The sequence below is a fragment of the Erigeron canadensis genome, chromosome 1 (assembly GCF_010389155.1).
Source record: "Erigeron canadensis isolate Cc75 chromosome 1, C_canadensis_v1, whole genome shotgun sequence".
In the NCBI taxonomy this organism is placed as follows: Eukaryota; Viridiplantae; Streptophyta; class Magnoliopsida; order Asterales; family Asteraceae; genus Erigeron; species Erigeron canadensis.
In genome coordinates this window covers 51,316,605-51,604,962 of record NC_057761.1, presented here as the reverse complement: position 1 = coordinate 51,604,962, position 288,358 = coordinate 51,316,605, and the positions used below count along the sequence as shown (strand labels likewise).

The 288,358-nt window shown below is 33.0% G+C and overlaps 20 protein-coding genes, 5 long non-coding RNA genes, 6 other non-coding genes and 1 pseudogene across 41 annotated transcripts; 15 read left to right on the top strand and 17 right to left on the bottom strand.

The window, feature by feature from the left end:
• The first annotated feature begins 10,047 nt into the window (after positions 1–10,047).
• LOC122594547 lies at positions 10,048–13,089 on the top strand (annotated as a pseudogene).
• Positions 13,090–15,379: 2,290 nt separating this feature from the next.
• On the top strand, positions 15,380–19,097 carry LOC122581938 (probable protein phosphatase 2C 42). The gene is made up of 4 exons (XM_043754269.1): positions 15,380–16,188; positions 17,112–17,482; positions 17,929–18,165; positions 18,763–19,097. Exons 1-4 carry the CDS (start codon positions 15,885–15,887, stop codon positions 18,973–18,975), a joined length of 1,125 nt encoding a protein of 374 aa, XP_043610204.1. The 5' UTR covers positions 15,380–15,884; the 3' UTR covers positions 18,976–19,097.
• A 3,495-nt stretch (positions 19,098–22,592) lies between these two features.
• Positions 22,593–29,463, top strand: LOC122584880. The gene is made up of 16 exons (XM_043756952.1): positions 22,593–22,876; positions 24,278–24,472; positions 24,632–24,706; positions 24,802–24,969; positions 25,051–25,214; positions 25,346–25,567; positions 26,084–26,210; positions 26,341–26,529; positions 26,626–26,712; positions 26,804–26,958; positions 27,037–27,156; positions 27,267–27,492; positions 28,196–28,255; positions 28,348–28,521; positions 29,005–29,114; positions 29,192–29,463. The coding sequence occupies exons 1-16, from the start codon at positions 22,685–22,687 to the stop codon at positions 29,358–29,360; spliced, it is 2,433 nt and encodes an 810-aa protein (XP_043612887.1). The 5' UTR covers positions 22,593–22,684; the 3' UTR covers positions 29,361–29,463.
• Positions 29,464–33,508: 4,045 nt separating this feature from the next.
• On the bottom strand, positions 33,509–33,586 carry LOC122586184. Its single transcript, XR_006321891.1, has one exon. It is a non-coding gene; the product is annotated as a small nucleolar RNA snoR53Y (small nucleolar RNA).
• A 69-nt stretch (positions 33,587–33,655) lies between these two features.
• LOC122586239 lies at positions 33,656–33,761 on the bottom strand. Its single transcript, XR_006321942.1, has one exon. It is a non-coding gene; the product is annotated as a small nucleolar RNA snoR69Y (small nucleolar RNA).
• A 42-nt stretch (positions 33,762–33,803) lies between these two features.
• Positions 33,804–33,908, bottom strand: LOC122586240. The gene has a single exon (XR_006321943.1). It is a non-coding gene; the product is annotated as a small nucleolar RNA snoR69Y (small nucleolar RNA).
• Positions 33,909–33,967: 59 nt separating this feature from the next.
• Positions 33,968–34,057, bottom strand: LOC122586185. Its single transcript, XR_006321892.1, has one exon. It is a non-coding gene; the product is annotated as a small nucleolar RNA snoR118 (small nucleolar RNA).
• A 103-nt stretch (positions 34,058–34,160) lies between these two features.
• On the bottom strand, positions 34,161–34,236 carry LOC122586221. Its single transcript, XR_006321926.1, has one exon. It is a non-coding gene; the product is annotated as a small nucleolar RNA R66 (small nucleolar RNA).
• An 8,238-nt stretch (positions 34,237–42,474) lies between these two features.
• Positions 42,475–47,091, top strand: LOC122585256. Of its 3 annotated transcripts, none has more exons than XR_006321675.1 (8): positions 42,475–42,606; positions 42,793–42,829; positions 43,117–43,236; positions 43,734–43,827; positions 44,305–44,392; positions 45,060–45,125; positions 46,528–46,603; positions 46,759–47,091. It is a non-coding gene; the product is annotated as an uncharacterized LOC122585256 (long non-coding RNA). The 3 variants fall into 3 exon arrangements; XR_006321676.1 differs by having other exon boundaries at positions 43,107–43,236; positions 46,490–46,603; XR_006321677.1 differs by lacking the exon at positions 42,793–42,829 and having other exon boundaries at positions 46,490–46,603.
• A 4,352-nt stretch (positions 47,092–51,443) lies between these two features.
• LOC122585953 lies at positions 51,444–57,701 on the top strand. Of its 3 annotated transcripts, none has more exons than XM_043758070.1 (5): positions 51,444–51,571; positions 51,854–51,991; positions 52,087–52,197; positions 53,936–54,425; positions 57,516–57,701. In XM_043758070.1, exons 1-4 carry the CDS (start codon positions 51,464–51,466, stop codon positions 54,410–54,412), a joined length of 834 nt encoding a protein of 277 aa, XP_043614005.1. In that variant the 5' UTR covers positions 51,444–51,463; the 3' UTR covers positions 54,413–54,425; positions 57,516–57,701. The 3 variants fall into 3 exon arrangements, with proteins under 3 accessions (XP_043614005.1, XP_043614004.1, XP_043614003.1); XM_043758069.1 differs by lacking the exon at positions 57,516–57,701 and adding an exon at positions 57,412–57,503; XM_043758068.1 differs by lacking the exon at positions 57,516–57,701 and having other exon boundaries at positions 53,936–54,699.
• Positions 57,702–64,426: 6,725 nt separating this feature from the next.
• Positions 64,427–65,722, top strand: LOC122604928 (transcription factor bHLH148-like). Its single transcript, XM_043777789.1, has 2 exons — positions 64,427–64,532; positions 64,849–65,722. The coding sequence occupies exon 2, from the start codon at positions 64,958–64,960 to the stop codon at positions 65,657–65,659; it is 702 nt and encodes a 233-aa protein (XP_043633724.1). The 5' UTR covers positions 64,427–64,532; positions 64,849–64,957; the 3' UTR covers positions 65,660–65,722.
• Positions 65,723–97,776: 32,054 nt separating this feature from the next.
• On the top strand, positions 97,777–103,774 carry LOC122610026 (probable prefoldin subunit 3). The gene is made up of 6 exons (XM_043783001.1): positions 97,777–98,057; positions 101,574–101,631; positions 101,805–101,876; positions 102,048–102,167; positions 102,256–102,357; positions 103,262–103,774. The coding sequence occupies exons 1-6, from the start codon at positions 97,891–97,893 to the stop codon at positions 103,337–103,339; spliced, it is 597 nt and encodes a 198-aa protein (XP_043638936.1). The 5' UTR covers positions 97,777–97,890; the 3' UTR covers positions 103,340–103,774.
• A 31,106-nt stretch (positions 103,775–134,880) lies between these two features.
• LOC122585238 (probable WRKY transcription factor 48) lies at positions 134,881–137,693 on the top strand. The gene is made up of 3 exons (XM_043757357.1): positions 134,881–135,558; positions 136,545–136,688; positions 136,853–137,693. The coding sequence occupies exons 1-3, from the start codon at positions 135,077–135,079 to the stop codon at positions 137,337–137,339; spliced, it is 1,113 nt and encodes a 370-aa protein (XP_043613292.1). The 5' UTR covers positions 134,881–135,076; the 3' UTR covers positions 137,340–137,693.
• Positions 137,694–152,616: 14,923 nt separating this feature from the next.
• Positions 152,617–160,623, bottom strand: LOC122603368 (flowering time control protein FCA). Of its 3 annotated transcripts, none has more exons than XM_043776050.1 (17): positions 160,122–160,623; positions 159,594–159,757; positions 159,350–159,428; positions 156,913–157,019; positions 156,751–156,802; positions 156,489–156,556; positions 156,297–156,363; positions 156,112–156,191; positions 155,958–156,022; positions 155,804–155,863; positions 155,391–155,550; positions 154,499–155,044; positions 154,199–154,402; positions 153,859–154,089; positions 153,262–153,300; positions 152,933–153,013; positions 152,617–152,851 (listed from the first exon to the last, which is right to left on the bottom strand). In XM_043776050.1, the coding sequence occupies exons 1-17, from the start codon at positions 160,492–160,494 to the stop codon at positions 152,801–152,803; spliced, it is 2,427 nt and encodes an 808-aa protein (XP_043631985.1). In that variant the 5' UTR covers positions 160,495–160,623; the 3' UTR covers positions 152,617–152,800. The 3 variants fall into 3 exon arrangements, with proteins under 3 accessions (XP_043631985.1, XP_043631992.1, XP_043632001.1); XM_043776057.1 differs by having other exon boundaries at positions 154,199–154,399; XM_043776066.1 differs by having other exon boundaries at positions 156,489–156,550.
• A 7,906-nt stretch (positions 160,624–168,529) lies between these two features.
• LOC122585255 (UDP-glycosyltransferase 75C1-like) lies at positions 168,530–170,145 on the top strand. The gene has a single exon (XM_043757407.1). The coding sequence runs from the start codon at positions 168,595–168,597 to the stop codon at positions 169,927–169,929; it is 1,335 nt and encodes a 444-aa protein (XP_043613342.1). The 5' UTR covers positions 168,530–168,594; the 3' UTR covers positions 169,930–170,145.
• A 588-nt stretch (positions 170,146–170,733) lies between these two features.
• Positions 170,734–172,186, bottom strand: LOC122585196. Its single transcript, XR_006321672.1, has 3 exons — positions 172,095–172,186; positions 171,551–171,770; positions 170,734–171,174 (listed from the first exon to the last, which is right to left on the bottom strand). It is a non-coding gene; the product is annotated as an uncharacterized LOC122585196 (long non-coding RNA).
• Positions 172,187–172,514: 328 nt separating this feature from the next.
• On the top strand, positions 172,515–174,138 carry LOC122580393 (phloretin 4'-O-glucosyltransferase-like). Its single transcript, XM_043752665.1, has one exon. The coding sequence runs from the start codon at positions 172,601–172,603 to the stop codon at positions 173,942–173,944; it is 1,344 nt and encodes a 447-aa protein (XP_043608600.1). The 5' UTR covers positions 172,515–172,600; the 3' UTR covers positions 173,945–174,138.
• A 4,879-nt stretch (positions 174,139–179,017) lies between these two features.
• On the top strand, positions 179,018–181,714 carry LOC122604521. Its single transcript, XM_043777410.1, has 3 exons — positions 179,018–179,123; positions 180,016–180,659; positions 181,462–181,714. Exons 2-3 carry the CDS (start codon positions 180,146–180,148, stop codon positions 181,602–181,604), a joined length of 657 nt encoding a protein of 218 aa, XP_043633345.1. The 5' UTR covers positions 179,018–179,123; positions 180,016–180,145; the 3' UTR covers positions 181,605–181,714.
• Positions 181,715–183,239: 1,525 nt separating this feature from the next.
• Positions 183,240–184,655, bottom strand: LOC122606793. Its single transcript, XM_043779650.1, has 2 exons — positions 184,050–184,655; positions 183,240–183,821 (listed from the first exon to the last, which is right to left on the bottom strand). Exons 1-2 carry the CDS (start codon positions 184,645–184,647, stop codon positions 183,382–183,384), a joined length of 1,038 nt encoding a protein of 345 aa, XP_043635585.1. The 5' UTR covers positions 184,648–184,655; the 3' UTR covers positions 183,240–183,381.
• A 5,518-nt stretch (positions 184,656–190,173) lies between these two features.
• Positions 190,174–191,251, bottom strand: LOC122594518. Its single transcript, XM_043766968.1, has 2 exons — positions 190,949–191,251; positions 190,174–190,879 (listed from the first exon to the last, which is right to left on the bottom strand). The coding sequence occupies exons 1-2, from the start codon at positions 191,249–191,251 to the stop codon at positions 190,559–190,561; spliced, it is 624 nt and encodes a 207-aa protein (XP_043622903.1). The 3' UTR covers positions 190,174–190,558.
• Positions 191,252–202,638: 11,387 nt separating this feature from the next.
• On the bottom strand, positions 202,639–203,764 carry LOC122594508. The gene is made up of 3 exons (XM_043766957.1): positions 203,717–203,764; positions 203,133–203,653; positions 202,639–203,034 (listed from the first exon to the last, which is right to left on the bottom strand). The coding sequence occupies exons 1-3, from the start codon at positions 203,762–203,764 to the stop codon at positions 203,025–203,027; spliced, it is 579 nt and encodes a 192-aa protein (XP_043622892.1). The 3' UTR covers positions 202,639–203,024.
• Positions 203,765–205,355: 1,591 nt separating this feature from the next.
• On the bottom strand, positions 205,356–207,859 carry LOC122606812. The gene is made up of 4 exons (XR_006324996.1): positions 207,592–207,859; positions 207,133–207,225; positions 206,028–206,569; positions 205,356–205,860 (listed from the first exon to the last, which is right to left on the bottom strand). It is a non-coding gene; the product is annotated as an uncharacterized LOC122606812 (long non-coding RNA).
• On the top strand, positions 207,168–207,271 carry LOC122586203. Its single transcript, XR_006321909.1, has one exon. It is a non-coding gene; the product is annotated as a U6 spliceosomal RNA (small nuclear RNA).
• Positions 207,860–219,815: 11,956 nt separating the features above from the next.
• LOC122594498 lies at positions 219,816–220,370 on the bottom strand. Its single transcript, XM_043766948.1, has one exon. It carries the CDS (start codon positions 220,368–220,370, stop codon positions 219,816–219,818), a length of 555 nt encoding a protein of 184 aa, XP_043622883.1.
• Positions 220,371–226,429: 6,059 nt separating this feature from the next.
• On the bottom strand, positions 226,430–229,920 carry LOC122606803 (protein NLP4-like). The gene is made up of 5 exons (XM_043779662.1): positions 229,587–229,920; positions 228,490–228,974; positions 228,371–228,418; positions 227,176–227,895; positions 226,430–226,949 (listed from the first exon to the last, which is right to left on the bottom strand). The coding sequence occupies exons 1-4, from the start codon at positions 229,711–229,713 to the stop codon at positions 227,647–227,649; spliced, it is 909 nt and encodes a 302-aa protein (XP_043635597.1). The 5' UTR covers positions 229,714–229,920; the 3' UTR covers positions 226,430–226,949; positions 227,176–227,646.
• Positions 229,921–235,018: 5,098 nt separating this feature from the next.
• On the top strand, positions 235,019–236,481 carry LOC122581618. 2 transcript variants are annotated; one of them, XR_006321022.1, is made up of 5 exons: positions 235,026–235,327; positions 235,481–235,519; positions 235,603–235,656; positions 235,817–236,113; positions 236,357–236,481. It is a non-coding gene; the product is annotated as an uncharacterized LOC122581618 (long non-coding RNA). The 2 variants fall into 2 exon arrangements; XR_006321021.1 differs by lacking the exon at positions 236,357–236,481 and having other exon boundaries at positions 235,019–235,327; positions 235,817–236,273.
• Positions 236,482–245,235: 8,754 nt separating this feature from the next.
• LOC122585078 lies at positions 245,236–249,725 on the bottom strand. Of its 4 annotated transcripts, none has more exons than XR_006321652.1 (9): positions 249,557–249,725; positions 249,161–249,220; positions 248,864–248,957; positions 247,293–247,354; positions 247,028–247,136; positions 246,852–246,889; positions 246,568–246,639; positions 246,323–246,416; positions 245,236–245,623 (listed from the first exon to the last, which is right to left on the bottom strand). It is a non-coding gene; the product is annotated as an uncharacterized LOC122585078 (long non-coding RNA). The 4 variants fall into 4 exon arrangements; XR_006321653.1 differs by lacking the exon at positions 246,852–246,889 and having other exon boundaries at positions 245,236–245,444; positions 245,554–245,623; XR_006321651.1 differs by having other exon boundaries at positions 246,568–246,889.
• An 8,751-nt stretch (positions 249,726–258,476) lies between these two features.
• Positions 258,477–259,231, bottom strand: LOC122582717 (cell wall / vacuolar inhibitor of fructosidase 1-like). The gene has a single exon (XM_043755141.1). The coding sequence runs from the start codon at positions 259,105–259,107 to the stop codon at positions 258,592–258,594; it is 516 nt and encodes a 171-aa protein (XP_043611076.1). The 5' UTR covers positions 259,108–259,231; the 3' UTR covers positions 258,477–258,591.
• A 3,216-nt stretch (positions 259,232–262,447) lies between these two features.
• On the bottom strand, positions 262,448–263,048 carry LOC122586118 (cell wall / vacuolar inhibitor of fructosidase 1-like). Its single transcript, XM_043758260.1, has one exon. The coding sequence runs from the start codon at positions 263,023–263,025 to the stop codon at positions 262,504–262,506; it is 522 nt and encodes a 173-aa protein (XP_043614195.1). The 5' UTR covers positions 263,026–263,048; the 3' UTR covers positions 262,448–262,503.
• A 12,082-nt stretch (positions 263,049–275,130) lies between these two features.
• LOC122578369 (nucleolin-like) lies at positions 275,131–277,153 on the top strand. The gene is made up of 2 exons (XM_043750320.1): positions 275,131–275,723; positions 276,614–277,153. The coding sequence occupies exons 1-2, from the start codon at positions 275,388–275,390 to the stop codon at positions 276,860–276,862; spliced, it is 585 nt and encodes a 194-aa protein (XP_043606255.1). The 5' UTR covers positions 275,131–275,387; the 3' UTR covers positions 276,863–277,153.
• A 6,181-nt stretch (positions 277,154–283,334) lies between these two features.
• Positions 283,335–285,861, top strand: LOC122585260 (pentatricopeptide repeat-containing protein At3g48810-like). Its single transcript, XM_043757378.1, has one exon. The coding sequence runs from the start codon at positions 283,545–283,547 to the stop codon at positions 285,495–285,497; it is 1,953 nt and encodes a 650-aa protein (XP_043613313.1). The 5' UTR covers positions 283,335–283,544; the 3' UTR covers positions 285,498–285,861.
• A 475-nt stretch (positions 285,862–286,336) lies between these two features.
• Positions 286,337–287,175, bottom strand: LOC122585994 (glycine-rich cell wall structural protein-like). The gene has a single exon (XM_043758109.1). It carries the CDS (start codon positions 287,145–287,147, stop codon positions 286,518–286,520), a length of 630 nt encoding a protein of 209 aa, XP_043614044.1. The 5' UTR covers positions 287,148–287,175; the 3' UTR covers positions 286,337–286,517.
• Positions 287,176–288,358: the final 1,183 nt, after the last annotated feature.

Below are 288,358 nucleotides of genomic sequence, written 5' to 3'. Positions count from 1 at the left end.
AGTTTGACCCCCCTCCCCTTCTCCCTTACCCCTTCTATCAAAAAATAAAAAATGAAGTTGTGATCTTTATCAATTCAAATAGAGAAAAATGATATATCCTAAATACTTTGAATTGCCGAGTTAGAATTCATCATAGACAGCGTATTAGTATTGAGTTTAGATTTTATTCTATAATAACTTTACAAAATTTATGAAATATAACTATGGATGGAGTCCCCACTCCAATTTTGTTACAATGTAAACTTTTCTAAAGGTATTTTTATAATTTTGTTCCTACAAAATATTAATAAATAAAGAATACATATAAACATTGACTTTGTTGTCATATGTCTCTTCTTTGGAAGTACATCACTTGGTTGGAAACACTATTTTTGAAATAAACCCCACTATTGGTAGAGTAAAAAATTTTAATTGTTTTTAATTTTAATAGAATAGAAAAAAAAAATAGGTTGGAAAAAGGGTTTTTTCCTTGTTTAGGTAAAAGTACATTACATTGATAATATAGTTGTATGTAAAAACGTTATATTTTTTTCAAATTCCTTTATAATAGTAATCACAATAGTCATGCATATTTAGAAGCTAAATTATATATCATTAATTTCGATAATTTATTTTATGTTGTTTAATAGAGTGCAAACTTTTCCGTCACCACATGTTCCAAAATTGCAGATCAATGTTAAAAGTTGACGTTCCCAAAGTTGTCACTCACCTAAGCTAAATTCGGCCTTCTCAACACTGTCGTTGATAATTTCTAAACCGGGCATTATTATTTTATTATATATATATATATTGTAGATATGATGACATTATTAATATTCAATTTTATTTTATCATGGTTTAAAATATAGCTTACTATTTGTATTAATAGAAAATTGATCTATATATTTTATATGAAATATATCTTAAATATTTCAAATTAAAATATTTATTTTTTCATTTGATATTAACTATTATTTTATTGGATAATATATAAGATAGATAGTATTATTTTATTATTAGGATATATATTAGCTATTAATTTATTGAATATATTAAATTAAAATTATTGGATAAAAAGTATAAATTTTTGATGAAAAATCAAAAAGTGTAAATTAAATATAAAAGGGTTTTTTTGTATAGTTATAAAAAAGTATAAGTATTAATATTGTCATTTAATAAAGATAAAATAATTAAAGTTGATCTAATGGTTCTAAATCAAATATGGAATCCATCCAGGGGTTATATAAAACATTTAATGAGAACTATGATTTTTGCTTATATATCAAATTAAAAACATTTAACTATTATTTTGATTTAAGAGTTATAATTTATAGTTTGAACTCATCTATTGGTCTATATTTTTACGTAAAAAATTTTAAGACCATGTTACAAATTCTGACACCTTTTCATTAAAAGTATCGTGACAATTATACAATGACACTATATTAAAAAAAATGAAGTATAATTATTTGATAATAATTATTATTATTTCATGGTAAGAACTGAAAGTAAGCTAATTCCTAATTTATTTATATCATTCCTTTAATGCTAATTGTCGTATAATTTTTTTAATTTATTGTTATTATTTATGGTTCATTATTTATGGTATAGAAGGAAAGTCGCATCTATATAGAGTATTATATTTATTTACGGATTAATGGTTTAAAAGGGTTTTTTTTGTATAATCATATAAAGTGAAAGTATTAATATCGTCATTTAAAAAGATAAAATAATTAAATTTGATCTAATGGTTCTAAATCTAAGTTGGAGTTCATCTAAGGGTTCTTATTTGTTTAAGAATGAATTTAGGAGGTAGATGTAATTCGATAATTTCTTTTCGTCCCTAAAGTTGACATGTTTTTCACTTTTGATCCCTAAACTTTAAAAATTACAATTTTGACCCTAAAGTGGGCCAATTTTTTCAATAATCATCCTTTGGCCTTACGGCGTTAAAAAATAACCGTTAACGTACGCACGTGCTAGACACGTGAGGGCACTAATGTCATTTCACCTTACATCGAGGGACGAAAAGTGAAAAAATAGTTACTTGAGGGACTAAAAGTGAAAAAATAGCTACTTGAGGGACGAAAAATAAAAATCATACAAATAAACTTATTCTTCCATTCTTTCTTTTCTGATCATCTTCTTCGATCATTTTTACCGATGGAATTTTCCGACTTTGAATCCAAATCTATACCACAAACAAAATCATTTACTAAAATTCATGACATTCAAAACGCAACCAATCAAACAAATTATAGTTCAAACATGTCACTCATCTTTTTTTTTCTTTTCTAAATTTTGATTTTAATTGAAAGGAAGACGGTGGATGGTGGTGATTCTAGGTGGCGGCAGTTGGTTGGTGGTGAATGTAGACGGCGGTGGTTGGAGGTGACTGTAGATGGCGGTGTTTGGTGGTAATTGTAAGCGGTGGTGGCTGGTGGTGATTGTAGGCGGTGGTGGCTAGTGGTGATTGTAGGCGGTGGTGACTGGTGTTGATTGTAGTGGCGGTGGCTGGTGGTATTTATAGGTGCCAGTGGCTGTGGGTGGTAGTTGCTCGTGGTGGTTATAGACGACGGTGGCTGGTGCTGGTTACAGACGGCGGTGGCTGGTAGCGAGGCTGTTGTTGGTGGTTATTAGGTGGTGGTGATTGGAGAGGCTTGGGGGTAAAGGGAAAATAAATGTCTAGTCGGAAAATTTCATCGGAAAAGACGATCGGAAAAGAAAGAAATGGAAGAATAAATTTATATGTATGATTTTCCTTTTTCGTCCCTCAAGTAGCTATTTTTTCACTTTTTGTCCTTCAAGTAGCTATTTTTTCACTTTTCGTCCTTCAAGTAGCTATTTTTTCACTTTTCGTCCCTTGGTGTAAGGTGAAATGACATTAGTGCCTTCACGTGTCTAGCACGTGCGTACGTTAACGGTCATTTTTTAACTACGTAAGGCCAAAGGACGATTATTGAAAAAATTGGCCAACTTTAGGGTCAAAATTATAATTTTTAATGTTTAGGGATCAAAAGTGAAAAACGTGCCAACTTCAGGGACGAAAAGTGTAATTTACTCTTTTATGTTGTTTAATAGAGCGTAACTTTTCCGTCACCACATGCTCCAAAATTGCAGATCAATGTTAAAGGTTGACATTCCCAAAGTTGTCACTCACCTAAGCTAAACTCCCCCTTCTCAACACTGTCGTTGATAATTTCTAAACCCGACATTATATATATATTGTAGATACAGGGTGTTATGACCTTATTAATACTCAATTTTATTTTATTATGGTTTAAAATATAGCTTATTATATTTTTATTAATAGAAAATTAATCTATATATTTTATATGAAACATATCTTAAATATTTCAAATTAAAATATGCTTTATTTTTTTTATATGATATTAACTATTATTTTAATGGATAAGATATAAGATAGATAATATTATTTTATTACTAGGATATATATTAGCTATTAATCTATTGAATATATTATATTAGAATTATTGGGTAAAAAGTATAAATTTGTGATGGAAAATTAAAAAGTGTAAATTAAATAGAAAGGGGGATTTTTTTGTATAGTTTAAAAAGTATAAGTATTAATATTATCATTTAATAAAAATGAAATAATTAAATTTAATCTAATGGTTCTAAATCATAGATGAAATCCATCCAAGGGTTCTTGTTTGTTTAGGAATGAATTTAGCACCTTGTTATATATATATATTGGTAGATAGATTGATGGGATATTCACTTTTATATTTTTGTATTCTCAAGATTATTCTCTAGCCTATAAATACAAGGCTTTGGTTGTATCTCTCATTAATATAATTACCTCTCTTTCTCTCTCAACTCTTCTCTCAATATTATAAAACGTTATCAACACGATGCTCTAACCTACTGAAACTCTTGTGGCCAATATAACATGAAATTAATCGCACAATATTATGGTTAAAACAGCTAGGCATATCTAGTTCTTCATATTTCAAACTTCTATGATTTTTTTTTCTTTTTTACCGTTGATAAAAATCGTTGTTTTAGACAATGCATATGTAGAACACCCTTTTTCTAGTATTTACTAGTGAATTTGATCTTTATTTACTTTTTATTTCTATAGTGGAGATAGTCGCACGTAATAACAAATCACGGCTATGTTATTAAAAGCTTGTGGTAAGAATAAAAGTTAAAATAAATATACAAGAAAATTACCTTTTCCATCCACAAAAAGAGTGTTGAGGAGATAAATGATACACAAGTTTAAAAGTATGTAAATCATTACATAAATAATATAAATAGTAATCAAATGAAAATTTATTTTGAATATTTAATTGCATCCGAATAAAATGGTTCAACATAGAATACTTTTAGACATTTAGTGATAAACTTATAATAAGGCCTCTAGGCTTGTTCCTAAATCTTTTTCTCATCTCTTTCTAAATGTCACGTCTGCTTTTCTCAATCCAAGAACTACCCCTAGCATTAAGACCTCTTTCTTATCTCTTCCTCACCTCTTCTTAAAAATTTTTAAGCTTTTTTTTATTTTTATTTTTATTTATCTTGTGTTGAGATAAACGCTTCGTCCAACTTATTCTTATTTCCGAACATACCACATTTCGACGAGATGGACGAAGTTCGTAGCATTAATGTTGTTTTGGACGAGGGGAATGAAGAGGAATGACAAGCTCGTCTTCCTCTTACTACGAGAGGCCCAAGTTATATACTTATCACAACTCACTAGTAGTATTTCGTTATGGAAAATGATTAATCAACCTAACTCATATGCCTAAAAATCAACCTAAAACCTTAAGAATTTGACATATGTATTCCACTAATTCTCTTTCCTAATCTTGCCCCTGATTTTTCCACATGTCATCATCTTACTATTAGGCATATCTTTAGGCACACCAATTAGGTTGATTTATCATTATCCTTTCGTTATATCTATCTACACATGAAAAAACAAACCCTTTAACGCATTATCAGAATTTGAACCTGATACTAAGTTAATTGTTATAAATGAATTTTGTATTTATTGTGACTATCCATTTTTTTAAAACCTATATCCCATTTATGTTTACATTGTTATTAGAGTCATATAAACAGTGGTTACGTATAACTTTAAACATTTCAATGAGACAACTCTCTTTCTTTTTTCTTTTTTTTTTAAATTAGTTTCGATTCATAATGTGTCGGGGGTAATTTTAACCAGCAATTTGCTAGAACTCCAACCCTCTGCTCATAGAAAATACCTTGAGATAAGAAACCCAAGACTCGAACCCGAGACCTTAAGATATTTGTAATTGTTTCCTATTATAGTTTGCAATTGTTTAAGATATTTTTTTAGATATCTTATAAGACCGTTGTTTTACAACAATAAGGTCTTTTTGAGCTTGACATTTAATTTCTTTAAATTTTGCACATACTTTATTTATCTTTATTACTAGACTAGATTGGTGCTCGTGCAATGCAACGACGATAATGGCGACGATGATGATGTGGTTATTAACGTAAAAGTAATTTCATTGCGGTCGGAGATGTGATGAATTGTTGCGTGAGATATGAAAGGGGGTGGAAGGGGAAGAATTTTGAGTTAGGGTTTTTGCAATGTGTTTCTATGTGAGGGATAAATAGAGATTGAATTTTTTTTAAGAGCATTTTAGTCACAGTTAATAAAATAGAAATAAAGATGTATTAAGATGAAAGGTAAATATGTCATTTCAGGTTCTTAAATTTAAGGAGGGAGAGTTTGTTTTATAAAGGAATATAAATATAGATATAGATATGAAGTATTTTAATTTAACATGGTTTTTTTAACCCATCAACATTTAACTAATTTATCTTTTGTCCAAAACTTTTCTACATGACATTCGGAAATACAATTCCGCAACATTTAACTAATTTATCTTTTGTCCAAAACTTTTCTACATGACATTCGGAAATACAATTCCGCAATGAAACACGGATATCGTCGTGATGCTTTACGTACAGTAAGTAAACCACAAAAGTGTACCCTATATTAGTAAGAGTAGTATCTAAGGACTACTTTTCCTTTTTAAATATTAACAAAGAACAACTTTAAAAAGAAAAAAATTTTTTTAACAAAGTACATGAGTGGTTATGACCAATGTTTTAAATACCGGTATTTTAGTCGTACCAGTCGGGTACCTGGTACCGGTATACCGGCCGGTACGTACCGGCACAGTAATTTAATTTTTGTATTTTTATTTTTATAAAAATCTTACAAAATTTGTTACAATTTAACGAAAATAGTCAAAATACAAGTACAATTCACTCAAAAATAATACCAAATAGGTATTTCATAACAAAATATAAGTTTTAAAGTTTACAAATAACAAAACGTAACATTAAAGTATCAAAAAATAATTTTAAAAAAAATTTTAAAAAAAATCAAAATACGGTAACACCGAAAATACCGGCTGATATTGAATAGTGAAAATATCAGACAAAATACCGGGATAGTTGTACCGGGGTGGTACATATCAGTATTTAAAACGCTGGTTATGACAAGCTTTTACTTTTGATTCACAATGAACATTCGTCGAATTTACCAGGAAACTCTTGGTAATTAAACATTAGGGGGAGATGTTCATGTTTTTTGACAAAGGTAGCTCTACTTTTGTTTGAAATTAATAGTTCGAATTAGGCGAACAATTTCCTAACTACCTACGGTCTATGGAAGTATTCTATGGAAAAGAATATGGTTTAAAATAATTTTTTTTAAATAAAAAAATTTAGAACGACGTCTTAGTTGATTATTGGTTCGAACCCTAACAATGATATCCAAGCGAGCAATATGCTAAAGGTTGGAAACCCGAAGACACACCTGGAGACCAAGGGTGCGATAACACAGCCCGCAAGCGTCTAAAGAGGTAAATGCTATGGGGAATTGAGATTTGATTTATGGTCTCCAAGCCAACATCCTCTCACTCAGAACTCAAGAGAGGGAAGAGGGGGGGGGGGGTATCATTTTATCGTAGATTTGATTAGTGAACGGGTCACCAACTTATGTGAGTAGCAAGTAGCAACATCCATTCCAGAAGCCCAAAAGCAAAGAGAAGCCAAGGCCAGTTTGGGTTAAAACATGCTTAGTCAATAATATACTTGAATACGAATAATGAAATACTTGATAATATATTAAACTTTTTGATGAGTAAAACATGCAAATCTAAAAACAGCGGAATTAATAACAACTATTTTTGGTATTTTCTTATTTTATGAAATAAAACAAACAAAAACAAGACGATAAAAGTAAATGATAGATAAAGAATCCACCACTAAGATTCGTAAAGGACAAGCCACCGGAATCAAGGATAAAGGAAACACTCCAACCCACCACTATGTTTGATAAAGGTCTAGCCACCACAAACACAGATAAAGGAATCGAAGATTTTAAGATCTCACCACTATATTTGATAAAGAACGAACCACCACAAATATAGATAAAGGGATCACTTCAAACCACCAATATCAAAGATCCATAAAGGTAAATGAAGATTTTTGAATAAAAAATAGAGGTTGCTCTATTAATTTCATTCAATCAATCAAATCTGCTTTTCAATGAGAAATAAAACCCCTATTTATAGCCACATGCCATTTCCTATGAATTAACGAACTACAATAATTAAATAATAAAAGGTTGTCATGGGCTAAGGACAACCACTAATTTATTAGCCAATAGAAAAAAAACATGTGCAGCTTCTAAAAATATTCCCTTATAAATGGTCCCCACAATTAGCACATGCAAACCGTTAGGAAATGTGTCACATCCAGCTATCCATTCTTATCCATAACCATTTGAAATATTCTTGAATATACTCATGAAGGCTACGTATAAGGAATCCCTTTTATTGGACCAGAATTTAGTGAAATGATGACATATACACTGAACTGATACTGGTGACATTATTCTGGTGCATCTGGACTGGAGTCGGTCACTGGTAAGCTTCACTGGAAGATCTTCAGTGGAGCATGGATCTGGAGGGTCTTCACTGAAGAAGTGATCTGGAGAATGCATCTGGAGGATCTTCACTAGATAATGCATATGGAGGATCTTCACTGGAGAATGCATCCAAGGAATCTTCAACTGGAGCATGGATCCGGGATTGCTTCACTGGAGAAGTGATCTGGAGAACCGTCAATGAGTATTCCATCTGGAGCATTTCAACTGGAGCAACTTACTGGAGTTATTTACTGAAGCTGTCCAGTGGTTACCTTCATTGGTGGACTGAGAACTAGATGAAACGGGCCATTGAAGCGTAACTGAGATGGGTCTGGTATACTTCATCACTGGTGAACGCTTGCTGAAGTATAACTTAAATAAAGCACTGATCACCCATCTCTGGTGAGTGTCACTGATAAATACTTGCTGAGGAACGACCTGCTGATGTAACTTTCTCACTGAAGTGTAGCCATTCTGAGCACTCGCTGATCACATCTGGTGCTGTTCAGTTCATTGATCGTTGTTCTGGACACTTGCTGGATGCATTTGGTGCTCATCAGTTCACTGGTCGTGATCAGTTGAAGTTGTTTCAGCGAGAGTCGTTGCTGATCAAGACTTGTTTTGTCACTGATGAACTTTAAGACCAGCAACACTTGATTTAGTTGCATAACTTCAGTGCTCGACTTAGCATTAAGATCAATATACACCGGTAGTTTAATTCCAATCAAGGATATCCAAGGGTAATTTTCTGCTTGCTGATCTTTATTTATCAAATACACATACCAACCTTTTATGTGGAAATGACTCGGGGTCATTTCCGCATCACTTTTAGTACATGAAAGATGTTGAAAGATGAGTTGTTAAAGAACAGAGATAGATGTTGCAGATTTTGTGCAGAGAAGATAAAGGCATATATGTGTCTTTTGAAGTCCTCACAAGAAAAAAGCTATTGGCTTTTGTTATAAAACCATTGTTGAACTGGTTTTTCCAAAATGACTTATATAAGCCCAAAAGCATAAGCTAAAAAGCCTAAATAAACACTAAATTGGCTTATGTTGTTGAAAAAAAAGCTAAAAAGCCAAAAGCCATCTAAAATAAGCTAGGCCAAACACCCCCTAAGAATAACATTGATGGAAAGCATTGATGGAACCTTTGTTGTTTAGAAGTCGAAAGGTTGTATCATAATTTGATCCTTTATTGAAGGCTTCTAAAACAAATACATAACCATTCTTTTCTCATCTTACTGGTAACATTGTCTTTGTGGGTATGATCAATTAATAAACAAAATTAAATGATCCAAGTATTAAATAAAATCATTCATGAAAGCCATAAATTTCCTCACAAACTTCTTCAAAGTTTTGTGTTAACAAAGTAACTATCACTTAACTTTATATTATATATATATATAGATATAGATATAGATAGATTTGGTTTGACTATTTAAAGTAAAAAATTTGTGTGGTTTAACACATACATTATATGTGTGTATCTCTATTGTGGAAATAGAACACTCTAAATCATACGTGTAGCTAAAGGTAAGATAAAACCGTATAAAAGATACTAGCAGCTAAAGGGTATAAGTCCATAGTAGATATGGAACACTATAAAGTCATTTTAAGTAGCTAAAGAGTATACACAAGCAATGAGAAAAGACTAGCAAATTTCTTGGTCAGTGTGGCAAAAAGGGTTAATGTTCAAACTTAAAAGTCTATTTGTTGTATTGTAGAAGCTGCAAATTATTTATTTTACACTATTGATTATGAATAACTCATTTTTCTTTCGTACACTTGAAAGAGGAAGTATGTAGGACACATTGTCTTCGGATATAGTCTAGTGCGCAAACTACAAAATTAAATTGATGTTTCTAAACAAGCATCAAAAGTCACAACAATTGTTTTAGTAAGTTACAGAACTGTTTAAAGAAATTTTGGCTTCATCTGAACAATGATGAGACAACTGTAGTACGAACAAACCTTTTGCATAGAACATAAAATATAAGACGCTATTGTATCATTTGATATGTAAATCATTATTCTGGTCAGCATTTCATTCAAGTTTTTCAATTCCTGTTAATTCATGGTCCAATAATTTTATCATTTGTACAGGGACACGATATTCTCATGGCTACTATGCTTAATGGAGCAGCAATCATGGATGGAGCGTTACTTCTCATAGCTGCTAATGAAAGCTTTCCCCAACCTCAAACTTCTGAACATCTGGTTGCTGTTGATATTATGAGACTCCAGCATATTATCATTCTTCAGAACAAGGTTGATTTAATTCAGGAGATTGTAGCCAATAACCAACATGAGGCCATCCAGAAATTCATCCAGGTAGTTCCAATGCTTTTTTGCTTTGGTATTACTATTATTAATACGAGTAGCTTGCTATCTTTACTCATATATACTTGTGGATGGGTGAAAAACACTTATAAAGTTAAATTAGGGACTTCTTATTTTAGGGACTGTTAAGGACTCCTTCTACCTCCTTCTCCGGCCACCACCACCATCATCTCTAACCACCACCACCACCATGATCATCTCCGACCACCACCATGATCCTCTGGCGACGGCGACCATCTCCGGCGAGAATTACACATGTGTAAATAACTTACACATGTTTTAAGTACAATTTTTTTTAGATAGATCACCCATCACCGGTCACCCTCTATGACCTATCACCCTCTATGACCTATCACCCCCACCGGCTTTGGTTTATGAATATCCTTAAAGGCGAAGCCCGCTCCGAATCATAATTTTTATTTAACTTACACATGTGTAAGTTGTACTTACACATGTGTTAAGTCTCACCGGAGATGTCGCCGGAGATGGTCAGTAGTGATTAGATCTGATGAAAATAGACGGTCTAGATCGAGTCCCTAACACTCCCTAAAATAAGAAATCACTAATCTAACAAACCCCTAAGGAAACATATCGAAAGTGTTGAACCAGTCAAAGAGGTGGAAATTATTTAAAAGTGTGTTTCAATCATAAAAGCTAAACTTTTTTATTCGAAGTAATAGATTAAGGAAAAACTAAGCAGGCGGGCAGGCAGCTAGCCTAGCCTGGTTCACTATTATTTTGCGAGTTAATATTATAGTATATCATTATTACTATTTTAATAAAATTTGTGATCATATTTGACGCTTTATAAATAATGGACAAGCGTTTCCAGTCAAACCAAGCAGCCTGTTGCCATGAGTATTACTCGGAGTATTATTTGTGATCTAGTATTTGATCTTTTAAAAAAAATTACATCACCAGTCATTCCAGTGTCTGCTCAGCTTAAATACAACATTGATGTTGTTTGCGAATACATAATAAAGCGGATTCCCATTCCAGAGAGGAACTTCATCTCACCTCCAAATATGATAGTAATTCGTTCGTTTGATGTGAACAAACCTGGTTCTGAAGTTGATGAAATAAAAGTTGGTGTTGCTGGCATGGGGGAAGTATTCTCAAGGTTTGTTTTTCGAGTCTTCTCCTTTTGCCTTCATATTCAACATTTGTTTATTTTTATGTTATATATCAATATCTTGAGAAGTTAGACGAACAAAAAGATCAGTTATGTTGAAATCTACTGTAACGATCATCGACATTAAGCTTCTGTTTCTCATAATTCTGTCATGACAATCTTTGCTTTATATAGGGTGTGTTGAAGGTGAACCAGAACATTGAGGTCCGCCCAGGGATTGTTGTTAAAGATGAGAGTGGGAACATCAAGTGCACACCCATCTATACAAGAATAGTTTCACTGTACGCAGAACAGAATGAACTTCAGTTTGCTGTACCCGGAGGTCTCATCGGAGTTGGAACAACAATGGACCCTATGCTGACACGTGCTGATCGGCTGGAGGGACACGTTCTTGGGGAGGTTGGATCTTTGCCTGATGTTTATGTCGAACTAGATGTAAGTCCTTGGTATACTTTATCAAGTGCTGTATGCATTTTGTTGCCTAATTTAATTTGTTACTTTAATCTAGTTTATTTAGTTTAGGTGTAAGATAAAAGGTTATCTTTAGCTTAGTTAATATCGGGTCAAATAATTTCATATAATATAATTTAGGTGTAAAATTAACAGTTAATTAATCTTTGTTTTGTTATTATTTCCCCAAATTTTCTTTTTGTTATCACATACACCGATGCATATGCATATATAGGGTACATGCATTGAGGAAACATATTAGTTACATACAGTATTTATATGAGTAGTTTATTATCTACCAACTACCATTATGCCGAAACAATCTTAGTTAAATTCTTTATATAGAGGTAGCAAGTTTGACACATTTACCTGTACGTGAAAGTCAATTCAGGTTCTGTTCTATTTTTTATGGGATTGAATAGGTAGAAAAGACATGGAAAAAACTATGGCAGCAGTAGCATTGAGTGACTAAAAGGGATGAAACAGCCTAGAATGTATTATTGCATATTAAACCTCGCAAAACATGTTCCCTAAAAATTAATACGTATCGAGATGATATATATCTGTCATCATGCTTGTTACACTAACTTGTCATAACAAGTTCTGGACAAAAAATGTTTCTGGTAGCCAATCTGACCTGTTTTTACCTGTATCAAATAATGGTATTTCGACTCTTGTATATGAACGGTTTGAGGATGGTAGTTATATTTTTCCAAATTGCCGTTTTTTATATCTTATTCTATCCATCTGGTTTTTTGAACAGGTGAACTTCTTTCTTTTGCGTCGTCTGCTAGGTGTAAAGACAAAAGGAACCGAAAAGCAAGGGAAGGTTTCAAAGTTAGCGAAGGCAGAAATTCTGATGTTGAACATCGGGTCAATGTCTACAGGAGCTCGTATTTTGGCAGGTTAAGAACGATTTAGCGAAACTGCATTTGACATCTCCAGTGTGTACGAGCAAATGTGAGAAGATTACACTAAGCAGGAGAGTTGAAAAACATTGGCGATTGATCGGTTGGGGACAAATTCAAGCAGGATCGACCCTTGAGATTCCACCCTGACCAATATAGACACATTTGAATTCCAGTTTTGCCTCCTGCTGTTTTCATATTGTGTGTGTGAAGGAAGAATCATAAGACATGTGCCTTTCTTTATTTATCTTTTCATATTAAAAAGTAGGGATGGAAACGCCTTGATTTCATGTTGAGATTTTACATTGATGGTTAGCTATCATTCTTAAACTTGAACCCGCGTCCCTCAAGACGCTAAGGTCCTCAACATTTTCTGATATGAGCAACATTATCTGTGTTACATAATAAGTTTAAAAACAAATTACCTGCTTACCTGCCCGTGATCTTGCAGCTGACTCTCGGTTCTTTATCATTCGCCTTAGCTTCCTTTCAACAACTTTCTCAACTGTGCTACTTTTCTTTTCCCTCACAACTCGCTGGAGTACTCCAACACACTAAAGCTTACTTCCATTATATGGCTGCTGAATATGTTAACTTTCATACGGATTCATCTCTGCACGGTGGGGTAATTGTAGTGTCGACCATGCCCAAAGGTAATCCATTTGAACAGTTGACAAATGCAATAGGATTCATTAACCTTTTCTTCCCTAAATCTGCTGAAAGTCCTGTTGGGGTGTTGATGACATTAATGCATCCATATTCTTGAAATACAACTATTTCGAATTTGCACATCCATTACAGACTTTCCTGATTTACTCGGCCTCCAAAATGATGCGGACTGGAGTGGTTTCCTAAAACAGTCAAATGCATTCAAGCCTTGCCAAAAAAAAAAGACTCGAGTCCCAGTTGTCACAAAGACCGTCACTTGGACTCATGCAAGACTCGAATATTGACAGACAAAATGAGGTCTTTTAAAGGTGTAGCCACATGAATTAGGATTACTAGCACGGTGCCCGCGCGATGCGACGGCAGCCGTAACTGCGATGGTGTGATGGTTGGGCGACTTTTGGTGGTGGAGCGGCGTTGAGTTGTGTATATAATTGATATAAAGGTTAATGGACATATTTTAAATGATAAAAGGATTGATAATGTAATTTAATCATTAATGTTGAGGGGATTGTGTATGTGAAAGCATTTTAAGGGGTGCTAAGTGAAAATATTACATATTTTCAACATTACCAAAAATAAAAAGGGCTATTTTTTTTATAATATAGTATAGATGAATCACACATTGATCTCTAATTTCTGTGCCCCAAAATGTGTTTTGTTCATCATTTGTTTTCAGCTTGTTTCATACTTTTTATTCAATAAACGTTCCTCAACTAACATTGCATCGTTGGTATGAATATCCTTTTTCTCTTAGCTTAAGTGATTTTCACATTCTCATATTCCGTTAAATGTAATGATTTTTCTTATTTTTTACATCTACATCAATATATTACTGTATCTTATAAAGTATATTGTCTTTTTTTTAAAAACATTTAGATTTTGAAATATCTAAAATGTCATATTTTGATAATATAATATCTACTCCTTAGTCACAAACATAGCCGGCTCAATAATAGTAACGGACTAGACGGTTGCTTGAGGCCACCACATGTTAAAGGCTTCCAATTCTTTCAATTTTTGGGTTATGTTAACGTTTTGGACTAAGACTAAAAAATTTGCTTCTAGAAAACTAAACTTCATATAAATATTTTAAACTTCTTTTTCACTTACAAAAGTCTATAAACGAAATAAAAATAAATTAATCAGCCATTCATAAGTTTTTTTTGTTTATTTTTGTTGGTCTTAAGTTCAGATAAATGAGAAGGTTTTTATAGGAGACTGTAAAGATAGACTCTCAAAATTGGTTTCACTTAATGTCACCAAAAAGCTTAAGTCGGTACTGGTTACAAACCATATTCACATCTCACTACTGCCTTATTCTCCATCGTCATCACCAACGCCACCATCTATATACCACAATCGCTACCAAATTACGTGAGTTTCTTGCTAGTAGTTTTGTATGTATAAATAAAATAATAGCAGATGAAGTATTTGGTTCTTCAAATTATTTTAGACATGACAACCTTTTTAAAATGGCATGGACTGATGGACATAATAAAACCGGGATATATACGATTTTTAATTAGATCAAGAGAGAATAGAAAATGTAGTTTAATTTATGTGTGAGGAGACGAACGCGTAAACAGGAAAGAAACAAGGAAATAATAAGAAAGAGGGGGACATTGAAAATAACAACACCCAACAATATACTACTACTTCTCTATGCCACCTTCTCTTCTCCTTTATTTAACAGAATTTTATTTTATTTAATTAATTCAACACATGCTTCTTCTATCTGGGTCTTCATTCCTGTTTATCAAGATTCATATCATCATCCATTAACAACTTCCTTTATTTCTTTCATACCAAATTCATATGTGTCTTGTTTTTCAGCACACCATGTTTATGTTTCATTATTGTATGTAAAAAAATAAAAAAATATATATTTTCATTTTGGCAGAGATTAAAAAATTATAAAGTTTTATTTATTCATTAATTTCCATTTTCTGTAATTTGATCTTTCTATATATGTTTACTTGTGATGATTTAAACATAGCCCATTTTGGGTTTTGACTGAATAAAGGAAATATAAGTGTATTTTTCTTATAAGGGGATCTTTTGTGTGGATATATAATTACATATATAAGCTAATATATATATTTTTTGTGTTAAAGTTTGGATCTTTTGGAAGATTAAAGATTTTGAAAGAAACCCCATTTTAATATTTGTTAAAAAGAGGAATAAAAGGTGCATTTCTTGAATATGGGATCTAGTGTTTAAGGTATATAGATTTATATCTATAGGTTAAAGATTTGATCTTTTACATAAATTCAAGACTTTGAAAGAACTCACTTTGAATTTTAGGAAAGGGGAGCTTAAAAAGTACTGATTGTGAGGTTTGGAGTAATAGCTTTGACTTTTGAAAAGTCAAGATTTTGGAAATCTTAGAAAAAAAAAGTTGAAATTTAGGTACTTTTGAGGTTTAGATTGAGGGGTTGTTTTGCAAGAAATGTGGGATGTTCAGAAAATTGATTAATTGTTGTTCGGCTTGTTGGAGCCCGATTTTCGGGAATGATCAAAAAGAAACTGGTGTAGGTGGTAATGGTGATTTTAAGAAAGATGGGTTGTTGTGGTTTCATGATATAGGGAAACACGGATATGGGGAGTATTCGATGGCCGTAATTCAAGCAAACCAAGTGCTTGAAGATCAGTGCCAAATTGAGTCGGGTCCTTTTGGAACATTTGTTGGAGTTTATGATGGTCATGGAGGACCAGATGTTGCACGATATATTTGCGATAACTTGTTCAGGCATTTCAAAGGTTTGTCATAAACAAGCTAATAATAGCATGCTTGATTATTTGTGATAGTATAGCGTATAACTCATAGAAAACATGAATGTAAATCAGAACTTTGGTCATTATATATCTTGTTAGATTATTTGTTTGAGACTTTGAGGTCAATCATCATTTTACTATTGAACAAAGTTCATAAAAGTTGATTTAATTTTTGACAATGTAATTGGTTCAAACCTGAATTCAATATCACTAAGTAAGTTATTGTACTTGTATTTTGAAAAAGTTTACTGCAAGAAGAAGATTTAAAATCAGATAATTGATTAGTTAAAGCTAAAGCTAGGCAGATAACTCCACAGTATTTCTGATACTCTGTTTATTATGATGTCTTACCTGCTTCTTCAAATTTGAAACCTATGATCCTAAGTAATTAGAAAATCATATCATAGTCATATTACCCGAACGCATAAAACTGACACCTGGAGTTGCATTAATAAGTTGAAACTAGAGGTGTCATGATGGGCGGTTTGATAATTGGCCAATTATTAGTATGGTTGAGGTGTGGCTTCGCCGTGAAACTTTTATTCATTTTTTTAAATATTAATGGATGATTAATTATTAAAGTATGATTATTGTGAGTTAGGAGTTGATCAATTGACCAGTTCCCTATATAGCTAACTATTATTTATTTTTTTGTTATACCTGTATGGTTGTATTGACCTTGTTCGTTGGACACTGAGAGTATCCCAAATTGACCTATTAAAAATAAATGGACTAAATTTGCCACCCCTGAGGCAAATTGTGCATCTGAACACCCCTTAAGTACTTTTGAAGGGCTGAAAGCTGGATATATATTTGGGCTTTAGCATAGATCTTTAATTATTACACAGTTTCAAAATAAAGAAAAAAGGATTTTTATGTCGTTGTTTATAGGTTTAATGTTTATGCAGCAAATTCGACCGAAAGTCGTGGTGTCATGACACCTGACACAATCAAAAGGGCATTTCTAGAAACTGAGAACGGGTTCACAGCTCTTGTATCTCAAATGTGGAATAGCCGACCAAGTCTTGCAACCGTTGGATCTTGTTGCTTGGTTGGGGTCGTGTATCACCAAACACTTTTTGTGGCCAATCTTGGAGATTCTCGCGTTGTGCTTGGTAGGAAAGTTGGCAATACTGGAGGTGTAATGGCCATGCAGTTGTCAAAGGAACATAATGCCAATCTTGACAGTATTAGACGTGAGTTAAGAGATATGCACCCACATGATCCTCAGATTGTTGTGTTAAAACATGGAGTTTGGAGAGTTAAAGGCATTATTCAGGTAAAATATGGAATCACTTATATGAACATATTGGAGGTGGCAATTTCAAGCCATTTACCGGTCAAATGGGTTGATTTGAGTTATGTTTCCCTATTCTTTTAATGCATCTAACGTTAAAATTTTGATTTTAAAATGTCTATGATAATAAAAATCTGTTTCTTCTACATAAATTACTAGTTACTTTATCTTAGAATGCTGTTTAAAAATAAGGAGAAAAAGTTTTTGTGGGTCAATCGAGTCAACCTGTTTCTTTTCGTACTCAAAATGTACCGTTTCAACCCAAACCTGTCTTCATCCGTTAGCCTACCCACCTCTGACATGCCCCATCACTCTTCACTTGTAAAGCATATGAATCTTGTCTATGGCCTACTATGTGCCATAGACAGAGCTGTGGCAGATTTCTGTCAAATAAAGTGGATGAACTCGTATAATTGTATAATGTGCAGGTTTCTAAGTCAATTGGGGATGTTTATATGAAGCATGCACGATACAACAAGGAACCAATTGCAGCAAAGTTTCGACTTCCTGAACCAATGGTGATGCCGATCTTATCTGCTAGTCCGTCTATCCTTTCTCATCCTATTGAACCATGTGATTCTTTTCTGATATTTGCTTCGGATGGTTTATGGGAACACTTGACTAATGAAGAAGCGGTTGATATTGTTCACAATAGTCCACGTGCTGTAAGTTTGGCTCTGTTGTTATTTATTTAGTTTGTTTCTTATTATCTAGAGTGGCAAAATGGATGGTTCAAGGGTGGGGTAGGATAATGGGCCAAAAGTGGTAGTTCATGTATGAGCTGGGTTGGGTTGGTCCTAAACAGTTTTATATTATCTTTTTTTTATACAACCTTAATGAATAGTAATCTAACATTTTAAATAGAACGATTTAGGATGTTTTATGAATTAATATATGATACCTTGGGCAAGTTAATCCTTTTTTATCAATACCATATGACATTATGACCTTTTAAAGATAAAACATAAGCCAAAGCAACCCATTCACATTTTAACCAGTCAAAACTCCCAGCTTTTAGTAATTTTTTTCCCATTCAGCTTTCAGCCATTTTGGTATGACATAACAGCTGATGTGATGTGCATTTGCTTCAAAAAGAAACCATAGATCGCCTTTTCGTCTATTTTACCCATTTTTTTTCATATATCTCTATTTCTGCCACAACTAGCCCTAGGAGCAACTCAAATGATACCTTGTGAGAAAACATAACTTCTTCTCATTATAATGTTTATCGAAAATGATCATGTATTTTTTTTCTTCCGCAGGGAATTGCCAAGAGGCTGGTGAAAGCTGCTCTACATGAAGCAGCAAAAAAACGAGAAATGCGATATTCAGATCTTCGCAAGATCGATAAACGTGTTCGTCGACATTTCCACGACGATATAACCGTAGTTGTTTTGTTCTTAAACCATGATCTTATATCTAGAGGGTCGGCTAATGGCCCTATAGTCTCTATCCGAAGTGCTTTAGAACACTAGTTTTTGTAATCAACACCTTAATTCGAGACCTCCTAGTCCTAGACTTGAAGAATGATACCTTTTTTTGGTGATTCAGAAGTTGTTATGATTGTTGTTTTTAATGTTGTTATAAAGTTCGATTACAACACAGTGTTATGAACTGTTGGGAACTTTTGATATGTTGCTACAACCACTCTAGTTCCTAGTTTTAATGTGAGTAACATCGTATATGTTATGAAGATTTCTTTGTTCATGTGTTACATGAACTATACCGATCTTTCAACCCGTGTTACGTATACTTTTAATGAATATAATAATATATAAATATAAATTAAATATATATGATATGACGTGTAAATGCTGACATGTAATTTTGTAAGTGGCTTGTAGGCTGCCTAGCCTAAGATACAGTTAAAATCTTTGATAAAACAGTTATAAATGTACTTTTCCCTTCCTCCCTCCCCTGTTTTTCTTTTTTTTTGACTTTTTTCATACATTTTTCTTTTAATTAAATCAATAAATTTGATTTTTTTTTCTTTTGACTTATATATTATTTTATTTAATTTAGAAACCAATTATTTTTTAACCTAATATATCTAGCAAAGCATCAACAAATTTTATGCCAAGTGCTTTTTTATAGTTATTAACTACGAGAGTAAGTACCCGCGCGTTGCGGCGGTGAGATGGTGGAAGTGATAGGTCATAAAGTGTAATAGGTCATAGAGTGTGATAGTCAAATGCCTTAACTGTACGGGCTCCGTCTTCGGATTTAAAAATTCGCCTAAAGTATATCGAATGACATCTCTAATGAAAGAGCATGAAATTTCAAGATCACCAATATAATTTTTATAATTTATCGACGTACGGTTTTTGAGATAAAAGATTTTGAATAAATTGGAGGAATAAATGATTTATGGAAGAGAGAGAAAAAAAATAATTGGTTGAAATTTGAGAAGAGAGAAAGGGTGTTAGGTAAATATAAAATTAATATATGGGCATTTTGGGAAAGTAAATGTTGAAACTTAAAATGTAGACAGGAGAGATTTGCTTTATAATATAGTATAGATTATAATTATGTTAATGTTATTAGTGATGATATAGAATTACGAGATGGGTATCCGCGCAATGCGGCGGCGCTGGTGGCAACAGGTGGTGCTAGTGGTGGTGGCAACGAGGTGGTTATTAATCTAAAAATAATTGACGTAAATGGTTGTGTACTTATTTTATGGTTAATGGATGTATCTTTTATAAATAACTTTATTAAGAATATTATAAAGATATTAGGTATAAATATTTAGATTAATTAATAAGGGAGATAGATAGTTTAGACTAATATGGTGTAAAATATTTTAGCAATATATTGGGTAGATTTAGTGTGTGAGTTATGAATGAAAATTAAAGGCATTTTGGGTATTTTAAAGGTAGAGAGTTGAAAATAGGGATTGGTAGTTTGTTTATTAATATAGTATAGATATAGATAGTTTATTTTAATTTATAGCTTAATTATTAATTTCTTTAATTTGTAGCTTAACTAAAAGAATACAGTTATTTGTTTGTGTGTATTTTATAAGATTTTTAGTCTTGATAATGATTTTTATCCTTTAATAGTATCACTAAATAGTTGATACTAAGTTTCATAAAAAATTTCATTCTCTTGAACTTGAAGATGTGAGCAAATAAAAAATTAATTGTCAGATATCCATTTAAATCTTGAAGTACATTATTATGATTGTAACTTTCTTTTTTTCCCATTCTCGTGTATATTATACCAGTTTCATTCATATATGTGATACATAGTCAATACTAAAATACTTTATTGCATTGTGTTCAATTATTCACATTATTTGATTCATTATTTTTTATATCAGTTTTCAGATGTAAGAAGAAAACAAACTTGCAATTTTCCTTTAATATACATTCAAAATTTGTATTAAAATGCTCCAGATTGAAAGCGGGTTATTTAGCTAGCATTCATTATACAATCCAACTTTATAATCCATTTTTATATTTCTGTGTGGTTCGAACTCTACATATTGCCTAATTGGATGTCAAAAATTTTTATGCATTACATCGTATATGTTATGAAGATTTCTTTGTTCATGCATTACATGAACTATACTGATCTTTCGATCCGTATCCACACGTAATTTAACGTATACTTTTTATGCTAAACAGTTCCTTGAAAAGTTGTACAAGGTAATGATTTTATGTCGTATATGTTGCTTGATAATTAACAAAAAAAATTTAGAGCTATTACAAAATCCTCTATGTTGATAAACGAAAATAGTTTTAGAACACTAGTTTTTGTAATCAACACCTTAATTCGAGACCTAGCCCTAGACTTGAAGAATGATACCTTTTTTTGGTGATTCGGAAATTGTTATGATTGTTGTTTTTAATGTTGTTATAAAGTTCGATTACAACACAGTGTTATGAACTGTTGGGAACTTTTGATATGTTGCTACAACGAATCTAGTTCCGAGTTCTAATGTGAGTAACATCGTATATGTTATGAAGATTTCTTTGTTCATGCGTTACATGAACTATACCGATCTTTTGACCGTGTATTCACACGTAATTTGAGGTGTACTTTTAATGATAATAATAGTATATAAATATCTATAAACCCTTATAAAACATATTGAAATTCTATTTTGAGTAATTTAAGCACTTTTTTCAATATCTCCATATTATCCCTAATTCACACATTACTCTAATTCTATATCTTTAAACACAATTACACAAACACCCATAATCTAACACAGAGTAACTTTTTTCTGTAATTCCTATTTATACAGACGCATATCAATTCTTCCCATACTGTTTTGTATTATTATCATCGTTTAACCGTCGTAATGTGCGGGCACCAACCCTCATAAATAAATACATATGATATGACATTATGACGTGTAAAACAATGCTGACATATAGTTTTGTAAGTGGCTTGTAGGCTGCCTAGCCTAAGATACGGTTAAAACCCTAGATAAAACAATTATAAATGTATTTCTCCCTCCCTTCCCTGTTTTTCTTTTTTCTTATGAAGACTATTTTTTCATTTTTATTTATTTTTTAATCAAATCAATAAATCTGATTGTTTTTTTTTTTCTTTGACTTATATATTATTATATTTAATTTAGAAACCAATTATTTTTTAACCTAATATATCTAGCAAAACATCAACAATTTATAGTTATTAGCTATTATAATTATGTTAATGTTATTAGTAGTGATATAGAATTATGGTTTATTTTAATTTGTAGCTTAATTATTAATATTTTTAATTTATAGCTTAACTAAAAGAATACAATTATGAGTATTTGTTAGTGTGTATTTTATGAGAAATTATTAATTGACAAACAAATTTTTACTAACAAGGTTTACAAACATATGTGGACTAATGAAAGAAGGAGAGAAAGTGAATAAAGAGAAAAAAAAATAACTCCATTGGTGGTTATGAATACCACCTATGTTTGTAAACTTTGTTAGTAAAAGTTTGTTTGTCAGTATAGCTATTTTATTGGGCTATTTAATTTTGACATTTATTTTTAGCAAGAATTTAACCGACATTGCTACACAGACTTTTATTTCAACACAAGGGTAGTTTGGTAAATACGAGATCACACACGCCATACTGTGTGAGACTTCACCAGCTCCGGCCAGAAGAACCTTACATAACCAAAATTAGGTTTCTAAGAAGGAAAATAGAAAGGGTGGATTTTATGTATAAGAAATGACATCGGTTGATAAAATATATATTTCTATAATAATATATATAATCGTTGCTGTTTTAGTAGTAGAAAAAGGAGAATCACAGGCATACAAAAGAGATCCAGGTCATCCACAATGGCATCACAGCGCTTTTCAAGATGTTAAAGAAAGTGTTCGATCTGATGTTCGTACTATGCTTCATTCTCGTGCCGAGGTAAAAAAATATATATATATTTTACTGACGGTAGTTTTTATGTACTGGATTTTGTATATCCTAATAGCTGCATTTATTTATCCCAACTACATTTATTTATTTTATCATGAAATGCGAGTACAATCTGTTTGAGTTAAACTGTATATTCGTAAACGTTGATAATCGGTCCACATAGGCTGCCCATACTTGACCATATCGGTGTTAGCGAATTTAGCGTTGTTGAGGTATTTCGACCTGTATCAGTACTGAGAGTAAACATGTATCGGTCGCTGACTTAATAAGCAGGTTTAGAGGGCGGCGTTTCCCTTGTGTGATGATAACTCAATTAGGATGATCAATAGCTAAGTTTATCAGTTGTCATGCTATAACTCGTAAACGTTTGTATAAATACTAATAGAAAGAACGAGTTCAGCACCCTTTGTTTTATCCAACGAAATTCGTGTAAAATAGGGTCCAAGTTTTTGTATATGGAAACTGATCGTACTCGATTCACAGAGATTCGTATCATTGAAATCTTAACCTGTCTTGTGCAAATCCACCAACTATACACAAAGTTATCTTCTGCGGGTATTCAGTTTGAATATCTGCTGGTGATTCCCAACCGTTGGTCACCCGGTACCAGGATTAACTAGATTACACTATATCTAATTCTCATAATTGTAAATTTTGTTAATTTTAGTAAGATTGTTTGCATCGAGTTTTTATATATATTAACATATTGAGTCGAAGCTTATGAATATAGCTAACATCTTATGGCATGCATATATGAAGCGGTTTCTAATAATTAGGTATTTATTGTTTTGTTAGGTGTGCTTATGTTTAAATGTTAATCTTTTTCCTATTAATTTTTGAGGTAAGTTAGTTAAAGTCAATTTTCAGTACATATTTAAGTACTGCTGTTGCTAATGCAGCTACTACTGAAGTTAAGTAGTTCATAACTACATAATGATAGAAGTGTGGTCAATTCATGCTTAATGCGAGGTTTGTAAAGAACTGAAAGTTAACAATAAGTTCATCAAACATACAAATGCAAGCTTCTATCACCATGATAAGGCAGATGTCACACAAGGACCATAATCCATAATAGCATCATTTTTGCAAATGAATTGTTATGAAAATAAGTAGATTTGTTTTTGGTCTCTCAATTTGCTTTAGTTTGACATAGTAACTATATTGTGGACTGTACTTGGGACATTTGGCTAGTGGCCTAGTACTCAACCAGCTCCATTACACAATGCAATTGCTGTAGATGGAAGTTTCATCTGGTAAACTCGAGCTTGGGTTGAGATCTGTGAAAGTCGCTATTTTAGAATACCTAGAGTTCTTTTTGTACAGTATATTATTAATGAGCAGATGTATGGTCGTATTTCTAATATACTTAGTGATGAAATTTCAATGCAGGTTCCCTTCCAAGTCCCACTTGAAGTAAATGTGGTTCTGATTGGTTTCAGTGGAGATGGGGGTTATAGATACAAAATGGATTCGCAGAAACTGGAAGAGTTTCTGCGAGTGGGCTTTCCATCTCACAGGCCCTCGTGTCTAGAGACTGGCGAACCCCTTGACATTGAGCATCACATGGTGTTCAATGCATTTCCGGTAAGTTCTTTCTACGCATGATTGGTTTACCTTGCAAAGTTATGTAATTTTAGCAATGACTTCTCATACTTGACATCTGACAACCTTCATAAAATTATAATTTCATTTACTTTAACGACAGCCCTTTTTGAGTATTTGTAAACGTGTAATATGCTACAGGCGGCGCAGCCAGAACTGATAGCACTCGAAAAGGCTCTGAAAGAAGCCATGGTTCCTGCTGGAACTGCTAGAGAGGTGACTGCAGTTGTTTATAGCTTTGGAATTTGACAAGTGACACGTATGTTAATGTAGTTTGGTATCAATTTATCCTTAATAATTGTGACTGGTAGGCTGATTTTGGAAGGGAAGTTCCAGCATTTGATGTAGATGCCTCAGTTGTGGAGCCAGAGTTTCACAAGCTTTATTCCTACTTGTTCGACTATGAGAATATGAAATATAATGCTGAAGAGGCAGACAGACCTATGCCAACAACAATTTTTGTTGTAAATTTTGATAAAGTAAGCTGTAACATCTCTCATTTTCTCTTATTATCTACTAACTGTTAATGGGTTATATCTTACTTAGTTATTGTTTTACAGGTTAGAATGGATCCTCGGAATAAGGATATTAATCTTGATAATTTAATGTATTCAAAACCGAATCATTTAACTGAAGAAGATATTAAGCAACAAGAGGGAGGTTACATTTATCGTTATCATTATAATGGGGGTGGGGCATCTCAAGTATGGCTTGGCTCTGGCAGGTACTCGGGAAAATTAGTTTGTTTATGTTTTCTTTACTGTCAGTAACTATCTTGACTGGAAAATCTGGATATTTCTTTGCATAAATGCTTTCAACTGATTTTCGCATTTGTATCATTCCAAATGGTGTCAGGTTTGTCGTAATTGACATCTCAGCAGGCCCGTGTACATATGGAAAAATTGAAACTGAAGAAGGAAGTGTTAGCTCAAAGACCCTTCCGCGCTTACGGAATGCGATGTTTCCTAAAAGCTCGATTGCTGCCAATGAACATGCTACCACTCATGACAACTTTGTTGGCCAACTTTCTGCCTTGATTGGCATCACAGTTCAGCATGTTATTGCTCCAGATGTCAGGTTTGTTGATGCTTGTTATATGTTATTTAAGTTTTGTGACAGATTGTGATACGTAACTAGAGCAGAAAGAAAGTCTAGGGTGGTTAAGTGTCAAGTTACAATACTTATTTAATTATATTTGGTAATTACTTTGGGTCCAAGTTAGGTTACGTGATGTTTATGTTTAAATAAGGCTGCCAGCCATTAGGGTTAGGTATGAAGAAAATAATTGTCGTTCTTAGGAACTAGGGCTGCTGGAGCATTATACCAGATTAGGGCTACTGGAGCATTGTACCAGATTATCTATTATCGTGAATCATCTAGTTAATTCTCTATTTTCTGGTCTGGTACATATCAGATTGTTTACTATTACGTCATATAAATAGGCTTCTAGTCGTTTTTATTTATCTTCCCTCTGTTGACTCTCCTTTGGGCTTTGGGGGATATACTGGTTAGATTGTAGTTGATGTTTTCCCAAATTGTGGTTTATACTTTATATAATGATTATCTGTTGTAATTGTACCCATGGGGAATCAGGTTTGAAACTGTAGATCTTGCAACAAGGTTGCTTATACCAATAATTGTGCTACAAAATCATAACCGTTATAATATTATGGAGAAGGGCAAGAACTACAGTATAGACATTGAAGCCATCGAGTCCGAGGTTCATTTCTCCCCTGGAAGCTTCTATTTTCTTTTCTTTTTTTAATTTATTTTTCCAGCGACTCAAAAAGGATGGTCATCTTGTGAATTTGTTATGGATAACTATTGATGGCTTCTCTCGTCCTTTTTAGGTTAGGAAGATGGTACACAAAGGAGAAGATGTAGTGATCGTTGGTGGTTCTCATTCTTTACATCTCCATGAGAAATTGGCGATCGCTGTTTCAAAAGCTATGCGTGGTCATTCCCTCCAAGAAACAAAAAAAGATGGGCGTTTCCATGTGCATACAAAGACGTATCTTGATGGGGCAATCCTTAAAGAGGTCCTGCTCTATTCCCATTACATAATTTTTACATCTTCGTATTTCAAGTACTTTTCTTTACAATCTACTTCCTTTTAACACGAGTTTATATGTTAGGAAATGGAACGATCTGCAGATGTACTAGCAGCTGGTTTGCTTGAGGTCTCTGAGCCATCCCTTTCTGATAAATATTTTGTCCGTCAGGTTGGTTTGACTTTACGCTTATATGCTTCACTTGTGTCTTTCTATATTTGAAGTCATACTTTTACACTGACTGTGGTTGTATTTTCCACAGCACTGGATGGATGAGACAGATGGTGTAAGTGATTCAATTTTAAAGCATAAACCTATATGGGCTCCTACACTTAAGTCTCAAAGGAAGAAAGCTAAAACAGTTCAAAAGAAACAAGGGGACCTGCATCGTACCTACGGAACAAGAGTTGTTCCTGTGTGAGTAATTGTACGCTTTTTGGATATTTTAGCTAAACAAAAATAAATAACATCTAAGACAATGGGTCTCTTTTGCAGCTTTGTATTATCATTAGCTGATGTAGATCCACACCTTATGATGGATGATGAAAGCCTTCTGTGGACAAGCAACGATGTCGTTATTGTACTTCAACATCAAAGTGACAAGATCCCTCTAAGGTTGAGATAGATGGCAACTAGCCAACTTTTATTAACTTGTGACATGTTTCAATTTCTAGTTATGGAAATACTGAATTTTACTTGATTGTTATCTGTGTTTTGTTACACAGTTATGTCTCGGAGATGGAGAGAAGGCATGTTGTTCCATCACAAGCGCAGCGCCATATAGTGGCTGGACTAGCTTCTGTTGTGGGTGGATTAAGTGCACCATATGAAAAAGTTTCTCATATTCATGAAAGACCGGTTGTTAATTGGCTCTTGGCAGCTGGTTGTCATCCGTTTGGACCATTTTCTAATGCTTCCCGGGTCAGTCAATTGCTTCAAGATGTTGCATTGGTAAGACAACTCTTATCCCTTGCTTGTTGTGCCTTCAAATTAGTCAATTAGATTTGTCAATTTCGAGTCATTTAAATACGGACAATCAACTTAGGTTGTGTTTCATGATAAACGGGTCGAGCTCAAAAAGCGTTGAGCTAAAAGGGTGACAAGTCTAATTGTCACTCAAAGTCTATGTTTAATCCATTTGACCTGATAAACCGTCTGTGACAAAGATTTAGATTATTATTGTTATAATATTGCTTTCACAGTCATTATTACGTATTAAGCTTTATAACAAATCTAATTGGAATGAACAAAAGGTGTCTGTGGGTGAACCCAACTGTATCCCTTCCAAACTAAAATATGACCCGTTTGAACCCTACCTGTTTTGACTCACTACCAACCTACATGACACGGGCATGTTGGCACCTCTAATTCAAAGGGTTATCTTGGTAAATTACAAGGTTCACTACAATATTTACCTTCACCTACCGATGTTTTAGAGGTTTGGTTGCCCAACAGTATAGTGAACCATACCCACCTTATATCCATAATTTTGTGAATGTTTAAAACCCACAAACTCTGAATGATACTTTTAAGACACAAAAGTATAAATCAATCTATTCCAGGATATTGGTTTATAAAACTCCCTGATCATTGTTATATTATCAAAGATTTGTTCATAATTTACATATAATGCTATTATTCTTCGTTTTAACAGAGGAACACAATATATGCTCGCGTTGATTCTGCTCTTCATAGGATTCGAGAGATGTCAGAGGTAAATACTGCATTTATTCTATTATATTCTCCCCTTTTGTTTCATTTGCACAAGGTGTACTTCTTTACTTTTTTTTATATTTTATTTTTCAGTCTGTACAAGCTTTTGCTGGAGAGTATCTGAGAACCCCCCTTGGTGAACCTGTAAAAGGCAAAAAGAATAAGACAAACACGGAGCTATGGTTGGAAAAGTTCTACAAAAAGGAAACAAACTTACCCGAACCATTCCCTCACGAACTAGTCGACAAGCTCGAGAAGTATTTGGATGTAAGTTTTGCCTTGATATTCAGATATTTGCATATAGCTGGAATCTGGATAAAAGATTAGAGTCACTAAATAGCAACAAAGTGTCCAACTAGTCACATTGTTTTTTTAAGTCACCCAACCTTTCAAAACTGTCCTGTCTTTGTCGTTTTGACGTAGAACCAGTTCAAATACTGATGTGGATTTTTAGCCTGTATTAGATTATTTTGCTGATATGAAATTTAACCTATTTTGGCTTCGTATCTATTGTGGGAGTCCAACGTCATATCTCTCACTTCTTTTCTGTCTCCATATGCATTGCTAGTCTCACCATACCGTAGATTACGTGCGCTTCTATCTCACCATACCATAATTTTGTGCATATGACTTGTGAAAACTGTACATTGATATCCTGCTAGAAATTTAAAGTGATTGTTTAAAAAGTTACCAGTAAAGTTCTTATTTTGATTTGGACTGATTTTTAGTTTTTTGCTGATCAAATAACAGGGTCTTGAAGAACAGCTTGTAGATTTGTCTTCTTTACTGTATGATCATCGTCTACAGGATGCGAATGTTAACAGCACAGAAATTCTTCAAACTGCTATTTTCACACAGCAGTATGTTTACACAAAACTCCTTTCTTTGTAAGGATAGTATCCAGGTTTCTTAAGGTGATGTATGTCTGTCTATGTAGGTATGTGGAGCATGTACTGGAGTATGAGAAGGAAAAAATGAGATGCTGCGAGATCAAGTACAGGTCCCCAAAGCAATCAACGTCACAAAGTCTGATGTATGCTGGGATTCTAATAGCAGGTCTTTTTGTTTATTTTGTTGTTATCTTCTTTTCATCTCCTGTTAGGTAACTTATGCCTGAAAATGTATTTACCTTCACCTTTAGCTTGATCGATTTGTAAAAGAGCGAATATATTATAAACTTTTTTGAAAAAAAATACCGATTTCTGAAAAGTATAGACATTATTATGAATGGTCACTGCATGAACCGGTGTATTAAGCTTTTTAAAAAATAGTATGAGATACTCAAAAGAATTCGTAAAGTGTATACATTATGCAGTTTCTGCAACCATATCATCCTTTAAAAGTTTAGTTTGTTAATGCGCAGTTTGTGTTGTTTTTGCCGTTTTAGTGTTTATCATGCTAACAAAATAATTGTTTTTAAAAGTATAACTTAACATTAAGCTTTGGCGTAATGAAATAGCCAATCATATGAATTGGTTTACACGGTGATATGAATTCGTCAACTTAGAGTGCTAGGCGACTAAGCAAGCAAAAGCGAGAAATCTCTTTAGGAACACAAATATATATCTTACTCATAGCAAAGAGTGCTTATATAATTGGACAAGGTAGTTTCGATTACATGAGATTGTCTATTTTTCCTTCCTTGTTTGTTAGAAGATGATGAACATGTTTCTCCGTTCTTTGGGTTTTAATTTGGTATGCTTGTGATTCATGTTTTAGTTTGACTTGTGAGTGGCGTTTTATTTTTATAAATTTGTGATTTCAATGCCAATTAACAAACAATCGATTAATGATTAATCTAAGTAAATTACCTAAGTAGTTATCGGAAAGTTTTTAATATTAGAGACTTAGGCCTGTTTTGCTCACTAAATTTTAAGGAATCTGGTAAAATGGAATATAGATTATTCTTTTTCGAGGAGCGTAAGCCCACCAGGCTAAAAAAAGTCAAACCCCGACCAGTGACGTCGCCGCTAATACTGCGGGCCCCATATCCGTAATGGTAAATCAGGCAGAGAAAATAGCGGGGCCCCTGTCAGTGTCAGAGTATTAGCGGCGACATCGCCGCAAATGCCTTGATCGGGTTGACTTTTGTCTGGTGGTGTTACCATGTGCCTTCTTTTTATTGTCACGTTGTGTTAAGACTCGCCCTAAATTTGATGTCTGCGTTAGATGTTTTTGGTTCGTTGAGCTATTCAACATTTTAGGAGATAAGATTAAGCAAGGTACTCAACTAATTGAGGTTAAGAACTAAGAACATTTGTACTGTTCAGATTTAAGGTTTCTCATTCGATGACTATTAATCTAATGCTGACTAACGATTCTAGAAATCTAGTTATGTTGCGAACATAGCTTATATAAATCATTGACAACTCTTTCAAGTATATTTTATTAATTTGTATAAGTTCGATATAAAAATTAAGTACGTCCTAATGAAATTAGGTAAGTGCATCAGTATGAAACTAATCTATATCTATCCTACTTTATAAACCTTTAATGAAATTATTTATAACATTCAACCATTAAAATAAGGGGGTAACAAGTATGCTGCTAGAAGTACTATACTTCCATGATTTTGTAAGGGGAGAAAATTTTGTATTTATACATGTGATTTTCATACAGAGAGTTTGTGAGGGAAAAACATGTTTTTTTCCTTACTGTTAGAAGAATATTGGTTTTTCCCTTAAAATAAATACATTAAACCATTTATATCAATTACTTTTACATTCATAACTTTACGCCTATCGTCACCACCCATCGCCGCTGCCAGAGCCGTCATCATCACCATCACCCGTTACCGTATTGTAACACCGCGCAGGCACATGTCTAGTTTATTCGAACATATTTAGCAAATTTTGTTAAAGTGTTGAGTTCAATCGATGTTGAAGTAAGGAATTCGTATTAAGTTTTTGTAGGTTGATTGGTGTAAATTTTGTTTTTTTTTTGTTGATTAGATAAAACAACTAAACTATAATTTTAGTGTTGTAAAATCGGTCGATTAAGCCGATTTCTCGTGTTAACCATACAAGTTTATCATACACGGACTAAAAAACGGTCGACATTACAAAATTGGGTCAATTTTGGTCAAACTCGTCGTATAAGTCAAGGTTAGGCCGGATTTGATTATGAATCGGTTGTATCGGATGAAATCAACAAAAGTCAAACTTTCTCTTTATCTATCTATAATCTATATCTATATTTATAACTCTTATAAAGCATATTGAAGTCTCCTATTTTAGAAAAGTTCACTTTTTTATACCCTTATTTCTTACTAATTCACTTATACACCTAATATATACTTTTTTCTATTTAATAAATAAATATCCCTTTAAAAGTTATGAATGAATTTTCTAAAATACCATTAATGATTAAATTAAAAATCATTTATTCAAAAAATCTCCATCAACTTTTTATATCAACTACCTTTACACCAATTATCTACACTACTCGACGTTTCCTTCCCACCACACCGTTGCATTGCACGGGTACCGTTCTAATACCTAATAAAGCAAACATCCTTTTTTTTCTCAATAATTTTTAAGCTTATGATGACTAAAATACCCTTAAATAAAACAAAAATCTTTACACGCTCATATCCCACCAATGTCCTTTTATAAAAACATATGTGTGGGTACCCATCTTATTTTTGTATGAATAGCTCTAACGTTACTTTTCATTTAATAAATTGGTTATTTTATGAATAATCTTATTCTTTCTAGACAACTATAATAAATTGAAGAATTATGTTAGCTTTTGTAGTCCATTTTATTTAAGTTTCAATTTTTTTATATATATACTTTTACAATTCATTACATATAAATTTAAAAATTATCATTTTATTCGTAATACATAGAATGTCAATTTGTTTTCTCGCCAATCCATCCGATTTTACAAAAATCCTGACTCCCCTTTCCTCCGAAACAATCTCGATTTTGAGTTCCATAACCTTGACTTGATGATTCTAGCAAGTATTTTGTATCAAGTTATAACCAAGGATATGAAACTAGGAAGATTGAATCGGTGAGAGAAAAATCCAGAGAAAATTCTATATATTAAAATTGTATTTTAATTATATTGCAAGTAACAGAAAATTAAAAAGAAAAAAACTTGAATTGACTAAAAACATCGACATAATTTTTTCATATAAATATAATTGCCTAAAAATAACATAATTCATATGATAACTTTTTTAATTATCCTAGCATTGTACCCGCACAATGCGGCGGAAGTCGTAAGAGCGACGGTATGGTGGTCGATGCGACATCGAGTGCCGTAGATAATTCATACAAAAGTAATTGATTTAAAAAGTTAATAGAGATATTTTAGAAAAATAAAAGATTGATAATGTAATTTAATTATTAATGTTTAAAAAATAGTGTATGTAAAATTATTTTAAAAGGTTGTAGCCTTCTAAATGTAAATATTACATAGAAAGACATTTTAAAGATTTCTCCCCATGTAGGTATTTTCTTTAATATAAAGTATAGATAAAACAAAAATATTTTGAGTTGTAAGAAATTAACAAACAAAAATATTTTGAGTTGTAAGAAATTAACACAACAAAAAGTAAAAAAATGTAACTTTTTTGACCGAGCCTATGCAACTGATTATTGACCAATGCGGCCGACTCTAACCAAAGTTGACTCGAATATGTGATGTTGACTGCTTTTTAATTCAAATATGGCCCATTTTTACTTTTCTTATGCTAATTTTAATGACAGGAGATAAACTTTTTTTAATTATCCGCCTTGGAAGCCCACTTATAAACGATGCCATTCGAGGAAGTCAACTGTATCAATCATTTTTTACAACACTGGTTATATCATGTTGTCATTTTCAATTAGGGTTTTGCAAAATAACCGTAAGACTGGCATTATAAATTAGTTGTTAACAAGACTTATATTTTTATTGTGTAAATTCAAAAAGTACTTTAAGTAGATAATGTAAAAATTTCTATGTATGTAAATTTTATTTTTACCTTCTTTTTTTCATTCTCATTTCTTATTTGAAAGGTAAACATGAGTATGTAAAAATTTGTTTAAAATGTCTCTGGTTTTTATATACACAAAACAACCTTTCAAAAATTATCTAGCTTGTTTAAAAACAAACAATATTTAAAAAATAACTATACTACTACTATAATAAGTAAAGAGTAGGCAATTGCGAAACCAGTAAAACGTAAATACTACAAAGGTTTCATCGATAATATTAATTAAAATTGAAAAGAAAAAAAAAAGGTTAAAAAGGCGACAAGATTTGTTCCCTCAGAAACGACTGAAAAAGAATTTCATCAAAATCAGAATTAGCATGGTCAAATTAGTACATCATAGGGAACAAACACATCTAAAAACTGAAACTTGAAAAATAATTTATACTGTACTTTATGTGAAAACAAAAAAATAATAATTGGAACTGCTCAGATAAAAAAACTAAAGATTGTAATTCCTAGACCTTAAACAAATTAAGATCTCATAGAGCTGGGATTAGATACTTTCATCATCATTGCAATTCAAATCACTATTTATTTAATTTTTAAAAAACTTAAATAAACATAAAAGCTCAGATATAACATATGAACTAATTGTAATCCATAACCTTAAACAAATTAAGGTCTCAGAGTGAGCTGGGATGCAAGTTCTATCATCATCGCTACAACAATATACTTAAAATATAATTACAAAATAAATATATAAATAATGGAAAAAATTATAAAGTGAGATCAGACAAGCTTTCTAGGCTGCATTATACATCAATACAAGCAACTGTCAAATTGCTCTCAGAGCCCAGTGCAAACTTCATCATTTCAACAACCACCTAACCCCCAATTTTATTAACTTTTACAAATTATTTCATTTAAATATATATATATATATATATATATATATATATATATAAATTAGAATATAAAGATCCTCAGCAAAAATGCTTATAGTTGTCATCAAAATATAATTGATCAGGTCTCAAAGATATCATGCCATCATTGGATCCAAATAAATAGATAATAAATTTTAAAAAAAAAACACTGAATATAGCGGGGTTTTATTAGCTGCACCTGTTAAGATTCAAGAGGTGAAGCGACTCAACGTTTCCGCAATTAGTCTACGCCTCTTTTTTACAGACTTAAATTAGTCCGTTGGACCAAATCAATTCGATTTTCTAATGTTTTCAAAAAGATTTATCACAAAGAGGCGATAACTAAAAACAAAATATACTCGCTATAGAATAAGAGGACATGATATTCATGCCAAAAATTTTGATAAATCTACCACACAGTATTAACTCCTTGAACAGGTTACTAAAGCACATGTGTGGTAGAATTATCGAAATTTATGGTACCAATATTACTCCCTATAGAATCACTACGAAGAACAATAGTAGAATAAATTAACGAATTATATATGTATATATATATATACCAGTAATATAATTGGAGATTGTAGATTGAGTTTTTGTGTGTGAGGTTTGGAGGTAGGGTTTATTAGCTGCTTTGGTTTTATAGATGCTGCTACTTTTTTCAGCAACTAGGGTTTTGTAGTTCGCTATTTTTGTGGCCCAATACGTTGTTGAGGCCCAGTCTGTTTTTACAACACATTATTTCTATATGTTAGCATGTATATGTTTCACATATTAGAGCTTCGAATACTTAGGTCACGTTTGTTTTACATAATTTGATGAAATCTGATAGAATTTGAATTGGAATTGAATTTCATTCCTTAGTGCGTTTGGTTATTCAAAAAAGGAGGAATCTCATTCTGTGAGAATGTAAACATTCCATCATTTGATGGAATTACCATTCCATGGGGATGGAGGAAGGAATTTCATTCCTTCCGTTACTTGAATTCTCAAAAAATCAAAAACATTACGTCAAAATTCATTCCTTCAGATTTCAATTCCTTTAAAAGATTCAATTCCTTCCAAAACCATTTTATGAACCAAACGCGCCCTTAATGTATACTAGATGTATACACGCGTGATATGATGACGATGGTGTTAACGGTGGAGGTATGATGGTGACGGAGACGGGTAGTGGTGTCGACAATAGGATGGTGGAATACATTTTGAAGATGAAAAGCATATTAGTCTATACAGTTGAAATAGGGAGGGGGTCTTCCCTTTTATTATGTACGACTCATATGTCCGCGCAATACGATGGCCATGATGATGGTGGCATAGAATGGTGGTGGCGACACAGCATGTGGAGGGGACGAGTGTCGGTGACGGGTGGCAGGGGCTACAATGATGGTTATATTGAAGTAATTGATGTTAAAAATGGTAGTATAGTTATTTTAAAAGTTAAATGTTTATGTTGTAAACTATTTCATTAAGGGTATTATAACTAAGTAGAGATGTTTAAATTAGTAAATAAAAAGAAAAATATTTTGGGTAGTTTAAAATTGTAATTTAAGAAAAATAAAAGGAGTTAATATCCACCAATATATATATAACAAGGTGATAAATTCATTCTTAAACAAACAAGAACCTTTGGATGAATTTCATCTTTGATTTAGAGCCATTAGATAAAATTTAATTATTTTATCTTTCTTAAATGACAATAATAATACTTATACTTTTATGATTATACAAAAAAATACCCTTTAAATTTAATTTACACTTTTTGATTTTCCATCACAAATTTACACTTTTTACCCAATAATTTTAATCAAGAAATCAAAAATAATAGCTAATCTATATATTTATAAAAACCGTAGTTAACCGAATGTTTCTAGACCGTCTTCAATTCAAAACTAGCTTATAAAATTGCCACATAGGAAAAAACCTATGTGGCATCTCCATATTAATCTGAATTTTTATTAAATAAAAAACTATTTAAAAGTACAAAATTCCTTATTAGATTCAATATTTTTAGGGAAAGATAATACCAAATCATACAATATTAATTAAATCTTGAAAACATATATCAAATCTCATTTTAACAATCTATCCGACTTCTTCCCATTCAAGAATCCGTCCATCACGTTCCATCATTTAAATTCAATTGCTTAGCTTTATAAGAAAAAAAAATGAAAAAAGAGATAAATCATTTGCTTCTAAATTGATTTTTTCTTTATGTTTTCTCTTTCTTTTTAGTCATATGTACGTATTTTCAATTCTAGACTTTTCTTAATATATAAATATTGGTATGAGAAGTCTTTCTTGATAATGAGTTATTCCACTCTAATTTTTTGTTTATAATTTAAAATTTAATTTCTTTGTAGCATAACGTATGTAGGTTATTGGAGGTTGATTATGTATTCCATTGATCGGTCCTCATGGTAAGTAGTTTAGAAATTGTCTATGTGCCATTGATCAACCTATCGGTCCTTTTTGGTTTATTTTACAGATCACTTACACATCATTAATATGTATGTATAATAGTTTTTTTTTTGTATTATAAGGAGATGGGTTGTAATATTTATGCTTAATTAAGGACCTGATCATATTTTATTCTACTTTGATCGGTTATATCTAATTTTGTTGTCAGATATATCTGAATGGTTGTATGAGATTTGGTTGTGTTAAGTTGAGGTTTGCTTTGCCATGCTAAGATATCTTCATATGGGCAAATTCCTAATTCATTTTTAATATATTGGCAAGTTCCCTAATTAAATATTTATTCTTTAATATCTTATATTCATGTATAAAGGTAAAAGAAATTCTAAAACAAATAACATATTATACTAAATAAATTGAATAATTATATATTAACGTCTAATTTTCACAAACAACATTGAGTAATCATTTAAATTTAACGCGCATCGTACGAGTAAAATACCTAGTAATATATATATATATATATACACATACCCCTTTAAATTTAATTTACACTTTTTGATTTTCCATCACAAATTTACACTTTTTACCCAATAATTTTAATCAAGAAATCAAAAATAGTAGCTAATAATCTATAACTCTTATAAAAAAGTAGTTAACCAAGCTTTTTAAAGCCCTCTTGCAATCTAAAACTATATTGAAAAAATGCCACATAGGATTTTATCCTATGTGTCAACTCCATAATTTTTTCAAAAATAAACTATATATTTAGAAAAAATGAACTTAAATATACATTAATTAATTAATAACTAAATAAATATATTGTAGAAATTCAAGATCTTCTCATTAGATGAAATGATATCTTCTCTTTAACTAAAAAATCACGTCTATACCTAATGATATTTCATTATCTTTTTTATTCAACATTACATAAAGTTCTTTTCCTTTTTTTCTTACGATGATTATATGGAAGTTTTCAAAACTATATGAATATACAAAAATAAAACAAATAAATAAAATAAATTAAGTGTAAAATTAGATTTAATTAGTTAAAAGATAACATCATATTAACTACACCTTGAATATATGTTCCAAATTTAAACTTTTTGTTTTAACAAACAATATCCTCTTTTAAGTATAAAAACTACCTTGGTGTATACCTTCTTCATTGCCAATAGCCGGTAAGTACAAATAAGATAGGTTTTATGGTAAACGTACAACTAATTAATACACTTTAACAAAAACCCTTATGGTTTCGTTTAGCAAAACCCAAAAAAAATTGAGTCATATAAATTCAAGTGATTGTAAATCATCCGGAGTCCGAGACCTACCCCACCCTTAAACCAAATTCTACATCCTAATTTTCTTTTTCTTTCTCTTTTGGAACAGCACATTCTACCTCTTCTGGATTAGTCAATTAGATTAAACAAAAATTAAAACCACCATGGTGTTGATAATCCATTTCTAAAAATCGCAGCAACACCTTCAAATGAATATAACTGTTTTACTTTTTGGATGTTAAAAAGAACATTCAACACATAAGGCATAATCAAATTATCCTCTTTGAATTATATATCCAGCCAATTGTAATTTTTCATGTGACTTTTAACTTTTTTGGAGAGAAATGTAGTGGAATTGTCACTTTACATTAAGGATCAAATTGTATGTCTTTGAGTTCTGTTGTAACAAGACGACTACATGATACATGTTCTAGATGTAGATCATTTAGTGGCAACAAAAGGCAAATTACTAGAATTACTAGAAGAAAAACATATTACTAAATTCTTAATGATAATTTAAAGTATAGCTTAATAGCTTAAGTCCTTCTATCTTTTTAAGTTCATATTTTGTCAAGCTTTTGGTAAAATCTATTTCTGTTCAACCATATGTTTATATGTTACTAAACTATTTACATAGTTCACATCACGTAATTCTAATAAAATATGTTCGCTATCGTTTCTTCATATATAAAGTGTATTATATAGTTTTTTACACAGCTCGCGCATCGCGCGAGTCAAAAACCTATATACATATACCCTTTAAATTTAATTTACACTTTTTGGGTTTCCATCACAAATGTACACTTTTTTCCCAATATTTTTAATCAATAAATAAAAAATACTAGCTTATATATATATATAATAGAATAATAGTTAATATTATATTTTTAATATATTATTATACTAATAGCTAGTATGAATTAAACCACTAGAAAAAATGAAGTTACATTAGTCGTCGATTAAAAACTAACAGAGGTTAACTCAGCAATATCCATGGACATTAAAAACTAACAGAGGTTAACGTAGGTTTAGCGTTAAAAACTAATGATATTGCCTTTATTAAAAAAAATTTAGAAACGTAATCCTTTTAATAGACGAAAACTAAATAGGTTTTCCTTTATTAGGAATTTTGGGTAAATAGGTTTCCCTTTTATGGATTTTTCCTTAATAACTAATATCATATAAAAAAACACAACATATTTTAATTGAAATATTGAGATACGTTTCATTTAATATATATATATATATATATCAAGTTTCTATTAATAAAAATAGTAAGCTATATTTTAAATCATAATAAAGTAAAATTGAATATTAATAATGTCTTAACACACTATATCTACAAAATATTATATATATATATATATATATATATATATATATAATGTTCGGTTTAGTCAAATTATCAACGACAATGTTAAGAAGGTCGAGTTTAGCTTAGGTGAGTGACAACTTTGGGAACATCAACCTTTAACATTGATCTGCAATTTTGGAGCATGTGGTGACCGAGAAGTTGCGGCGCTCTATTAAACAAAAGAAAATAAATTATCGAAATTAATGATATATAATTTAGCTTGTACATATGCGTGACTATTGTGATTACTATTATAAAAGAATTTGAAAAAAAAATAATGTTTTTACATACAACTATATTATCAATGTACTGTACATTTACCAAAAAAAATAAAATTCCAACCTCTTTTTTTTTTTCCTATTCTATTAAAAATCAAAACAACTCGAAATTTTTACTCTACCAATGTAGAGCTCAAGACTAATGTTTCCAACCAAGTGATATACTTTTAAATAAGAGACTTATGACAACAAAGTCAATATTTGTATGTATTCTTTAATTATTAATCCTTTGCAGTAACAAAAATACAAATATACCCTTAAAAAATTTTACATTGTACAAAAATTGGAGTTGAACTTCATCCATAGTTATATTTCATAAATTTTGCAAAGTTATTATAAAATAAAATCTAAACTCAATACTAATGCGTTGCATATGATGGATTCTAACTCGACAATTCAAAATATTTAGGATATATTATTTTTCTTTATTTCGATTAACAAATATCACAATTTCTTTCTTTTTTTTCTTGTGGAAGGGGTAAGTGAGAAGGGGGGAGGGGGGTCGAACTCGAAAAATGAAATGTAATGAATTGACTGGAAGACAATCGTCAGGTAAAAAAGTGGGTGATTTAGGTTTTGGTGGTCTGGAGGCTCAAGATTTAGCATTGATATGTACAAATGAATATGACATGTGGTTCAAAACTTGGATGCTATGAGGTTTAAAATCATCCATGTGATTCATGGAAATGAGTTTACGTTTCTATGTAAAACAAATGGTAATAATATATGGGAAAAAATATATTCCTCGTTCTCTGAGACACTCGATTGCTAGCCCCCTTAAGATGTTATTAAAGATTAGTTGGGAGTGAAAATAAGACAAGATTCTGGAATGATCATTGGCTTAATGGTGACAATCTTGCAACTCGGTTTACAAGGTTGTATGCCTTGACACATCATCTAAAGAATGTGTCATGTGTGATATTTTTTATGATATGACATGAAAATCCGAATAACATCGAGATATTTGTGATGACATGGATAAACAATAATTTTTGGTATTCAATAATTTATTGAATCAGTAAGACTTAATGAACAACATAATAATTTTTTGTGAAATTATCAAGGTAAAAATAAAATGTTAATAAAGTGAAATTGAATACTTTAATTCGTTAATTATTACTTATGAAAATTATATTTTTAATATATATAAGTATAAAAAAATATTTACACGCATATTACGCGGGACAATAATATAGTTTTATATAGTAACTAGGTCTTTTACCCCGCGCGATGCGCAGTTGTTTAAAAATATAGTTCAATTAAGTGTTGACTAAAACTATATATATATACGCTAACAATTATTAACAAATTGTTTTTCTGCTTTAATAGTATATATAAACTCAGTCTATTTATTATTTATGTTGTTAATTATTAATTGAAACCAAATATTTTATTTACAAAAACGAAAGATTTTTCACTAACACCTTTGATTAACAACCATCATGAGATTTGCCATTAAAAATGGTCATCCAGAATCTAAGAAAAAAAATATTGTAGTTGAGGAACAATAACAATAAAACAAAGAAAAGATAAATCTTACTGTAATTAAGTTGTGCCATAACTAATAAATTAAAAAAATAAAAAAGACATGCAATAGAACACATGAAATATAACAATCGGTTAACTTGCATATTGAAAGTAGTGAAAAACAAAATTAAAGAGAAAACCTAAGAATTTTATATAATTGTGTCGATGGGCATTAAGAAGCATATTTGTATAGAAATAAACAATATATTTACCACAAGTAATGTGTGTATTTTTGGAAAAAAAAATCAAAAAATATATTTAATATTTTTTATAAATATAAATAAATGAAAATATAAAAAAATATATTGTAAAAAAAATATGAGGATGCCACCTATTGTAAAAAAATATGGGAATGACACCTAGGATAAATCCTATGTGGCAATATTTAAGAGTAACTTTATAATAAGGAGGATGTCTTAAAATGGTTGGATAATTAATGTTTTATTAATTAGATAGATATTATATTATTACGTATTATGATAATAAATTTAACATTTTATACAAGTTTTTAATTTGTTATGTAATGAATAAAACTCCTTAATTTTTATGAAACATGTAAAAAATAACACTTGTTGATACACGTACAACATACAACAAACCCATATATATAACAATGAAACAAATTCGTCATTGCTCCTATATTTTTCATAAGGTCTTTTTTTTTTCATTATGGGGTCTTTTCCCCATCTTCACTATCATGTCAAATTTTCTTTATTCAACTAAATGGATACCCGCACGATGCAGCGACGGTGGGCGGAAGTGACAACAATTGATGGTAGTAATTTTCATATCAACGTTAACAAAATTACGGGTTACAAAAGAGGAACAGTGGTTAGAGCGTGTCTAATTTTAGGGTGGAGAAAGTATTATGAGAATAAAAAATGTCCAAAGACAAATAAGATATTTTAAAAACAAAAATAATTAATAGGGAGAAATTTGCTTTATTAGGTAGTATTGATACATATCTACAAACATTCTCTCCCTATTTTTTTTCCCCATCTCATCTTCAATTAAAAAGTTATAAACCGTCACATATGCAGTCCTTCTGGCCCCACACACTCTCATTTTGCTTCTCTTTAATTTGGATGCGTCATGACGATGACCACTCAAGATGAAGTGGTGCTTATCCCTATATAATATAAAAGTTAAGTAATGATTTAATCTTAAAACTAAATTATCACTCATGTTAATGATTTTTATTATGTAGTTTAGTATTTTGATCTTCAATCCATGTCAACGTGTATTCAATTCATACAATAACAACTGTATCTAATCTTTGTGCGGTGTACAGAGGAGGTGAGTTATAGACAGTCTTATCTCTACCTAAAGATAGAGATTGCTTCCATAAGAATCTCCGGCCAAGAAGATATAAAAGCCGTAAAAAGGTGTCGAGAACATGATAAGACGATATACATGTTAGCTGGGTCCGCTAGATGTAGCTACTTTAAGAGCAGGGAAGAGTAGCAATCATATAGCCTAACAATACCTTAGCACAGTAAAAAACTCTAACAACTAAATAAAACATAAAATGTAGGAACATGATAACTAAATCTTTCGGAACCATGGTGGTTCATATTCCTGCAATTAAAGGCCACTCCTCCAGCCAACCACTATTCTTCCGGCCAGCCACCCACTGGTTCCACCGGTCTCTTCTTCCTCTCTCTTTTTTATGTTATTTTCATATTTTTGATATATTGTTTTTTACCTTTCTGTTCCATGTTTCTGCATTATTGATTATGTTTTTGAATCAAATTTCTTATTTTTGTTTATCAATCAACAAAAAGGAATTTTTTTTCTCTTTTTTTTTTTTTTTTCTTTTTTTGTTTTACAGGTTTTTAAAGGATGATAGTAATCAATAAGGACATAAGGTTAGTGTACTTTTATGTATTATTTTTTGTATGGTTTTGTATTTTGGGGTTTATGGAGTGGATTCTGTACAGATTAGTTGTACTATGGGTGTGCACGAAAGATGTTTAATGCCTGAAAGAAAACTTAAAATTTATTGTTAGATATGCTTCATAATCAGACTCTATTGTTGTTGTGTTGCTGCTGACTTTTCATTATTTGGTTTTGATTGTTTTTGTTTCCCTTTACATAATCAAATTCTCATGTTTAACGCTAGAAGTTTGTACACACTGATAATAGTTAAATGCAGTGGGATCCTTGGCTTATCAGAAAAGGCTGGTTCAAGCTTTGGTTTGGTTCGCGTACTATCATTTCAACCACAAATGATAGATGCTGTGACTGTAAGGCTTCTCCAGCTTTATGCTTGATCGTAAGTGACTCATTTTTGTTTTTTTAACTTATTGCTACATATGCTATGTCTTCAGTTGCATATTGTCCTAGCATGGGCTGATTGTGATGTTTTATACTGAACTACTAAATTACTTAACTAAATAGCTAATATCACATAAGTTCAATTCATGGGTATGTATATCGAAAGCTCAAGCCTATTTGTTTTTTAGAACCATTTACTTTTTTCCCGTTGAATGGTGAATGGCAGAGCCAGAGTTATATATGATGTCTATCTAACCTATTTCCCTTATACATTTAGAGATTTTTTACTATATCAGGGGGTGGGTGAGTTGGTCAATAGTTCAGAACAAAAAATTTTAATGTCAAGTAAGGTCGATTTTGTTTGTGAGTTGCTCTTTTGCTGTTTTTATATATCGAGTTTTACCATATTAAGTGATATGGGATTAGTAAATATTCAATCTATCACAAATTGAGCTATAAGTCTTAGTTTTTTATAATGTCACGGTTTAAATGCAGCTATATCACCACCTGTATCAACAGAATCCATAGTGCTTAACTTAGAGAAGCTAAAGCTATCATCGTTGGAAGTTCATTCAACTTCAGCATTCAGGTATTGTTGACAGGCGGTGGTCATCCTCCTCCTCCTCCTCATCATCGATATCAACAACTGGACTTGATATCAAAAAGTTCCAGCTACCATTTTAAGAATCTCATACTAATTCTATTGCTGGGAGTAGACCTTGGGTGTATTTTGGTGCAGTAAGTCAATGTTCGTTTAGTCCGGTTCAAAGCTGAAACCAAACAGGTTTTTGATTTTTTTAAACTCAAAATAATGTTCACGTTCTTATATTTTAGTTTGAAACCAACTTAAATCTATACTTGGTTCGTTATCCCGTTTGGACCAAACTTGGTTTAGACCGCAATTATATGAACATGATGCACCTAGCATATGAAGTGTACTAACACCATCTATTGACTTACGTGAGTGATTTCTACCCTTTAAAAGTTAAAAAACAATAATTTGAGGTATAGAATGTTGGAAATCTTAATTCTTGATGAAAGTACTGTTGCTGCTTTGCCTTTGTAGGTACTTTTCATGAGGTCAAAAAGGAACAGTTAAGGAGTTAAGGAGTACTAAAGAGTCTCTTTTCAAGAAATTTCAGATTTCGTTAATGGTAATGTTATTATTTCAAATTAATTTGTTTCAAGAAATATTAAAATTTTGGTATTGATGCTACTGCTATTTTTTGGCATTTTTATTCTTTATTGTTGTATGGGGATGAAAAAACAATGTAAGGTCATAATGCATAATATATCAATCAAGAAGGTCTTGATTTTTTGGTTGAAAGAAAGAAAGGAACAATGACAGACTATTGAAGAGGCGAGTTACCTTGAGTAGAATAACACTTTATGTCATTAAGAGATAGAGAATAAAACATCTTGATTTTGGTCTTGAATTGTTAGACTTTATTACTTAAGGCGTTTATCACATATAAAGATTCAGTAACTTACATGAGGCCCTTCAGTTGTATCTCTAAGACTTACATGCTAAACAATGGCTTTCCCAATCTCTTTGAAGTTCATCCATCACCAAAATAGAATTACGGATCACCGGAATAGAATTACGGATGTACACATGACTCCAGGTCATTTTTAGGGGATTTGAGTGCAATGGATGTGATACTAAAGTGAGTGTGTAAGGTGCATGCGGGATTTGAGGGAAAAAAACACTTCGTTTGACATCCTAGATTTCTATAGCATAATCTTCTTTTCCTGTATTAGGGATCATCATTACAAACTTTGTAGACCATGTCGTATTCATTGTATTTATACGATTTGTAGTTGGCCTCTGTTACCAGGAGACCAAGGGAGGTGATTATAATTATTGAGGTGTCGAACTCTCTGAAGGTCAGTGACTATTTCTTTGTCTTTAGGTTTTGAACCGTATATATTCCGTAATTAAAATTAAACCAAGTTTATGTTCTCTATAGTAAAAGTAGCCTTTATCATTGACCTGGGTTTCTTTCCATTCTCTATTAGACAGCTGACACCTGAAGCCAACCTCCAACATATATTGGTAAAACCTCCACCTAAACCATAAGACCCAAACCGATGTTTTGGCCCACCTTACATGCTATTCTTAAGAAGACAACAACCACCATTGGAAGACCTTATTTACAACATGACTTACCAAAAAGAAAAACGATTGATATGCCTAAAACATATGCCTGAAGATATGTCCAATAGATTAGATGTCTGACACATGTATCGTGCGTTTTTTCTCTTTTAATCCTTACCACTTATCATGCAATGTGTCATGATCTTATCATTAGGCATACTTTTAGACATACCAATTAGGCCTATTTATCATTATCCTTTTCCTTGAAGTTTTTGTTTCCCCGGGGATACAAAGAAAACCGTTCAACGAAGAGTATCTTATTTTTAGCATGAATGGTAACATTGTCTGCCTTTCCACAGCCTACTGCAAATCTGCTTAGTTCTACAAAATAAGTTGAACACTTGAACGTCTTAGTGTGCCGATATTATGGAGGAATTGTCTATTCCATCAAAACATCAAATGATTTTTGTCCATAATAGGCAATAGGTTTACCTTGATTTTACTCCAGCATGTGTAGATTTACCTCTTATCAAACTTCTATCAAAGCTGTTGAGACATACGTTACTTGCTCAGATTGATTTTTCCATAGAAATACACTTTTGGGGTTTGAAACTTACAAGTTTCGGGTCTGGCCCTTATTGTGTCTTGAGGTCAAACTTTTGTAATAATTTAAGTGTTGCTCTACCTAAGGACAAATCTATTTCATGAGTCGAAGACTAAAGCTTGACACTTGTTGTGTTTTGCAAAAGCTTGACACATGTTGTGCTCTTTGGCAACAACAGATAATGTTTTGTATCTAGAGTTCTAGACCAATTAAAGTTTTGTGTACTAAACCTGTACTTACGTTGAGGTATATCTTATGATATGACTTTTGTTTATTAGTCTTTTTTTTAAAGTGATATCTATATTCATTTTAGCCTAAATAGAATCTCTTTTTGTCTCCGGGTTCCTGCCTGGGTTGATGAGGAACACTTTATACCCAAAAGTTTTAAATTTCTAAATTAAGATATCAAATATGAAATATGACAATTATGGATATCTAAATTTTATATTAGTTGGGTTATATCTAATTCTCTTAATGAAATGATTTGGCAATTTTATGCTTCGAGGGACTTCTGGCTTTTTAGACCCACTAGAGTTATAAACGTAACAGGTTAAATTTGCGATATGTGCAAATGTTACATATGTCAGATTAGTCACAAGGAGAATGGCTTGAGGACAGTGACAATGAAGAAAATATGTACATGGATTGAATCATGGGAAAAAGGTAAATGATGACCATCTATTAAAAGACCTGAAACCACCTTGCTTTGAACAAGTCACTTACTCACTTTGTTGATTAGTGCTATATTAATACATCTACATTTAGAGTATATTCAAACATGATTTTGTTTGTATAACATTTATCTTGCAAAAATGCAGAAGCTAACATTAAGACATGAAGCCAATAGATACAAACACGGCTGTTGAAGTCAAGCTATACCGTAAGTATAGGAGATTGTGGCACATTATTAGTCAAATATGTAGATGTATGTCAAAAATCACAAGAGACTTCATGTCTGGCAGCTACATGCCTAAATGTATACATTCCATTCTATAAAGTGCGTAAGGCCCATGTTTTATGTGTAGATGAATCTTGTGGTATGAGGTGCTATAGATGTATAAAGACCCTGTTTTATGCACAAATTTGATGATTGAGATGTATATCAATTGTTGAATGATGTAATAAGTATTATTTCGTTGCACTCTTACTTACATTCTATGTATGTATTAGGCTTGCTAGATGCATTATAGGGTAAGGCCCAAATTAATTAAAATAGCCCGTTTCTATTGGACCCACCATTTTCTTGTTTAGTTGTTCACATTAGCGAGTAGTGACCCATTCAAATGAATATCGAAACCTTGCACGACGCTTACTCATAAGTCATAACAGCATGTTAATTAAGTATGGTCGTGTGGATTCCATATATTCAAGTCTATAAGTTTCAGCTTATGATATTAATAAGTTTATACACATAAGTTTTATTGGCTCAAAGTTTTAACAGTTTATTGAAAAAAAAGTTCTTATGAAGTTATAGATAAGTTAAAGCAACTTTTGAATAATAGTTGAAACATCTATCCACATTTTGAGTTTTATTTTTGTCTTTAACCATATGACTACATTGTATTTTCACATGGATTTGACCCTAGATAATAAAGTTAAGTTAATTCAATGAGTTTGGTGGCAAGGATAAGAAAGTTAGCACTAACAAAATTAATAAGTAACTATGATTTAGAATTTATATATTTAATAAACTTTACTCACTAATTCCTGTCTGCATTTTAGGGTTCACCAATGAATGCTACCACCATATATTATTGATTACTTTCACACCTGAAATTATTAGCCCTGAACAAATTCCATAGTGTGTGGTACTAATTGTTTGATAAATGCATCTTCTTTATTTGTATATATAGATTTTTATGAGAAAATGATGCATGTAGCAGTATCAATATTGTGTTGTCCTCTCACATTTAAGTTTATTACGTGAGTAAATAAAAAGAAAAAAACTTAAAGTTGAATGGTAGAAATAAACTGCAAACTTTCATTACCAATACGAATCGGAGATAAAAGGTTCTCTCCGATTTACCCTTTATTACTGTTAATACTTTTGAGTATCTACTAATAAACTAAAACAAGATTAAGATGTTCTTTAACCGATACGTGGCGTAATCCTTGAGCGACATGTGTCATTTTAATTTATTTATTTTATTAAGTTAGCCCTTTTAATTGTATATGGATTCAATTTCCTTATTAGACTTAGAATTAAACTCTAACTCTTGGCTTATAAATACAAACACATTATAACCTTATTTGATTGATCGTTTTTTCACTAATAAAATTGTTTATTTTTCCATTTCAATTCTTCAACTCCTATTACTTATATTACATATAATAAGTTATTAACATGAAGACTTTAAAAATTTGAGTTTTAATATAATTTAGCTTCGATCAATGGTTTACTTTAACCACAATATATATCATACTCATGAATCATGTACGTGGCATATTTGAATTTCTTTATGATACTATCTATATAATTAGCGTACATTGTACGGGTATTAGGACTAGTTATACTACTTACAAAACAAAGAAAATTTAAAGTTTGCTCTCGTTTTCCTCTCGTATGTATAGTACTTATTTTTAATACTTTTCGTATCATCATTAAGATATGTCATTCAAATAGTTAAAGACAAATTCTAATAAAGTAACTTTCATGATCTAGACTTATATCAAAGTTGTCATTAAAAGAGTTAAAATTTATGTAATGGATTTTATGACCTTATATGATTATGAAAGGTTTTTAGTAGTGGAATGCTCATAGATTAGTAGTATTAGCATGTAACTAAATGGGAATATGGGATGAACTAATTAACATGCCGTTTTTTTTATTTGAAAAAATTTTTTGGGATGAGATGTAGATAATTATATATGCGTAATAATTCAGGCACATTCACGAATTAAGCCATATCTACCGAAAACAAAGATAAACAAAAAAGAAGAGGAATTTTATGTTGTGGTCAAAGTGTTTTTTTTCAATTGATGTATTGTGTGAATGATGCCAACTTTTTTTTTTTTTTTTTCAAAGTTCTTTCATTCAGTTGATATATGTTGTGAGTGCACGATTCGATGAATACAATCAACAAATCTATCCAAACTAGATTATGAACTGTTATAAGAGTATTATTTTAGCCTCGCATGATAACTCACTACGCCCTATTAATTGTTAGTGTTTTTCTCAAGTTGAGATGTTGATCAATACACAAACACAAACAGTTCATTTTATTTGTTCAACGCTTGACCTAAAAGAATATTGCTTTTGCATCTCCTGGTAATATTAATTCTGCTCAATGTGCATATACAAATTAAGTAATTGAGCAGCATTGTAACTACTTAACATATGGGAACATACACTATTATCAACTACTTTAGACTGTTTAAGACCTATGTAAAGGCAAAAGCTATGAAAAATGTAGGTCTTACTAGTTTAAGTACGTTACACCAACAAGTTGAACAAATTAATAAAAGGTTCGTTAATTATACTAGTTCGGTTTGTACATGCATGATATCTTGGAAGAACGAAGAATAACTTTTCAAACTTGTCTAACCCGGCCAGTTGTAGTAAGTTCATCAATGAGCTCGATCTGATAAATTTAAAATAGTTCACTCTACAATCCTCAACTCGTATATATACCTTTAAGCTTAATTTGAATTCTCTTGATCTTAAGTACATCATCACAATTACATAAAAATGACACTAAATCACCTCAAAGATAATAAAGATATGTCTAAACAAACCAAAAGCAAAGCTTGATACGTAATAAAAATATATTACAAAGAGGAAATTAATGCCAAATTCACTCGATCTCCATGTCTTCGACATTAAGCAGATGGAATCAAACAACCTAAGATTCTTGATTGTCACACGTACACACAAGGTTTATTTTTGTTCGCAACAATCACAAACACTAATTTACACTTGGCAATCACGTCCATAAAACTTACGAGTCTTTCAAGAAGGGATTTTATTACCACATTCAGACTGTTTAGCACAAGGAAAGTAGTGGTGATTGTCAATGGACGATCCTTTGTCCTGTCCATCACTCTCTTTCATGCCACTAGTACCATCCCCTCTTTTAGCAGCCTGCATCATCATAGTTGCTTCTGTAGGATCGAGATGAGGATCGTTGTTCTTGCCCTGGCTCCAATCACGACCTTTATAGCTTTTTGAGTCGGCTATGAACTTACGCTCTTCTCGATTTGGCCTACTTGCTTTGGCTTCAAGAGTTATCGCTAGGAGAACTATTGCTACAAGTATAACATATGTGTTTTTCATTTTATACTCCTCTTATCCTGAAAATTAAGATGAACACGCACAATGACATAAACTACTAGTGAAGTTTTTTATTTATCGATACACTACACACATATAATGTTTTTTAACAACTTTGCTTAGAAATTGATGATAAACACATATAAGTGCAAGTATTTTGAAAATCGATGAGTATGGTAGCTAGATCGAATGAATAAAATTCTAAAACTTGTGAACCCGAACTTATGAAATCCGGATGTAAAAAATATACTATAAGTTATGATTAAATATTGAAGAAATTATAAACAGAGTTATTTTAATGGACATGTATAAATGTTACTTCAATATATACTAAAGATAACCATCTAGCTAGGAGAAAACATGCATAAATTTAAAGTACAAATTATGCATATATCTTAACAAATTAAACGTACATAAACCAAAATCAATGGTTCTCATCATTTTCCTAAAAATATAGTGGTAAGTTTTAGCAAGAAAAATAAGTTACAAAAGGAAATTAGGGCTTTCAAGTATCACTTACATATGCTCATGTGTTTTTTTAGGTAGAGTAGAGTTCGGTAAATGTTTAATACCAAATTTCTATATATAGAAAGGGTGAGTGTTGAATGTCAAAGGTGCAGTGGGTTAAATAGTCACGTTAATTACTGATCATGAATAATTATCCACTAAATAAAGTAATTATGATTAAGGTTAATTCAAGAGAGAGTATCAATGTTTGGGTATGATGGATGACCCACTTGACATTGGGTATGGTAAAATTGATGACCTAGTAATTGAGTTTTTACAGTTTACAATTACTTTTTAACCTTTGCCCATCGAGTTATTGATTTACTAATTTATCAAAATTAGTAGTCGATATCAACTAATTTATTTAGTACTAAACTCATAATGTTTCGAATGAATTTGTATTATCAAAGCATTTGGACTGTAACAATATACAACTAAAGCAAAACTATCTAGGCAATAAGGCAAATGTTAATTTTTCCAAAAATAAAAGTTTAAAATGGTGATATGCTTTTAAATTAAACACACGGTGGAAATATTTTTAACAATCAAAGTCTCACCAAAAAAACTCAGCCTATTTATAGGGCTTAATGACTCAAGAGTCAAGTCACCAATATCCAGCCCAACTTGAAAGAAAACTGGCCCAAACCTATCCCTCTCAAATCGATACAAAATTTCGAAATATTGGCGCTAAAAAACAGACCTCCATTTGTACGTGTGTGTGTGTGTTTTAGAGAGAGAAAGAAAAGATGAGAGAGGATCATTACGAAATTCAAACACTGAAGAAGGATCAATTTCCAGTTTCTTCTAATCGCAAATCTAAACAGAGTAATTCTTCCAAAAAGCACCAGCAAAAGGTGAATCAATCTCAATATCTATATATACAATTATTCAATTCGATTTGATGTTAGATATATATACACACACATATTTATATGTATCTATGCACCTGTATATGAAATGAAGACCTAATTGATTTGATGCGACATAGCGTATGTAAGAACTGAAATTTCGTTTTCATTCCGATTAGGCGATTACTGATAACGATGTCGTTTTGAATTAAAATATATGATATATTTTTTTGTTGTGTGAGATATGTTTTAAATGGAGTAATAGATTCAATTGATATGATGTAACAGAACGTAAAGAAGAGTTTGAATTCTGTTTTCACTCCGATTACTGAAAACGATATCTTATTGGATTTATCGGACAAGGAATCAACCAATCGGATCTCGTCAGTTTCAGAAGCAGTTGATACCGATCCGTCTATTGTTGATGTAATTTCAGTCCTTATATTACTAGAATTTGTGCTTATTTTTCTATTTGAATCTGTTCGTATTTGTTATTTGATTATTTTGATGATGCGTATCAGATCTGCAAAACTAGCTTGGATTTTGATCAGAATCAAGTTTTTGAGGAACCAGAGAAAGTTGCACCGGAATCTTATTCGTTTGTTTTCGAAGATGATCAGCCATCTATGGAGGTATATATATTCAGTTCAGTTAACTGTTTTAATGATAGTTGAGTTGAATTTTAGGTATTTTGACTTAGTCAACTGCTCAAATAAGTTTAAGCTAGAACGTAGCACATGTATGTTAATCTGAGCATATCTGATTTGCAGTTTTTCCTTATAAACTGTGTTTTCTTTAATTAAAAATTGTTATGAATTTTATCTTTGAAACAAAACGGGGAAGTTACTGTTTGGTGATGGTACTGTTAATTATATCTTCAAGCATACCAGTATATGATAGACATCTCATTTAACACTTTCAAAATCTAGTTGAGTTTAGTTTTAGCCTTGTTGAAAAATTCAAGGATAGGGGGTTGAAAAATTTACGTTATTTGGATTTGAAATTCGCATTTGCTTCTCAGATTGAGTGAGTAGTGTAATTGTTCGTGTCTTCTTTCAATCCGGTCATAATATCGGGATACATTTTTTTGGTGCTTAGGTATTTTAGGATGTAGGAATGATTAGTATTGTATTCCATAAAAACTGTCTGGATGCAATGTAATGTTTGGACAAGCGATGTAGCTCATTTAGCACTTATTAGTAGAATCATTGATGAGTTGCATACTTGCATGTTAGTGTTGTTAAAATGTAGAAGGACACGGCTCTGACTTACTCCGTGGATTGATATAGTTTTAAGCTTGGAATGCATTAACAAGGCACAGCTTTATGTCAGAGTTGTTCATGGAAGTACTTGTGTTTTGCAAATTGAGAGTGGATTTCTTGTATGTTGAGTTAAAATACCTTAAAAACTGACATATAATTCTAAAGGGGGGAGTTGTCATTTGTGTGACTAAAATTTCTTTGTGTGTGCATATGCCTGTACTTGGGTTGTGTTGTTGACTTGTTGTAGCTTTCTTTCCACGTAACCTAAATTTATGTTAGAGCCTTTGAATAGTTTCTGTGGTTGAGACTTGAGACTGAGAGTTTTTTTGGAGGCTCTAGTCATAAACCATGGTCTGATGGTCGAATAGATGGTATGAGATGTGAAGTTACGTGTTTATGCTTTTAAAGACTACTGCTGTTTACAAGGGCATAACAAGAGAGTTGAAGATGCAAATCTAAGTACAGTCTTTCAAAGCGGATTTGAATTTGATGGTTGAAGCTGATGCATCTAACTATGCAGAATTAGTGTTGTACTTTGAACCAACACATGGATGATTCATATGTGGACTTCAAGGTTTGCACTTACTATTCACAGGTTTAATTAAAAAGGTTTGCACTTACTATAAAAGTTAGTATGATGCAGAACTTGGTGAGATGGTTACTGCTGTATGTTTGTAAGAGCTAAGCAAAGGGGATCTAGAAAGTTGGTGAGCTTGAGATAGTGGGGGATATTGTGATGCTTGCTAATTAAAATACAAAGACGCCTAGAGTATATGTTCGTGTCCAACTGTCTAAGTGATGTATTACTTATGTTGGTATTTGTTTCAAGTCACAACTGAGTAGGGGTTATATCTGTGACACATAATGGGTATTGTAATATGCAATTGTAGTAGAATCACTTATGTGTTGTATTACTTTTACATCTCGCAGGTTAGTAACCATATTGCTGTTTAAAACATGCATTACTATAATTAGATCTAAATTTGCATTGAAAGATATTTGTTAAACTTGCATCGTTTTACTGCTTTTTGTATACAATTAATCCTTTATTTCTCTTAGGTTTTAATTTACTACTTGTATAATTTAGATTTACTCTTCAATGTTTCAGAGCTACATTGTATCTTTGAATGAATTCATTTCGCCATCAACTACTACGGCTAGTTCTGTAGAAGGGACTCCATTGTCATGCATAACAACTGGTGAAAAGACTCCACAATCATCCCCAATAACTGATGAAGCTGATGTGGTTTTCGTTGATTCAGTCATTCATAGTGGGACTACAACAGAAGAGACAAGTTCAATTAAGCTAGAATCATTAGTAAAGCATCTAAGGCTATCTATGTTTCAGGTTTTGCATTCGGCTGAGATTGATCCACCATATAAGAAGCTTTTGGATATATTGGTTAAAACCGTATCTGAAGAGTTTTGTAGCTTGCATGACGAGGAGGACAAGGTGGTTAAACTCTTTCCAAAGAAAGTAACGATTGTGCTGCTGTGCTTTGTGTTGGGAATGCTTGCTATTCCTGCTGGTTTCTTCCTCTTTTCGGATGGTCAAAGCTCGTATCATGGCCCTCCACCAACCTAAAGGAGTGTCCACTGTAAGATTCTAATTATGCCTTTTGCTCTTTCTAACACGTTCTGTTAGTTGACTTTAAATCTTTCACGAAACCAGAAACTACATACAATAAGGTGAAACTTTCGCCAAACACACATTTGGTACTATCTCATTAGGTAATACACTATCGTAAGAAACAAATTTAGAATATGTACGATGTTTTACAAAAGTATCAATCTATGAAAAGTTTATGCAACATGTATGGTTACCTATGTAATCTGGTAGGTGAATTTTGCTATTAAAGGTACCTTTGATATTTGCACTCCTCTGTTTTATATTCAGTGTTCACTAATAGATTTATTTCCTTATAATTCGTTCACATATTTAATTCACTAATAGATTTACTTCATAAGGAATTATACTGTACCTATTATGTGAATGCAGTAGACATATGATGCATGTTAATAACTTGAAAGGACTTGTCTGAAGACCCATGACTTGTTTGGAAAACTGTGTTTGATGTTAATATCTTGATTAGATATATGAAAGAATAGTAATTTGACATTTGAAATGGCGAGAATTTTGGAGTTTTATGCTTTAATTGTAGCTCTTTTTGACCCAACCATGATAAACCATATCTGTAAAATATGAAAAACCTTCATAATGAAGGCAATCATAACATTTAATCAACTACTAAACATTATGTAAACAAAAGAAATTTTAAAAATTGGTAGGATACTTGCTCAGGACTTCATGGTTATTAGAGTAGGATAATGATGTCTTCTTGGAGGTGGTCAGAGAAATGATTTAGAAACCGTTACGAACTGGTTAGACCGCTTACATCATCTAAGTAGAAACTCATCTCTTCATGGAAGTTTCTTTAGTATGGTTTTTATATTTATCTGATAATAGTATCCTTCAATACATGGTCATTATGAGGTTTTAATTACGTATCATCAATTACGTAGTTTTTTAAAGAATCTAATTAGCTAACCTAAATTTCAAGATTGCTTTTGAACATGACTATTCTCTTCCACCGACTGTTTATCTCTGTCGTTTTTTTTTTAAATTGACAATCATCTTATCTAGTTTAATCAAAAAATAGAACGAATGTAAATCAATATGATCGATTAATCTATAATGTTTATCAAAATCTAAACCTAAAATATATGATGATTATTTATTTACTTGATCTTCATTATAAAAATGTTTTGTAGTAATAATTAAGCTTGTATTAGCATATAGGAAACTTCCAAGGTGAACTTTGAATGAACGATCAATACTAAAGACCAAACAAAGTTTAGAAGGCCCTCACTTTGGCATTTGTGTTTAAGAAAAAGGAGCATTATATGATATTGTTTCAATGATAATCACCCATGTGATTAGTGGGATCCTTTTTCTTCCTTTAGCCAATAGCATTTTATTAAAGCAGATTTATTTCAATGTCGTAACATGGTGTAGTCCCATTAGTGTTCCATGGGCTCCACTTCATTTTGTCCTATTGTTATGTCATATCCCATGTTTTTTCTCGAATTTAGTTGGTTTTTTCATTTAATCTTCTAAAGTAAGGCATCCTAGTGCACCATCAAAGAGATTTAATCCAATTATAACACGATTTAGTTTGAATGACGCCCACTTCATCTTGTCTTTTGATAACAACTTTATACTTGGATTTATAAATTTGGATGAGTTTTCAAGTTACCACTTGTTATATTTCCTGATTGGACTCGATTATGAGTTAGATTTTGATAACAATTTATCTCATGTTAAAAAAAAGGTAATAAGGAACCCTAGCCCCGTATTATAATTTACCACAATTGGATACCACAATTTATCTCATGTTCATATGACAGCTATCTGAATGAACTTCTGGGAATAGACTTAGTTAGGTATATTAAAAAAAAAAAACGTTTTAGCTAAGTTGTAATGAGCTGTAATTCTAGTTACGTATTGTAGATTCTCTTTCCTTTTTCGCCTTGGTATAACATTCTAGTTTTGTAGATTTAGAAGGTCATCTGGGAGAGGTAAATCATTCACTACTATTAACTATTATGAGTCTATAGAGTTACCAAGGGATAAATTTTTTCTATATAATAGTGTCTGTCACTTTGTCTCATTGAGTCATTGCCCACCCTGAAAACATAAACTAGGGTATGGATCAGCCCGAAAGGAATATACGGTAAGTTAGGATACTGAAATAAACCACAAATCTCCAAAAGTAGCAGTTAAACTTATTCAAGTTATTGAATCTTTCTAAAATATTTCACAAATTGAATTTCAGCTAAAAATATTTTAGTATATTGTAACAAATTGCCAATTAACATCCATAGATTGACAACAAGAATTTTAACATGTGATTTTTCCTTATTTGAAACAAAATATTGGTAAAGAATCCAACCCACCAATAATGATGCCCAACAGAACTGTTTGATACTAATTATTGCTATTTTGGATCAAAGTAAAACCACTCTTTTTTGGCTGGTTTACCAACATTATCTAATGCTAATCTTCATTATCCTTAGTACTTTAATCTACTTTAGAACTCAGACTTAGCTGTACTTATACATAAGCACTTGTTGTAATCCAATTAAACTTCAATAAACATTTGAAAGTGTTAGTTTATAATAACGACTTTATTGCCATAGAATATGCCACAACAATAATTGACTGACCAGAAAAAGACAAGACCTTTTGTTTTTAAGATACAAAAATCCATAAGGTTAAATCTATCTGTCAGTTTATGGACATATTTGATCTGTATCTAATTTGGACCTTGTGTTTAACACATATATTAAACAAGTGGAACTAGTTATGAATGATAGCTAATTACAGACTAATCTTGTAATTTACGTCGCTATCTATCTTATTGCCGTTTTAATCTTTATTTCTTGTATTTCTCATATAAATTTGATTAGATTTTGGGATTTGGTTCAAGGTTTTAGATTGGTGATCTTGTTTTTAGTTTGAAATGATTTTGCTATAGCAGATCAATGTTGTGTATAATCATCAATACCTGTAACTGTTTACAGCTAAATATCCAACATATCTGATTCTTGAGGAACTAATTGACTCTACAACTTACCTTTTCGATAACTGTTTGATGACTTGAAGGACTAATACTATGAGCATACAGGTCATTTGGTAAGTTGAAGCTTACGTTTGAAGCTCTAGAGAACCTAAACTTGCTGCTAATCTAAGTTAACTCCTTAGTGCATAATTGTTTGATTGCTTGTGACTTAAACCTGTCTTTCTAAGGGTCCATTTGTGATGTTGTCATCTGGAATAATGAATAATCTCTTTATTAATGGTGATTAATACAAGTGGCATCTTGAGTCTTTTGAATCAAAATGGTTATAGGTGTAAAACTTAATGTTGACATGATTATGCATCTTTTCTTTTTCCTCTCTTTTTGCACTGGCATCTCAAAGAGACTAAGTTTTAGGTTACATATTTCGGAATCTATATATTTATGATATCATAATCATATACATTGTATAACCTAGGGTGCACGCGTGGTGAATTTGCTGTTAGGTAATCTGTATTGAAATTGTTTAAAACAGTGTGGCTAAACGTGTTCAGGACTTCAGGTCATGCTTTTTTTTAGGCTAAATCAAATTGCCAATTAGTATACTATTACGCCTTTATAAGGTTCACATTTTTTGTGTTTTCTTAGTCTTTGATTTGGTAAGACGCGACATGTTTTTGGGTAATACGTCTCAACTGTGAGATCTGTGATCCTACATTACATCTTTTCGTCAACTTGTTGCTGGCAGTGCAATCAAGAAGTTTGGAATGCTTATTTGTATTATAGAACAAAATAAAGGAAAATAGGTAAATCAGATAGAATCTTAGCTGATATAAATGAGCTCGATTCTAAAATTGTAAGTTTATAAAAGAAAAAAGAACTACAAAATTAAACACATGTAACCCATTCATTGACATAACTGTTGACAATGCATCAGTCATCCATAATCCATTTGCAAATTTGTCTGCCTTATTTTATACCTTGTAATAAGTCAAAAAAAAGGGTCAAAATCTGTTACATATAATATACGTAGTAATAATATATTTGATTCATTGTATAGGCTATCAAACCAAGTTGTACTTCATTATCTTTTATTTTATATGTTGCCGAGCCTTTAAAATGATGGTCGCATACAAAGGGGCAAATGCTCTGTGGAATCATACTGCCTTGCTTTTTATTGTTATTATATATATATATTTTCTATAATTGCTTCTTTCATTAATGTATGGAGCCTTATAAGAGGCAATGAAAACGAAAACGAAAAAATAGATTACAATAATTAACTCAATGATCCATATTCAACTTAGTAATTGTAAACACACATTTCACATGTTAAGTGCACATGATACAAAGGTATATTTATTAATTTAAAAGTAAACCCAAATTAACTAGAGGCATCTAATTAATCTAATTGTGTATATGTGTCGTTTGTGTATAGTGAACTAAACCTATTCATGTCTTCCATGTTTATTGCATTTTGTAAGATAAGATATACATCCAAACATGTATAGACAAACAACAAAGTTAAGTATATAACTATTAGCCAAATTATTGAAAAGTCCAATTTGGATCCCAATATTCACGTATTATCATGTCATTGTTTCCCATCTAACTTCATATCTTTGTATTATACTTTTTTTCTAATTACTAAAGGGGGTTTCTTAAACTTTACTGCCAATCAAAATCTCTCACTTCAATTTTCCTCAGTCTTCCTTAAATCATTGGAGTCATTTTCCTCCATCTTCCTCCAATCTTCACCTTATCATTTTTTTTTCCATTTATTTCTAATATTATATAATTTTAAAAACTATATAGATAAAAACATTAAACATTCATTAAAAACTAAAACAATAACATTACAATACTTAAAAAAAATACACACACACATTTCCTAAAAAATAAAAATAAAACTGAAATAAATAAATAATAAATTCTAGAAGTCACATTTCCATTCGTTCTTTTGAGCGATTTCACGTTTCTCGTTAAGAATGAGTTCGAGTTGATACAGATCGATGATGTGGGAATGAGAGTCGGTGAAAAAGCGGAAATCCCCTTGTCGAGACTTCAGTTATTTTTTAAGGAGGGGCTTTTTTTTATTTTTCTTTGGATCCATTTTTTATAAATTTGGTAGAAAAGAAAGAAGAATGGTAGAATTTGTGTGTGTTCTGTGTTAACAAGGTTAAGTTTTTATAGTGAAAAAGGTAAAGGTAAATAATTAAATAAAAAAAAATCTTTCTTTTTTTGTTTTCCAAAGGTGGGCCCCTTTACTATCTTTTTCATCCAATCACAACCCTTCTTCCTCCCCTCTCTCTCCTTCTTAACACCCCCCCCCCCCCCTTGTTACCTTTACTATCTTTTTCATCCAATCACAACCCTTCTTCCTCCCCTCTCTCCTTCTACCCCCCCCCCCACCCCCCGCCCTTTGCGGTGAACAACCCCGTTTTTGGGTTTCTCTCCATCGGTAAAACACCGGGGGCGGTGTGCCCGCGCGGTGCCGCCATCGGGGATTGAGTTTCCCGTGTCCACTCACTCCCCTCTAAAGATGATCTAGTGTTTATGCATCTTCATGTCTTGAAAAAATTGTTCCACGCTCGAACCTGACTAGGTAAACATATTGGGGGATAAGGAATGGTTTCGGAAATGGTCATATGAATATCCTGGTTAGGTCCTATACGTTCAAGTTAAAGACGGATCCTTTTTGAATAACCTGAATAGGAAAAACCCGTTCGTTTTATGAGTTAGAGATGACCAAGTTAACATTGCCTTTATATCTAGGTATACAAAGTTATATGTACCCCATACGCTGAATCTTATTGCAAAAATCAATCATGCTATCATCATTTTTGGATGGATGAGCAGGGACATTGGCAGGAAATATGGAGCCAATAACCAACCACGCACCACAAATCCCTTAAACCTTTTAATTTCCACACAAATCTTTTATATTCCAAAATTCTATGAAATAAATAAAATAAGCACATGCAAGTGCACCTTTTCTCGTTTCTTTTCTTCATCATAAATCATTGAATCCCCACACTCAAAAACATGCATGTTCGTATATCTTTAATAAGAAGTAAAACAACATATTACATTGTTATTGTTAGTGATAGCATGTTAATAAGTAAATATATGTATATATCTCTTTTGATCAATCAAGATAAAATGTTATAATAAGCAGGGGAATGACTCGCTTGTTACCTATCGTGCAAAAACTTGAAAAAAATCTTCAATTTGAGCTAAGCTAATCAAGCTAATATGTGTATATAATTTATTAGAAATTAGCAGTCTCTTTAACCTCAGGGAGAAGTATGATTGCTTACACCTATATTTGATGGGATTAAATATCGTTTGTTGAAGTGTATATTCATAGACAAAATCATGACTATAACTACTTGGCTAGTGTTATGTAAATGAGAGATGATACGGAGTATTTAGCAACACTGCCCACACAATGCTTGACGATAATTCAATTTATAAATCTTCGTCGGCGAGAATACTCTGCTAGTGGGACGATGCTAGCCGTTTTCGCTTAGTGTCGGCTTTATATGTAGTGGTTGTGTTGGCGTGTTAGCAAGTGATCATAGTTTACGATATGAATTAATTTTGATTATTAGTTTACATTTTATTTGATCAAAGATGTGATTTCCTATTTATTAGAATAAAATTATTTCATATAACTAATATGTACGGCTTAAAACAGAATAATCAATTTAATGTATTTAAATTTTTACAAGGATAGTATAGAGTACATGCAATATTGTACTTAATTTTGTGTATTGATAAGGCAACCGAAGTACATTTTGTGAGAAGAAAGCTGTCAATTACATGAATGAAAAATGAAAGAAGCAAAGAATCAGCCTAGCTATCAGTCTACTATTTTGTTGGGATATTGGTAATTTTGATGTCTAATTTAAAAGTACAAAGAAACTGTTTGGTATATTCGAATAAAGCCAAATTTTTTCAGTAAGATGGTCACGGTCCATTTGCCCATTTACTAATCTTAGTCGATGTTAAATTGTCAACACCTTAGGCTATTAAGAGTGCCCACGGGGAGACTTCCGGCATGTGGCGGGGTTCCCCTAAGAGATATCCTTCCTTTTTTTGGGTGAGACATCTCTTTGGGGAAACCCCTTTTAATTTATTTTTTATTTGTTTTTGATTTTATAAATATAAATAATATATATAAGACATACATTATACTAATTTATATAAAAAAAACATACTTTTATTCAAAACGTCACACAACACAACTAACATTTATTCCAAATATCACACAATACAAACAAACAATTATTCCAAACATTACAACTAAAGGATTACATATTCTTAAACTTCGGATTGCTTCGTACCAATTCTCACTCCTCCACGTGATGAAAATTGTTTCGAGATACCTTCGCGTACCCGGCCATAGTTATTTCAACCATTGCACCGTGTTCATCGTCGTGACCTTGGTTCACACGATTGAACATCATATCGAATACGTGAATGTTTGTGTGTATGCGGTGCCATTTAGCGGCCACCGCCTCTGAATTTCGATAGGTCAATGGTTGGTTTTCATAAGTGAGGATAAGATGGGTCACTTTCGACCAAAACGTAGTTCCTTTTCGTAGTTACTGCACAACGGGTCATCTGACACATCATCCCATGCTCGTGTCAAACTTATTTCTTTGGATCGAGTCCAAGCCATTTGATTATAGAGATGAAAAATGAAAGAATTTGTAAAATATAGAGAGAAAAGATGGAAGAGATAAGTATAATAATGAGGAAGTAGTGACGAGTATTTAAAAGGGGGTAAATTAAAATTTTTTCTTTTTGTAAAAAAAAAAAAGAAACGGTTGAAAACCTATGGGGTAACGGTTGAAATTTTTTAAAAATACAAACAATTTGGGCGACAAATTTCTTCTGCTCTCAATTTTATTTTGCACTTGCCGCCCCTCGGGGCAATGTGCCGGGCGGCAGTGAGGCGGCATGGGGCGACGTCGGGCTCAAGGGAGCCTCACTCCGAACAGTCTTATTGTTCACACCTTCCAAACAAGTTCATGTTCTTTTAGTCTTTTTGTTGCATATTTATGATAAACATAAGAAAAAAAAGTAAGATTGTTTTACAGAATTAAGACTAATAGTCGGATTGTTATTAACGTAAAAACGTGTAAGACTGTGAAACATATAACCCTCACAAAGGGGAGGTGATTGCCTAAAAGTATAAAGCTAATGGAGGCGGTGAGGGTGGTGATGAGAGATCGAGCCGGTGGTTGTGGTGATGCGATTTTGGGACGGTGATGAGTATTATCGTAGGCTTTGCCAGGATTGGGTACCGTTTCCGTTTCCGTTGCCGTTAGCCGTAAGTCTATATAACTCCGAAAATCAGTGACAGACAAGTATGTGGCTTTTCCCTCTTTGGGTCAATTTTTTCTTGAGTTTCTCAGACGGGGTATATGGCTTTCCTCATTTGTTTTATTTTCATAATTCCTCTCCAGATTTAGAGCATTCCTATGTAGATCTTGGGATCTAGTTGAAAATCATAATTTTATAAAATAAATTATGTATCAAAATTTTATTAAATAGTTATGTTATATCCTGTCTAGAACGACCCTTTATTTATACTAAAACCAATGTTGCACTAATCTGTCTTACTGGTTTCGTTTTTTTAATAGTGTTCTTAAACCTAGTGAGAACTTTGGATTTTATACCAATCATCAATAGATACATAGATTGGTATATGGTGAAATCTAATAGTGAAAAGTTTTGGGTTTAAAGTCTATTGTGAACAAAATGTTGAGCCCAAATTTGCGTTCAAAAAAGTCATTACGAGTATTTTTTTTATTTTCAACTCTTTGTTAGTGGTATAACTTACTAAAAAGACTTTAGTAAAGCTCTGATGAAAAAATTACATCACTCATGTAGGACTAGATAGCCATTTAAGCCATGAGAAAAAAACTTTTTACAACAACTAGATAACCAAAAATAAGATAAAAGAGGGTAAATAAGTGCGAACTTTCTGGTCTCATGTATTTTTTTGGTATCCAAAGCGCACATCGCATAGAACTCATTCCTGGTGACTCACCATTCTCACACATTACTCACTAGATATAGTTTCTCCTCTTGCCTTTAGCAAGATTTGAACCTGTAACTTGCAGCCTTCATCTGTAAGCCCAGATGATCATATGGTGGCGGTATCAGTTGGTACCAAAAATAAAATATTGATACAATTAACTGGAACACTTCACCGCTATTCCGGGTCGTTGTAAACATAACCTTATTCCTTTGTTATTCATAAAAACTACCATCAAACATGATAGCTTTTAGGTGTTAGAAGAAAATCTCGTAATCACCTCTCTTTTTTCTTTTAGAATTAGATATCTTACGAAGACAACTATATTTTGTTTACCCCTTCTTGTATTTTGTGGATGTCTTTCTCCCCTTCTTTATGTTTTGTCTCAAAACACAACCTAAGGAATTAACAACACGGCTCTAGGATTTGTTCTTAAAAATCATCGAAACAAAATTCTCATAACATATCAGTTTAGATCAAAATGTAATCAGTCGCTTTGTTTGGTACATGCCTTTGTTTATCTACACATGGACAAATGGTTAACATAATAATTAACACAATAGACATCTTTTTATTATTAGCAAGAGCATGATTAAAAACTAAAAACAACGAAACATCAATAATTGATGGATACTTATAAAAAGATAATGGCCATTAGGCGGGAGAGGTAAACGGAAGAAGGCCAGGAGCCCACGAGGTTTAGGCTACCTAATGGTTACTGGGGCCCATGCCACCACTACTCCAATATAAAAATCCAAAAAACAAAGGGGGCCCATATTGTAAAGCAACGAACATGGAGGGGGCAAAAACAGAAAAATATATATTCAAAATGAAAGGATTTAAAAGAACTGGCCAAGGCGTGCTCCCATGTGATTCCTACTCTCCTTCCTTTATATCCCACCACCCCACCCCCACTCCCAATTACGAGTAGTATTTTTATTTATTTATTTATATTTACATATATACATATCACACATACATACATCCTTCCCATTTGTATATCCATTCATTCATTCATCCATTCTTTTCATTTCATTTTTTCTCTCTTCACATCACACTACTACTTCTTCAAGGTAATAATTCTTTTCCTTTTTTCTTCTTATATCTATCGTATCTCTATTTGTATATATCATCATTGATCTATTTCCTTATGTTTAAGCAATTGATTAATTGCATCTCGGTTTCTAAGTTCATTTTGTCTAATTGTTGAGTTTATGAACTCATTGTTCATTTTTAGTCGTGATAACAATATATTGGAATTATTAGAATTGAAATAAGCCGGAAAAGAGCTGAATCGAATAGAATTGTAAATATTCATTCATTAAAATTCATATTCGAATCTATATTATTGTTGATGCATCTGACTTACTTTCTTATGAATCTCTCCAGGAACCGATTATTGTTTGGTCATATTAGAATTGTAATTATTCTAAAAACTGATCCATCTGAATCAGCCAGTGCTTCATATAGGGAGGAAGCTAGGATTATATACATACATATGGAATCTACATCGTTCATTCCGAATCAAATAACAAACAACAATTGCGATTCGTCAAAGCGAAGAAAGCGGAAGAAGTTCCAAAAACACTCCAACAACAAAAATAGTAATAATAATTGTATAAATCAATCCATATATCCATCATGGAAATCAGAAACACAACACCAAATTTACAGCTCCAAGTTATTACAAGCCTTACGTCAAGTCCGAGCCAACAGGTCAAACAATAATAATGTCAAACATCACCCGAGCCAAGACCGAGCTATTATTCGTGAAGCCGCAGACCGAATGCTGGCCGTAACGGCTAAAGGCCGAACACGATGGAGTCGGGCTATTCTTAAAAACAAACTCAAGCTCAAATTTATTAAGAAAAACAAAAGACAGAGAGGTTTGATAGCAGCTAGTGCAACCGGGAATAGCCGGTTAAAGAAACCGAAAGTGAGTATATTGAGGTTGAAAACAAAGAATTTACCGTCTATACAAAGGAAAGCACGTGTTCTTGGTGGGTTGGTACCCGGTTGCAACAAACAGTCATTGCCGGTTGTATTAGAAGAAGCAACTGATTATATACCTGCACTTGAGATGCAAGTTAAAGCCATGGCAGCCCTTGTTGAACTCTTATCTGGTGGCTCTAGTTCAACTGCCGGCTCCGGAATTTTAGGTCACCTCAGTTTGAATAATCGGCCGTCACCCAACTCATGATATTGAAATACTTTGTTAATTCTGTCAAGTTTTTTTCTTTTTTATGTCTATGTTTTTTCACTCTTTTTTTTTTTTTTTTTTTTACTTTTCATTCAAGTACGTCATTGTTCAAATACCGTCTCTTCTTTTATTTGTTATTTTTCATTCGATATATACTTGTTACCATGATGTCCATATCTATAGCAAAGATTATGTATGATATATATAGTGTGTATATATATATATAAACAGAATCTGTTCAAAACAGAACGCAACGATATATGATCAAGAAACGTATTGACTATGTCAAATCCGCTCTGATATGAAATTTGGTTTTCTTTCGTTGAAGACGCAGATAATAAATAAAAATAATTCTAAAATAATAGTGAATTGATTATGTTTTGAAGAGGTTTCGATTTTTAGAATTGTTGGTAAGTTATTGATGATTATTTGTTTATGAATCTTTTAAAGTAGCCATCATGAATTTATAGTACTTGTTTTAAGATAATGGATATCTTTTGATAATTTAAGGAACACACATTTAAGGAAAGTAAAACCTTACCAGTTTAAATTCATCTTCTTTATATATGCCTGCCTCTACTACTTTTTCTTTTCTTTTGATATGACATTTTCCAATTGGCAATTGTGATTGACTGTTACCATATTCCACAATCAGGAGTGGAGCTACATATATATATATCCAAAAGAAAAGATGGTTTTGTTGAACAATGATTAACATGTAAAACTTATAATTTAATTAATTTAGTGTAAATGTATATATGCTTCAAGCCTTGAACAGTTGGATTCTGACATAATTGATAATAATAATAGTTGTAGTCGTGAACTTGTAGCAGAGTATTAAACCAAATGTCACAACTAACTTAAGTGACGAATTTCTGTCTCTAATAATAAATCAACGAAACAAATACATTATCGCATTCTCTATGCATATACAAGTCTAGCTCGTTACGCCCTTCACACCAATTTTACAAGATCTCAAGCTCGAAACACCTAGACTTGATAACTTCGATATAGAAAAAAAGAGAGATAGAATTGGTAGCTCACTATAAAGCTTTAAGAAACTCATACTTCACCTTGTAATTGAGATAATTGTATAGACGTAGCATAGTTATCTTATTGACTCGGTATTTTTGACTCAACTCGAAATGTAATTTTTCGACTCGTGAATTGACACATGACTCGAATCGTAAGAGTTAGAATATTTGATAATATAAAATTTATTAATTATATATAAGTTTTTATTGTAGAAATATTGTATTGTATTGATATATTATACTAAAATAGTAAACATTATTAAAATAAAATCAAATTTGAAAGCATATAGAAGAGTTATGTTTTTTTTTAAAAAAATAAAAATAAATTAAAAATAAAAAAATTATTTTTGTGACTCGTGACTTAGAGTATGACTCGTACCGACTCGCAAAACAAAACACGAGTCATGCTAAGAGTCTGGAGCAAAACGAGTCTAACACCGAGTCACCTCGTTTTCACTTGATTAATTTTGACTCGACTCGTAACTCGTACGAGTTTGACAACTATAGGTAGTAGGGATATCCGGATATATATATCAATAGATAGATTTGCTAGTAAAAATTGTTTTGTTGTGTTTTTTGGAAGGTAGTTGGGGGTGTAGAATGTGTTTTTTAGCAAAGAAAAGATAGTGAAGCATTTATGTATTGTCTGTAAATTCAAGTTTCCATAGTCAGAGATGTGGGTAGTGATATTCATGGACCTTTTAATACTATACCATGTGCTTCCTGTATTTCTTCTCATCTTTCAGTTGCTTCTAAAAATGTATATGTTAAAAATGTTTACAAACATAAAGAGTAACGTTACAAGAGTAAGTTTAAGGTGTCTAAAAGTAAGTGTAAACAGGATACTAATATTTTTAGTATCCATCAAATCACCGTTAATTTTATGACAAATACATGATAAGTTTATATCCGTAAACGGTAAACAAATGAGTTTTCCCTATTAATAACTTTCTTTTGGAAAAAACTAAATTTATTTTCATTCCTTCGAACATCAAACTATTATACTCTTACTCTCAAATTACACGGATATTTGAAATGTTACCTAGTAAGATTTAAACGCGGGCTACTCTATGTTTTTTTAATAACAAAAAAAACTAATAAAATAAAATGTCTATATATCCTATCTATATTATGAAATTAATATCCGCAACTTTTTAGCAGCTTGATTGTAACATCCCACATTGTCCGAGGAGGGGAACGAAAGTTTCCTAATAAGGGGCTGTTATACCTTCCCTATCAGCGTTTTGGAAGAAACAAAACCGTGAGGTAGTCAAAACAGACAAACTCTGATACGGTGGTTTGAGCTATTAGATTGATTCTCTAAACCAAAGATCCTTGGACGGGGTCGTATTGGGTTAGTTGGCTCGAAAAGCGCATAGGTTAGAATCATATTGTATTTCAAGTGTACGTACGTGTGTATTGTGTATACGATAGCGTCTAAACAACTGATAGTCATAGTATCTAGAATAACAGAAACATTAATAGAATATTCGCTACTATATATAGTTAGCAATTATAAACAGTAAGGACGAGATAGTAAAATCTCATATATTTCTGTATGGATGAAACATAAGACGTATCTCCTTTTCGAGTGTACTATTATGAAAAATTTCGAATATGCATCCGGCCACCTTTTCTTTATTATTTGTCTTCAATGGACAAGCTATGTATAGAATGAAACAATTCTATGGATGTAAAATTACACAATATCCATAACAACACATTTATGCATACAATCAATTTTTTATAATTAATATGAACATCATTAAACGACATATATACGTAGTAATGCTTTTTAACTCTTAACATAACATATGTCAACTTTAACTATTTGAACCTATATATATGCTTCAAAGCGATAAAGGGATAAGTTGTGAACATGAAAATCATATGGCTCTAGATTATTTGGAGTAAAAGCTCGATCACGTGGGTTGTTGGTTAATTAGTGAACCCCACAAATTTTCATGAAGAGCTCTATGTGTGTTGTAGTGTAGGAATCATCATCATGTGCTTCTATCTAGCTATCTATAATACTAGTGTGTTTTAGGTTCTTTTGCCTTTGTTTGGGGAATTCACCTTAATTCATCATCAATTCATTCATAGGGCCGGTCACTCTCACAAAACCATATCACTACCACAACACCACCTGGCTAAGCAATAGACAATGACGCATCTTGCATTTGTGTATCTTTTGTCTCCTGTGGATATGCTTTACTAAATTTGTCATATTTGTTATGAATAGTAAATAAACGAGATAAACATCATTATACATAGTCATAACGTATTATCAAATTTATCATAATAAGTAACATATAGTTCAATCACACGAGCTCACAACATTGGTGACCCCTCTATCCCTTCAAAAACAGTACATATGAGTGTATAATATTTCTTTATAGGAGCTTAGTAATATAGTATCAACAATCATTTGGTCTATCTAGGCTCCAACTAGGAGCGTCACCTCCGAATAACCAAGGACCGTTAATTAATTGTACGTGGTACTTGAATTCATAACATTTTGATTATGGATCAACTTACATACTATGCTAGAAACTGGCTATTCATAAAAGGAAAGTCAATATAAAAAAAACTATTTTAAAAAGAATGAGTAATTTTAAGTGTACAAACTTTTTACATACAAATCTTTATAAACACAACTTTCATCAATTAAATTAATTCTATGTATTCTCTCTCTTCTTTTCAAATCTTGCTTGATTTAAACATCTCACATGTCACTTATGTTTGTAAAATGTTTGTCACTCCATCATAACTCTATATCAATATACTACAAATCAGGATTATTGAAGTATTTTTTGAACAACTTATGACGTATTATTTGATTGACACGTGTGATTTTTAATTTGTTAAATATTTTATTATTTTGAGTTTATCTGTATCTTTTGAGCTTCATATTTAATATCAAATACAACTTATCTATCTATAAAAAGAGCTAAATATATTGAATCGATCTATATGATCATATGATTCCTAGAATTCCCCTTAATTCTTAAGTTTCTTATTTTTCTCTTTTGCTTTGAAACAAAATCAAGAAAAAAAAAACAATTTTTTTCCGGAACCTTAGCTTTTTTTCTTTTTTTTTTTGTTTTTAACTTTTCTTTTAAGTTTTGATACTTGAAAATAATAGTATCTAATTTACATTGTTTGAAATGTAATGTGGACTACCAAATAAACAATCTCATATTGATTCTTAGTTTTCGTTTCCCTTCAATTTTTGTGATCATATATTTTTTACTTATTGTTATTCACATAATACATATTATATGTATCCATTACGGTGATTGTTTTAAAATTTACAAACTTTCGTTTTATTACATCTTATGTTATATATAATATGTTCATATTATATTGTTGTCAAAATAATGAATTATGTTGTTTTTAAAACTATAATCATTAAGAGTGAGTCACTTGGTCTCTTGGAGTGTAAGTTAAAGAATTAATATATGGTACTGATTACATGCTTATTGAAGATTATTCGGTAATAAAAGAGGCAGAAATGTAGCCAAAATATTTATCTCGAGATGAGAGATTTAGAATATTAGACTTTTGTTATGTATGTATTCACTGTACTTAATTTTTTCTCTCCTTTTTTTTTCATGGATAGAAATTCCAAATATATATTAAACTTGGAAAAATATTGCATTGGACCAATATAAGAGTATATGTCTGGTCACATTGTCTTCAAGCTAGCTCCATTAATTCTAAATATTGATATTGTATAAAATCATTGTATACAATATATATAATATAAATAGGTATATCGTACGAGTATTAAAACTAGTATAATATATATCTCTATGTATATAAATGAAAGGATCGATAGAATTTAACTAACTTAATGAGCGCAACCGTATATGTGATAGCATAAAAGGAAATCGGTCACTTGTTTTAGTGACGTTTTCACTACACGCAGAAAAGGATATTCGAAAAGGTTTATAAGAAAAAAAAAAAAAAAAAACCATGATTTTCTTTGTTCAACTTGTGAACAAAATATGTGTGAAATAGGAGTTGTTATTTAGTGATTGATACGAATCATACAATAATAGTTTACACTTTACACCCGGCCTTCATTAGTTCAAATGTACTTAACATATTAACTCATAGTTAGATGAATTTCATGTTTTATTTATGTAGAATAAAATTACATTATTATGACTACTTTCCGTGATAATTAGTATATGGGTAATGATCAATTCTCCTAATTGTTTAGCCTAAAAATTCTTTTAATTAATAGGATCGTGACATGTGAAAAATCAAAGAGTAAGATTAGGAAAGAGAATTAGTGAATTACATGGGTTAACAAGTAGATATATTAGGATGATTTTTAAGAGAATTGGTTAGGAAGATTTATCATTTTCCTTAGAATATATACATTTCAAAACAATCTTGCCTACAGTACACTTTATAGGCTTTTTATTTTTACCACTAATTTTTTATTCCTTACAACTTTCACCCCTATATTCTATAGTTTTACAACTCCCACTCAATTTTTTCATTTGAACGAATCATGGACACATTATCTTATTTTCTTTTTCTAAGAGCATTCATCTTATATTTTGTTATCAATAAATTTTTAAGACCCTTCTTCTTTTTTGTTATCAAAATAAACAAAACAAATAATGATAAAAAAAACATAAATAAATGTCTTTATCTGCCTTTTAAATTATTTTTGTTACCCGACGCTAACGACCGGTAATTATAAACCAATGGATGAGTATAACACTATGGAATAGTTTTTTGTTATAACAAAAAGGTTAGCTTTTAAATAGTCTATTGCAACGCTTTTTATTATTTGTGTAGTAGTATTTTTTATAATACGCTTGTATAATGCATGTTGTATAACGTATTGTTTTGTTAATTTCCTGGGTGGAATGATTTGCCTTCATTGCCCGTGAATCCCTTCTCTTGCCTGCGAATCCCTTCTTTTTTAGGGTCACAGCTGGGCATCAAATAAGTAGTGGTAAGCATATGGGTAAAGACTAAAGACACATCATCAAATTGATACATACCTTCAAGGGTGGGGCCCGAAACCCCTATTTGTTCACTCCTTCCTTCTTTGTATTAGAGATGAAAAAAAACTTGTTCCAAAAAAATCCGATCCGAATACATCAAAATCGTGACTTCAAAAAAAAAAACGATTTTTGAGGTTCTCAAGAACCATGAGATCCTCCTAAATAATTCTTTTAAAAATCCTTCTTACCGTGAGATCATAACACTTGATGGAATGAAGGGATGAAGTTAAGAAAAAAAATAAGTAGATTACACTCATCATGTTTTTATTAGGACAAGAGCAAATACTCACGCGTTGCGGCGGTGAGATGATGGGGTGATAGGTCATAGAGTGTGATAGTCAAATGTCTTAGCCGTACGAAATCTAACCTTAGATTTCGAAATTCGTCCAAAGTATATCGAATGACATCTCTAATGAAAGAGCACGAAATTTTAAGAACCCCCATATAATTTTTATGATTTATCGATGTACGGTTTTTGAGATAAAAGATTTTGAATGCATTGAATAAATAAATGATTTATGGAGGAGGGTGAAAAAAAAAATGATTAGTTGAGATTTGAGAAAAGAGAAAATATAATATAGTTATTTTAGGTAAATATAGAATTGCATAAGGAAGTATTTTGGAGAGGTACTTAAAATCAATATTGAAATTTTAAATTCAATGTTGAAAATTTAAAGACTTTTTATTTTATAATATAATATAGATATAGATATATCATTTCCCATCTGCTTTCATGACACAATGATGGCATAAGCTAGTAATGTATTATATTTATAGTTACATTTAATATAATTAATATGTAAATCATGAATTATACATACAAAAGATCATAACCCTCCAAATAAAGTCCGCAAAACATGACCACCGATATTTCCCTTTCCACTAGATATTCCCTTATTCATAATTTTTTACTTTTTTTGCTTAAAAAATCTGGTATCAAGAATCTGTCTAATTAGTAATTACTATACATGTATTATTTTTTCAAAACGAACTGTTTGTTTTCTTTCTTCTTTCCGGATAGGTCCCATTTTTGAGCCTTACAACTCATCTGATTAGTTAAAATATTAAATTATTTTCTATCCGTTTTGCATATATTTTTACTTAAATTTAGGTACTGTCACTTTAGAAAAAGTTACAAATGAAATCTTTAAATTTGATAAACATACATAGCCCCCTGAATTTTACATAATCCTCTCTGCTTTACCTAAAATACTACTTGCATGTTTTACCTAACATTTACTTTAAATTATACTACTAAACATATACTAAAAAGCATATATATGTATTTCAAACATAAAAGCGAACTATAGCACGGCAGTGAAAATTAAGTTTTTTTTTTTCCTCTGTCTTATTTGAGTCATGGGTCAGTTTGTCTCATTTGAGTTTGGGAGACTTGATGATCCATTTTAAACTTTTAATAACATAAAATGATACCAAAATTAAAATCGTTCATGTTATTTTAAATAACATTACCTTTAACGTACAAAACTGATCATAAAGAACCTAAAAGCATATCCTGTATCGATACATGTTCAAATTTAATAAAACCTCTAACCAATTTCATGTAGCTTCTTTTGTTAATATTATTGCCAAATTCGTTTACCGATCATCAAGGATGGAACTTTTAAGGGGCCAAAAGGGTTCAAGCCCTTCCAAAAGTTTTTGTTTTTAACACTAGTTTTCTTATACATTCTTCAAAAATAATTTTTCATAATACATATTAGCCTCTCTTGTAAAGCTAAATTTTATGTCTAATTGAAATCCGACCCTCCATAGTAAGTGTTCAAGTTCCGCCATTACCGATCATTTTTATCTTGGTATTTTTAATGGCGGAATTCTCATGCAATCTGCAATCTCCCAAATGCCAACAAGCTAGATAACTAAAGCCGTAATATCATATTCAAGCTCGAGCCTGAAAGTGCATATATTTGTATTCATAGCATACATATGTCTTTAGTAATCAATCACTCGTTTACATTATTTTGGTTTTAGAAACATACATAAGTGTCGTTTTCATCAATTTCTATTATTTAGTTCACTAATTAATGGTTACACTTTGACAATACCAGAGAAATTGATAAATCAAACTAATTAACTCATATACTTGAAAAACAACTTAAACCAAACACGAATTTTATGATTAGATTGATTTTAAATCATATAGGTTAGTTTGATTTATCATAATCAATACCTATCAATACGACAATACCAGTAATGCGCTAATTAAGGTACAAGTTAATTACTATACGTATCAATTTTGTTTTAGAAGCAATGATTTACCAATGATAATGATGAGTTAATTAGCTTCAAAACTAACTAATCAAAGTTGGCTACCCGCTAACCTCAAGCATTGACATAATGTATAACCTTTGTGGCGCCTTTTGTTTTTAGTCTTATGGTTGTTAGATATACTTAATAAATTTGATCACTTGGAACGAAAGTCTATTCTTTTCTTTTTGTTTTTTTTTTTTTTGTTTTTTTTTGTTTTTTTTTATCTCATAAACTTGTCTCTGTGGTAATGGGTTTGATTCCATGTCCAGCAAAGCTGGAGGTCCTTTTCTACCTTTGATGGAACCTGAAAGTAATCTCTCTACCATTGGTAGGGTAAAGCTGTCTACATCTTAATCTCTCTCATACACCGTCAAAGACGGTATAGAGATCCAAAACCCGTAGAAGACGACATTGGAAGTTAATTTTTTTTAAAATTTGTCAGGTCTGATATTTATTATACATTCTGAAGAAACAAAAATAATCTTGCATATAAAATACAAATATATGAATTGAAATCTTGCAAATACATCTCCTTTGAATAGACTTGTTCCACTTGTTCACGATGAGTATAAAGTATTAGTGTAAATTGCCTAGCGTCGTTAACAAAAGAATATTAATTGCTTTACATGATAATATATGAGCATGGTACCCGCACAATGCGACGACGAGTTGGCGAGGACGGTGATGGCGACATCTATTGGTATAGGTAAACGTATTTGATTTAAAAGGGTTATTAGAGATATTTTTTAATATAATGGACTAATGGTGTAATTCAATATTAAGGGTTGATGGTGACTTAATTCATTAAGGGTATTTTAGTCAATTCGCATATATCATTTATGTAAACTTTCTACGTAAGGGTTATAATTTTTATATAGTAGTATAGATAATTTATGTATTGCATGCTCCATGCATTTAGTAGAAGACTCGAAGGTATTATTATATATGAAATTAATTATAAAATAAAAATAAAAAATTCTTGTCAACATAAGCAATCAAATGTCTCTGTCTTTGTTTTTCATCATATTCTTTAATGGTTTATATAAATTTAAAAATCCAAGAGTTTCGGCATGGCATGTGAATGCCAACAAGGGGCATGGATAAAGAAAAGGACATTCAATCAGGAAATGTATGATTTTGTTTAAAGTTCTTATAAATCACATGGAGGGGTCATATAGACTTGTCCTTCGACTAGTGCCCAATATTCCTATAACTCAAAACTAATTAATCCTTTTATTTTACAAATTAAGAAGGTAATTATTACATTATATATATATATATATTGGGTATTGTAAAACAAGTATCAAAGTAAAACAAATAAGACAAGATATTGACCATTTGATCATGGTTAAATTGATGCAAGAAGATACACAAATGTGATTATCAGTGAAAAGAAACCTACTGTTTTATTTATTTTATTTTAATACTTATTTTATTTTACCTAAAACTTTTATATATATATATATATATTAGTCATATTATATGATTTGAATATTTTAATTATATCAAGTCGCTAGAACTTAGTAAATTGTCATTTTCAACTTAAAAGGCGAAAAGTGATCATATAGTGTGTAAGATGTATTTACGAGTATGAACAAAATTTGATGAACTTTTAACCCTCTACTTTGCCAACTATACAAATACGACTCTATACTCGTATTATATACACAACAAACCCTATATCATTGTTATTATTGTATCGTACTTGGTCCCTCTTCCCCTTGAATTGGAGGCCATTGGAAGAGTTTAGAGAGACTCAACTTGTGGACTAAAATCTTCAACCATACTTGATTCCGCCCGTTCATTTTAAAAGAAGCTAGGATCTTCTAACAAGTAGAGAATACTAAGATAGGATAAGCCGCAAAAATTAAAGAGGGTGACGACTACAGGGAAGAAGCTTTATTTAACAACGCATTGATCCGTTATATATGGCAGTTTTCATGTGAGAACACTAAAAAACTTTGTTTTGATACATTATAAGTACATAAAAGTAACAAATGTATAACTAATTATCACTATTGAAGTGTTTAATAACACATTAATTCGTCAAAACTCACAAAAAAAACTTTTTAATTAAATTTATGCATCCATTTTGATGAACATGCATCCATGATGGATGCACAAAACAAAAAACATGATTTTCTCGATTTTGATGAATCAATGTATTGTTAAACACTTAGATAATGATAACTAGTTATAAACTATATTAGTTTTATGGACTTATAATGCATCAAAATGAAAATCTTTCAGTGTTTTTACGTTGTTCTCATTTTAAGGTGTTTCCACTCTGCTTGGAAATATATATATCTAACAATAAACCTAAACAGGATTGATGATTTTTTTGATCGATACTTGTCTTATTCTTTAAACGACATGTGTCCCTTTTAAAATCCTAATTTTAAGTTACCTTATCCGTATCGAATACTAATATTCAATAATTAAATATATCATTGTATTTAAGATATACTTATAATGAAATTCGTATATAAAAAATATTCCATTAATTAGTTTCCATGTTTGTTTTTTACGATTAAATTAAAAAAATTAAAATAATGATACCCCGATGAGTTTTAATGTTTGCAACTATGCGAATGTAGCTTCTCCTTCTTTAGTTTTAGCTTTGATATATATGAATATGAATTATTATATAATGTAACACACTTTTTCGATTGTATAGGTTTTGTATACAACATAGATTTTAATTGACTTATTTGATTTCATTTTTCCAGTTTTTTTGAAATTTTAAAACCTTTTCATAGACTTTTTTTATAATATGATTTAATCACAATTTTTGTTGTACAATATATATATATATATATATATATATATATATAATCAAGTCATATATATTATTTGTATGTATAAAGAATTCGTACCAGGAATTAAGATTAGTGTATATATATATATATATATATATATAAAGTGTAGTTAATTAATTGGAAAAACCATATATGATAAATCTTAAATCTTTTCGATCACGTGTGAAATGATTATCTCTTGTCATATGTTTTGCGTGATCAATCATGAAACATATAAGAATCGATAGATATATGTTGAACAAAACTTATTATCACAAAAGATACTTAGATACTGATAGGAAGTGAGACTGTAATCTACAAGTATTGCTAACTTAATCAAAGAGACAAAGAAATACATAAGTACTGGTGATCATATATAGTAGTCATATTGGAGTATTCAGTTTCAATAAGAGAATAAAAATAGTAAGTTATATGTTAATCTTTTCATGAGACTCGAGCATGACAAAAAAAATCGTACTAACAACTTAAAGATCTTCTAATGGTTAAAAAAACACTATACAAAGTCACATATGGCCGTGAATGAGTCAGTTTCATTTGGTATTTGAATAAAACCAAAAATCATACCAAAAGTTTTGGTTCCGAATTTTCGGCTTTTATGTTATTTTCCTTATTAATATTTTATCCATCAGGAAGAAAAAAAGAAAAAAAAAACATATTGCAAGAAATAGTAAGGTAGATAATGATGAATAGTGTATAATCAATGTTTCCTAACACACCCAAACGTACTAATACGTAATAAACATAGTAAGAAATGACGATATTACGAGGGTATTTGGGATTACGATATAAAATGATTATTTGATTATTACGTTTGTGAAATGCAAATAATCTAAAAAAGTGTTTGTGTGAAAAAGTTATTATTTGCTATGAAAACGCAGTTTTGGAAACGCATAATCTATTTTGAAAACGCAAAATTTAATTTATAAACGCAACTACAAACACCCCCTATGTATATGCAAAAATAGAGTCTCTTGTTTCTTTAAAACAAAGAAAAGAATTTCTATTGATAATTGAACTTTATAAATGACATGGACAATTGCAACAAATAAGACAATTTCATAGAGAATATGTTATTATAGTACCAAATTTATAGCAGCCAAAATTCAGTATGCATGCTATGTAATAAAAAGTTATGTGTGATTATTTTGAATACTATATATGCTTCAGTTATAGAATTTTCAATTTTTCAAAATGTCAATTTGACCAAATTATTATTACAAATTTACGACATACACGTACTTTTTGAACAATATTGTCAACTTAAACTAAATTTATCTAATTAAAAAACAGATTTTCCACATTAAAGAACAGAAGGCTTTGCTAATTTATGGCATAAGTTAGAAATATATGGTAAATTAAAAGACAAAATTATGCACAATAGTATAATGTATTTTAATTGGACGAATTTATCTTTTTTTTTTTAGAACAACGCTATTATATTAAATATAAATTCTTTCATCAAGGCAATGAAAGAAAAATCAAAGTTACATCAGGTATGATGAGCTAATTTGCCATAAGGACCAATCTAACACTGTTTTCTTTTTAAGATAATTAAACCAGAAAAAAGACATAGACACTATAGAGTTAAAACATCAACACTCGAGTTAGAGCTCCCATTAAAGACAACATCGTTCTTATGCTTCCATAGCAACCACCACCACCACCACGTAAAACAGATAGCTTTCATCATAAGCTTATACGAGTACTTTTTTAAAACTTGTAGTTCCGAAATCCATTTAAATACTTCAGCTGGACACACGAAACAAGAATAATTACGTGTAACCAAAATGATAAAAGAGTTCTCACTTCGCAAAAGAAGTTGCAATTCATAATAGATGACTGATTCTTATGTCATACACTAGGCAAGTAGTGGAATTTTTCATCATGTTAATATGTTTTTATAATGAAATAATATTTCATCATCTGGCATTTTAGTTTGTCTAAACAAATTTGTCGACTTATAAACAATGATATATAATTGGTAAAGTTTACTATTAGGTAACCTAAAAACAACATGGTTTATATTAATGGTAAATGCTCTAGCATCTGGAGACAAAATTCAAAACTTCGATTCTCATCTCATACAAAGACCAGAGGTCTTTTTTATCATTTAGGTAGAACATGAAAATAATCTCTCTACTTAAGTAGGAGTAAAGTCTATTTGTATCTTAACTTTCCCAGTACACAATGACGGAACTATGTTGGGGAGAAATTAACATATGATGTTATAGATAAGCTGGTTAACCTACTTATATAGGGATGCTTGTATGTGACGAGATTGCAAGTTCGATTCCCTCCTTGTGTTTTTTTGTTTCCTAGTATTTATATCACTTTTTAATTGTTAGTAATTTACCAAGTAACCTACGTATACTTACAAGAAATATATTTTTTATTGTAAAGAATTGTAACAGACTATATCTAATCACTTTATGGTTAATAAAGTTTATTATTTATATATTTATATACCATTGCTTAACACCTATGTTACTCAAAAGCTTTAGTATTATATGTTAAATAAGTTTACCTTAAGATCGCTTAATTTATGATGTTAATGAAGAATTTACTTATATGTTTTGTATGATTGATCGAAATTCAAATACTTTGTGATCTTTTAAGTAGTCACATATCTAAATTTTCTTGACATAATCGAATGAAAACATTTAAAACTTTAATATTTTCTTGACAAATGATAGAAATTAATAAAGTTCACCATTAAACTTGCCCCTCCAAAAGTTTTGTTCAAGTTCCGCCACTGCCCGTATATCGTTGAGATATTAGAGCTCAAAAACCGTAAAGACGGTCATTAATTGACAGTTCCCTTTCTTTCATTTACCTTGAGAGGTTACCTAATTGAAATTAGTTACAATTTGAAAAACATATTATCATATAAAGAAACAAAGACTATGATGATTATTCTTTTATTTAAGTTATATATTGTTGAAGAAATGCTAGAGTTATAAACAATCAACAAATTAAAATGATGGGAAAAAAAGTAAAGAAAAAGAATAAAGCTTCTAATTGGTTCACTTAAATTTTCACTCATTTTGTTTAATTTTGTTTGTAATATATTAGTATATGTGGCATTTCTAGTTTGTTTGTTTGACAATTATTTTTGTGAACAAAATATATATAGCATTAAACATTTAATGATAACATTATCAAACTTGCATACCTTTTTTATTGAATCATTAAAAAAGTTCCACATGGGATTACCATAACCAAACATTATGACCCTACCAATAATCCCACATACATAGAGAGAGCTTTGTGCATGTGGCAAAATTTTGTAGGTGAAAGATCATTGAATTTTGCCTTTACTTGTGCAATGTATTCTTGCCAATGTGTGTCCCTTTCCCCCTTTAAAGATGGAAAAGGCCTAAGATGGAGCTATCAAACAAAAATAAAGATAGCGAAAGGGTGTCAAAGAGCCGGGTCCAATAATTTGGGTTAAAGCATCTAAAGTTTAATTACCTTAATTGAAGTCAACTTTGATTTCGGTAATACATTGCTTTTAACTTCGATAACATGAAAACTTGTTTCAATTCAATCTTGAATGGAAGTCATAAAGTGCATTTAACTTTGGGAGGATGTTTAATGGAGATCCTTCTCCAAGTTGATTTCAAACATGACATATTAGGGATGAGTACGGTTCGGTCCGGTTTCGGTTTTAACTAAAACCAAAACCAAACAGTTATAATTTGATTTTATAATTTGATTTTTGACAACTAAAACCATTGGATTTCGGTTTTTTCGGTTTTGGTCTATTTCGGTTCGGTTTTCGGTTTTATTCGGTTTTTACCACTTGTGGTTTGGTCAAATTGAGCTTGAAAAGTTTATAAGTTTATACCCTATGATTACACGTTAAATAATTTCAACAAGTTTTCAAACAATATTATAAACAATAACACTACAACCAGAGGCGGTACCAGAAAAAAATCACGAAGGGGGCAAAATTTAAAAATCATAAAAAGTAAATTTAAAAGAGGGCAAAATGTTAAAAACCTATAATAAATTTTAAAAATTCATGAAAAATTTAAAAATACATGACAAAATCTAAATTTTAGAGGGGGCATTTGCCCACCTTTCCCCCTTTAGTACCTCCTCTGACTACAACAATGACAAAAAAATCCATAAAAGTAAGTTGTACAAACTTCAAACACATTTTATATATAACTATTTATATCTTTTACGCGTTGTTTAACAATACAATTATTAAAACAAATTAATTTAGTTGTGTATTTTCACTTAAAACATATAAATGATATTATTGTATACACCTAAGAATGCAAATATATTAACATATTTATCAAAAATTAATACTCAATAAAATGATATAAATATAGAATAAAGTAAAAATAAATATTTTTGGTTCGGTTTTCATTAGAAACCAAAACCGAACTACAACTTTCGGTTTTTCGAAAACCAAAACCAATGGTTATTGGTTTTTTCGGTTTTTGGTTTTATCGGTTCGATTTTTTCGGTTTTGCTCACCCCTATGACATATCATGGTGAGTGTTTAATAAGAAAGTAAAAAAGCCTAGCTAGAGTTGACTACGTATTATTTATATAACCTATCAAACGATCAAGTTGGCAGATTACATTACATGAATCGCAAGACCCATATATTCTAAGTTTTGAGTGGTTTTTTAGATTGTTAGAAGAGATATAGTGTTGGTTTTGATTTATTGGCTCTTGTGTTGGGTATGCACTACCGTTAATTTGCATGTTAGATTCTATAACGAAACATGAAATTATAAATTGTGTTTGGCTGCGGAAAAAATCCGTTGTTTTTTCTTTTGTTTTTCAAAAAAAAATATGGAAAAACAGAAAATGCATTCTAATTATAGTTTTTAAGAGAATTTTTTAAGAAAACAGATAATAATGTTTTCTACTTTTTAATAGAAAACATAAAAACATCTCTTTATTTTTTATTTGTTTTTTTAAACCATTTTACTTTTTTTATATTTTAAAAAACCAACGAATTAAACTTGTCACTAAAGAACAATTTTTTCAGAACTTGTCTCTTTATAATACAATAGTGTAATTAATTTGCCACTAAAATCTTGTTAAACTAGATATGGCATAACATAGTTCATTTGTTTATCATAGAGATGGATACTTGGATAGCTAGTGTTAGTAGTCAGCCTCTTATAGATCTAAAATAACTTTGTTCGTTTTAACATTCAATTGTCAAGACTGAAAGAGGTACAAACTATGAACTACGAACCTTTTGACAAGGAGTTATAGATTAGACCGCCCAAAAGTTAAATAGTCAAAATGATGATTCGACAATGATAATGTACAAATGTTATTTTCTTTCTTCTTCTCTTTTTTAACAGCAAAATTAATAGTATTAATAAAATAAATATAGACTAGAAAGATGTTAGTGAACAAGCACAACAATTTAGAAATACAATATTACACAAACTAGACTTATCTCAAAACTTTAACAGCGAGTGTTGTTTCTGGCCTAAAAATCAATCCCCAAAAGTCGAACTTTTATGGTATAAACCTGTCCACACAAGCCTGTAACTCTTCATGCCTTTCCCTCAAGTGTAACATGGGACTCTTCCCTATACCTTGGTGTCACTATTGGAGCAAATATGAACCTTATCAAGAATTGGTTCTCTGTCATAAAAACCTTCGAAAACCGCCTTGCCATGTGGAAAGCTGCGACCCTCTCCCTCGGGGGCCGTATCACCCTAATCCGCACGGTGCTTGATAGTCGCCCTTCTTACTTCTTCTCCCTATACAGGGCCCCGGTAAGTATTCTAGAAGCGATTCGTCGTGCCTTTTTTTTGGAGGGGGGGGGGGTCGTCAAACAAAAAGAAATTTTTTTGGGTTTTTTGGGATAAAGTTATTTCCCCTAATGACTCAGGCGAGCTTGGTTTGGATAGTCTAAAAAACAAAAATCTTTCTCTCTTAGCTAAATGGTGGTGGCGTTTCCGAACGAAACCCACTAACCTTTGGGCTCGTGTCATTTCATCCATTCACTCATCACGACATGATTGTTCAACCATCCCATTAAAAAACAACTAGGTGGGTACATGGAAATCCATCGTAACTCTAAACTCCCACCTGGAGAAGTTTGATATTGCCATGGAGGGCTTGATTATAGGTTCTTTAGGAAACGGAGAAATACTCACGTTCTGGTTGGATACTTGGAATGGAGACAAGCCTTTTTATGCTTCCATCCCCGCTCTTTACAAACTCGAAAAGCATAAAAATTGCCTAATCAAAGACCGATGTACAGGTAGAGGATTATAATCTCAGTGGGAATGGAAACGGACCCGTCCCCCCCCCCCCACCATCTGCGACGAAACTACATGAGTTTCAATGCATGTTGTCCCAAATTTTCACTATCACACTGTCCAGTAACAATGACTCATGGAAATGGAGGCTGGACTCATCCAAGCGTTTCACTGTCAAGTCGATGCGGTCAAGACTTCAACAAGCAGTTTACGGACCTAAACAGTAAACAATGGATCTTCCCCTGGAACCGATTAGCACCACTCAAAGTTAATGTGCTTGGCTGGAGGATGGACCTGAATCAACTACCAACAATTAATCAATTGCTCCAAAGAAACATCACAGTCTCATCCCCATTATGCTCACAACGAAGCATTTATTCATTCACTGCCCTTTCGCTGACTCATTATGGAGCTATATAGCATCATGGTGTCATATCCAGACCCACACGCCGACTTCTTTGAAAGAACTCTTGGAGACGCACATGCGTGTTTTTTACAACCCCAAAGAAACAAAAGTTGTTCCAACTTATCACTCTTGCTTTCTGCTGGGTCTTGTGGAAACTTAGAAATGATCGGATCTTCTCTAACAAATCCCCATTCTTTCCCTATGCAGTCAAAGAACTGAAGGGCACAAGTTACTTTTGGCTTGCCAACCGGGCACCCTCAAATAATATTTCCTGGACAGATTGGAGCAACTTTCGGATTTAACTCATATTTTTTTCTTTACTTCACTTATGTACCCAACTTCGTTTTTTCTGTTTTGCAATATTTTATTTCCCCTTTGATCAGACTTTTTTGTATGGCTCTCTAGCTCCTGGCTAGATTTTCATATCAATAATAGTAATTCTTAATGTTCAAAAAAAAGAAAGGTTGGAAAAACTCGTGCCGCTTACAGAAGAACCAAGAAATGAGAAAAAAAAAAACCATCCACAAAGGCCGAACCACCGTTTTCAATTTGTGTTTTTGATAAGTCACTATTTTAGAATTCTTACTCTCGCTTTTGGTATACTCTTAACTACAATACGAATATATTGACTATATTGACTTTAAACCCGACAATCTAGATGTCAAAATCTCCCTCAATTACCAATAGCATTCATCAGGTCAGACTAACAAATATACAATGAGCGCCCCATTTGTTTTACTATCCTACGTACTATATATTTTCATATACTTTCAACTTTAAATTTTTATACTAAAACATAAATTCAGCATTTTGTCACATATATTTGATTATATATCACTTTTATCTTAACCGATATCAAGTTAATCCACATTAATTAAGTTCATTTTCAAGGACGAAATTGAAGATGTGAAGAAGTTATAGATTCTTAAGTTGTATGTAGCTTAACCTAACCCTTTATTTTTTTTTTTTGAATGGCAAAAACATTTATTGAAATTATAGTAAAGATCTCTAGCAAGACGCTAGAAATCACAATACAAAGTCTAGAAATACAACAAAATTACACAATCTAGACCCAACCCAAAACTTTAACTGCTAAGGTTGCAAAATGGTTGAAAAAACTTACGCCACTTACAGACGAGACATAAGAAAAAACCCCACCAACGAAGGGCGTGCCACCGGTTTTCACTTCGTGGTGTTTTTGTTGCAACCCCAAACAAGTTCCGGGGAAAAAGAGAAAGAGAAAAAGTGGAGGACGAACTCAAGTAGACCCGATCAAAAAGGACTCTCATTCCAATCTTTCCACGTTGAATGGTGTTTCGTGTCTCTATGATGGATCCAAAGAAAGGAGAGCGACTTTATAGAGTTAAAAATGTCGGTGCTATTCTCCCTAATGCCATTATGCAACGAGTTGTTTCTAGCTTTCCAAATGCTCTACCACCAAATAAAACACAAAGCTTCCAAACGGTTTCAAGTTCTAGCAGGCCTGCGCAAACTATCAACCCAATGGAGAATCCCTTCAAGAGGTTCATTAGGAATATCAAAGTTAGTCCATGCACTTAACATGATTCTGGTTTGTTTTGCTAGTTTGCAAAATTGAACATGTTCTAAAAGCTCCGCCTCCTGTGAACAATTAGGACAAGTAACAAAAGTAATATCAACACCTTTAGGAAACAAGTTGATTGAAGTTGGAAGAGCATCACGTCTTAACTTCCATATAAAAAGGTTAATCTTTTTAGGCACCCATTTGTTCCACCTCGTTTTCATGTTACTGGAAATGGGAAGGTGATGATGATCAAAATGTTGTCTAAGGTGAGCAATATAGAAAACATTGCAACCATTTAAGTTCCATTCCCAACTGTCCTCATCATCAGGTTTTAACTCATTTGGTAGGTTATTAGTCAATTCTTGAACCATCTCAATTTCATGGGAAGTTTTAAGAGCTCGACGCCAATTCCAATTCCAACCAGAATTGTTCCAGCGACTCCCAACGCTACAATCTTTGTCTTGTTCTATTGCAAATAATCTCGGGTATCTAGCAGCAAGGGTAGCTTTCCTACACCAAGGATCTGACCAGAACTTTGTATTCTCACCGTTACCCACTTTGTGAGTAATGACATTCGGTTTAATAGTGGGAATCTCATGCATCAGCTTCGCCGAAGCAACAATTCTGCCCCAGAGTCCACCAAATTTAGCTGAGAGATTAAGAAAACAGCCACCACCATGGATTGCGGCAATAACACGTACCCAAAGATTTCTCGGATTTATAAGAGCCCTCCATCTCCAACGGTACAGGAGCGCATGATTCATCGCCTCCAAACTACCGAATCCAATGCCACCGTCCTCTTTCGAGGCTAATACAGATCCCCATTTAATCCAAGAAATTTTCCTATTACTTTTTGATCCACCCCAAAAGAACGCAGCTCTATAAGATTCCAATATTTTATTGACTTTTTTTGGCATACGAAAAAGTGAGAGAAAATAAATCCCGAGGGATCCAAGGACAGATGAAATTAAGGTAGACCTGCCACCAATCGATAAGAGATTGGCTTTCCAGCTTGACAACTTTTTTTGAAATTTGGAAATAATCGGATCCCATGTATTAACTCTCACAGAACTACCCCCGATAGGAATCCCCAGATATTTGAATGGCAAGGATTCAGCTTTACATCCAACAGAGCTTGCCATTTGTTTAACCTCATTAGTTTCAATCCCAATACCGATGATAGAGGATTTATCTAGGTTGATTTTTAGACCAGAAATACAGTAGAAATACTGAAGAGCTTTTGTAATAACTTGAAGATTGGAAGCATTCCAATCGCCAATAATAATAACGTCATCTGCATAAAAAAGATGGGAAACAAGTACCTGGTTAATGTTAGCGCATCTAAATATATTACCTTTTACCAAATTGTCAATGGCGATATGAAGCCCCTCCATAGCAATGATAAAGAGAAATGGAGCCATAGGGTCCCCTTGCCGTAACCCACGCTCAATAGGAAATTCATCAGTGGGACTGCCATTCACCAATACAGAGGCTCTAGCAGATGATAAACAAGTCTTGATCCAAGAAATCCATTTAGTCCCGAAACCCATCGCCTGAAGGATAGAGAAGAGAAAATCCCAAGATAAAGAATCATAGGCTTTGGCGAAGTCGATCTTGAATAGCATGAGTCTTTTTTTTTTCTTTTTGTACCAGTCGATGGTTTCGGTAAGAAGTAATGGGCCATCAAAAATCTGTCTACCTTTTATGAAAGCTGTTTGCTCAGGACTCACCACATCATCAATAACTTTAGCAAGGCGATTAGTAAGGAGTTTGGCAATGATTTTGTATTGAAGGCCAATTAGACTAATAGGCCTATAGTCAGGAATACTGGTCGGATTACTCACCTTAGGAATCAGTGTGATGAACGATGAGTTACACCCAACCGGAATAAACTCCCGATGATGGACTTCATGAACCATATTACAAATATCGTCTTTCATAATGTCCCACTTTCTTTTGACCAAGGAAAAAGAATAACCATCCGGACCCGGAGCCTTATCCCCACCACAACTCCACACGGCGCTTTTGATTTCATCTTCAGAAAATTCAGCTTCCAAATTATTAGCTTGAGGAATAGAGAGCCTACTGAAGAAAGAACCATGAACAGTGAACTCAATACCTTCGAAATTTTTTAAATTTGTTGGCAAAATAATCACGAAAGCATCTTTTAATCTCGGAAACATCCGTTATCCAGTTGCCATTGTGTTTAATACCCCTTAGCGAATTCCCACGTCTCCTTTTATTGATAATGGCATGGAAAAACTTGGAGTTTTCATTACCCTCAATGCACCATTTTACCTTAGCTTTTTGTTTCAGGTCGCAAGAATTCCTATGTTCAATAACCTGTAGATCAATCACGAGAGCTCTTCTTTTATCTGCCAACTCCGAATTACCATTGCCCGAAGCGAATTGGTTATCAACACTTGCTATTTCCTTGGTGATAGCATCCTTATCTCTCTTTGAGTTACTTTTTTTTTTCCAAAGCTTAATGTCGTTTTTCAACAACTTGAGTTTATCTTTTAGTCCTGAAAAAGCACTTCTGTTGCTGTTCACCTCCATCTTTTTCCAACCATTCAGAACCAAGTTATCGAAGCCATCAATATCGAGCCAAGAGTTGTAAAACTTGAAAGGAGTAGGACCAAAGTCGAGTTTCTTTTGGGTGAATAACAGAGGTCTATGATCCGAGAGAATATCATCAAGAGCTTCAAGATATAAGTCTGGAATCTTGTCAAGAACCGATTGATTAACAAAGATTCGATCAATTCTACTAGCCTTGGAACCATCCCTAGTTACTCTGGTGAATTTATGATTTCCGAGTGGTATATCAATAAGCTCACCATTTTGTAAGAAGATGTTAAAGTTGGCAGCATTGGTTTTAGAGAAACTAGTCCCCATTCTTTCTTCAGGAGCTCTAAGTGAATTAAAGTCGCCACAAATGATATAAGACCCTTTATTGATATCCATGAACTGAAGAATGTTATCCCATAACATTGTTTTCTCATTCTCCTGCTGAGGAGCGTATACATTAACCATAAAACAATTTAATCCAAAGACAGTCCATTTCCCTTTAATAACAACAAATCTATTAAAAACAAAAGAATCTTCTTTGGAGAAAACCCGACGATCCCAAATAGAGATCAGACCACCCGAATGGCCATCCGCTAGCTTCTCAACAAATTCGTATCCATGGTTTCCCCAAAGGCTCTGAATTCTAAATGGGTCTGATACAGAAAGTAAAGATTCTTGAATAGCAAGAAAATTAACACGATATTTATTTAGACAAAGGCGTAATTTGTGACGTTTTCTCCATTTGCTGGGTAGCCCATGCTTTCTCCCATCTCCAATATCTCTTGTGGTTCAATGTGAGACCCTTGAGAAGAACAAGACGATTGATATGTAGCTTTGAGATCCTCTTCTAATTCCATTTGTACTTTATCCACGTTGGTTTTATTATTAACCTTGTGAACACCTTTTATGTATCCTGGGCAGGACCTGATTCTGAAGTATAAGAGGTACTAGATAAAGTCGTTTCTGGAAGTTTTGACAAGTTTGGATTTTCATTGTTGCACCTGACCTTAGGAGGACATGACTTTGCTTTTTTTTCCTCAGCATCAACTTTTTCAATGATTCTATCTAAAGAGAATAAATCGACTGAATCCTTATCACCTTTGACCTCATGATCAGCCTCAAACTCGACATTCTCATTAGGAACATGGGAAGAAATTTTGTCCATGGTAAATTCACCACGACCGTCTTCAACATTTTCATTGTAGTTTTCTTTTCCATTTTTATGATTGTCTTAACATTGTCAGTACACTTTACTTTGCCAATTTCGTGAAAGTCTTCAGTATTATCATTTGAGTTTGTTTCACCAAATTCATGATCCATTTCAAAATTCTCTCGGCATAACTTAGAGTCAAATTGCTCGCTTTGTCCTCCTATGTCATCAAATGAAAAACTATCTTCAGTTATGCCATCGGAACTAGAAGACTCTTCAGAATCCGATGAATCACAAATAGATCCTAGAATATGTGGTTCCCACGATGCGAATTCCTTTATCCAGATATCATATGGTTTCTCATCCAAAGTCACTTTCAGCTCTTCAAACATGTGTTTTGGGGATTTAGTTAACACACATATCTTACACAGAGAGTACGCCCTTTCCCAGTCATCCGCCAAAAAAATGCACTTACCCCAGACTTCCATTATCTTTGAAAGATTTTCTCTATTCCAAGCACCGAGAGGAAGACCAGAAAGTTTCACCCAAACCATTCTCTCGTCAGGAACAAAGGAGTCACATGATGCTTTAAATGCACAAAATCTGCTCTTCAATAGATCATTAGCTGTAAAGAGGTCTTTGGCTTCCACTGATGGAAAGACAATGAAGAGCCATCGACCCCCAATGTAAGAAATCTTGAAATTATTAAAACCTTCATCCAACAACCATTGTCCCGACTTAGGGATGTTAACAGGATCTACAATTTTTGCCAACACGGATTTTTTAACATTCCCACCCAAAAAGGGGGAATCATTAGAAGGCTATCAAGAATGATATTTCTAAGTGAAGATGAACAAGTAGAGAGATTACCAGAGTTGAAAACCCGTTCCTTCTAAGCATTACTACCTGATGATGAAGTTTGGTTGTTGTTGCTCTTGATATTGATAATTTGGACACCCCCTACAGCTTCCGCATACGACTTGGTAGAAACCTTTTGAGAGTTGAAAACCCATTCCTTCTGAGCATTACTACCTGATGATGAAGTTTGGTTGTTGTTGCTCTTGATATTGATAATTTGGACACCCCCTACAGCTTCCGCATACGACTTGGTAGAAACCTTTTGATGATTCAATCCTTTGGAATCAGATTTCATCGTGTTGTTCTTGTTGGTATAGATATCCAGTTTCTTAAAACCAGGAGTGCGACTATATCTTACCAAGTCTGCATAGACTCGATAATTCCCAAACCACATGGATTTGATCGGACAGCATCCTAGCCGCATTGTGCACTTTGATGAACCTCACAAACCCAAAACGCCTACCTGCTTTAGACAGCCGATTTGGAATGAAAACATCTACCACAGTTCCAATCTCTAAACATCGATTCCATATGTCCTTTGCTGTGACATTTTTTGGGAAATTGGTAAGATAAAAGGACATCGACATCCTTTCCAAGATATTTAATTTCGTTTTAGGTTTCTTTGAACTCCCCCCATCACCATGCTCATCGTTCGATCCTCCAGATGATGTCCCAGATTTACTGGATTTTTTCTTCTGAACCTTTTCCCATTCACCGTCTTCGTGATCTTCGCGTTCTTCGTCTCGATTTTTCTCTAGGTCGCCATTAGGGTTTTGAGTCGCCATTACTAACTCACGGTTAAATTAGTTTTATTGAGAATAACCCTTTATTTTTATTTCTATATATCATAAGTATGAGATATTCTATTTAAATTTTTATCTACTTCAAAGGAGCCATTAATTAAAGAAGGGACCGTGTTTAGTTTATGATGAAAACTATGATAAAACTTTTATATATTTATGTCATCTTCAATATATTTATTTAATGATGTTAGCTAGTTCACCTTTAAGATTTTTTTATAAAAATATCAGGATCTTGCATCTTGGTAATGGTTAAAACTTGAAAGGAACCGTTACATATAACTCTATATATAATTACTACACAACTTAAATAAACATCATTGAAAAAATACACCAAGTATTAATTTTATTATCACCCATTTATTTAATATTGTTATTAGGAAAATGATTAGTGTGCCTAAAATATGAGCCTAAAAGTATGCCTAATGAACAGGGATTGACACATGACAAATCCAATGGTAAAGATCATGAAAGAGAATATTTGAAATCCATGTGTCAAAATATGAATGTATTAGGCACATTATTAGGCATATTTATTATTATCCTTGTTATTAATCAAATCAAATATCATGCTTTGTACGGCTTTCTATCTAGACCACTAAACATAAGTAAAGTGGACCAATTAAAATTAAGATATGTTAACCACCTTTCAATATTAATGTTGACATCCTGACGATAAGATAAGCTTACATATGGTTTGATGTTTGACTCGGGGCCTAATTGAGGCTAACTATACGTCGACACTTTCGTTTGTTTTTTTTATACCAAAACACACATCTTTTTTGTTTGCAAGTTTACAGGCCCCATGTCTAATCATAATTTTGTTGTTTTGCACAAAAAGTATTTGGCTTGTTATGCTTTAATAAATCAAAATACGAACATTACTTCAAATAATTTGACCTTTTTTTTTATTGTGTATATAATTGTTCCTTTTAATAATTTAAGCGAATTGTGGTGTTTTTGTATCTGAAGAGTGTCTCTATGTTTGGGCTAGCCCACATACCAATAATTTACATTTTGCTGGACTTCGTTAACTCCATACATATGTACTTTGGGCTAGCCCACATACCAACAATTTTGCAATGCATAAAGATAAATTGGGACAAGTGTGAGTTTAATAAAAGATAAGTTATTGGCGATATTTTAATTTCTCAGAGCACAAATGTTCGGCTAAGGATGGGGGTGTCCGGATTTTCCAATCGTCATCTATCTACCAACCTACCAATCTATATATAACAAAGTGCTAAATCCATTCCTAAATAAATAGAAGCCCTTAGGGGGTATTTGGTTTATGAAATTCTAAAGAATTCTTAGGAATTAGAATGTTGAATTTCATTCATGAGTTTGTTTGGTTGGATAAATGATGGAATTGAAATTCATAACTTTCCTTCAAATTCCATTAGAATTGAAACCATTTGACAAAAAAAACCCCTAAATAACAAAGTATAACATTCTTATTTTTTCTTGACATATCTGTTGGTCCACCGCCATCAATCACCATCACCAACCACTCGCCATCACTAAATCGACCATTAACTCCATCTTTGTTGGACCGCCACCAAACACCATCACCAACCACCGCCATGACGACTGATCACCATCATTGGACCACCACTAAAACCGTCCATTGAGCCCATCTTTGTTGGACCGTCTTGGCCACTGATCACCACCGTTGGACCACCATTAAAACCAGCCATCGTCGGACATCTATGTTGGACCATCCAATCCAAGCCCGCTGCTGTAATATATGTTTTTCTTCTTCTTTATTTCTTTTTTTTTTTCTATCTGATTAAATGACATGATTGTATTTGTAAAAATAAGATTTCTTTCAAAGATAAATGGAATTTGTTTCATGCGTATGTGAGAGAAAGTGTGATACAGAGAAAAAGACATGAGAATGGAAGGGTCAAAGAGCCAGATATTTTGGAATGAATTATTGGTATGGTGATAATGTGATATACAAAATATATATGTATGATTATTGGGCAATCTACTAATGGGCAATTTTGTCATTTACGTAATTTACTTTTTATTTTTTTTTTACAAGATTCCATTAAATTTTGTGAACCAAACACAATACATATTTTAAAACTTTCATATTCCAATTCCATCAAATTCCAATTCTTTTACAAGATTCCAATTCCTGCAAAAACATTCTGTGAACCAAACTGCCCCTTAGATAAATTCCAACTTTGATTTATAACCTTTAGATCAAAATAATGGTATTATTACCTAAATTATTATTAAGTAAATACAACATTATTCCTTCTTTATAATTTACACTTTTTTATTTTCTACCAAAAATTTACACTTTTTTGTTTTCCATCATTAATTACACTTTATAACCTTTTGACCAAAATAATAATATTATTATATGATTAATTTTTAAGTAAATATAACATTAGTCCCACTCATCAATTTACATTTTTTTTTCTTTATATTTTTCCAAATAAATGTCTTGCATCCATACATCATCCATTATTTGTTCTAACTAGATTCCATTATTATTGCTAGTAATATATCCATAAACACTAAGGCTTCATTCTTGAGTTTTGTTTTGAGGAGATAAAAAAAGAAAGGGGAAGAAATCATTTGTTTTTGCATTCTTAAGTTTTTGTTTTAAAAGAAATGAAAGAGAAAGAAAGGGAAAAACATGGTGTTTTGGTCTAAAATTTTTCTTGCCACTTTTGGCAAGATTTGAAAGGAAAAATGATAAATTTATCACTTTACCCCTCAAACTTATATATAGGTTTTAAATACTATAAGGTTATAAATGTAAAGTTATATCTTTTTATCCTTTCTTTTCCTTCTCTTCTAACTCAAGAATACACTCAACTCTTAACTTTCTTTTCTTTTCTTTGATTTTTCTTTAAACTAAAGAACATCTTTTTTGATATAATTTTTTTTCCCTTTCTTATCCAATCCATTCTTATCCGATCTTTTCTTACTAAAAAATCTCGAGAATGCAGTGTAAGGAAAAAAAAAGGTATGTCTAAATTCAATACGTTTCATGAATCAAACAACAAAAATCCCTTCATCACCAGTAGATCGCAAACAAAAAAAATGGTATGTCTAAATTCAATACTCTGCCTATTACTTTTACTTGTAATACTTTTACATAACATAAAAATGATATGGTATGTTAACTTGATTTGATCCTACATTCCTACAAGACCATCAAGACTGATACAAGTTTTGGATTAAGGTATCAATGATTTCCCGTAAAAGAAAAATGATGTCGTCGGCGACGACCACCTCAGGCAACCTCTCCTTCGTCGTGTGTCAAAGATCGTAGTGAGAACCACCACAACCCCCGCTGCCACCATCCGCCACCGTAACCCGTCGGAAAAAACTAATACCATAACTCGCCGGTGAAACCCAAGACAACCTTTACCATCTTCATCAACGGATTAGGTAAAAGAAACCCACTACCCGATGAGAAGCCCACCACCACCTCCTCTATCGTTTACAGTTGGTGGAGTTTTATCCACCGCCGATAACCGGAAAAACTAACTCTCACAAAAATGGGGCTTAGTTATTGTGATCTATATATCGAAAGATAATTTCATTTCTTCTATTTGCTGTCTATGGAAGCGCATACATTACAGATGCGAAAGCAACATACTAAGTTTTGTTTTTAACTTGTTATTTGATTTATTTGTAAGAATAAGAATGGTATTTGAGGGTTGAATCTTAACTCGAATGGACCAGTAGTCTCTGTGATAAATTTTATATCATTATTACAAATAGTCCCTGTGGCTACAAAATGGAACAAAATGCCTTTACGTAATATGCACGTGAGAGATTTAATGGCTAAAATTAACAGAAGTTAGTGTCATGGACCAATAGCAATGAAAATGGAAAACTTAAGGACTGTTTGCAATGAAAAAAAACACAGGGCTCAAAATGGAAATACGATCAACCACATGGACCATTTGTGATATTTTCTCTTTATAAAAATATAAATCATGAAATTTTATGTTTATTTTCTCTATATAGTGGATATATCTTAATTTTCATTGTAAATGAAATAGTCTTCAATAAAACTTTGTTTATTTGTAAATTAACTCATTTTAGCAGCTGTTTAAAAATGAAAAATACATCATTTTAACAAGATACTAATTTACATTTTTTGCATCATGATACTAATTAATCCATTTTCACCATCATTTATTTATGTTTGTCATTTTACGATATTATGAAACGATAATATGTCATTAACAAAATATGGTCTTTCGCGTATTACGCGAGACAATAATCTAGTTGGTAGTAAAAAATAGGTTCTAACTTTAATCTGAACAATTCAAAATAATATTGTGTTTTTATTGTTAAAATTTAATTAATGTTGTCTTGTTACATGTAAGTTAAGTTTAAGGAGTTGCATAGTAATGTTAACATTTTAATATAAGACAACATGAAGATACTTTTGAAAGTGCCTAGTGGTAAGGAAAACACTTTGTGACCTTAAGGTCGTAGGTTCGATCCTTACTGGGCATAAAAAAATAATTTCTTTAATGTATACGTTACTAATGAAGCCTAGACACATATGTGAAGTTTAAATACGCGGGTTCGATCCTTCGGGGTGCCTAAATCATGTGGGGATTAGGATGAAAGTATTTTACCGACATCATATGGCTCATACGGGATGGATCGATGGGTATCCAATTGTGGTATCGGGGCCAGGGTTCTCTCTATTACTCTTTTTTTTATACTTTTGAAAGTACCTTATATGATAATATAAATATAAAATAGATAATATTACATAGATACGTTGCAAAGGTGGAACTATGTTGGGGCAGGGAGGGGTCATAGCCCCCCCAAAAGTTCGAGTTATATACGTTGTGTTTAAATAAATTAATATATGTTGTTATTGATCAGCTGGTTAACCCGCTTGTGTAGGGATACTTGTAGGTGATGAGATACCAGTTCGATTCCTTCCTTTTGCATTTTTGTTTCCTAGTATTTATATCACTTTTTACTTTTCATTTGTAGGTGATAGTGTAAATGTCTTTATATAATCTATTTAATCTACCTATATATTTGTTAAATTTTAACTGTTCCATATACTTATGAGAACTATACCTTTATGTTAAAAAATTGTAACAGACTATATCTAATAATCACTTTGTGGTTAATAAGGTTTATTATTTATACATTTATATACTCTTGCTTAACACCTGTGTTAATCAATGCTTTGATATTCTATGTTTAAATAACTCTAGCTTGAGATCACTTATTTTAAAATGTTTTAATGAAGAATTTGATTACGTTTCGTAATTAGTATATATTTTATATGATTGATCAAAATTCAAACACTTTGTGATTTTTTTATTCACATTTTTAAATTTTTTTGACATAATCGAATGAAAACATATAAAACTTATTTATTTATTTTTTTGAAAAATGATAAAAATTAATAATGTCTACCATTAAACTTGCCCCTCTAAAAGTTTTGTTCAAGTTCCGCCACTTACGTTGTATATGTCATGTTCAAATCAAAGTATCATAATTGTTTCATTTCATTATAATTTTTTTTATTAATAACAACAGAACCAACGTTTGCATACAAACTATACTATTATAATATTATTATTATTATTATTATTATTATTATTATTATTATTATTATTATTATTTTCCTGTTCTTATAATCTTAGGCCTATACATACTTATAAGGAACCACTTCTAACACTATTCATCACTTCCAGACACACCAAAAACACCCCCTCCTTATAACCCTCACTTCTAACCCACTTCTAACACTATTCATCAATTATTATATTATTTCATTTTTATTTTTCACAAAACTAAACAAACACACTTTATTATAATTAAAACACATTACATTACTTAAAAATAAAAGATACTACAATAATAAAAAAGACAGTACTGTAAAAAAAAAAGAAGAAATACATAATAATGATACGGTTACTCTTCGTCGTCTTTGATTGACATTTTTCCGATTCCACGGTGAACCGTTTCATTGGCCCACCACTTGTCGTGTTCTGGACATTTCACTTCCCATGTTGATTTGCCTTCACCGCAGTTTTCGTGGAACGATTCTGCCCAAGTGCATTGGTCGGTCAATGTGTGACCGGCCTTAAAAACATGATTAATTGCCCTCTTCACAATTTTGCTTGAGTGTCAATACTTCACAATAAAAACAGGGCATTGCACTGAGCTTGAGTGTCAATACTTTACTTATTTGCAGGGGAAGTTTGACAAGATTAAAGAAGCTGTGAAAGAAATTGCTTGTGCAGTTATGACCCTGGATGAGTCCATCAACATGGCCAGAGCAGTTTATGCCCAAAAGAAATAAGTAAGCTGTTTTAATGTTATGTTGTACGTTTTTCTTTATTTCCGTTTGTAATGTTTTTAAAATTATGAATAAACTTATGTTCTGAATGTAGACTTATTTTATTAAAATACTTAAAAACATTACAATAGTAGTAGAAAGAAAACACACAATTCAAACTGCTAAAACACACTTAATCAAACTACAAAGTCTACTTAAAAATCCAGAACAACTTAAAACGCAACAAAGATAAGCTGCCTGAAGACATGCTCATATCTGAATCCTCTGCCATGCTTCTCCCGATACATCCGATGCGCCCTTGCATATTGTTCCTCATCGTCTTCGTTCCTCACTTGGGCATTCAACTGCATTCAAATTACCTCAAACTCTTTGCATTCCCTCCTCATCTTGCTCCAGTGACCTTGCAGTTGAGTCTTGCTTCGTGGCCCTCCATTGGTCTCCTCGTTGAACATTTGAGTAACATCAGTCCAAAAGCAGTTGCCGGGATTATTCGTTTCAATCCTACCCGTAACAGGGTCGGGTCTCCTCGTCACCCAACATCTCGACAAACAAAGATCTTTTTCTTGAGTCCACAGAGTTCTAGACATTCTGAATGGGTTATGGAAAATGGGTTATGAAATGGTTTATTGAAGTTGAAAAGGAGAAGAAAGAAATTAAGTTGTGATATGAAATGGAAGTGTGAAGTTGAGAATAAATAAGGGTTTAAAAAAAACTAATAATAATTATTTTGAAAGTAGCCGTTGAATTCAAAATCTTAGATTAAAAAATAGTTTTTTTTTATTTTGGGCCCCACACGCACTCCTTCTCCGCGTCTAATATCAAACGCAGTAGCACCAGATGCGGTTAGACGTCGCCAGTGCTACTAGCGTCTTCTTCGTTTGTGCGTCCGACGCCGTGAAGACGGCTTATAAGTATAGGCCTTATTAACAACAATGATACACGATCTAGTAAAAAACAGAGTACGAGCAGGTTAACTAAGTTGAGGTGCATATAGGTAACTATATCAAATTATATGGGTGCGATATAAAAATAATCCCACTAGCATCAAACCACATCAGTGTTCAGTCTACCTACAGTTTTAAAATTTTCATCAGCACAAAAAAAAACAATAGACTCTACTGTTAGATTCATTACTTATCATTATTATTAATTAATAATAATTGAAAAAATAAAGAGAAGAAAATAATGGCCACGTCATCATCAGCATCATCGCTGTCGCCGCCACAGAGCGGTGGCGCAATGGTGGCGGAAAGAAGAGGGATACCGGCGGCATCATTTGTAGAAGATGTGCAAGTTTATTTAAATCAATTAGGTCTTGATGTTAACTCTACTCTCGCTTTCCTTCAAGAAAGGTGCATTTATATCTTTTTAATCGAGTATTTATTTTACTTGTTTTTATTTAATTAATATGTTCTTATATGCTTGTGCTCTAGAAATTAGGGTTTATTGGAGGTTTTTATTTGATTTATGTTTTATGGAAAAAGGTGATGTTTGGTAATATTAGCTAGGAAATAAAATCTAAAGTTTGATCAATTTCATGACTTTCTTATGATTTATTAAGTATAAGTTATTTTGATTGATTTTTCAAAAAAATTCTTTATGTGATAGGTTTAGGATTAACTTTTTTTTATTTTAAATTTTTATTTTTATAGTGATTTGGCTTAATGATATGAATTATTCGAGATGATCTATCTCTCAAGAAGAAAGAAAGAAACTTGAATACGGTTTCAACGGTTTTCTTTTTGTCTTTCAACAAAATGCGTTGGTTACATATAAATAGTTATGGAATAATGCTATTGTAACTTATACTAACATAGAGCACGAAGTATGGTCGCTGGGTGATATTAACAAGAATGTTCTTATTTGAACAAATTCACACTTTTTAAGCATTCTTATTGTTTGTTAAAATAAGAACATTCTTACAGGAATACGACTCTATATGCCGGGCATTCCTACACACATACATATAACATATGCTGATATACATAGACTAAATAACAAAAAAAAAGATAGAAAAGGAAAAGTCGACGCCAAGCTTGGCAACAAAATATCGGACACCACAACCCCGAACCAACTCTCGACAAGGCGGATGGATGGAGTCTGGTGCTGGATACACCCCAGACTACATACCAATTTCTCTTAGACCACTATATCACTGTGCCTGAGAAAAGGCAATGGGCTTGTAAATAAAGGAACGTGCATTTATGTATGTAGTTACCACTACTAGCTTAAAAATAAGGAGACTTGATGAACACATCTACTTGCTCAAACGCTGATTTTGACCCATTTTCTGATCTTTATTCTATCTTCATTTAGTCGTGTTTGCGAGCTTGGGTCATAACGGGATTGATTCTTGTAGCTGTTCAGTATTGGTGAAGTCCTTACCTGGCTTGTATCACTCATCTTCGATAAGCTCATTATTTGTAGCTTTTTTAGACTTCAAGCTTATTATGCAAATTAAGGTTATGATAAGCTTATTAATAAGCAAAAACAGGGAGGGATTATTGAGATAAGTGAAATCCAAATAATTCTTTAAGCTACAAAAGAACTTAAGAAGCCAAGGCCAAATTCTCCCTACTTTAGAACATCCTTAAGAGAGTGCCTTTTTCAGCCTTGTGGAAGAAAATCACGCAGGAAACCAGCGTGATCCGTTATTTGCTCAATATGGTGGTACATGTTATACCACACTGGGAAAATCTATTTGCTTCAGTGTCTCTGAGTAAAGATTGTCTCTGAGTAAAGATTAGTGTGATAATGAAAAGTGAAAAAGTGGGTTCAATGTGGCACTGATGCGAGTTCGTTACAACTGTTTTTTGTGTGTGGTGTGTGAGATTGTTAAGGGTGCTCGTATAATCTGTTATTGCTGACGTGGCAGCGACATCATCTATTCATCTACCACACCATCAAATCTGGTGTAATGTTACTGGTTTACTAGTCATAAGAGTTCAAGTTCATACAGTAACATTAATTGAAAGTTGGATGCATACACCACCAAGATTTAAAGTTTATTACTTGCAAAACAAGTATTGAGGTAAAGTTGGATAGTTTGACTACATATAACCCTTGGGTTAAACTATAGTTTCAGCTAAAGAAGTTATGTTTTACACCAAAATATGGTTTAATTTAGTTTAAATTGCGAAAATATTTGTTTAGTTTTATCAAAGCGCAATTTGAAGAAAAAGTTATATAAACTGGATTTGTTTTGATTTGTGGGACATCATTTGACATCATTGTGGCAGACCAGAATATGCACTTGTATAGTAGATTGCCACTCTCAGGATTTAACTGCTTGTTTTTAGGAAGACATGTTAATTTTATGTTTCTTGAGACCATGAATGAAGAATGTAGGAATAGAGTGTCAAACTAGCGGTATTGCTAGGACTACAACATTACTTTAGAGATACATATCTGTTTTAAGTTTCCTAGCTGGCCTGAAGAAACATCTTTATAGAATACTCTGCTATGAAGATTCTGTGACAATAATATCGTTATAGATACATCTGCCGTAGCTTGGATCATAATATCTTTGTCAGTGAATTATTTTATTGATGATAATCACAAATTAACATACATTTGGGATTGATTGCCTAGAACACCTACATACTTTCTCATTTGTCGAACTGATTTTGTTTAATTAGCTCATTAAATGATGGTTTTCTGTCTCTATTTAACTTTTTAAATTCGAATAATTTTGTATAACGTATCTATATGTATATCTATACTTCTATATCTATCTATACTATCTATATGTATACTTCAGTTCTATACTATCTAATAAAGCAAATAGCTCCTTTTTTTCTTAAACTTTCAGCCTTTAAAAAACCAAAAATACCCCTCTCCTTTTTTCACTAATTTAAACATCTCCACCTAATATATCTTTAATACCCTTAATGAAATAATTCACAATATAGATCCCTCAACCTTTAAAATAACTATACTACCGCCATCGTCGCCCCAACCGGCGGCCCCACTGCCGTCACTGCTTCCGCTGCCGACACTACCGCCGCCGCCTGTCGCCACCACCTCCGCCACCCGTCACCGCCACCACTACCCCCACCGCTGCCTTATTTTGCGGGCACAAGTCTATCTATGTTTATGTAAAGCTATGGTTTTTTGTGTGTAAATTTTTAACATCTGATCTTAAAAGTTACTATTATTAATCCCTCAATTTTTCTATAAAAATAACTTATACTAACTCCGTAGGACAACGAACCGTCTTTTAATGACCCATGGACAAAAATTAGCTAGATGGTATTGAAGTGACATATGACAAAGTACGTAGATATTCTACAGAATAAACTTAATATGTATTGGACTGTGAAATCGAAGGAATTATTGTGTATCTGTATGAAAGTGTGATTGTTGGAAGTGGTTGTTTTTCTTGCTCGGTGCACTGGATTGGATTTATCTAAATTTCTGCAGCTAATCAAGCTATTGGTTGCACCTACTCGCTGTGGATCAACTACAATTATTACAATTTTCTGCATATTTGCAAATAAACTATTACATAAAACTCTCCCTGCATCCTATTATAAGTAATCCATTAAAAAACTTTCTTCAAGAATAAAGTATATATTGATAATAAAAAAATGGATGCTACGAAGATGTGAAGATTTAGCATTAATGTTAAATAGTTGAAATAAACACTGAATAAAGGACCGAAAGAGTAACGGGTACATGTTTGGTATACATTGTTCTTTGAACTATGTAGGGAATGGCACTTTTGTTCGTGACTAAGTTTATGTATTTGAATAGTATGAATGTCTAATTAATGATTTAATGCAATGAAATTTTGCTAGTTTCTGTCGGAATCTTGTGCTCTTGATATGAGTGTTGTAATGATTGTTACTGTGTTCTGTATTTTTCAGACTTCAGCAATACAAGGTGGTTGAGATGAAACTCCTTGCTCAACAGAGGGATCTTCAGGTAATACCTGAAATAACTGTATGGGCATGCAACATATAGTTTTCTTTCCCCAGTTATCGGCAGGCATAGATCATGAAATAACTCCCCTGGAAATTTTTTTGATGAGATTTCTTAGTTCTATTCTAATTTGAAGCAGAATCTTTAAAAATAAAACCTTCTATTCTCTTTATCAGGCAAAGATTCCAGACATCGAGAAATGCTTGGACGTAGTATCTACTTTACAAGCTAAGAAGGGTACCGGTGAGGTTCGTCATTCTAGTGTAGTGAATCTCCTTAAAATAAGTAAATTACTATTGATATCATTAAATATATTCTGTTAATTGGAGAGTTATTATTATTTGATTTTTGTAAGTGTTTGGGGAATCATCACTCTAAATTTTTTTGGGTATCTAACATTCTGGGATTCACTATCACAGACATTGCTAACTGATTTTGAAGTATCTGAAGGCATCTATTCCCGAGCTCGAATAGATGATACCGATTCAGTATGTTTGTGGCTTGGAGCAAATGTAATGCTCGAGTACTCTTGTGAAGAGGTATGCATGAACGTCTTTATAGGCTTAACTATTTTATTTACACGGGAAAAAGATTGGAATTTATCGGAGTTTTTCTTTTCAATTGCAGGCCACTTCTCTTCTGCAGAAGAACTTGGAAAATGCAAAAGCCAGTTTAGAAGTTTTAGTTGGTGATTTACAATTCTTACGTGATCAAGTCACTATCACCCAGGTACTATCTCCTTGAACTTTTTTTTTACTTAAGGTGTAATTTGACCCATTTTTTCCTGAATGGGCTAGTTTGGATTGTGTTTTATCTCTAATGGGTCAAACGGGCTGTAACTTTTTGATGGTTAGAGATTTGGTCTATTCTCTTTCAGCTATATAGTTTTGTGGCTTGTGTGAAGTTGTAATAATCTACAAGGAACATTTGTGACATCAGTGTTTGCACTAGTGGTGTGTACCTAAGTTTGTTATGGGTGGGGCATCTTTGCCACAAATAGCAACGTCTCAGGATGGAGCCTGGACACCCCATAGCTAAACCGAGTTAGTCGGGCTTGCACCCCACATTCTGGATATGTAGCTGATTGCGGGCTTGTATGGGCTTCTCGCTATCAACCTCTTGCCACAAATAACATATGTTTCTGTAATCACAATATATATATATATAAATTATAACCGGCAACCTTAGTTAGTGCACCTGCCCCGCCCCGCCCCGCCTCACTGACAAGAGGATGGCAGTGTTTAGAGTTGCTCAATGGCCCCTTAGGGTCTTTGTAATCATATTAACACATCAGTTATATATAAATATTTTCATAAAACGGTAGACATAAGAGTGTTTGTGGTCAGCGGTTAACCAATCTTTTCTTTTCGATCCCATACTACAAGTGACATGTTTCAATCCGAGTTTTCATCCACTGCACCACCCATCTGAGTCATTATCTTTCCCCCTTAGCGAGTAGGAAAAGGCCTTTTCTTTTGTTGGGAACATGAGTGGAAGTTTACCTATGGATTGTTAATCTCTAGGGATTGTTAATCTTGTGTTAAACTCCTTGCTTAGTATTATAGAAAGCTCAATTAGGCTCTCTTATTGGCATTTAGGTTTAATTTTAAATTTACTGCAATCACTTTTGCAGGTCACTACTGCTCGAGTGTACAACTGGGATGTTCACCAAAGAAGAGTTAGACAAGCTTCAACCTCCCAAGATTCATGAGTAAAGGGCAGAATTGCTTCAAATACATCTGGCTTTGAAATTTAAATCCTATGATAGTTCGTGTCATTGAGCTATTCTTGATGAGTTTTGTTAGATTTTACCTTCTTGGTTTAGCACTCTAGTTTGTTGTTATGCATGCTTTATGTTAATTGATGTTTGGTTACTTGAAAAAACTTTTGTATGTTGAGTTATTAGGATCTGAGCATAAAAAATCAACGTAAACGAGGTATAATCATCGTCATTGTAGTTTCATTGTATTCATCTCAGGTGTGTAACCGTTACCTCAAACTTATGCATGTTTTGAAGTGTTGAATGAATTTAGTGTTCCAGTGAGGCAGTGATGTTGAGTGGGACTGCTGATGCCTGATGGTATTCTCAATTGTAAGGGTTGAAGTTTTGATACTTTATTAATTTCATGCGACTTCATCTCTAAAATGATATGTCTTATGGGTCTCTCTATGTAGTTATTCACAAAGTTTACTGATAAGCTGCTAATCAAAATGGTAGGGGATTCTCTTTAACTGATGGATGGCTGGACCTAAAGGCATTGTCAACCTATGTTGCTGTATATGTTTTTTCGTGTCGATGTCTCTTTTATATCAAGCAAATTCTGGGTATTTTGACTGCAAGTAATCTTTCCGGAGGTTAATGGTTTGATATTCGAAATATAACTCTGATAACAAGTGGAATTTATAGTTATTTGTTCCCGGCCTTCTTGCATTGAACTTATATAGCGTTGTGTAATATATTGTAGGAAGACATGATCTCGAAAAACAATAGTCTCAGTACCGTTACTGGGTATATAATTTTATATATGTTTGTGTTTATTAGTATATACATATATTTCTAAGCAACTGAGTTATCTGGGCTAGGGGGATTGACCATGTGAACTTTTCCAAAAGAGATTCACCTGATGGTCCTAGTCTATGTGTGGTGTATTTGCCCTGTTGACGCAACTGAAGAAATTAATGCTGGACATATTCAACCCGTTGCAGTTCATGCGAGGAATGATCATTAGGCGATACAACGCTTTCTTCTTTGCTAAACCAACATATTCACCATCTCTTTACGGAATTCTACTAGAGCACATCAAACAGACACCGCAGAAGAAAACCTGAAGAGATAAGCCCAGCTCCAGGCCTAGAACCCGAAAAATGAAATAAAAAACAGGTAGTGTCACCGGCTCCACCAATTATCAAAAGACGGTGATATCTGAACCTTGCGGGTTATTTTTCCAATCAATTATCAACTCGGGAACTTAGAAATAACCTGATTTTTGCATCTTGTAATACAAAGTTTGCCATCTTTTGGTTTTTCATTTCTCAGCTTATCTGCAAAATGCTTTGGGAGTTAAAAATTTCTACTAGATCAAACTATTTAAAACAACCTCAATAGAAAGTCTTCATTATTAGCCCAACTAACCCACTACCTTTATCCGGTTTACACTATATATGGCTGAGACAAAAATGGTTTATAGGCTTATAGCTTACCAGTCAAATCTTGTGTACGTTCAAAACAGAAGGAAGAAAAAATGTAATAAATATAATACCAGGTGTCATTTTTTGGATTGAAGAGGGCCATTGAAATACAGTAACTATTAAGGTATGAAACATATAAAAAGATATATTCATGATTAAAACGAACCACTAATGGGAGTTGCATCAATAAAAGGAGTATCTCTGTTATGGGACAAATTAAAGGCTAACAAAAGAGGGGACCTATATAAATGGCCTAGTTGCCTTTATGGGGTAACGTCTCCAAAAGGCGCAACAACAAAGTTCAATCGAGCAATGGATGTAGTAATAGACTATCAACATCTTAAAGTTAAATATATTCTTTCTTCATTCATTGGTTTTAAACAAGTCTAATCCAACTAGCTAGATATACATATCGATATCGATGCGATATGATGTAATAATGCTCGTAACATCTAAAGTTATTTTTCCATTATTGGTTTTTCCTATTATGCATGGTTAGGTTAATTGTCACCATCTTTATTACGAGTATTTGGTGTGACGACGAAAACCAGTATATACATGATAATAGTTCACAATAGTTGATACGACGTTTATGTAACAATTAAACATTTAGTACGTTTAATCCATCATTGATATTAATTAGATAAAACACTTCATGATAAAGTTGAAAGCGGTGATATATAGATGTACAATTTAAAGTATTAAAATGAAATGAAATGTCGAGAATCTTTTACCTTTTATGTATATTATACTTAAAGGTTGTTTTTAGTATTTCTCAATTTGTATCTAGAAGGCATCCGCAAAATATTAGTTGAGAATGACGTTGCTTGAGGCTTAGGCGGATTCTTAATTAGCTATGAGCTAGCTAAGTTGAACATCCAAAATTGGAGCTACAATCTATTTTATTTCATTCATATCTTGAATTATCGATATATATAATCTCTTTCTAATCATCGAAGCTGGATCCTGATCTCAAATTGATGTCACCCAATATGTCATCTTTCGAGACATTGAATAATGTAAGTTTGTTGGTATTAGAATACTTTTTATTTTTGTCAAAAGAAGAACATTATCCTAAATTATGAAGTGATTCAAACTTTGACCTAGGCTTTTTAAGCTATTTTACCATACCCCTTTTGCATATGGCCCATTTTGTGGTCATGGTCAAGTCTCTAGTTGTAGTTGGTGTTCTTGTGGAGATTTAAAGAGAGTATACCATTAACTAACTAGTTCATAAAGAAGTAAAAGCCTCCAATTAATGGATGAATTAATATTGCATGAAAATCACTCTCTATCCATATCAATATGTTTGTTTTGATATATAACATAATTTAGAGACACAAGTCTTTGAATATATCTATCCATTTCTTTATCATATATACTAGCTAGGCATAAAAATTTATATACGTAGCAAGTTACAACAATAAAAGTAGTTTTTGGATTGTTGAATATATACAAGAAATAATGGATGTTCACAAAAATGGGAAGAACATAGACATTTCCATTGCAGCTTTCATGTCCATTTTTGCTTTTGTGTACAACATTAATTATAATCTGCTCATATATATATAGTGTCAAATTCACCATCACATATACATTTGAATATGAAGTTTTCTGAATGAAATATTGATGATATGATTCATACCTAATATTTAATATAAAATTTAAAATCAGATTAGGTGACGAACAATCTCCCTCTCTTTTGAGATAAGAGCTTTTCTTGTGGATCCCATACTAAATAATCATAAATGTTTTGACTCTCCTTAGCTTTGACACAGTCTTAGACCTTGACATTCCCATCAACTCTCCATTATTTTACTAGAATTTTCATATTTTAAATCATAAATATATGTGGGTGTCACATGATTTCAATATTATATATAGATTAAAATTCGTAAATAATTCTGCTATCTTGTTAAATAGTCAACAAATATTCCCAACGCCATTAACAAATGTTCATTGCTCCAGATATCACACAAAATGTTTTTGATTAATTATTATATATGATATTCGTAAACAAATTTGCAGAAATTAAATATCGTATTTGACAGAAGTGATCACTAGCTTGAAAAAGAATATCATCAAATTTACGTACTTTGCTATTTTTAAAAATCTGTTTTGTTTTATTTAGATATATAGGACAACTTTTATGTAATGTTTACTTGCGCAGGACATATATGTTAAAGTCGAGGGTGTCATCATTAAGTTTGATCGTTTTCTCAATAACAATTTTTTTTAAAAAAACATGAGACTATGTTGACGTTTTTTTGTTACATTATATTATAGTGGAAGGCATTCATACATTATAACTCAAAAATGATTAAATTTTTTTTTGAGAAATGATTAATTTTCCTAACTAAATAACCTAAAGATCCTCCTAATTACGAGATGATGACATCATGTGGAAAAATCAGGGGCACAATTAGAAAAAGAATTAGTAGATAACACATGTCATATTCTTATACTTTTAGGAGGATTTATCATTTTTTTTTTTTTTACACTAGATGGAACTGGAATCCAATATCTAATTAAGACTCATAAATAAACGTTGTTCTTATAAAAATTTAGCATCTTTCTCGGATGCCTGATTATATATATACAAGGAGGAATCTATGTCTGGATGTCTCATATCTATGCATGCTATATAGATGTTGTTAATTAGCATGCTTCACGCATTAGTCATACTTTCCCACTAACAAAGGGAATCATTAATTGATTGGATAATCTATCTATATATAAGCTCTAACTAGCTAGCAAGTGGCAATGAAGAAATTTTCATATACTATACATATATAAGATCGAGTACTTCCACCGGCACGAATTGAAAAACGAGCATCATAACGTTTCCACGAGACTAGCTAGCTTGTCATCGATTCAATATAACATGTGTTGTTGTTTTACAATTTAAGATAGTAATTAGTCAAAAGATCGACAAATTAAAAAAAAAAAAAAAAACTAATGAAAATAAAATTAGCAACAAACAAGATAATTACTTTTCAGATAAGATGGACCTATAATTAGACATTCATAATTGTGCAACTTTTTTAAAAGAAAAAATTTGTTCAGTGACTTCATTTTCATTGAAAGTTTATGCGCGTTTTATGATTCTCCAATAGTTTGATAAATTAGTTTAGATGCAAGGAGATGGATATACTTGAGTTTCTTTACAAAACAAAATTTGGATATAAAAAACATGTACTAAAACTATTTTATTTGTAAGTAGTTAATGCGTATAACCAAATTATGTTTGCCAAACGTAAATTTCTGATTTTTTGCATTTTGAAAACGTATATCCATTGACCATTAGCATCTATGTTTACTATAAACAATCATATAACATCATAGATACATCATACATGTGATTAAACCTCTGGAATTTCTTTCATTTAATTCTCGAGTTGTTGATGAGATATATTAAAGTGTACGTGATCAGTATAAAATATAGTAAACACACACACACACTTGTTCTAAACATAAATGCAAGATTTCACTTTAACATTGTATTTTTAAAGCCCTTTATTGTTATCAACCAAACACGAGTAATATACATATATACTCGTAGAAATAACGTACGATCGGTACAAATGTACAATGTTCTACGTACGTACTGTCACCTCGATCAATCACTGTAAAATCGGTAGTAAAAATTAGTGGACCAAACAAAACAAAAAAGGATTAAAAAACGAGAGATGGAAGTGACGTGCACGAAATTCGAGGGAGATTTTGTCGGGACGTAGAGAGAGATTTCGATTTCTGTGTTGACGCGTTAACGCAATAAAGCTGTTGACTTTGACTTTCCTCCCATGTGCCTTCCTATATATAATTTATATTCAAATACTTGTTTATATATTAATTTTCTTTCTCTTCTTGAGTTCTTTCTATTTATATTCAAAAACTTCATATATATATATATATATATATATATATTTTATCTTTGGAATTAACATTACGTACTTTGTGAGAAAATGTACAGCACCTCGAATTATAAGCATGGTATGTTTAATATGGCGGTGTTAATTAGTGCTGAACTTAAATAGAGTTTTGCTAATTTTCTTTACATAAGTTTATTGGACTTGCATCGACCTGAATGAAGTACTTACGTATCGATCTTTAAAATGTTAAAAGTTCGATGATTTCCTTTCATGCATGTTATATACTTATATGAAGATCGAAACTGGATAAAAGTATAAATATATGATACGTTTAACATGCTTCGTACATATATAGCACATCTCACTATGTTCACTCATGAAAAATATAACGAAACGTTAATTTGACCCTTTAATTAGTTGGGCCGATGAAAAGAAACAAGCCTAGTTTAATTTGAGTTCTCTAGCGTAAAGAATGTTTAATTTATTCAAGGTTTCATGAATACATGAATTAATATCAATACCATTCATGAATACATGAATTAATATCAAGTTGAATCAGTAGTAAACATTCTTGTCTTTGGAGACAGAGGTCATGGGTTCGATCCTCATCTCATGCAAAGGTTGGAGGACCTTTTCTACCATTTAGGTAGAAACTGGAAGCAGCCTCTCTACTTAGATAGAGGTAAAATCTGCCTACATTTTAACCTCCCCCATACACCATCGAGGTATTGGGGCTCAAAACCCACGGAAAGCGGCACTGAGCAATTACTTACTTACTTTACCATTCATAAAGAAGTTTTTATTGCATGTAATCATAATTAACTTTGCAATCTCGATCGTAAGGGAGTTTTGTGAACCATATACATACTTATACAGTTTCAAATATAATCGTGATATATACATATATTTAATAAAAATAAAATAATAAAAATGTATTACTATCAAACATGAATAATCAGAAAAAGAAAGCAAAAATAAGAAAAGGTGGTTACGATTATATAAGTTCTGATTTTGTTTTTTAACTATAATAATGAAAAAATTATTTAAAAATGAATAAACATAAATAAAATAGCTAGGTAGCCGCAATCATCGCGGTAGTGTTTTCATTAGGGGTACAGAGTTCAAGGAAGGATATATGAAAAGGTCAACGTGTGCACATACACAACTGACCAAGTCCAACCTTCATCCTAATTATTCCCTCTTTTCTTTTCGTTTTTTATATACCAGTTTATTTCAAGTATCTAGTCAATAATTTTATAGTTGTACGTACCATCTATTTTTATTAATAAGCAGCCCATTGATTTTATTCTATGCTTTTTTGTTAATAAAGTGTTTATATAATCTTATGTTTAAGTAATTAGAAATAATAAAAATAATTTATGGTGTATAAAGAAGTTCCGAGAAACTCTTTTTATAAGCAGAGTGGAGAATTGAAGTTCTGAGTGATTTAGCGTTGAAGTGACGGATAAAAAGTTCCAAAAAATTTGGTACTATTAGCGAAGCCCTTATCATATTTTTAATATGTCGACAACAATACACAATCAAATTAAGATGTTATATGAAAGAAATGAGTTAGAAAAAGTTTTAACTTTTTTAAAGTAGAAAGACCATTTTTCAAGGAATGAGTTATACATTACTAACTGTGATATATTAATGTATACATACTTATAAAAATAAATGATGATAACTTAATAAAGATACATAGCTGGTTGGGTCTCGGATCAAGACTAGATACTACTGCATTAGATCAGGGAAATGCTAAATACAGCCCTAAAGGCTGTATTTAACTTGCATAAAAAAATTTATACCTTTCATATTAAAAGTCTGCCCCCTGATTTTCATGGTAATGTACAAACAATTTATGCACCTTAAACACAACCCTTAAAGCTGTATTTAGCAAACCCCATTAGATTATATTATTACTCCGTATTATTTTGTAATTAAAGGTAACATCTTGAATGATCTAGTAAACATAAACTGATCGGCAAAGTTAATTAGTAAAATGTGCTTTCAATTTCGAAGAAGTGGTATATATGACTAAACTAGTTGACTTGTACTTCACAACTTCACTTGCTAGCGTAGTGGTTGGACACCTCGGATGTTGTAACAAGGGTCACATGTTCGAATCATCTCGAGCATTGTTACTAGCCAATATTCTTGGCGTGCGAGGTTGAATTTACCAGGTGGGGCAGACCAGGGGGGATCAGGTAGGCCCTCGGTATCCAGTCTGGATACCCGTGGTCCAGCCCTTCGTAGTTCTAAAAAAATTTTAAAAAAAAAAACTAGTTGACTTAAAATAGATACAAACTAAGAACATGTCATCACTAACCTTGGAAGGATTCACCTAGGTTCGCGTTTCACTTCTCACATTTGTGGGGTTAATTAATAGGGTTTTTTCAAGAGTCCTAAGTTTCATCTCAGACATACATGTAATTTAAGAATAAGAGTAGATTCAAATGTTGTTCTAAAAAAAACTAATTTACTTTCTTTTTCTTTCTATTTTATGACAATTTTAACCTGTAGTACAACACACACACACACAAAAAAACTCTTATATATACTACTTTATAAAGTAAATTGTTCCACTCTTTTAAATAATTAAGATTTTGAAACAACCATATTACCCCTCTTCTTTATTTACTAATTTAAACATTTTCACCTATGTACCTATAATACCCTTAATAAAATAAATTACAACATAAATCATCTAACCCTTAAAGAACCACATTAAGCCCTCTTACATCAATTAATTTACATTCATCACCACACCACCACCACCATCGTCACCGCCGCACATCGCCGCTACCACTGTCGTCGTTGCTACACCTTCGTTTCTTCCACCGTCACCGCCGCATCGCGCGGGCATCCGTCTAGTATCACCTGAGTCTTTTGAAATCCGAAACACTTAAACAACGTAAGTCTTTAATTTGCATGTAATTCATTTCTTGCCATATTGATCAACTATCATATATAGGTTATGGATTGAAAATTGAAACGATCTTTTTAAGTAAGTGTGTTTGCTAATTAACTATCCCAACGTTTTTACTACTATTATTGTACAATAATTCTATAAATTTCAAGTCCATGTGGCTCCAAAAATAGAAGAGAGTGGACAGATTGTTTTTTTTAGTACTGAATCCTAAGAATCACCTAGATGATAGCTATATATATATATATATATCCTTAATTACAAATATTAATATTAATTGTTTGACATATCTTAGCTAGGCGGCGTTATGTATTGTTTGTCACACTTCTTAGATCGATGATACACACATAAAATTCTACTTAATTAATTAGTTCATGCTATTAATCGACATTAAAGTAAAATAAATATGTCATCTTAATTATCGATTCCAATCTCCTTTAATAATTGAGTTTGAAGTTAAGCACGAGCTTAGGTCAAGTTTGTTATAACTCCACTTGAAAATCGAAAGGCGCTTGCTCATTCAAATCATGATTATATATATACAAGTACTATACATACAATTGTATTATCATGATTTATTTATGATATATTCAAATATTCAATACGTAATCTTTTGTCACAAGATAGATTGAAGATTCCCTCGATATGTTTTTTTTTTTTTTTTATTTCTTGTGATACTATTAGTTAATTGTTACAACACACTAGTTAAGATGAGCAGTTTTCATATAAAAAATTTAAATGAGTTTAAATAATTAAATCTTGAAAGCAACAATGTTACCAAAAGCACATCCATTATGATCCCTTTATTTAGAAGTGACTATTGTAAGAATCTTGATGGTTTTGTTCGTTAGTGCTGGTTCATTCATTTTATTGGTTTTATTTTAATACTATAACTTTGATCTGCTACGCGTTTTCGTAGATAATAGAAAAATTAATGTGGTTTTATTGGGTTGGCACGCAGAGTTCGTACGTAAATCATGTTATTTTTGTTTTAAAAAAACAATACTGTCAATTTCCAATTCATTATTAGCAAGCATAGCAAATTGCTGTCCGCAGAACACATATAGATTATCATTTTCCTAAAGTATAATAGTAATTGATTATATTTCCCTTTTTTCCAATTTATATTCTTTACATCAGTTGATATATTTTTCTAACACATATAGAAATGTTAAAGACTTTATTTATCCATTTTTACCCATAGAGACTTGATCGTTTATTGGCAAAAGCCACACCATTTAATTATTAACGCCTTCTAAACTATTCGACTATTTCCACCAAATTAAAATTAAAACGACAGCCTGATTAAATATATAGCTAACAAGGTCAAGTGACTAAATAAGTATGTGGCTGTAAGGGATATACATAAATAACGAACAAAACAGGATATAAATCAATCTTTGAAGACGTGAAATAATTTTAGATTGAATCAATTCGGTGGTTCACCCCAAAATATAATCTGAGATTCGAGACTTTTCTGTATGTTTGTGTTTGAGATTATGTGAACAAGAGAGAATTCTATGAGAATTCGTGATAAACAGAAGAACGGGATCAGGCCCATAACTGCCTTTTAAGCAATTAAAACATGACTTTGCAAGCTTGACACACTCAAGTTCTGAAAATTAATTTTTTGAGACTTTTTTGCCCCTTGGACCCCGCTTTCAGGGGCGATGCCCCCGGACCCCCGTCCCTTAGGAGGTGTGTACTCCGGACCACCATACTGACATGATGTACTATTATGTCTAAAATGACAAATTAATTTAATTACACTAAAAATCCAACAGTAACTAAGTAACATCAATCTAATATAAACACTAAGATTCAATATTTCTTATTTTCTTACGAAGCGATAACCGTCCCTTTACACTCCTAGTCATTAGCTAAATTGTGTCGCGTCATATATATGAGAAGGTATCATTCTTTTCGATCGAATATCCTGTTACAAGATGATTAAAATGAAAGTCTTAAAGTTAAATACAAGCTTAAGTACGTCTCATACCTCATACGAAATAAAATGAAATGTATATCGTTTTAGATAGTTTAATCTTTCTATATGTATAAAAATATTTTTTTAATGTGTAGAGTGTTTTTGGCTAAAATTTGAAGGGTTCGGGACAAAATAAGATTTCAAAGTTTTGATGATGTCCTTGACACATTCTGCATTTCGACTTATTAAATAAAATAAAATGTGTTATTTATACGTAGTATTTCTGTAACGGGCCAAAATGAAATCTTTGGACACCGTATACTAAAGCTTAAAAAAGTAATGGCTTAATTTGACATTGAGTTTTTTTGGTTTTACTAAACGGCATGTGCGATGTTTATTTTGCGCAAATTTGGACAAACCCGTATCAGTTAGGACCATGCTACAACAAGATGCTTCCTTAATCCTTAATAGTAATGAACAAAAAAAAATAACTAGTTTTTTCATAAAATAAAATGCTAAATGCTCTTAAACATCCTCTTAACTATATGATTATGACACTTGATATAATCAAAAAATGAGATTAGAAAAGAAAATGAACAGATTACACCCGTCATGTTTTAAGGCTTTAAAAAGGATTATTAAGTTATTTATTACATTGTCCTTTTTCATAATATAATATATGTTCATTCACTTAGACTATTCGTAACTGTACATCAACATCACACTTTCAACATTTTTACCTCATTTCCCTCTAATCATTTATGATCTATGTCGTTTATTTTTTTATTGTACATCAGCATCACACTTTCATCATTTTTACCTCCTTATTTCCCTTTAACCATTTATCTACTATTTTGACCCATCGTTATTTAATTAAAAAACAATATATTTAAACCAAGATATAGCATACTTCATGAATATATAAAATAAAATAACATTAAATTAAAGCCATTAAAATATTATTTTTTAACAAAAACAAAGATAGACTAATTAAGTGAGAAAAAAAAAATTGAGCCAACAAAAAAAGTAATAATTTTTAACTTCAAAATACATCAGTACAAAAGGTAAATTATGACAAAGGGTAGCTTGGTACAATAATAATCGTCAATAGAGGAAAACGATTTGTAGTTTTTGAGTAATTAACCATTCAGATTAAAAAAAAAAACGTTAATCATATTGAGTCATGTGTCAAATATACGTGAAGTTAATCATAATTTTAAATAAAACTAATTATTTAACTAATATTAAAAGAACCTAACAAATACAAAAACAAAATTAAAAATAAAAGATTAATAAACCGGTAAGTTGATATTTACCAAAAAACATACATATTCTAATGATATAAATATCATATATAGTATTTTTAATTTTATACTATCTTCGTCGTATTAAAAATGTCATGTTTTGAATTTTCAAAGTTTAACTTCTCCAACTTTGATCGTAAATAATTTTGTTTCTGTTAGATAATAATTGATAAAACTTATATCACTTGATTGTGTTTTAAATTTTTTTCAATGATATAATTTTTGATCTAGCTTTATATAACACAAAAATAATACATATATAGCCCAAATGGACATTTAATGCCCCTTATGTCTTTCAGCCAAATGTTGATTACGAGTTCGAAACCTTTGAAAGACATATTGGGAAGTTTTCGTCAATGAGGTGAGGCATGGTGGTTTTCAATAGCATTTAGCTGGTTTCCTCTAGAACGGTAATGAAACTTTCACCGCCAGTCATGCCCTCGGATTGATTATGCTGGTGACGTGGTCGATCTCTACCGGACGATGAAGTGACATGCCGCTGAGTCCAATCACCACTGTTGTTCACACAAAAAATACATATATATATATATATATTCAAAGTATATAAATAAAGACTATAGGGCAACTTTAATGGGAGATGGATAGATATATAATAAGTTTAGTTTTCTATGTAACAAAATGATCTTTTATAATTTTAGTCATGAAACGTGTAAAGTTAAAGGAAACGATATATTCTTTTATCAAATAACCTACTAATTAATCATCTTAAAAACTTTAAATTTTGACAAACGTAAACTATTAATTTTCTATCCTAATCTAATCCATTGAATTTATCAAATGTCATGATCACATAGCTAGGAGTATTTACTATTTTTCATATAACAATACATATGAAGTAAATTAAACCAGTGATAATGAAGTACCTTCCACATAAGTTTGATTGTACATATTAAATAAACTAGCACGGTACCGCACAATGCAGCGGTGGTTGTAATGGCAACAATGTGGTGGTAGGGGCATCTGTTGGTGGTGGAGGCGGTGTCGAGTAATCTAGATAATTGATGTAAAGGTAATTGATTAAAAGATTAATGGATATATTCTGGATAAATGACTGATATTGTAATTTAATCAATCATTAATGGTATTTAAATAATTTTTCCATAATTTTAAAGAGAGAGTTGTTTTATCTATACTCCTTTATAAAAGGGATTGGATTTAAGTAATAAGAACCTGATATTCGTAATTTGCCCTTGATCTTAATTCAATTTTATATACCCATCCATACATTAAGACTAAATTACCCTTACAAAACAATCTGACACAAGTACACAACTTGAGAGCCCCTTACTCATTCGTTGCCCCCCTCCTCTTTCAACCCCTAAAAAATTTTCATGTCTCCGCTTCAATCCACCATGGTTGTGCAACAGATTTTAATACACCGTTCGTTGGAAGAGAAAGGGGGTGTGGAGAAAGTCATTTTAATTCAATCCAGTCGATTTCAAAATTTTCAATCCACCCGATTTTAATCAACCGGTGTTGATGGCGTTGCCACCCAACGGAATTCAACCGAAATTCAACATGTTTATTTCAAAGCGCAATGGGTTTCTATTATTTGCAATCAACATCCGCAATTGGTAAATATTTGTGATTGATATTTTTTTCTTAACTTCGATTTATGTATTTTCTTAGAACATTTTCAATAATCTTCATCATAATTATTATCTTTATCCATCCATTGTTATTTTTACATGGATACAGTAACGTTTTAATATTTGATGGCTCAACTCTTTTGTCCTTACAAGTCATTTATTATTGATTATTGATATATATTGTAAATAGTTATGTAAGTTCGGTTAACGTGTAGGTAAATCTTTGAATTCTTATGGAGATTTAGATGAGATCGAATAGGGTAATTTTTCCTTCCCAAGTTCATATGAGTGGGGTTTTAAATATTTCAGTTGGGTAATATTTTTAATGGGAGGTTATAAGTTTTTGATTTATTTTCATTTTAGCAATCTTATATTCAAGTTGATTCAATGGATGTAGCTTCAACTATCCGTTGGTATCATTGTTAATTTTTTTACTTTTTTTTAGCAATCTTATATTCGCTTCACACCACTTTTCGTTTAGCTATCATGTGGTCTGCCATGTTATACTTTTATTTGTAACTGATCATCTTGCTGACTTTGTGATGATTTCGTTGTTTGTTAAGAAAGAAAAAACATGATTAGATTTGCATCATGGATTTGATTGTCGTCTTAAATCAAGATTTTGTGTGTAAATTTGCGACGTTGCAGGGATTGATTAGGCCAACATTTCTATAATATGTTTGATACAACCTCAAGTAAAGCTAAAACAACGCCTGTTCAATGACCTGCTTATGAAGGAGGTAAGAACTTAACTAAGAATCCACCATACACATTGTATAGTCGCTTTCATGTAGAGTTATCACATAGTATTAATAAATAAAAGTAACTACAGGAGACGTGAGAAGCAATGGAGCAGTTAGAAGTGGGGCTCCTTAAAAAAAGCGTTGCCCATTGAAGTACGAAAAATTGACGTTGGCTGAGTTAACTAAGATTAATGGTAATTTTGGTAAATATAGCAAGTATTTGGTCATCATAAGTTTATACAATCTGTTAACTTTAAAAACTATATGCAATCATCAACCTATAAAGTTGTATAAATTTATACGCATACTCACATTGTGGCATACACATACTCTAATCGACCTGGATTATGCACCTCAAACGTGGCGTATAAAGAAGTTTTAGATAATGCATATCTGTTAGAAAGTGCATGGTTTTAAGTACCATCTCATTTTTAATTCTGTTTATAATAGTGAGAATGCCTTGATTTATCATTGATTGTTTTAGAGTAGAGATGTTTATGCGTATAGTTACTTTAAAGTTGGTGACAAAGGTAAGGCCGTTAACCAGCATATAATAATGGATGTTGTGATATGTTGATGTATGTAGCTATGCAGGTGAACAACTATGCATTAACAATACATTCAAAGCAAAGCTCAAGAAAGCAACTCAATGTCTCAAAAACGCAGCTCAACGTATAGTAATATAGATTGAAAGTTTTCTTTGTAATCTTTAAAACATTGGATTGATAACGGTTGGTTAATGTAGAAGACAAGATCTCAATTTATTTTCGACATTAGTTAAATTAAAATTATTAGCCTTATTGCATGTGTAGGTCTACTCTATAGAACACATTTGTTTTTAGTCATAAATTCACGCAACAGGAAACTTACCACCACATTTAACCATCGTTTTTTAGAATTACCGCTGCAACGCGCGGGTACCCCTCTAGTTTATATAAAAGTATAGATTAGATGTATAGGAGAATTAAGATTAAGAAATAAGGGCAATTTAAGTATAATAAAGTGCTGAATTTCCTAAAATAAGAAAATTCAATATACTTTATAAGGTGTTATAGATGTCATAGTTCATAAATTATAGATACTTGATAAAATATATGAGATATGCTAGGAAAAGTACAATTGCCAAAAATTTAGAGGTGTTGATTGGGCTTTTTGGGTGAGAAACGATATTGACAATAATAGAAGTGGTAGATTATAGTACTATGATACTCATGATTTCATAATATAACTAGAATCACTCTTACACTATTAGAAGTGACCTATGGAAATTAGTGACCCATTAACAAAGTCATAAATAAGCTCTAATATATCGATCAGTTAGTAATATTGATATGTGATATAAACAAGGCAACAATTGCCTATAAATCGTCCCAATCTTTTTGGAAGAAGTTTTATGGCAATTCAGGTTGTGGTAGCTTCCAAATTAACGGGCGCATTTCTATTTACACAAACTCATGTGGAATTTGTCACAATTAAAACTTGAATATCAACGCGTATTATATCAATTAATACGAAATAGTAATTGATACGCGGATTGCATATGGCCTAAGTATTGTATTTGATCAAAAACTTGATCCGTGCACCACTTATATATAGTCATATATCACCAAATTAACATGTTTTAAAGTATGATGTAATATAACATCCTAAAATACATTTGGTGGTGGTGACTTTCGAATCATTTATCATTTGAAAAATGGGTACACAGTTCATATAAATCATCCTATCGATCTAATTAACCAAACCCAAATACACAAATTCATCGACAAAACAAACATGCCTTTGACCTTTGTTAGTTTTATGATTCAGTCTGTATTTATCTATAAAACATATGACATTTAGATTAATAGAGTTTGCTAGATATATTTCACTAAAAAAATTTTCATTCGTTCACGCTTGGTTATAGGAAATGTGAAAAAATTTATTAATTTAATCGCATCTAAAAATGGGAAGAAAAAAGTAATATTTAAAAGTGTGAATAAATTTTAAAAATCATTATTTTTTCACACTTATAAATGTGTAAACAAAATGTTAGCACTTAAAAGTGTGAACAATTGTCAAATATTTTCACACTTAAAAATGTGAAAGTCAACTTGTAACACATAATTTCTTCACACTCTCCATGTGTGAAGAAATTGGGTGTTGCAAATTAACTTTCACACTGTTAAGTGTGAACAATTGGTATATCTTTACACATTTGAAAGTGTGAACTTTTATTTTCCATATATATAAGTGTGTAAATATTATGATTTTTTATATTTTTTACACTTTTAAATGTAAATTATTTTTACACGCTTTTAAATGTGATTAAATTAACCTATTTTTTCACACTTTTTAAATGTATGAAAAAACAAATGTGAGCAAATGACATATTTGTTGTAGTGTAATTTATGGTATGTTAGTTACCGTGAACAAATGAGGTGTGACAAAATAATTATGAAAGTTCACACTAAAAAGTGTGAACTTTTATTTATACATACTTTTTAGTGTTGAGAAATTTTCATACACTTTTAATTCAATATATTTCTATACACTAAAAAGCGTGACAAAATTTTTAATTTGTTCACACTCATCTAAAAGTGTGAACAAATGCAATATTGTTTATAGTGTAATTAAAAAAAGAAATATAATATTATATATGGTTGTCAAAAAATTTTATATTCTGTCGTTATCTGTTAGCCATAGGACTAGGTTAACCAAAATCCTAAAATAACAAGTCAAATGTTTTTAAAGGCAAGAAAATAAAATGAAATTAGTTGAAGCAAAAATAAGGCCGCGGTTTAATTTGCGGTAGATTTAGTAGTTGCGAGAATAACATTTGACAAAGCATCCCGGACACTCCGACCCGATTACAGCGGTATATGTTCTTTTAAAAGTCCCATCTGTAAGTCGGTTTTACCGACATCTCCATTTGGTCTAAAGCATCGAACAACGCGAAACTCACGCGTTAAATGAATCGCGTGTTATCAATCTCTAGTATATTTACACATAGGCCCATCATCTTTAGGCAAATTTAATTTGGTAGGAAATGTGTAGTAACAATACTATAGATAATTTGATATGGGATAAGTGCCCCAAAATGTAACTAAGTATGACCAAATGTTTATTGTAGGAACCAACTATCAGTTTTGGATATTGTATGAAAGTAATTTGGTAAAAGAGTCTAAAACATTAAAAAGTGACTTGTTCCATCATTAGCCGGTAAATACTCTATTTTCTTTTTAATTATTTCCGACGTGGAATATGTGAGCTGACAAATAACAACAAAAACTAACTTACATATAAAAACAAACGTTGGATCAGTTTCTCATTTCACACACACACGACAATTCCAAACCAAATCAACACATACAAAATCCAAAATTCGTCTTCGATCGATGTCTATTTAACTCTTCCACTGCTATATCAACGTATGTCATTCATTTATCTACAAGTAATTCATGTTTTGTAGCAGATATAGAAAGGGGGGAAGCCGAAAACCCTAATTTTTCATTTTTTCAACTTTTTTTATTTTATTGCAATTGCTTTCTATGTCGAATATACAAGATTCAATTCCTCATATATTCTTTGACTACAAATACTAAGTATCTTTGGGAAGGCTGTTAAAAGTAAGTATCATCTCTTGAATACTCTTAATAGTTAATAAAATGTGATAACTTGGTTCATTGCACATGAATGCAAGATGAATAAAGGGGTATTACATATAGGGTAAGTATTGTTGTATTGCTGCTTGTGTATATTTGTTACGAGAAAGACGGAATAGATGGCAATTCAAAATTGTTGAGTTGTGTAAAGGAAAGCAAGTAGACCCGATTCTTACAGTTATCAGATACATGAGTACGGGATTACAGGTTCAGTCACCACCAGCTCACATATTCCACGTCGGAAATAATTAAAAAGAAAATAGAGTATTTATCGGCTAAAGATGGAACAAGTCACTTTTTAATGTTTTAGACTCTTTTACCAAGTTACTTTCATACAATATCCAAAACTGATAGTTGGCTCCTACAATAGACATTTGGCAATACTTCGTTACATTTCCAGGCACTTAAGTATTTACCGGCTAATGATGGAACAAGTCACTTTTTAATGTTTTAGACTATTTTACCAAGTTACTTCCATACAATATCCAAAACGGATAGTTAGTTCCTACAATAGACATTTGACCATACTTAGTTACATTTCCAAGCACTTATCCCTTTGATAATTTAAAATGTTAAACATATTTAGATTGATGTCTAAATTCTACTCATTTTTTTATCTTTCTTTTATTTTGTTAGGTATACAGTGGCAGATCGAATGTGACTCGTGACATAAATTTTTTCCACTAACTCGTATCGTCATAAAATAACGAACATATCTACATTGTTACGATATTTAGCATTTTTTTTTAAGGATTTTTGCCTATTTTTTGAGGCTTTTAAGAGTTTTTTGACAATTTTTTGTCGTATTCTTTTCATATTTATAGCACAAATACATCATTATAAGTTATATTTGGTGAAGAAAATCTTTCAAAATATTAAAATTAATTACATTAACCAATATCGCATATTTATTTGACACGCAACACCAATAAAAAGACATCAACTTTCAGAAAATTATATTACAAAATAAATAACGAATGTATATCCTGAGCTACCCTCATTTATATGTAATTCCGCCAGTGTAGGTATATATACATTGGTAGTGATAAATTTAAAACGACAACAGTTTTTAGCCATGCATCTTTATCTATTGTTCCTTACTTGTTTATATACATAAATATAAGATATACGATATTAGAAAGAGTAAAAAGACTTTAATTTCTGTTTATATAAGTATGATTGATCAGACAAATACCAACGCTTTTGGTAGACTTCTTTCATTTCCGAATTTGCTTGCGATGATTATTGCATGATGTCCTAACAAAAATGACAATAAAATGTTTCTTTTCTTTACTTCTTTATAAAATAAACTACTATTCCCCTATTCAACTTTTTATTTTTAAAAAACTAAAATACTCTTAACTTTTAACTCATTTTCAATACACACATTATATCCACCCAAAATATGTTAAAAATATTTTCAAACTCTATCTATTTAAACTACCACTTTTATTTATTCACTAATTTAAATATTTCCACATAATATACCTATAATACTCTTAATGACATTATTTACAATATACATCCCTTAAAATAACTAGATTATTGCTTTTATATCAATTACTTTACATTAATAATTACATCGTTATCGACACCATCATGTGTCGCTAACACCACTACTATATTGCGTGGGTACCCCTCTAGTTTAAAAAAGATGTTTAAATATTATTTTTACTAAAGTTCTATCAAAGATGAATGATACATGATATAATTGACAAATTAAATTTAAATTTGACAAATTACGTTATAATTTGATACATACTTTGTGACAAAATAAAAATGAAATTCTTGACATTTTATTATTGGATAAAAAGATATCCAAATTGAAATTATACAAAGGATATAGCACGTGTCACCTTTTTATGATGGTACATGATACATACTCTGTATAGGGATGAGAAAAAAAAACTGAAACCCGTGACCCGAGCCGGAACCGGCTTGAACCGACCCGCTCGAAGGGCTAACGGATCGGGTCACGGGTTAAGCTTTTGTTGCATTTTTGGGTCATGGGTTGCGCGGGTCGGGCCGGGTGAAGTCAAAAACTGAAAAAAGGCGAAGGAAGCCCGTAATCCGCCCGAAGCCGACCCGAACCATCACGGGTCGAGTCACGGTTCCGATTTTCATGTACTTGCGGGTCGCGGGTCGGTTCGGATTTTCGCGGGTCAGACCATTTGCACATCCCTGGTTCTGTAATGTAGCATGGTTAGATCAAGTGTTTAACACATTTGTCTTAATGTAAAGGCCCAAGGTCCTTTTATTTAGATAGAACTTTAAAAGGAGCATATCTACCTAGATAGATGTAAAAGTGTTTATATCTCAACCTCCTCATTTACCGTCGAGGTATTAAGACTCAAAACTCATAAAAAACGACATTGAGTGTTACATTTTATTTATAAGGTATCTCGTTTGGACTTTGGACAAAATACTAGACAAACATCTCAATTATTTTAATTAATTAAGTATTAAAAGTTATTTGAATTAAGTAATTTGTATGATACTACATATTGTTATATGACGACTTTATATTCCTTAGATCTTTGGAAATCACAATGTGAATTGTTGTCTCTCTTTGGTGGCAATCTTGGTCACAAAGTAAACCACGGTCAACTAATTGATTAGTTTCAATTCGGTTGTACAAGATAATAAAAAAAATTTAACAAATTGGAATTGTAAGCGCTAACTACTGATAAATCAAACTTCATTATCATATTCAACTATTCAAGTAATTTGGATCTTAGAATAGCTTAGTTGAGAAGTATATAATATTATTAATGTACTTGTATCAGATTAGGTAAAAGATATAGAAACAAGCGAAACATGACTAAATGGGATCTTTGTATGGTGGCATTCCAATGAAATTTTACATTGCTACGGAATGCATCTAAATTTAAATACGAGTATAAGTTATGCAAAGTTCTAACCACTACATAACCATTTACATTTACAATATACAATATCGCTGTTAAATAATAATAATAATAATAATAATAATAATAATAATAATAATAATAATATTAATAATAATAATAATAATAATAATAAAGAAACAAAATATTGTTCTTGCGTTTAATATATACAATTATGTGAAAAACTCATACCGAACTCAGGTTGGTGGCCCATTAGTAAGGTCTTTGACCTTGGGAAAATCCACTTGCGTTCAAGTCCAACTTCTCACATTTGTAAGGGTGGATTAATAGAGATTTTTTAAAAATCCTAAGTTTCATCTTATACATGCGTGTAATTTAGGAGTAAATTTAAATGTCGTTCTTAAAAAAAATTGAAAGACTCATTCAAAAACAATATAATTTAAGACATTTAAATTGAAACTTTTCAAATACATGCTATATCATATGTAATTAACTACATGAAAGACAATTAACAATTATAGTACGTAAAATGGTCTATATTCTGATACAAATAACGCTATTAAAAAGGTGTTTTACCACAATTGGTCTCATTTAAATTTGTGGACTTCAAGTTTGAAGTTGACTGAGATTGATTTTGTCTGAAACGAGCAAAAAAGGAAAACTTTGTCATAAAGTGTTTATCTGAACCAATATTTCTAAAAGGTAAAGTTTGTCAAATAAATTAAGCTATGATGTTACATTTATTTCAAAACGAGCTGATTTTACCCTTATAAGTTGCACTTGCAATTATTGCCACTTTCAAGATGATGTGAAAATTGAACTTACGAGACTTTTTTTTTTCCTTTTTATAAATGAGTAATTATTTTCAGCGTTGCTATAAAATATTCTCTCCGTCCCATTTTAGTTGTTATGTTGACTAATTTTGACCGTAAATAACTTTGTTTAATTTGTACTATATGTTAGTACAAACAAATTATATGGACGAAAAGTACATTAAAAACTCAATTCATTCATATATTTTATATCAAGTGTTACATGACACAAACAAAGTTATTTACGGTCAAAGTTAGTCAGCGTGACAACTAAAATGGGACGGAAGGAGTAATAAAAATATACTCCATCAGTCCTACTAAACTTGTTCAATTTTGAATTTTCAAAGTCAAACTCTACGAACTTTGACCATATATATTTTTAGTTGTGTTATATAATAGTTGATGAAAGTTACACCAATAAAACGCACATCTAAAACACAATCAATTCATATAACGTTAATCAAATATTGTGTAACACAAAAAAAAAATATGGTCAAAGTTCATAAAAGTTTGACTTTGAAAATTTAAAAGTGGGCAAGTTTAGTGGGACGGAAGAGTAAATTTATTGCGTAAAGAGTAAGTGACAATAATTGTCGTTCTTAAAACATAGGGAAAAAAACAATTATCTGTATGGGTTATTGTCATTCATATATAACTTGGATGCGGAACTTTTGATACCACATAATATTTACTCCATGCATTCCACTAAATGTGTCATATTTTGAATTTTCAAAGTCTTTCTTTGTAAACTTTGACCTTGAATATTTTGATTTGTGTAATATAATATTTGATGAAAGTTATATAAATTGATTGAGTTTTAGATTTATTTTTGTTGGTATAATTTTCCTCAAATATTACATAACACAAATCGTAATATTTAAGGTTAAAGTTTATAAAAAATACTCTAAAAATTCAAAATAGGACACATTTAATAGGACGGAGGGAGTATTAAATTAGATTAAACCTATCTAGTAGACGATAACATTATAATAAACAGTAGTTTTATAATAAAGAGATAATATATGTTATTTAAATATATAATAAATATATTAAAACATATAAATAAATTTTCTAACTAATACTCAAAAATATGATATTGAATATATTCTTAGAAATATGTCCATCAAAATTTTTTAGCGTGACATGTTTAGTGATATTTGAATATTACAACACCATAACATGTTCATCAAATGTGTAAATTCTGACATACTTAGCGATATTTGAATATTAAAGAAATCATAATAGGTTGCTTTATTGTTACATATGATGTATTACATTCATATTTGACATTATTAGAAATAATATCTTTTTTTAGATGAAACATATTTTAAATATTTCAATTAAAATATGACAATGTTATATGTCTTTAATATAAAGTTTATATTTTTATATGGTTTATTTTTTGATATGTTGTGACAATTTTTAAAAAATAATTAAAAATAATAATTGAAAATACTTTTAAATCTTAATATATTTATATTAAATTTTGTTTATTTTTAATTAGTAATTAATTTTAAGTTTATATGATAAACTTACAACTAAGATAAAATGTTAAAATAAATATACTACCCTATTTTATAACAATTATTTTTACATTAATAACCACACTGTTATCACCACTATTGTCGCTGTCGCCTAATTGTGCTGATACTCCTTTCGTTATCTAATAAAGCAGGTAATTCTTTTTTTTTTCTCCTTAAAGTTTCAGTCTTTGGAAAACCAAAAATATCTTTCTTTATCATTCTCTTTACCATCTAAGATAACATGAAGTCCCAACAATATCCTAAAACATTTATCAATCAAACCTCACAAAAAAAACCCAATAAAATAATTATATGAATAAAAGTTACAATCTTCGAAGTGAGTATATTCGATTACTTTTTAAGTATATCATAGTTACTTTGCTGACTAAAATATTAACTATCAGATTAGTATTAGTCATAAATAAACATCTAGAATATTTTTTTAAAGTATTGCATGTAAACTGATCATATTTCCCTGATCTATCAAATTAACATAGTTGTCTACTCGTAACTTTTAACTCGACGTAAAAAAATGATTTTTTAACTCGTACCCCGAAACGTGATTCGACTCGCAAAAGTCAGAACATTTTTAAAAATTATACAATATAATATGATTATGGGAAAAGTGAGTGTGGGGTTGTCACACACCTAAGTTGGGTAAAAAAACCTCTCACATATTAATATTTTAATATTTATGAAGAAATGATGGGCCCCCTGATTTGTATGGAATAAAAAATCAAGATGTAAGGGATTTTTCATCCAAATTAGGTGGGGTTGTCCCAAACATTCACTTCCCCTTATAATTATATACATATAACGTCTTTAGAAACAAAATATAAATTTTGTATCTTAATAGATTTACCAATATATTACATTAGTTTTGAGTCATAAACTTCATTTTATTTCCAAATTCGCAATAAAATGATCAAAACTATGTAAATAACATAAAAGTTGTAATAATAAATATAATAAAAGTAACTCCTAATGCCGTCTTTCACGCATTTTGGGTCTCAAATACGGTCTTTGACTGTGTATGGGGGAGGTTGTGATGTAGACAACCTTACCCCTACCAAAGGTAGAAAGACTGCTTTCAGGTTCTACCAAAGGTCAAAAAGGACCTCCAGCCTTGCTGGGCATAAGGATCGAACCCTTGACCTCTGTTTCTAGATGGAAAGGGCTCCAGCTACTGAAATGAAAAATCTACCATTTTCACACTCAGAAAAATCTAGAAAAGAGGAAGAGTCATTAAGACAAGAGTGAGATCATTATTGCATAGATAAGGTGCCTATCTTTACACGGTACTTCCAGAATAATATAAGAATAACAAAAAAGTGGCTGTTGTTGATACTTGTTTGATTCGAAACCGCTGAATAGTGGTTTTCTTTTTCTTGTTTACCTTGGTTAACAACCAAGCAAAACCATCTATATATATTCACTACTCCTACTCCAACTAAGTTGGTTTAATAAATATAATATAATAAACCATAGAAATTACAACATTTTAAGTTTGCAACTCGTGACTCGGTCTAACGTTACACATTAACTCGTAAGAGTGTAGACAAGGAGTCACGTAACTGAGTCGAGTTACTTTTAGATCGCGTTTGTTTTACAGAATTTGAAAGAATCTCCTGGAATTAGAATTAAATTCCATTCTTTAGTGCGTTTGGTTATTTAAAGAAAGAGGAATCTCATTCCGTAGGAATGTAAACATTCCATCATTTGATCGAATTTCCATTCCTTGGGCATGGAGGAAGAAATTTCATTACCTCCATTACTTGAATTCTCAAAAAATCAAAAACATTCCGTTAAATTTCATTCTTTCAAATTCCAATTTCTTCAAAAGATTTTATTCCTTTCAAAAACATTCTGTGAATAAAACGTACCTTAGTGTAAATCATCTTAACTTTTAAGATTTAACAAATATGCATATTATATGCAAAACAATGACCAACAACATATACGAGTATATAGTAGTAAAAAGAAAGATGACGTTTCATTGACGCTAGCAGTTGAACCCACATGTCAGACAGTAGGACCACACGTGCCATATGTTTCTTGTTTCACACGCTTCATTCTGGATCAATTATCACTTTCTTTTCATGGAAGATTTTATCTTTCTATTATTACGAGCTAGGTTTTTTTTTTTTACCTATTAACATAATTGACCTAATTAGCTCAATGGCCATATATTAATGAACTATTAGTGATGACGGCAGTTATGACGATGATGGATGGTGGTGACGACAACAACGGACGGCGATGGTGGCGACAAAGGTAAATTAATGTGTGGTTTTTAACATAAAATTAATTGATGTAAAAAATAGCGCGCAGTGTAGTTATTTAGCAGTTAAGTTAGTCGTTGTAAATTAAGTTCTTTAAAAATATTTTAGGTAATTCAAGTGGATATTATAGATATTTCAAGTGGAGATCTTTAAAATAACAAATAAAAAGGGAGAGACATTTTAGGGTTATCCATAACTTACATGAAAAAAAACGGAAGAAACTAAATGTTTTATAATGTAGTATATAAGTACTTTTTTAAATCAATATTTAATTATATTTGACAAAAAACTTATTAATACGTATGTTCAATGAAAATAAAAGTCAAACAAAATTTTTAGGTATATAATTATACAGATAGATGTGACTAAATTTTAATTTTAATATAAAAGTTTGATTTTTTGAATAAAGTTCAATTTTTAATTAAAATAATTAGATCAAAATGTTGATATATGACATATACTTGTTTAAAATTTTTATAGCTATAATTCTAATTTATTAAGTCATTAATTATGAAACTAATTTTTACATTTTATAATTATAAAAACTAATTATTTTAATTATATAAATATGAAAAATAATCCTAAATTTTATAATATTATTTTTAAATCACTTTTTGATTTATATTTTTTTTATAACATTTTCTTTTGTTTTATGTCGTAGGTTGTTATGACTTTATATATGATTTTTATCATCTAACGTAAGATCACGGTAGAAATTTAATTAAGTTAACTTGACATATATAAGTGAATAAGTGATTTTGTTGCAAAACTTGAAAAATACACATATATTTAAAGGAAACTTCGCAAGAATATGTACGCATCAAATTTCCATGAGATAAATTATTCACATAACATTGTAATTGTTTGGGTACATAGTATGCGATGCCCCTTCTAGCTAATTAACATGTATGTCATTATGTCACTGAAATTAATTTAGATATAATGAATTTTAAACATGCATATGGTTTCAAAAAAGTTTAATTATGAATTAGCATCTATAAATATATGTCATATTAAATAATTAGCATCTATTATCATAAACCTTTGAATTGATTTTGCAGATAAAATGCGGTAGAAAGTTTTTGATATAAAGGAAATAATTCGTGTTTTTTTTCTGAAACTTTCGAGGCTTTTTACTTTTCCATTTTTTGCATGCACACGAGCCAAAACTTTTGACTACCCACATGTAACCGGAATTTCGTTTGCAGCAAACCGGTTCCCGGTCAACAACCCATAGTATGAAAACGTGGACTAATAATCTTTCATTTAACTGCTTTTGTACTCGCCACAGCTCATCCCACCGGCAATCACCGGTCAACCACAAATAAGCCCCCTTCACACTCGAAATTTTTCATATATATTTACATTTCTTACCCTTTGAAATACAAAAGATCATTAATTTTGACTAGTCATTAGTTTATATTTTATCGGTCAATTTTGACTATTTAGTAGTTAAAGATATATATTTCAAAATACCTAGATAATGATGTGGGAAAACGATATACAAAATTTGAAAATTGGCTGAATGCTAGTTTGTTTCATATATACTTTCATTCATGAAGATTGTAATTGAGTATGTTTTTTAATGTTATGTACGTATTTTTCTGGCATTAGTTAATTAATGTTGATTGCATAGGTTAAGTTGTTGTTTTCAAATAGTATCTTTTTAAAGGTGCTTAATTTAATTTAGTAAGGAATGATAATGTTATCATGTAAGTATCACCATGTTATTGATATTTAACAATTAAATGACGGTGGGTTCATGCTTCGTGAAAGATGAACAAAATAATATATATATTTTTAGGGTGCTTTACACATCGGCAACGGTTGATCTACACACCGGTCATACAACCCGCTTTATGTAGTACTCCCCATTTTGGTGATAAAAACGGTCTGTATGATGTAAAACAGGGTAAAAAACGGTGTGTAAATAACTTTGCACTGTTGCACTGACATGTCAGAGAATGACACGTCATAATCAACAATATGGTGGGTATGATTTAAAACGGTGAGTTTTATATAAATGAGTCAAATACATAAAGTTCTCCTATATTTTCAGGGAATTATCACTTATTACCCATCTTTGTTAAGATTTTGTATTATCCATCCTTACTATACTAAAAGTTTAACACAACCGTCACCCCTTTTAACTCCGTTTAATTCTCCATCAATAGGTGTCTTGTATTATCCATATGCTGTATAACGGGGTATTTTAATTAGTTGAAAAGCTTATTATAAATTTTTATAACGGTGAAATTTAGTTTTTCCCTATAATTTTCTTAGTAATGTACGAAATCGTTGATATGAGCGTGTAGATGATACAAAGCTTATTATAAGTTTTTTTAAAAAAATTTAATAATTGTAAAATACTTGATATGTTAACATAAAAATCTCTTTCTATTAACTGATATGTTTATTATATATGTTTAGTATAAGTTTTTTTTAAAAAATTTTAATAATTGTAAAGTACTTGATATACTAACATAAAAAACTCTTTTTAATCTCACGGCATAAGGTATTCACCTCCTGACAATCCCCTGTATCAACTGATACATTTGACATTATGAATGTATACCTTAAAAGAATTTTGCCGCATTTCACATTTTCACCTATGGGAAATAACTTGTTAACACAATTATTTTTCAAACACAACCATAAATAATAAACCAAACATAGATTAAACGGGCCATTAAAACACAAAATATTACATAAACGGGCCATTAAAGCCTCTTTGGTGCTTGGATCGACCTAATTGTGCTGGTGGTTATTTCTAGGGTTTAGTTTCAAAAAGGAAATGGATGGGCTGATTTGGAAAGGGGGGATCAATATTTTTGTTTTTATACTCTATATACGGTCCATTTTCCTTAAAACGGTGGTAGTGGTAGTGGTAGTGGTAGATGTTTTTTATGGCTAAAATTTGTCAGAGAATATATGGGTAGGTGTTCGAATGTCCAGTGTCAGACAATACATACGGTTCATTTTATGTAAAACGGTGATGGTAATATGGTTTTTTTGTTTCCAACGATAGTCAGATAAGATATGGGTAGGTTTCTATATACCAATAGTCAGAGAATATAATCATATATATACACCCTTTTTCAAATAACACTATTTGTCATAATTATCAATAGTATTTGTAGTCACATTTCAAATCTCAGTTCTTTCTCTATACAAACAATAACATTATTATGTTAATAATAGGAGTTTTTCAAACAAGTTAAAAAAGAACAACGTAAATATTTTGACATATTATTATGACGTTATTGATCAAACAAGTTAATCCAATTACACTAAAATATCCAACACTTAATATATGGTTTGATAATAATACAACTTAAAAAAGAACAACGTAAATAAAATATAATGATACACCTAATATATAGTTTGAATACCACAACGTACATTTTATTTAAAATTCTAGCCATATAAATCAACATACTGAGTAATTCTTACCGTATTAATTAATACAGGTAGTAAATATGTAAATATTTTACGTATATACATAAGAAAACAATAGATAAGTAGTAAATATGTATCTAGTATGCAACTTGCCTAGTTGACATCTGATGGATACAGTTGTTCGTCGCCAAAGAGACTGTCATACAACCACATTTTTAGGTGTGAGAAAAGACAAGTACCGAATACATGTGTATGAAACCAGAAGGTGATATATATAAGCTTTATTTGTATGATTCGCTCATCATCCGCTAATAGTCCATGATAATGGTGGAAATTAAAAAATGCTCAACATTACATAAAACAATTGTTTTGTACATTTTAGGTGTGAGAAAAAAGTTGAGTTATATATAAGTAATTTGTGTGAAAGCCTACTAACTTATATACATAAACCATCCCGTTTTATGTAAGACGAGCACATACAACTCATTTGGCCCATCAAATATCAAACGATGTGGATCTTTTGAATTTACATACATATATCCATATATACATAACCACGACTCACTAAGTTTATTGTCAATTATTATAATGATTGAAATTAAAAATGCTATCAAATGTGTGATGGGCCACTAACTTATGTACATAAAACATCCCGTTTTATTTAAAACGAGCAAATACAACCCATTTGAAACGCATATGTAGGCCCAATAGGCCCATTCGATTGAAAGACAAACACAACTAATCCATTTGACCCGTTTAAACAGTTGATGAACACGCAACTCATATGAGATATGAAACGAGTATGTAGGCCCAATAGGCTCATTCGATTGAAAGACGGACACATATAATCCATTTGACCCGTTTATACAAATGATGAACATAACTTGGCCCACTAGGCCCATTCGAGTGAAAAACAAACACATTTAACCCATTTGGCCCATGAGATATCAAACGATATGGATATACATATATCCATATATACTTACATACGACTCACATGAGATATGAAACAAGTATGTTGGCCTAATAGGCCTATGAGATATCAAACGAGTGTGAAGGCCCACTAAGCCCAATAGGCCAATTCGAGTAAAAGATGTGCATATACAACCTATTTGCCCCCATTTATACAAATGATAAACATAATTTGGCCCACTAAGCCCATTCGAGTGAAAGTCGAGCACATACAACCCATTTGGCCTATGAGATATCAAACGATGTGGATCTTTTGAATTTACATACTTATATCCATATATACATACACACGACTCACATGAGATATAAAACGAGTATGTAGGCCCAATAGGCCCTCAAGTAGTAAAGAGGGCACATATAATCCATTTGACCCATTTATACAAATGATGAACATAATTTGGCCCAATAGGCCGATTTGAGTGAAAAACAAGCACATACAACCCATTTGGCCCATGAGTTATCAAACGATGTGGATCTTTTGGAAATTACATACATATATCCATATATACATACACACGACTCACATGAGATATGAAACAAGTATGTAGGCCCAATAGGCCTATGAGATATCAAACGAGTGTGAAGGCCCACTAGGCCCATTCGAGTAAAAGATGTGCATATACAACCTATTTGACCCATTTATACAAATGATAAACATAATTTGGCCCATAAGGCCCAATAGGCTCATCTGAGAAGCATATTGACCCGTAGCATATCAAATTTATTTAAATTTTTTTTTTTATAAAAAATGTTACTTTTTATGTCGTTTTATATAATATGGACTAGCAACCATAAATACTCTCCGTTTTATAATATATGGATAATAAGGAGGCACCTATTGATTTACTTTTTATGTCATTTATCTAATACGGACCGTATTATATTAGTCAGGTAAAATACTTTCCGTTTTATAGTATATGGTCAATTATGGGACACCTATTGATGGGGTTAACGTGGGGATGGTAAGTGATTGATATTGGAAAATATTAAGAAAGAGGGACCATAAGTGATAAATAGTGAAAACTTTTGTTAAAAATTATAAAATATATACCGTTTTAAAATGTGACGGTCAGTATTACTTTTTTAATATATGTTGAAATTGAGGTGTCAGGCTCTGACATGTCAGTGCAACAGTGCAGAGTTATTTACACACCGTTTTTTTCCCCGTTTTACTTTATACAGGGCGTTTTGGACACTAAAACAGAGAGTTACATATAAAACGGGCGTATGAGCGGTGTGTGGATGAACAGTGAACGGTGTGTAAATAGACACTCCCTATTTTTATCCTTTACAATGGATTAAAGTTTTATAATTTTACAAAAGTAGAAATTCAAAATTCTCCAATCCCATCAACGAATTGAATGATGTAAAATTCGTTAGCATAATATACTATACTAATGTTTATATTAACCTTCTTTAAGTTTTTTAAAAACTTAACTCATCAAACATCTATTATTTTTATTCTTGTATATTTACTTATTATTATTATGATTACATATACATAAGGTTATATATATTACATATCACTATCATTATACAATGTTATCCTATTATGCCATGCAAAGTATAAGATGACATAAATATTCCAAATATTATTATGTATCATATTTTTCCAATTAATTATACATAAAGGCTAGCTATGTATATATGTTTATCATAATGAACTTTTTACAAAATAACTCTTTTGATCGAATTTTTCCTGTATTATTATAAGTTGTTAATAATTTTTGTTAAATGCATTATGACGTACGGTTTTATTTTTAAGCAACAATTGTTTTTAAAGTTCAATTATACGACTATCTATTCTTGCTTATAGTACACCATTGTCTTTTAACCTCAATTCATGCATAATTATAAAAATGTAAATTCTTTCTTTAAAAAAAAAAAAGAAAGGCATTAATTCCTATATTTTATTGAAATGAATGCATATACTGTACGTATCATAGAATTAATATTAAACAATGATGATGGAATAATAAGTTTGTTTTGATGGAATGAATCAATATATAATTTTATATGTTGAGTGATTGAATTGAAGACTATATATGAGGTGAGGGGGGTCAAATGCCATTTATTAAGAGCCAAGGAAGTAAGGTGTAATTGACCCTACTTTAAATTCCCTAACAAGCTATCTCTCTAAATAATATTTCTATCTCTCTTTCCCAATCCCATTCTCTCTCAAAACAAAACACCTTTTTTTTTTCCTTAATACAAATTCAAAAAGGGTCTCTTCACACTAGACTCAAAAAACCAACCACACTCTACATCCATATATATAAAAAATTTTCTCTTTCTAAATTTGTGATATATATATAAAGCCTATATATATATATATATACAAATGAAGATCAAGAATCTATGCCTTTGATGTTTATATGGAAAAGAAAGAAGAAGACTTAAAGAAGAACAACTTAGAAAATCATCAAAATAACTTAATGGCTAACTCAACATTTTCCGATCAGATTCCGGCAGCCTTTGGTGGTGGCTTTTTTGATATGGCTCAAGCAGGATACTTGGATATATTAGCTTTTCAAGATTATGGTGGAGGTGCATCTCTTTTTGATATACTTCATGAACAACCTACTCATCATCCACCACCTTCACTGATTGATCAATCACCGTCGTCTCTTCCGCCACCGGTGCCGGCGGCGGAGATAGTGAGCACACCACCCACACAGAATTCTTGTTCGATCTCATCTTCTTCAAATGATGCTGTGAATAATAATGTTGATGACCAAGAGAATAATACTAATACTAGAAAAAGATCATCATCAGCTCAAGATGATGACGACGATGATAATGATAATGATGATGACGACGATGACAAAACGACTACTACTACTACAACTAATAAACAGTAAGAACTACACACTTATATATGTATATTTATATCACTTTTGAAAAATATACACACTTATTTGTGTGTAGTTGTTTTAATAAATACATCTACTAATTCACTTATATAAATTATGAGTAATAATTAATAATCAAGAAAAAACAAATTTTTCTTCAAAAATAGCACACACTTATATGGGTGTTTTTTGTGGGTATTCCTTGGGTGTGTATTCTCATAATATATTTATCCATCTACATAGATTTGTTTGCTAATTGTGTGCTTTTTACGGTATATTTATTAAAACCAAAAAAAACCCTTTTTTTCCTCCCTAGCACACACTTGTGGGTATTCTTGTGTATATATAAATCTTCATAATAAATTTTTTTATTTGATAATATATTTTTGTAGTATTGAATGAAATCCATCTTTTCCTCTCTTTTGCTGAATCAATATCAAGAAAATCTTTTTTTTTTCTTTTTTTGATAACTAGCACACCATTTTGGATGTTTCATGTGTGGTTTTCATACTTCACATTTCATTCCTAATGAATGCCTTAGCTTATTCTTTCTTCACTGATAAAAGAATATCAAAAAAAAAATTCAAGCTAGCTTTAATTTGTTTCACACAGATGATGATGATGTATAATATTTTTTGTAATTTTGTGGTATTAATTGATTTAGTCGGTTTTGACCGAAAAAATAAAAAAAAAGTAAACGCTTTGTTGGTTTCACACATATACACGGTGTTTTTTCAAGATCTTATAAAATATATTGATCAACAAAAGAGTAAGCTCTTTTCTCACACACACACACATGATCCCCAAAAGTAGATTTGGTCGATCATGAGCAGGTGTTTTGTGATGCGCATTAGTATATATTTCAGGATTTGTTAAATATATCAATCTTTATTCTATTTTTTGATCCGTATTTTCTTACAAAAGAAAAGTGTTATTTTTGTGATTAATTTTATACTGTTTTAATATTAATGTGTTTAATTGTGGTCATCAGGTTAAAACCCAAAAAGAAGAACCCAAAAAAGCAAAGGGAACCAAGATTTGCTTTCATGACCAAGAGTGACATTGATCACTTGGATGATGGTTATAGATGGAGAAAATATGGTCAGAAAGCTGTGAAAAATAGCCCTTTTCCTAGGTGATCTCTCTCTCTCTCTAGATTCCTTCCTCTCTCTATCTATATATATACTTGGTGCCCTAGGATGTATATACTATATTGTTTGTGTTGGCCATTTTATGCATCAACCATGAAAACAAGTTGATAATGCATGATCCTTAATGTTTTTGAATCGGTTTTTATAGGAGTTACCATAGGTGCACAAGTGTGGCATGTGGAGTCAAGAAGAGAGTTGAGAGATCATCCGATGATCCGTCGATTGTTATCACAACTTACGAAGGTACCCACACTCACCCGTATCCGATGACACCAAGAGGAGCCATTGGAATCATGCCGCCAGAAAGCGGAGGTTATGGTTGTTTTAGTAGCGGCGGAAATAATGGCGGTCTATCTTCTTTTCTTTTTACACAACCTCACTACCAGCCCTATACTACTTTCCATAGCCAAACTTCAAGCTCATCTAATTCTCTAAACTTCAACAACAACACTAATAATGCTAGTAGTACTACTGCTCATCCATCACCAGCATACTCTCAATTTTTTCAAGAAAGACGTTTTTGCCCTCCACCTTCTTCTTCTACGTCTTCTTCACTTGTTAGAGATCATGGACTACTTCAAGATGTTGTCCCGTCCCAGATTCGAAAAGATGATCCCAAAGAAGAACAGAATTAAAAGGTGTAGTTGGTTTGATCATCGAATTAAGGCCAGGTTATTTATAGTTACTTAACTAGCTAGCTTCATGCTTAATTTCTTCGACAATCTTTCAAGTAATCTTATGTACTGACAATGTACAAGGATCGGGTTGTTTTTTTTTGTGTGAATTACCTTCTTCAAGGTAATTAGAAGCACTTGTTTCATCGTTGCGTAGCAAAGTATGATCATCGATCGATCATTGTACAATGACTAGGTTCCTTTTCAATTTTCTTAATTAGTTAGCTAATTATATATGGCGGGGTTAATTGTTGGCTTTGTTCTTGTTTCTTTAATTTGTTGTACTTTCCAGATATATATTCCCCATATTTTTCTATGGAGATTTTAGGGTATATATATGATTTTGTATATGCATCTTAATTAATTAATGTTCATTTATATGTTATATAGTTGTCTAGTTAAATATGTAACACACGAAACATAGTTTCAATTTGTAAATGCAGGGAGACTGTGATGAGGAACTTCCCCTGAATCTTACCGACAGGTCTTGCGTTTGACTATTAGGAGTGATAAGTCTGCGACTTTTTTTTTCTCTAAATTCCATGGTTGGGTTCTGTATACGACTAGAATATGGCTGCGTATATATCTGTGTGTGTATCATATATACACATACATACATGCATATACGACTATTGTGCTTTGAAATTTAAGCAGAAACCATGCATATTAAAAAGTGGCTTTAGTAAACTTTCATGAATAAACATATATTTTGGATGAATTGAAAGAATTGTTATGATTGACTATCTCACTGGCTATTTTAATGATCTAGTTTTTCTTCCAACTATAAGGAATGATATATATATATATATATATGTTAAGTCTCGCAAGACAGATATATCGAAGCTAGGTAGTAGCTAGCTGGGTTATATTCACACCAATACACTAATTCACATTATGATTTAATTAAGAAGAAACTTGGGTTTTTTGCTAAGAAAATATTCATATAAGATGATGTATATAGTTTTGGTATTTTCAGACTGGGTGGAAATATATAATTAAATTCCCCACGACAGCGCGCAACTATATATCTATCGAAGAATCACTCGTAAAAGAGCATATATTGTGGTATTTATTTATTCTGAGGGTGATACATATATACATACAATGATTCTAAAATGTGAAAGGACAACTCTAGTACTTGAAAACGTCGAGTAGGCCATTATAATTACATAGTATTGCTATATATAGAGTCGTTTTCATGACTCAAACATATATAAAGTATGAAACAGACCCTGTCTGTACGTTTCGGTAGATAAACGCGCGACTCAATTAATCTCACTTGATCGATCAAATGTTCGGGCTGCCTAGCTAGCTACATTACACATATAGGCATTAGAAAGATATATCAGAACACTTACTAACATGCATTGTCATGTATGCAACTTAATTTCCATTGCACTATTAGAGATACAGCATCAAGCTAGAGATTAATTGATTTCAATTCATTACTTATACACAGTATAAATTGATCTACCAATCCCATATATAAATGAAGTCTAGCGGTCAAGAATTCATAACTTGCTAAATGCAAGTGGAGAAACTATATCTTGTGATCCATATATGAGGATAGTGACTTGCTGGGATCCTATGCAATGTGTGCTTTAGGTACCAAGAAAATACATGAGACGGGAAAGTTCCCACCCATTTTCCCTTTTTCACAATATAACTTGATCTTTTAATTGATTAGAATCATATTAAATATATATTCTTAAACTTCAATAATATAATATCATAAGTACGTAGATACGATATGATTTATAGCTTTCTTGTTTATACACAACTGCAAATATTATAAAAACACTTATCATCGTTTCACAAAGAGGCAGGGGGACAATGGTACAAAATCGACTTTATCCCATTCTTAGGACATAGCATAAGCTGTATCCATGATTGTACACAACACATAAACTTGTCCCCACACATTTTGCTTGCTCAAATTAAAATCTTTGAATACCATCTCCATATATATATATAGACTCCATTTATATATGCACTTTAAAAAATAATAATAACCATGCATCTTCTGAAAACCAAAAAATTAATCAATGAACATATTTTATCTAATCAACAACCTATTTAGCAGAATAATTAAAATCAATTTCTAACGACATACTAAGCTAGCCTAAGCATTTTGGACACGTCCGACTTGAGTTAAAAAGGAGTTCAAATCTAAGTACCTTGTCGGATTTACAATACGAGCTAGAAGCAAGGATATAGCAAAGAAACAATCAAATAACATATGGGAATGGGAATATAAGGCTGTTAGGTATCCAAGCTTAGGTGTGTAACACTCACAAATAGTTTTTTTAATCCATAAATATCATAGGGGCCAAAACATTTAATCATTAATTAAAAAATATTAAAAAATTTGTATGTGAGGGGTTCCACACCTAAGCTTAGATGCCGGACAACCTTATATTCACTTTTCCCATAATATATATATATATATATATATATATATATATATAATCTGCTTTTGTCATGGTTTTTTCCTCCTTTCAATATTTTCTATGATTTTTCTTTTTTATTTCCCAAACCAATTTCCATTAATTATAAGTGATCTATTTTGGTTATGCGTTTTAGTTTGATGTTATTCGTTAATTATTTATATCTCAATACGAATCATTCTTTTTTATATATATGTTATTGTTAAGATCTTGAATTCTATATATTTATATTTTAACATTTTTGGGGTTTTAAATATGATGTATTTAGGTGGTGTATCACATGTATACATCGTGATTTTGGATGTTTGTCTATATGCACACATTTCTGTGTTATTATTTATTTAGTTATTCGCATATTGCAACAAGAAAATGTATGTATTTGGCCATGATTTTTCTAATATATATGTTCTAATCCTAACATCATATATATGAAGCTGCAAATGCAAAATCTCACCTTCATCAATCTGTGGCTGCAAACGAGGCTGAAGTCGCCACCCTATATTGGGATTATACAACAATAAAACAAAGGTTTTTAAAGAATGTATATCAATTAAAAAAGTTATGGACAACCATATACCAAAGTAACGGTATGTTTGACATCCGTTGATTAAACCCATTATTATATCAAAAGCGTTTATATACATTATTTAAAACTACCGGATATCGTGCGGGTAAACAGTAGGATTCCTAGCCTTTTAAAATCCTCTTCAATTCCAAACTATCTTAAAACATTGCTACATAAAATGTTATCGTATGTGACATCTTCATATTATTTTTTTATAATATTTATCTTTCTTTAAATTAAATTATTTTAATATTTTTATAAAAATTATGACTTACCTAATTTTCAAATGTTATATAGATCTTAAAATTATTTAATTTAGGTAAAAATTTATTTTTTGACACTGTGCATTTTTACCGATAGCTACTTTGAATTGCATATGTATAGTTTACATTACAGTTAGATATTTTATTTACCTATTTTTTAATTTTACTAGAATAAGTATTGGTTTGTTTTTAGATTATTGTGTATGTAATTGGTTAGTGTCTTTTTTGGTGCTTCACAATTTATTAAACTCGATGCGTATATTTACCATTTTGACAAGCATACAATAAAACATATTGTTTAAAAGTGAGTTATAATTGTTCCATGGTTGTTACATATTTTATCTAAAAATATGTTGTGATCGTTCTTTATAATCTATGTAGCCGAGTCCAAACTCAATGCATGTTGTTTAATGTTTTTGTTGACCAGTTTTGTTGCTAACCATAATATGAAATAAAAGGGCCAACGAATGATATGGTTGTATAAATTAACACAAAATACTTTTACTAATTATCAATATCCACATCTAGCTAGATTATTTTTCTCATGTATATTCCATTAACGATATTTTAATTAGTCGCATATCGTGCGGGTAAAAGACCTGGTATTGATATATATATATTTAGGATTTGTGATGAATTTTTTGAGATTTTTTTTAGTACAATCATGAGACAAATGGAAGCTATTCATGGAAAATTGATTCCTCTCTCCCTGAAAAGTATATAACAAACTAGATAACAATTATCATTTCCATAGTGTTTCTTTTGAAACAAGATCTTGTAGGAAGAAAGATTGGCCATCAAAATCAAAAGTTCGAAAGCATGAAAAGGCCACAAATCTTCTGATGATTATAACTTTCTTCTTTCATGCAACAATTGAATATTCTTTACTTTTGAGATGATTGGGCGTAGAAATTTTAATCAAACAAGTAAAAAGTTATTGATTTAAAAATAAAATATTTTTATTCCATAGAGTATCATATTCTAAGAATTTTATTGTTCCTGTAATTCAAGCTTTCCAGCTATAAATATTATACTTATCGTACAAGAAAATGTGCATACATATATACACACATGTAAGTGATATTTACTTCCTAGCTTTTGAATTATAAAATATCTTTGGTCAATAGATAAAGACCATTTTTTCTCGTATATATATAAGTATCACCATAAATTTCAATGCAATTTAACAAAAACTTTGTGCGCAGCAATAATATGAATACGGTATCATGTTTTTGTAGGGCATTTTTTTAAATATATATTCTAATTTCTGAAAAGAGATAGTTTTTATTATTTGAAAGCAAAAGTTTCACACACATAATAATTTTTACGTTTTAATAATTTTATTTTAATTAAAGTTGAATCCACAACTAATTTATTTTTAACCAACTTGAATATTGTTAAATAGATATCCTTTAATAATATTCATCGAAATATATTGATGGTAAGACATCTCATGTAAAGGTCGGCGGTTCTTTTTTATCAATTTGGTAGAGCCTAGAAACAGTCTTTCGACCTTGGTAGATGTAAGGTCTGTCTACATTTTCATCTTTCTCATACACCATCGAGGTATTCGAGTCCGAAACCCGAAAGTCGTAGTGGCCAGTTCTTTTCCTTTCTTTATATTTCAAGTCGGTGGATATCGAATAATGTTGTTTTTTTAAGTGTTTCAACACGAATTTTTCAGATGAAAAATAAATAAATAAACTAAAACAAAGACGAAAAGAAAATATTGATCCCAATTCCCCATCTAATACACTCGTGTCAAAAGTTTTGATCCTTTTTGTATGCCTTCCAGAACTGAAGATACTTTTTAATTATTTTGAGAACCAAATTTCAGGTCATATTTCCTTTTAATTTCTCTGAAATTCCACTTACAAAACAGTTGAAGACTTGTGCGCTAAATTAAAAAGGAATGAAGAAAAAGTTATTGCTTTGAATGTGGAACAAAATTTCAAGCCATAATTCCTTTTTATTTCACAAAAGTAATAACGTAACAATTCTAAAGAACATGAAAAAGAAAAAGTCCGTTTAGTTAAATGAACGAACTGAACATATCTCTTGTATTTCCATTTATATTCGTGAATGTTTGATAGTTTTTTTTTCTTAAAACTTTATTAGTTTATGGACATAACCGTCATGGCCAACTCGGAGGGGCTGAAGGTCGATGTAGATCTTTAAAGTATTTATAACTTGGGGTTTGCTAAATATAATCCTTAGGACTGTATTTAAGGTGCATAAATTGTTTGTACATTTACCATGAAAATCAGGAGGTGGACTTTTAATAAGGAAGCTACAAATTTTTTTATGCACGTTAAATACAGCCCTAAGAGCTGTATTTAACATTTCCTATCTTTTTCTAATAATTTGGGTACTTCGCAAGTTTAATTTACATGGTAAAGTTTTTGTTGAGTACCAACATCCCACTCCCTTCATACCCCATTTTTGGCAAGATTGGGTGTTGACTTTAATATTCGAGTACATGTTGAGTTTCTAGTCATGTGTTAGTTAAATCGTTGTTTGTTGTGTTTGTTTACAACAGCTCTATATCTTTAATTTGTTCGTATTCATGAAATTTTAATGATCTATCCTTGTTTCTTATTTATGGACTTTCTCATTTCTCAAGACATACAAATATACTTTTTAGGAGCTCTTCTCATCAAGCGTAGTATCCAGGCTTAGCCGGATTACTTTTCTGGGAATTTATATAACACCCCAAGATTTTAAAGTAAAAGAAATTAACCCCTTTTTATAGCTTTGACATTAAATTAATTTTCTAGTATTTTATTTTTAGTTATGGGGTTAATTTAGTTGGAACTTTAGCGGATAGCGGGTATAATACCCACATTTTTAGAGATGGGTCGTGGCACCCATAGAAAATGTCAGCCACATCTCCTTTTTCCACCTTTACACTTCATTTTGTTCTTCCAAAAATTTCTTCATGCAACCTTCTTCCATTCCTTTCAAAATCAAGGGTTAATTCTTCAATTCAAAGGAAAGGTTATCCATAATAATCATTATCATCATCAATTTCTATCAAGTAAATTTAAAAGCTAGGGTTTGGGTGGTGGCCGAAAATTGAGAAGAAAAAGGGAAGGATTTGTGGATTTAAAATCTCAAGTAATTGTCTTCCATTGTTGAGGTAATAAATTTCCCCAATCTAGCTTTGTCAATTCTCTTGAAAATTAGGGTTCATGAGTGAACCAATTTGGGGGTTTTACTAGAAAAATGATTTATGGTTAATTTTTCCTCAATTCCTTAGTTAACCTAGTTGTCATTGAGTTATATGATATGTTTGATTATGAAAATAATGAGTGCATGTGATAAATTTGAGTTCTTGAGAAAAGATGAGTTTTGACTAGTCATGGAATTGTTGATGAAAATGTTAGATTGAACTACCTAGTGTGTTTGTTAAAGAAAATGAAGCTCAATGACAAATGGGTTGGGTTTTGGGTTTAGAAAGGCTAGTGATTGAGTATGACTAGGTTGAACTAGTCAAGTTGTGAATGTAAGCTTATGCATTTTATGTGATGATCATAGGTTGAAGCTTGTTGTGCATAATCGTTTTAGCTTTATTTTCCAAGTTGCGGAGGAGGTGAGTATTCTTGCATACCTTTATGTATACGTTGGGCCAATTACCATGAGATGTGAATGTTCCAAGCATGGTAATTGGTTCGGCGTTAAGCCCATGTGGGGCATTGTTTATGAGGCCTAAGAACCTCCGGGGCCTAAGAATCCCGATAGTTGATGTAACATGAGGCCTAAGAACCTCCGGGGCCTAAGAATCCCGATAGATATGATTTGTTATGATTGTTTAGCTTATATGGATCCATATATGTGTTGTTAGTGTGCAAGGTGAATATGTAAATGTGACATGACGATGCCATAGGTTACATGTGAAAGTCCTTGTACTTTGCCCTCCTTTGTATCCATAGATGTATGCAAGTATATTCACTAAGCCTTTGCTTATATTTTAGTTGTTTACCCTTTTTATAGGTAGTTCCGCAAGAGGGAACTAGGATTGTTGATTTGAAAGTGTTGATTTAGAGCTTGAAGTGGTTGAAGTAAAGATTTGCAAGATTTGAAGGTATTTAGGTCATTCATGGATGAATGACAAGCTTTTGGGTTTAGAGGCTTAGTTATCCCTCTCCTTTTGGCTCTTGGTACATTTTGGGTTGATGGTCATATTTTGTTATATTATGTAAAAGATCAGGTGTAAAGCTTTTTAGAAAAGATGTAAAGTTGCACTTTGGGCGAAAATTGTGTCAAAATGGGTAAGATGACCCGTTTACTTGTAGAAACTTGGTTTGTATAAATGGATGGTATGGAGACTTTTGGAAATGTAGTGTTAGTTGATTTATGTCAAAACTAAGTTGCTAATCAGTTGTCGGAAGCTCGGTTTTGAGAAAAAGGGGTCGAAAGTTGTTCAATGTGTCAAAAGTACGAAACCTGAAGAGGACGGCCTTTGTGCAGAGGACGGATCTTGTGGACGGCCTCTGCAGGACACAAGAGCCGTGCTCCTCTGTAATTTTTACACTTTTTTTACCGAGGCTTCGTTTGATCTTTCCGGGACCTGAAACTCATACAATAGACTTATATTAACATTCTAAGAAGGTTCAATTTGTCATTTTTCAAATTTGAGAACTTTGAATTTTGGCGAAAATTGGCCGTATTTTTCTAAGTATAATTTATCTAATTTGCGTTTCTTTTCTTTTATGTTCATACCTTTGGGATTAAATTGAGTTGAGGCGTTTCAAGTTGGTATCAGAGCCAAGGTTTAAGGGATTTAGGTTTACCCTCGTTGAGAGAGTGCCTAGACTTAAACCTTAGTTGAGACTCGACCTTAGGTATCCGAAACATTATATGGGACCGAAAGATGTGTTTGATGATGTTAGTTTATCTACTTGTTAGTATTTGAAGCACAATAAGAAACCGACCTTATTGTGGTTGGAATACTAATGGATTTATAAACTAACGGCAACAAACCTTGAACGGTTTTGTATAAAGATATAGGTTTGGCTTTAGTTTGCGTGTGTAGAGATAGGCTTTGAAATTAAATCCGTTTATTTAAATCTTATTATAGCATGGCCGATCAACACAACGATGAAGATGAGCACCAACGACAAAATGATGAAGAAGAGCTTATATTTGATGCGGATAGCATGGACATATCTGATCAAATTGGGAGAGCCTTGGAAAAGTACACTCCTATTCTACTCAAACGGTTGAATGCTACATTAGAAGGAGCGGTGAATGACAACATCGCTCAAATGATTAAAGAAGAAGTGGCAATCAATGTGCAACGGGAATTTGAAAAGCGAGATGCCAAGGATAAAGGCAAGAAAACCGAGGATGAAAAGGAGGTGGAAGTGACCGGGGAAAGAATCTATAAAAAGAAGTTCACTTTTCGAGACTTTAAAGTGTGCCACCCACCGGAGTATCATGGTGACCGTGATCCCATCGTGTGTACACGGTGGATATCCGAGATCGAGGGGGCATTCCGTACTAGTCAATGTCCCTCTCATTTGAAAGTGGTATTCGCGGTTGGGATGTTGAGAAGTGGTGGAAAGAGGTGGTGGGATGGCTTGTTGACAATTAAGAAGGGGGCCTTGGATAATGTGGAGTGGCCCGAGTTTAAAGAAATGTTCTTCAAGGAGTTTCGGTCGGAGGCCGAAGTAACAAAGTTGAGAAGTGAATTTTTGAATGATTGTCAAGGCAATATGAGCTTGAATGAATTCCGAGCTCAATTCTTGGACAAGGCACAATTTTGTCCGGAATTCCTTGAAAATGATCAATTGCTTAAAGAGCAATTTTACTTGAAGTTAAGGAAGAATCTTCGGGAGAAGATTAGTTTACGTCAAGTGGAGTCTTTCTCCATGTTGGCGGATGTGGCTAGAGATCACGAAATTGAGATGTCAAGGGTAGATGAAGGTGTCTTGAAGAGGAAGCACGAAGAAACAAACTCTCCCAATAAGCGGTTTAGACAAGAGGGTAGTTCCGGTAGCCCCTATAATAAAAGAAATGTTCCATTTTGCCGTCAATGCAAGAAAAATCATCCGGGGGTTTGTAGAGCGGGAGATAAGGCTTGTTACACTTGTGGAAAGTTGGGGCATACTAGCCGGGAATGTAGGTCCAAACCTCACAAGCCCGTGATTTGCTTCAAATGCTTCGAAGAGGGTCACATGAGAAGCTCATGTCCGAAATTGACGGAGGAGGAGAGGTTGGAAGAAAGAAGAAGAGAGGCGGAAAGGAAGAATGCACAAATGCATGGAAATCCAAGGGGAAGGTCCTTTCAACTCTCCGTGGAGCAAGCAAGAAACACCGATGATGTTGTCACAGGTACATTCCTTGTATACAATGTGCCTATGCGTATTCTCTTTGATTCGGGGGCGAATAGATCATTTGTTGCTATTAGAATGATTCATGTTATTTCCGTGTCTAAATCATGTTTAGAAAATACTTTGCAAGTTGAGGTTGGCAATGGTAGGGTAGAATTAGTAAAGGATGTGTATAAAGGGTGCGAAATCAAAATCTCTTCGGAACTCTTTCAAGCTAATTTAATTCCTTTTCCAATGGGAGAGTTTGACATAATCTTGGGTATGGATTGGTTGAGCTCTTGTAACGCAAAAATTTCATGTGATGAGAAAGCGGTGTATTTGAAGACGTCTAAGGGCGAAGACTTGGTGGTTTATGGTGATAAGAAAGAACGTTCTATACCCGTTTGTACCCTTGCTCGTGCTAAACGTTATATGTCTCATGGTTGTCATGCTTATCTTACTCACATCGTTGATGTTGAGAAGAAACCTCTTTCTATTGAAGACATCCCCATTGTTAAAGATTTCGTCGATGTTTTTCCCGAAGACTTGCCGGGCATTCCTCCCGGACGGCAAGTTGAATTCTCTATTGATCTCATTCCGGGGGCTAACCCCATTGCTAAAGCTCCTTATCGTTTGGCTCCAATGGAAATGCAAGAGATGATGAAGCAACTACAAGAATTGCTTGACAAGGGTTTTATTCGACCTAGTAACTCTCCATGGGGTGCACCGGTACTTTTTGTCAAAAAGAAGGATGGAAGCATGCGAATGTGCATCGACTATCGTGAGCTCAACAAAGTCACCGTGAAGAACAAGTATCCTTTGCCTAGAATCGATGATTTATTCGATCAACTTCAAGGAGCTTCGTATTTTTCTAAAATTGATCTTCGTTCGGGTTACCATCAACTCAAAGTACGTGAAGAAGATATTCCTAAGACCGCCTTTCGGACTCGTTATGGTCATTTCGAGTTTGTGGTCATGCCTTTTGGACTCACGAATGCTCCCGCGGCTTTCATGGACCTCATGAACCGTGTTTGTCGCCCTATGCTCGATAAGTCCGTGATCGTTTTCATTGATGACATTCTAATCTATTCAAAAAGTTCTTCCGATCATGAAGTACATTTAAGGGAGGTGTTAGAAACCTTACGTAAGGAGAAGCTCTATGCTAAGTTCTCCAAATGTGAGTTTTGGCTAAGGGAAGTTCAATTTCTTGGTCACATCGTTAATAGTGAAGGAATTATGGTGGACCCGACCAAGATTGATGCGGTGATGAAGTGGGAGCAACCAAAGAACCCGTCGGAAATTAGAAGTTTTCTTGGTCTAGCGGGCTATTACCGTCGTTTCATACAAGACTTTTCTAAAATAGCTTCCCCATTGACCAAGTTAACTCGAAAGAACATCAAATTTGAATGGAAGAGCGAACAAGAGATGGCTTTCCAACAACTCCGAGAAAGGTTAAGCCAAGCACCGGTTCTTGTTTTACCCGATGGTCTTGAAGATATGGTGGTGTATTGTGATGCATCATCTAATGGCCTTGGGTGTGTTCTTATGCAACGGGGGAAAGTCATTGCCTATGCTTCAAGGCAATTGAAAGAGCATGAGAAACGGTATCCTACTCATGATTTGGAGTTAGCGGCGGTGGTCTTTGCTTTAAAAATTTGGCCTCATTATCTCTAGGGAGTCAAGTTTACCATATATTCCGATCATAAAAGCCTCAAATATTTCTTTGAACAACGAGATCTCAATAATCGCCAAAGAAGATGGTTAGATCTTTTGAAAGATTATGATTGTGAAATCTTGTACCATCCCGGAAAGGCTAATGTCGTGGCGGACGCCTTCAGTCGGAAGAGTTCTCATCATGCCTTAGTTGTTTCTCCTCTTTGGGTTTTGATCACTAATGACTTCTTTGATCAAATTAAAGAAGCTCAAGAAAAGGCCTTGCAATGGGATCCTAAAAGAGAAAGAATTCAGGGCCAACTTCAATATTTTACTAAGGATTCTCGTGGCCTTACTCTACGTTTTGGGAGGATTTGGATCCCATTCTCTTGTGAGTTGAAGCTAGTTCTTCTCGATGAGGCTCACAAATCCAAGTACTCCATCCACCCAGTGCTACAAAGATGTACCATGACCTTAAGGTAGAATATTGGTGGCCCGGAATGAAGCGTGATGTAGTGAAGTATGTGGAGAAATGTTTGACTTGTGCACAAGTGAAAGCGGAGCATCAAAAGCCTTATGGCACGTTGCAACCCTTGGAGATACCCAAATGGAAATGGGAAGAGATAACCATGGATTTTGTTACAAAATTGCCCAAGACACCAAGAAATCAATTTGATACAATTTGGGTAATCGTTGATAGATTGACCAAGAGTGCCTTGTTTCTTCCTATTTGTGAGGCATCATCATCCGAAGTTTTGGCAAAGATCTATGTAAAAGAGGTTGTAGCTAGACATGGAGTTCCCATCTCCATTGTGTCGGATAGAGACACTCGTTTTACTTCTCACTTTTGGCGGAGATTTCATGAAGATATGGGCACCAAGCTCAAGCTTAGCACCGCCTATCACCCTCAATCGGATGGTCAAAGTGAGAGAACCATTCAAACGCTTGAAGACATGCTTCGGGCATGTATAATTGACTTTGGAGGCACTTGGGATCTTCACTTGCCTTTGGTAGAATTCTTGTACAACAATAGCTACCATTCGAGTATTCAAATGCCACCATATGAGATGTTGTATGGAAGGAAGTGCCGGTCTCCAATATGTTGGGGAGAAGTAGGTAGTACGGAAGTGGTATTGAAAACCATCGAGAAGATTGATATAATCAAGGAAAGACTTAAAGCGGCCCAAGATCGACAAAAGTCTTATGCGGATAAACGGAGAAGGCCAATTGAATTCAATGTTGGGGATCGTGTTTTGTTGAAAGTTTCCCCATGGAAGGGCGTTTTACGATTTCGAAAACGTGGAAAGCTAAGTCCTCGTTTTATTGGCCCGTTCAAAATTTTGGCGAAAGTTGGCAAGGTAGCATACTGCTTGGAGTTACCGGAAGAGTTATCGGGAATTCATCCTACGTTTCATGTGTCCCATCTTAGAAAGTGTCTCGCCGACGAATCTACTTATGTGCCTTTGAATGAAATCGAAGTTGATAATAAGTTGAATTATATTGAGGAGCCTATAGCCATAGTAGAAGAAGAGCTTAGAAGAGTACAAAATAAGACGGTGAGAACGTATAAAATTTTGTGGAAGCATGGCAAGATGTCCGATTGTACATGGGAGTCCGAGCATGACGTCCTAGTTTATTATCCGTCTTTGCATATGGCTTGGATCACGAGGCCGTGATCCGTTCCAAGTGGGGGAGAGTTGTAACACCCCAAGATTTTAAGGTAAAAGAAATTAACCCCTTTTTATAGCTTTGACATTAAATTAATTTTCTAGTATTTTATTTTTAGTTATGGGGTTAATTTAGTTGGAACTTTAGCGGATAGCGGGTATAATACCCACATTTTTTAGAGATGGGTCGTGGCACCCATAGAAAATGTCAGCCACATCTCCTTTTTCCACCTTTACACTTCATTTTGTTCTTCCAAAAATTTCTTCATGCAACCTTCTTCCATTCCTTTCAAAATCAAGGGTTAATTCTTCAATTCAAAGGAAAGGTTATCCATAATAATCATTATCATCATCAATTTCTATCAAGTAAATTTAAAAGCTAGGGTTTGGGTGGTGAAGGGTGGTGGCCGAAAATTGAGAAGAAAAAGGGAAGGATTTGTGGATTTAAAATCTCAAGTAATTGTCTTCCATTGTTGAGGTAATAAATTTCCCCAATCTAGCTTTGTCAATTCTCTTGAAAATTAGGGTTCATGAGTGAACCAATTTGGGGGTTTTACTAGAAAAATGATTTATGGTTAATTTTTCCCCAATTCCTTAGTTAACCTAGTTGTCATTGAGTTATATGATATGTTTGATTATGAAAATAATGAGTGCATGTGATAAATTTGAGTTCTTGAGAAAAGATGAGTTTTGACTAGTCATGGAATTGTTGATGAAAATGTTAGATTGAACTACCTAGTGTGTTTGTTAAAGAAAATGAAGCTCAATGACAAATGGGTTGGGTTTTGGGTTTAGAAAGGCTAGTGATTGAGTATGACTAGGTTGAACTAGTCAAGTTGTGAATGTAAGCTTATGCATTTTATGTGATGATCATAGGTTGAAGCTTGTTGTGCATAATCGTTTTAGCTTTATTTTCCAAGTTGCGGAGGAGGTGAGTATTCTTGCATACCTTTATGTATACGTTGGGCCAATTACCATGAGATGTGAATGTTCCAAGCATGGTAATTGGTTCGGCGTTAAGCCCATGTGGGGCATTGTTTATGAGGCCTAAGAACCTCCGGGCCTAAGAATCCCGATAGTTGATGTAACATGAGGCCTAAGAACCTCCGGGGCCTAAGAATCCCGATAGATATGATTTGTTATGATTGTTTAGCTTATATGGATCCATATATGTGTTGTTAGTGTGCAAGGTGAATATGTAAATGTGACATGACGATGCCATAGGTTACATGTGAAAGTCCTTGTACTTTGCCCTCCTTTGTATCCATAGATGTATGCAAGTATATTCACTAAGCCTTTGCTTATATTTTAGTTGTTTACCCTTTTTATAGGTAGTTCCGCAAGAGGGAACTAGGATTGTTGATTTGAAAGTGTTGATTTAGAGCTTGAAGTGGTTGAAGTAAAGATTTGCAAGATTTGAAGGTATTTAGGTCATTCATGGATGAATGACAAGCTTTTGGGTTTAGAGGCTTAGTTATCCCTCTCCTTTTGGCTCTTGGTACATTTTGGGTTGATGGTCATATTTTGTTATATTATGTAAAAGATCAGGTGTAAAGCTTTTTAGAAAAGATGTAAAGTTGCACTTTGGGCGAAAATTGTGTCAAAATGGGTAAGATGACCCGTTTACTTGTAGAAACTTGGTTTGTATAAATGGATGGTATGGAGACTTTTGGAAATGTAGTGTTAGTTGATTTATGTCAAAACTAAGTTGCTAATCAGTTGTCGGAAGCTCGGTTTTGAGAAAAAGGGGTCGAAAGTTGTTCAATGTGTCAAAAGTACGAAACCTGAAGAGGACGGCCTTTGTGCAGAGGACGGCTCTTGTGGACGGCCTCTGCAGGACACAAGAGCCGTGCTCCTCTGTAATTTTTACACTTTTTTTACCGAGGCTTCGTTTGATCTTTCCGGGACCTGAAACTCATACAATAGACTTATATTAACATTCTAAGAAGGTTCAATTTGTCATTTTTCAAATTTGAGAACTTTGAATTTTGGCGAAAATTGACCGTATTTTTCTAAGTATAATTTATCTAATTTGCGTTTCTTTTCTTTTATGTTCATACCTTTGGGATTAAATTGAGTTAGAGGCGTTTCAATTTAGATGCGTAATTGTACAATCTCCATGTTTAGCAATGCCCGTTCACAAACTTAAGGCCAGCATTTATTGACTCCAGATGAAGGTTAATTTGCAACATTTGGTTAAAAGATCACAATATAACTCTCACTACAAGCATTAATCAGCTTATCCTACTCAAAGCAAGGAGCCTAAATGGCATAAAACCGATTTCAAATGATTATACTAGCTCACACCTGGACTCGAAGACCCTAAAAGTAGGTAAACACGGTCAAAATTCAAATTGAAAAAAAAAGGAAAAAAAAATGGATGGTAGAAACCTTACAAGACCATAATTTGGTTTATAACCCATATATCAAATTCTACGCATCTATCAAGAATCACTTTCTAATAAAACAGGCCTAACATTTATGATACAAGATTAATGACAAAACACTATCTATTACGACCCTGTTTTATTCTTCCACATCCAGTCCTGGGCACCCTGCATTCCCTGCAATGGAGATTGATTTTAATTAACAAACAATACGACAAGCATCGGAAATCAAGATTCTGCCACAATAAATCAAAGTACCTGCTGAAAGCGAGGATCATTCATTGAACTACCAGAATTCATGGAACCACCAGCCACTGGCAATTGTGGATAGCCATAACCCTGTTATGCAGAAAACCATTGAACAATGAGATCAAGTGAAAGCTGGGACAACAAAGAAACTTGAAAAACTGAACTTTTTGGCATTCTTGTTTACTTCTTGTGATAAATTGTAGTTGTATTAAGCCAAAAAAAACCATTTGATAACACTGCAGTTGTCATTCCTCCCCCAATACCCTTAAAGCATACATATAATAAGTTTGATGAACGATACAATTAGTAGACAACAATGGGATGTTCTATATCAATACCTGCACATTCTGATGGCCGGCTACACCAGTATTTTGATACTGAAACCATACACAAAAGATACAAACTTCAAAAAACGGTACACATTCGCAAAAATAATAAGCAAGTGTAAAATATCACACGATAGTATTATTTAAATTTTAGTACTACAGTCAAAAAGTGGTTTCGATCAATTTACAAATGCGTGCATCAAGGCATTGATTGCAGTTTTGCAAATATCTGCAAAGGGTTAAATAGATAGAACAAAAGATTAAGCTGGAAAGAAAACTGAACAAATGGATAGAATGTTGTCCATAGAGGATTTTAATACTTTCAACCCTATGTCCAATTATTTGAAGAGATGCGTTAAATGAAATGATATAATATTCAACAATATTCAACACCATCCTATTCAAACGTATGTAAAAAAGGGTTTCAAGTCAATCAGACTAAGACCATTTTGACCCTTACCTTAGATAAATCAATTGCAACCTTGGACCTATTACCCAAAATCGCCTATTATTTTCACCCATTACCCACAATGTGCCCATTTAGCCACTTACTACAGTGTACAAAATATGAAGTAATCTACAACACCATCTAAAAAGTTAAAAACATACCGCTGATGACTGTGTGGCATGCTGCAAATGTTGAGGATGCCTTCCCTGTGCTTGCATCTGTGTTTGAAGCTGGTACTGAGGAATCTGAGTTTGCTGACTTGGCAAACTCTGAATGTTAGATTGACTTTGGGGTTGCTGTATTGAAGCAGCTTGCAGATGTTGCTTTTGTTGTTGCTGGTCTTGCGGCTTTTGTTGTTGTTCGAACAAAGCCAGCTCCTCTGGCTTCTCCCACTGTAGTAGTAGCCAGATCAATAGATATATTAACCTCCATTTCAAAACTAACAAACATAGAAGGAAAAAAAAGAATATACAGCAAACTGTAGTAACAAGAGTTATTTACTTTGCTTTCACCAGTGGTGCTGTTGTAGTAGTACTTATATCCATCGGGCGACGTATGTTCCGTCCAGTTACACTTCGAAGAACCTACAGCAGGCGGTACAACCGGAGCAACTGAAGCAGCCGGAAGTGAATCCACCACAGGTTTTACAGTTGGACCACCAGAGGCTGCTGATGTTTGTGGGATATTACCGGGCCATGTAGACTGCTGAAAAAGTAGACACAAACATTAAAAAAAATAAACGAGTCTTAACACATAGCTTTAAACAACAAAATAAGATCAGAATTTGAAAATACCAAGTACCTGCAATCTAGGACCTTGGAGGTTCTGCTGAGGTGTCAGATTGGGATTTGACGGCTGCATAAGCTGCATTTGCTGTTGCAGTTGGGTAAATGTTTGCTGAGACGATTGATAGCTCGCCTGCAAAACCTGTTTTTGCTGAGACAACATTTGAGCCATTGGAGAAGCTGATTGGTGCACTGGCTGAACCATTTGCTGTTGCCCTGGCATCTGATACTGATTCATCATTGCAGTCAGAACATGGGGAGGTAAACTGTTAGAAAGAGCCTGCGTTGTTGACGGTATGCTAGCTTGGGCCTGGGGCTGGGCCTGTTGGACGGGTAGCATCCCATTGAAACCAAGCATGGGCTGTGAAGGAAACCCTTGACTAAAGGAATTTTGACCAGCAGAGTTGGGTGTCTGTAGTTGACCTTGCCCAGGTGGTCTTACAGTACTAGAGGTTGGGGCCTGTGAGAAAGTTTGTGACGGCATTGATGTATGAAAGCGCTGTGGTGACTGATTTGGCTTCTTTAAGGGCGATGAAGTTGGCCCACTGGATGGATTAAAACTCTGTAAACAGGAAATTTTTTATAAAATACCATTAAAATAAGATACTAATATATACATCAAAACTTCAGGTGTTTGTACCGTCTAGGGGGCGGATCAAATAGAAAAATTATTGTATAACATGTAAGAACGAAGAAAAGAAGAGAAATGGTGGTTGTGCAACACATTTTGGGAGGATGTGCATCACGTTTTAGAATTCTAGTAAGGTGTGCATCACAAATTTGATGCACACTTTGCCCATGTCAACTTCTCCTTTCCTACATGTTTTACCATTAGGATTGTTTTACAGCAACTAAACCCCTATTCTTCTAAAAAAATGTCATGTACTAACAACAATGTATTAACTTACTGGAGCTGAAGCCGGTTTCCCTTCCACAGATTTAGGAGCCATTTGACCACTGAAACCATGCATCCCTACATCAGATGATGGTACCATGCCATGCTGACTCATTTGATGCCATGCATTATTAGGAACAGACGCATGCATTGCCTCACCAAGATTCGGTGGTCTAGAAAAACATTAGTTAACATGGAGAAAGTTAATTATATGAAGCTCAAAGAAGCATAGACAGAGAGTTAGAAAACGAAAAAGACTTATTTCATGAGAAGACATTATTAAAGTTACACATTTAGTGTTCACTGTCTTGTTCATCCTTAACCAAAAAGCTACCCTCCCCAGTCACATACACGTGTGTATGTATGTGTATGTGTATGTATGTGTGTGTGTGTGTATAGAGAGAGAGAGAGAGAGAGAGAGAAAACCTTATCCCTGGGGACTGTAGCCGAGGGCCAACCCCTGGTCCACCAAAAGCAGGAGCTCCCCTGTAAAGAAAAGAACATAACAAAAGTTACAAATACTAAAGATGATCAACATTAGTATTAGTGTATATATTTGATAAAATGGATCATGTGGAACCTTGTTTCTCCTGGCCTGGGTCTCTTGGGGTCAGCAAATCTAACAATCAATGGCTGTTCACAACCCTGAAAAAAGGAGGTACATTGATCATCAAATTATCAGCAGTAATAGCAGTAAGCAGTACGACAATAACATGGATAATGAGCTTGCTTACTCTCATTGTGTATATTCCATTAAGAGCATTAATAGCTGCCATTGCCACATCTCTATTAGAATACTTAACAAATCCACATCCTTCAGAAAGAAATAAGACAATAACCAATTACAATCACGAAGAAACAGATAACAGACAAGATAATCTCGACTAAAAAACAGCTTATAGAGAACGTCAGAACAAACCACGACTTTGCTTCATTTCATCCCGCATGAGATACACATCCTCAACCCGACCATAAGGCAAGAAGATCTAAAAAACAATTCTTTAGATTAATATGATACATAGATAAACAAACTAAAAAATAAGAAAGAAAGAAAAGAAATGTGAATAACAAAAGTTAAAAAGAAAGTATTAATTAATATGTTATAACCTACTTCTTCAACTTCTTTTTCAGTTGCTTGTTTATTTATCGAGCCAACAAACAACTTAAATTCCGCTGCATCTAACAAGGAAGAGAATAACATCAGAACAAAAATACAATCAAAAGACAATGAACAATATGTGATTTTGAGATATTAAACTATAATGAGTGGATAGAAAGCAGCAATCACTGGAGTTTCCAGTTTCCACTCATGTATACAAAAGTGTATATACTTGTTTGTCTTACATATATTCTAGAAAGAAAAAGTAGATTACCTAAGCGTTCACGCTCCCCGTCTGCATACCTCACCTGGATGGGACTGGTACCCTGTAAAAAAGCAGAGATGATTAATCTTGTATTTGTACAAATATCACCAAACGGTAAATAACTATGCATCTGCACTCTGAAGAATGAAAAACAAAAGATATAACACAGACCCCTGGCAAAGTATATTGATTATGCAGGGCACGTATTGCCCTATCAGCCTCTTCTGATGTAGCATATTTGATAAAACAGCATCCTGCAGAAGCGAACAGCGTGTTTCCTGGTATAATAAGAACACAGATTGATGACCAGAGGCAAATATGTTTTAGGCGTGAATACATGTAAGCAATAGAGATTCATGTATCCAAGTTAACAGCACGAGACGATAAAGAAGGGTGAAATTTAAAAAAAAGATCAACACAATTGGCCATTTAAAAAAAATGAACTAGAGAATATATACATAATAACTTAGAAGTTAATCGAACAATCACGAAGACAATATTAATCACTTAAAGCTGCTACTAATAAATAACATACACTGGCAAGCAATTATAAATCATCTAACTGAACCTTATGGCTATGGTCTCACAATTGCATCAATTGTCCCACCATCATAAGAGAGAACGATAACAACAGAGGGAAGAAGGAAGCCATCTCACGGGTTTCCAATATCCCCTCACAACAAATTATAGAGGAGCAGCAACAACATTTGGTGTAAACAACCAAATGTAAACAAATGGCTTTGTGATTGCATATACGTTAATTTGAATACATACCGCCACAACTCCATTCGTTCAAATAACAAGATGCACCATCACAAACAAAACTATCTGTAACAATAACTCATTCAAAATTCCACAACTTGTACAGACATACACAATATCAGTGCCCCGCCAGCAGTTCATTCCATAACAATTACTAAGTTCGAAGATGTGTCGTATTCAACCACCATTGCGGACATCATTCATCACGCACATCTTACAAATAACTTACAGACAAATCATTTTTTAAGCTAAGCAATGCAACACATGTCCCCAGCCACTCACATTTACAAATAATTTAAAAACCAATTGATATAGCAAAAGACAACCTACAAAAGCTTCTTATGTACAACCTAATACATGTAAAAGCCATCAAGTAATCAACCACAACAAGTAATGGCATACCGTGCTGGTCGGTGCGTAGGGCATCACACCCCACAACTATTAATAAACCATCACCTATTATCACAATCACACAACTTAATATGGATACATCCCAAAAAATATCGATGTCCAAATTCGGCGAGCAAGATGCGAGTTTCTGGCTAAAAGTTAGCAGGCCTATACCTTCATTACAGATCTAACCAAATATGATATCTAATAAAAAAAATATGAATGCCATTTACGAACCTCAAACCAGCCACCATTACGGAATGCATACATTCAACGTTACTCGATTCACTTGTTAAAATGTTGATCATAACAATAAATACTAGCGATGGCATAATAGTAAGAAACAAACAACAAACCATTAAACCTAAATAACAACCAGCAACACCAATAACACAGTTCAATCAAGTATGCAACACTGATCAGATGTGTCCAACAACTTTGCTCTCTAACCAGGTCGGTTTTAGGATCATACACAAAGCAACCAAATGAATAAAGTTGGTCTCCAGATAAACTAGAAAAGTAGAACAGAACAAATGGTAGAGAAATCCAAAACTATACAGCCATGGTAAGCCATAAACAACAGGCCGTTTCACCACAAATACAAAGGAATAGAAAAGCAAAGCAACGAAGGCTTCGATGGAAGGAGTGCTTTACTGCTAAAAAAGGAAAGTTACACAGCAAGATTGAGAAAAAAAACGTAGTTCTTAGCGTTATAAATTCACCAATAAAATATTCAGGAATGATCAACTCATGCACTCAAAGAATACCTTAGTAACCATCACGTCAACAAACCCATCATAAGGATCTAGTATCCTTGTATAAATCAATCAATAAATCACACAACATTAATGAGCCCAATAGGCAACTCATAACTAATTCACTCAAATTGATCCAACCACAAACTAGACGTCAGTAGCAACCCATTTTCATAGCCATCACATTTCCAAGATTCACAACTAAAATATATACTAATAAGCATTTATAGATCAAAATTTTAGGGTCACAACAAGGGAAACAATGAGGAATTCTCAATGTTACAACATACCCACTACCCAAACATATGCAAATAACCTACTCATCAGTATACCAACTGTCATAACACTAAAATAAATTCTACATGTTTCAAACACTACAAGCCTATCTTTGAAGTACCAAAACTCCATCCAGAGAGAACTTGCACTGTTATTATGACAGATGCTGCCCCCAAATCAACATCTGTCAGTATCTTCCATGAACGAAAGCTATAGTTACTGGTATCTAATAGTCTAATTTTATCTTCTTCTTCCGTTTAGACACATAGGATCTTGTAAACCATAATAAGATGGCTGAAAATTGCCAAAGGAATTAACTGGGAAGAAACATAATTTACATTTGCTTCCCCGGGCCCCTCAAAGGACCTGAAAAGAGATATCGAGATACATCAAAATAAAGAAAGAGTATATGTATCGGCACATACCTTGTTGCTGCCCTGATCTTTTGTCCTTTATCAAAGCAACCTCAATAACATTACCATGCTCTTCAAAAGGCGGCCGAATCTGAGATCAAATGTAAAATGTAAGAACAAAAGACACGAAATCCTAATAGAACAGATATATTATTTACATGGAACATAAAAGTAGTAGTATACTTCAGCATTCTACGCAAAGCTGAAAATAATATCTCAAACGTATCACAACTCTAGTTTAAAATCTAAAACTTACATCATCTTCCGTGGCTGACTTTGGCACAGAACCAACAAAAAGTTTGGCAAAATTTCCTCCATCGGGTTGCTTTTTGTCAAAATTGCCTCCATCAAAATGTCTTCTATCAAAATTATTTTCTCCATCAAAGTTCCTTTTCTCAAAATTTCCTGCATTAAAACGACCTACAAAGAACAATCACTTATCAAAACATCATGATACAAACAACAGATCAAAGCATCTTAAGATACACACAAAAAGAACAAAACTTTATATCTTCAATTCACATTACGAACCGACTGTAATACAATAACAGCTTAAATTACCCTCATCACCATTCATTAGCACACCCACGCTATTATTATAAGTATAACACCATGATTTCCATCAGTGCTAGACAGCCTACTGTTTAACACTCTACAGAAATAATCTAAATGATATAATAATATAGACATTATATAATAATACAACATAATGCATATATACATATATATGTGTGTATATAAGTATACATATACTCGTGTTCAACACATAAACTCAAAAATATACCTGGGGGAGAACCTCGTTGACCGGAAAAAGGAAATTGACGCTTTTGCCCTTGCAAAGGAACTTCATATTCAGGATTAAATCTTTTCTGACCTGACAGAGGCACTTCAAATTCCGAAGTATTGTTATTATTATTATAATTCCTTCCACCGCCACGTGGACCTGCAGGCCGAAAATCGCCGTCACCAAAACCTCCACCGCCACCTCCGCTATTGAAAGAATAACGCGGCGGACTACCGTCGAAAGGACGGCGATTTCCGGAGAAACCACCGCGGTGACGATTGTTTGGACCGTCGTCACGTGATGGCGCCGGACCACCGCCTCTAGGGCTTCTGTAATCGTTAGCGTTGTTAGCGTAACGATCTCTCCGGTCCATGATTGAATGAATGTGAAGAGATGATGATATTAGAAACCCTAACCCTAGAAATTTTGGGATTTTATTTTGTGGAAATTTGGGAATTAAAAATTAAATGGTGTTTTGTGAAAGGGAAGTACAGTTAGTTTGTTTGAGTTGCGAAGACCGTAATTTTATTGGGTGGAAATATATAAATATAATTATATATTATATATATTGATCCTTGTGGTTTTGTGCATAGGGTAAATTCATATCCTTGTAGTTTTGTGTGTTTTCGATACGTGGCCCCTTTAGTTTATAATTAGTTAAATATGCTTAGGTTTTTATGAAATAATTAACAAAATTGCAACCAAATTAACTCAATTTGGTGATATGTTGCGATTTGTTTCCATAAAAATATGTATACTGCAAAGCTCGAGTTGCAACAGTCATGGTGCAATCTGAACCAAAGCACATCACATCTGTTTCAAAAAGAAATATTGAAATAATATGAGGGTTAATATGTTACCAAACCAATAATAAAAATAAATATTTACAAAATACATATTCTAATTTATGGATCATATATCCAAAATTCGTGTTACAAACTTACAATTTGGTAAAATCGCAACACATAACCAATTATTATAATTGGTGATTTGACCAATTAATTTTTATTTTTCTATAAAAGGTAAATTTTGTTCATATACTTTTCTGAAAGTTAATGGAAATAATAAGTACAATCTATACGGTATCGATTACATTAAACTTACATCAATCCTCTCAACTAATCAAACAATTCCTTGTTCTATTCTTGAACCATAGGTAGCCCAGACTTATGATGTTAGCGACAATCTTACCAATATTCACCAGGATATTCGATAAATGGAAGTCATTTTTAGCTTTCCATAAATACCAACTTGTAACCATGACAACTCTTTTGAGTATTTTCTTCGATCTTCCTTCAAGCCCCACATGATTGTGATGGTCATTTGATCAACTAAGTAGTGAAATTTTGAAGAAATTTAATGGAGATATGAAAACATGTTGTTAGCTCCCTCAGTTTTGTTCTCAAGTTTTTAATTTAGTAGGGATATGCTCATATGCATGTATAAAGATAATGTTCATCAAATTTAATCATCTTCTAAAAAGTAACCAAAAAAACACTTATATTCTATCACCATAATGTGAGATTTCATAACGCATGCTCTTTGATGCAAAGCAATTTTAACACTTCACTTTAATATCGGTGATTCGATGCATGTGATTACTTCAATGAATTATTTGACCAAAATTTTCTATTGGACACTAATAATGGAAAATTAAAAACCCGTGTTACGTAGATGATTATATGCACCCTCCTACGAGCTATTTTAAATGAGATTGTAAAGGTAAAGTACATTTGTAATGGGACACACGTAACTAATGATATTGTCCCCAATATCCTATATATTTATTTATTAGATTAGATTCTTCAATGATAATATCACACGCAGAAGAACATAAAACCAAATGCTACATTACGATGAAGACTCTACATCTTTTAACACATGCATGAATCATATTATATAATGTTCTGTCGATCTAGTCGAACAACTTTGAATTGCTTATACATACATTGGCGGGGAGGGGGGGGGGGGGGGGGGGGGGGGGGGGGCTAGGGGGTGCCAGTCTCCCCCAACCACCGGAAATGTAACGGAATTTCTAACGGTCCGGGGGATATTTTCTCAATGTTTATATCGTATAGCCCCCTTTAAGAGTAAAACAAAAGATGGAAATCGGAGATATTAATTAAAAGAAAGTGGTGAAAGTCGGTGTTGATCGGAAGTTAAGAAAAAATGAAAGAAATCGGCGGAGTTATTGAAGACAGGGAAGACGAAGATAATTGTTTGTAATTTTGTATAGATGGTGGGGTCTAGCAAGTCCAAATCATGTAGGTTTTATTTTGATTTTTCGTTTACAACCCTCTAATATTTGAAAAGGTATAATACAACCCTTTGTGTTTTATGTTTTTATATATTGAATAAAGTTTCAAATTTTCATATACAGTAACGAGCATAAATTGAGTTGAAAAAAAAGGGGTAAATGTCCTGGAACTCTTTAGTCCCGTAAAGTAATTTTCCTCTCAAGTTAGCGACCTTGCAACGCTACCTGCAGGTGAGACCTTAGAAACCTAAACTGGTTGAATGTTGCAGCAATATCTCAATATCTCGTTCGTTACTCGGCCAGTCGGCCCCCGTTAATCAAAAATCCTGGCTCCACCTCTGTATACAATACTTTTCCCTATATATATAAATTATATTGATACAGTTGAACCACTTTGAAAACTTTGAAAACATTATTGCATGTGTATATACATTAGTATAGAAAATAGTACTTAATAAAAGTAATTGAAGTTAAGACTCTGAATGAAAGTAGATATTGAACGGTTTTTTCAAATTTTTGTTATCTATACCCATACTACTATATAAAACATCATCCTTTCTTTTTTCTTTCAAATTACAGGTTTGACACATATTACCTATCATACATGGTTTATCAAAAATATGCTTATTAATACAATTTACATAATATATCCCTTAACTCCTAAATACTTGAACCACACCTTTTAGTTATTTACATCAATTACTTTTTATTAATAAACTACACTACTCGCCACTACTATACCACCAATTGCCGCCAACACCTGTCATTGCTACAACAATCGATTCCGCAATGGTCATGATTATAGAATAACATAATTTTCACTTTAAATACTTTTTTTTAAATCAAAATTTTTTCTATTTTAAGCCTCAACTATAACTAATATCTAAAAAATGTTCATCTTAAACATTAATAGGATAATTTGTTGTTTTCAAAGTAATGTTTGTTTTTTTAACTTATAAAATACATAAATGATACTAACAATGTCTGATCTTGTTAAGGCCTATCCTTAAGCTACGTCGACCTCTTATTAAGCTTGTATTGGGTAGATGCCATATGCACCACCTCGTGGAAGGTAATCATCGTCATGGCTCATAAAAAAATGAAAAAGAAAGAACAGGAACCAAGTGTGTATATGTGTGTGGATTTAAATTTTTTAATTAGAGATGAAGTAAAAAAATACCATTATAAAAATGAAACAATTTTATGTGAGTTGTCTTAAAAAAAGAGAAAATTATATGATGATGAGAAAAAAAAAAGGTAAAGATTAGTGTTTATTGTGTTAAAAGTTAGAAAGACCTTAACTTTTAGATCAATGATCAAAATTTAATAATCAAAACGTTTTTTCAAGTATAAACTATTGGAGGTGATATCCGTACCATTTTTTTTATTAATCTATTATAATGTACAACTCACGTAGCATACTGTACAAATAATTAATGCAGCAACGTGGTAAATTGATGAAAAAGAGTGATACTGTTATCAGCTCTCATAAACTATACACTCGACAAGCGAAGTATAAAAACAAATCATACAACCCCGCGTCTATCCAACACATTTAACGGTCTTTTGGCGAAAACTATAAATACAACCTTTCTGATTTCAAAACCCTAATAATACTCATTTTTTAATCAAACAATCAATTATGTACATTAAAGAAACCCCCAAACTGCTGAATACTAATCATCAGAGCCGAATTCTAAATTGCAGAATGTATTGATTTACATATGGATGAGATATCTATACATTGTCGTACACAAGTTAAGTTTTCTAATTCATGTTTCTTTTGACTACAAGCTTTAATTTTTTATACAGCCAGAAATATATTTTGGTTATGAATGTATCATTATTAGGGTTTGTCTGGGAGGGGAATTTTTGGGGTAAAAATATAACTTTTTTTGGGATTTCTCGTGAATTCTTTAAAAACATTCTACTTTTTTCTGTTTCTCTTAAAAATCATTTTTTTTAGTTTATCTTGAAAGTTCTCGAAAAATTTTATTCTATTTTTAATCTAAATTTACGAAAGTTCTTGAATTTCGGGTTGGGGGGGGGGGGGGGGGGTGAATTTTAAATAAGCTGAATACTTGATATTGACGGAGATGTCATTTAACAATACTTAGTTTTAGTTATTACTCATGGGAAATGTATATTTAAGTACCTGTGCATCTTTTAGAGACTTGTATTTTTCATGAGTTATGTATTTAGAGGCTTGTACACTTTTGTCTGTTTTGAACTTTCCTATAATGGAATCGCTACGACGAGCCCCCTTCTATGACACTAGCATCCTATCTGACAAGTGTCGCCTCACCGTTGAGGCTTTGCAATCCCTTCACTAGAATACCTCAACACTAGTGTCAACCTGTCATGTCCTTTGAGGTTCACTGGTATATTTAGGTTGTTGTGGCATGGATTGCTTTCCCAACATGTGGTCTTTTTGCTGTAGTTCACCATTGGCTTTACTATGGTCCATTGGTAGTTGCTTGCTTGAGGGAATCTATCATGATATTCAATCATCTGCACATGACTGCTTCGCTACTTTGTGTTTTTCTTGTTGTTTGCTTTGTTTACTTACACTATCTCTTTCTGACCAAGTCGATGGGAGTTTTCTAAAAGCCACTTTATTCAACACTCACATACTCTTTGGCAAGTGTCGCCTTTCCCTACGAGGACTTGGAATCCGTCTATGTGAGCATCTCAAATCCTGTTATAACCTTTTTTGTCTGTTGAGGTTTGACAGGCGCCTGGAGATTGTTGACGTTATAGGGATTTAGTCTTGATATGGTTGTGACTTGCAAGTTGGCCCATTGGTGGTCACTTGTTTGGAGTTGCGAATAAGGATATTCGATCATCTGCAGATGGAAGATTTTCCTTTATTGCTGTTTGTTAAAGCTCTTTAGGAATTAGCATTATTTCAGCTGACATGGCTATGGGTTTCGAATCTGCTAACTTTTTTGTAGTTATTTTATAAATTTCTTCATTTTTGCTTTAACTTTTATATCCGTTGCTTTTGTTATTGTCCAGTCTCATTGCATTTTTCACTAATTTGGGTAATTTTCTATTCAATAGGGTATCAGTATTCCAAGTGCTTTTTTTTGTAAACATATGCTTTTTAAATGTTTCATATTGTATTTTAGTGATATAATTGTTTTTTGGCACGAATGATTGCGTTTTTGTGTGTGCTCACCTTGTATAGTTTTGTTTTGTTCCTGGACATTTATAATGAAATTGTCTCTGGAAAGCCATCAACAGTTTCCATACTGTCTAAAAGGTATTATCTCACATATGAGGACTTAGAAAACCATTACTAGAACACCCTCAACAGCCGCACAACTTGTTTTCTTTGTTGAGATTCATCAGATGTATGTAGGTTTCTGATGTAGCGGGGATTTCTTTTTTGATGCAGAGGGCTTACAATTGGAATACATTTTCTTCATGGGTGATTGCTTGTTAGAACATGAGTATCTATATTCAATCATCTGCAATCGCTTATTATATCTCTAATGCTGTTTGCCATTTACTATCTTATAAGTCTACCACACCTTCGAGGACTCGCAATGCCTTTACTAGAATACTTCACCAACCTGTCCATCTCTAGAGATTCACTAGGTGTATGAAGGATGCTGATGTCAAACGAATTGCTTTCTTGATATGGGTCCTTTTGTTTTGATTTACATCACTATGGCTTGTTGAGGGTCACTGCTTGGAGGTACTGTAGTGATAGTCAATCATCTGCACATGGCAGCTTTTTTCTCTGAGGCTATATGCCATATTCATTGGGTATTAACATTATATTAGTTAGGATGATGATGAATTTTTCTCTAATCACTGAGGACTTGGAAATTCTTTACTTGGAGCCCCTTAGCACCTGTTATAACATGTTTTTTTCTTTTGAGGCTTTCCAGATGTATGGAACTCGTTGATGTAACATGGATCACTTTCTTGATATTGGTCCCTCCATTGTGTTTCCTTAAGTGTTACTTTTTCTGATTGGTAGTCACCTGCACGCAGTTCTTGATAGAAAGCTAAATTGAGTAATGTGGTTATGTTCACAAGGGGAGGAATTTGAACTTCTTGGGCATAATGACTTGTAAGTCCTTAGTGCTGTAATAATAATTTCTATGTGTATTCTTTTTAGGTTATACAAACTGTTATATTATGATTGAGATTTGTCTGTAGCCTATAGGTATTTTTGGCTGACTTGTTCAACTTTGTTGAATATCAGAACATCTACTGCATGTCTCATTGTTTGTCATCAATTTCCTACTTTTTTATTGCCGCAAGCCCCTTATTTACATCATACTATATTAATATAGTAATGGCATGTATGGACTAATTATTGGCTCGTTGTTTCTGCATGTGAATTTGCTACTGCTGGTTGTTATGAGAGTTCTTGTTTGTAAGAGACCATCAGACCGTGTATAGGCATGCAAAAATGCCCCAGTTAAAGAGTTCTCTCTGATTATGGTGATTTTTGAAGGTATGAATTTTTAGTTTGAAATCTGCCAAAAAGGTAACCTTTGACTTGATGCCTAAGCATGAGGGTGATGTTTTTAGCAAATGTATCATACTCTTATACAAGCCCTTACATTATGGTTGAATCATTTGTAATCTTTGAATATTCTTGGCCGGCATATTTAATGTCCATAACTCAGAAAACATCTTGTGTTACATGATTGCTGCAGCTCTATGGGTGGACTTGGGCACTTGGTTGTAGTTTTGTAACCTTTTTCTTGGAAGCCTGAAGATGATGTGTACATGTTTTTGAGTTAATATGAGTATTTGCTTTTGACATTTGTCTAGGATGTTCTTACTAAGATTATTGAACCTTGTGATAACATGCTACTTTCTGGTTTTTTATGTGCCCTGCTACAGCAGTAATACGTTCACTATAACATATAATGGAAGTCTTTCTGTGAAGTCCTGTAATCACAAGTCACGAAATATCATGTACCAGCTTTATATGCTTAAATGCCTAAGTTGCAGCTATCTGTGATTTTGCTAACTCCCATTAATGGTATAAACTTCTTATTACATTAAAAGGTATTGTCTGACTTTTAATATGGATCTCTGTATAATTCTCATAGAAAATTATCTATTAAAGATTTAGAGGATTCTGCTATAAAGTTAGAACTTAAAATCCTTACATTTGGCATCGAAAGTCAAACTATTTCTCTGTGCGTATGTGAGAGCCAAGAAAACTTTTAATGTAATCTGTGAAGAAGTTGGTTATCCTGAAAAGGGGATGTGTATAGCAATCTATTTTTTTAAACATAAGCACTTTTGAATACCTTTGTGTGTATATCAACTAAATTTACAAAGCACACACTAGTCTCTAGAATTAATCCATCCGTACATTCTATTAAAATTGCAATGGTTTATCATATCAAAATCCATCCTTTTGTTATTTGATAAAAGTTGTGGCAAAATGGGCAAGTTGGGTAACGGGTCAAACACTCAAATTACGTGTTTTTTGGCACAGATCGAATTGGGTCAGATTCGGTTGACCTCAAACATATTTTTAACTAAAGTGTTGACCTTCTTTGTAAATAATCATTGTGTCAGATATGTTTAGAATTCTTGGCATTACTGGATACAGGACTACAGGTGTCGTATTTCTTAAACAAACTTCTCGATTCTATAGAATACTTTGGTAAACATTTAATGTTATTGCTGCTGGACACGGACCTTAATTAGTTTAATGTATTCTCCTAAGTAAATTTCTGCAGATTGTTTGCTGTTCAAAAAAAAAAAAAAATTCTGCAGATTGCTTGCAGATTTTGTTTCTTGGTTAGACAGTTGGCTGACAAAAGTATCCTTATTTATGGACATGACATGAGACTATTGAGTGTTATTTTAATTTTTCAGAGCAGCCTTTTGCTATGGGTCAAAGATAGAGATGGGAAATGGATGGGTTGGAAAAAATGGGAATTTATGTATTTATACCTGTCAAGTATTGTCATAGTTAGGTGGAAATATTGGCGGGTCAATAAAATTGGGTAAGTTTTTGGGACTTGCAAATTGAGTTTGGTTTGGATATTTTGCCAAAAACAGTTAAAGAACACGTGCATTTAAAAAACAATATCCTTCTTATGGTACTTCTATCACCAGCCACACAATTACACCATGAACTTGCATCTATATGGGGTATATACATAAATATACAATAATATATTTGCTGAATTGCTGTGTGCTTACTACCAGGCTTATACCTTCTCCCTCATGACAAACCGTAAGAAATTCCTGATTGTTTGTAATCCAGCCCAAGGCCTTATCAACCCAGCCCTCCAGTTTGCTAACCGCCTTGTCGAACATGGTATTGATGTCACCTTTTGCACCGGTCTCTCTGGCGTTCAGCGCATAGACAAAGAAACCGTCCCTCATGGCATTACATTCGCTCCCTTCTCTGACGGCTCTGACAATGGTATACAACCAACCCTGCAACAATCTGTCAAAGATCTTGAAACAAAAGGTGTTTGTGCAGTTGCAGAACTCTTAAGCTCTGCAACTACTGCAGGCCAACCATTTGAATGTCTAGTATACACCTCTATTATACCATGGGGAGCACGCGTGGCAAATTCCCACGGTATTAAGTCAGCTCTCTTGTGGTGCCAGTCAGCTACTACCTTAGATATATACTACTACTATTGTAATGGATATCAGAATTTGATCTCCAGTAATAACGACAACCCAACATTTCCAATCAGTTTACCTGGGCTCCCACCACTCACCATTGCCGATTTAGTGTCGTTTATGTTGTCGTCTAGCCCAAAGGAATATGCCTTCATTCTACCTCATTTGCTGGAACATATTTATGCACTAGAATTATCTCCAACAATACTTGTGAACACTTTTGATGAACTAGAATTCGAGTCCATACGAGCAACTAAGAAACTCGAGTTCATCCCTGTTGGACCCTTAGTCCCTTTGGACTTCTTAAACGGAAAGGACTTATCAGAGATTTTGCCGGAACCAAAAGCTGATTACATCCAATGGTTAGACACAAAAGCTAAATCTTCAGTTGTGTATATTTCATTTGGGACGCTAGCAAGTTTATCAATGGAGCAATTAGAGCAGATAGCAAATGGATTATTGGAGAGTGGCAAGTCATTTTTATGGGTGATAAGGGAGGGTGACAAAGCAAAAAGATTGAACAAGTTAGAGGAACTGGAAAACCTCGGCATGATAGTGGGTTGGTGTTCTCAAATGGTGGTGTTGAGCCACAAATCGATTGGATGTTTTGTAACGCATGGTGGTTGGAACTCCACAATGGAGTCATTAGTGGCCGCTATTCCTACAGTGGTGTTTCCACAATGGTCAGATCAGCCAATCGATGCAAAACTTATTCAAGATGTGTGGAAAACAGGGGTTAGGGTGAAGACGAGGGAAGGGGATGGTATGCTGGAAGGGAAGGAGTTTAGGAGGTGTGTGGAAACAGTGATTGGAAACGTCCAGATGAAGATAAATGCACAGAAATGGAGCTCTTTCGCAAGAAAAGCTCTTAGAGATGGCGGATCATCAGCCGTCAACTTCCAAGCGTTCTTGGAAAATGTTTGAATTTGTGTGCAAGTTATATGTTGTGTGTGTTTGTGTGTGTTTTGGCTAACTTGTTAGCTTATTGTTCATATCCCCTTAAGTAATGGCTGTTTGATAGCTAAATTATTTGTTTTCAGTAATCTGGGAAATACCTTGTAAAATCTGGTTGGTGTTCCACTTAAATGATCTTAAGTGCAACAAACCTGTATAAATGGAGTGTTCTATTTCAGATACCAATTAATTGAGAGCAACATGCCACTGATATGTTATTTGTTTTCTCTTTATATACACTTTGCTCATATCTTTTCTAGAGCAAGGACCTTTGGCCTAGTAGTTTTCAAGGTGATCTGACAACCTTGAGTCGTCTTTCTGTTATGGCCTCGTCATACAGAGGGTGATTTGGTATATAAAATGAATGCTGAACCTGCGTGTTACAATTGATGTAATGCTGTCCTTTTTGTCAATCTGCGCAAGGTATTCTTGCCATATATCCGAATTATGGACATTGTGTTTCTAGTTTTTTGTTTAGTTTCATGTTTTCTTCTAATAGTCTCAGGAAAAACTATTGGGACAATCTGGTAGTTCAGATGTACTTGGCATAAAGCGAAAACCCTTTATGGTGTAGGAGGTTTATGCATATCTTTTTGCAGGTTTTTGGACCTTCTCTTTGCTGCTAACTGTTGAAGTATCAATCGGTTATTGATTAGAATCTACTTCAATAATGGGCAATATAGTTGTACCCTGTGGAAAGATGTGCTTTGCTAATTGTTCATTGTATTCATCCTTATTCTTCAATTATTCCATACATATCTCATTATATCCAGAAAATCGCCACATAAAGGTTGCAGTCATATTCATCAATTCAGCTCGTTACTGGATGTGCTAAAAGTGACTAATTATTACAATCATCATTCTTTTCCATATATGTTAATTTGTACTTGTATGATTGTATTGATATCTGATTCCAAAACTGAGCATTTGGATTTCTACAGTTTTCAGCTATGTTTTGCCCTTCAACTTTGTCATCTGTCATCTTATCAGGACTACAAGTATCTCAATTATGCCAGATGAACTGGATGGTGTGTGGGTAATCGCCTAAACATTGTGGAGTTGTACGACCATCTATCTGGTATGCACCGTTTCTAGTACCCCTAGTGTTGCTAGTTTTGCTCGCCCGAATGTGCACTACTCTAGATTCTGATCACGTTCATTGTTCAAACTTCCAATATCTGGTCTCTTGAGTGTTCCTCTTCAATTAACTGACATCTAGGAGAAGCGTTTGATTATTATTGCGATGTGTCTTTTGTGCAAGCCAAGGTCAAGAGAGAATCTCTTTCCAACTAGTGCATCTCGCAATGCTTATGTAAATAAGTGGGTTTATTAATGGCGAGGATAATTCTTTACCGTAAGTGAATATTTCAGCGCAGTAAATCACCTTGTTTGAACAAAATAACATCAAAGTGGGTTACACAAATTTAAACATTGTGCATAGTTTGTCGTTCAAAAAAAAAAAAAAAACCAACAATGTGCATAGTTTGTTAACCTTAGTGGCCAAGTGGTGGGATACATGCAACATAAAAGCATGGGTCAGAGGTTCAAATCCCACCCCGTGTCCCTTTAACCATAGTGTGAAGTGATTTACCTTCTCTCATATTGGCCGTGGAACCAGTTGGCAGGGGACCAATGGGTCAGTTATCCACGGTTAAATGTGAAACTGTGTATCTTCTCTCCCTCTCTCTCTCAACTTTATTTCACTGATAGAAATTTCTGATTTTGCATGTACTTGTATCTTCATAAAATGCTAACGTGAGGTTCAGAAGTTCTGAACATATTTTCTTTTGTTGATTTGGTAAGTCCTGCAACTATGTCAACACCTAGCATGAATATTAATTATCTCTGAAAATGTGCGATGTATAGTATAAAATAAAATGTATAAACATACAAATACTTTGGACTACAACTTTATGTACATTTTACGTAGCATAGAGCCATCATGATGCTATAGAAATATAGATTCTTTTGAGATTTTGATAAGTTTTTGTCTATCAAAATAGTCTCTTTTTTTTGTTGGTCAAAGTTAGAGGTGGGTAAATGGGTTGGTTGGTAAAATGGGTACAACTTTTGCTACATAGAAAAAATTTGGGTGTCTCTCACTGGTAATTTTTTTCGTAGGCATTAAAATGTACCTGGTTGACAACCTGCCGAGCTTGATTACCAAATAGTCGTACTTTGTTTTTTTTAAAAAAAACACACCACTTTGAGTATATATGTTTTACAAATCACAATCCTTTTGATGAAGGCATAGTCTTCCTTTTTCTCTCAAATAAAAGCCTCATTGGCGCCAAGCCCGAGGGAATGCTAGTTTTTTTCTTTCCAGAGTTTGTGATACTATATCATAAATATAAAGAGAAACCTTGGTTTATCCCAAACAACTTACTCTTTTTTAATTTGAATATAAAACCAAATTTTTTCACTTGAAGGGAATTTTCTGAAGAGAAAATGGATTATGGGAGTGTATGACTTGAACTATTGATTGGTTACAATCCTTTTGATGATAGACTGATAGTTGACTTCTTGTAAGACTAGCCACACAATTACACTATGAGCTTATCCAACATTAAGTGGGCTAGGTTACATATACATGAATTACATGTTTGTCCTGTGATCACCAGTACCACCAACCAGCTCTCTCATGACAACCCACAGGAAATTCCTAATTGTTTGCTATACAGGGCAAGGCCATATCAGCCCAGCCCTCCAGTTTGCCACCCGCCTCGTCAAACTGGGAGTGAATGATGTCACCCTTTGCGCCAATGTCTCTTCCATTCGACGAATTGACAAAGAAACCACTCCTCATGGCATAACATTCGCTCCATTCTCTGATGGTCATGACGATGGAGTTCAACCAACAACCACCCTGGAGCAGTTTGTTTCAGATCATGAAACAAACGGCGTTTCTGCTGTTGCGGAACTCATAAGCTCCGCGAAAGCTGCAGGCAAACCATTTGAACATTTAGTCTTCACCACTGCAGTACCGTGGGCAGCACGTGTGGCAAATGCCCATGGTACCAAGTCAACTCTCTTGTGGTGCCAGTCAGCCACTATCTTAGATATATACTACTACTATGCTAATGGATATCAAAATTTGATATCTAGAAATAACGACAACCCAAAGTTCCCCATCATTTTACCTGGGTTGCCATCACTCACGATTGATGACTTATCGTCGTTTATGATGTCGTCTTGCCCAACGGAACATAATTTCATTCTACCGGGTATGTTAGATCATATCCATGTACTTGAAATATCTCCAAAAGTACTTGTGAACACTTTTGATGAACTAGAATATGAGTCCATACGAGCAACTAAGAAACTCGAGTTAATTCCTATTGGACCCTTAGTCTCACTAGAATTTTTAGAAGGTAAGGACTTGGACAATTACTCAGATAGACCAAAGGATGATTACATCCAATGGTTAAACACAAAAGCTGAATCGTCGGTTGTGTATGTTTCATTTGGGACAGTAGCGATTTTCTCAATGGAGCAGTTAGAAGAGGTTGCAAATGGATTGTTGGAGAGTGGCAAGTCATTTTTATGGGTGATAAGAGATGGTGAAAAAGCAAAAAGATTGAGCAAGTTAGAGGAATTGGAAAAACTTGGGATGATAGTGGGTTGGTGTGCTCAAATGGTGGTGCTGCGTCACAAATCAATCGGATGTTTTGTAACACACGGTGGGTGGAACTCTGCGTTGGAGTCATTAGTGGCAGCTGTTCCTACAGTGGTGTATCCACAATGGTCTGATCAGCCAAATGATGCAAAGATGATTCAAGATGTGTGGAAAACCGGAGTTAGGGTGAAGACGAGGGAGGGGGATGGAATGTTGGAAGCGAAGGAGATTCAGAGGTGCGTGGACATGGTGATGGGAAATGAGAACATGAAGAGAAATGCAGAGAAATGGAGCGCATTGGCAAGAGAAGCTCAGAGAGATGGTGGATCATCCACTGTCAACCTTCAAGCTTTCTTGGAAAATGCTTGAAACTAGTTCAATAATGTTTCAAAATGTTTGCTATGATGTGAACTCGTTATAGACTTATATGTCTATAGTTATATATATGTTGTCTACTCGTGTATTTATATAATTATAATCTGTATATGGCCAAGACACCCACTATCCTGGAGTTTCGGTAATGACTGTCCTTATTTCAATCTTCATAAAGTATTCTGGTAATATATCCAACTGATCACAGAAAGGACTTGCTCAACTTGCGTATATGTATCTGTGAAATATACACCAGGGCAGCTGTTGCAGGCGCTCATGGGGATTCTGACCCTCTTCTTGCTCTTACGACCCCATTCTTTAGTAGAACTAACTTGAATCATGCATAAAAGGTTGCACCATCTCATATATGTGCTTTGTTATATGCTCATTGCATAACATCCTTAGTCACCGCTTATCATACCATCTTTCGTCACTATATTACAAAAACATGAAGGAGAAACATATACATCTGAAGACAGTGAGAAAATTACTACGGAAGATTGCAGCCTAAATTCGACAACACAAATTCTTCATTGGATGTACTTAAAGAGGCTAAGCATTACAAGTTATCAGGAGCTTTAAATTGTTTAAGACATTGGTAAATGGTAAGTTACCATTGGTAACTGTATTATTCTTGGCTATGTTCAAAAGATCTCTGAAGTAACACTGAAATATTTTTAGCACATCACAAGCTGAAGCTTGGTGACCCTATGATAATATTCACCATAGCTAAGAAATTATGAGTGTATGTATCGAGTTTTCTTTAGAACACTATTATGTTGATTTTGAAGTTGCGAGGATTTTAATCCATTATCTAAACTCAATAATCAATAAATGCTACCTGAGTTTCAGAAAATTGACACATTTGACTTTCTCCACATAAAAGTTGACTCCAAAATATAGCTGCATCAAGTTAGAGATAGGCTTACAGCCTTACAGGTGCTAAATGGGTAGTTTAGTGGTTTCTTTGGTCTATGAAAGTCGCGTCCCAGTCTATTTTAGATTTCATGATCACTTTCGCCATTCCTTTCTTTAGAGATGGCAAGATGGACGGGTCAGGTAACGGGTCAAAAGTAGTAATGCGTCCTTCTATAGGAAGAACCAGAATCTTGTTAGTTCCTAATTTACTTTTTATTAAAAAAACCAATATTATTGCAAAAATAAAAAATATTGTATAACATTTTCAATAATATGATTAAGGAGGTTGTATATATTAGTAGGTCATTTTTAACTGGCTTTGTTTAATTAGTGTTTTCTTTTTGACCTATTTGAGATAAATATTAAGCCAAAACGAATGAAGGAATAACACACATCTTATACTCTTTCTCATGTATTTTACGAGGGACATATGATCATGTCATTCTATCTATTTTATGGGCACATATAATAAATTTATCTGGTTCCTTATTACGAGTACAAATTTATTGATTCTAATGTGATAAGGAACCATTCATTTTAATTTTTTTTTTTTTTTATCACAACAAACACAAGTAGCCACAAATATCAAAACACTTGCTTTTATCAGAAACGAGATACGTTATCTGGGCGATTCCCCGGGAGACATTATATTTATTGTGTTTCGTACTATGTAAAAATTATTACATGCTTTTAGAAACATTATTTAGCTCAAAACCTGAGTTGATATTGATTTTTTAATGAGTAAGCAATTATAAATTAGAAAAAATCGACGATATAATTTTATAACAGATTAATATATTATATAAATTCTAAAAGATAATAAGTATGAAAGTAGAATATTTAAAATAAAAAAACAAATTAATAATAAAAACATAATTAAAGCTGATTTCTTAAATCATTGAAAATAGAAAGTGAAAAAAAAATCCATAATAATAAAACATCAACCGAAATAACATTGAAACTAATAAGTATAGCAATCAAATTTTTCGGAGATGGTTAGGTATATATATCCAAAACCCACCCTACTGTTATGTGTATATATACTATGTAATAGTTCATTTGTACTAAGATGAGATAATTTTAAAAATGTTAAAAACTTAAAAAATAATGATATGCAATTAATATAAGTGATTTTTTGTAAACAAATTGGAAGCAATTTAAAATATCAAAATATAATCTGTCAAGCTCAAAATTAAGAATATAAAATAGGTCCAAAAGAAAATAAAGCGGCCCACCAAGAAAATAAAAATGGGTCCAAAGAAATAAAACGGCCCATTACTATTCTTTACACGCATTGTAATAGTTCACTTGTACTAAAATGAGATAATTTAAAAAATGTTAAAAACTTAAAAAATAATAATATGCAATTAAAATAAGTTATTTTTTGTAAACAAATTGGAAGCAATTTAAAATATCAAAACATAACTTGTCAAGCCCAAAATTAAGAATATAAGATGAGTCCAAAAGAAAATAAAGCGGCCCACTAAGAAAATAAAAATGGGTCCAAAGAAATAAAATGATCCATTACTATTCTTTACACGTATTTCCATAACTTTATTTTTAATATATATATTAATGAGTCCATCAAAGCCGTTCTGAAAAAACGGTTGCAAAAATACCAAACGTACATCTACATGTGAAGGAATACAAAATAGAACTGGGTAGCATATCCTGTACGCTGACATGTAAAATAATATAATATATTATAATTATTATTATTGTATAGTTATTTTTATTATAATAAAAAGTTAGTATATAGAGAAATTCTCACAAATTGTCCATGTGGTTTGCTCGATTCGTATTTTCGTCCATGTATTTTTTTTTTATCACCAAGTGTCCCTCGGTTTTTCCATTTCATTGCCAAACATCCCTGCCACTAACAACCGTTAGTTTTCATCTGTTAAACCCCTCATGTGCTGCACATGAGGGTATTTTCGTCTAGTTTGTAACTGTAGGGACTATTTGTGATAAAACATCTTTGAAGGACCATTTGTAATAAAAGACAAAAACTTATCATCTTCCTCCATCTCTCACTCCCACCACCAGCCAAACTTCCGGCCACCCTCACAGCCTCCTGCCGCCGCTCTTTTTCACCATAAAAAACTACGATCATCATCCCTAACAACATATAGGGTTTCATCTTAATCACAACCACAAAACCGCCGCCGCCGCTGCTGCTCCACCACTCTACCGCCGCTGTTGTTGCTGTTTCGTTTTCCAGCCACCACTACACGACTCCATAACATCCCAGGAAAATATGAAACGTAAGTAATGATCTTATAAACAAACCCATTTTGTCTCTCTCTCTAGATCCCTATTTTATTATGTTTTTCTCTTCGTTTTCGGTTCAAAACCGCCGTACACTACCACTTTTCACCACCTTTTATTACCACCGTGAACCATCACTGTTTTGTTAATGTTTTCGGGACTGAAATGGTCGACGTTTGTCAATGTTTTTGTAACCATAGTGGGGTGGTGGTTCTCGGTTTCCGACGAACTTTTTCGGTGGTGGCGGGTGGTGGTCGGTCGGTGAGAAGTGGTGGTCGGAGTTTGTGTTGGAAAAGGAATCCAAAGATTTTTTTAAATCCAATGAGTTTATTACAAATAGTCCATGTGGTTACAAACTTGACGATAATACCCTCATGTGCATTGCACATGAGAGGTTTAGCGGGGCAAACTAACGACTGTTAGTGTTATGGACGATTGACAATGAAAATGAAAAGTACAGGGACACTTAGTGATATAAAAAAGTACAGGGACGAAAATGTGAATCGAGCAAACGACAAAGACAATTTGTAACAATTTTTCTAGTATATATATAGTGCCTTCAGGGACGGCTCTACAATGGGGGCAGTGTGGGCAACTGCCCCCATTCCAATTTTGGTACAATGTAATTTTTTATAGGCATATTTATAGTTTTGTTCCTAAATAATAATAATACAAAGAAAATACATTATACATACAAATGTCACCATCGTTGTCATAAGTTTCTTCTTTGAAAATTTGTTACTTATGTTGGAAGCATTAGTTTTGAGATAAAATCTTCTATTGGTAAAGTAAAAACCTCCAGATATTTTGATACGAAGTTGAAAAAGAGAAGTTGAAAAAAATGTTTTATTTGTTTGGGTAATTATATCATACATTGATAAATAGTATAGTTGTATGTGAAAATGTTATTCGTATTTTATTTTCAAGTTATTATATAATAGTAATCATAATAGTTGGGTCAAAATTTATGTAGAGGCTAAATTGTAAATCATTGATTTCGATGTACTTATTTATGTTGTTTGATATAACGTAACTCCTCCGTTATCACATGCTCTAAAACTGCAAAGACCAATGTTCAAGTTAAAGATAGATGTTCTCATAACTGGCACTCAGACGAAATTATTTTAAGGGTTCATTTTTTCTGCTTCTCCGGTGAGAGTTAGTTTTTATTTAAAAAATTTGTTTTCCCTCAAAGATTTAATAAATATAACAAAAAACTTTTAAATTTGCCTCCTAAAAAAAAGTTCTCTGTCCCTGGTGCCTTTCAAGGTAACTACTGATATTGATATGTGTTGCGAATTATGAATATTGATATGGACATGGAGTAATTGAATAGTGTGGCCCAGGCCTAGTTTCCCACCGACGGGGGGATGAATGGATCCAAATAATCAAATTATTATATAGGTATCTTTTTGTAGACCCTTAAAAATCTCCACATTAACACTTTCTAATAATTTTGCTTTCCCAAAAAAATCTTTAATCTTTGATTCTTTGTCTCTTAACCAGATAAAAGGGTCTGCATGTAATTACGGGTCTTTTTTTTTCTTTCCAAATTATTATATTTTTGTTATGTTAAAACATAAACAGAAAATTGAATAACTAACGCGACCTAAGTTAACAGAAGAAAAATAACTTAAAATATCAAACAGCTTCTTATCAAGTCAAAGAATTATAAATCACCAAACTTAATTAGTATTTGATTAATCTGCCATGAGAGAAACTTTAAACACGTGCCAAATATTCTCATGACAGTAAAGAATGTTTTTTCTTCCAAAAAGTTTTTTTTTTTTTTTTAAATATAAAAAACTAAATATTGAACACCTTCCTTTCTTCTTTCCCAGTAGTCCACAAGTATTTAAAAGGCACCTTGTGTGTCTAACACCCATTCCATCATCATATTCATATTCTCACTCTCATTCTTCACAATTACAATATAAAACTGTATCTATAGATTTCCTTCAATTCCAAATTCACAAGAAAACAAAAAAAGGTACTTTAATTACTTCTTGTATTAGTTTTGTAAACACTTAATAAAATTTAAACTCAATATTAAGTTTTACTGAATTTTAACTTTGGTATGAATTTCGTTCATTGTATTTTCTAATCTTAATTTTTGATTTATCATAATTCATATGTGAGCACCAAATTTATATAAAGATTTAAAAACTTACCAGAATAATCACATTTTTCATTTTTTTTTTTTTTATGTAATTCATTTTTTTCTACGTAACAACCCTCTTTTTACGCTAGTATTTATTATGTTTATATTGTACTTTACTTTCTGTTCACTCTTTTTATTCCATTTGACATTCTTTGCTTCCGCTTGCAGGTTTTTCTACTATGATATTTTTTATTTATAAGGCTGTAGAATTGTTGCCTTCAATTCAAGTTCTACCCATTTATGTAATTTAATTACATATTTTATATATATGTTTATTAATCCTATATTATGATAGTTTTTTTTGTTTCACTCGGTTTCTTCAACATGTTTTTTACTTTGACTGCTTTCTATATATTTGACCAAAAGGTTAGGCCAAATACAATTTGACCAAAACTAAGATGTTGATAATTATTACTGTTAGTATATTTATTTGTCTGTTAGAATTTGACTAATATTGAAACAAACTGTCATAACTTATTATAACGTACATTTTGTTTGAGTCTTATTAATAATAAAAGTTTTAATATTAATGTCAACTCTAGATTTGCTCCTTGTTTTGTGGTTACTCTAAATGACATTTTTAGCCAACAGATTTTATTTCTTGAGTTCATATCAAGTTTTTCTTTTTTACTTCTATATATATAAGTCTATCTCAATCTCTATTTTTAGAAGGTGGTATACTATATTGTACTAAATTGTGTTTTTCCATTTTGTATATCAGGATTACTGGCTAATGTTGGTATTTGTTCTTAGTTTTGGAATCTGTAAGTACAAATTTTGTTTGTTATTGGTAAAAGTTTGGGATTTTATGAGATTGAAGTGAATCCGAAAGGGAAACACATTAGAGTCGAATGGATCATTCGACTTCAAGAGAACAAGATATCAATTTTGATCTCGAGAGTGGTACTGGCGCAATTCATAGAAATGATGAGGGATGCCCGGATCTTAGTTTGGATGATAAACTTGCTAAAACAATTTTTTTAAAGTTATGTGACGGATTTACGTGTGTAGATGATGGTTCAGTTAAATTGCACATGAATTCAATAAACGTCGATGAGGGTTCTCCAGAGAATACTGCAAAAGTGTTAATGGACACAAATTCTAAGATTAAAAAGGCTACTAGTGCGAAAAAACCACCTAGACCTCCTGGAGGCTTTTCATTGTATGCTTCTGATAAGAAACTAATTAAAGAGCTTGCTGAACTTGCCATGATCAAACGGGCGAGAATTGAGCGTATGAAGGCACTCAAGCAAAAGAAGGCTTTGAAGATTTCCTCATCACCATCATCATCGTCATCATCATCACATGGCAGTTTTTTTGCCATGCTTTTTACCATCATCTTCTTCCTGGTGATATGTCTCCAAGGTAATTAACATGTCCTATATATGTGGGATTACTTTGTTTGGTTTCCTAAATCTTTGTTACAATATTAAGAAAATATAAATAATACAACAAATGTCCAATCACATTTGTATAGAAAGTCATAACTTTACGTAACGGTAAATTGTCAAGAGACTGCTTCAGTTATATTTGCCTTCTTGTTATGTTAATGGCTAGATGCCCCACATGGAAATTGGTTTATTCGATAATAGGGCATTCGAATTTTGGCTTAACATTACATGTGACACTCAAATGCCAAGAATTTCTTAACTATCTGAATGTTTCTTACCCTACATAGAAATAGGCTCTCCTTGAATTTGTAGGACATTGGAAATTTGGCTTAACATCACATGTGATTGCCAATAAATCCTAACCACCTCAATGGTTCCTACCATTCATGGAAAATTATTCAAAAGAAGTCAGCCCAATATCTCTAAACATTATGTCTTCCCTTTTTGGCTATTACTGAGTTTTTGTTTTTCTATTTGGTGGCCTGCTGAGTATGCATGTGCAATTTTTTCAAGACAATTCAATGTAAAAAAATGAAAAGTTGTTAATCTAACTGGTACAACCATGGAAACAGATTATAAATGTTTGAAGGCAGTATTTCCTATACATTTTGCAGAGATGATGTTTCCTTTTTACCCTGAACGATGACCTTTTAGTCGTAAAGTTGTAAACTTGATGCCTTGCTGATGGTTTCTTGATGTTTCTAAGTTTTTTTTCAAGTTATGGTTGGCTTTTGACCCAAATAACAGAGCAATAATGTTTGCACATTATATTTCAGGCCGAAGATCGGATGTAACTATACAGGGTTCTCATAAGATTATTCAAACAAACGGAGGTGGCTTATTAGCTATGCAGAATCAGTTAAGTTTAACCACTAGTGACTTTGTTTCGGCCAATTCTAAATCTTCAACTCTGTTTTGAGGTTGCTACATGTATATTAAGAGGAACTTCTTAAGAATTATCAAGTTCTGATCTTCGTGTAAAGGGTTCAATCGATATTTTATATACAGATTGTATTTCATTGAGAAAAACGGCGTCTTTTTCATATATGTTTGAAATAATTAACAAAGTGATACGTTTATACCTATAGAAGAACTTAGAACTCAGGACTAAAAAGATTGTAGAGACCATTAATTGTATGGTTATGTGTTATATGAAATGGTTTGTCTAAAAGGACTGTTTTGACCTTAGTTTCGAAAGGACTACTGTATCTTACAACATACATGTGCATATGTTATGAGATAACATTACAAACACATCATAAATGAAGCATTATTTACACTTGAACAGTGACGGATAACTCTATGTCTTTCGTGGACCCTGACTAAGAGACATAGAGTCCACGACTTGTATCAAGCATTAACCATACCTAACGACAATAAGAATCTTGCAATTAGTTTGAGTATTTCAACCTCATCCGAAACTTTAATATTAACCGTTGGACGTTCTTCGTATGCTTCTACATGCTCATGCTCATACTAGCTACTTAATGATGGAATGCAACAAGATTTGGATATAAGTCGATTTTGTGTGAACTATGAAAAGGAAGATCTTGGCAGTAAAAGATGGTTTGTGAATTGGGCCAGAGATCAAAAGTCATAATTCCTGACTGTTGCAAATGGTCTTACACGAATCATGTCATGTAGCATTTATAAAGGAAAGTGATAAATATACAACAATAATTAGCTATCGATAACAAATGTATATATTTTACTCTACAATGTACAATTGTATAAAATAGACATTGTTGTAAATGGCTAAAATTTGTTGTAGCATAAAATATAAGTACTCAATTTTTACCATTGACAATCAAGATTTTCAATAGTAATAAACATTACAGTTTGAATTTGATTTTTTGGTTTATACTGTAACTATATTAAATCCAGGTTTTTCATGGAACAGTAATAAGTTTACTTATTCATGATACTTATCATTATTGATACTAAACAGATGTACGCGTGATGCGGCGGCGATGGTGGTAGCGACAGCGGCGGTGGTATGGGGGCAATGTGCGGCGGTGATGGTGGTGGTGGCGTGGTGGTAAACGTAAATTGATTAATGTAAGAGGGGTTAATATGGTTATTTATGGGTTGGAGGATCTAAGTTATAATTTATTTTATTAAGAGTTATAGGTAAATAGGTGAATATGTTTAAATTAATAATAAATAAGTGGGGTAATAGTTTGCTGAGAAAAGAATAGTTTGCTTTATAGAGTTAAAATACTTATGATTCGCCAAAAGAATGGGGAGTGATATTTCTACAACAAATTTTAACCGTCCATAACAATCCCCGCATGATACAGTTGTACACTGCGTAATAAAATTTGTAACTTTGTTGTAGATAGTTAAAATTTGTTGTATGAATATCACTCCCCCAAAAGAATAGAATTAACCAGATATAAAAAGTCAAAATGTTCATAATTCTGTGATCTTATCAAGTTCTTAAACAAAGATCTAAACTCTAAAGACTAGTTTAAAATTAAAGAAATGTTACTTATTCCGAACATAGAATAACCAGGGTAAATTAAAGACAGCAATCTCCTATGATAATTATAAGTTTGATGCACACGCAAGGAAAGTCATTTTTATAATAATATACTGAAACCAACAGTCAACACCCTAATCCAAAACCATTCCAAACTTAGCCCAAGTGAGCAAAATTAACATCTAACAATATCAAATTGTTACTAGCCAAGAGTTTACTTGCTAACTTTGGTTGATAAAAATTTTCTTTTACCTGAGAAGAGTTCATATAGTGGCTTAGCATGTTGAACTGAGAATCCCCTTGGTGGTAATGGCAGCACACTAACTTTAAAACGACTCTTCTGGTCCCTTCTAGAGTGTTTTTTGCAGTTTGCCAATTTTTCATCTGTATTTAGAACAGCCCAGCCCCACTCCTTAGTCTGGTAACCCAAGCCGTAAGTGCCAGGATCCAACATAAATTTCTCCTCAATAATCTTCCTAACATTTGCGAGTGTATATGAGCTACAGAGATGGAATAGGGCGAATTCATTTTTATAATATACTTCTATTAGCATGTCATGATCAGAATCCCAAAACCGGTCAATGTCAGCTTCATCCTCACCGTCAGACAGGCCGGATAACTTTCTCTTCGCATGCTTTGGTCGCAGCCACTGATCTGAAATGTCAAGAACGTCACTTTATGCATTGTGTTTTAATCCGGAGAAAGATAGTATAAAAGCAAAAGCAGACAAAAGAGAAGTGTTTGGTGTGTGAAAGTGTAGCAACAGAGGCTTTTGTTACACGGGCATATGGTTATGGTACACAAAAATGGATCTTCAACAGAAGTTAAACTTAATTTTAAGATTATAGCACTGATAAGCTGGATACAGAAGACTGTGATTACCATTGGTGCCCCTTTCAGATTCTTCCAAGGTGCTTTCGTATTGCTGTCCGGCCTCATCAGCAATAGACCTTGTTTCTTCCATGGCTCCAAGTGTATTTGACAATCTGTCCCCTTTGAAAATCTTGAAAGATCCGCTTATACTTTTTGTAGAATTCTCAACATCCAAAATGCATAATTCTTCACCAAGTTCGGCACCAAAAGGAAACTTAAAACTTGGCAGACACATCTTTAGTATTGACAGCAGAGACTCCAACACGATTAAGTAGTTTCGACCTCGTGGCCAGAAGAACTCGAAGGCGTAATCAAGATCTGCAGTGTGGACGCTCTTCAAGCATATCGTAAAACAACTGCATTTAGCACTGCCGGAGTGTATCTCCAAAATGCTTCCGACCTTCCTCGGCCTACAAAGATTTCTGCAGAAGTGTGATTGATAAGTTGTAAGTGTCTTCCCAGGAAGACCCTCCTCCAATTTTCTTGGAAGAACACTAGAGAATTTATAATAATCCTTAACAGGGTCATCATCTGAGTCAACAACACAACAATAATGTAGGCTTCGTATGACAAGGGTCCTCCAAAGAAGAAGACGTGAAGAACACATAGTTATCATAATAGGGGATCCATACTTGACCAAGATCCAAGCGATGCGACTCGCAAACAAACTTTAATGCATTTTCAATTTCATCCCTGACATGTTTGAAACTATCCATAGCCTGTTGCACGCAGATAGTTAAATAATCACATATGAAATATCCAACTGATTTTAGCAGGCTAATAGTTGTAGCAGAAAAAGATGGCAAAAAGCCAACGAATCATATAATTGCATAATGCAACCTTTTTACTAAAAACACAACAAAGAATCGAAACCTGTATTTACCATGTCTGGCAGGGCATCTTGTATAGAGTACATAGTCAGACCGACTCTCTGCACAAAGATAATCCAGATAGATAATAGATTAAGACATATAAAGAAAGATAGTACTAGTAGTAGAAGGCAGACACACAGGCGACGTACCTCTAGTGCAGATTTTAACTCATCGAAAATGATCAGAAGACCATTCGGCTTCATACAACACTCGACAACACCAACACAAGAAGAGCCATGATAGAAAACAGGGAGCAGTATAGAAGAAGTTAAATCACAATCAAGAGCATGATAAACCAATGGACCTTTGGTACTTCTCCCTTCTTCTATGCTAATCATCTGCCTTAGATCGTGAAGTATCTCTTGGAAATGGTTGTGGAATGCAGTGGCCACGAAGCCATTTGATATGATGGAAGTATTATCGTTTTTATGATTCATATGATCATCGATGCTATATTGATACATGACAGAATGTACCCTATATTTGCAAAGACCATGATCGAGATCCTCAAGGACAAAAGGTTGATCAGAAGTTGAAAGTAATTGTCTTCCGTTAGTGGTTGTAACGGATGCCCAAAACTGGACTAACCCCTTTAGACGGAGCACATCAATACTAGAAAATGCAGATTTGATCATGTCGTGAATCACTGTCGAGAGAAGACAACATTTTCAGCTTAATTTTAGCCAAATATAAATATTATGTTATTCATTATAATAAACACATGCATAACTAAATAAATAAATACATATATAAAGGAATTAAATACATATATAACTAGCAAGGTTGGATAAAGTAGTTAACACCCTTTGGATCTAGAGACAGAGGTCAAGGTATCTACCCTTATGCCTTACAAGGCGTGAACTCCTTTTTTTATATCAGGGGTAAGACTGTCTACATCTCAACCGTCCCTACACAGCCGTGTTATTAGGACCCAAAACCTATTACACACTTGCTATAAAGGAATTTAAATATTGAGTTAATTACAGAAATCGTCCCTATCGTGGTACCCAGCTTGCAGGTTTCATCCCTAACTTTCAAAAATTAAAGTTTTAGTCCAAAAAACTTTGCTCCGTTAACAGTTTTAGTCCTGGCCATAAACGTCCGTTTAAAATCAGGTCACGTGATGGGTAATCTCGTAAATTGGCTTAATAATACCCAGAGTAAATTACAGAAATTGTCCCTGTTGTGGGCAGTCACTTGCAACTTTCATCCCTAACTTTCAAAAAAATTATAGTTTTGGTCCAAAATCCAAAATAAAATTAAACACAAAATCATTTGGATTTCTAATGCATAACATATATCACAGATACAATCCCAGATCCAAAATCAAACACAAATTTAATCCAAAATATAATAAAACTCCAAATCTCATTACTTTCATATCAATCCATGATCTGTATACAAACATAATATATAATTATATATATTAGATCTATTCTTTATATACAATTAACTTACAAACAAAAAAATCTTAGAAAAATCTCACCATCTTTATTATTCTTAGCTCTTCCTCTATTTTTATAAGTTCTCAAAACAAAAATAAAACTAAGTAAAAAAAAATATATCAATTACTTAAAACCCATAAACACTTAAATCCAAGAGAGTCTGAATCTCTAATTTTCAAAAAAAGAGTAGGGTGTGAGTTAAGATTGTTTGTGAATTTATATCTGATAGAAATAGAAGAAGTTGGATAATTAGGAATTTTTTTTTTTTGTGTGTAAATGTTTCTTTTCATATAGATTGAGGATAAAAGTTTTGGACCAAAATTGTAATTTTTTAAAAGTTAGGGATGAAAGTTGCAAGTGACCGTCTACAACAGGGACGATTTCTGTAATTAACTCTGGGTATTATTAAGTCAATTTACGAGATTACCCATCAGGTGACTTGGTTTTAAACGGACGTTTATGGCCAGGACTAAAACTATTGACGGAGCAAAGTTTTTTGGGCTAAAACTGTAATTTTTGAAAGTTAGGGATGAAACCTGCAAGCTGGGTACCACGACATAAACGATTTCTGTAATTAACTCTTAAATATTACTTGTAAAGGAAAAGGTCGCTGTTGACTGATATATATATATGGTAAGATTCACGTGAGAACTATTCACATAGTGAACATATGTAATACCATTATTTAGGGAAAAGAATCTGTGTGTATTTAACTTGTCTTCAGCTATTATTGTAGAGAAAGAAATTGGTTTTGGTTCGTTGTATGTAAGTAACCTGCTAAACTAAATAAATCGTGTAAATAATCTGCTGATGTGGTGTATCAGATGTTTGATGGTGCCACGTTAGTATCCGGCCAATTTCTTACACAATTCTGAGACAAACTTACATACAATGGACCAAAACAAAGCTTCTTTCCTAGAATATTACTCAAGACAATTTACATACACAAAGATTCTTTTCCCCATTATATATAAACATCAAGTTATACTTTAAGTTATCATGGTTCTTCTAATTTCAATTGTTCTTACATGAACATGTGTGTGTAGACCAAGACACTCGCAGGCGTTTGCATCTCAATGAACACATGGATGTATCAATCCATATTTGTCCAGAAATTTTTATTCTTTTTTCCAAATTTAATACAGTTACATAAATAAAGATTGTGACTTTCTTCTTCCATTTAAATGCATATATTAAAGTCTATGGACTACAACAAATTGATATATATATATATATATATATATATATATAGATATGATTTGAATATGATGCAAGAAATTAATATGTGGCTCACCGTTGGAATTCTGATGTGGGTTTTGGGACCAGAATACACGTCTTCCGGGATACGATTGTGGGTTAGTTTCCTCAAAATAAATTTTGGTCGCAAACCTAGACAATGGATCATCCTTTCTCGAGAGAATCCTGCCTCCGTCGTCGCCCATTATCAAGAAACCCTACAACTTTCAATAAAATTCTCAACTTTATAAACCAACGCCCCGCTTGTGTCAATCGTATCGTATCTTACCAATCTACTAAAACAAGATTTGATCGACACGGTAGCCACATTATCTATCTATACTATTATATAAAAGAAATAACACTCTCTCTCATCAAATGTTAAAATATAACCATGCGAATGTACAAGAATGCCCTTCCTTTATTTCATTTAAAATGCATTCCTATTTAAACTATTTTCACAATTTCACTTCAATTGAATATCCACTTATATTGTTAATACGTGTATTTTTTGTTATTGTTAGTTGATATTGAAGCTACTGTATCATCGTGGTATCTCGCTTAATTAATTGTTCACTGATATTGTTTTTGGTAATCACGATATCGAACGTATTGTCAATGGTATCCGTTGCAACGCGCGGGTACCATACTAGTAACATAAATAATTATAATATTTAATTGAATAATAATATCTATATCTATTACTTAAACAAAATTGTTTTCAAAAACTATTTTTGAAAAAAAATAAATAAAGTGGCAAGATATGACACAATAATTATTTGAATTTTTACTTTTCTAAATTTTTTTTTTTTTTTTTTTGCCTAAACTTAATGTTTACCAATTTTAACTATTTCAAACCTACATCCTTTTTTCTATCTTCATCTAAAATCTCTACTTCATTATGAGACAAAGATTGTAGAGCCCATTGTATGGTTATGTGTGATATGGAATGATTTGTCCAAAAGGATTGTTTTGACCTTAGTATCGAAAGGACTACTGTATCTTACAACATGTACATAAGTTATGAGGTAACATTACAAACACATCATAAATGAAGCATTATTTACACTTGAACAGTGACGGGTATGTTTATGTCTTTCGTCGACCCTGACTAGGAGATATAGAGTCCACGAGAACAACATATGCATCTTACCTAATGAAAATTCCCATCTTAAAAGTTCTGTTAAGATAATGATGGAATGCAACAAGATCTGGATATAAGTTAATATTGAGTTTGGGTTCTGGTTCCTTAGGCATCGGGCTAAGTGGATCATGTCTAGCAGATGAACCATCAATAGCTTTTTCAGTGTTTCTGTTATTATTACTTTTTGGAAGTTTGATTAAATTTTTCAAAGTTGTAGATCCAGAAACAGCAGAAGAAGCATTTTGGGAGGTCGACATTCTTAGCAAATTGATTTGGTAAAAATTCTTGAAATTAAGATTAAGATAATGCGATTATATTGCAAAAACACCTTTTTGCCACACGGTGGGCGCCAAATTGTTTCGGTAAAAATTTACCTAAGATAATTTTAGAAAGGATTTTGGATTAATAATCAACCAAAGATTTGTAAGTGGGGTTTGGTGTTCAAGGATCTTCAAATAAAAAGGAAAGTTTTCTTATCAAAAATAAATAAACTAAGAGTTTGTACTAAAAACGAGTTTGAGAAGATCTTTGAGATCGAAATACTTTGAGTAAATAAGAAAACAGTTGAAGATAATGTAAAATAGAATAAAATAACGTAAAAACTTAATGAAATTGCAAATAAAAGTAAAGACACCAGAATTTTGTTGACGAGGAAAAACCCTTGATCCAATTAAGTGATCTTAGGTAAAAAACCTCAGGAGGATGCAATCGACCCTTCCTATGTTCTTTTATTATTTTCGTTGATTACAATACTACAATGGATGAGTAAGTGATTTGATCGAAGTTATGAAAATAAAGCAGTGAGTAAGTGTGTGTGAATACAAGTGTGAGTACTGAATGCTAAGTGCCTAGATTTCGATCAATCACTCGATATTTATAATGTAAAAAGCTAACTAACTATCCGAAAAATCCAGGATCTTCCGCGTCTTGTTTAATCAACATGTTGAAGTGGAAAATAGACGTTGAGTCTTCTTTGACACGTTTATTCTTCCATTCTGTTCCGATATTCAAGGGATTGCATATTGACTCTCTTGTGAAGTCCGTTGCATAAGTGTTGATACATTTTTGACCGTTAGTCATTTCCTGAATATCCTGTATTTAAATTGTAGAATCCAGGATCCTGCAAAACATCAAGATATTATCGTGTACAATAGAAAATTATGTTAGTGATATAATTGTTCAGGATCATAGTTATAGAAAATCTGACCCTAAACACTTACTGAATCAAATTCTTCTTTGACTTCGTTAAGCTTTTGATGGAAATCTTCGTCTTCATGGCTTTTATGACCCGATGGTTTAGAATTGATATTAGGAATATCAATAGCCTTAGAACGATCCATGGGTAGAATAGAATTGATAATAAATGACAAAGGAATGTGAATATAAATAGGCTGAGATCCCGGAATTGTCTCAACCATATTTCAAATCACTCCTAATTATTGGGGACAGTTAACTAGGATTAAGAAAATAAAAAAGCTATTATAGCATAAGTTTGAAATGGCCAACATAAACCATTTTTTACACCACCAAAACTAACCACTCCGGGTTAGTTAGCCCCCATTATAATTGTTTTAAAAGTACAAACCACTTGCCTACGAAAACTAACATATTGTTCATAGCATAGAAAAATAAAAGCATGAGATTAAGCTTCACCCATCTGTTCCTCAATCTGCTCCACATCCTGCTCTTTAGCAACTTCCTCCTCTTCGTCTTCAGAAACTTCTACTGGCTTGGTCTGATTATCTCCTTTGGTTGAAACTGTGGCTTTGTTAGATTCTTCACCTTTAGATTTAGGCGAATTGGAATTCTTATCCAACCATTCTACCTTATCCTTCCATTCTGCCACTTTCCATTTCTCACTTTGGAAACCTTCTTTCTCCGCTTCGGCAGCCATTGTGATCTTGGCTTGGAGAACAACACGAGAAGCAGTGTCCTTATATACCTGAGTCTAAAGATCCAGAGCTTCTTTGACCTTCCCGCATAGTAGTCACGATTCGCCATCGCATCAGCATAGTTTTGCTTGACTTTTGACAATTCAGTTTTTAGAGCCTTGATATCTCCCGCCATCAATCTCTTTTCTTCAAATAGTATGGCTATCTTTTGATTCTCTTCGATGACTTTTTCTTGAACTGTTTTCAATAACTAAAAGGAAAAGTAATTAAAACATGTTTACAAATGAAAAGAAAGAAAAACACTAGGAAGAAATTTTACCATTGTAGCCTGGTCTAGAGCGGTGCTAATAGTTATATTAGCAGGAATCTGAGCAATAGGGGTAGGACGAGCAGAATGGGCCAAATTGCTGACTTCAGGGTTTGGTTCTGAACGGGTAACCCTAACACGCTTAGATGACTTAGTAGTGTTATTTGCAGAAGTAGTTTTGCCCTTATTGGCAGATTCAGGATTGATATCCCCAATGTTGCCAACAATGTCATCATAGTTGAAAAGTCTAGAGCTGGTATGAATAGAATGGGTTAGAACTATATTTAGTCTAAAACCACAAGAAAATTCCTGCATGTTCTGGCCGGGGACCCCGGTATACTGTACTAATATGTGTAGGTTCTTGTAATTTGAGTGAGATTGTCATGGCGCAAAAGCAGATATGGTTCGGTATTCCCTTGTTCCCTGTATTGGTTATGTTCTTTATTTCTTGTCTAGCAGAAACTAATCGAGCTCCGTTTGATCTCCCAGAAGCGGAAGCTGAATTAGTTGCAGGCTATAATGTAGAATATGCGCGGGATGCGATCCTTAATAGTTCACTGTTGGCGGAAGCCAATGTCCCGGGGTCCCGGGGACTTACTAGCCATAGGAACAATTTGGTTAGAACTAGAACTATTAGGGGATTCTTGTAGAGCTTGAAAAGTCCTAAGTCCTGTAAGAAGAGCCAATATCTTGTCGATCCTAACTTGTCCAGAAGTCTCACTAGTTGGAAATTCTTCAAGATTGGTTGTAACATGACCAGTTAGGAGAAAAATAATTACTAAACTGAAACAAATGGATAAAGGAGAAAAGTGAATCCCTACCCTTTTCTGTCCAAGCAGTAGGCAGATAGAATCCTTTAGGAAGAGACTTTTTTGACACAAAGAAATATCTACTTTTCCATGATGGGTCATTCTGAGTAACCCCCAAAGTCAATCTCTCATCTTTGTTAGGAGCCTTAAACATGTAGTAACCCGGACCAAAAGGTCTGAAATCTTAAATTCCACTTTCTTTTCTTTAACTAAATGATCTAAAACATAAAGGGTTCTCCATAACATAGGCATGGCTTGTAGGTATGCTAACTTTGAAAACTTAAAAAACTGTTCATATAATTCAGGGAAAGGGAAAAGGAATGATAGTTTTAGGTTTTCGAAAGGAAATCCGGGGAAACAAATCCATAGATCTGACTGCATGTCTGAAGTAAGAGTAGGATCAAAAGCCCTAAACTTGGTATGTTTAGGAAAATAACTTTTAATCTTCTCAATATCGCTATCAACAAATGAACATTGTTTTGGTAAAAAATTATCCAAGATAATCAACCTTGAAGACTTAGATCAATTATGTAACCAAACTTTCGTTCGTGAGGTTAAGGGCTTGTAAAATTGGTTTAGATTCAAAGATGCGTTTAAAATAAGTATGATAAATCAAGATTATGTCGACTTAAACAAAAAAAGGTAGTCAAAAGATTTCGCAAAAATATAAGATAGATTAAGCAAGATAAAGAAAGATAAACGTAAATGAATGCTAGAAATAAAGAGAAAGGAACAAAGAACACCGAGATTTGTTATCGAGGAAAAACCCTTAATCCTTTATGGATTGCCGACATAAAAACCCAGGGAGGAAGCAATCGTCCCTGCCTTGTTCTTTTATTAATGGTGTAAATTGGTTACAATGATAAAGCGACTTGATCGATCTTTCTAAGTAAAGAAAAGTGTGTTGGTTGTTTACAAGTATGAGCAGAGAAAATAAGCAAGTAAATATGTGAGTGTGTGTAACGTTGTATATCCTATGATCGATGAGGTCCTCGTTTATATAAAGCAACCTAGTAACTAATTTTCCGAAATTACAGGGATCTTCCTGGTCTTCATCTGGTGAACGTTGGAGCATATCTTAACTGATATTGTAGCCGTTTGAAGATATTCTCCTCATGCTGAATTCCTCTTGAAGTCCGATTATGATGCTGGACTAAGTCTTCTTTGCGTGTTGATCAAATAAGACATGTGTTGAATCTCTTTTGTACCGTTAGAGATATTTCCCTTGTGATAAATATCAAGTTACCTGCATAATATTCTCATAGAAACAATACTTGAAGTTTATCGTTAGTAATTCGTCAAGGCGTGTCAAGATCCTGTAGGTCCATGATCTTGAGGTCCCAAGATAATGAAACCTGAAATTTCACCCATAACAATTGTCCCCAAAGTTATTTTGATAAAAAATCAATTTTGTTTAAAATAACTTTGCTCAAAATAATTTTGAATCTTCCGGTGTACGCTTTGACCAAAGTCAAGGAGTTAATTTTTGAATTCACCCCAAGGATAAGACGCGTGGAATTCGGAAATTTTTCTCAATTAAATATCACCAATTTTAACTTTGTTTTCATAATTTTCTAAAAAATGTCTGTTGTATATCCTGTTCTTGAGGTATCATCTTTAAAATGTTTTCCCTTTTATTATAGCTTAACAATCTAATGCTTCGTATGTTTTTAGGCACTCGAAGATCTCAAGCTCGAAAATGAAGAAAGACACGACGTGAATGATGAGATCATCAGCAATCTTAGCAAAGTTATTGAATCATTTGAGAAGAAGGCGAAAATTGAAAAAGACATGAAAAATCATATGAAGGAGTGTTTTGAATCCGAGATCGTTGCCATGCATAAACTTTTGTTAGAGGCTTATCAGGAAATTGACATCTTGGAAGAGCAACTGATTTTCACTAGAAGGCGTCATGATCTAGCGGTAGCTCGTTTAGATAGATTTGAAAGAGAATATCCCTTAGAGGCTAAATCTCTTTTTGCTAGCAAGGAAAAAACAGTTCTTTAAGGGAACTTCCTTTTGTATGATCAATGCTTGTAACTATTTCGTCGGATATTCAAATAAAATTTAAGATTTTTATCTTTTTGTAATTAATTTAATTTAAATTAATTTATTATTCACTTCACTTCCTTGATACACCTCATCCACAGTAAAAGTGGGCGGTTAGTTTTCGTGACACGTATCACTTTGAGTTACCACATCCATTATATTAGGTTAGTTCTTTCTCTTTCCTCATTATTTTCATCGTTTGCATCGCCCCTCTTTTTCTCAAGGTAACTTCTTCTTTTCTCTCCTTCTCTTTACTTACAATGTCTGTTGATTCTCCTTCCGCCATAGAATTTAGTGATTTCATAGAAACTAATGTTATGGAAAAGGATTATTTTAGTGATCTTAATAAGTCAGATCTTGAACGTGTTAAGCAGTATTTCCCTAAGGGTACGGTTATTAGGGCTCCAGATCCTAAACTAAAAATTGACTTAGCTTCTGATGTTTGGATTCAATTTCCTGAATATCCCTTTAAGCATTTGAAATTAAGTTTTCCATTCCCAAGTTTTATTACTCAGTTTTTTAAATCGACCATGATTTCCTATGGTCAAGCAAGCCCCATGTTTTGGAGGATATTGTTTGTGTTGAATGACATAACAACCACTAGGAAATTAGAACTTAAGGTTCCCGACTTAAGCTTAGTCTACAACCTTACAACCTATGGTTCGAAGTTCTATATCCTCAAAGTCAAAGATAAGAATAAGCGTTTGATTGGTGAAGTTACTCAGAACGATGACCACTGGAAAACTCGGTTCTTTTTTGTAAAAAGGGATTCTCTTCCTGTAGGCAGTTATCTTCCTTCTTCTTGGGCTTCTGGAGGTAAAATCATAGAGTCTTTTCAAATTAATCAATTATTTTCTAATTGTATTCAAATAGAATGCTATCTTTTCTTATTTCAGCCAAATTAAAGGCGTCAAAGGATAAGGGAGCGGAGAAGAGGATTAGTAAGTATTTTGAGTTAAACAGTGAGGAGAGGAATTTTGGACACTACATTATCAAGTCATCTAGTAAAACCAGCAACAGTAGTATGGAAGACAACACTGCGCAATCTGTTCCTTCTAAAGAGAGTCCTGTGTCTGACGACTTTGGTGATGAAGGGTTGTTTGATATGAGCGAAACTCCTAAGGCTCGTCGCCCCATTGATACTGCTACTCGAGCGAGCAAAAAACTTAAGGTCAAGGCTAAAGCCAAGGTTGATTCTGGAGTAAAATTTGATGTGAAAGTGATCGACTTAACTGGGAAGAAAGGGAAGTCTCTCAAAATTCAAGGTCCTTTGACCTTTGACTTGGTTCAAACACAATTCAAAGAGGTATACATATTAGTATTATCAATATTTTAGCTTTTTATTATTAAGCATTAAGTTTTTCATTGTATTGTTTATTAGGCTTTGGAATTGGCTACCTTCAGTAGTGAATGTGTATGGAAGTTTATAAGTGAAAAGATGGAAGAGTGTGTAATTTTGAAACAACAACTTAATGGCAGAGATAAAGTGATCAGGAACTTGGAAGTGAACTTCGCTAAGACCAAAGACGAACTGACTCAGAAGCTTGAGGACCAGAAAGCTGAATTCGAAAAGAAGATGAATAAGAAGACTGCAGCAATTGTCCAAAATGCTAGGTTTAGCACAACTTTGTCCATTGCAGGGGTACAGGTCCAAATGGCGCTTGAAGCTCAATCAAGTGGTTCTGTTCTTCCAAAAAGTTGGAACGTTGAGAAGTTTGATCAGGAATATGTGGCTTTGTGTGGTAAGTTGAAATTGAAGAAGGAAGAGAAGGTTTTAGCTGATGAGGATGAGGTTGAGGACACATATAATGAAATCAAGAAAGTAGGTCGTGAAGCAGCTGGTGATGAAGACAAAGCAGTTGATGAAGATGAAGAGATGGTGAAGGAGGATGAGCGAGTGCAGGACAAGACAACTTGATCAGTCTGATAAGCTGTAGCCATAATAGTACTTTTATTATTTTATTTGGGAAAGTGGTTTGTAATCTTAAATAATTTCTTCGGGGCGTGGTTAACCTGGAATGGTTAACCATGGTGGTGTTTTTATGGTTAGGTTCACTGGACATGTACTTAAACAATGCTTGCTAGGGGACGTTGTCCCAGTACCTTCGGGTGCTAATTTTGAAACTTCAAAGCAAGTTTTTCGGACGTTAATCATTTTAATTCATTGCATATCGCAGATTTTTTTCTTTTGCAGGTGCAGAGACATGCTATTATTCAGGTATTTCCAAATCTTTTTTGCGTATATTATGGAAATATATATATATATATATATATATATATATATATATATATATTTATTTTTTTTAAACATACATATATTCCTATCTTAAATTAAAAAGGCAAAGATAAGATACATGTACCCGATTGACGTATGCAGAGTCCCACTTGTTGATTTGATAGTAGTCTGCTTTGCATTAAGTACCAGTCTCTTCGTTTCCTCCTGTCATAATTATCTCCACTTGATCTTATCTACAGTAAATACATTAAATACTAAAAGCCTTGGTTGGTTTGTGTGGGAGTAGATTTTAGGAAAGGGATTCCTAAATATCCACGGATTAACATTTGAAGGTTTCATCTTCAAAATGTTATAAAAATTTTAGACTTTCAAGATTCGGGGGGTGTCCCAGTTTCTTGAAATTCTTTGAATGGCTTGGTTAACCAATCAAATTGGATTTTGGGTGGCGTGGTTAGCCAGTAGATTTGGTTTAGGATGGCGTGGTTAGCCAATTTCGGGAGATCGATGGTGACATCGATAATCGGTAGAATTAATTTCGACAACCTTGGAATTTAACCCTTCAGCTGTGAAATTAATGAACGTGCGACATGGGCAAATCGTAAGAGAGGGTGAAAACCTCCAACCAAAAGTTGGCGTGAAAGCCAAAAGGTGAAGACCTTGTTCCACGTTGTTACTAGCGTAGCTGAGTTTCCTGATTTTTGTACCTGTTCAAAACATCAAACAATTTGTTATTTGTAAACCTTGTGTTTCAAAGGTTCCAAATTCCCAAATTAGTTATTTCTGATGTATCGACATCATCTTCCGGTCGTGTTCCTGCAACAACTATTCTAGTAGAATCAAAGGGTTGATACTTTGCGATTGGATTTCGCTTGGTCTAGGAGTTTCTTTTCCCTGACCACAAGCGAAATATTTTCTTTGCTGTTTCAAATCTTCAATTCCGAAGCTTTCAATGGCATGAGGATCAAAATCCTTGGAGCTTTCTACTATTGTTTGGAGCTTGAGGATATCCAAAAATCTGAGCTGGAGTATCCTTAAGTTTTTCATGATCTCGAAGCTTCTTCGCTCTAAGTTTGTTTCCATACGCGAAATAATGGAGAACAAATTTTGGTTAGCATATAAGAAAGGATAAGATAGTCTAGGCCTCTTCTTCAGGTTGAATGTCCCTGTGTGATTCCTTTTAAAAGACGTTTTCCTTTGCTTATTCGACATAACCTCGGTATTTTAGCTTTTGACAAAATCAAGAGTTGTGAAAATTAAAAAGATTTTTATCAGATCGAAAACACCTTTTGCCCCACGGTGGGTGCCAAATTGTTTTGGTAAAAAATTATCCAAGATAATCAACCTTGAAGACTTAGATCAATTATGTAACCAAACTTTCGTTCGTGAGGTTAAGGGCTTGTAAAATTGGTTTAGATTCAAAGATGCGTTTAAAATAAGTATGATAAATCAAGATTATGTCGACTTAAACAAAAGAAGGTAGTCAAAAGATTTCGCAAATAACTATATAATCAAGATTATGTCCACTTACAAATCTTTGGTTCCTGAGTTGTCTAAAACCCTTTCTAAAATTATCTTAGGTAATATTTAACCGAAACAGTCTCCAGTTTGTTTATCTGATTAGAATGTCAACTGGGCTTCGCTGTCATTGTCATTCTCTATCTTCCATTTGTTGTCTTCGATTTCAACATGAATGTTTTCAGATGCTTTCTTCAGATCTCAACTGGAGGAAGTCATCAGTTGCATAAATTGTACGTTGCAACTGGACTTCAAATATTTTGGACAATTCTTCTGTTCTCCAGATGAAACTGGAGAAGCTCTAGTTTTCAGTAAAACTGGACCTAACACTAAACCATCTTAGAAGGTCAAGGATGTGAAACAAAGTGCACAAGCTCATGCTGGATGGGAAGCTATGGATATAAAGAAAGTCAAAGAAAGATTAAATTATAGAAAATATCCAGAGACCATCCTTCAGGTTCAATTGAAAAGAAGAAAGGTACAACCCATTTCCAGCATCAGATGTACAAGAGAAGGTTATGAAAATGCCTGGGAAACTTATGATCTAAACAAACTGTTTGATCTGGGTTATACAGAGTGGGTTGAATTACATTACATTATCTTCAACTAGCCTGGCATTCACAGAGAGACTGTTTTGGAAGCACTTGAGAAGAAGTTGACTATTATTGTGAAAAACAAAATTGATGTGTCAAGTCTTCCAAAACCAAAGTATTATGATATGGAGGAAGATGAGTCTGAAGAGCCTCTCAAGAAAAGAAGAAGAAAACAAGTCAAGTTTGATGGTCCTGAAGGAGATCACTCAAATTTGGTAAAGAATTTAAATCCTTCAGAACTACTTGAGCAATTGGCACCTGAAGCTCTTGATAAACTTCTCAGCCATCTCAACCTGTCTCTACCAGTTGGTGTACAAGATGCAAGGTGTGTATTGCACATTACTGAGCCTGAGCATGGGATGTATTTTGTAAATGCAAGAAGGCAACTTGTCTTTCAGAGAACTGCTGAGATCAAACATGTACCAACAATGCACCTATTCACCTTGTATAGATTCTATGTTAATTTTGGTGAACAATGTAATGGGTATGAGCAGATTCTCATTGACGAAGGATGGGATAGAAATGTAGATGTTAAAATTGCCCCTTCATTTGAAGTTAAACAAGAAACTATGGATATCTTAGGAGGATAATAAGCTCTATTTGTATATATTCCATCATTCCTCTTTGTAATATTTGATTTATATATATGATCAGTTTCTTGTGAAAAATGTTATTTCAGAATAAAAAAGAACCCACAAGATCAAAGGGTCACAATCTGTTAGTCATATTTTTATTTGATTCTTTGTAAGCTGATAGTTAGAAAAGTGTGTTGGGTTTTGTCATCATCAAATAGGGGGAGATTGTTGAGTCTCAATGTTGATTGTAAATTTAATAATGACAAATCTGATGTATAAACATTTAGAAATCTTTTGGTTCTTGTAATCTGATCTGGGTCAGACTAAGCTGACACAGCTTGCGATCTGTAACTGACCCAGATCATACTTCATAATTTGTAATTATTTATCTTATGGAAGCAAGTGTTGTTCAAGCTGCATCAAATTGGTATAGCATTCAATCCAAGTCGAAGAGCAGGATTGAAGATAGAAGACCAAGTTGGTAGTGGAAGTCTGCTTGGGAACACTTAGACAAATTTGCTCTTGACAAATGAGCAATCTGTGTCTGACAATCAGGTGAAGATTACAACCTAGATTTGTTGATAAGGACAAATGACGTGACTAGGAAGGTTCCTAGAATCTAGGTTGGTGGTTGGATTTACATATGCTACTCTCATTGGTGGATCAAAAGATTGTACTACAGGTTTTGGGGACCACAATTATGATGAAGGCACGATCAAATATTTCATCTGTCATTCCACCAGAATTGCAATACGTGGCTAAATTGGATACCAAGAGTTATTGAAGCTTTCGCCTATAAAAGCTCCAATCCTTGAAGGCATATGTGTGGCATTCCTTTGAATCATTCTTCATACAAAGTTTTCTCTGCTCTTACACATAGCTTAGTCTGTGAGAAGTTAGCTTGGGCTGCTTCTCTTTAGCGAGAACTTTTCTGATTTTTGTTTGTCATTTCAAAGGGTTGTTTTTATTCCGCAACAACCCTGTAATTCTTTGTACAGATTTTATCTTAATAAAGGATTACATTTGAAAACCACAATCTGTGTTCAAGAATGTTTAGTTACTGCTTACTGTTTTATTGATTCATATTATCTACATTGCTTATATTTATATTTGAGCCGTTAAAACTATTTTCAAAAAGTTAGTTAAGGAAAAAGAAAAGTTGTATTCACCCCCTCTACAACTGTCTGCGTTCATTATACTTTGGTATATTGATACACTTATGGGACATAATAAGTGGTATCAGAGTAGGGATTAAGAATTAACTTGACTTGATCCTTGCTTATTTTTCCAATAGTAAAGCATAATGTCACCCGATGTTGATAATGGTTCTTCTACCCGACCACCTATGTTTGATAAAGATGATTTCAGTGGGTGGAAAGATTGTATGTCTTTGTTCCTTGAATCCATCGATAACAATATGTCTGACATCCTTACAAATGGTCCTTATATTTCTACCCAAACTCTTGTGGTAGATGTTGTGGTCAGGGATGGTCAACCAAACCAACCATTCCTGCTACTGTTAAATCCATTGTTAAGGATAAGGCAGATTGGGGGGATGAGGATAGGAGACTGGTATACCGTAAGTGCTGGTGGCATAGAGATACTTGATTCTTGTTATCATAAGTAAGTTGATAGCCATATTGCTGTGTGGATCTTGATGATATTTCGACCTGGCACCTTACTTGATACTTGTTTACAAAACCTATGAACTCACCAACCTTTGTGTTGACGCTTTTGAGTATCCTTTCAGGTGAGCATGTGAATCGTATTAGAGGTGGCTAAGGAGCATAGCATGGTCACCTGTAGCAGACCAGACTAGGGTTTTGGAGCTACATATCTTATGTTTTTGTCATGTTTGCTATATGTTTAGACTATGGCATTATGCCTAAGTGTTATTCCCCTGCATGGGAGTTTTATCTATGTTTCATTTGATTCTTGACTCTATGTTGGATATTTATGTTTAAATTTTATGAAATGTGTGTATTATTTAAGTATTCATGTAGTTACTCTACGTAACATCCATGACGCGTGTACTATGCGTCGCATCCCGAGTTTTCCGCCTTAGTCGGGGTGTGACAGCCGCCACCACCTCCTTCTCCGGCGAGACAACCACCGTCACCACCTACTCCTTCTTCCTTATCTCCGGTGAGACAACACCGCCACCACCATCATCTCCGACCACCACGGCGCCAGCAGCTAGGGCGGAGCCCGTACAGTATCAAACCGTTACCATCTCTTGGATCGCCGCCTATCAAATTCATACAATTTCAATATGCGTCCGGTGACAACCACTTTAGAATGGATGAGGGTAACGCCCGTACCGTATCCATCGAAAAACGAAACTGATTGCCAGAGATGCGGTCGGAGGTTGTGGCGGCGGTTGTCTCGCCGGAGAAAAGGGAAGAAGGAGGAAGTGGTGACGGCCGCTAGAGAAGAAGGAAGAAGGAGAAAGATTCTTGATCGGACGGTCGAGATTAATCCCCTTGTACTTTTTTAATTGTTTGTATTCTATGTAACCCACCCCGTGAATATGATGCTGAAAATTAATCTGTGGCTCTGTTTCCAGAGGCTAGGGTGTTTACCATTGATCCAACCATGCTACTTATAAGAAAACAAAAAATAATGTTTCTACTTTCTATAGAAAAAACTAGAATACATCTTTTTCTTGTTTTTCATTTTCAATTTCATTCCTCCCCCACCCCCCACCTTTATCTCTAACATATTTTCTAGTTTTCTAATTCGAAAGCGTTTTAAAGATTTTTATATGTTTTATAGAAAATAAAAACCCCTTTCATTTTCAAAAAAATTACAAATGAAAAATTTAAAAGCATTTTCAACAACCAAACGGGCCTAAAGCATTTATTTTTTTGATTTTATAATTCCTAAATCCCCAACTTTATAATCCAATGCCCCTTTTCAATTTGTAGTTTTTAATGCATCAAAATGTAGTTTTTAAGTGTTCTCATTTTAAGTTGGTTCTCATTTGATTGTCACCCTTCGACAACCACATGGGTCATCTGTGATAACAAACCCTTTACTTTTACAACAAATTATATAGCACTTTTAGCCATGGTAAAATAATACCAATGAATTTAAATATATTAATAATTTATTATTAATAATTTTGACAACCACAAGGTTCAAATTATTTGTTTTCTCACCCCTAATACTTAGCTTCCGTATATGAATTTAAATATATTATTAATTATTAATTTTTTTGTTCCAGGAAAAACTTTTACATACAAAGAAAGCTATTAATAAAGGGTTTATGGCATACAAATGTAACCACCTATAAACAAATGGTTATGTAATGTAGTGACCTATTCATGTGGCTATGTAATGTATGCACTTATGTTTTCCTGGCTATACTATGTAAAATATGTACGAACTTTACATAGTATAGCCAAAAAAAAATACATAGGTTCTTACATTGATTGACCCAAATAAAAAGAACTTTACATAGTATAACCAAGAAAACATAGGTGCATACATTACATAGCCACCTGAATAAGTCACTACATTACATAACCATTTGGTCATAGGTAGTTACATTCGTATGCCATTATCCCATTAATAAACAAGTAGATATAATTACAAGCCTAAAAACTTGTGATCCTTTAGATCTTTTACCATCTTCATAATAATGCATCAAACTTAAAGTTTTTATGCTTGTTACATATAAAAATTAGGTATAAAAAAAAATGATCATTAAATTTTCCTTTTTTTTTATCCGGTACCAATTCCTTCTCTATGTATGTTAAACTCATTAATCATATGTAAACAAATATAACATTATCATTTTTCAACATCTTTTATTTACAATTTGTATGATATAATGAAACATTAGGATTTTATTCATTATATATGTCTATCCACGTACTACGCGAGATATAATTCTTATATATTGCTTAAACAAGCATTTTGATACGTAAAGGAGCATATATAACAATAAACTCGTGAAAAGCAAGACATGAAAACTCTATGCAGGTAGTATAATTCGGATGCCAATATAATTCACCATGGATGCCTTTCTAGTGAAGTTCACAAATTTTACTCACTAAATATATAATTATATATATTAGGGAAAGTTAAATTATGGACTACCTATTTTAGGACCGTTAGGGACAATTCTCATTCATTTTTCATCATCTCCGACCACCACCACCGCCACCATCTCCGACCACCACCGTGATCCTCCGGCGACGGCGACCACCGCCACCATGACACACATGTAAGTCATACAACCACCATGACCACCACCATGATCCTCGGGCGACCACCACGACTTACACATGTGTAGGTTCCATGTCCCTAATGGTCCCTAATGTCTATATATATGTAGATATATATAGAGAGAGAGTTTCCTTTATATATATATATATATATATATTATATATATATATATATATATATCCTTACTTCTCAACCCGCAGTTTAATATGATCCTTCAGGTTCTGTCTCCAAACTTCCTTGCAAATTGTAAATCGTCTATCATTGTAAAGCTTTGGCCATCTCCCCTCAAAAGATTCGTACTTGAGAGTGTAAGTCCCCTGATCCAGGCTAAACTCCTCGTTTATTTTCTCCATCGCATCTGCAAGTAAGGATGAGCTTGGTAGGAGGAACAGAGCCATATCTTCTTTAAAATATGCTACTATGATTAGATCAAAATAGTCTTCAGCATCACCATCATCAAGATATGCCTCCTTGTTGATGTTGGTGAGGAGATTTGGCGTGTTATCTTCTTGACTTGGGTCAATTTGACTCCCGGACAAGTCACTAAACTTTCTCTTCACAGCCACAGACCATGTTGCTTCTCCCAAGGCTTTAAGTCTTATTGACAACCTGTTGCCTTTGAGAGCCTTGAAAGATGCGACCTCAATTGCTGTAGAATTCTCAACATCTATAACACTGAATCCACCCCTAAGGATGAAGGGTTTTTTCTATAATAAATTAAACATGCAATTAACAATAACCTGTCTTAACATGTTTAACTAGATTAATACCCGGTTGGTGACCGGAAAAAAATTTAAGCTGATATATGCATCATACATCGCAAAAAAATATACGTCAAATTATTAGAAAATGTATAGTGAAAGAAAAAAAAAATATAGTTCAAACTTATGATATTAGTATTTTTTTTTTGGCATGTTTACTGTGAGTCCCCTACACAAGATGTTAGACAAAAGCAACAAGATAATACAAGAATAACAAGTATATCAAGTAACCTGACTGGCAAGTAATTCTGATATAGATAAAGACTAGTTCAGAATTACGATCCAGATATGGATATGAACAATAAGTAAATACGAGAACAAAGGGCTGGAAACTATATAAATACTATGTATAATCAAGTATTATGGCAATGAGTCGAGATGTATTTTTCAATGTATTTTATTTATTCAAATAAACAAAATACAAAAGTTGTTGCAGAACAAAGATAATCACACTTGTGAAAATATCTAAACAACCTTGAAATACAAATGATCTAATCAACAAGGGAATACTTATAAGTTTACTTAGAGTATATCTCACAAGTTGCAATGCCAAAGTTCCAAGCATTTTTGCAAGTGTGAGAAGTCTTATATTTATAGGCCAACATGTGTTGATGCATGGCAAAAGGCCGTACAAATATGGTTGCACTACAACAAAATGGGCTTTTTAGGACCCTTTTCCTAGGACGCTATTAAAAAAGTGTCCTAAAAAACTATGTAACAGGACCAATGAGTGTTTGAGACCATATTATATACAAGCAAATAAACAGGCGTCCTAAAAAACTATAGAATAGGACGGATTTATGCTTGGGGTCTTATTATGATATAGCTTAATAGGACACTTAAAATGTGGGTCCTTATAAAGTACATTATAGGACGTTTAGTATTTGATGTCCTATAATTTAGTAGTATAATAGGACACTTGATTATCGAGAGTCCTCTCATAAGGACGCTTGGAATTTCCGTCATAATAGGACCCTTAATTTTTAGAGTCGTATAATAACATAACTTGATAGATGTTTGGTATTTAAGTCATAAAATAAGATCATTGTAGTATGAATAATCGGTTTTTTTATGTTAAGTTTTAAAATGAAATTCATTGTTAGTATTAGTATTGTATGGTACCATGTGATGACTTTAATTAGATCATGTAAAATAAGTGACGAAACAAAGACATGCTACTAGTATAAGAAATTAAGAAGATACCAGCACACCACCAACACATACATAACTAGTTATGTGAATAGATACTAAGAGGTTTAATACAAAAGTTAATAAAAAATAAGTAAAGATGAGTAAGTTGTGTTGCTAATACATTACTTATTGAATATATGAAGATTGATTTGACCAGAACGGTTGACTCTCATTGGAAACAGTGGTTCTTTTCTTCTTACCGTTCTGGTTTTTTGAGTATGAGACACATCCGTTATATAAGGACGCAGGAGAGTATATTAAGGTTGAAGCCCACACACCTTTGTAGAAGTCAAGGGAGGAAGTGATACTCAAACTTGCAAACTTCTCAAAATGGAAATAAAACTATAATTTGACTTCGCGCGTTGCCGAGAAACACATTGCCGCAAGACACGATTTTTACACGATTTACAAACATGATAGCATCACTATAAAAAATTAATTGTTGAAAACGAATCTATGAAATTCATAAACAATATATAGTTAAATGCTCCAAGACCGTAACATTACACTATCTTGGCTGCAAACTGCAGTCATGTAAGTTTGTTACATTATAGAGGATGGAAAACTAATAAACAAAAAAGAGACGTATTTTCCTGTTATCAACTGGAAAGCTAATAAACAAAAAAGTGCCTCACGTATCTCATGAAGAAGGGCAATCTAACTGACCTTCTGCATACTATTTTGTGATTTATTTGCTAAATGGGCAGCTGAAGAATCTTTCTTGGTTAGAAAAAAGTGAGTCAATATCAAGTGAGAAAGTTTTGTTCGAGTTACAGCTTCAACTCATTTGTTGCTATGCCTTAAAGATGCAACAACATCAATCAATATTTACTCACATAGATGTAGCAATCGTTTTAAAATATAGCAACTAAACATACATGGAAGTTAAGCAACACTACCTGCAAGATGGCCTTTATTGTCCTGTTGTAGAAGTTCCAGCCATTGAGATGCTACACCTGCAGCTGTGACGAACAATAACTTGCCATTAACAAATGTAAAAGATGTTGCCGAGTGATCAGGAAATCTTATTGCGTAGTAAAAATATCAGAAAAAACAAAACGTGAAACTTGATACATAGTAACAATGTAAGTGTTTGATTATTTGGAAAGCATCAGACCGGTCCACTTACCAAGACAGTGAAGCGGCAGAAGAGCAGATTTAATTGAACCATTTCCTGTTATCGTAGAATACTATCTTCATGGTCATACACCCCAAAATAATTCAAAATGATTGGTAGAGTGAAGAAAACAGGACTATATAAAGCTTTTGAAGAAGATAAAGTGTTTAGCTGCTATGAGACTATGAGAGAAAGGGGGGCCATCAAAGTAATTCAAACACATTTTATATATTCTTTATACATGGCAATAATCAGATAGTTTTTTTGTTTACTACTAAACTTTGAATTTGACTAAAAACAATGTGTCAAATCATGGCAACGTATGGTAGAACTTTGTCTTGAAATGATCCCAAATATGACCGCTTCACTTCAACAACATCAAAGTGACCATGCTTAAGCAAATGAAAGCAAGCATATTTGAGCGAGAAGACAAAAAAGCTGACCATTACTTTACCATCTCCATGGATCATCTAAACAGATTTTTCCGTTTTGGTCTTCTCAACTGTTGCACTCAGGAAGAACAATTTTTCAAGTCAAAACAATCGAATCAAAATCTGCACAGGTCCAAAACATTAACCATATTAACCATACCAAAGTTAATACATTAACAAAATAACTTCTAATTAGTATTTCCATCTAAATCAATTAGCAAAAAAACAGAAGAAATGTTGTACAATACTTAAGTTTAAGTTTACCATCAGTCTATCACTAATAGAAGGTAGGCCAGTAAGTAATATGGGTACCCTTCAATGTGAAAAAGGAAACCATCTTCGATGAATATCACTAATATAATTGTGACTATAGAAAGGAAAAAGAAAAATGAAAGGATGTTGCTCGTAGCAATATAGCATCATTTTAAATTTTGGAAACTATTATTCCATGACCATTTTCAAGGATACGCACGAGTAATATTCATGGATATTGCAAAAGCTAAGGTGTCGTTTGTTTAGTACTTAATAAACTTAATTAAAAAGTATTTAACCTATTAAGTGAATTAAAATTGTTTGTTTTTGACTTAATAGATAAAAAAACATCTGTATTGACTTAATACGTTTATTCATTCAGTCACTTAATAATTAAAAAAAACACAGGCCCTTAGTTAGAGATACAGCCATACAGGTGATACTTTCATAATCTTCTTAGCTATTAATAGCATCTGTTCGGGGACATCCAATAAAATTGGAAGAATACAAAAAGATTAGCATGACCCCTGCGCAAGGATCACAAACACAAATCAAGAAATAGACCCAAAATATAGCACATCATATCATGGTATCCCATAACTTGATTAATTAACTCATCCAACTTTCAAAGATTAACAAAAGCCTTTGGCAGATCTGAGGTTATAATCTCACAGAAAACTAATAAAGAAAAAAGAAACTGCACTCCTAAGTGTTGAAACTAATTTATGCTTTTCCAAGTGTTGATTACATTTTTAATAGCAGAATCTTATCTCCTTTGTCTCTTTTTCTAATAAAAATTTTTTCTTCTATATTAATTTGACAGATACTAAGTGCACCTATAGCAATAGCATATATTAACTGGATGCAGAATTAGTGAGTGCAGAGTTGCTTACCAAAATTATGATATCACTATCGCAGAACGGCTGTTGCAATATAGATGACGGCAGGGCTTTTTGTTATTCACTTTATTGATTTGGGGGGAGTAGAAGCCGTTATCCAATTTTTCTTAATTGTATGATTAGGGAAGGGCGATACCAATTTCTAGGGTTTAGTTGTGTTTGATAGAACTTCAAGTGAAGGAATTTTCATTTTAGGGAGTGGGAGCGGGAGCGGGAATTTTTCCCTCCACGTACTGATAGACTATAGAAATTCTGCTCCTATAAAAATTCAAGTGAGGAAATTTTCCTTCTAAGGGCATCCACAATATAAAAGCTTTTTCCCAAAAGGTTTTGCTTTTGCTCTAATGGTAAAACTTGAAACTAGTATTAAATTCTTTAAATTATAATAAATTATGTAAGAGAGAATATAAAAGCTTGAAGTTTTATAAGTTATTGGAAAAAAAGCTTTTACTCCCAATGATAAAAAATCTTTATAAAAGGTTTTTGTAATAGTATCAAGTCTTAAAAAAAGCTTTATAAAAACACCATTCGAGATGCTCTAAGAAGCGGGAGTTTTCCCTCCACGACATAAATTTCATTTTAGGTTTAAAAAAAAGATATTTTGCATATCAATTTTTCAATTAAGTAGACGAGAGCAAGTACCCGCACGTTGCGGCGGTGAGATGATGGGGGTGATACCTAGGTCATAGAGTATGATAGATTAGGAGTTGATATGTCATAGAGTATTGATGTGTGAAAATCGAGTTAAATTTAAATACTAGAAATGCTCCGAATCAAATACCACACACAATCGGGCAGTGGACCCGTCTGTATGCAATATAGACTAAAGTAAGTCCAGGTTCGTTCCACAGAGACTACAAAGAGCTAGCGAGTTTTAAATAGCTAAAAAGAGTTTGTTTTTAAAGACAACACGTCATCTAGGTTTTTATATTAAAAAGTTAGTTGATTGAAAGAGTTAGAAATTCCGAAGAATTTATCGAAAAGAGAATTGTTGTATATCAAAGAGAATTAAAAGATCATCCACTTCGACTCCATGACACACATTATTTAGGTTGCATCTATGTTAAAACCAGTTCCACTTGTTGATTTTATAACGAGGTAGAACAAAGAACTCACTAGTTGCGCACCTAGTTTATTACCCTATCCGACCCATTAACCAATCTTTTGACCCCTAAGTTCCGGTTACCACCTTCCCTATCAAGACCTACTAAATTGACGAATTTGTATTGTTATTGTAAACAATCTTGTCTATTGATTTTACCAAACCGTTAACACTTTGAATTCTATTATCTATTGTTGTTTGTTACCACAAGTTAACACCTATCAATTGTACCCAATCGACTAGAATAATGTACTCCTAAACCTATATACCTCTAAATCATTCATACATTATCAACAAAACAGTAGATAAGAGCATAAGAACTCAAAACATTAAGATTACGACAAAACGTTTAACAATCAACTTGAATTCAAAATATTATGCAACCATGATTCAATGTGTCACTTCATCTCAGTGGATGATGAAGTTATTTAGCTAGACATAATCATAAATAAGTCACAAATAGTAAAAGAAAGAGTAAACATCTTGTACCAAAGTGCGAAAGAGAATGAAAAGCTAAGAAAATCGACGTTTGAATGCCTTGAAACTCACGAACAACCCTTAGATCTTGGTGGATGAAAAAGCTGCTGAATATTGCCTCAAAGAACCCTCAAATCGACTGGAAGTGAACGTATATCGAATGGGAGGGTTTTGGTCATGTATTTATAGAGTTTACAAAAAGTCTTCACAAACCGACCTATAGGTGCGACGCACCAAGCATTAGGTGCGCCGCACCTGGCCTTGTTTCCAAAAATTCCTCTGCCCGATATGCGACGCACCATAGGGTTGGTGCGCCGCACCTCCCTGTTTTCTCACATCTTCCAATTTTCTGAGAATAAAATGCTCCGCACCAACCTTCCAGGTGCGACGCACCTGCTCTGTTTTCAGCCAAAACTTGTAGTTTTCATTCCGTCTTCACTCGTACGTGTCCATGAACCATCCTAATGCATCTTGTAGTCATCCGAAAGCTGTTTCTAACCATTTCACCTGTTCTAAGCCTGCAACCACTAACAATACCATCAAAGCATCAAATATACATGTAATTTGCACATAATTAAGCTTAAAACGACTTAAAAACGATATGGGAATATACATATAAATGGACATATCAAATTCCCTATACTTAAATTTTGCTTGTCCTCAAGCAAATCCAGATTTCAAAACATTCATTCCCTTGGTTCTCAATTGCAAAACATGACATTAATCAAAAAGAAGCAAAACCATAAAAATAGTTAAGCATTTTTAATCTTTAAATGAAAAATCGAAATGTTTGACAATACTTGAATGATTTACAAGCCTCGAAAATACGACTAAGCACTTTAATCAAATGAAAGAAGAACATCTCAACTACTTTTCTCCAATTAACAAACTATTGGGTTGAAATATTGTTTCAATCACTCAAAGCCAAGTCGTGATGCATATATTTTAACCATAGGCTTGTAATAAAATCGTCCCTATGTCGCCATGGCGCTAGCACCATATAACGTCTATCAAAAGAGGTAATAAACACGGCTGTACGGTACAATTCTAAAGGCTAACAAGGGTCATTAACAATGTGTATGGAAATTTGGGATATAATTGGTGTTAAAAGGAAATAACACAACAATTAACAAAGTTTTATATATAGTCTAATCCAACACAACCCATATCACTAGTTGCCATCTATCCATAAAGACGTTCTCCCAACTCTACTTCCCCCAATAGACCGATTAAAACCGACACCATTGTGGTGTATCATCTTCAAACGACTTCTAACCACCAAATCTTACCCATATTAGCTTTAACAAACATTGCCAACTTCAAATGAAAATTATAATCAATCAAAGAACACTTTGTTGGTTTAAACTTATGTACCAACTCTACATTGATTTGCCAAAGATGAGGGAAATACCAAATGACAGTCCAAGTTCGTTTTTCTCTTTTTTTTTCTGTTTTTCATTCTCTTTTCTTTTTAATGAACTACTTTTACCCTGTCTAATTGGTTCCCCCTTTTACAACTTTGAAATTTGTTGACAAATCGTAACTCTTACTAATTAGAATAATCTATACTTGATCCATAATCATGACGACATCAATTTACCCCCAATAGAGAATACACCAATCCGACACAACCAAGACAACCCCAAACCATCCAACTAGCATAGACAACTAATGATCAGCCAAGGATTTCGACTATCGGTATGGTGAGGATAGGTTACACATTTAAGTGGATTTAAAACAAACGAAAGGTTAGGCTCAATAAGTTTTCTAAGTGTATCTTGCACTAAAAATAAGTGCAAACAAGGGTTTAAACAATGGATATTCACTAACCAATGTGATTAGCTACTAAAACACATGCATACGAACATGGTTAAACAATGATAAACATAAACAAAGGGTGAATAAACAAAGAAAAAGGGGTTATCCTAAATTTACCTCTTTATCATCTAGCAAACTACGGGACGATGAACTAAGACAAGTTCTAGAATCAACGCAATCACCGGCACACTCATATCAAAGAAAGAAATAAACGGAAGTGGAATAAATTACCCTCAAACTTGCACGTCATAGTTCAAAGCTCTAAAAGAGACTCTTACTTCCGGATAGATCCAAAAGCCTATGAGAGGGACAAATTTACAAGGCAACTAAACCAAAACCGTACACCTATCATACTAAAAATGAATCAGGATCTCACATATTTGGTGTTTTGTGGTAGAGTGTGCTAGTCATGTAATCAATCCCGAATGGATTTGCCTTAACGATCATTCAAAACACATTTCACAATTTAAAACAATTTTACTAAGGGGAATATAGCTCAATTACTTACTAGTATGATTAAATCTTAAATGACAAAGTACTTAAACTATAGGACAAGCAATCAAAAGTTAAAAATTTACTCAAAAATCATCAAAAGGTCTCAATTTCACCCGACTTTTTCCTATTTACCTACCCCCCCCCCCCCATACTTGAGTTGTACAATGCCCTCATTGTACAAATGAACTAAAGACAATCTACGGGAAATAGGTAAAAGCAAAAGAAAAGAAAAGATCTTGAAAACTTGCCAGATGTAGGTAAATGTTTGTATGCTCGATAGAACCGTCAAAAATGAATGGGCCTGAACTTACTGCCAGCATATGCACATGAATTACTCCTCTCCAAAAGCATAAAACACAACCAAAACAAACTTAAACATAATGAGCATTAGAACATAAGTCGAATTAAACTACCAACCACCCCCCCATACTTATTGTTCACCCTACATAAACCAAATAAACTACCCTAAATACGAAAAAATAAAGTGTTTAGGTGCCAACAAAGGCAATACAAACCAAGCTTAAAACAAATGTGCAATGTCCCAACAATCCAACTACCAAGATGAACCGCATATAACCACGATGACTCAATGCCCACGAAAACCGGCACCGCCATCACATCACCAACAAATCATCATAATCACGGAGAAGGGAAAACAAATGGAACACTATCAGCACCATCAGGATTACGCCCAACAGAAAACCAATCATCACCTGGAGCAACATGAGGAGTACCCATACCCGTATGACCTCTAGCCTCGTCTCCCACCGGTGTGGAATAACTAAAGAAATCTCCCCCATATCAAGGAGCACTGGTGTACATCCCATATCCCGTAGTCTGAGTAGCAGAATCAAACTCGGGAGGCCTATAAGAGTATGCCTCCTGCTGATAGCCCTGATAAGAAAAAAGATAATCAAAAGTACCCTGACTCGGAGGCACTATCTCGTGAGGAGTATAGGTAGGGATCTCTGGGCGCTCATCCTCATCCATTTGACCATACTGTTGCTCATGATATTGCTCATACTGCCTCTCTGATGTGTGAAAATCTAGTTAAATTAAATTCCTTAAAAATACTCCGAATCGAATACCACACACAATCGGGCAGTGAACCCTTCCACATGCAATATAGATTAAAGTAAGTAAAGGTTCGTGCCACAGAGACTACAAAGAGCTAGCGAGTTTTAAGTAGTTAAAAAGATTTTGGTTTTTAAAGACACCACGTCATCTTGATTTTATATTAAAAGTTAGTTGATTGAAAGAGTTATAAATTCCTAAGAATTTATCGAAAAGAAAATTGTTTTATATCAAATAGGATGAGGAGATCATCCACTTTCGACTCCATGAAACACATTATTTAGGTTGCACTTAAATGAAGAACCAGATCGAATATGTTGATTAATAACCGAGAACTAAACAAAGACTCACCCCGTACCCGTCAAGTTCGTTACCTTATTCAATTCCCTTAATTAACTAGTTCCATTACTAAGACCGGTACCCCAAGACGTCTTTCATAACTTTCCTAGTCAACTAATTGTTTTGGTTATTTAGATAACAATTGTGTCTCTTGATTGTACCCAACCATTAACCCGTTAACTCTTATTAACTATTAATTACTTTCTAACGTACCCGTCATAGAAACAATCGCTTCTAACCAAGCAATCAAAATAACTTTTACACAGCCTAGTTACCACTAAGATCATGCAAAAACTATCCGCAATTAAGAGTTAAATAACAAAGAATTAATAAGCTAAGATTACGACACAACGTTAAATCAAATCAACTTGAATTCAAAAGATTATGCAACCATTATTCAATGTGTCACTTCATCATAGTGGATGATGAAGTTATTTAGCTAGACATAATCATAAATAAATCACAAATAGCAAAAGAAAGAGTAAACATCTTGTACCAAAGTGCGAAAGAGAATGAAAAGCTAAGAAAATCGATGTTTGAGTGCCTTGAATCCCTTGAGCAACCCCTAGAACTTGGAGAACGAAAAAGCTGCTAAAAAGTGCCTCAAGAAACCCTGAAATCGACTGGAAGTGAACGTATATCGAATGGGAGGGTTTTGGTCTTGTATTTATAGAGTTTTCAGAAAGTCTTCACAAACCGACCTATAGGTGCGACGCACCAAGCATCAGGTGCGACGCACCTTGGCTTTGTTTCCAAAAATCCTTCTGCCCGATATGCGACGCACCATAGGGTTGGTGCGCCGCACCTCCCTGCTTTCTAACATCTTCCAACTTTCTGAGAAGAAAATGCTCCGCACCAATCTTCCAGGTGCGACACACCTGCTCTGTTTTCAGCCAAAATTTGTAGTTTTCATTCCGTCTTCACTCGTATGCGTCCATGAACCAACCTAATGCATCTTCTAGTCATCCGAAAGCTGTTTCTAACCATTTCAACTGTTCTAAGCCTGCAACCACTAACAATACCATCAAAGCATCAAATATACATGTAATTTGCTCATAATTAAGCTTAAAACGAATTAGAAACGATATGGGAATGTATATATAAATGGACATATCACTCTCCCACATTGGACGGAAGTGCTCTTGCTGATCTAGCACTCTATGAAGCATACTGTTCGCCGTCCGGGCATTATCCAGCAACATATCCGTGGATCCCTGCAAACCAAAAACAGCTCCCTGCAAAGCAGACAAGTCAAAAGAAGATGAAAAAGAACCGGCTACAAACTTGGGAGCACTAGGGCCATCCTCCCTACGCCTCTTACCTACCGGCCTCTACTCCTCGGGCAAATCTCCTACAAACACATCTCTACCATCCACCTCAAAAATCAATCCAAAACTAATCAAATCATTTATTCCAAACCGACTACATGGAACCTTAACCAAACTCCTTGTGTTCCTATTTGTATCAAATCCCAACATCACAAAAATCTTACAAATGAAATTCCCGCAAACAAGAACACGATCCTTATGTATAGCAAGATACTTAGCTAACACATACGGTGCACAAGCAAAAGTAGTCGGGGACCCTTCATAAAACAACCTCATTAACCAAGCATCAGTGGGAGAAACCTTCTCATTATGATCATTCCTAACCAAAAAGTAATGGGTGATCATACGGTGAATAACTTTCAAAATAGGTACCTGAATTTCCAATACCTTGCTCACCGTCATAGCCAACTTACCACTCCCACCAATTTCAAACCAAAAATCCTTTGTTGTTTTGTCATTATCAAAACCAGTCACATCCTTATCATACACTCCTTTACGCAAAAACTCATAAGTTTCCCAATGATTCAATTCAGCCCCCGTAACCATCCCAGTCAAATATGCAAACTCAGGCACCGTACAATGCCTTTGAACCCCCCCCCCCCCTGCCCGAAAGTGGATAACCTTTCTTGTATAAAATTCTTCCCTTTTTAAATTTGTATCAACCCGAATGGTGCTCAAAAACTCAAGACACCACTCACGAACCGGTGTCATATCACAACTAAAAACATTTTCCCACATCTTATATGTTTTGATTTCACCATTAGCATTCCTACTTTTACAAGTTATCATTTCCATCACAGGGTCTCTTATATTGAGTTTCTCAAAATCCGCCCAACTAACTATTTTGGGTTCCATAACATGTTTGTACCTTAGGTCTTAAAGCCGGTTCAAGTAATGAATACGCTCATTCCCTGTCACTCCTGGAAAACGCAACCACTCATGTGGTTCAGCGGGATGATTCTTAGCACTTAAAGTTAGCGCACCGTCTCTATAACGGTAGTTGTCATTTGGGTCCGGTTCACTAAAGTCATACCCACGCCTAATCCCGGGAACGAACTCATCACTACTGCTTGAACCTTCAACATGCTTTCCTTTTTGCAAAAACAAACAAAAACAACAAAGCAAACAAACATAAGTCACGGGAAACAAAAACGAACTAAGTTAAAAATTTTAGACACCCAAGTGCGGCGCACCCCCCTTACTGGTGCGGCGCACCTTCTTGAATTTCAGTATCCTGAATCCCCGATATGCGTCGCACCCCCATACTGGTGCGGCGCACCTGCTTCAAAAAAAATTTTCGTTTCTTCTTAAATTGATTCCAGATTTTCCCATAAACAAATAAACATTCTTCCCTCTTTATTTCGAATATATGTCACTTTCAAGAACCCTAATCACAATCTAAACAATTAACACGAAATTAATCAAAATTAAAACGATTACACATTAATTCAAGCATCAACATACCATCCCAACCTATCTATAATCAAAACCCCAAAATTATTTCCAAATTTCTCAAGAACCCTAATCCGAATTTCTTCAAATTAAACGAAATTACTAGTACAATGATAGTGTAATCAATGAAAAACACAAAACCCATTCAAAAGATTCAAGTAATTTCGTTTTAAACTCCTTAATTTTGAAAATCCCTCTTTAATTTCGAATTAGATATGATTAATGGAGGACAATGGAAGAACACTTACCTTTGAGAACAATCCCTAACCATCTTGATGAATAATTAAAAAGAGAAATTGGAATGGATTTGAAAGTTTGCTTGATTCTTTTGCTTTTGAAAGGAAAGAAAACAAAACTCTTATGTGTGTGTGTTTGTGTCGTGGCCAGGGGAAGAAAAGAGTTCAAATGGGTAGCCTTATTTCCCAGATTTTCGGGCCCTACAAGAATCCTAACCCAATCCAGGAAGTCAATGGAAGTCAAACTAAGTCAATCTGGTCAAAAACATAGGTGGTGCGGCGCACCCCTTAACTTGGTGCGGCGCATTTTCTTCTCAGAAGGATCCATTCTCTGATTCACCCTCAAGTGCGGCGCACCACTAACCAAACTTACCTTTCGCACTTACCTTGGCTCGTTATGACTTACCGTAACACCTTTGGACACTTTAGAACCTGCACATCTCAACTAAAAGCTATAAAAACGAAAAATATACATAACTAAACTAACAAAACAAAAATCTTTTTGGTTTTTTTGATTTTTCAAATGTTTTTGGATTTTTCAATATAAGGAACAAAAAATGAAATAAACTAAAATAAAAACACACGGGTTGTCTCCCGATAAGCGCTTAATTTATTAAGGAGTCGTTAGCTAGACTCACATCCCCAATTACTTATCAATTTCATAAAATGGAAGTTGATCAACCACAACTCCCTCATCACAAGACTCTTCATTAAAAACCTCCAACCTATGGCCATTGACAATAAATGTTTCCCCATTCCCCTTATACAATTCCACATACCCCGAAGGATAAATATGTTTAATGACATAGGGTCCCATCCATCTTGAAGTCAATTTAGGTTGTTTCAACTTAAACTTTGAAATGAACAACAAAACTTTATCACCTACTTTGAAATCTTTATTTCTTAACCTACGATCATGCCAAACCTTTGTCCTTTCTTTATAGAGCTTTGAATTTTCATAAGCATGCAATCTTAACTCATCTAACTCATTCAATTGTAACATTCTTAACTCACCACTTTCAATTAAATCCATATTACAATTCCTAAGAGCCTAATAAGCTTTATGCTCTATTTCTAAAGGCAAATGACATGTTTTCCCATACAACAACCGATAAGGTGTAGTTCCAAGTGGAGTCTTAAATGCGATCCTAAAAGCCCATAATGCATCATCTAATTTCTTTGACCAATTTTTAGGATTATCACCTATGGTTTTCTCTAAATTTCGTTTTAAAGCCCTATTTGTATTTTCTACTTGGCCACTCGTTTGCGGGTGATAAGAAGTAGAGAAACGATGATGAACACCATACCTCTCCAACACCTTAGCAAGTTGGTGATTCGCAAAATGAGTTCCACGATCACTTATTCAGGCCTTAGGACAACCAAAATGACAAAACAATTGTTTCACAAAATCTATCACAACCCTTGCATCATTTGTTGGCAAGGCCTTAGCCTCTGCCCATTTAGACACATAACGGAAGGTCCATAATGACCACCGGTTGGCCCTCGGTGACATCCATCCAGGATCAAACGAGTCTCTCCACCCACAACACATCTTCTAATCATTCCATTTGCACAAACACGAAACATATAGGGTTCTTCCCAATAATAATGCTTAACATCGGAAAAGAACTTTTTCCTTTGTTGATTTGTCCATCCCTTTGGAAGTACCCCTGCAACAAGATAATTAGCAAAATCTGCATACCATGGAACATTAGATACAATACTTATCAAAGACTCATCCGGGAAGGTATCATCAATATCATTTCCCTTTGGTTCCTCACGGTGAGGATCCTCTAATCTACTTAAGTGATCGGCCGCCAAATTTTCAGCCCCTTTCTTATCCTTTATCTCTATGTCAAACTCTTGTAAAAGCAAGACCCAACGTATGAGACGAGGTTTAGCATCTTGTTTAGCAAACAAGTACTTAAGGGCTGAATGATCGGTAAAACAATGGTCTTACTAAGCACCAAATACGACCTAAACTTATCAAATGCATACACAACAGCAAGCAACTCTTTTTCAGTAGTAGTGTAATTTTGTTGAGAACTATTAAGAGTCTTGCTAGCAAAGTAAATAGGACGAAAACGATTACCTTCTCGTTGCCCTAAAACAACTCCAACTGCAAAAATCACTCGCATCACACATTAATTCAAAAGGTTGAGACCAGTCAGGAGAAACCATAATGGGTGAGTGAGTCAAACAATCTTTTAACAATTCAAATGCCTTTACACAATCCGAATTAAACTCAAAAGGCACATCTTTTTCAAGCAAACGACTCATAGGTCGGGTTATCTTAAAAAAGTCTTTAATAAACCTACGGTAAAACCTGGCATGACCTAAGAAACTCCTAACGCCCTTTACATTAGTTGGTGGAGGTAATTTAGCAATAACATCAATTTTAGCCTTATCTACCTCAATCCCCAAACTAGACACCTTATGACCTAACACAATTCCCTCTCTAACCATAAAATGACATTTCTCCCAATTAAGAACAAGGTGTGCCTGCTCACATCGCTCAAGCATCTTATCCAAGTTGGAAAGACACTTGTCAAAAGAATCACCAAAGACCGAGAAGTCATCCATGAAAACCTCCATAGATGTCTCCAACATGTCTTGGAATATTGCGATCATGCACCTTTGGAAGGTGGCGGGAGCATTACACAATCCAAATGACATCTTACGATAAGCATACGTGCCAAAGGGACATGTAAAGGTCGTCTTTTCTTGATCATTGGTGTCAATGGGTATTTGAAAGTACCCGGAGAAACCATCAAGAAAGCAAAAATACTCGTTTCCGGCTAACCGTTCGAGCATTTAGTCAATGAAAGGTAAGAGAAAATGGTCTTTACGGGTTGCATCATTCAATTTATGATAATCAATACACACCCGCCACCCGGTAACCGTCCTAGTAGGTACAAGTTCATTATGTTCATTAGTGACAACAGTCATCCCCCCTTTCTTCGGTACACAATGGACCGGACTTACCCATAGACTGTCAGAGATAGGATAAATAATTCCAGCATCTAAAAGTTTTATTATCTCTTTCTTAACAACATCTTTTATATTCGGATTTAGCCTCCTTTGTCTTTGAACACTCGGTTTGAAATTTTCATGCAAATTAATCTTATGTTTGCAAAATTCAGGGCTAATTCCGGGTATGTCAGTTGTACGCCAAGCAAAGGCTATTTTATGAGCCTTCAACACAGTCATTAACTTACCTTTTTCATCATCCGAAAGTAATGATGATATGACAACGGGAAGAAGTGACTTACCTTCGAGGAATGCATATTCCAAGTGCTCGGGAAGTGGCTTGAGCTCCAAATCGGTTGGTGGATTTTCCACCGAAGTTTCAATCTTCAAACCATCCCTTTCAATCTCCTCAAACGTCTGATCCTCCGGTGGTGACTCATTTGTGTTTAATTCCATGATCTCTTTCACCATATCCGCAACCATCACTTGCTCCTCTATACTACAAGCAAGCAAAGCTTCTCCTTCATCCGTGTCCAAAAAATTCATCAATTCCGTTTCCAAAGCTTCATCCTCGTCAATCACATCAATCCTGAAACATGAATCATTAGTAGAATAAGGATGTTGCAAAGCTTTATCAATTGAAAACGAAATCCTATCATTTCCTATACCCAACGAAATAACTTTATCCTTAACACGAATGATAGCATCAGTCGTATACAAGAAAGGTCGGCCTAAGATAAGAGGCACCTTGGCGTCCTCTTCCATCTCAAGGATAACAAAATCGGCCAAAAAGACAATACGGCCTACTTTAACACACAAATTTTCAGCAATCCCCATGGGATACTGAAATGAATGATCGGCGAGCCTAATGCTCATCCGAGTTGGCTTTAAAGCCGCTAAAGACAATCGCCTATAAACTGAAAAAGGCTAATTAATGCTTGCACCAATATCGGCCAAAGCATCACAAGTAAGCTTAGCATCAAGAGAACAAGTAATCAGAAAACTCCCTGGATCTTCAAGCTTAGGAGGGATTTGATTTTGCACAATTGCCGAACACTCCGCATTTAGGAAAGTAGCCTTAGCTTCCTCTAGCTTCCTCTTGTCCGTTATAAGATCCTTGATAAACTTGGCATAGTTCGGCATTCCTGAAAGCAAATCAACCAAAGACACATTAATATAAACCGATTTACTCATGTCTACAAACTTACCGTATTGTTCCTTGAGCTTATCCTTCTTCAGTCTTTGAGGGAAAGGGACTTTAGGCTTGTACGGCTTTACTTGAGGCTCAACAACCGCCGGTTTAGCTACCGGTGTAGCAAACGGTGTAGTAGATGTAGATGGAACGGCCGATGATTTCACGGCTTGGTTCGGCTCCACTACAATCTCTTCATCAACTTGTTCATCTTCATCCTCACTATCAACCTGCATAGGAACATTAGTAGCACTAGAATTTTGTTGGGTGTTGATACTTATTACCTCCATCATTCGGGTGGCATTTACCGGACCGAGTAGTAATGGTGATTGGGGTTAAAGTGTAAATTGGTGATGGAAAACCAAAAAAGTGTAAATTAATTTAGATTAATATTAAAGAATTAGAGGATTCATAAGGAAAGAGGATTAGACTCAAAGAGGTGGATTAGGGGTGCCAAATGTACCCCCAACCCCATCTTTTAGTTATATATTATAGATTACCTTACAAGCTCTTTTAATAGTGTTTGGATTAGCTTACCTAACTTATTAACAATTTCAATGGCTTGTATTAGAAAACCATAATTGGAGAAGCTTATCGAAACTAGCTTATATAAGCCCAAATGCTTATATATAATAAGTTAGGCCAAACACCTAAATGGCTTATTTTGTAAAATATAAGCCAAAAAAAGTAATAAGTTCTCATAAATAAGCTAGGCCAAACACTCCTTGTATTTGACTATTTTTTAAGGCAGGTGATTCTTTCACGGTTGCTTTTGATACTTACAAGGAAGTCTAATATGAATAGACTATTATACCCTTATCCTGTGTTTACCCAATAAATTTTCACCTTTACATGTTTGACTCCAAAGTTCATGATCCATAGAAACTTAACATCCGCATGCGTTAGTGTGTTCATCCCTTTCTCAGTTGGTTTTTATTTTAACATCTTTTTCGATTGTTGTGATTAAAGCAATGGCACCATAATCATCAAACTTTTTCTCCAAATTTCTGCGAATAAATAAAAACCTTTCAATATATTGACATTTTATCTTGATTATCATTTTACACAAAATAACTTTTTTTATAATCAATTTTAGTATTCTAGTTAACGAAAAGTCAAAATTTGTTGATAAAGTCAGTCATGTATTCATTTATATACATACCATATAATCTTGATTTTTAAAAAAATTGAATAACTGAAATTCAAAAACCTTTGGCTTCAACTATAGTTATATATGGATACACATATACATAGAATAGATTTGAAAAGAAAAGGACATGTTTATCCAAATTCGGAAAACGAGAACGGCATGATCAACAGCTGGGTGTCGTACTGGTGAACGAACTAGAAGAAAATTGAAGCTTTTGTACAGCCCCGAGAAGACGAAGAGGAAGCGAGTGAAGTGTCATCAAAAATCTATATATAAAGAAAAATGTTTGATTATTGTTTTGTATTTATATACACATAAAGAGATTTATATATATACATGAATAGGAGGATTGACTAACGCAATTGGTAGATGATGAGCCGTAAAGGATTTTGGATACTTGGTTTTTGTTTGGAGAATTGGAGGACAAAGTTGAAAGGGTAAAAATATCCGAGCTAAACATAACTTACGGAGTTAGGGATACAATAGTCTATTCAAATTAAATTTCCTTGTATCCATCAATATTATTCGTGTAAGAATCAACCCCCATTTTTTTTAATGTTAATCTATATCTATACTACCTAATAAAGCAAATTCTCCCCTATTAATTATTTCTGTTTTTGAAGTACCTTATTTTCCCTTAGACATTTTTTATTCCCATAATACCCTCTCCATCCTAAAATCAGGCACGCTCCAACCACTCTTTCTCTTTTGTAACCCGCAGTTTTGTTAAAGATGATATAGCAATTACTACCATTAACTGTTGTCACTTCCGCCCACCGCCACAGTATACCACCGCTATATCGTACGGGTATCCATCTAGTTGTATTGTATGTATACTATATGCGAGTATGTGGCGTAAATGTTTCGCGTGACACTGTGTGGCACTAACTGGCTATACATAAGCGTCCAACTGTTTTATTAGACAAAGTGTACAATAAAAGAAATTACACGCCTACAATGAACACTATTGAAGGTTGTTACACAAATTGTAAATTTGTTCATAAAATCTTACATTTTGAGATATTAAATCCAAAAAAATGATAAAAGTTTTGTAAGTAAATGATAACCCATATATTTATTACTCAAAAGTGTTACTGTCGATCTGATTAAGATGGAATTATAATATATGGGTTTTGATCATTTGAAAACTAAAATTTTAATGAAAACTATAAAACTGTCAAACACACTATGATATGAATTTAACATAATGTGTTTTTAATATGTTTTTCAAAAACACATTGTGTTAAGTTCATATCACAGTGCGTTTGAACAATTTTCTGATTTACAACGCTATCAAAAACACATTGTGATTTAAACTTAATACAACGTATTTTAGATTACACAATAAAAACACATTGTGTTTTATAAAAACACAATTAAAACACGTTGTGTTAAATTCAGATCACAGTGTGTTTTGACCAGTTTTCTAGTTCTCACAGAAAATTTAGTTTTCAAACGAACATTTCACTATAATATATAGTTAGTTTGACCTTAGAATAAGAATAGAGATTCTTTAAAATTGAAATAACTTTAGAGAGATGAAGTAGGATAAATTTTAGCCCTTAAATTGAAATGAATGGTTAAAATTCAAATATCAAGTTTGAATCTTGACCTTAAATTTTAATTTAATGGTTAAGATCATTCCAGCTTTACCTGTAAAGTTGTTACAACCTTAGAGAATACTAATCCTTCAAATAAATAGTTAGCTAGTAACTTAAAAGTCAAACCAAACTAGGATGAGTGGAACGTCGTAAGGCCTCTCTTATCAAGGGGTCGTTTGGTAGGAGGGAATCATAGAGAATGAAAATATAATAAAGAAAGGAAATGATAGGAAATAGAATTAGTTTTTTGAAAGAGAATATATTACATTGTTTGGTAACAACAGAATATAAACATAAAAAGAATATAAAATATAAACAAATTAATATGAAAAAAGAAAACTTTAACAAAAATTAATTATAATATCATGATATAAATAAATAAAATTAATAGTTAAATCCATGAGGAAAATAAAAAAGGAAACTTGATTCCATTCTTCACCATTTTAGCAGGAATCATGAGAATGGAATTGATTCCCCTTCTACAGTCCACCCTTTCATTCCATTCTCTTATGTAACCAACCAAAAGAAGTGATTCTCATTCCATTTACACCCTTTCAATTCTATCCTATCAAACACACCCTTAAGAATATCTTCCTCACATCTTTCTCATAGCCACATAAATTTCTCTCTCCTAAAAACTGCCTCTAGCAATAAACCTCTTCTTCAACTCTTAAAAAGTTTTATTCTATTTAAGATATCATCATATCAAGTAATTTAATTTTTTTTTAATTAGCAACAGTACAAAAGTTGGCCCACACATACCCGTCGAAACACTTAAATGGGAAGAAATGGATGGGACTGGGAGGGCTCCTAGCATTAGCTTCTCAAGGAAGAACATTAGAAAGAACTCTTACTCACCTTACTACGACCGACCTAAAGTCTTATATGATGAAATTGGTCCTTGCTATGTTAGTTGTGACATGTTAATATATCCTCGAGGTGAAGGACAAGTTTCAAATTTCTAGTTTAAAAAGGATAACCAGAACATTCGATATCGCTTCTAGCGTTGAGGTCAACCTTGGTATACTTTGCCTGTTCGGGAACATTCACAATTTCACATTCACATCATGTATATCTACTTCAGCCATAATTCCAGTGGCGTATTCAGGATTTTAAACAAGGTAGGTCCTGATTATTGGCTCGTTTAAAAAAAAAATAATAAGTATGTTAATTGGTCGGTTTGGGTCGGGTCGATATCAAACACCCACTACAAAAAATTTGGCTAGTTAAAAAACATGAATTTCTAAACCCTTATGTTACAAAAAAGTTGTTGACACATGTATCCTTGTTACATGTAATAAGGTTAAAAGTCTAGCTATTGGTTATGTAAGATACTAAAATGTATTGGATTAAATATAAAACTTTGTTATATATAATAAGGTTATCTTTAATTTGATATGTTATTAATGAACATATCTACCAATAAACTAAAACATGAGTGAAATATTTTTGAAACGATACGTGACGTAATTCTTGATCGATACGTGTACTTTTAATTTATTTACTTTGTTAAATTAGCTTTTTTAATTATATATAAATTCAATTTTCTTATAAGACTTAGAATTAAACTCTAACTCTTGACTTATTAATACAAAATACATTATAACTTTTAAAGGCCCGTAAGATACTCGTAATATATATTAGGGCTTCTCAAAATACCGAATTTTATATATCTTTTGAAATAAATTGGGGCTCAATACAAATTCATATTTTGAGAGAATTTATTTTGTGAAGTTTAGAGGCCTTATGAGATATAAATTACACTCTCAAAAGCATCGAACTCTTATATGTTTTGAAATAAATTTGGTTCAATACAAACTTACATATTCACTAGCTAATCACGTTAACTTATAAACGCTTTGCAAATTAACTGAATTATATCCGTGTAGTTTTAAAAAATTTTATCATGTTAAAATGTATAATAACAACGTTAAATAAATTGAAAGATTATGATAAGTTATTATGTAGATAACGAAACTAAAGGGAAACAGAACATGTGCAGCTGTGGACACATGTTGAAACATATACGGATGATAAAAACAAAAAAGTAAAACCTATCCAAAAAGACATTATAGTTTTTTGCCTATTATAACGAAAAATTAAGGTTATTAAAAACTTACATAATAGTGTGAACATTTAATAAAAATTTATATTAATGAGATATATTTATAAAAAGAAGGATATTTTAAAATTAATATGATGATGTTATAATTAATTAAAAAGATGCATGAGAGTACATAATTTTTAAAAGTCTTATGTTATCACAATTCTTTTTTATTTATATAATATAATATAATAATTTTAAAAAGATTATTAACTAAATATGACATCATAAATAAAATAAAAACATTTTAAAATATTTTGTATCATAATTATTTTTAAAAATAATTTATAAAACAATCATTCTTTATTATATATAAAGATGTTTTGACAGACTTATATATATGGTATAAAAGCCACATTGATAAATATGTAACATAGTATTATTTATTGTATTTATTAGTAGTCGTATAAAAAAGCGTCTGGTAACTCGACCAGACTTTTTACAGTGACCTAGAGAGAGGGCCTGCTTTTATTCTGTCATATTTACCATTATAGACATGGGGGCCCGCATTTTTTTCACTTTTTACAGCGAGAATCGCTGCAAAAAGTGGTAGTGATCTAGATACTAAAAAAGGCTGGCTGGGATATGGGGGCGTATAAAAAACCATCATTCAGAGTTGTACACTTTGCTTATGAATATGTACAACATAAGTTGATTAAAAGATTAAAGTGGACAATAGCTGTCTTTCGATAGGTAGAATAAAAAATAGTGATCTGTACTTTGTAGTGTCACGTGTCTCTAAGCATTAATATGTACGTACTTCATCTTCTTCCTTCGTTATTTTCTTTTTCAGTCCGATGTAGTTGCCGGAATTTTTTTCTTTCTTTTCTCACCAAAAGACCTGAATGTTATCCCCGATGTTTAGGTAGGTCCTGATCAAATTTTTAGGTAGGTCCTTGAAAAAATTAACACATAACCTCTAAAACTTTTTTGAAACTAAGGTAGGTCACTATGGTGGATCCGCCTCTGCATAATTCCCGATCATAGCATAGCAGGCTAAATCAGAATCAACAATCCCATAATGATAATTATAAGGTTTGACAAAATTGCACGGGAAAACAATTTTTGGATAATTTACTGAAACCAACAGTCAACACCTTAATCCATTCCTAACAGCTTAGATCTCAGCATGAAGAGGACATTAAAGATACTTGCTGAGTGTGCTGATCTTAGCATTCCTTGTTTTTTTTTGGCATTTCTAGAATCTTTTTTGCATTTTTCAAAACTTCCATCTCCATTTGAACAAAATTCAAGTTTTTAGTTTACAAGGGATAACCGGAACATTCAACCTCGCTTGCTTAATCAACTCCTAGTTTTAAGGTCAAGTTAAGCTATAGCTCGGTATATCTTCCTCATCCGGGAGCATTCACAATTTCACATTCACATGATCCAACTATTTCAGCTATAATTTTAAACATAGCATAATTATAAATTTAAAATATTTGCAAGAAAGATAATTTTTCTAAGAATATACCGAAACCAACATTAACACCCTAATCCAAAACCATTCAGAACTTAGATCAAACGAGCAATCAACATCTAACAATTTCCAAGAGTTACAAGCCAAGGGTTTAGTCGCTAACTTTGGGTAATATAAAACATTCTTCACCTGAACAGAACACTGAAGATAGTAACTGAGCCTGTTGACCTGAGCATCCGCAAGTGTCTAATGGCACCACGGAGACTGTAAAACAACTCTTCTGGGCACTTCTAGAGTGTTTTTTCCATTTTGACAATCTTTCATCTGTATCTAGCTTAACCCAGGTCCCCTTCTCAAACAAGTAACCCAACACATAAGTGCCAGGATCCAATTTAAAATCCTCCTCAATAATCTTCTTAACATTTGCAAGTGTATATGAGCTTCGGAGATAGATTAGGGTGCATTCATTCCTATAATATGTTTCCATGAGCATATCATCATCGTCCTCCCAAAATGGGTCAATGTCAGCTTCACCCTCACCGTCGTACACGTCATATAACTCTCTCTTCACATGCTTTGCTCTCAGCCACTGATCTGAAATGTCAAGAAAGTAACGTTATGTATCGCATTCTAATGCAGAGAAAGTATAGAAGCAAAATAAATGCAGACACAATAGAAGCGTTTGGTACGTAAAAGTGTAGCAACAGAAGCTTTTGTTACACGGACATATAGTTATGGTACCCAAAAATGAATCCCTAAACGCCCATCCACATTTGGATCATACAGCAAGTGTAAGTTGAAAACAGAAGACTGTGATTACCATTAGCGTCCCTTTCAGATTCAACCAAGGTGCTTTCATATTGTTGTCTGGCCTCATCAGCCACCGATTTTGTTTCTTTGGAGGCTCCAAGTGTTTTTGACAATCTGCCCCCTTTGAAAATCTTGAAAGATCCGCTTCTGTTTCTTGTAGAATTCTCAACATCCAAAATGCATAACTCTTCACCAACTTCTGCACCAGAAGGAAACTTAAAACTCGGCAGACACATCTTCAGTTTTGACAACAGAGACTCCAACACAATTAAGTAGTTTCGACTTCGCGGCCAGAAGAATTCAAAGGCGTAATCAAGATCTGCAGTGTGAACACTCCTCAGGCATATTGCAAGGCAACTGCATTTAGCACTGCCCGAGTATATCCCCAAAAAGCCGCTGACCCTCCTTGGCATACAAAGATTTCTGCAGAAGTGTGGTTGATGAGTAGCAAGTGTCTTCCCAGGAAGCCCCTCCTCCAATTTCAAAGGAAGAATACTAGAGGTATCATAATAATCCTTAATAGGATCATCATCTGAGTCAATACAGCAATAACCAGACAGCCTGAGTGCAAACATTGGCTTCGTATGATGAGGGTAGAAGAAGATGTGAAGGACACATAGTCATCATAATAGGGGATCCATACTTGACCAAGAGCCAAGTGATGTGATTCGCAAACAAACTTTAGTGCATCTTCAATTTCATCCCGGACACGTTTGAAACTATCCATAGTCTGTTGCATGCATGATACTTAAAGTAAATAATCACATACAAAATTAAGTACGGATTTTTAATAGGCTAGTAGTTGTAGTTTAAAAAGAGGGCAAAGTATTTGGGTGTGTATGTAACTTGTGACCAGTTACTATTGTGTGAAAGAACCTTTAGTTGGGTTCATTGTATGTAAGTAACATGCTAAAACTGAACGAATCGTGTAAGAAATCAACGTGGCAGCACCAGGCAGGCATCTGATACATGGCCCAATGAGAGACCTCCACATCAGCTTGTTTACACGATTTATTCAGTTTTAACATGTTACTTACATACAATGAACCCGACTAAAGTTTCTTTCATACAATAGTAGTTGGTCACAAGTTACATACACATCCAGATACTTTTCCCTTAAAAAGATGACAAAAGGTCAACAAATGATATAACTGCATACGGCAACCACTTTAATAAACACAACAAAGAATCAAACATGTATTTACCATGTCTGGCAGGCCTTCTTGTATAGGATACGTAGTCAGACCGACTCTCTGCACAATGCATATTGATAAAGATATATAAAGAAAAAAAGTATTAGTATGTAGAAGGCAGGCGCAGATACCTCTAGTGCAGATTTCAACTGATTGAAAATTATAAGAAGACCAGTCACCTTCATACAACACTCAACAACACCAACACAAGAAGAGCTATGATAGAAAATAGGGAATAATATAGAAGAGGTTAAATCACAATTAAGGGCAGAATAAACCAATGGATCTTTGGTACTCCTCCCGTCTTCTATGCTAATCATCTGCCTTAAATCGAGAAGTACCTCTGGAAAACGGTTATGGAATGCAGTGGCCACGAAGCCATTTGATATGATGGAAGTATTATCATTATGATCATCAATACTATATTGATACCTGACAGAATGTAACCTGTATTTGCAAAGACGAGGGTCAAGATCCTCAAGAACAAAAGGTTGGTCAGAAGTTGAAAGTAAGTGTCTTCCCTCGGTGGTTGCAAGGGGTGCCCAAAACTGGATTAGCCCCTTCAAACGGGGGACATCAATACTAGAAAATGCAGATTTAACCTTGCCGTGGATCTCTGTCAAAAGAAAATATGCATGTTCAACTTACTGTATACATACAGAATGAAATAGATAAATACATACATTAAGGAATTTTTTTAGAAAAAAGGTCTCTATTAAGAATTGACGAACATATACACACACATAAAAATCAACACACTCGCACGAATTTGGGTAAAAGGTAATCTACCCTGGTTAGCTTTATAAATAAACCAGTAAAAACTGAAAGTTCAGGCGGCTTAGCTGATTGCTAAGACGACTTGCACCACGCATGCTAATCTAAGCCTATTACACCTGGTAGGCTACTTCCTGAAACTCGGCAACTAGACACTACATTAAGACAAATAACGACTAATAACAATTACAAAGTAATAAATTCCAATCATCCAAAGCCTTCTCAACTCGGCTGGTCCAAACTAATACAAAGTAATACAGTAAAATAATTTGCATCCCAAAGAAACACTTATTCATACATGGATGCACGGATCCAGATTTGTCCAAAAAAAACTGAAGATGCCCAAATTGATACTGAAGCATAAAATTACAATTTAAATGCATATAGCCTATTTATGGACTACAACAAATTAATAATATGATGATGTGATGCAAGAACTGTGAATTTGCCTCACCGTTGGAATTCTGTTGTAGGTTTTGGGACCAAAAAACACGTCTTCCGGGAAACGATTCTTTGTTTTCCTCAAAATAAACTTTGGTCTCAAAGTTTCCAAGAAACCTCGACAGTTGATCGTCGTCCATTTTCCACCGAATCGTACCTCCGTCGTCGCCCTTTTTCAAGAAACCTAAAACTTTAATTTTTTCTATTCTGTAAAACCTAAATCCCTTTCGAATTGTATTGTTTCTTTTATGAGTTTATCAGAAGGGTATGTGGCGTGATAATTTATGAGAGACGATATTCATGCCACCATTTTTCATCAATATATCACTTCACATATAGAGGTCTAGTTTTCTTTTTTACTTTTTCATCAATATTACTTTTTTGATACATCTTAATCTTATTGAGATTCAAAATCCTTAAAATGAGACTATGGGAGTTATTTACCTTTTATTTTTTTTTCGTTGATACTTTTTCCATATTTTCAATCTCTTAAATAAAATATACCACTGTTTTTCTAAACGTTGGCAAAAATTGTAATCGTGGTACGCACGTACCATATAAGTAAGGGCATTAATGTCTTTTTCTCTATACACTAGAGGGACTAAAAGTGCAAGATGTATCAATTTTTAAAAACGAAGTTTAGAAATGGAAGTTAATTATTGATAAAAAAAAAAAAAAAAACAAAAACAAACTTAAAAACCTGATCTTAACACACACATAAAAAAAAGATATTTGTCAAAGTATTATTAACGAGAAATTGTTATTTAATTTTGAGTAAATTACTGAAATGGTACATGTGGTTTGGTCAAAATTACTAGTTTCATACCTGTTAGATTTTAATTACGCCCATCATACTCATGGTTTACAATTTTGCACTCAGAAGATAACCCCACGCTAACAATCGTTAGTTGTATCGTTAAGTAACTAACATGCCTTGCACGTGAGGTATGAAACGTGTAATATTATACAAACCACAGGTACCATATGTGTAATGTACAATTATTATTTATCAAAAAAATTAATTTATAAAAATATTTACTATTTTAAAATAATTTATAAGTATTTCAAATTTATAAATTATATATTATTTCTATTGTATAAAAATATAATTAATATATTATATAGTTAGTTACAATTGATAGTTTATTTTATTTTATTTTTATTAAAATCTCATTGAAAGTTTAAGAAAGATAAAAAGAAAAATTCATGTAAGAATATTTTAATATAATACTAAAAAAAGTAAATCAACTGAAAATGATTTTTATTAAACCATCAATTCAATTTTTATAAATTTTTTGCATAATAATAATTAATTAATGTTTTGGCTAGTAATTAAATGTAAGACGTGGAACTCGAACCTTGGTGAAATAACACAAGAACAAAAGCATTATTAATGAGCTATCAACCCATTAGTGATAATAATAAATTATTAATATTTTTAAAAATAATAATCTTAGAACTTTAATACAAATTTTTAAAAAATATATATATAATATTAAATTGTTTTTATAAATTTATAATAAAATTTGTAAACCAACAATAGTTTTTAAATAAATAAAATAATTTTAGAATGATGATAGTTTTATTTAAAAAACATTCAATTTATTATAAAAATAAATATATTGATAAATAATAAGTGTGATTTACACGGATGGTACCTGTGGTTTGTATAATATTACATGTTTCATGTCTCACGTGCAAAGCACATTAGCTACTTAACGATACAACTAACGGTCGTCAACTTGAGGTACCTTTCGAGTGCGAAATTGTAAACCATTGGTATGATGGACGTAATTTAAATCTAACATGTATGAAAATAGTAATTTCGACCAAACCATAGGTATCATTTCAGTAATTTACTCTTTAATTTTTGATTTGAATTTTAAAATTCGTCACCGCTTGCCAAGTTGATACTTATTTGCCTACGTGGACTATGATTATTCATTAAACATTCATTATTTTTCTGAAATTATTATGCACTAAAAATTTACAATTATAACTAAATTGATTAAACAAAAAGTGTAAAATTTATATTGCAAAACCACATGAATCCACCAATAACCAATTCATAATGAAACGACACGACTTAGATAAAGAAAAACTAAGATTTTTTTTTACCCAGGTGTGCCACATGCTTATATGCATGTGCCACATTTTTGAGTTAAAATCAGAACAAAAGCAAATATGTGCCACATGCAAAACTGCATGTGCCGCACATTCTGACTTTCAGCTTTTCATGTGTCACATCCATAGTGTATGTGTCACACAAATGACCCAATCTGAACAAAACCTAAAATGTGCCACATATCTTTTCTGTACGTGCCACATATCAGGGGCTGAACAACAAAATGACTCATTTTGACACTTGACTCAACTTGTAACTTTTCCAAACTCAAATCCAAGCTTCATATCACAACATGACTGAGTTCAAACATAAATTTGACACAATTACATCATAGTTATAACATCTATTTGAACCAACTTTCACATACACACCCAAATGGGTCATTTACCCATTTTGACACTTTTTGAGTCAAGAAAATATGATTATAACCATAAGACCATACATACTTTGAATTTGCATAAAAGGGACCAAACACACTTTACCAACAAAACAAATGTATCAAGAGCCATGAACGAGGTGGGACGATTAGGTTTCTACCAAAATACCATCTTCCGCAAATGGTCATAATACCTTCAACCTACTAACAACTTCAAGTCCAATACTTCAATCAACTAAACACTAGTTCCTTCTTCCGGAACCACGTATAAAAAGGGTAAACAACTAAAAAAGTAAGCGAATGCTTAGTGAATAAACTTGCATACAAATATATATATATATACGAAGGAGGGCAAAAACACAAAAGACTATCGCATGTAGCCAATGGTAACGTCATACCATCACTTGCATACTCACTTTTGCGTTAACAAACACATACATGGATCCACATACGCTAAACAATAATCAAAAAGGTTCTTAGGCCTCATCTCAACTCAACTATGGGGTTCTTAGGCTCCGGCTTCAAAATTAGGCCCTAATGCCGAATCGATTACCACACACGGAATCCACCATCATATAGTAATCGACCCAACATACATATAAGAGTATGCAAATTTACTCACCTCCTCCGCGACTAACAACAATCAAAATTGCCACAACAAGTGCAAAGCTTTTAACCTAACAAATCAACACAATATGCATATAAGACTTTATTCACAAACTTGGCTAACTCACTTAGCCACACTATCAATTCACTAGCATTCCTATTCTCCCAAACTCATTCTATTTGAGTTGGCTCGATTACAAGTCTCAATTAACAAAATTCAATCTTTTAAAATCATCAATCTCAACTATCTATCATTTTGCTAAAATCTCTTTTGTCATCATATGGCCATTTCATATCATAGTTACCAAATTCTCATTTGGTCATAATGGCCACTAACAAACTCAAATCAATATATTCATTCAACACTATGTTCATATATTAAGATGTATTTAGAATTTGGAGAAATAATAATAAAAGGGCTAATTGATTGAAAAGTACTTTAACTTGTCACAAAATCCTGTTTTAGGACCAAACTTTTAAAATGTCTATCAAGGGTATTAAAACAGGTAAAAACACCTATTATGGATCTTTACCGGCTAACAGATGATGTGGAGCAGGTTATTGCTTACTTGGCACTTATGTGTACAAATAGATTCCTTAAACTATATTTATTTGATTTATATAATAATAAAATAGATATACTATAACATATAATATACTGCAACATTCATCTATCTCTCCTTCCCCCACTACAACAAAAATATTATTTATTCACACTTACTTTAAAGAAGTGTGAAGAAATTTCTTAATTTGTTTACACTTAAAAATGTTTAAAAAGTATCCATATTTAAAAGTGTGAAGAAATTTGAAAAATCATAAAATTTTCACACTTATATATGTGAGAAAAAAAAAATCACACTTCCAAGTGTGTACAACTATATCAATTGTTCACACTTAGAAGTGTAAGGAATAATTTGTACCACCAAATTTCTTCACACTTCGTTAGAGGAAGTGTGAATTTTTTCTTTCCACCTATATAAGTGATGAATTAAGTGTGAATAAATGATTTTTTAAGCGTGAATAAATTAAGAAATTTCTTCACACTTCGTTAGAGGAAGTGTGAATAAATGATTTTTTTTGTAGTGCCCCCCCCCCCCCCCCCCCTTCTCCTTTTTGTTTTTGGTCACCCCATCGCTGCCCCCATCGCCAGAAAAATGAGATACACCGCAAAACGCTACAAAAGTAACTTCCAATCGTCATCTACGCAACAAAGGGCATATAACCACCAACAACACCCGACGCCACCTGCCGCTACCCTCACGTCGCACTGTCGGCGCCGCACCATGTGAAAGCCACCACCGCGTCGCCCCCCATTTCATTAGATCCAATTTTGAGACAAAACCATTTCACAAGATCCAAATTTGATTGTAGTGCAGTGGTTGATCTATATATATATATATATATATATATATATACACGTACACACAGATAAACACATCTATATATAATGGGAAGTGACAACTGTGAGAGAGAAAGAAAAGAGTGACGGCGGCTGCTCTTATGTGGTGGTGGAGATGGCCGCCAGTGAAGGTATGAGTTTTTTAAGGATTTGGAATTAGTGTTAGATGTGTGTTTGATGGAGAAGAAAAGTAGAAAAAAATGGATGTGATTGAGGAAAGAGATGATCGGCCAGTTACAACCAAATTTGGTCAACCCAATAAACTCAAAGTCAAATATATGACATGGAAAATGATTTTTTATAATTATATGACATGGAATAGCCACGAAAACATTAATAAAAAGGAAAATGACTTTAAAAATTAAAGATAACTGGGTACTTGAACACGGACCCTTTATAGAACTTTTTACCGGTTTTAATCCTCACAATAGACATTTTAAAAGTTTGATCCTAAAACAGGATTTCATGACAAGTTGAAATATTTTTCAATCAATTAGCCCAATTAAGAAATGGTCTGAAACGGAATGGGTTACCATTAATCATTTTGGAGCTGTGTTGTAACTATCTGGGTTGTCACTTGCTCTCTAAAAGGCGACTTAGTGGGAACGTCACTCAGATTCGAATCTCTGTAAAAGTATATTCAAACAGCCAAAATTTCTGGGGTCTCACCGGCATATAGCGTTGCAGGATCGAAAATTTTTTTTACAAGATTAAGGGGTTCCTGGATATTTACCCTTTTGTGCTGTGATACTTGTGAATGTTCAATTCGTTGCAAGCTCGCATAATGCTCGCTACTAGAAACAGGGCTATCCTTGACCCGCTTTTTATGACCCACGCTAATAGATGACGCGCAAAATGAGAAGTCATAAAATAAAGGTCATTACAAGTAAATTTAACGTTGGGGATGACGCGTTTTCAGAAGTGTCATAAAAAAATGTTCTAACACGGAGTACAGTGACACTTTCTTAAGCAGCAACCCAAAATATTCAAATCACTTTCACCAAACATTAAACCCTTTCCCCCAAAACCATTCTATCCTTCCTACCTCCATTCATCTCCAATCCCCTTATCCTAATCCAATCTCCCCATCAAAAAACCCTTAATTTCCCCCATCTGACCCTAAATTTCACTCCCTCAAACCATTACCAAAAAACCCTTAATTTCCTTCTCCTCCTCCGCCGTCACTAGCCGAAGAATTCAAAAAGGCACAATTAATCTGCTAACACCGATTCTCCTCCCCTTTCTGTTGTAAGTAATAGATCTGCTTTACATACATAATTTATATAATAACTAGGGTTTTATCTTTATTCTTTTTATACTTTACTGAATTCAATATACAACTTCTTTTCTTTGTTTCTTTCTTTTTTAATTTATTTATAAATTTTATTTTGTTTTTGGCAGAAGAAAGAAAATGTGACTCCAATTAATTCAAAGATTGCGGTATGTTTTTTTTTATTTTAGTTTTTATATAATATATTTTTTTTTAATATGAAAATTGAAGAGCTGTTGAAATTTGTTTACAGGAAATAAGTGAATCAAGGGCGAAACTGCTTAATAGAATTCAGAATTTGAAAAATGTATTTTTCTTTTTCTTATATATATGTGTATCTGTATCTATATTCTATATTATATTTATATCTATATCCATATATCTGTAGCTATATCTATTTCTATATCTATACAACTCGCTTCTGTACGTATTGACGTTTAGTAGATTTCATTTTGTATATTCAACAGGATGAAAAGGATGAACAGTATATATTCAGCTTTGATAAAGTGTTCTATGATGATTCCGAACAATCCGATGTCTACGATTTCTTAGCTCGGCCTATTGTTACCGGTATCTCTTGATATAATCATCACCTATGAGATTTGGCAATGCTGATAGAAATTTGATAAAACCTCTTACACCCCAACTCAATGGTGTGGACATTTAGCTGCTGGTGTTATCATGTGAAGAGTGCCTTAATGTCGGTTGCGTAAATAAGTATGAGATCTATAACTCAAGTTACGTTCATGTAGATATGATTTCAGGTTGGTACTTGATCTCTGGATAACTTTGTCTAACTTATATCATATAGTTTTGAAAGTTCATGAACAAATCCAACACGGAATTTAGTATTTGAATCATTACTGAATGTAAGTTTTTTTTGTTGTAAAATGTGTTGATGTTAATTCCCTTTTGAGAGTTAAATGTCAAAGTTGTGCAAATGTAGTGATTAATTAGACCTTAAATTCCAAGGTTATCTTTGACATGGAATTGGGTTACTTTGACAGGTGATCAACTGTTTAAATAGATCTTGGTTTTGACACATTTCAGCTAATGGCTTGAGCATGTATCTAAATTCGTGAATTTACCGGGTACATTGATGTGTTTATGCAATAAAAACATCTTAGTTGAAGTGTACATTTTATATATATATATATATATGAAATGTGTTATTTTGATATTTGTGTTTTTTAATTTTATATTATCAGGTTTTTAATTCTCATTTAATAGAAAATTAGGAATTGAAAAAAATTATTATTTTTTATAATAAAAATTAAGTTATGACATGCAAAAACGCACTTCAGAAAAGAGAGTCATAAACCGAGGGTCATAAACCGAGCGTCATAGAAGAATGACGTCCAAATGCGGGTCATGAAAATTTATGACTGGTCCTTTCTTGACGCGCTTTTGCGCGTCATCTGACCCCTTTATGACGCGCATTAGAATAGCACTGTTTCTATTAGTGTGATCGTAATTATTTTAAACACTTGGTCCAAGCTAGTAAAATGCATACCTGAACTACTCATTTCGTCCTCCACTACTTTAATTGCAGAAACACATGCAGTCAAAGAAATCATGCATGTGATACAAGAAGCCCGAGAAGAACTCTCATCCTACTTTAAAGTAACACTAATATCTCCCATTATGTAATTCAAGCTCAGCCCACAAAGACCTTTCCATTCCTCTATTTTTGGCAAAAACAAAGGTACATTACAAATGACTCTTGTTTAATTAGCAATGTTTTCAACAAAACACAACATTGTTTGTTCCATCTTGTTGTTACACACATATGATTCCATCCCACTTTACAATTCTGCAACCCCTCTGCAATAATTAATTAGAAATCCAATATTCCCATTCCCTGAAAATCTTATTACAAATTCTTTCAATCTTCTTATTCTCCTTCCATATGTGTTTCAATATACGAGTAGTTAACACATTAATTAGACCCTCAATCATTAATTAGTATATTTCTGAGCTTGATCTTTTTGTTTAGAAAGCTCACATATACTTATATTCATGTGTTTCCATAGACGACTGCACTCCTCATATATATCATATCCGATCCGATCCCCCCTTTTTTCCTGTCCCATATTCATTAGTAGTACTCAATACTCGTCATGAATCAACACTTCATTCAGTTTTGCATGCATATTTCTTACGTTTAATATTTGATGTAAACTTCTACAAAATCATTGATTTATTTCAACATTGGACGACACCAGATCGATTAGAAAAACAAATGCCTAAAAGAACCGGCCAACAAGTGTTTCATGTAGATGGGGACGATAATTCGTCACATCATCATGCGGTAAACCAAAACCTTCATTAGTTTTGCTTCTAATATCTTGTGCTTTCCAATCGGATGGCTGGAGTCGATCTCAAGATCATTTTTCTTTGGTAAGGGAACTGGCTGGTGTTGTTGTAACATAACATTGAGGGCTATATATCATCAACAGAACAATAAAATACCAAGTTACAGATAGTTTGTACATAGGTATATGTGGCCGTACGTTGCTTATGATCGTTATGTAATATATATGTGGTTTAGAGAGGTCGGCGTTTTGGGGGAGCTGAGCCTGTTAAAAAGGAAAGCTTCCTTTTAACAGGTAGTTTGTACATAGGTATATGTAAACCATGCATATTTCTTTTAAAATCCTGGTTTTAATTCAGAACGTTATTTATTTGAAAGAAATTAATTACAAGTTAACGACTTATTTCTTGCGTATGGATATATGCTCGATCAAAAGCATGAAAAAGACTACAAATGCTATTCTTCAACCGATGTTTATATAAATTTAGAAAGTTTATCATTCATACACATTTATAAATGCATAAAACCAATACATAGTTACATGAACAAAACAAGCATTCGTACGTGAATAATATATATGTATTATTGCAGCACGAACACGAGGTTCAAACTAAAAAAAAAAAAAAAAAAGCAGATTAATTAGGACATGCAATGTGTTGCAACCACGAATCTTCATTAATGTCGAATTGTAACAGGTCGATTCAATGATCTTTCATAAATATGAGTATATATTGCATGCATGCATGGGCAAATGTTATACTCCTATGAGTATTAATTAATTGCATGGTCTTGGCGGTGTTAAAATCATTAATGTTAGTATTGGGTGGGGCAGAATAATTGGGTAAAGATTGTGATTGTTATGGGGGAATGAAATATGAAATTTAATAAACGATAAAACACAAATAATATGTTAAGTTGTTTATAATTAATTATCTAGAGATGAGTTATTTTGAGAACCACTAAAAGATAACGAATGCAAAAACCAATTTTAGTTCTTCATTCGTCAAGATTAAGAAGGACATGATTGTCATTATGAAAAAGTCTACATCTCCCTCTTTCTCTATCTTCTAATTAAATTTTAAAAAATATCTAATTCATTAAAAAACTTTTATCTCACAAACCGTACATCGTTAGACGGAAAAAAAAAGCATGGGTAGTCTTGAAATTTCGTCCTTTTTCATTAGAGATGCAATTCGACATACTTTTGAAGACTTTTTAATTTTTTTTTTCCATCACGTTCATGCTACACATGTGTAGGTTCAACATGTGTAGGGATAAATAAAAACCACTAAAGGTTCATCATACACATGCGTAGGTTGAGCAAAAATTAGGATTCAAAATGGGCTTCGTCCTTAAGGATATTCATAAACCAAAGCTAGTGGGGGTGATAGGTCATTGAGAGTGACAGGTCATAGGGGGTGACCGGTGATGGGTGATCTACCTAACGGGCTCCGCCCTTAGCCGCCATGGACTGACGGGCTCCGCCCTTAACCTTCATTGTTGTTTACATATGTTCATTCATGTACATCTCCCTCTTTCTCTATCTTCTAATTAAATTTTAAAAAATATCTAATTCATTAAAAAACTTTTATCTCACAAACCGTACATCGTTAGACCGAAAAAAAAAGCATGGGTAGTCTTAAAATTTCATCATTTTTCATTAGAGATACAATTCGATATACTTTTGAAGACTTTTTAAATTTCTTTTTTTTTCCATCACGTTCATGCTACACATGTGTAGGTTCATCCTACACATGTGTAGGGATAAATAAAAACCACTAAAGGTTCATCCTACACATATGTAGGTTGAGCAAAAATTAGGATTTGAAACGGGCTTCGTCCTTAAGAATATTCATAAACCAAAGCTAGTGGGGGTGATAGGTCATTGAGAGTGACAGGTCATAGGGGGTGACCGGTGATGGGTGATCTACCTAACGGGCTCCGCCCTTAGCCGCTATGGCTCCGCCATGGACTGACGGGCTCCGCCCTTAACCTTCATTGTTGTGTATATATGTTCATTCATCCTACACATGTGTAAGACAAGTGGAAACCGTTAAAAGGTTCATTCTACACATGTGTAGGATATCAAAGAATAATAACTTACACATGTGTAAGATGGACGTGATGGAAAAAAAAAACGAAACTTAAAAAGTCGTCAAAACTATGTCGAATTGCATCTCTAATAAAAAAGGACGAAATTATAAGACTACTCGTGCTTTTCTTTTCGTCTAACGATTTACGGTTTGTGAGATAAATTTTTTTTAATGAATTAGACAAAATTCTATTAATTTAATAAAGTAAGAGAGGAAAAAAAGAGTGACAAAAATACCCCTCTAGTTTTGGGAGGATTTTTTTATTTTTAATCTAATTCATCCATTTTCTTATTTTTAGGGTTTTTTAGGGCTGTCAGTAAAAACTAATTGGGTGCATTAAAATTTGTACCTTGCTGTTAGAAAAATCAAAAGACAGTTTTTAATATATAATGTACAAGTTTTTAAGCATGTAATATGTCATTATCATTTTCTTTTTTTTTATAAGGGTTGAGAGGAGTTCTTAAGTTAGGGTTCTCAAATAACCCCTCCTCTAATTATCTATATTCTAAGAACCTATATGCTTTTTACAAGCATATATGCACAACGTACAACGTACAACGTACAATGCACAAGTATATAGCATAACTTACAATACTCATTTACACTGAAATTTCTAGATACTGTCTCTTCCATATCTATATCTCCATATCAATAATCCGATCCATCACCAGGTCGTGATTCTGCGCATTTCTTTCCCTGTAAATTTTTAATTGCTGATTTCTCATAATCAATTATTTAGCTCAATCATCTTCATTTGTGCGTAAGGGCATTTTTGTGATTATTTGTAATCTACGCACCATGTATTTATCAGGCAATTTTTGCATTTTTCTTCATTGATTTCGTTCGTTCTTCAGCGGTAGTTGTTTACTCGCATGTATATCTCTTCTATATATAAAGCTAAAATCCAATCCTAAAATTTAGCCTAAAAAAAGCTTAGATGACACATCTAAAATCTCTACATTCTTTAATTAATTTTTAAAATTATTAATTATGATGTCATAAACATATATTTAGATATATTAACTAAAACTAAGTAACTAATTAACTAACTAGAGGTTTGTTACTTTCCGCCGACTATAGTGCCTTTTTTACTCCAACATTATATCATATCATATTTATTAATTATCTATATACATTATAAACTAAAATGCAAAATGTTTTTGTTAATGCAATGCATCATTTCCATTAATAAAATAATGCAGTAACAAATATGCATTGTCTACATTGAAATGCCGTGAATTACCAGATTCCACAATCAAATTTTGAAAAACAATTTTGGAGTGATTCTTGCACAGTTGCACTTCGACGGTTACAATTATTATTTATTAAATTTACAATTTAGCCTTAGAAACTCATAGCAGTAAATACATGATCTTCTAAAAACCTATTCTATTGCATCCAATGGTCAATAGTTATACCGTAGCACTTTGTCTTATTTGAAAGGTGAATTTCCCTGAAAACTTCGTGTCGCGATTCGACAACGAGAGTTTTAGCATATGTTGTCTTAACCGGGTCCGCTAGAGAGCTTTCTCGAAGTAGAAATGCATATTTCAAATACCCGATGGGAGACAAAACCCCTACTAATTCGCCTGAGGACACGGAGATAAATAAGGGTAAACCCTGCCCCCTCAAACTTGAACCTGGGTATACCCAAGCCAAGCCTTCATAAAGGGACTTAATTCTTATGTCCCCAAGGCTTGAACACAAAATCTCATGCAAGGGGATAGTCATTCACCATTGAGATAAAGCTCAAGGACTCTTACACTTTGTTAAACTACACACATTTGTATGTTAATACAACCCTATAGAGGTATATGTATACACAAAATTTTAAATTATTAAGAACTAAAAAAAAAGAGATTAATCTAAAGAAACCGCAATTTATTAAATTGATGTCATATTCAAGACATTAATAAAAAAAAATTACTAATACATGCTAACTTATTAATACAAAAAAACTAAAGTGTAAGAAATACGGTCATTAACTGTTAAATAGAATGGTAAACTATCAGTAATTTTAACCATATTGTCAAGTTTTCATATTAAACATTTACATCTATCACAATATCAATTACTACAATATGTTGTCTAAATATTATTCGGGTACTAAGATAAGGTGCATAAAATAGTCACTTAACATAAAATTTAGAATGTGCTTTTGGTATGAAAGATTTAGTTTTTTATAAACGTTAATTAAAGTTTTAGGGATGTATTTAACATTTTCAAATAAATTATTATATCTTAAAAACATTATACTTTCCATGTCAAAAACTTTCCCATATTTTGAATTTATTATCAATATTTTTATTTTAATTTTGAACTTTTCTATTTATATTTTATGTCAAGCTTTCATATTTAATAATTACATCACTATATCTATAACTATATATAATAAGTTATCTTAATATTATCCGGCTATTACCCAGGTGCTTAAGCTAGTACGTATATATATATATATATATATGGGGTATAAAAGCTTAGTAGGAATGGGAAAAGACGGCTGATTATGATATATTTTAAGTTATATTAATGCGATCTTTTTGTATATTCAGTTATTCACTGAATTATTGTTTTATGTGATTTTTGCATGACAATTTCTAATCCACCTTTTCTCTATACAGGAAAAAGAATATTGAGGTAAGGGTTCTATCAGAAATTTCAAAAACTTATTAGCTAATAATCTTCGTATATTATTCTATACCATCTATGTGTTTTGTGACTTTATGAAAGTTAATATGTATATGCTAATATGCTAAATTTTTATAATTTCGTATATCTGTTTTTGTGTATTGTAATATCTATACACGTATGTTTAGTTTAATTTGTGTCTGGCAAAAGCATAGGCAAGGATTGCTAAAGCCAATTATGAAGAAACAACTATATATGATTCTCTAAATAAGATTGCAAAAAGCAGCCAGCAGGCAATTAAAAAAGCAACTTATCAGAGTGAACTTAGGCCAATGTATTGGCCATTAGTTTTTCCCTGAACCTTTCAAACAGAGTTCTCCTATACAACTATACTAGAGCTGGCTGTTGGAATAAACATGATTCGATTTGAGTTATAAATTATCCTAGATCATCCTGTGGAACCTGTAAGGCTGTAACTTAATGCACAAATTTAGAGAGGAAAGACACACGAAAATTAGGGTATTATTACGTGGGTAGGGATTAACCTAAACTTAGGGTTAATGACTCTCTATATATAAGGAGAGTATCTATACTTTAAACTCTTTTGGCATTTAATGTGTGCACCATTAGTCCTCTTAGTTACAATCACCTAATGGGAAACCCTATACTACGTCTCTAAGAGTAAATAAGCCCATTATATATTTACTAGACATAGAGATTTCAGTTATTGTCAATTATAATATCATGAATGATAGATGATCAGTGACGATCACACTAACGAGGTTCCAACACCGGCATGACAGGCAACTCCGCAACTTATAGATGTTATAGAAATAGATATAGATGATTGGTTGGTGACTTAGTGTTATCGACTTATCGTCTAGAATTTTATATGCCAAATAACGTATTTGCTGGCTATGCAACTTATTGATGTTTTTTGTAACTTTGGATTATTATGGTACGCCGAATCAATGTACTTTGTATGCTTTGTTATATTAAAGTGTTGGCAATGAATGGAATATGGGTGTGGTAAACACCTTTGTCACGCGGTAACACCGCCGCCAACACTTTCTTGGTGTGGCGTGACAGAGGTTTATGGTAAAGTTTACCATATGGCTAACAGTGGGAGAAACGCTAAGGGGCCGGTGCTTGACGAACGCTTCGTTAATATATATATATATATATATATAAACTCCTATGTACTGCTCTATCGTTGGCGATCGTTGCCTCAATTTGTACAATGTCAACTTTTTAGTAGGGAGCCGAGCAAATGCACCACATGTTTTTGATATTGACATTGTCATGATGTAGACGATAAATTTGATTATCATTATTTCGTCAGTTGTTGTTATAATGTAAAATAATACGAGTAATCACTGTGATCATTTCTGTTTAAAAGGTACCCTTTTCAAATGTTATCTATATATGGATCAACCTACTCCTAAATAGATTATTTTAAAGACAGTTACGAGTTTGCTTCTTTGTTTGATTGTTTCAAATGTTAGTAAACACACTACAACAAAATAGTTGATTATTCACATACTTTTTATACAAATCTTCACATTTAAAATTGTGTAAAAGAATATCATACATATTTGTATTGGGTGTGAAAAATATAGATGTTACAAAATAATATTAAGTCTTCACAATTAACAATGTGAACATATTGTTAAATTCTTCACACTTGAAAGTGTGAACAATTTACCATAATACTTCACACTTTTAAGTGTAAACATATTTATTGTAATTCTTCACACACCCATAATGCTTCACACTTTCAAGTGTGAAGATATTACCATAATTTTTCACACTTAAATGTGTGAACATAATTGGCTTAATTCTTCACACTTTAAAATGTGAAGATATTTTACACATTCCAATTTCTATCAATATAATTTACTGTACATATCTGTAAGAGCATTGGGTATGGACGGAAAATGCCGAACCCCGGATGCTTACATGGTTGTCGGCACCGATCTTCATCCATTCCTTCCTATTCTTTGCCGAGCACTACATCAAGAATCCATCAAGATTCTTGGTTTCATTGCCGATACACGACATGCTAGTTCTCTTATACTTTTAGTAAATACATGTAGGCCCGCTTAATATTTAATAAGATTGATATATCTGGTTTTTATTTTGGTTATATTTGATAACAAATTACGGAGAATATGTAATTTACATTGAAAAGAAGTTGGGTAGAAGATAGAAGTGGGGCAAGAGGATAAAAAGGTTATTTTTATTAAATTAATGTATGTATGGTGGTCGATGGATACTAGATAGAAACTTATATATTATCACCCTTAAATTAAATTATAGCTCTCTAGATAAAAGTGGCATCAAGTATATAACTAATAATTAAAATTAATTACTACTCATCTGATTTGACTCATTATTTAAATTTACAAACATTTTTACTAACGAAATGGTAAAACAAATGTATATACTTATAATTAATTTATCTATCCTAGTTTTATGTTTATCATGAATAATTTTTTATCAATATATTTTACTTTATGTAATTTTTAAATAAAATTAAAAAATAAAAAGTAGTAATTTTTAAATAATTTATGTAATTTAAAAAGTAGTTTTATGTTTATCTATCCTACTTTTTATTTTTGAATAAAAAGTAGTTTTAAAATAATTTATGTAATTTTTAAATAAAATTAAAAAATAAAAACGTAATATTCTGGGTTGTTCTGCATCCATAATGGCTAAAACCTAATAAAATAACAAAAGATGATGTATCGCTGATGTGGTATTCTGGATGGTTCTGCGTACTTCATCCATACCTGATGGAAATTCTTTAGAAATACATAGACTACTGCAGGACTACTCATTGGTACAGAAATTAAGAAACATCTTGTTTATTTGCAAGAAAATAATAAAGATAAGATTCACATTTATATACAAACTAGTAGTAGTCACCAGTACAGAATGATTAACAATTCATGAATTCTATGAGCTATAAACAAACTAAGTTTCAAGTGATATTAATCCACATTGCAACTACTAAATCTTTGAGTTGCGATGTAATCTTCTCGAACTTGCTAAAGATCCCTGCAAACTAAAAAGTTTATAAAGTTCATGAACTTTTCATATACTAAAATATATTCAAAAGCGTAAGATTAAATGGTCAAAATAATGAATGACAAACATGTATGCAAACCTCATATAATATTAATTGGATGCCTTTTGTGAAGCATTCACTGAATACATGTGTGATGTCCCCTAGAAAACTGAAAATTTTAAAATACAATACAAATCAGTGATCAACCGTATTCATCAAGGTAGACAAATCATGTTTAAAACCAAAAAAAAAAACATAGCAATAAGTATACTAGTAGAGATCTTATTTGATAAGGGTTCTACTATGACCCACCTCTAAAAACAAAGAAAACATAGCAGCAAGTAAAGTTGCTATCTCTAACACTTTGTTACTTAGTCAGAGAGCAAAATAACTACAACAACGACCACAATCACTTCCAATCCCGAGCTTCAAATTAAAGACGACACGTCCATTTATTACACAAAACAGAAAAGGAACTTTCAGCAACAATACGTTAGGAGTTCACCTTGTATCTCAACCTCATAGAGCAATTTCATCTCATGTTCATTTAGTAAAGTAAATTTCTTACCCAGGTCCGCTTCCTTATAAGGTAAAGACCATAAACCAAAGGTTTTCTATCATCCAGTATTTGATTAAAAATATTTGTTGTTATCTGTCAATCATATTTAATGATGCATGACAATAGATCATTAAACGTACTCTAATATATTCTTATACTAAATTGAAGATTTAGATGCTTAATACAAAAAAGAAAACACAAGGCATTTGACCTGCTATACTGTTGATCCACTGTTGTCTATGGTAGACTGCCCACCCGTTTAGTTATAACTAACTTTATCTATCTTATAGAAACTTGATTAAAGCGTACCTTAATCAAACCACTGGACTAAGCAATTCTTTTACTTTGTCTCTATGAAATGCCGAGGACAATTGATAATGCCAGCTGTTTTGGTTCTTAGGATCTGCCACCATGAAACAAAAAGTACCGTATACTCCATATTATCGATAAATCCAAACCACTATTCGTCAACCTAAACCTCAGTTTTCAAAATGATCACACGTACACACACACACAAGAAGCATATCATTAGTTTCACACGCGAGAAGTGTTACCTTCAAGGAAAGATGATGTAACAAAGACCTCATAAGTCCGAGACTCGGCCAAAGCCAGAGAATCTAAAGAAACTGCAGCAAAAATCCCAATTAAAGCTTTAGCAATGGACCAAACAAATTCTTACTATTATTAATGGGACAAAGTTTTTTATTAAGATCAGGATCCGGTCTGCTAGTTGGAAATAACACGACAATGAGAACCATGTACTTTACAAACTTGCATAGGCTTGACTTTCTTACCCGGTCTGCTAGTTGGAAATAACACGACAATGAGAACCATGTACCTTACAAACTTGCATAGGCTTGACTTTCTTACCCGGGCCTGTTTCACGAACCCAAACCCCATAATATTATACAAATTTAAGATTTACATGCCGTGAATGTTAAAATCACCCTTTACTTATAATGCTTGGTGGTAATACCTAGGTAATAAATGATTAATAGTAGCAAACAATCATACCGTCTCAACAACTAATGCATCCACATCTTCAACTTCTGCATATACTCACTTTCATTAGGTTCAAAGATCCTACCAATGAATCTGTAGACTTTTAAGACGTCTGGCATGACTGCACGCAATAAAAAATTAAATAAGAGGATGCAGAGCATAGTGGTTCAGAAGACGGTAACTAGCATCTTTAACACGCAAGCTGCTATCAACTAAAAATATTTTAAAACGTCTCATAGTAGATGGTGTTTAACTAATGAACCAGTTGATAACTAACCTCGCAAGTTGGTCATTTGTTTCACCAGTTGGCCATATCCCTGTACTGTACCACTATCAATGCTGCTAAATAAAAAATATTAGAAATGATATATTGCATGAAACTGAGTAAATGGGACACATGGAGCCCGAAAAATGAAAAAACGCAAAAAAACATTATGCCTACATAATCAAGTCAGTTTCCGCTTGAGTTCAAGATCATCACAGTTGGTGTCTTTAATTAAAGGGATTAATCACGGGAAGACCAACGTACTTTCCCATTTGTACACGGTTGCCCATTATACTATTTTATTGATAAGGTTTACCCACATACTTTTCTTTTTTGTACACGGTTGACCAATATTACCGACTATCACAGGTAAACCGATCAACTTTGGGTCAACCGTGTACAAAAGAAAAATATGTGGGTAAACCTTATCAATGAAAAAGTATAATGGGCAACCGTGTACAAATGGGAAAGTACGTCGGTCTTCTCGTGATTAATCCAATTTTAATCAACGTTCGTAAACATGTACTTTTTAATCAACACAACTATATATTATATTGTCAATTGTTTCCTTACATTCTATCTTCATAATTATGTCCATATTATAACTATACTCTTACACACAACTCAACATCGTTCTAATATAGATCATTTTTAAACCACACGTTAAAAATGAAAATAATATAATTCATCTCGGACGTACAACGCACGGGTCTTAAGACCTCGTTACAAAGAACAACGTCAAAATGTTCAAAATTTTTTGTATTTTGGGTTTCGTATGAAATATTTGGTTGTTATTCCTTTTTTATTAAGAAAGATTCGCACGTATTAAGTATATGGGATCATCCATAAGATATTTTTTTAGCCATACATCACTACTTATTTTTTTTTGATTAATCACGAAAAGATCAACGTACTTTTCCATTTGTACACGGTTGCCCATCATACTTTTTATTGATGAGATTTACCCACATACTTTTTTGTTTGTACACAGTTGACCCAAAGTTGACCGGTTTACCTGTGATAGTCGGTAATATTGGTCAACCGTGTACAAAAAAGAAAAGTATGTGTGTAAACGTCATCAATAAAAAAGTATAATGGGCAACCGTGTACAAATGGGAAAGTACTTTGGTCTTCCCGTGATTAATCCCTTAATTAAAATAGCCGTCAACAAGCAAGTCCGGCATATAAAGCTGGTTAGAAAATGCTTGGCCAAGAGCCAAGATGTTAGCTTTTCCATCACTAGCCTTCATTATCGTTTCTTCACGAGTCATTCTATTGCACAAATAAACCGTAGGTTTTAGTAAAGTTGACCTATTGTTTATATAGATATGTTAAGGCTTTTTTATATCACATTATGAAGGTGTTTGTTGAGAAGTAAGATAGTCATTACCTAAATGGTGAATCCCTAACCAAATCTAAATACTCTCTAGAAAGAGAAGATAAGGTTCTACGTAGTGTGACGGTGTCATAATACACAAGGCATTGTTCATCAGAGACATAAATGCCAAATATTGAACAGATAGTTAAGGCAATGTCAGTGTTAGCAAATTCATCAATAGGGTCAAACACAACAATGCAGTTACCCGAATTAGTATCCTCCACTTCCACGGGAACATCTTCTTCCTTTGATGTCATGATGCCAGTTCGTCCACTCGATATCAAGCAATTGCGGAACAACTACATAATTTTCCAACAGAAGTTAACATACGCCGCATCCGAACTTCAGTAAAACTCAAACTATAACATAATAGTCATGCCGAAAAAAACTAATATCTCTTACTCGTTCTAATGACAGTTAGTTCTCAATTCTCATACAGGTCAACAAAAGTAGAATTCTTAGTCAAAAGGTTTAGGTTAAAAACGAAGGATCATGTGCTCACCTTACAAAGTTGCTCGAGGCTACGTAGAAGTCGATTAATTCATCACCAAAGTGCACTCCTCTACAATACAATGTGGACATACGGTTAGATACAGCACATAAGCATATGAAATGCTTCTAGAATCTACCAAAAATGAAGCTTTTGCCCTAATTTCATTCTCTTTATAGAATAACCCCAAATTAATGAACACACACAGATATACATTTATATATATACATATATGTATACAGGGGAAATGATATGCTGCTACTTGCAACCTGCTTTCCTTCACAATCAATCCATACACACACTGACACACACACACACACATATATATATACATATCACGCACACACATAATGAATGCCTACAATTGATCAAGATTAAAAGAATTTAACCTTCAATCGGAGCAATTACCTGCAGAAAAATGTGATTTTACGGAGATCTAGGGTTTAATAAACCGAAAGATTCATGAGAGATTCATAATGAGAAATTGCGATTTAAACTTTTGGTGTAGATATATATAATTATATATAGATATAGATGTGTTTGAGTTAATTCTTGTGTTTCAGAAAAGACATGAGTTTCAATTTGTATTTGGGATTTTGGGATGGAAAAATTGGGATACAAATTTTGCCTCGTAAGAGCACTCCCAATGGTTTTATCCAATACTAACCAATACACTACTACATCGGCGTCACATCAGAAAAACATATTTTCAATACATTTTCTCCAATTTACACCCAATACCCAATACATTCCAATCCACTCCAACATATTTATTTTAACACTTTTAATTAATATTTATTTTTTACACTCATAAATAATAATAATAATAATAATTATAATAACAATAATAAAATATAAAAGAATAATAATAATAAGTTTAAATAGTTTTGAAATATATATATATATATATAGAACTGTAGGGTTCAAACTATAATAAATATTAAACTGTATGGTAGAAAATGAAAATTATAATAAATTATATATAGATATGTTGTCTTCAAGATCTGGACTTTCACCGGAGTTCTTGCCGGAAAACACGAAACACCATTTACAAAACACAGGTACACACACAAACATGTATGTATCACAGACACATATATATATATAATTTACGAATTAAAAAAAAAGAAAAAGAAAAAAACAAGCAAACCTTCCGTATTGCCCACCAAGGAGCAACCCAATACGCCCCTCAATACGGTCAAATACGGCCCACACCCAATGGTGTGGACCGTATTCGAAGTCAAGCAAGAGTATGCAAAATTTAATAATAATCTGTCACACCCCACCTTAGGCGGAATCGTAGGATATGACGAAAAGATATAGCATAACACATGGAGTTTATAATAGAGTAATACTAAATGAAATCCAAATAAATGTGATTCTCATAAGCGGGATAAGGCTAGGCAACACGCCTCAAATAGCAAAAGAAAAATGTAGCAAATAGCAGATAGAGTTCAATGATTCAAATGCAAATTAGGAGTCCATGAAGGATCCCTTTATTAGTCTTCCTAAAGTCCTTATGCTTAGTTTCCTTAAGGATTGTTATTACCTGAAAATGAATGCTCGAAAATGTCAACATAATGTTGGTGAGTTCGTAGGTTTAAAGTAATACAAATGAATTTGCTGTGCATGATATATATGAGGTTTGGACAATAGTGTAAATATAAACATGTAGCAGCTTGTATGCAATCCAAATACTGATCAATGCCATCATAGTTATCCAACAACACAACCCTCATCATTCCTGCCAACAACTCAATCACATCACTTGCCAACAACTCAATCACACACTATAATACCAACAACTACCAGCTGGAGTATATAGTTGGTCGATAGATTTCAAATAGTCTTCAATAGATATCAACAGACATCTATTGCATCATAGAATCAACACAAGCAAGCTAGCATACACATTTCATAATTACATGTATTTGTCCAAGAAAACAAACTAGTTTTGGCACAGCTAGTAAAGAAATGAAAAATGTTTTGAGCATTATTTTCCCCCAAAGAAATAGAATAAAAAGGGCTCACGAAACTCACCTCAATCAGCAAGCAGTTGTGCAAAGTCCAAAAGATCACTAGAATCTACACAACATATACATGTACAAGTTACAATTATGGACATGGTCAATAACCGTCCATTGTAACCCGCATTTGATGATATACATATATGGCTACTTTCAAAATATTCACAACTGATTTGTCATGTATTATTAAGTTACAAGTCACATAACTTAAGATAGTGTATTTGTTTTAATGATATACCATTGGTTTCTACAAGTTCATATTCACTGAAATTTTTGGTAAATTCATCTATTTTTTATTAGGACGAAACGAAAAATTCAAGATTTCAAATCTTAACCACTGTAACCTTAGAGTTTTATACACTTACATGAATTTTTACTTAATTTATTTCGCACGTTAACTATTTTTAAAAATTCCATAATCACATACTAGTCAGAAAATTCTTTGTTTGCGCGCAGAAAAGTTTTATAAAAGTTAAGGGCCTTCGAAGCTTAAAAAAAAATCCAAATTTTTACTGTACACTCTTAACATCTTAAAAATGTTTCTGGAAAAAAGTAATTTTCCAGTTCATAAAATCGACCAAGATATGACTATTTGAAGTCGACCTAAATCTGTTCGGAAAACTCAGCTTTGCGCAGTTTTGTTATAAAATTCGTTTGACAACCTTAAACTTCATATTTTTACACGAAACTAATTCCACCAGAAAGTAGACTTCCTGAATTTAATTTTAGACACGAAAAACTTGACTTAACCATCTTCCATGACCAAGATACGACATTTCAAAGTTAACAAACCGAATCTGTCCAGATTCTGAAATAACTCAAACTTACTGTTTTAAAGACTACTACAACTAATATACATATATAAACTTTCAAATCTTTCCAACACCTATTTACATCTGTTATTATGATTTCCAAGTCTTTGTAATTAGATTTCTTAGATTACATTAATTATTACGCTACAATTAATACGTAAATTTTTAAAATTAATGTGATCTATACTTCAAGCCTTGATTTAACCTTTAAAAAGACTTTCATTAGTTATTATAAATTTTGCCATAATATATATATTCATCAATATAGGTTACTTATAAATAAAGATTAATAAATAAAAAGATATGCTTATATACATACATATATATATATATATATGAAAAGAGAAGATAAGTAATTTACCCCAAAATTGATGATCACTCCTTAGATACCTTAACAATACAAAATAGATATAATTTATAAGAATTTTTTATATAAAAGATCTTTTAAAAAAATGAATGAGGAAAATTATTTAAACTTACCCAAAAGTTGCTTTGTCAAGTGATGATTAAAATTTTGCTCTTGTGGTGTGTGTGTGTTCGACGGCAGGAGAAGAAAAAGAACAAGGATGAGTTATAATTTTGTTTAAGGTAATTAGTTTATATTCACAGATAAGTGTTTTAGAGTTTGAATATAATTAGGATATATTAATATATAATTTAACAAAAGTTCTAATAGAAATACAACTTTTCTTTTCTTTATTTTTTTTTCTTTTGGTCGTCCCCCTCTCCCCCTAAATGTTATACTCTACCATTTTTGATGTATAATCTTATTATTATTTCTATTTTACTACTTGTATTGATTATAAAAATTACTTTGATAATTATTGATTTTATTTACCAAAATTCTACACTTGTTATACTATATAGGCACATTGACTAGTCAAGAAATTTGGAATTTAAGTTAGAGGCTATAATAAAGTACCGATTTTGGTGACGGATGTCACATAATCCCTCAGTAAAAATGAAAATCCCGAGATAATTTTGATGTCGGGAAAACCAGCGCGGTATAATTAGTGTTGATAGATTTTTTGACCGCCAAAATTTTGCTGATGGAAATATTAGTCAGAATTTAATTGTATCGGAAAATTATAAAAAGTATTGTGTAAAAATTCACAATTTAAAAATAACGACGAGATTTCAATCGACTATTAGAGACGGAATTTTTGACAAAATATTTAAAGAAAACGAATAATCATATACATAAATAATACTATATTTTCTTTTTTAATAGTATATATAAATATAAATATAATATACTTAATTAGTACTATATATTTAGATATAATCTTTAATCAAAAATTGCAACGGAGTACATAATAATACGTTAAACAAACTATTAAGTATTAACTAGATTATTAAAATAATTTCATTAATCAAATTTATGGACTCATATGTTCAATTAATACACATTAAGTATTAACCACAACTTTCTTATGTCTTTCTTCTACATCAAGAACACTGCTCTTCTTCATCTCGCTGCTCTTCTCCGTCAAACACAAAGCCACCATTTGTCTTCCCTTTATATCTCTTTTCTTCAATGTGTACGCACCTCTTTTTACCAGGTTATGCACTCTTAAAGAATAAGCCTAGAAAAAAACTCTAAACCTTATATTTACCACTACTAAGAAAAGTCATAGGGTGTGTAAGTGCATACCCTATCTATAACATAAGTCCGCCCCTGGTTAGGAGCATCGACAATTTTTATCGGCATGTATTCCAACAATAGAAGCCAAGAAAAACGTAGATCAAACCTCAAAATCGAAAACCCCCAAAAAAAAATTTAGGTTTCCGGCGATGTCGAAGAAGTTGGCACAAGAACAAAAAAAAAGGTCACAAGTACACGCTCCCAACGTTTAAAAGGATCGGCCAAAACATGCCGATATATATAGCAAAAACTAGCCGATTGTGCTTGCCGAAACTTGCCGATACAAGTGTTATAGTGTAGACGATGTTTGCCGATGATTTTTGCCAATAAAACAAGTCGACTACACCCTTGGCCCTTACACGCCCTATTTGTGTGAAAAAACGTCTAACATTTTAGTTTATTCAAAATATTTAAAAAATTAACATGTAAGAAATTTTTCATTCAAATTAGATTATATGTAACAATCTAATATTCACTTAGAAAATAATAAAGTGAAAATAAATAGAGAAGGGGATAATTCTGGCGGATAATAATAAAGGAGATTATGTCGTGTGGGTTTTGATGGTAGTGGAAAACCAACACATGTCTCAAATGCAAAGCAAGATGTACAACCAGTACTGAAAGCATTTACTGTTTCTACATAAGTTTTTTATAAAACTTATTATTAAGTACAATAAAACTTAGAGAGTAAACTTTTAATATAAAAAAATATAACTTATTATATATGCAAGGGCGTAGCTACATAGGGGCCGGGAGAGCGTCCGGTCCCCCGAAATTTTTTTTGCGATGTAGGGGGTATATTGTTTTCGTGTGGAAAAGTTTCGATATACTCGGTTTCGACCTCTCATCTTAATTGTGAAATTTTTTTTATATACTAAGTACTAAAATTGATTCATTACATTTTACATAAGCCAACAAAATTACTTAGCCCAGACTAAAGCTCATTACTTAAATAAAAACTTAGCCCACTGAATTCAAGGTTCTTAAAGGTCGAAATACTGAACTCTAATTTTTTCAGTGAATCGAACCAGGTACCAACCGTTTGTCTCATTTTTAATGTTTACTTGTCTTGAACAAATGTTTAGTTTTGCCGTGATTGAAACTTTTTTTTTTTATAATAATAGTATCTAATTTTTTACCCGACCCGAATCGAATCACTGACCCGAACATATTACCTGAAAAATAACGTTAGGAAAAAAAATTTAGATCCCGACCCCCACTCAAAAATTTCTAGTTTCGCCACTGTATATATGTTTTATGAAGTTTTAGGGTTTCAATTAGCATTTCTCTGAAATAATATATCGATAGTGTTATTACTATATCTACTGTTTGAGGTTATATAAGCGTTTAACCTCAATTTAGTTTTTTTTTTATTATTATTGCTGAATTGATAAGATATTTCATTTTCAGAAGTCTAAATAACTTTTTATCTTTCTTTTGGGAAGTGGAGCACCCAAATGTCGCATTTTAAAAAAAGTTAAGAATCATATAGTTTGTTAAGACAAGATAACATAAAAAAAAGGCTACATCATATCTTCTTTAAGAATTATTATTATTAATCTATGATATTTACATTTTAAATATATACCCCTGGTTTAATAGCTTTATTAAGTTGTTTGAAATGTATATATTTTACTCAACGTTTAAGAACTTAATTTCAATCAACTCTAACAAGAAGTTTTTGTTGATAGTTTATATATATATATATATATATATATATGGAAAAAATAAAATGAGCCCACTTAAAAAAAGTTCATTGATTTTCTTCTCCCTCCTCTATCTCCGGTCACCACCATCATCTCCGCCCATCACCACCATCTCCGGCGAACCACTGCCGCCGCCATCATCTCCGGTGAACCACTGTCGCCACCATCATCTCCGACCACCCAGCCACGGCGCTGGCGCGGACAGCAAGGGCGGAGCCCGTACCGTATCAAACCACCACCATCTCTTTGATCGTCGCCCATCAAATCCATACGATTCCTATATGCGTCCCTTGATGGTCAGCTTAGAACGGATGAGGGCCTCTGGCCCGTACCGTATCCACCCGAAAACGAAACTGATTCTCGCCGAAAAAGTCATTGGAGATGTCGTCACTGTCGCCGGAGATGTTGCAGTCGCCGGAATCTGGAAAACGGAATTGGAGATTTGAGGAAAGGGAAGAAAATCAATGGACTTTTTTTAGATGGACTTATTTTATCTCACCCCTGTATCCCTACATTATATAAATCTCACTTCAAAATTTGTTAGTTATTGCCTATGTGGCATACTTAAAAATGCAATAAAGCCCAAAAATCATTACAATATTGCTCCTTGGAAGGTCTACGGATTAGTTACTTTTATAAGAAGTTCAAATTTTCAAAAACGGATTAGTTATGCTTTCAAGAAGTTCAAATTTTCGAAAATTTGAATATGTAACCATTCGTGTATTGCTTGTGGCGGTTACTTCCTTGCATGTCTATGTCTATATAAGGCCAATTCCATTCAGTTTTAAGGCATTTCAAAACGTAAACACATAACAGATCAATTTTAGCATGGCTTCACTAAACCATGTTTCAATTAGAAATTTGCGTCCAAATAATAAGCCATGTACGATAACGGTTAGAATTTGCGGCTATGGAAGCAACCTCTATATGGAGATGTTAATAACATAGGTAGTATTGAGATGATCTTGATGGACGAACATGTAATTATTCATTGTTTGTGAATTTTTTTTGTTTTTGATTAGATTACTTTTTAACATAACTTTCTTTCGAATTTATAACTAGCTTTTTAACATCTAAATGTATAAACATTTTCATTTTGACAGTTTGATAAAGTGGTTGTTGTTGCAACAATCGGTTTTATTCCAACCGACCAGTTATGGTATTCAATGGAATGTGTGAACGGTTCTCAAGAAATTAAGTTGACCGATCTCTACATAAATACAGTCGACATTATTGATGATTTAAGGGACAGCAAAATGTGGATTTGTTGTTCATGTAACAAGGAAGGAGTTCTCATCAATCCTAGGTTTATATTTATATTTCATATTAAAACTCTATAATCATTAAGTTGTGTGGTAAAATTATATCTCTGTTTTTTTTTGGTAGGTTTAATGTGCAAGTTAGGATTGTAGATGCCACTGGTGCTATTGGAGTTAAAATGAATGATCAATAAATTTCAAATCTTATACAAAGAACAACCTATCAAATTTGTGATGAAAATTATGAGGTATATTTGGTTTATTTTAGTGCTAAATATATAAGACTTTTCTATGCATTTTAAGTTATTATTTTTTTTAAATGGTCATTAGTTGTAATAGGAGTACATTTACTTCGCTACATGCATGCTTGAACTGGTGTTAAAGAAATTTTTTAAGGTTATAGCGCATCCACGTGGGTCTATATATCAAAGTGGAGGAAAATTCATAATACCTATCACATCTCGGTAACCAACATAATCCTTCTTATATGCGCCTACTATGGGCAATCAATTTTATAATTTCTCTCCGGCATGCAATGTATGCGTTTTAAGCCCTCGTGTATCATTAATAAATCCCAAGGTATATCTAGCATTCTTCTTCTTTAAATTAATCAACTCATAAGAATATTTTTATTATATCCAACTCAGTTATATTTATTCATTGATACAATCTTAAAATAAAGTTTAAAAAAAATTATTTAGGATTGTCCGTGCATCGCATGGGGTCTAAGCACTAGTATATATATAAGAGAATAAAGATTAGACAAAAATAATAATTTTTATAAGTTTTCCGGGTTTTGTTTTTTTGGAATGGAACATTACACTATTCACATGTGAGGTCTCACTCAATGAAAGATAGACAGTTATGGGCCTCGTACAATTATATAAACTTGAAAATACCATGTCACTTTTTTCCTCGCAAAACTCACCAGAGAGGCAGAGATGATCGATCTCGTTTTGAATTTATATCACAAACGCACACTAATTACATCGAACAAATTAATATTAAGTGGCTTCTAGCGAAATGAAAGCATATCTTATTTCCAAAGCATTTTGTTATGATCATCAAATACTAATGACTAACAAGGACTCAAAAGAACATGGTGGGTTCTAAAGTCCCTTTGTCCACATATTTTATGATTGTATGTGTAGCACTATAAAAGTAATTGGAGGTCCCTTTAGAGGACTTGTTCTTGGTATTTCAGGTTTAAAGAGTCAAATTACTTTTATTAATTATCGTGTCTATTGATGGATTAATTGAAAATTTTCCTTCCATTGGGTACGATGAAGTCTGGTGTATAAGGTGTTCTAGCATGGGCACGTTTAAAACATTTCAGGAGATAAGCCAAGTATTCTTATTAAAAAGTTCATATATTTTCATTAACTGAAGACATGGCTTAATTAGTTTAATGAAATTGCAAAAGAGACATAGTAAAGAGGCATTATCTTTGGTTTTACTCATTAGTCTTGGGTTCGATTCTCCATAATAATAAGCTTGGGTGGTTTTTTCCCTGAATTTTTTGTGTACACATGTGTTTTGGGTATAATAGGCTCTGATTATCGAATGTTCGAAAGAATAAAAAAGTGAGAGAGTTGATAAAGGTAGCATCTTTTTGTAAACTCTGTTATATATAAAAAGGGGTTTGCTAAATACAGTCTTTAGGATTGTGTTTAAGGTGCATAAATTGTTTGTACATTTACCATGAAAATCAGGGGCGGACTTTTAATATGAAAGGTACACGTTTTTTTATGCACGTTAAATACATCCTTTAAGGCTGTATTTAGCATTTCTCATATAAAAATTGTAAATTGTCGTATCTTGGTTGAGAGGCTTGCTAACTTTAGTGGAACTAATTTACCAAAAATAAATAAGAGAAAGATTGAACACGTAAGCTATGCGTATTTGTTAGGAAAAAGAAGTTACAATATATATATAGAAATCTATAGCTAGAATACTGCATACATGCTTTAACATGAGATGAAATAACAAATTATTTATAGTAACATCCTAATAATAGCTCTAGCTACATTAGAGACATTTTCGATGTCCTTATTCTTGCGAGTTAACGGCGATTTCTGACCACGGCCACTAAAACTCCGTTCACAAGCTTGAGACTCTACCGCGACATCAGCCATTCCATCCTCGGCATACTTTGGTTGACCACCATCCAAGGCCTGAATGGCTGAAGGCACATCTGCCTTCACCACGGCCATGTACATCTGAGCGCACTCGTTTAACGAGTGCCTCAGTTCAGGTCGGGACCTATAAAGAGACTTGATTTGTTGTATGGCTTGAGTGGCTTTAGCCTTGGTTGCACCAACCATGATAAGTCCTAAGTCACTAATATCACCACTTGTGCTCTTGGGGTTTGACAAGAGAGTTGATATGCATAAATTATACGAGGGAGTAGCTTTGCATGTACTTTCTATTAGCCTTTTGTCTCCCTTGACCATATATGGAGATTGAAGGATATGAAGAGAAAGAAATATGAGATAGTAAAAGAACTTCATAGTGAACTATTTTTTTCTTTCTTGAAAGGCAATCATTTACAACTGCATTTATAACCAAGGCTTTAAATTTGATTGAGATGATTGAACCTTAGCTTTTGGGGTGTGAAGTTTGCTTTCGAGTGGATTGGTGACTATGCACCATGCTCTATTTATGGACCATTTATCTTCTATTTCAGAGTTGAAAAGGATATGTTGAAGAGTAACGCACGCATTGTAATGCACTATGTACAAATTTTCTTTTTTTGTACCATTATTGCATCATAGTCGTTTAAAATTATTTTAATGATAACATTTTAAGTTAACATAATCTTATACTTTTCATGTGTCTAAATATATTAGGATATATTAGGTAACATGCCTTTTCAAGAGCCTACACATTATTAGGGCGTTGGCAACGGATGGAAGTTGGGCGTGACACCACGTTGGAACACCGACGCCTATCTTCCACCACGAGTGGTGGTGTCATTTTGAGTGGTCAGACCACACAAGTGAACTTCCACGGGAACAATTAACGAGGCATCTTCATAGACTAGATTCTTTGTGATTTGACTTCTTTTTCTTTTTTTAAGTTTTTTTTTTTTAAATTGTAGTAAGTGGTGAAGTGAGTGGTGAGATGCCAATAAAATTTGGATGAGTGGTGAGTGAGTGGTGGAGATGAGGTGACATAAGGTGATTAGTTAAAAGTGAGTGGTGGATAAAATGTGCTTGAACCAATGCCAACGCTCTTAGATTTGCAACTTTCTAATCTCTTGAAGTAAAGTTGAAATAAACGTATGCGCGTAGCACCTTCGGAATTTTGGTAATTACTTGTTTTAAACAAGAGAAGCCAAATATTCTTATAAAAAATATACATTTTCATTAATTGAAGACATGGCTTAATTAGTAAATTAATAAAACTACAAATGGGACGCAGATTAACGGTTAATTATCAGAAGATTGTGAGGAGACATCCTTGGTATTTACTCATAAGTCTTGAGTTCGACTATTCAGAGTGACAAGTCAGTGGAGTTTTTTCCCAAACTTCCCTGTGTACACATCTTGCATGAGTTGTTCCGGATATAACAGGTTTTCAAATGTTCGGAAAAAAAAAAGTAAAGAAGAGTGAGAGAGTTGATAAAGGTAGCGCGCATCTTTTTGTAAAATCTGTTACATTTAATTAGAAAAAAAAAGGTAAATAAGAGTGAGAGAGTTAATAAATAGATTATTATTATTGTAGGGTTTAAAGTAAAACCCCTCTACGATCGTACACTAGACACCCCTTATAGCGTATGCTAGTACCCCGATCACGATCAACAAAAACCCTTTGTATATCTCCCTTCATATGAAAACTATATGAACCGTAAACTCTTGTTGTCGACCAACAAAAATAAACTAATAATTAATACCAAACATTAATTATATGAAAGGTTCATATGATGTATTTGGATTGTACAAAACCGAACAACCTTTAGAGGTTTCGGTCGAACCAAATAAGAAGGGAAAAGAAGAGGATTACTTATGTGAATGAATATCTAAAACCCTTTGATTAAGCTCTCTATTTATAGGGTTAATTTTTAGGGTTTTAAACTTGATGGGCAAGCAACTTCAAGGCTTTTCAAGCCTTTAAAATTCGGCCCCCTCCATTAGGAATTAAAGTCCAACTCTAATTTCTTAATTTCACATTTAACCTCTTTTTAATTAATTAAATACAATTAACTCTTTAATTTATTTAAATTAATTATTTCGTGATCAATTAATTATTATATTACATTAATATAATAACTAATAGTATATAGTTACCGTGTCATTTCGTGTGACCCCGTAGGCTTAAATTATTTCCGGACATGCATTTATTATTTAACATGATCACACTCCAACAGAAATTGTATATTGTCGTATGTTGGTTGAGAGGCTTCCTAACTTTAGTGAAACTAATCTATAAATAAATAAGAGAAAGATCGAACGCATGGCAGATTTATATGCCGGAATATTATTTTTTTTAAAGTGAGTTTCGATTCAGACGTGTTGGAGGCAATTTTAACCAAAGATTTTTTGGACTTCCAACCCCCTCATATAAAATTCTTTGAGATGAGAACCCAAAGACTCAAACCTGATACCTTGGGTAAACTCACCTCCGGGGCCCACATAATGGGGTTTAAGCTAGTGGTTTATATGCCGGAATATCTTTATACATTTAGACATGATAAAAGTTTATAGATATGGTGGATAACCTAATTATAAATTACGGAGTATGATGCTACGGAGCATAATTTCACTGACTTACGGAGAAGAGAAAGGAAATATACAATATTCTAGTATTATCTGTTAGTTGGTGCCAAATTACTATAATAGTGATAATACTAATGAGAATAACACCATTATAATTTTTTATTAACTTTTTGAACTGTAATAACATCATTATTACGGAGTATTACTTTAAAAACTGCTTGTTAAATCTTTTTATACGACATATACTAACTTTTATGCTTGCTAATCCATAGAAAAAAATGTATCGGTTAAATGTATATAAATGTCACAAAGTTTGGAAGTTGGCCCATCCAGGGCTAATGACGAAGGATTTCAGGAACCCAATAAGTCGAAGAGAAGGGCTAATTAATAAGATCCAAATCACGCTTCTTCAAAGCCCAAAATCTAATGTAGGCCTAGCTCCTAAGGCCACTTAGGTTGATGGGGGTAAGGAGAAATAGGCTACCACTCACCTAACCAAATCCTGTTTCCCAACAAAGTGGGTCCAAAGACGACAAGTAGTAACACTTTTACTTTTACGACTCCGGATGGTAAATTTGATGTTAAAAAAAGCTTCAAAAGATGAAATTAACAAGAACATAATTATGATGCTCGTAACTCTTTATGAGAAACCGATGAGGTAATTGATATTCCCAATAAAATGTCTACATTTATGTAAATTAATACGTATATCTTTAATGGACATGGTTACTATGTCTGATTGATAGATTCTTGATGTAATGAGATGTTCCTGTTTCGGATCCCTTGCTTAAATCTACTGACTTGATTTGTATTTTACATATGAAATAATGTGGCATTAAAGGCACATTACTTGTATGATAATGTTTTTATTCATAAGAATTATCAGGGTAACAGTTTCCTCAAATAAAATAAATTGGGTGTTAAAATGGTAAAATATGAATTTATTTTCGTTTTTTTTTTTTTTTTTTTTTGCAAAGGTTTGAATTACTCGATCAGAAGAACTAAAGGGAAGTCTAGAAATAGTTTTATTGGTTTCATGATTGTAACTGTAATTGTATTTATAACATCGGGTGTATAGTGGGTTTGCGAATTTATAACACCGGTAGCCCATTAAGATTTTAACATCATAAAATCACAAGCATTGTAGCATATAAGTTCTAATTTTTGGGGTTTACATATTAATACAAGCTATAATAGGTTTCGAACTAAGGCCCTAACAACATTTGCCAAAATGTTCATAGAGTTGTTCATATCCGTCATTGGCGACTGCTGACCATGCTGACCGAAAGTAGACTCACATGCTTGTGACTCCACAGCACTATCCGCCACTCCGTCCTCAGCAAACTTAGGTTGTCCGAGTCTCAATGCCTGGTTGGCTAACGGCACGTCCACTTTCACAACCGCATGGTACATCTTTTTACAATAATCCAACGCATCTCCTAGCTCGGGCTGAGATTTTTTAAGATCTTCGACGTTTTTCATGATTTGGACACCTTTGTTTTTGATTGCAGCCACTCCAATTAGCGATAGGGCGGTTATATCTCCATCTTTGCTTCTAGGGTCAGCTAATAGAATGGACATGCACAAATCATAGTCCGGTGTGTTCTTACATGTGTCCTCTATAAACTTTTGGTCTGCCATAGCTAAATTTAGTGTTTCTTGTAGTATCACAAACACAAAAAGGATGGTGAAAGGAGAAGGGAATTTCATGGCAATGAGATAATGTTTATGTGTGTAATATGTGTTTTATTGATTTTGGAAGTGAGCCTGCTTGGTGACTATTTATAGAAAGGAAACGATAATTGTACCAGAACCATTTGATATATTTACCATATTGTATAAGTTTCATAACAAACAGTTTAAATATGTAAATGCACAATATTGGTAAATTTATCAAATTAAGTCATTTCCGTTTATTGAATTCTACTTGATATAGTTGGTACATTTATTTTAGTCGAAATTAAATTTGTTGTCGATGAGTAAATGATATATTTAAGTAAATTTATTTTACTCATCATACTTGAAATAAAACTTATAAAGCTAGTGAAACGGATGATTACTAAAATGGTTTGACGAATTATGTCTTTGTGCAATAAATTACCATTTTATGCTGAAGGTTTTGTTTATGTTATTATTAAGCTGGAACATTTTTCAATTGGGCTTACTTCAATTTAGCATAGAGAACAATGACGATAAAAGATGTATCTGCAGATCAATGCTTTGTTTTTGAAAGAAAATCAAGTTTTACTAATAATTTATTTTCATGCTTACAGACGGATCGGTTATTTCTATAAATTTGAAATAACTTGAAACGCCAAATTCTCCATACGGCTAAATTGGACAAGTAAGCATTGATTCTTCGTCAATAGATTTCCGTATGGAGTACTTGGAAGATTTTGTTAGTTTGTCGTTCTAAAAAAAAAAAAGGATTGATTCTTTTAAGTGTTGAACCGGTTCGACCGGGTTCTAAGGGGTGCCTTCTAAATACTTTTATGATGTGTATATTTTTATATTATTTTTGGTTTATATTATTTTTGGTTTTTTTATGAACTTTTATTGTAACCATTTGGTGTTATTTTTAAATGAATTATAGTTATATTTGATGTACTATTTCGCTGAATGGTAATAAGTTTAGCGGATTTTTATTAAGAAATTAAAATGAATTAAAAAAAAACCCAACCTGGTGAACTATGGTTAGAAAAACTAGTTTTTTAAAACATTGGTTTGTAAATGGAGAGAAATTAAAATCAAAGGTTAAGTTTAACATATTTATGTTCATTTGGGTAGATGAGTGGCTGATGTCATCGTCATTCGTGAAGAAGAATATAGTTAGTTGAAATTGAAAATAAAGCATATGTAAACAGGGTAATAAAATTAATAATTAAATACATGAAAACAAGATATTGAAATTGAAAATAAAGTTACATGGAAACAGGTATTTAAGAAAAAAAACATTTAGTTGGTATACGACATTAGAAAAACTTCATAGTATAATGATAAAGCTTTGCACGTACCCTAAATAACGAGATATTGATTATGGACTGTTACAAATATATGGAAAAACCTCAAGGTTTGTCATCTATAAGGATCGAACTCAAGACTTTGGGCAAAACCAATTGTGCCTCTCACCAGCTAGGCTAAAAATCATTGTCGAAAGAGGTATTAAAATTGAAAATAAATTGCATGAAAACAAGATACTACTATATTAAAATCATGTATTTTTTTTTTTGTGGGAACCACCTTATTTAGGTGGATCGGCTATTGACCTATGTTCTGGGTTGAGCCATGGAGGGTTTTGCTTGAAACAGAAGGTTCTTATTCCAAGTTTTGTCAAAATGATTTCTTTTTTGAAGGGTTTATATAAGGGAATTTGCTCATTGATAGGACTCTATAACATAAGCCGGTTAAAACAACAACCGTATGACCAAAACTTATTTTGGGACCAAACTTTTGTTTAGAAACTCAAAATAATCTACTTGGAGAACTCAAGAATTATGTGATCAAACTTTTGTTTGTGAATTTTAGCTATAAGTAATAATACCTCTATTAATTTATTAATTATACTTTCTTTATTTGTTTAGTAAAACTTCACGTCTTATACATTATTTTATTTAATTATCATTTTCATTTATGCCGTTCAAAATTTTTTTTTATTATAACTTATATCTTATGATGTATATTTTTGAAAATCAATAATTTGTTTAATTCGTTGAAACATTGTATCTTATACTATGCGTCTGTTTTGTGTTATCATTTTTTACATATGCATTTGGTTAGAGTTAACATTGTTACGGCACCTTGTACGCTCTCTATTATCTTTGTGGCATGGCACATTCATCCATCTAGCACATTGCATATAGAGGAGGAAATTGCTTGAACGTCACTTGGTTAATGCATGTGGATAGGAAGTGAGTGACTTGTGCATCTTAACTTCCAAATCAGCTCAATACACATGCATTGTCGCCATAAACATGGAAAGGCTACTATAATTCCACTGACAACGCTTTTTGTGTTGAAGGTTTCTGTTGCATAGACTTCGCATTATTTTGTTATTACTTTTTGTATAAGTTTGAATATGTTTGTGTTTGACCATCTCCAACCTCCCAATCCAATACACCCGAGATAGTAATGGGCTTGTACGGGCAGCCCAATTACACATAACCCACAATATATATGTTCTTACTAGTATACAGGCTCGTTCATTGGACAGGTAATTTCAAGATATATAAATCTTATAATAATTGTGAAACAAAAAGTGTATGACAAATATCACAACTTAATGAATACGAAAGCTAAAAAAGAAACATATGAAAATTAACCCCATATAAATATTGATTCAAGTGCCAATGGGTTGGTGGCCCATTGGTAAGGTCTTTGACCTTGGGGAAAACCACCAAGGTTCGAATCTCACTTCCTACATTTGTAGAAGTGGATCATTATGGGGGGTTTCGAGAGTCCTGGGTTTCATCCCAGGCTTGCGTGGTTCGTGCACCGTATACTGCCCAATTGGATGTCACTGTGGTGTCTCGAATGATAACCGCTAATTACTAACTGCTAACTCGCTGTTCAAAATAAAATAAAATATTGATTCCAGTTTATCCCTTTTTCTTCAATCTTAGTTAAATAAAAAGAGAAACAAAAAGTGCATGACCAATATTACAACTTCATCAATACGAAAGATAAAGTAGAAACATATGAAAATTAACTCCATATAAATGTTGATTTCAGCTTACCCCTTTTTTCAACTTTAGTTAAAAGTGTAGAGTATATAATTTGAAAAATACATACCAATTCATCAACAAAGACCATCTCGAACGTTTTGATTTTCTTCGGGTTGTTCCACTCCGAAACAGTCCATACATGCACAACACGGATTCGTAGATGATGGTTAACATGTGTTGGCTTAAGATCTTCAAGATGACTAATGTTGTCTTATTTTTTGTTGTTGAAGAAGAAGTCATATTGAACTTATAACGGATAACAAATTAAATTAAAAGAGATAACAATAACATAAGAATTCAATGTTAAATAATAATAATAATGATTAAATATGAATAAAGTATATAAATAAAAAAAACCTTATTGGTAGTCGATCGTAACATTTTTTTGCTGTAAGTTTTTTCTTAGGTTTTAGAATATGTGAGGGTTTTTTCCAAGGTGGTATATATAGATAATAATAATAATAATAAAGATTTTTTTATAATTTTTTTTTATTGAAGGCCGGCCATTTTTTATTAAATAAATATTAAAAAATAGATGATTAATAAGGAGAAAGTATTAGGTTAAATGAGTGGAATTAGAGTACCAAGTGTATCCCCAACCTCCTATTTTAGTTATATTATAGATACAAAACATTTAAGGTGGTGTTTGTTTGAGATTTAATAAATTAAGTCATGACTTAATCAAAAATACTTAGTTCATTAATTCATCAAAGGTGTTTGTTTTCCTGACTTAATAAACAAAAAACAACTGTATTGACTTAATCCATACAAATATTATTTATCCATTCAGTTACTTAATTAATTTAGTCACTTAATAATTAAAAAAACAAACAGATCATAGTATTTTTAAATAATAACAAAAAAATAAAAGCAGGAACCTGGGTCAATTGCTTGCAAGGCAATTATCTCGACTTGTTCAACAATGCTCCTTATTTCAGAAGGGCGAGTGACCTTTTGTAAAGGACTACACTCATTTGCTTGGTTGTTTTTCAAAAAATATATAACGAAAATCTAATATAGAAAAATAATAAAAAAATAAAAAATTGGGAACCCCGTTGCCAAGAGTCAAACCTGGATAAATTACAATTACAATGGTAAGCAATCGTCCTGCCGTTGGACTACCACGAAGCACACGGTTAAATTTTCGTAGAGTATAAGATATAAACGGTTACAAAAATCAACACCTTCACAAAATTAACAAGACACCGTCCCTGGCTCTAATCAACACCACCACCATCACAACCGCCTGTTTCCGGCCATCGACCACCAACCGCATATCCGTCTCCATCGTTCCCTTCTTTCAACGGGGAGACACCATCATTCAATCGTCACCATCCGCTTGTCGTCTCAAATACTAAAGGTACCATTGTACCAAAAAAAAGAAAAAAAAAAGAAGCTATAACGTAGCCAACAATTTCCTTTAATTTTTTTTATTTTTATTTTGGCGTATATAGATTTCTTTAATTAATTTCTTTTAAAGTTGTTTTGTTTAATTTCTTAGATCTGGGTAACTTATTAATATTGAATTTGCGTTGATTGGTATGCTATTGATATATGATAATGTTTATAAGGAGTATGACTTTATGGAAGAGATGTAATCTTGGCATGAGTGCTGTTAGGGAAAGTAGCCAAATTTTGCAACACTCAAACAGTAAATGGTAGAAATTTCTCATCCTGGAACTCTTGTATAGTATTCCAGAAATTGTTTGTTCCAATCACATGCTTCTTTTTATGTTTATCAATTTCAAAAATATACTCTGGTTGCTAGCTTTCACAAGTGTGACTTTGCGTATTCGTGTAACTTCATCCCAGTATATTGTCATTGTATGCTGGCACACGGACACATTGTTTCTGGACGAACACACCATGGTAGTCTAGTGCAGAGACCGACTATCAACATAGACTTTGCATTATGATTCCTCCAGGGAGTTTTGGATTCGGCATTACATGTTTAAGCTCTATGTTTGCTTCTTAATTTTCATCTGTTGTTTTGTCATCAATTATTTTGATTAAGAATACAGGTCCGTGGTGAAAAGACTGAAAACCGTTGGTAATGCCACTACTCTTTTTTTTTTTTTCTTCTAAATGAGTATTAAATGTTGCAACTTTATCCTTTTTTTTTTAAGAATTACACAGGAATTAGTCTATATCTTGGTAAAGTTGTAATTTAAACTGATGATGGAACTGCTTCTGAATGGACTTAAAGCCAATGTCGAAAGATTGAAGAAGGTTAAATTTGTTATAACCTCGTCATTTCGGTTCTTTTTTTGTTTTTGTCTAAATGAGTTATAAACAGAGTAAATGTCTCCCTTTGTTAAGAACGGCACAGGATTTTGTCTATATCTTGGGTCATGGAACTGGTTTTGATAAGTTCAAAGCTATAATAACTTGAAGTTCTTTTTCTCTAGGACCAATTTTTGTGCATCTTAATTTCCTGCAAGTTTGACTTCTATATAGGATGGTTGGTTATGCAGATCCCTGGTATACATTAAACTAGCTTGCCCTGTTAATGCCGCATTGCAAATTGAATATTTAGATAGTTTATAAGTGGTTGCTATGTGCCAGATAACCTGTGCTTTGAGTTTGTCTAGACTCTAGACTCTAGAAGGGAAGAGTCTTTAATCCTCCATCTATCCATGGCCTCATGTATCAGGTTTGCGTACCTTGAGTTGAGGTTACTGGCTTCAAATATGTCTATGATTTTTGTGCTGGATTTATCAATTGTCTCATGCATTAGGGATACTTACCTTGGTTGAGGAACGTTCTATGAAAGATTTTATGGGATGATCATGACGTTGGAAGTCTGTTGTAGACTTGTAGTGCATTAACTTTTGATTGAAGTGCATTTTTTATATCTGCCATTTTATTTGGACTATTAGCGCTAATTCTGCAAGAAAATACCGTCTTTCTCATACGGCCGGTATGACACTCATGTTGCTGCTTGTGTCACTGACTCATTGCTCTAATTCGTTTAATGGGTATGGTTTAATGGTTACCTTTATATATATATATATATATATATATATTTACTTCGTATATGTAACAGATTTCTACACTTACAAGCCATTTGCTAATTTTGTGATTTTTATACACTTTTTGTGATCACTCTTAAATGGAGTTCCCCATGAGCACAAGCCTGTAGTATTGAAAGCTCATGCTTATGGTCATTGGAAACTTGAAAAGGATTGTCACATTACCTGATTATAGTGACCCTAGAGATGACTTTTTCAACACATCGAGGTTCTATCTACTTTGATTTAAGTGATTTATATGGTAATGCATTTGAAAGGTCTGAAAGTATAACTTGTCCTTTTATCACTGATTGGTGTTGATATCTTATTGAGAAGATTAGCTTGCTCTAAACCGTCATGAGACACTTTCTAAACGGTCTAACCTTCATAGAAGGGATGTAGGGAATCAAGCCTCATTACGTTAGATGTCCAAATGACTAGATAGAAACGGAATTCCACCTTTTTGGCAGATGCCGGGTGGGTAGCGATTTATGAAAGGATATAAATGTGAAGTGGTTCAGCAACATGATCACCATCATCACTGTTACCGACCACCTCTCTTTGGATTTTGGGGTGATTTGGAATGATTGTATCTCTTATTGAACGGGAAGGTGCACGATTGAGCTTTTATTCTCAGATGGTCCATCTGCTTTTAACTGACCTTTGAAGAGCTTTTGATGTGTTTACGGCTGCAAAAAATTGTTCTTTCCTTCTCTTGGACCAATTATGTATCTTTGCTGCAACTTTTTCGTTTCACTTCTATTTATCATGATTCATGGTTTGTCATGTAGACCATTATGGGATTAAACTAACTGCTATTTTAGTGCAGTCCAGAGGCCACATATAGCTAGTTGCTGCATATGCCCAACTGGTTCCTCTTGAGTACACTTGATAGACATATTGCACCTCACCCGATAATCTTATTCCACGTATTTTTAGGTTAACACCAAAAATGCTTTATGAGATCTTAATACGTTAACTAGATGCATTATTTTTTATTCATATGAAGGTGTAACACTACAAATGCTATTTGGGATCTAAACACGTTGGTGCATTTATTTGGATTCATATGGAGGTGGTCATTCGATGGTTTCTGAAGAAATCCAAATGTGAGTTTGGTCACTATCTTATAAAAACACATAACCCTTTGTACATCTTTACTTTGTGGCCGTCGGCCACGCATATGTTTGCAACAGGAGGACAATGATGTTGCTTCTTATGATGACTATTTGGTTTCTTAGCCACCTCTACTATATCTGACATGAATATCGGCACTCCAATGTCAGCATAAACTGAAAACCAATGGAAATAGGAAATGTTTTATGATGTTGATAAAGAAAATGTTACACACAAGACAATCATACAAGTTAATAGATAGACTACCTAATGGATCCAAACCCATTTGGACAATCGGGTTGGATCATAATTTACGATCTGACGAGTTTACGAATATTTGCCTTTGCTACTATTAACCACGTACCTCTACTTGTAATTACTAGCATCATGTTGTAATCCCCTAGTCCAATACATCCCATGAAATTGACTAAAAATGTGCAACACCAACAACTACACTAGTACTTTATTTGGAATGGAATATATTACAACGCACACGAGACAAAATATATAGGTAACCAAGTAACCAACCATGAGATCAACAATCAATCATTTTAATTTAACAAAAAGAACAGAAACGGAAGTGACAGGTACGCGAATCATACGAAAATTGTGGTCTTTCTTTTTCACAATGGAACTCAATCGAACACTGATGGTGTGTAGAACATAGTTGTGCAGAATATCAAATCCTTGACTTGTATACAATTTATTCTATAAGGTTTATCATGGCGCACACCTAAACAAAACTAACAAAATGTGCTTGTTGCCTCAAACCGAAGCATTACTCAATATTTAGAACTTTTTACATGATGTTAAGGCCACCAAGAATTCAAATTGATCGAATGCTACCAGACTTATTTATGTCGTATATATACAGGGAATTTGCAAAATATAGTTATATACTGAGGAATAACAAAAAAAGAATGAAATTACGTGCTAATTAGCATGTATATCTATATGTATTCCATGTATTAATACAAGATAGATAGAAGCAAGTTACAAAGTGCAACCACAGCAAAGGAAATAACAACCAAGCATAAATGTAAGAGCAACAGACTCTACCACCATAACCACGCTCCATAGCACATCATCTACAATCCAAATATCGATTCGCCTGAAATCTTGGCTGGACCATCTTGTGGATATTTGTGACAAATTTTGTGAAGTCCAGCTCCAACCCGTGCTTAAGTAAGAGGAAACTATATTGATTCCATTTATGTCGAATTCAGGCAATCGAAATAGCGAACGCCCAAGACACATATTAGATACATCAACTATATACAAGCAGTTTGGTCTATATGTTGGTGTTGGTGGATTTTGGAATATATGTGAAATACGAGAAATGTTGAGAAACAGAGGGAATCCGATGGTAGAGACTTGATCAATTATTTGTAAAGATATTTTCTTGTTTCATGGGGCCAATTTATGTGTTTGATTATGTGGCACTTTTCAAAGTTTACAAGTTATGTATAAATTTTTTTTAAGGAAAATACTATGCTATCTGCTTATGTTATGTTATTTTATATTATATTATTTCATTTGTTTAAAATACAAAATAAAATTATTATAAGAAATCGTACTAATAATTAGTAGTCAGTAGATCGGAAATATCTAGATAATCTAGAATAATGTTGTTTTACTTAGTTCTATGGAAATGTTGAACGTAACCATTTAGCAAGATAAATTGAATGTAAACTAGTAGTAATTAGTAACAGATAATGTTGGTGGACATTTTATTTTGACCGATGTCCTTTTGCCTTGTGTGTGCGTTCATTTTTTATGGTATTAATTAATTTTGTTTTGTTCGTATTTTAAGTAAGATGTAGATGTAATGAGTTGTCTTATTCGAAATGGACTAGACAATCCAAATTTCACACGACAAACTCATTTGAATGATCCAAACCTTTGCTTCTATCTTTGTATCTCAACTCCATTAATATTCACCGCAAATAAAGCACATGTGGGATGTTTCTGACTTATAACCCAAATGTATCTATTCTAAAGATAAATGCAGATTATTTAAACTTTCAAAAATATACGATAATTATACTGTTTCTTAATAAAAATATCAAAATTGTACCGTCTAGATTATTGTAGGCCTTGATCCATAGGTAGGATATGAAAAAACGAACTAGAATTGCAATTGTCCTAATGGTTTTTTTCCCCTTCTTCTTTTCCTTTTTTGCAACATATGTCCTAGTTCATGATATTACCGATGATATCATAGCTTATCTATACTATATTATAAAGCAGATCTCTCATGTTTACATTTTAAGTTTCAACATTTATTTTCTCAAAATGTCCATATATCAATTCTATATTTACCTAACATCCTTTCTCTCTCCTCAAATCTCAACCAATCATTTTTTTTCTCTCTCCTCCATAAATCATTTCCTCCTCCAATTCATTCAAAATCTTTTATCTCAAAAACCGTGCATCGATAAATTATAAAAATTATATGGGTGTTCTTAAAAATTAATGCTCTTCCATTAGAGATGTCATTCGATATACTTTTAACGAATTTTTAAATCTGAGGGCGGAGCCCGTACGGTTAAGGCATTTGGCTATCACACTGTATGACCTATCACCCCCACCATCTCACCGCTGCAACGCGCGGGTACTTGTTCTCGTTATAACTAACTCAAGTTTCTATACAAGTTTTCACTTTTGAAAACTTAATACTACAAAAAGGTTAATACTATAGCTTAATACTAGAAAAAGGTTTTTTAACGGGCCTTCCAATCAGCCCAATTAAACAAATAACCATCAAGCTATATCAAAAAGTGTGCAAACAAGAAAGAACATATTTTAAAATGGTGAATGGATCCAAATTACCATAATCAACAATTGTCATATATACTTATAAACTCTGTTTTTGTTTGTCATTCATTTTTGTAAAGTAAACCCGATGGTATGAAGAATGTAGAGTGTATGTTGTGTGTTTTCAAAATATATGTCGATATGGTGACCATTTTGGAAAAGCTCAATCCTATCTAGGCCATAATAGGAAGTACTTATGTTACAACTTACGATATACAAATATAATAGAAATGCTCAAGTAAAATCGAAACGAGGAAGGGTATTAATGCGGAAGGATGCAAATTGAGGGGCACTGCCGATAAAAAATTTTAAATGTGACACATTTAATATATCGAAGGCGATAATAATAGTTCACATGAGTAGTGAATTGAAATAAGAATTGTACATGGGATTTTGCCCAGTAGAAAAGAATGCTTGTGGGTAAGAATGTAAGATTATCTCCAATGGGGATGTTTTTGGATGCCTTTGGGTGCCTTTAGATATTCTTTGCGGTTGAAGCTTGTCTAAAACTAAATGCATGCCCTTACCTAAGGGCATCTTACCCAAGGGCATGCCCTTAGGTGCCCTTATATTTTTTTTTTTAGTGGAGTTAAATGATATGTAAGGATGTTTGTATGGTTGGAGATAAAATTATAGGATTTTAAGGATTTATAAGGATTTGTAAGGATATGAAGCTCAAAGACGCCGGCGTCCTTAGCATTGGAGATAGCCTGATATAGGTATGAGATATGGGTCAAAGGAAATTGATGTTTACAAATCGTGAAGTTGATGTTAACTTCGAATTCTAATCCCCATTTCAATTCGTATTCCCGTGTTAATTTGTTAGTTTTGGTTCCAAATGATAAGATGTTTACTTTCAACACGACAAAAGTTTCTAAGTTAAATTTAAAAAATAGGGTCTAACACTCCAATCTTTAAAATGACACAAGGTGTTCAGGAAAGGTGTTTATTGAAGATTAGTTTAAGTAATTGAAATTTGAAAGTTAATGTGAAAGTTAAGAGGGTCGTCCGATATTTTTTTTCTTTGAACGGCAGTGATGAGTGGACTCAGCGGCATGTCTCTTCATCGTCTGGTAGAGATTGATCACATCACCAACACAGTCAATCCGAGGGCATGACTGACGGTGGAAGTCTCACTACCTGTTCCGGAGAAAACTAGCTAAAGCTAAAGAAAACTTCCATGCTCCACCTCATTGGCAAAGACTTCCCAATATGTCTTTCAAAGGTTTTGAACCCGTAATCAACATTTTGCTGAAAGACATAAGAGTCGTCCGATATTAGTTTACATTGAGAGTCAATATATCACACTGTTATCGTAGGACAAATTCTATTTAGTGTAATAATTGATGATTAAAGGGTGTTTTATGTAGCTTATTTAATTTGTCAAGTTTATACTTTATATTTTTGTGGTTTATATTTGATAAGTTAGTGTTTTTAAGCTTTTTATCTTATAAATTAACTTATTTTTCATATTTAAATCATGATAGGTTTATAAATTTAAAATTAGCCATAATAATTAAGTTATAAAACAAATTAATCAAGGGTTTGGTATATTGTGATTTTGTGAATGTAACTCTATAGTGTTAAAAAATTAAAGTTGTGTACATTGTACCCGATGAACTTTTAAATTTTTTGTATTTTATATATCCGACTAATAAAAAAACTTACAAGTGAAACCTTATATGATTGTCACATATACCTGAATAAATACAATGCACATGATTCGAAAGTTCATTTCTTACAATAAATACAACTTTAATTAGTATTTTCACCCCATAAACATTCGTCTAATTTAGTTACAATCATATATACTAAATCCATTAATCAAAATTTATGATACGTCCCATTTGCAAAAGGTGCATTATTATGGAAATATTGTAAAGTTTGTCGAAAGTTACATTTTAGAAAAATAATACTGTATTAGTTTTTGCATTCAACGTGTGATACTAAATTAAGAAAAAGAAACGAATAAACATTTTCCAATGGGCCATATATCCCCATATTCTAACCTACTCCCATATACACGAAATTGACTAAATTACCCTTAAAGTAAACGTGAAATAACAAAAGCACCCAGACTAACCATAGATACTCCATGCACGCAGATAACACGTGATCTAAATATATTCCAGAAAACAAAGAAAGATACTAACACAAAACATAAACAAAACCGCGTCAGGCAATTGCAACCGTCGGATCAATCTCCATGTCATCAATCCAAGTCAAAAAATAAATAAACGGTCCAGATCAAATGTTCTACATAGCTACTCTGAAGAACAATGAACCGCCTCTATTCTTTTCTCTCTCTTTCTCTCCTATCCTTCCTTACCTCAATTCCAAAAAATAATTTCTTTTTATATTATTTTTCAATTTAATTCTTAAACTCTTTAACAAAAGTAAACTGAAAATGAAGGATTTGGCCGGAGAAGAAGCTACGGAAATTGAGGAAATAATTAATGAAGAAATAGTTGAAGAAATTGACAGTGAAGTTGAAGTTGAAGAAGATGACGGTGAAGATGACGACGATGATGACGACGTGGAGGATGAGGAAGATGATGACGTGCAGGAGGTTTTTCCGGCGACTGCCGGCGGAGCTAATCCACCGGTGCAGACGGTAGATGACGAAGACGAAGAGGATGAGGACGATGACGCGGATGAAGGAGATGATGACGGTGATGACGACGGCGACGGTGATGATAGTGATGAAGATGATGACGATGAAGAAGACGTTGAAGATGATGAGGTATTTTTGTTGTTAATTTACCTTTTTTTTTTTTGGTATGTTATCAACTTGAATTTTTTTAGTTATACAAAAAGTTATATGATATTTTGTTAGTTTTTTTTAGTACTTTTATTTTACTGGCATACAATATATGAACTTTTACAATTTTTAAATTGAAATCTATAGTCAATTTCGTATATTTGTGTGATTTATTTTAAATTAATTATCTTTATATTATACCAGATCTAATGTTTTCATATAGAAAAAAAAGGCTGTTTTTTTTTGTGTGTATAACTTTACCATGTGACGGTATACATATGTTTTCTGTATAAAAATATCATATTTTTCTAATTTTGACCTTTTTACTGGTTTTTATTTATTTTTTATGTCAGATCTGATGTTTTGAAGTTAACTTACTTTTTTTGTTTTTATCTAACCGAATTTTGAAATAAAAAACTGTGATGATTTTCTGGTGTTTATATTATTTTTTTGATTTCTGTGTATGTACTTCTTGTCTAATATTTTCTGTTTCATTTATTTATTCATTATCACTACTTTATGCTCAGTTGCTTCTTTTTTTTTTTTGTGCTATGAAGTTTTCTATAAGGATCTTTTTTTTTTTTGACTATTTAATACAAGATTAGACGGAACATGATTATCGTGTTTTTTATTGATTCCGTTATGTCTAGCTGTTTTTACTAATGTTAATAGTGTGTGTTATATGTAGTACTTAAACATATCGAAGCTCTTTTATGACGATTGTGTAAATTGATTTACGAACTTGGAAAATAATTCGGTGTTAAACGTTGTTTTAAACATACCATTTGGCTCTCTTGAGTTGATTTGTTTGTTCAAAAAGGTTGATTAGTTTTATTAACTTAATGTGTGATAATAATTGTAATTGTAATTAGGAGGATGCACCAACGGAATATTTGGTTCGACCGGTTGCTAACCCGGGAGACGAAGAAGATGCTAGTGATTTTGAACAAGAAGAGAATGGTGCTGACGATGATGCTGGATCCGATGAAGAGGATGAAGATGAGGACGATGGTGGGAAGATTGAGGCACCTTCCAAGAGAAAGAGATCCAAGAAAGATGACTCAGACGATGGTGATGACGATGATGGTGGTGACGATGACGAGAGACCATCCAAGAGATAGGGGTCCAGCCCACTTGGGACAAAAACATGACACCAACGACAGCGTAGGTCTTTCTCTAGTGATATGTATTATTTACAGAAATTTTCTAAAATACTTTGAAGTCGCAGATTTCAGGATAAATGTAATTCACCCTTTGTGTAGTTTTCATGGTGTGCTGTTGGATAGTTTATTCACAATATGTTGTTGTAGGTTAAGTTACTAATAAAGTTAGTAGGTATTGGACAAGATTTTAAACATTTGATCTTATGTAATCTTAATTTTATTTAGGTTGATGTTTTTTACTCTTTCAAATGCAATTTTAGATAATTTTGGTTCATATTTTACCAACTGTTGTTGTGTTTTCAATCTAATCTATTTTGGTTCATATTTTACCTCCTGTGTTAGTTTTGACGGTGTTCTTTTACTTCAAAAAGAAAATTGTTCGTTATTTTCTTTTGGAAAATGATAATAACAGCCCTCAATAACAACATATAACATGCTTAAAAACTTGTACATTATATATTAAAAATCGTCCCCTGATTTTTCTAACAGCAAGGTATAAATTTTAATACATCAAATTAGTTTTTACTGACAACCTTAAGGGCTGTCACTAACAAAACCCTTTTTTTTTTTACTATATATTAATTTTAATTCAGTATATTTTTTAGATAAACTAATTTCTATTCAAATTGATTTATCATCGTCTTATATTTTTTATGTATATATACGAGTACTAATATCCGCACGGGATGCACGGATTGACTCATACTATTTATATTTATAATTCTTTTTATTATATTAAAGTTTATATATCTACTTAATGTATAAATCATGAAATGCAAGTTTAATCATTTATAAACCATAAATGTAAAAAAAGTTATAATATTTAATTAGAAAAAACATACTCCCATGAAAGTTAAATCTATCAACCTAAATACTAAATTTAGTTATATGCTTTAAACCAGATCAAACATCTAACCTATAATTTCATAAAGTAAAAACCGTTTAGAATATGAAAGTGTTATTCTTTAAATCCCAGATCAAATGACAATAATAATAATATATAAAAAAAAAATTCTGGATATTTTAATGATGAACATTAAGGTAAGAAATACAAAATGACAATAAATAAATTGAAGAGTAGTTGATAAAAAGAATTATATTCTTAGCCTAAGATATATTTTCACAAGATGATATATATTATATTAGTATTAGGATAGTATTAGGTTATTAACATTATTTTTTTGATAATTATTAGGTAATTTTTAAATAGGATTTTTTTTTTAATAATAGATATATATTATATTAGTATTAGTATAGTATTAGGTTATTAACATTATTTTTTGATAATTATTAGGTAATTTTTAAATATGATTTTTTTTAAAGATTATTAAAAGGTGACATAAATCGTGTAAGGAATGCGTCAAATGTCGATAAAAAAACGTTGCAATCCTGTTTTAGTTTATTGATAGATTGAAGATATTTCAAGCCTTGTATATAAGAGAATAATGATCAAATAAACTAAATTGATAATTTTGATTTCTGGAAGGTGTGTTTGACATAGACTCAAGCAACCCTTATATAGGGGCGAAGTACAACGTAAACATAAATCAAATAACAAAAGATACGCAGTATCTCAACTACCTAGACACGACTGGCACATGGCCTTATTGACTAACAAAATAACTAGAAATGACTAAATCAACCCACGTTCATAAATCCACACCTAAACTGAATTCCAGAAAATCAGGGAGATAAGAGTTATGGGTTTGACTCACTCTTCAACACCCCCCCCCCCCTTGAGGAAAACTCCATGACACCTAGCTTGTGCCTGAGAAACACGAACTTCTCTCTAGGTAGTGCCGTAGTCAGGATATCAGCAAGTTGTTCCTTCGTGTTACAATACTCGATGCATATTTTGTCTTGACCAACCATCTCTCTAACAAAGTGAAACTTTAGCTCAATATGCTTTGACCTTCCATGCATCACTGGATTCTTTGCAAGATTAATCGCCGACTTATTATCACAGTAAAGAGTAGTTGCCTTGCTTTGTTTCACACTAAGATCTTCCATAATTCTTTGCAACCATATCGCCTGGCAAGAAGCGCTAGAGACTGCTATGTATTCTGCCTCGGTGCTTGACAAGGCCACAGTTTTCTGCTTCTTTGAGCTCCAAGCTACTGCTCCATTTCCCACAGCAAATACATGAGCTGATACACTTTTCCGATCATCTGCACATCCAGCCCAATCGCTATCCGAATATCCAATGAGTTCAAGATTATGATCTTTAGAAAACCATAATCCAAAGTTAATTGTTCCAGCAATGTACCTCAAGACCTTTAGTGCTGCCCCCATGTGAACTTTTGAAGGAGCTTGCATGAATCTCGACAGCACACCCACGGAATAAGCTAAGTCGGTTCGGGTGTGTGTCAAGTAAATGAGTCCCCCAACAAGACTACGATACTTGGTTTCATTGCCTTGTCTTCTCCATCTTCAAGGTATAACTTATCATAGGGACTCATGGGCACATACTCAACCTTGACATTTTTCATACCAAACTTATCTAGAATACCAGTAGCATATTTCTCTTGGCTAACAAAGACACCATCTTTTGTCTGCTTTACTTCAAGTCCCAAGAAAAAATGAAGGAGGCCCAAGTCTATCATCTCAAAGACTTCTTTCATCCCATTTTTAAAACTTGCAATTAGATCATGAGATGAACTAGTACAAATAATATCATCTACATAAATGCATACATAGATAATATCTGTACCAGTCCATAATATCTGTACCAGTCCTCTTGACATATAGACTTGGTTCATTGAGACTTCTGATATAACCATTGCTAACAAAATAGCCATCAATCTTAGCATACCAGGCCCTAGGTGCCTGTTTCAATCCGTACAATGCTTTCTTTAACTTGTACACCATATCTTCTGCTCCAACAACTTCATAACCTTCCGGTTGCTCAACATATATCTCTTCCGTAAGATCACCATTAAGGAAAGCTGACTTCACATCTAACTGATGTATTGACCAACCTTGTTGTGCAGCCACGACCAAAACGACTCTTATAGTTTCAAAACGAGCTACGGGGGCAAAGGTCTCGTCAAAATCAACACCCTTTTTCTGAGAGTACCCCTTTGCGACCAGTCTCGCCTTATGCTTCATGATCTTTCCATCAGATCCAAACTTAGTTTTAAATAACCACTAAAGACCAACAACATTCTTCCCAATTGGCAGAGATACTAGCTCCCATGTTTTGTTCCTTTCTATGGAGGCCAGTTCTTCTCCCATGGCCACCCTCCATTCTTCTTTTGTATTTGCTTCATCAAAGTTGATGGGATCAGTAATTGAAAGTGCAAACGGGCTGGTTGTAAAGTGACACTCATCATCTGATAGCCCTTGACCAGTTTCATAATCACTTAACCATGTGGGGGGCCTTGGAATGCGTTTGCTTATAGTTGTAGTTGCATTGGAGGTGAACGGTTCAACAGGAAATGGCGTGTTTTGGTGAGTAGTGTGAGTGGTTGTACTATTGGATGATAAAGTATTTTGAGTGGGTGAGTTATCTTGAATTGTATCTTGGTTAATAGGTGACTCATGAGAATTGATAGTATTGTGATTTTCAGAAGTGGGACCCACAAAAGGATCAACTTGTTGGTTTTCACATGATTCTTCCCCCTCACATTTATTCTTCCAATCCCATTTTTGGCCTTCAAGAAATAAGACATGCCTCCTGGTCATAAAGGTAGTAGTAGTATTAATAATCTATAACCAGAACTTTGAAAAGAGTATCTAATAAATAAGCATTTTTCTCCTCTACTATCCAGTTTCTTTTTGGTTTGAGATTCAACAAGGCTATACGCAACACAGCCAAACACACGTAAGTGTGATATGTTTGGCTTTCTACCGGTCCAAGCTTCAAATGGTGTACGACCTTTAACTGCAATAGTAGGAGATCTGTTTATAATATCAATGGCAGTTGACACTGCCTCAGCCCACCAGTGATTTTGTAATTCTTTCTCTTTTAGCATGCTTCTGGCCATGCCCATGATGGTTCTATTCTTACGCTCAACGACACCATTATGTTCAGAAGTGTATGGAACCGTCAATTCTCATTTAATTCCGTGCAACTCACAGAAGTTGTTGAATTCATGGGAAGTGAATTCACCACCCCTATCAGTGCGTAGTATTTTAATTGGACGGTCACATTGTTTTTCAATCATTTTCTTAAACACTTAAATTTTTTTAAATGTCTCTGACTTATTATGTAGAAAGCATATCCAACACATACGTGACATGTCATCGACAAACAACAGGTAGTATAGGCTGCGACCTAAACTAGGCGTTTGCATTGGACCACAGAGGTCAGCATGCACAAGTTCAAGTTTGTTTGAGGCATGCCAAGAGTGAGATGCAAATGGGAGCTTTGTTTGTTTTCCCATTATGCATTCTTCACAGTGTGTGGTGGTTTGTGTTTGTCAGATAACATTTTTAAACTACTATAGTTAAGATGACCATACCTCAAGTGCCACAGTCTTGAAGGTGTGTCTTTTTTCTTTTGAGCAGAGCACATCTCAATTTTGTAGTGTCTAGGAGAAACATATTGTTGTTTGCAACTTCAATCTTCATGAGGCTAGTACCATCCAGAGATATCACACACTTGTTCTTCTCAAAGTGTAATGTATAACCTTTCTTCATTAGTTGGCCCACACTAAGCAAGTTATACTCCAGATTTGGAGCATAATATACATTAGTTAGAAGTTTATACCTGCCATTTCCACAGTTGATTTTCACAGTACCCTTGCCCTCTACTGCAAGTTTCTTTTTATCTCCCAATTGCACATTTAATTTAAAAGTTTCATCAAGTGAAGTGAAAATTACTTTTGATCCGGACATGTGATTACTACAACCCGAATCAAGAAACCACAAGTTTGCATTGTTACCTTTACTTCCAGTAGTGGACATGAGTAAGAGTGGGCCCGACATCATCATAAACAAGTGTTCATCAACTTGTTCCTCAGCCTCTTCTTCTTTCACTTCTGTTGCAACATTAACCTGATTCTCTTCATTGTACCAACAATCTTTCTTAAGATGCCCATATCTATCACAGATGTAGCATTGGGGTACCTTATTCCTTTCATTGGTTCTTCCACCTTCATTATTTCTACCACGTCCTCGGCCACGAAAGGCACCCCGACCTCGTCCTCTACCCCACGGTTCGAGAAACGGTTCGTTGGAGAATTGTCATGGAAAACTTGCAGAGCCTGCTCCTCAGACTTGACAGCATCAACTTTAGAGGTCTTGTCTCCAATTCGACTGTTGATACGGGCTTCTTGTGTCTGCAGCGAACCCATAAGTTTTACTGGGGTCAAGGTAGACACATCACCTGATACCTCAATGGAAGGAATCACATAGTCGAATTTTGGAGAAAGACTCCTAAGGATCTTCTCAACAATTGCCTTGTCGGCAATAACTTCACCAAAAGCTCTCTGCTGGCTAACAATGGCCATTACCCGAGAAAAGTAATCACCAACGCCTTCTTCATCCTTCATTGACAAGTTCTCGAATTCTCTTCTTAGTACTTGCAATTTCACTGCTTTAACCTGAGTGTTTCCTTCAAACTCCATTTGCAGAGTAGTCCAAGTTTCCTTGGCTGATTCTGTTGCTGCAATGCGAGAGAATAAGGAATCATGAACCCCTTGTTGTATAACAGCCATGGCATAGGCATCCTTACGTTTTGCAGCCTTCAATCGAGCTTGATCAGTATCTTCATTGTTAACACCTGATTCAACATATTCCCACAGGTCTCGTGACTTCAGAATGGTTTTCATGCGGATGCTCCAATGTTCATAACCATCTCCTTTGAACAAAGGAATGGGAGATGAAATAGTAGGTATGGTATTTGTGTTATCTGCCATGGATTGAAATGAATTGAGAGAACAAGGTATGGGTGCACGGTGAGGCTCTGATACCACTGAAGATATTTCAAGCCTTATATATAAGAGAATAATAATCAAATAAACTAAATTGATAATTTTGATTTTTGGAAGGTGTGTTTGACATAGACTCAAGCAACCCTTATATAGGGGCGAAGTACAACGTAAACATAAATCAAATAACAAAAGATACGCAGTATCTCAACTACCTAGACACGACTGGCACATGGCCTTATTGACTAACAAAATAACTATAAATGACTAAATCAACCCACGTTCATAAATCCACACCTAAACTGAATTCCAAAAAAATCAGGGAGATAAGAGTTATGGGTTTGACTCACTCTTCAACATAGATACCGCTATTTTATTTATTACCATCATCACTCTGTTTAGCTTTTTAAATATAAATTTAATAATTAGAAATGATAAATATAAACCATGGAAATGAACACTAAAAATACGATATACTCCATTTGTGCCTTGTAACATATTTAGATAGACTCTTCACACTCGCAACTTATTTTTACTCACAGTCTATTCGCAGGTGAACCGTGAATCTGTTTGCCACACTATGCTCCCATACCATACTCTGCTCAATCCAATCCCATTCCATTCCATTCCATCAGGTTTCATTCCATTCCATTGTTTGCTTTTTCCCATCAATCTTTCCATTACAGCTCAATGAAATTCAGGGCTTTTTTGTGACTTAAAAAATTTCGATCTACAAAGAAACCTTCAATCTCATCACTAAAAAAAAAATGTATTCGAAACTCCAAAATTCATCCTTAATACTTCAAAAGATCCCCAAACAAACAATCCCTTCAATAATCAACACAAACCCAGTTCTTGAAACCCCCCAAAAATTACAAGAATCAGATGTTTTCAAAAGATTACATAATAAAACTGACATTAATTTACCTGTTAACTATTTTAAATCAATATCATTTACCAATTTCTTTAAACAAAAAACGCCTCCTAATTACCAAACAATCATCGAAAATCTATCCGAAAAAAACGACTTTGATGGAGTTCAGTACTTTTTACACCAGATGAAACTTGATAACGTTACTTGTTCTGAGGGTTTATTCATTAGTGTCATTAATTCTTATAAAAGAGCTGGTTTAGCTGACCTGGCATTGAAAACATTTTACCGAATTCAAGATTTTGGGTGTAAACCGAGTGTTAAGATATATAATTGTTTGTTGGATGGTTTGTTGAATGAGAATAAGTTTCATATGATTAATCCGGTTTTTAGTAATATGAAACGAGATGGGATTGAACCCGATAAGTATACTTATAATATTTTGTTGAAAGCGTTATGTAAGAATGATCGGATTGATGGCGCACGTAAGGTGCTTGTTGAAATGTCTAAGAAAGGTTGTGAACCTGATGAAGTTAGTTACACGACGATTGTGTCGTCGTTGTGTAGGGTTGGGAAGGTGAAGGAAGCGAAGGAGGTCGTTGATAGTGTTGTTGTGGAAGGTTTTGATATGGTTTCGGTTTATAATGCTTTGATTGAGGGAGTGTGTAAAGATGGGGATTTTAATGAGGCGTTTCGATTATTGGAAAAGATGGTTGAACCGAATGTTGTTACGTTTACTACGGTTATTAATATGTTGTCGGGTGTTGGTGAAGTTGAACTATCGTTGGCTATCTTTGCTAAGATGTTGTTGAGACGATGTTGCCCGAACGTATACACTTTTGCTTCTTTGATAAAGGGGTTTTGTGCAAAAGGAAGAATGGAAGAAGCGTATGAAGTTTATGAAAAAATGACCCGGGAAGGTGTTTTGCCAAATGTTGTCACTTATAACATACTGATACACGGGTTTTGTACAGTTGGGAATATGCAGAAAGCGGTTTCTTGTTTTCAAGAAATGGAAAGAAGATCATGTTTTCCAAATGTAACGACATATGGGACCTTGATCAATGGCTATGCAAAGTCTCGTGACTTTGCAGGTGCATCAGAGACATGGACCAAGATGATAATGCAGGGATGTCACCCAAACGTTGTAGCGTACACATCCATGGTGGATGTACTTTCTCGTAATTTGATGTTTGATGAAGCGTTTGACCTTATCGACAACATGAGTTGCCCACCAAATGCAGCAACTTACAATGCACTCATCAAAGGTCTTTGTGTTGACGGAAAGGTAGATTCAGCAATGAAGTTATTTCATAAAATGGGAAACATGGCTAATTCGACAACATACAATGAGCTATTGATGGGGTTTTCAATAGTCAACGACTTTAAATCCGTGCTTGAACTTGTACTTGAGATGGAAAAAAGTGAATTCGGGCTTAACTTGGTCACGTACAACACGGTCATCAACATGTTTTGTAATAATAGTATGGTTGATGAGGCTTTTATGTTTATGGCAAAGATGATAGTAAAAGGGGTGAAACCGGATATGATCACTTTCAACATAATGATCAATGGGTTTTGTAAGTGTGGTAAGGTTGAACTTGCGGGTCAATTTGTGGACGTCATGACCCGAGAGGGTTTACGGGCTAATTTAGTTACATACACGAGTCTTGTATACGGGATGTGCAAGTATGGTGGTGTGGAAATAGGCGAAGAATGGGTTCAGAGAATGGTGAATGACGGGGTATGTCCGGATAAGGGGATATGGAGTGTTTTAGTTAGGTGTTTGATGAGTAAAATTGGGTATGAAGGTACAACAGATTTGGTCAATAGCATCATGCTTGTTTAAGGGAGTTAAGAACTTAAGATTAGGCAGAAACAATGCTTTAGCCGAGTATCGAGTTTAGAATCTTGTATATGTTTTTGCTCCTAAAAGTAAAGTAACATGATTTTGGCAATAGTTTAGACTTTAGACAGAACACAGTATAAAATGTATGATTTTGTGATCAAGGAATGTATAAACCAAAGTCCCCTACTTTGACTCTAGAGATATTGTTTTGCTCGTTGCATACCATGATCTACAAGTAACTGAACAAACACCAACTCTCTCTGAGTCGAGTCAGCTTATAACTCTTTCGAATTGTATAAATAGGCATAAAGAAAATATATGATATCTCAGCAACAGATATCATATATTTTCTTATCGAGTTTAAGCCACCATTGCTCCATAGCATAATGCAGTTTTAAGAAATATTCAGAGTGTGTTTTACTTCTAGTTTAAGACAAGGAACTGATTTAGAAATCAGCAACTCAATGTGTCTATATAGTATATTTCATTTCCAAAACCAAAATCGTGCCCTGTACATTCTTTTTGCAAGGTGAACATCCACCCCTGAGCCATAACGTGTGAATGTTCTCCAGATTTTCAGAAAATTGGTGAAGTAATACGTTAATGAAGCTTCTGATGGGGTTTTAATTTGAAACTCAATGACTTGTACATCCACATTTGACCTGGTGCTTGAGATGAAGAAAATAAGTACTGGACTTGTATCTATACTTGGCCACATTAACTAACATGTATTAGTTATCGAGTGTAAAATCTTGTACACATTAGCTTTTTTGCATTGAGAATTGTTAGAGATGTGTTAAATTAAATAGATGGTAGAAAGTGAACCTAATAATCAACAGTTAAATCGAAGTTAAAACTTCATAAATAAATTAAGCAAATACAATTGATAATGCATCTCATATGCAAAGATTGAAGTCTTGTTCAAATCTTATTTTACAAATATTCATAATATGAAAAATGAGTCATCAATATGTATGCTCATTTTAAACACTTCAAGAAACAAAAGGGATGCTTTTGTGATCAAGGGATGTAACCACCATGACCACCACCTTCACCAGCACCGCTGCCGCTACCACCTCCATACCCACCCTCATGCCCACCACCGCCACCTCCTCCGCCTCCAGAACCGCCACCTCCTCCAGCACCTCCAGCACCATGTGACCCTCCAGCACCTCCTCCGACTCCACCTCCACTACCATATCCACTTCCACCGGCTCCTCCAGCACCGCCTCCTCCACCACCCCCACCGCCATGTCCACCTCCACCTCCACCCCCAGCTCCTCCAGCACCGCCATATCCGCCACCACTACCACCTCCTTCCCCTCCACCATAACCACCACCATGTGCTCCCCCTCCTCCTCCACTTCCACCTCCGCCACCTCCTCCACTACCACCACCTCCTCCTCCTGCAGCTCCACCACCATACCCTGATCCACCACCTTCACCAGCTCCACTTCCTGATCCAGCTCCTCCATAGCCACCGCCACCACCACCACTACCTCCACCTCCACCACTACCACCAGCTAAACCACTTTCATAACCACCATGAATGTAGCTATCTTCCAATGTGAACAGAGCTCTAGTAGCTACACAAATGCCAAAACTTAACAAAACCAAGAAAATCACACTTTGGATTTTGTGAATAGCCATTATCACATATATTAGTATGAAAAACGATCAATTGAGTTGCTTTGAAATTTGCATGGGAAATGCATGGTATTTATAGGCATTTGGTAAGTGGCTAATATTATTGTGGTCCATTTATTATTAATACAGTAATACATCACTTAAAATGGTTTGGTTAAATTAGTGGGTTCTTTGGCTGTCTCACACGCTTGATCATTACCAAATATGCAATTGGAAACAACAAGGTAATCCAATTCCTTTTGTTTTTCCATTTTCTCGATTTTACATATTTATATTTCCATGAAGAAACAACTCCAGCTCACTTACATGTTCTTTATAGATCAATTACACACCTAGCTTGAAAATGGTTTTGTTTGGTGTAATTCTGATTCTAAACCAAAACCAAATCATCGTATTTAGTTTGGTATTTTGCTAGTTAATTCGCTTTGATTTGATTTTGAAATGGGCTTCTAGAATTGTGAAGCTCTGTCAAATTGAGGATCCCGTATCAAGAAAGCCAAATGAATTATACATCAAATCGATGAACATCATAGTCTAGACGTAGACTATAGGAATGTACGTAAGAATGAAAACGAGAGCACACTATTTACCTGGATCAACTAAGAGCTATACAAGCTCATATAGATCAAGTTGAAGTTTGAAAACTTTTAAGCCCGTCTCTAGCTGCTAGGACAAAAGTGAATGCTCGATCAATTTTGTAAGTTAGCTTTAACAAGGTACTAATATATGAACAATCGATGTTGAGCTATGACAAGATGAGGCCTGAGATTAAGGAGCTATATAGTTACTAAAATGAGCAATCGATGTTAAGCTATGACAAGATGAGGTGAGATTATGAAACATAGTTACTTAAAAGACATCAGAGCTTGAGTTGAGTTTACATTTCTTAATACTCGCTCTTTAAGGTGCCTAGCTAGGTTGAACAAGTTGATGCAGATGAACTACATTATCCATGGCCGGCTAACTAGTCAACCTTGTATTTGAAGTTACAACTGGTTTGTTTTTAATTTGCATACAACATGTATACAGTGTTTGATCTTCACCCAACTATATATGTCTACTAGTCCATAGTACAGTATTATTTTTTTTACTAACTATATGCAATTTAGTTGTGCTTTAATCAGTAATGTTTGCATTTTGACAATTTTTAATATATTGAAATAAACATGATTGTAGTTGTTATTTCGCTACGACTCTTTTAACTTAAAATTGAC

Bases quoted from the DNA above. Each gene is read 5' to 3' on its own strand.
- LOC122581938 (XM_043754269.1), top strand. From the start codon at position 15,885: ATGTTCAGAAAATTGATTAATTGTTGTTCGGCTTGTTGGAGCCCGATT. The intron at 16,189-17,111 runs GTTTGTCATAAA...ATGTTTATGCAG, and splicing joins CTTGTTCAGGCATTTCAAAG to CAAATTCGACCGAAAGTCGT. The intron at 17,483-17,928 runs GTAAAATATGGA...TATAATGTGCAG, and splicing joins GAGTTAAAGGCATTATTCAG to GTTTCTAAGTCAATTGGGGA.
- LOC122584880 (XM_043756952.1), top strand. From the start codon at position 22,685: ATGACATCGGTTGATAAAATATATATTTCTATAATAATATATATAATC. The intron at 24,707-24,801 runs GTGACTGCAGTT...TGTGACTGGTAG, and splicing joins CTGCTGGAACTGCTAGAGAG to GCTGATTTTGGAAGGGAAGT. The intron at 27,493-28,195 runs GTAAGACAACTC...TCGTTTTAACAG, and splicing joins TGCTTCAAGATGTTGCATTG to AGGAACACAATATATGCTCG.
- LOC122585953 (XM_043758070.1), top strand. From the start codon at position 51,464: ATGAGAGAGGATCATTACGAAATTCAAACACTGAAGAAGGATCAATTT. The intron at 51,572-51,853 runs GTGAATCAATCT...ATGATGTAACAG, and splicing joins CCAAAAAGCACCAGCAAAAG to AACGTAAAGAAGAGTTTGAA. The intron at 52,198-53,935 runs GTATATATATTC...TCAATGTTTCAG, and splicing joins ATGATCAGCCATCTATGGAG to AGCTACATTGTATCTTTGAA.
- LOC122604928 (XM_043777789.1), top strand. From the start codon at position 64,958: ATGGAATCTACATCGTTCATTCCGAATCAAATAACAAACAACAATTGC.
- LOC122610026 (XM_043783001.1), top strand. From the start codon at position 97,891: ATGGCCACGTCATCATCAGCATCATCGCTGTCGCCGCCACAGAGCGGT. The intron at 101,632-101,804 runs GTAATACCTGAA...TCTCTTTATCAG, and splicing joins CTCAACAGAGGGATCTTCAG to GCAAAGATTCCAGACATCGA. The intron at 102,358-103,261 runs GTACTATCTCCT...TCACTTTTGCAG, and splicing joins ATCAAGTCACTATCACCCAG to GTCACTACTGCTCGAGTGTA.
- LOC122585238 (XM_043757357.1), top strand. From the start codon at position 135,077: ATGGAAAAGAAAGAAGAAGACTTAAAGAAGAACAACTTAGAAAATCAT. The intron at 135,559-136,544 runs GTAAGAACTACA...TGTGGTCATCAG, and splicing joins ACTACTACAACTAATAAACA to GTTAAAACCCAAAAAGAAGA. The intron at 136,689-136,852 runs GTGATCTCTCTC...CGGTTTTTATAG, and splicing joins AAAAATAGCCCTTTTCCTAG to GAGTTACCATAGGTGCACAA.
- LOC122603368 (XM_043776050.1), bottom strand. From the start codon at position 160,494: ATGGACCGGAGAGATCGTTACGCTAACAACGCTAACGATTACAGAAGC. The intron at 155,045-155,390 runs GTAAGTTAATAC...TCCTGTTTACAG, and splicing joins GGAAACCGGCTTCAGCTCCA to AGTTTTAATCCATCCAGTGG. The intron at 153,301-153,858 runs GTATGTTTTTAA...GTATGGTTTCAG, and splicing joins ATGCCACACAGTCATCAGCG to TATCAAAATACTGGTGTAGC.
- LOC122585255 (XM_043757407.1), top strand. From the start codon at position 168,595: ATGACAAACCGTAAGAAATTCCTGATTGTTTGTAATCCAGCCCAAGGC.
- LOC122580393 (XM_043752665.1), top strand. From the start codon at position 172,601: ATGACAACCCACAGGAAATTCCTAATTGTTTGCTATACAGGGCAAGGC.
- LOC122604521 (XM_043777410.1), top strand. From the start codon at position 180,146: ATGGATCATTCGACTTCAAGAGAACAAGATATCAATTTTGATCTCGAG. The intron at 180,660-181,461 runs GTAATTAACATG...ATTATATTTCAG, and splicing joins CCTGGTGATATGTCTCCAAG to GCCGAAGATCGGATGTAACT.
- LOC122606793 (XM_043779650.1), bottom strand. From the start codon at position 184,647: ATGTGTTCTTCACGTCTTCTTCTTTGGAGGACCCTTGTCATACGAAGC. The intron at 183,822-184,049 runs GTAATCACAGTC...TTGACATTTCAG, and splicing joins ATCTGAAAGGGGCACCAATG to ATCAGTGGCTGCGACCAAAG.
- LOC122594518 (XM_043766968.1), bottom strand. From the start codon at position 191,251: ATGCAGGAATTTTCTTGTGGTTTTAGACTAAATATAGTTCTAACCCAT. The intron at 190,880-190,948 runs GTAAAATTTCTT...TTTTCCTTTTAG, and splicing joins CTCTAGACCAGGCTACAATG to TTATTGAAAACAGTTCAAGA.
- LOC122594508 (XM_043766957.1), bottom strand. From the start codon at position 203,764: ATGTATGATGCATATATCAGCTTAAATTTTTTTCCGGTCACCAACCGG. The intron at 203,654-203,716 runs GTATTAATCTAG...AATTTATTATAG, and splicing joins TTTTTCCGGTCACCAACCGG to AAAAAACCCTTCATCCTTAG.
- LOC122594498 (XM_043766948.1), bottom strand. From the start codon at position 220,370: ATGGAGGTAATAAGTATCAACACCCAACAAAATTCTAGTGCTACTAAT.
- LOC122606803 (XM_043779662.1), bottom strand. From the start codon at position 229,713: ATGGACGACGATCAACTGTCGAGGTTTCTTGGAAACTTTGAGACCAAA. The intron at 228,975-229,586 runs GTGAGGCAAATT...TTCTTTTGACAG, and splicing joins CCTACAACAGAATTCCAACG to AGATCCACGGCAAGGTTAAA. The intron at 228,419-228,489 runs GTATCTGCGCCT...TGCATTGTGCAG, and splicing joins AGTTGAAATCTGCACTAGAG to AGAGTCGGTCTGACTACGTA.
- LOC122582717 (XM_043755141.1), bottom strand. From the start codon at position 259,107: ATGAAGTTCTTTTACTATCTCATATTTCTTTCTCTTCATATCCTTCAA.
- LOC122586118 (XM_043758260.1), bottom strand. From the start codon at position 263,025: ATGAAATTCCCTTCTCCTTTCACCATCCTTTTTGTGTTTGTGATACTA.
- LOC122578369 (XM_043750320.1), top strand. From the start codon at position 275,388: ATGAAGGATTTGGCCGGAGAAGAAGCTACGGAAATTGAGGAAATAATT. The intron at 275,724-276,613 runs GTATTTTTGTTG...AATTGTAATTAG, and splicing joins AAGACGTTGAAGATGATGAG to GAGGATGCACCAACGGAATA.
- LOC122585260 (XM_043757378.1), top strand. From the start codon at position 283,545: ATGTATTCGAAACTCCAAAATTCATCCTTAATACTTCAAAAGATCCCC.
- LOC122585994 (XM_043758109.1), bottom strand. From the start codon at position 287,147: ATGGCTATTCACAAAATCCAAAGTGTGATTTTCTTGGTTTTGTTAAGT.